General features: G+C 35.5%; 8 protein-coding genes across 12 annotated transcripts; 2 read left to right on the top strand and 6 right to left on the bottom strand.

Moving 5' to 3' along the window:
• Positions 1 to 31,161: 31,161 nt before the first annotated feature.
• On the bottom strand, positions 31,162 to 52,577 carry LOC132553479 (uncharacterized). The gene is made up of 2 exons (XM_060217727.1): positions 52,236 to 52,577; positions 31,162 to 33,030 (listed from the first exon to the last, which is right to left on the bottom strand). Exons 1-2 carry the CDS (start codon positions 52,575 to 52,577, stop codon positions 31,162 to 31,164), a joined length of 2,211 nt encoding a protein of 736 aa, XP_060073710.1.
• Positions 52,578 to 59,952: 7,375 nt separating this feature from the next.
• LOC132553465 (cytochrome b-c1 complex subunit 6, mitochondrial-like) lies at positions 59,953 to 64,467 on the bottom strand. Its single transcript, XM_060217713.1, has 4 exons — positions 64,403 to 64,467; positions 63,272 to 63,313; positions 62,342 to 62,503; positions 59,953 to 60,259 (listed from the first exon to the last, which is right to left on the bottom strand). Exons 1-4 carry the CDS (start codon positions 64,448 to 64,450, stop codon positions 60,227 to 60,229), a joined length of 285 nt encoding a protein of 94 aa, XP_060073696.1. The 5' UTR covers positions 64,451 to 64,467; the 3' UTR covers positions 59,953 to 60,226.
• A 1,382-nt stretch (positions 64,468 to 65,849) lies between these two features.
• On the top strand, positions 65,850 to 74,484 carry LOC132553455 (chloride channel CLIC-like protein 1). Of its 3 annotated transcripts, none has more exons than XM_060217701.1 (8): positions 65,850 to 65,985; positions 66,855 to 67,036; positions 67,329 to 67,547; positions 68,250 to 68,480; positions 69,634 to 69,774; positions 71,119 to 71,331; positions 71,653 to 71,940; positions 72,696 to 74,484. In XM_060217701.1, exons 2-8 carry the CDS (start codon positions 66,863 to 66,865, stop codon positions 73,209 to 73,211), a joined length of 1,782 nt encoding a protein of 593 aa, XP_060073684.1. In that variant the 5' UTR covers positions 65,850 to 65,985; positions 66,855 to 66,862; the 3' UTR covers positions 73,212 to 74,484. The 3 variants fall into 3 exon arrangements, with proteins under 3 accessions (XP_060073684.1, XP_060073685.1, XP_060073686.1); XM_060217702.1 differs by lacking the exon at positions 65,850 to 65,985 and adding an exon at positions 66,250 to 66,324; XM_060217703.1 differs by lacking the exon at positions 65,850 to 65,985 and adding an exon at positions 66,624 to 66,684.
• A 1,717-nt stretch (positions 74,485 to 76,201) lies between these two features.
• On the bottom strand, positions 76,202 to 92,776 carry LOC132553453 (leucine-rich repeat-containing protein 40-like). Its single transcript, XM_060217699.1, has 14 exons — positions 91,988 to 92,776; positions 89,238 to 89,419; positions 88,500 to 88,573; positions 87,173 to 87,302; positions 85,901 to 86,024; positions 83,606 to 83,748; positions 83,093 to 83,265; positions 82,610 to 82,700; positions 81,699 to 81,871; positions 81,207 to 81,314; positions 80,697 to 80,807; positions 79,860 to 79,937; positions 78,696 to 78,881; positions 76,202 to 78,420 (listed from the first exon to the last, which is right to left on the bottom strand). Exons 1-14 carry the CDS (start codon positions 92,136 to 92,138, stop codon positions 78,315 to 78,317), a joined length of 1,830 nt encoding a protein of 609 aa, XP_060073682.1. The 5' UTR covers positions 92,139 to 92,776; the 3' UTR covers positions 76,202 to 78,314.
• A 70-nt stretch (positions 92,777 to 92,846) lies between these two features.
• Positions 92,847 to 97,087, bottom strand: LOC132553454 (uncharacterized). The gene is made up of 7 exons (XM_060217700.1): positions 97,021 to 97,087; positions 96,142 to 96,259; positions 94,632 to 94,672; positions 94,036 to 94,153; positions 93,667 to 93,716; positions 93,147 to 93,281; positions 92,847 to 92,987 (listed from the first exon to the last, which is right to left on the bottom strand). The coding sequence occupies exons 1-6, from the start codon at positions 97,085 to 97,087 to the stop codon at positions 93,175 to 93,177; spliced, it is 501 nt and encodes a 166-aa protein (XP_060073683.1). The 3' UTR covers positions 92,847 to 92,987; positions 93,147 to 93,174.
• A 13,540-nt stretch (positions 97,088 to 110,627) lies between these two features.
• Positions 110,628 to 184,115, top strand: LOC132553467 (focal adhesion kinase 1-like). Of its 3 annotated transcripts, none has more exons than XM_060217715.1 (29): positions 110,628 to 110,900; positions 134,723 to 134,929; positions 136,125 to 136,300; positions 145,314 to 145,401; positions 153,972 to 154,051; positions 155,398 to 155,515; positions 156,194 to 156,334; positions 156,663 to 156,740; positions 157,168 to 157,381; positions 158,035 to 158,091; positions 161,847 to 161,877; positions 162,620 to 162,675; positions 164,406 to 164,462; positions 165,289 to 165,321; positions 167,489 to 167,586; positions 168,038 to 168,122; positions 168,337 to 168,440; positions 168,679 to 168,794; positions 169,007 to 169,107; positions 170,126 to 170,215; positions 170,663 to 170,867; positions 172,821 to 172,900; positions 174,772 to 175,325; positions 175,750 to 175,902; positions 178,546 to 178,699; positions 181,453 to 181,508; positions 181,796 to 181,936; positions 182,447 to 182,527; positions 183,148 to 184,115. In XM_060217715.1, exons 1-29 carry the CDS (start codon positions 110,634 to 110,636, stop codon positions 183,349 to 183,351), a joined length of 3,825 nt encoding a protein of 1,274 aa, XP_060073698.1. In that variant the 5' UTR covers positions 110,628 to 110,633; the 3' UTR covers positions 183,352 to 184,115. The 3 variants fall into 3 exon arrangements, with proteins under 3 accessions (XP_060073698.1, XP_060073699.1, XP_060073700.1); XM_060217716.1 differs by lacking the exon at positions 110,628 to 110,900 and adding an exon at positions 119,764 to 119,799; XM_060217717.1 differs by lacking the exon at positions 110,628 to 110,900 and adding an exon at positions 123,793 to 123,898.
• A 3,748-nt stretch (positions 184,116 to 187,863) lies between these two features.
• On the bottom strand, positions 187,864 to 192,793 carry LOC132553464 (cytochrome c oxidase subunit 5B, mitochondrial-like). Its single transcript, XM_060217712.1, has 4 exons — positions 192,624 to 192,793; positions 190,839 to 190,927; positions 188,988 to 189,093; positions 187,864 to 188,211 (listed from the first exon to the last, which is right to left on the bottom strand). Exons 1-4 carry the CDS (start codon positions 192,784 to 192,786, stop codon positions 188,114 to 188,116), a joined length of 456 nt encoding a protein of 151 aa, XP_060073695.1. The 5' UTR covers positions 192,787 to 192,793; the 3' UTR covers positions 187,864 to 188,113.
• Positions 192,794 to 214,925: 22,132 nt separating this feature from the next.
• Positions 214,926 to 247,925, bottom strand: LOC132553472 (grainyhead-like protein 1 homolog). The gene is made up of 19 exons (XM_060217722.1): positions 247,891 to 247,925; positions 246,664 to 246,711; positions 243,644 to 243,919; positions 227,489 to 227,714; positions 224,578 to 225,723; positions 222,761 to 222,927; positions 220,831 to 220,925; positions 220,450 to 220,514; positions 220,213 to 220,324; positions 218,927 to 219,024; positions 218,645 to 218,701; positions 217,707 to 217,805; positions 217,253 to 217,328; positions 216,867 to 216,994; positions 216,417 to 216,463; positions 216,007 to 216,104; positions 215,508 to 215,593; positions 215,297 to 215,361; positions 214,926 to 215,055 (listed from the first exon to the last, which is right to left on the bottom strand). Exons 1-19 carry the CDS (start codon positions 247,923 to 247,925, stop codon positions 214,926 to 214,928), a joined length of 3,054 nt encoding a protein of 1,017 aa, XP_060073705.1.
• Between the last annotated feature and the right edge of the window lie 15,888 nt (positions 247,926 to 263,813).

Below are 263,813 nucleotides of genomic sequence, written 5' to 3'. Positions count from 1 at the left end.
CAGAAGTCAGATTCACTATCATTAAAAATTGCTTCAGACCAAACTTGCTCAATATCTTCATTCAGAAAATATTTTAAGAACTTACATTTTATGAATTGGGCCCCAACCCTCCTGCCCAGGGTGCCGGGATACACTGATTACATAAAACTTACTCCACATTACCCAAGAATACTTTAGACCAAATTTGGGCAAAATCAATCATTCCTAGAGGAGGAATGAAATTTTAAAGAATTTGATCTATTTTCCCTATTGGATACCCTCTTTCCTCCCTCTCTCGCAAGGGGGCCAAAACTTACCCTTTATACAAAACTGATAATATTCACCCAAAAATGCACCAGATCAAGTTTGGGCAATATCCATTGATTCCTACAGGAGGAGTAAAATTTGCAAAATTTACTCTTTTGAGCCCCATCCCTCAGGTTCTTGGTAGCTGAGAAACAAATCTTACACAGACTTTTGACCAAAATTTGGCAAAACCCAATCATTCCTAACGAAGAAGTAGGATTTCAAGGAATTTGCTTTATTTCACCAATTTGGTCCTGTCACTCCCACTCCATTGGGTCAGAATCCACTCCTCATAAACAACTGATTTCCCTTCACCCAAGAATGATTCAGACCAAATTTGGCAATCTCCATTTATTCCTTCAGGAGAGTACGCCTTTTTCAATAATTAGCTCATTTTCAACAACTATTGGGCTTCACCCCTCCCGCCTCAGTGGGCCCAGACCATCTATACAAGATTGATTCCCTTTTCCCCAAGATTGCTTCAAACCAAATCGGAACAATATCCATTCATTCCTACAGGAGGAGGTTTCAAGAAAACAAAACAAAATTTAAAAAAAAAAACAAAAAAAAACTATTCCCCCTAATGGACCCAGCCACTCAGGCCTCTGGGGACGGGAACCAATATTTATAAAACCTTGGCTCCCCCTTACCCAAAGGAGGTATGTATCTGACTAAATTTTGTCAAAAATCTGTTCAGTCTTCATGACTAATCCTTCGACCAGCTGAGCTATAACAGAATGGAAGTCAAGAGAAATCAAATGAAAAAACAACAGGAAGAAACATGTAAATCAAACCAGAATCCCAATGGACATGCATTGCTCACCTCGCTAGTTTAGCAATTCAGCCATTTAATAAAAAAATTCAAATTTTTTTTTATATATTTCCCTTGTTGGGCCCCAGTCTTGTACTCAAACAGAAATCAGATTCACTATTAATGATAATTACTTCAGACCAAACTAGGACATGTCAATGTAGGAACTTACATTTCCCTAATATTGCCCCACTCCTCCCGCCCCAGTTGGCCGTGAGAAAATGGTTCCCCTTCACCTAAGAATAGTCTTGGCAATATTCATTTATTCCTACAGGAGGAGTAGGATTTTAAATAATTTACCCTATTTCCCTTATTGAACCCCATCCCTCCCGCCCCAGAGGGTCGAGACCTTATATTTATACAAGACTGATTCCCCTTCATACAAGAATGCTTCAAACCAACTTTGGGCAATATCCATTCATTCCTACAGGGTGAGTGGGATTTTAAAGAATTTACTCTATTTCCCATAACTGGTCATATCCCTCCTAACCCACGGGACCGTGACCCGCAGTTTAAGCAGAATTTATTCCCCTTCCCCCAACAATGCTCGAGACCAAATTTAGCCAAAATACAATCATTCCTGTAAAAGGAGTAAGACTTTAAAGGATTTGCTTAATTTTCCTATTGGGTCCTGTCCCACCTGCCCAAGAGGGCAGAGACCCACAGTTTATATAAATCGATTACCCTTCCCCCAACAATGTTTCTGCCTGAATTTGGGCAATATCTAATCATTCCTACAGGAGGAGCAGGATTTCAAAGAAATCGCTCCATTTCTCCTATTGGGCCCTGCCCCTCCTGCCACAGGGGGCTGAGATCCACCGTTTATACAAATTGATTACTCTTTACTCGAGAATGATTCAGACCAAATTTGGGCAAAATCTAACCATTCCTACAGGGGGGAGGTTTAGGGTTATAAAGAATTGCTTAATTTCCCCTGTTCGGCCCCACCCCTCCTGTCCAACGGGGGCGAGCCACTTTACTTATACAAAATAAGGATGCTTTTGGCCAAATTTCGTCAAAATCTACTCTTTTGTTCATGACTAGTAGTGATTTGTAGAAAAGGTTGATCGACGGACAGACGACAGAGTCAGGAGAAATCAAAACAAAAAAGTAAGAGGAAGGCAGAGGGAAAGAAATAATGGAACTCAGGAGAAATCAGAACATAAGAGTAACAGCAAGGCAGAGGGAAAGAAATAATGGAACTCAGGAGAAATCAAAACAAAAAAGTAACAGGAAGGCAGAGGGAAAGAAATAATGGAACTCAGGAGAAATCAAAACATAAAAGTAACAGGAAGGCAGAGGGAAAGAAATAATGGAACTCAGGAGAAATCACAACAAAAAAGTAACAGGAAGGCAGAGGGAAAGAAATAAAGGAACTCAGGAGAAATCACAACATAAAGTAACAGCAAGGCAGAGGGAAAGAAATAATGGAACTCAGGAGAAATCAGAACATAAAGTAACAGCAAGGCAGAGAGAAAGAAATAATGGAACTCAGGAGAAATCAGAACATAAAGTAACAGCAAGGCAGAGGTAAAGAAATAATGGAACTCAGGAGAAATCAGAACATAAAGTAACAGCAAGGCAGAGGGAAAGAAATAATGGAACTCAGGAGAAATCAGAACATAAAGTAACAGCAAGGCAGAGGGAAAGAAATAATGGAACTCAGGAGAAATCAGAACATAAAGTAACAGCAAGGCAGAGGGAAAGAAATAATGGAACACAGGAGAAATCAGAACATAAAGTAACAGCAAGGCAGAGGGAAAGAAATAATGGAACTCAGGAGAAATCAGAACATAAAGTAACAGCAAGGCAGAGGGAAAGAAATGATGGAACTCAGGAGAAATCAGAACATAAAGTAACAGCAAGGCAGAGGGAAAGAAATGATGGAACTCAGGAGAAATCAAAACATAAAGTAACAGCAAGGCAGTGGGTAAAATGAAAAGCAGAATGTAACTCAGGAGAAATCAAAATAAAAAGGGAAATAATAAAAATGGAACTGAGGAGATATTTTAAAAAGCAACAGGATCGCACAGGTAAAAATTAAAAAAAAGAATGGAATTCAGGAAAACCCAAAACAAAAAAGGGAGCTACTAAACAGAGCTGAGAGAGGAGGTATTGTCAAGTACAACTATTACTTACAATCTTTCACAGACTACGGAGTGCGGATAAGGAGCACTATTTGATTAGCCATCTATCTGAAATTAATGCGCAAAAAATACATGTATGTGCATTTTTTGGTATAGATTCAGAAATGTTCAATAGATATAACACACACACTTACTTACACACAAACACCACAGGAACTTGTGAATATAAATGATATTATGTGACTGTGAGTTGTTATTTTTTTCGCTTTTGAACTTCATGAGAAAATCACATAATGTAAGCAAGTATTTGTGATACACATCAGAAGTTGGAGAAAAAAAACATTCGGGAAGAAGAACCTGTGCATTAGATTTTAACTTTCCTTCCGCTGGACATGAACGGATCAACGCGGAAATTTCCGACAGAAGCGAAACTCAGGGTCCCGATACCTACTAACAAGGGTACCTTTTAAGTCCGGCGACGTTTCTGATTATGCCTCACCAAAAGTTATATTATTAGTTTTTCTTCAAATGTCATTTTAGAACATATCCATGAAAAAAAAGTATATTTGGGAAAAAACATTACAAAACACGATTAAAAAAACCACACAAAATCAACCCCGCCCACAGAAAACTAAGTAGAATTCAAACACTCCGTGAAGTTACACAAGGAAAAATCTAAAAGCCAACTTTATAACATGTAGCATATCAGAACGAAACACAGGAAACCGACGTTTGTGTATGGTTCAAGTAGAAATATTACCCCAGGAATACCATTTTGAAGCGTGAAATTATAAAACACGCCCACAAATATAGCAGCCCTGGGGGTCGTCCTGGGGCTGGCTTCCCGGTAACTAGCACACGTTTCCATGTGACTGCGTCGCCGCTAACGGGAAAACCAATCCCCATTTCAACCCAGATGTTCATCCTCTTCTTACGTCGTGTGTGTTGTGTGGGTACCGCACGCCCAATTTAGAACGCACGGTGGGTGTGGTCTTCCTGGGCCCGCGGCCGTGTAGAAACACGAGGCGGACCCGTACACGACTTTCTCTGAATAATGCACAGCTTGGTTAGGAAGTAAGCGGCAGAGGACACCCTCCAGTAGCCTTCTGCCCTCTCCATGATGGCATCGGGACCCGGAGTTTGGAATAGTGTTCTGAGGTCAGCTGGCGTCGAAGTCTGTTTATGTACACACTGTGACGTCACGATATTGCTCAGGTGTTGTGAAATAACCATTTAAAAATGCTGACACATGTGTAAAGCATACAGTATTTATAGATCTCTTTATGCCGAATATCAAATACCAACAAAGTAAAAAATCAATAAATAAAATAACAGATCTTTTCATCGAAACAAATCGGCGAATCGCTAAAAATGTGAGCAGATTTATTCCTTAACTTTTTCAATTACAATTTCTTACATAGGTCGAAAGATAAAGAAGGCAGTTTTCGTGGGAAATTCTGAACTGTGTGGTAGGATGTTTATATGTAGCTAATTTTATTCCATGTTTCCTTATTATAACTTATATACTTCGAGAGAGATTATCAAATTACAAACCCTAATTAATTCTCAGCTGTAAGTTAAAATCTTAATTGAAAACATATCCTTAGATGATCTTTCTTACGTAAATGATTAAGCAGGTGTGGTAAGTAACATATGTTGACGCCTAGTCATGTCTAGTCATGTGTCCGATCAATCAGAACCAAATGCTTAATCACCCTACAGCCAGATATATTATATCCTTTTTTGCCTCTAAAATGAAGAGTACAAATGAAACATATAATACAAAACATTCAGGACATATAAACACGATTTAAATCATTATATAATAAGTGTAAAGATAAGTCTGACACGGCAGTTCGATAACATTTTCAAGCCTGTAGTTAAACATATACACATGGATTATATTTAGATACTTGTAAAGTGTCATGCTACCTAGATAAAACACATACATGCATGCATAACAAACAAGACAAGCTCACGAAAACAGATCAATATGGCGGATAGGCAGGAAGATCGACCATATAAATACGTAACTGGTTTGAGCAGTGTTACACTGGACAATTATTGGGAACAGTTGCTGAAAACGCATGCAGATTATTATGAACAAGAGGAAATCAAATATTTTATTCATTGTACCTCAATGAAAAAGAAAGAATCGATTCTAAAAAGCGGTCGATTCGAGGGTGGATACACAGGGCTTCCAAAAACGGCTCCACTAGTATGGAGGGTTAAAAGGGACATAATTCCAACATAAAATTTTCATTCTTATTTTCTTATTTCATTTTTCATTTCTAATTACAACTTTCCACTTTTTATTTTGATTTTATTTCTCGCGAATTATATATTTTTTGCATCAGTTATCTTAAATAATCATTTTAGCTTTTCATTTTACTGCCTTTAAAATTCGAAATTCTCAGTCTATTATAACATTTATATCCAATATTTTACATTTTATAAATTTTATTTTTGTGTGTGTACTACTAACTGTATTTGTTTCTCACCTGTTTATACAGAGTTGTATATATACGATTGCATTTTAAAATCTTTAGCTTTATTGTTTTCCAATATTAAATATAATATCAATTTTATCTAACATAGTTTGTTTCCTACGAAATGTGCAATTATAAAAACTGAACAAAGAAAATGGAAAAATAAGATATGGTAAGTTAGAATAGCAAGTTGGAATTATGTCGAAAATAACCCTGCTATATTTGTCAACTTAATTCTAACGCCAGAGGGTGCTCCAATAATTTGATTTCGGAAGTAAAGGACCGCTCCCCACAGCATTGCCTGGCCGCAATTAATAATTCATCGTTACTTGAATTAAATACATTGCATGACACAATTGGTTACTCTTTACATTCAAAATAGTACTGATAGTATATTATCGATAGTATAAGATCCGAGTTAGTAAAATAAACAACAACTCAAACTTTTACGACACCCAACCTGGTTTTCGTCTACTTTCGTTCCTTGTTCCCGCCGCTAGTAACGAAACTAAATATGAATCAACTACGGGCTGCAGACTTGCTTCGGCGAGCGGCGGATGCTTTACAATCGGAATCGGCCAGTGCATCCGATAGGAGTGGAGAAAAAGAACGGCCTGAGAACGCTAGATCTGTTGCTCAAACAGTAAGAGGATTGTTTTCCCCATACAGTAGGCCTATGCTTCGCAACACCGGTACCAGAAAAACAAAAGGAGGCCATGTTGGTGGACCCCAGTGGGTCCATCGATTCTGCTGTTTATCGCAGTCAGCACAGGTAACCCATTTTGTATTTAAATTTGGCTATAATCAGAGATATTAAAGATTTTCAGCATGGTCATTTTCTACTGATATTTGCTGTTTGACAGCTAATAGAGAGTTCTGGTCAGTGTATTAAACCTGTAAGAATTTGATCGCATATTCGTCAGATCGTATCAACATGTCATTTTAAAGGTGGCTGGAATATAGTTTTGTAAAGAAAGTACATACAAATGTACAATAAAGTACATGTGGATTGGATAATTCAATTAAAAAATAAAACCTTTTAAAGCGAAATTATTCATACCAGATTGTACTTAGATGACAACTCACTACAGCTGTATCTGCACACAAGAATTCACAGGTACCTTGGCTTGTGTGCTTCAGGATGGTATTCAAGTACAAGATGCAAATAAAAATACACATATAGAAAAACACACATGCCTGCACACAAAAACTTTTTTTTTTGCATACAGTCTAAGACTGCCATAATCATCAGTATTGTATTGAAAGCAGGCACGTATCAAATTTTGACCTAAAAGATCTATAGAAAATAGTTATCACCTCAAGCTTATACACTGTAATACTATATAACTATACAGTAATAAGTGAAGTCAGTAGCTGGTATTGCCAGTGGTAATGATTATTGCTGGTTTTCTTCTCAGACACATGCAGCATACAGTTGAGCAATACACTGTGAAAAAATTTTTGAAACATCTGAAATTAGGCCGGACATTTTAAAATTAATTATTTGTTTAAAGAATTGCTTAATTTCCCCTGTTGGGCCCCAGCCCTCCTGTCCAACGGGGGCGAGCCACTTTACTTATACAAAATAAGGATGCTTTTGGCCAAATTTCGTCTAAATCTACTCTTTCGTTCATGACTAGTAGTGATTTGTAGAAAAGGTTGATCGACGGACAGAACGACAGAGTCAGGAGAAATCAAAACAAAAAAGTAACAGCAAGGCAGAGGGAAAGAAATAATGGAACTCAGGAGAAATCAGAACATAAAGTAACAGCAAGGCAGAGGTAAAGAAATAATTGTAGAAAAGGTAATGGAACTCAGGAGAAATCAAAACAAAAAAGTAACAGGACAGAGGGAAAGAAATAATGGAACTCAGGAGAAATCAAAACAAAAAAGTAACAGGAAGGCAGAGGGAAAGAAATAGTGGAATTCAGGAGAAATCAAAACAAAAAAGTAACAGGAAGGCAGAGGGAAAGAAATAATGGAACTCAGGAGAAATCAGAACATAAAGTAACAGCAAGGCAGAGGGAAAGAAATGATAGAACTCAGGAGAAATCAGAACATAAAGTAACAGCAAGGCATTGGGTAAAATGAAAAGCAGAATGTAACTCAGGAGAAATCAAAATAAAAAGGGAAATAATAAAAATGGAACCGAGGAGATATTTTAAAAAGCAACAGGATCGCACAGGTAAAAATAAAAAAAAAATGGAATTCAGGAAAACCCAAAACAAAAAAGGGAGCTACTAAACAGAGCTGAGAGAGGAGGTATTGTCAAGTACAACTATTACTTACAATCTTTCACAGACCACGGAGTGCGGAGAAGGAGCACTATTTGATTAGCCATCTATCTGAAATTAATGCGCAAAAAATACATGTATGTGCATTTTTTGGTATAGATTCAGAAATGTTCAATAGATATTATAACACACACACTTACTTACACACAAACACCACAGGAACTTGTGAATATAAATTATATTATGTGACTGTGAGTTGTTATTTTTTTCGCTTTTGAACTTCATGAGAAAATCACATAATGTAAGCAAGTATTTGTGATACACATCAGAAGTTGGAGAAAAAAAACATTCGGGAAGAAGAACCTGTGCATTAGATTTTAACTTTCCTTCCGCTGGACATGAACGGATCAACGCGGAAATTTCCGACAGAAGCGAAACTCAGGGTCCCGATACCTACTAACAAGGGTATCTTTTAAGTCCGGCGACGTTTCTGATTATGCCTCACCAAAAGTTATATTATTAGTTTTTCTTCAAATGTCATTTTAGAACATATCCATGAAAAAAAGTATATTTGGGAAAAAACATTACAAAACACGATTAAAAAAACCACACAAAATCAATCCCCGCCCACAGAAAACTAAGTAGAATTCAAACACTCCGTGAAGTTACACAAGGAAAAATCTAAAAGCCAACTTTATAACATGTAGCATATCAGAACGAAACACAGGAAACCGACGTTTGTGTATGGTTCAAGTAGAAATATTACCCCAGGAATACCATTTTGAAGCGTGAAATTATAAAACACGCCCACAAATATAGCAGCCCTGGGGGTCGTCCTGGGGCTGGCTTCCCGGTAACTAGCACACGTTTCCATGTGACTGCGTCGCCGCTAACGGGAAAACCAATCCCCATTTCAACCCAGATGTTCATCCTCTTCTTACGTCGTGTGTGTTGTGTGGGTACCGCACGCTCAATTTAGAACGCACGGTGGGTGTGGTCTTCCTGGGCCCGCGGCCGTGTAGAAACACGAGGCGGACCCGTACACGACTTTCTCTGAATAATGCACAGCTTGGTTAGGAAGTAAGCGGCAGAGGACACCCTCCAGTAGCCTTCTGCCCTCTCCATGATGGCATCGGGACCCGGAGTTTGGAATAGTGTTCTGAGGTCAGCTGGCGTCGAAGTCTGTTTATGTACACACTGTGACGTCACGATATTGCTCAGGTGTTGTGAAATAACCATTTAAAAATGCTGACACATGTGTAAAGCATACAGTATTTATAGATCTCTTCATGCCGAATATCAAATACCAACAAAGTAAAAAATCAATAAATAAAATAACAGATCTTTTCATCGAAACAAATCGGCGAATCGCTAAAAATGTGAGCAGATTTATTCCTTAACTTTTTCAATTACAATTTCTTACATAGGTCGAAAGATAAAGAAGGCAGTTTTCGTGGGAAATTCTGAACTGTGTGGTAGGATGTTTATATGTAGCTAATTTTATTCCATGTTTCCTTATTATAACTTATATACTTCGAGAGAGATTATCAAATTACAAACCCTAATTAATTCTCAGCTGTAAGTTAAAATCTTAATTGAAAACATATCCTTAGATGATCTTTCTTACGTAAATGATTAAGCAGGTGTGGTAAGTAACATATGTTGACGCCTAGTCATGTCTAGTCATGTGTCCGATCAATCAGAACCAAATGCTTAATCACCCTACAGCCAGATGTATTATATCCTTTTTTGCCTCTAAAATGAAGAGTACAAATGAAACATATAATACAAAACATTCAGGACATATAAACACGATTTAAATCATTATATAATAAGTGTAAAGATAAGTCTGACACGGCAGTTCGATAACATTTTCAAGCCTGTAGTTAAACATATACACATGGATTATATTTAGATGCTTGTAAAGTGTCATGCTACCTAGATAAAACACATACATGCATGCATAACAAACAAGACAAGCTCACGAAAACAGATCAATATGGCGGATAGGCAGGAAGATCGACCATATAAATACGTAACTGGTTTGAGCAGTGTTACACTGGACAATTATTGGGAACAGTTGCTGAAAACGCATGCAGATTATTATGAACAAGAGGAAATCAAATATTTTATTCATTGTACCTCAATGAAAAAGAAGAATGATTCGAGGGTGGATACACAGGGCTTCCAAAAACGGCTCCACTAGTATGGAGGGTTAAAAGGGACATAATTCCAACATAAAATTTTCATTCTTATTTTCTTATTTCATTTTTCATTTCTAATTACAACTTTCCACTTTTTATTTTGATTTTATTTCTCGCGAATTATATATTTTTTGCATCAGTTATGTTAAATAATCATTTTAGCTTTTCATTTTACTGCCTTTAAAATTCGAAATTCTCAGTATATTATAAATTTATATCCAATATTTTACATTTTATAAATTTTATTTTTGTGTGTGTACTACTAACTGTATTTGTTTCTCACCTGTTTATACAGAGTTGTATATATACGATTGCATTTTAAAATCTTTAGCTTTATTGTTTTCCAATATTAAATATAATATCAATTTTATCTAACATAGTTTGTTTCCTACGAAATGTGCAATTATAAAAACTGAACAAAGAAAATGGAAAAATAAGATATGGTAAGTTAGAATAGCAAGTTGGAATTATGTCGAAAATAACCCTGCTATATTTGTCAACTTAATTCTAACGCCAGAGGGTGCTCCAATAATTTGATTTCGGAAGTAAAGGACCGCTCCCCACAGCATTGCCTGGCCGCAATTAATAATTCATCGTTACTTGAATTAAATACATTGCATGACACAATTGGTTACTCTTTACATTCAAAATAGTACTGATAGTATATTATCGATAGTATAAGATCCGAGTTAGTAAAATAAACAACAACTCAAACTTTTACGACACCCAACCTGGTTTTCGTCTACTTTCGTTCCTTGTTCCCGCCGCTAGTAACGAAACTAAATATGAATCAACTACGGGCTGCAGACTTGCTTCGGCGAGCGGCGGATGCTTTACAATCGGAATCGGCCAGTGCATCCGATAGGAGTGGAGAAAAAGAACGGCCTGAGAACGCTAGATCTGTTGCTCAAACAGTAAGAGGATTGTTTTCCCCATACAGTAGGCCTATGCTTCGCAACACTGGTACCAGAAAAACAAAAGGAGGCCATGTTGGTGGACCCCAGTGGGTCCATCGATTCTGCTGTTTATCGCAGTCAGCACAGGTAACCCATTTTGTATTTAAATTTGGCTATAATCAGAGATATTAAAGATTTTCAGCATGGTCATTTTCTACTGATATTTGCTGTTTGACAGCTAATAGAGAGTTCTGGTCAGTGTATTAAACCTGTAAGAATTTGATCGCATATTCGTCAGATCGTATCAACATGTCATTTTAAAGGTGGCTGGAATATAGTTTTGTAAAGAAAGTACATACAAATGTACAATAAAGTACATGTGGATTGGATAATTCAATTAAAAAATAAAACCTTTTAAAGCGAAATTATTCATACCAGATTGTACTTAGATGACAACTCACTACAGCTGTATCTGCACACAAGAATTCACAGGTACCTTGGCTTGTGTGCTTCAGGATGGTATTCAAGTACAAGATGCAAATAAAAATACACATATAGAAAAACACACATGCCTGCACACAAAAACTTTTTTTTTTGCATACAGTCTAAGACTGCCATAATCATCAGTATTGTATTGAAAGCAGGCACGTATCAAATTTTGACCTAAAAGATCTATAGAAAATAGTTATCACCTCAAGCTTATACACTGTAATACTATATAACTATACAGTAATAAGTGAAGTCAGTAGCTGGTATTGCCAGTGGTAATGATTATTGCTGGTTTTCTTCTCAGACACATGCAGCATACAGTTGAGCAATACACTGTGAAAAAATTTTTGAAACATCTGAAATTAGGCCGGACATTTTAAAATTAATTATTTGTTTAAAGAATTGCTTAATTTCCCCTGTTGGGCCCCAGCCCTCCTGTCCAACGGGGGCGAGCCACTTTACTTATACAAAATAAGGATGCTTTTGGCCAAATTTCGTCTAAATCTACTCTTTCGTTCATGACTAGTAGTGATTTGTAGAAAAGGTTGATCGACGGACAGAACGACAGAGTCAGGAGAAATCAAAACAAAAAAGTAACAGCAAGGCAGAGGGAAAGAAATAATGGAACTCAGGAGAAATCAGAACATAAAGTAACAGCAAGGCAGAGGTAAAGAAATAATGGAACTCAGGAGAAATCACAACATAAAGTAACAGGAAGGCAGAGAGAAAGAAATAATGGAACTCAGGAGAAATCAAAACAAAAAAGTAACAGGAAGGCAGAGGGAAAGAAATAATGGAACTCAGGAGAAATCAAAACAAAAAAGTAACAGGAAGGCAGAGGGAAAGAAATAGTGGAATTCAGGAGAAATCAAAACAAAAAAGTAACAGGAAGGCAGAGGGAAAGAAATAATGGAACTCAGGAGAAATCAGAACATAAAGTAACAGCAAGGCAGAGGGAAAGAAATGATGGAACTCAGGAGAAATCAAAACATAAAGTAACAGCAAGGCAGTGGGTAAAATGAAAAGCAGAATGTAACTCAGGAGAAATCAAAATAAAAAGGGAAATAATAAAAATGGAACCGAGGAGATATTTTAAAAAGCAACAGGATCGCACAGGTAAAAATAAAAAAAAAATGGAATTCAGGAAAACCCAAAACAAAAAAGGGAGCTACTAAACAGAGCTGAGAGAGGAGGTATTGTCAAGTACAACTATTACTTACAATCTTTCACAGACCACGGAGTGCGGAGAAGGAGCACTATTTGATTAGCCATCTATCTGAAATTAATGCGCAAAAAATACATGTATGTGCATTTTTTGGTATAGATTCAGAAATGTTCAATAGATATTATAACACACACACTTACTTACACACAAACACCACAGGAACTTGTGAATATAAATGATATTATGTGACTGTGAGTTGTTATTTTTTTCGCTTTTGAACTTCATGAGAAAATCACATAATGTAAACAAGTATTTGTGATACACATCAGAAATTGGAGAAAAAAACATTCGGGAAGAAGAACCTGTGCATTAGATTTTAACTTTCTTTCCGCTGGACATGAACGGATCAACGCGGAAATTTCCGACAGAAGCGAAACTCAGGGTCCCGATACCTACTAACAAGGGTATCTTTTAAGTCCGGCGACGTTTCTGATTATGCCTCACCAAAAGTTATATTATTAGTTTTTCTTCAAATGTCATTTTAGAACATATCCATGAAAAAAAAGTATATTTGGGAAAAAACATTACAAAACACGATTTAAAAAACCACACAAAATCAATCCCCGCCCACAGAAAACTAAGTAGAATTCAAACACTCCGTGAAGTTACACAAGGAAAAATCTAAAAGCCAACTTTATAACATGTAGCATATCAGAACGAAACACAGGAAACCGACGTTTGTGTATGGTTCAAGTAGAAATATTACCCCAGGAATACCATTTTGAAGCGTGAAATTATAAAACACGCCCACAAATATAGCAGCCCTGGGGGTCGTCCTGGGGCTGGCTTCCCGGTAACTAGCACACGTTTCCATGTGACTGCGTCGCCGCTAACGGGAAAACCAATCCCCATTTCAACCCAGATGTTCATCCTCTTCTTACGTCGTGTGTGTTGTGTTGGTACCGCACGCCCAATTTAGAACGCACGGTGGGTGTGGTCTTCCTGGGCCCGCGGCCGTGTAGAAACACGAGGCGGACCCGTACACGACTTTCTCTGAATAATGCACAGCTTGGTTAGGAAGTAAGCGGCAGAGGACACCCTCCAGTAGCCTTCTGCCCTCTCCATGATGGCATCGGGACCCGGAGTTTGGAATAGTGTTCTGAGGTCAGCTGGCGTCGAAGTCTGTTTATGTACACACTGTGACGTCACGATATTGCTCAGGTGTTGTGAAATAACCATTTAAAAATGCTGACACATGTGTAAAGCATACAGTATTTATAGATCTCTTCATGCCGAATATCAAATACCAACAAAGTAAAAAATCAATAAATAAAATAACAGATCTTTTCATCGAAACAAATCGGCGAATCGCTAAAAATGTGAGCAGATTTATTCCTTAACTTTTTCAATTACAATTTCTTACATAGGTCGAAAGATAAAGAAGGCAGTTTTCGTGGGAAATTCTGAACTGTGTGGTAGGATGTTTATATGTAGCTAATTTTATTCCATGTTTCCTTATTATAACTTATATACTTCGAGAGAGATTATCAAATTACAAACCCTAATTAATTCTCAGCTGTAAGTTAAAATCTTAATTGAAAACATATCCTTAGATGATCTTTCTTACGTAAATGATTAAGCAGGTGTGGTAAGTAACATATGTTGACGCCTAGTCATGTCTAGTCATGTGTCCGATCAATCAGAACCAAATGCTTAATCACCCTACAGCCAGATATATTATATCCTTTTTTGCCTCTAAAATGAAGAGTACAAATGAAACATATAATACAAAACATTCAGGACATATAAACACGATTTAAATCATTATATAATAAGTGTAAAGATAAGTCTGACACGGCAGTTCGATAACATTTTCAAGCCTGTAGTTAAACATATACACATGGATTATATTTAGATGCTTGTAAAGTGTCATGCTACCTAGATAAAACACATACATGCATGCATAACAAACAAGACAAGCTCACGAAAACAGATCAATATGGCGGATAGGCAGGAAGATCGACCATATAAATACGTAACTGGTTTGAGCAGTGTTACACTGGACAATTATTGGGAACAGTTGCTGAAAACGCATGCAGATTATTATGAACAAGAGGAAATCAAATATTTTATTCATTGTACCTCAATGAAAAAGAAGAATGATTCGAGGGTGGATACACAGGGCTTCCAAAAACGGCTCCACTAGTATGGAGGGTTAAAAGGGACATAATTCCAACATAAAATTTTCATTCTTATTTTCTTATTTCATTTTTCATTTCTAATTACAACTTTCCACTTTTTATTTCTGATTTTATTTCTCGCGAATTATATATTTTTTGCATCAGTTATCTTAAATAATCATTTTAGCTTTTCATTTTACTGCCTTTAAAATTCGAAATTCTCAGTCTATTATAACATTTATATCCAATATTTTACATTTTATAAATTTTATTTTTGTGTGTGTACTACTAACTGTATTTGTTTCTCACCTGTTTATACAGAGTTGTATATATACGATTGCATTTTAAAATCTTTAGCTTTATTGTTTTCCAATATTAAATATAATATCAATTTTATCTAACATAGTTTGTTTCCTACGAAATGTGCAATTATAAAAACTGAACAAAGAAAATGGAAAAATAAGATATGGTAAGTTAGAATAGCAGGTTGGAATTATGTCGAAAATAACCCTGCTATATTTGTCAACTTAATTCTAACGCCAGAGGGTGCTCCAATAATTTGATTTCGGAAGTAAAGGACCGCTCCCCACAGCATTGCCTGGCCGCAATTAATAATTCATCGTTACTTGAATTAAATACATTGCATGACACAATTGGTTACTCTTTACATTCAAAATAGTACTGATAGTATATTATCGATAGTATAAGATCCGAGTTAGTAAAATAAACAACAACTCAAACTTTTACGACACCCAACCTGGTTTTCGTCTACTTTCGTTCCTTGTTCCCGCCGCTAGTAACGAAACTAAATATGAATCAACTACGGGCTGCAGACTTGCTTCGGCGAGCGGCGGATGCTTTACAATCGGAATCGGCCAGTGCATCCGATAGGAGTGGAGAAAAAGAACGGCCTGAGAACGCTAGATCTGTTGCTCAAACAGTAAGAGGATTGTTTTCCCCATACAGTAGGCCTATGCTTCGCAACACTGGTACCAGAAAAACAAAAGGAGGCCATGTTGGTGGACCCCAGTGGGTCCATCGATTCTGCTGTTTATCGCAGTCAGCACAGGTAACCCATTTTGTATTTAAATTTGGCTATAATCAGAGATATTAAAGATTTTCAGCATGGTCATTTTCTACTGATATTTGCTGTTTGACAGCTAATAGAGAGTTCTGGTCAGTGTATTAAACCTGTAAGAATTTGATCGCATATTCGTCAGATCGTATCAACATGTCATTTTAAAGGTGGCTGGAATATAGTTTTGTAAAGAAAGTACATACAAATGTACAATAAAGTACATGTGGATTGGATAATTCAATTAAAAAATAAAACCTTTTAAAGCGAAATTATTCATACCAGATTGTACTTAGATGACAACTCACTACAGCTGTATCTGCACACAAGAATTCACAGGTACCTTGGCTTGTGTGCTTCAGGATGGTATTCAAGTACAAGATGCAAATAAAAATACACATATAGAAAAACACACATGCCTGCACACAAAAACTTTTTTTTTTGCATACAGTCTAAGACTGCCATAATCATCAGTATTGTATTGAAAGCAGGCACGTATCAAATTTTGACCTAAAAGATCTATAGAAAATAGTTATCACCTCAAGCTTATACACTGTAATACTATATAACTATACAGTAATAAGTGAAGTCAGTAGCTGGTATTGCCAGTGGTAATGATTATTGCTGGTTTTCTTCTCAGACACATGCAGCATACAGTTGAGCAATACACTGTGAAAAAATTTTTGAAACATCTGAAATTAGGCCGGACATTTTAAAATTAATTATTTGTTTAAAGAATTGCTTAATTTCCCCTGTTGGGCCCCAGCCCTCCTGTCCAACGGGGGCGAGCCACTTTACTTATACAAAATAAGGATGCTTTTGGCCAAATTTCGTCTAAATCTACTCTTTCGTTCATGACTAGTAGTGATTTGTAGAAAAGGTTGATCGACGGACAGAACGACAGAGTCAGGAGAAATCAAAACAAAAAAGTAACAGCAAGGCAGAGGGAAAGAAATAATGGAACTCAGGAGAAATCAGAACATAAAGTAACAGCAAGGCAGAGGTAAAGAAATAATGGAACTCAGGAGAAATCACAACATAAAGTAACAGGAAGGCAGAGAGAAAGAAATAATGGAACTCAGGAGAAATCAAAACAAAAAAGTAACAGGAAGGCAGAGGGAAAGAAATAATGGAACTCAGGAGAAATCAAAACAAAAAAGTAACAGGAAGGCAGAGGGAAAGAAATAGTGGAATTCAGGAGAAATCAAAACAAAAAAGTAACAGGAAGGCAGAGGGAAAGAAATAATGGAACTCAGGAGAAATCAGAACATAAAGTAACAGCAAGGCAGAGGGAAAGAAATGATGGAACTCAGGAGAAATCAAAACATAAAGTAACAGCAAGGCAGTGGGTAAAATGAAAAGCAGAATGTAACTCAGGAGAAATCAAAATAAAAAGGGAAATAATAAAAATGGAACCGAGGAGATATTTTAAAAAGCAACAGGATCGCACAGGTAAAAATTAAAAAAAAATGGAATTCAGGAAAACCCAAAACAAAAAAGGGAGCTACTAAACAGAGCTGAGAGAGGAGGTATTGTCAAGTACAACTATTACTTATAATCTTTCACAGACCACGGAGTGCGGAGAAGGAGCACTATTTGATTAGCCATCTATCTGAAATTAATGCGCAAAAAATACATGTATGTGCATTTTTTGGTATAGATTCAGAAATGTTCAATAGATATTATAACACACACACTTACTTACACACAAACACCACAGGAACTTGTGAATATAAATGATATTATGTGACTGTGAGTTGTTATTTTTTTCGCTTTTGAACTTCATGAGAAAATCACATAATGTAAACAAGTATTTGTGATACACATCAGAAATTGGAGAAAAAAACATTCGGGAAGAAGAACCTGTGCATTAGATTTTAACTTTCTTTCCGCTGGACATGAACGGATCAACGCGGAAATTTCCGACAGAAGCGAAACTCAGGGTCCCGATACCTACTAACAAGGGTATCTTTTAAGTCCGGCGACGTTTCTGATTATGCCTCACCAAAAGTTATATTATTAGTTTTTCTTCAAATGTCATTTTAGAACATATCCATGAAAAAAAAGTATATTTGGGAAAAAACATTACAAAACACGATTTAAAAAACCACACAAAATCAATCCCCGCCCACAGAAAACTAAGTAGAATTCAAACACTCCGTGAAGTTACACAAGGAAAAATCTAAAAGCCAACTTTATAACATGTAGCATATCAGAACGAAACACAGGAAACCGACGTTTGTGTATGGTTCAAGTAGAAATATTACCCCAGGAATACCATTTTGAAGCGTGAAATTATAAAACACGCCCACAAATATAGCAGCCCTGGGGGTCGTCCTGGGGCTGGCTTCCCGGTAACTAGCACACGTTTCCATGTGACTGCGTCGCCGCTAACGGGAAAACCAATCCCCATTTCAACCCAGATGTTCATCCTCTTCTTACGTCGTGTGTGTTGTGTTGGTACCGCACGCCCAATTTAGAACGCACGGTGGGTGTGGTCTTCCTGGGCCCGCGGCCGTGTAGAAACACGAGGCGGACCCGTACACGACTTTCTCTGAATAATGCACAGCTTGGTTAGGAAGTAAGCGGCAGAGGACACCCTCCAGTAGCCTTCTGCCCTCTCCATGATGGCATCGGGACCCGGAGTTTGGAATAGTGTTCTGAGGTCAGCTGGCGTCGAAGTCTGTTTATGTACACACTGTGACGTCACGATATTGCTCAGGTGTTGTGAAATAACCATTTAAAAATGCTGACACATGTGTAAAGCATACAGTATTTATAGATCTCTTCATGCCGAATATCAAATACCAACAAAGTAAAAAATCAATAAATAAAATAACAGATCTTTTCATCGAAACAAATCGGCGAATCGCTAAAAATGTGAGCAGATTTATTCCTTAACTTTTTCAATTACAATTTCTTACATAGGTCGAAAGATAAAGAAGGCAGTTTTCGTGGGAAATTCTGAACTGTGTGGTAGGATGTTTATATGTAGCTAATTTTATTCCATGTTTCCTTATTATAACTTATATACTTCGAGAGAGATTATCAAATTACAAACCCTAATTAATTCTCAGCTGTAAGTTAAAATCTTAATTGAAAACATATCCTTAGATGATCTTTCTTACGTAAATGATTAAGCAGGTGTGGTAAGTAACATATGTTGACGCCTAGTCATGTCTAGTCATGTGTCCGATCAATCAGAACCAAATGCTTAATCACCCTACAGCCAGATGTATTATATCCTTTTTTGCCTCTAAAATGAAGAGTACAAATGAAACATATAATACAAAACATTCAGGACATATAAACACGATTTAAATCATTATATAATAAGTGTAAAGATAAGTCTGACACGGCAGTTCGATAACATTTTCAAGCCTGTAGTTAAACATATACACATGGATTATATTTAGATACTTGTAAAGTGTCATGCTACCCAGATAAAACATATACATGCATGCATAACAAACAAGACAAGCTCACGAAAACAGGTCAATATGGCGGATAGGCAGGAAGATCGACCATATAAATACGTAACTGGTTTGAGCAGTGTTACACTGGACAATTATTGGGAACAGTTGCTGAAAACGCATGCAGATTATTATGAACAAGAGGAAATCAAATATTTTATTCATTGTACCTCAATGAAAAAGAAAGAATCGATTCTAAAAAGCGGTCGATTCGAGGGTGGATACACAGGGCTTCCAAAAACGGCTCCACTAGCGTGCAACCCAGAACTTACTGGAGTTTGGCTGGCCCCGTCTTCGGTTACCCTTCCCGATAAATCACCTTACGGGAACCATAGAATGTGTATAAAGGCCAAGGATTTGATAAGTTACATGTTTCAATCGCTGGAAGAGGACAGAAGAGAGGTTGACAGTGACGACGTATGGGATGCGGAAAGCAGTGACGAAGACACGTCTGGCGGAAGGGGCAAAAAGGGAAAAGGCGGGAAAAAGGGAAAGGAGCAGACGTCCAAGAAGAAACAAAAGCAAAGAAAACCTAAGAAAAATCAGAAGGAATGCTATTCAACAGGTCATAAAAGTGCTCCACCTCCAAAACAAAGAGGAAACAAACCGGCGTTGTTTTTCGAATGTGCCCATCACTATGGTAACACACAATACGTAAGAATGTTGCTCGTCCGCGCAGGTGATCCACAAATTGATTGGTGTATCGACAATTTGAAGGAAATCAATATTCATGATAATCCATTCTTTCAACTTAAATGGGGCAGGCTGTACTCTGCTACCGGAGAACATGGGCGGAAAAAGTTGGTTGTAGAAATTCTTATCGTTGGGGATATTGTCCTCGATAAACTTCCAGCAAAACCTACATGGGAAACAGTAGGAAAATTACAACGAGCAGGATTCGATCCGCGATTGGGGGTGCTTTAATCATCACATCAACAGACAGACAATTTTTAACTTCTTGTCGTTTGTATTTGAACCACTACTTTTATTGAAGAGTAAATGGACTGGGTACCAATGATGTTTAAACTCAACTGCAGCCGGCCACAGTATAGGGTAAATGATGTATTTACAATATTTTCGTCGTGCTTCATATTAAATGTTACAGGCACGGATCATCGAACACAAGTGAGGAATTTTATATACAGACATAAGGCATTTTTTCCTACATGCATAAATTATTCGTTTCATATATCGGAATGTTCTGTCACTATGGAGTTCCATTGAAATGAAATCGTATTTGTATGCCGGTGTTATATATTATCATTTGTATTGTTTTACGTAATAACTATTTTTTTATTACAGATACAACATGATATATATATAGTAGAGGGTATATTTACTATGTTTTAAAAGTCTGTTTAAATGAACATTTTCTGTGTTACTCAAATGCAACCCGGAAGTGTTTGAGTTCAGGAGTGGTGATTGATGTAAATCTTTACTAATAATACTATCGTCCAGTTGGTTCTCTTCCTACCTTGTGCTAGGTTATTCATTTATTTTTTTTTGTTCTTTCTTGGTATTGTAGTATAATAGTAATAAGCCGGTATTATATATCGAAACCGGAGCTGTTTTGATTTTATGTTGTATTACAAGGTCGGCGTGTAACTTTTGTTCTCCAGTAATAAAGCGAGTTATTTCCCTTTAAGTTATAGATAGTTTGTTTCTTTAAATAAAATTTAAGAGGGATGCTGCGAAAGAGAATCTGCCTTAACATTGTTCGTTATGGAACAGTACCGCTTTCAGAAGGTATGTTATCCTCCAGCCAGAAAGTACCCTATCATTCTTTAAGTCTCGTATCGTATTTTGAAGGAGTTTATGTGGAATAGTCTCAAATACAATGGAAGACGCCGGGCGAAAAAGCAAACTAACGGAAAGCAAAAACCCACCAAAGCTATAAGACGTACAATTTTAATAGGGTAAAAAACCCTTTATCAACGAAAGTGGTGTTATTTAACCCGGTTTTATGTATTTTCTTCCTATTCGCTTTGGCGCTATGGCGGACATTCGTTTGTTTTTAGCTTTCACCTTACAGACAAACATCTTTTGATGCACTTGATGTTTTTCTACCAATGTTACAGTGCCCTGGATTGTAATTTCTGGGAACATATCTGAATTAATACATTTTTTTTGAGAATGCGATTTAGTATTCCATCCTATAATCTGTTCAGGTTCCAGTGAAATTTTATGGCATCATTTGTGCCAACTCGATGATATGGAATGGTGTCCTTACAATGACGTCATTGAAGAGTGCATTTTTCATAATTTCCATAATGTTCCTCGAGTTTGATTTGATAATTCATTGAATTGCCGACAGTTGGTCAATCTTGAATAATTTTTGCAGTCTAACTACAATCTATTTCTTAAACTTTGTATATTGATTGCATTTGTTTTTGTAACGAATCAGTAGCCTTAATAAGGAGACAATTCCTCAATGTGTGTTGAGGCGGTGTTACTGCAATCGAATAACTTGTCTCCAATTGGCGCGATTGATCTCTCATTCAAAGATAACCATTTTGATAAATCGAAATAATTCTAGCCTTTCGGTAATGAGGATTATTTGAAATTGTCTGTTTCATTTGTCGCTTATTGGTTTTGGACAGACCTAGTGCTGATTTTGTCGTCATCTCGATCGAATCATGTCTCTTTCTTTTTTTAGAAGGGAGGTAATTCTGTCAGGAACGCGGGCGGTTACCTTCATGACAGTTCTGAATGTATGTTTTACTTATATCTTCAATTTGTAATCTACTGTGATTATTAAATTCTGTGTGTCATTATTTCTTAGCAAGTACAGGTCTATCATTTTAAACAGTGTAGCCGAAGAACCAACTCAAACATACTTTTAAATTTTTTTTTTCAGAAAAAATATCCAAAACATTCAAACAAAAAATAAATAAATAAACAAAACCAAAAAAAAGTGGTACATTATCAGAGATTTTGATGATTACGCTCCTGTAACGTTTCTGGGCCGTTGCGTTCGGATTTCCCAGAGTTACTTCCCTTCGTTCCACACGCTACACTTGACAGCCGATGAGGGCTGGAAATAGACGGTTGACGAATACGGTGCATAAAAACAACACTAAAGCATATTTCTGTATGAAAACACGTTGGAATTTTATCTGAAATCATAAATCACACAGAGAAATGAAATCGATATTGTATCAATCTTACTGTAGTCTTAGTCCCGCTGTCTCAGTTATACTCTAGCAACGATGAACACCACACGAAATACCTCCATCACTTACAATAAGATGTGAAAACGATTTTGTAAAGACATGTAATGTGAACGAAAATCATTTGATTATTTCATTTACGAACGATATCAATTAAAATTTATGTCACTAATGATTCCAATTCCAGAAGTATGTTAACACGATTTGTATCTAGATTGGGATAAAATTAGCTTGGACTTCATCCAATATTTTCATATAACGCCTAACATCACAGTGAAGAAAGGAAGTTTGAAGTAGCCATGAATGTTGCTTTGTGAATGTTTATATGCCTCGTTTACTTCTCTTTGATGAGAGGCACCGCCTGGAATGGACTTTGACCTAGCCACACCTGTATCTGTACCAATACACAATCACTACTTCAATAACTCCCTTTTCCAGTTATATATAATACTACCAATGAAACATAACATTTTAGAACAAGTATAATGCCATAACAGCCTTTTGACGAATTTCCCCCATTCTTTTTAAAGTTCGCAAGATGTTACTATAAGAAGTATCATGTTAATGCCCTTTGTTAAAATGTGTATCTTTGTAATTGATTAATCGGAATCCTGTCATTATACGGAGGGCCTCTTTAATACGTATTAAGACGGTCTTCTCTAGAGAAGCTGAACAGACATCTGCCATATCTAGTCTCGATATTTAACCGATATTATATTATATTATATTTTAACCGATATTATATCTTAAAGCAAACAAATTGATTACAGATTAGAATGAAAAGTATCAGTTATGATTTTAGACATATGAAATTTTTGCCCTCGGATCTAAAGATCGGGGGCATATTGTTTTTGTGCTGTCCGTTTGTTTGTATGTTGTCAACTTTAACCTTGCTCAGAACTATTGCACAGTAAAAGATCAGGCTTTTATATCGGGCATGTGTGTTTCTAGTGACAAGACCTTTCTTTTGGTACCTTTTTTATCACCACGCGACCTTGACTGTGGCCTTTGACCTACATTTGAAATAACTAACATTGGCCATAGCTATTGCATCATAAGAGTTATGGATTTCATATTACAGGGGGCATAATGTTTCATAAACACATCTTGTTTCATATATATTTAGTACAGCAGCCAACCCACTGGAACATTCGAACGGTTAGTATGAACTGCATTTCATTGTTCTAAAAGAAACATTGTAGATAAGATAAAAGGCACAGAAAAAAGGAACATTGCAACATAAGACGAAAGCCGAAAATAAATACCCGTAGGGCTTTAATTATATAAAGCTATGTTCATTTAGACCTAGTGACACGTGTGTCTTTTGAACCTGAAATAAGATATGACAATGCATTCTATCTAACCTTAATCCACCACGAATATACTTTTACATCGTACGTACACGATACCTGGAGTCAGTCGCGTGCACCACCTCCCCTAGGTGAGAGTTATATACTTAGTCAGGTAAATAGTTTAATGTGATTGCAATTTAAATCGTAGAAATATCTTTTTATGTACCCTCGTGTCATTTCTGTCAGATTTATGTATTTCTATTTTGTTATTGTACGAGCGGAGGTCGTCCAAAGTGTAATGAGTCATAATAGACGTCGGCGTGGAATTCACATTGAAATGAATTACAGTTGTGTCGGTATTGAAAGTTAAATGAACCGAAAGCGACATTTATATAAGCTGGAAACCTGTTAGACTAGTGAATATTGATAAAAATATATCATGCTTGTTAGAGTTTACAAATCATGAAGGGGATAACCCATTACTTGTCGTTTCTTTCTTTGAACAAGATTGTTGGTAGTTAAAAATATGTGAGTCGAAGTAAAGACTTGATGATTTTAAGGATCCAAATATAGAGTTGTTTAAATGTGTTTATTTATACAGTACAGGCGTCTTCACAGAATATAGATTTAAAGCACAATCGAATATAGTAAGGCTAATTGCCGATGATAAAGGGAAGATATGATATCAATATAATACTATATTCAAACACGCGGATGTTTTATGAATACTAATACACAATTAAATAATCAAGAAAAAGGTGTAAACACATCCGTTCAATATTTAAGAAACGATAGAAAAATTGTAAGCACCGGTAAAGGAGACGTTACAAATTAATGGACGTTATTATGCCTTAGGATAGTGATGTTAAACGCTACGTTAGAGGTTCACTATTGTTACTAGCCATGTTTAGCGATTCAATATCAAAATTAAGTGATTAAATATGCTTATTTATGTTGTATCACCACTAGAGAAGATTCATTGACATTGCATGTTATATTATCCATTTGTATATGTTTATGCAATAAGATTGGTTAAAATGAAAGGTTTGATAGTGTAACTTCCAACATTAGATTTTCAATATTATCCAAAGCCACATAAGGGGTTCGCAAGTGTTATTTGTAACGTTAGAGGTCCAATATTGTTACTTTCCACGTAATAGGTTCAATATGGATACTTGTAACGTTAGAGGTTCAATGTTTTTACTTCTCATTTTAGAGGTTCAATGTTTTAACTTTTCACGTTAAAGGTTCAATATTGTTACTTCCCACGTTAAAGGTTCAATATTGTTTCTTCACACGTTAGAGGTTCAATATTGTTACTTCACACGTTAGAGGTTCAATATTGTTAGTTCACACGTTAAAGGTTCAATATTGTTACTTTCCACGTTAGAGGTTCAATATTGTTACTTCACACGTTAGAGGTTCAATACTGTTACTTCACACGTTAGAGGTTCAATATTGTTACTTCACACGTTAGAGGTTCAATATTGTTAGTTCACACGTTAAAGGTTCAATGTTGTTACTTCCCACGTGAAAGGTTCAATGTTGTTACTTTCCACGTTAAAGGTTCTTTATTGTTACTTCCCACGTTAAAGGTTCATTATTGTTACTTTCACCATTTTAGAGATTCAATGTTGTTAGTTCACATGTTAAAGGTTCAATATTGTTAGTTCTCACGTTAGAGGTTCAATATTGTTACTTCCCACGTTAAAGGTTCTTTATTGTTACTCGCCATTTTAGAGGTTCAATGTTGTTACTTCACACATTAGAGGTTCAATGTTGTTACTTTCCACGTTAGAGGTTCAATGTTGTTACTTTTCACGTTAGAGGTTCAATGTTGTTACTTCCCACGTTAAAGGTTCAATGTTGTTACTTTCCACGTTAAAGGTTCTTTATTGTTACTCGCCATTTGAGAGGTTCAATGTTGTTACTTCACACATTAGAGGTTCAATGTTGTTACTTTCCACATTAGAGGTTCAATATTGTTACTTTCCACGTTAGAGGTTCAATATTGTTACTTTCCACGTTAAAGGTTCATTATTGTTACTCGCCATTTTAGAGGTTCAATATTGTTAGTTCACATGTTAGAGGTTCAATATTGTTACTTCCCACGTTAAAGGTTCATTATTGTTGGTTCACATGTTAGAGGTTCAATATTGTTAGTTCACACGTTAGATGTTCAATATTGTTAGTTTACATGTTAGAGGTTCAATATTGTTAGTTCACACGTTAAAGGTTCAATATTGTTACTTTCCACGTTAGAGGTTCAATATTGTTACTTTCCACGTTAGAGGTTCAATATTGTTACTTCACACGTTAGAGGTTCAATATTGTTACTTCACACGTTAGAGGTTCAATATTGTTACTTCACACGCTAAAGGTTCAATATTGTTACTTTCCACGTTAAAGGTTCAATATTGTTACTTCCCACGTTAAAGGTTCAATATTGTTTCTTCACACGTTAGAGGTTCAATATTGTTACTTCACACGTTAGAGGTTCAATATTGTTAGTTCACACGTTAAAGGTTCAATGTTGTTACTTCCCACGTGAAAGGTTCAATGTTGTTACTTTCCACGTTAAAGGTTCTTTATTGTTACTTCCCACGTTAAAGGTTCATTATTGTTACTCACCATTTTAGAGATTCAATGTTGTTAGTTCACATGTTAAAGGTTCAATATTGTTAGTTCTCACGTTAGAGGTTCAATATTGTTACTTCCCACGTTAAAGGTTCATTATTGTTACTCGCCATGTTAGAGGTTCAATGTTGTTACTTCACACGTTAGATGTTCATTATTGTTAGTTCTCATGTTAGAGGTTCAGTATTGTTACTTTCCATTTTAGGGATGAAATTACCCATATTTTTGTGTGTATGTCACTTGTGTTACATACCTTGCACCATTCAGAAATAATTGGTGAAGTCCTAATATAGACAATGGCATTAACTGAAAATGGTGCAACACGTCGCGTCACGTGTTTAGAACAGCTATATACACCACGTCAAGAGACCAGTATATAGAGGATTTGTGGAAGTGCCTTAAATAACAAGATGTATTTTGGCGAGAGTGATGAAAGACAAAAGTGGCGAGCGTCTGGTGTGCCATTTTTTTCTTTTTGTGTCCCGAGCCAAAATACAGCTTATATGTCTAAGACACTGACCTTTCATTCTATTAATTCTGCAATATTGATTGAAAATCAGACTATTGAAACTTTGACAATTTTGTAGTTTACTCTTTGTTTATTGCCTAATGACGTATGTCAAAATAAATGCTCCGCGCAGAAACATAGTTCCAACCTTCAACGAATGACAGATTTGATGAATTTTCGTAAATAGCAACACAAAACGTGTTAAAATACAACTATTTTCCGTTAATGCCGAATAAAGCAAAACTATTATGTGGTAGATGTTCCCGACAATGACACTGCCAGTTGCAGGTAAAGCTCTTTACGTCACATCAGTGGTGCAATGTGGCTATGTAACGTCGCGTCGGGTGATCAGTATAAGTACGTGTCACCCCTGTTTATAGTATAAACCAGCGGTCATAAGCATTATTTATTTATAAATTTATATATTTTTTTAATACTTTTTAAAAAGTCATGATAAAGAATAGTATATGATTATAAGTCAAACTCTCCCCGGCATTAAAACCGGTAATACCTTTATCCATACAAAGTTATGATATTTTCTTCAAAAAGTCAAGTGATATCTTTTTTGTGTAAATGGCGTACATTTCTAAATATAAACGAAATCTTCCACTTGAACCTGGTCAAGATACAGGTGCTCGACCACTAATCCTTAATCTATAATAAGGTAAAATATCCAGTTATTCTGGGAGTATCATGGCAGATGGGAAAGCAGGGTGTTACCGTACCGCCCATACCTTACACAAACAACAGCCTTGGCTCCCAACTGATCTTCTCTCAAACAGCTCAAAGCCTGCATGATATTTTCTCTTGTATTTATTTTCGTAACGTAAAAAATCTCAAGTGTCTTGACCGCTAAGCTCTGGCTAAAACATTTTTGTATTATTTGTGACTAATCTGGCTGGATACTAAGTCTTTTACTAAGAATACTGTAAAATTTATTGACTGTTTGTGTGTATATTTATGTGGGTTTTTTCACACCTGGCACATTCCTGTTTTATCATTGTTTGATTTTAATGTGCGATATAATCTTTTTAAAGCAGTCATTGTAACAATTAAACACTTTCAAAGAAATATCTTGGATTTGAAGGACCTAAATATGACCCTATAATTGATCTGTTAAGTGTAATTGGATCACAAGTTACTACACCAAAGATATTGTCCGTGGAATTTTAGCAAAGTCTGATCGATTGAAATCAGTACAAGTTGTACACATCAGGAAAGAAATAGTAAATACGACCATTATATTCCACTGTGTAACTAACCCAGCCTTTACCGACCCTGTCTCTCCAATACAAACCTACATATATTATACTGCTAGTAAAAGGCTCACAATTACATAACTGTTAGATTTACTACAGACCCTTTTACAAATACAAATCTTCTATCGGATAAACCTCAGCAACAACAGTATATATTTATAAGTATTAATACATAACACCAAACAGGAAAATAAGTGGGGACAAGAACCTGTGATACTAAACAACCAACAAGAAAATAAGTGGGGACAAGTGCCTGTGATACTAAACAGCCAAACAGGAAAATAAGTGGTGACAAGAACCTGTGATACTAAACAACCAACAAGAAAATAAGTGGGAACAAGAACCTGTGATACTAAACAACCAACAAGAAAATAAGTGGGGACAGGTGCCTGTGATACTAAACAACCAAACAGGAAAATAAGTGGGGACAAGTGCCTGTGATACTAAACAACCAACAAGAAAATAAGTGGGGACAAGTGCCTGTGATACTAAACAACCAAACAAGAAAATAAGTGGGGACAAGAAAATAAGTGGGGACAAGTGCCTGTGATACTAAACAACCGAACAGGAAAATAAGTGGGGACAAGTGCCTGTAATACTAAACAACCAAACAGGAAAATAAGTGGGGACAAGATCCTGTGATACTAAACAACCAAACAGGAAAATAAGTGGGGACAAGAGCCTGTGATACTAAACAACCAACAAGAAAATAAGTGGGGACAAGTGCCTGTGATACTAAACAACCAAACAGGAAAATAAGCGGGGACAAGAGCCTGTGATACTTAACAACGAAACAGGAAAATAAGTGGTGACAAGAGCCTGTGATACTAAACAACCAAACAAGAAAATAAGTGGGGACAAATGCCTGTGATAATAAACAACCAAACAGGAAAATAAGTGGGGGCAAGTGCATGTGATTGGCACCGCTGTTGTGGGGGTATATTGCATGTTGATATAGACACTCCTAATATATATGAGGGCAAAATGGCGGCACAAAAAATAAGAAAAATAAATAAATGATAATAAAAAAACATTGTAACGGAAGATGTTTAGGTCTTTTTACTAATTCTAATGAAGTATTTTATAGACGAAATATAAAATGCTATTTTGTATCCATTTGGGGGCTGGCACGAAAGGTAATATTGCTGTCAGCATCGATATGATTATGTCAAACTCGAATTCAACTATTCTAAAATATTAGATATATATGTACACATGTCACACAATAAACATAAACGTGTATCTATACATACAATGTAAAACTTGAAACGTATCATAATATCGCATGCAACCTTCAAATGACAACGAAATCTCGTGCAACTTCCAAATGTCTCGTGCGCAATTGAAATGCCTTCAATTTTTTTATAAAAACGTGTAACCTTCAAATTTATCCTGAAATCTCGTGTAACTTCCAGATAAACTATAAAATCTCTTGTACCCTTCATATTATTCTTACTGATACCAGAAAGACTGTATAGATAGCGAAACATCTGACTTGTGTGACTTATCGATGCACTGCAGAGCAGAACTCACGACCCATGTTTTACCTGTCCGATCACTGTGTAAGAAAACGTCTAAATGATAGTAGTTGTTAACAGTTTAAATAAGGTCATCATTATCTGTGCGTGTTTGCTGAAGATTTTGTAAATTGAACTATGTTCGGTAACGTAGGCGTATATAGATGAGTGTGTCTCTGGTAGATAAATCACGTGAGTCAATATGTACAGCGATATGTATTACAGACTTGTCTAGGACTGCATTATTCTGAGATATATTATAGTTTCATTATATACTATACATATCAAAGCAACAATGAATGATATTTTAATCTTTATGTTAATTGTTGTTTTGATTTACATGATATGAAAATGTTATATTTTCTGACTTGATAACATCACCACCTAGCTTAATAACCAATGATACCAATATACAGCAGACCTGCCGATCAGTTAACGTGTTAGAAATAGAGGGGGAAAGGCTGATACGAATATAAAGGCTGGTGAATAACAATGAGAAATGATTAAATTAAAAAAAGAACATTAAGTAATTATCACTTCTTTACAAACATAAATATCCGAAGTCAAGGAATGAAAATGATATTTGTTCAGCCTAAAGTTGCTTGTCGATTAATTCCGATATATCCTAAAAACCAGGTCCAGTTGTAAACCACTTTCATCGCAAACAAATCAGACACGTTCTAACTTTCTATAGCAGAATGCGTCCTCGAAATAAAATCGACTCCCCCCTCCCCCCCCCCCCCCAAAAAAAAAAAAAAAAAAAAAACGAAAACAAAAACAAAAAACAAAAAAAACAAAAATAAAACAACAGCAAAAACAACATACAAAATACAGAACACAGAAAAGCAGTCGAAGCTTCGCTTTTATTTTGAACTTGCTCTACAACCTCGTTTAGCGACCTTGGAAAATTCACAGGACAAATAGAATTAATCACTTCGCTGACGGGTCAGTGAGACATGTGAATGATCAGCAGTACATCTTACCACGTGAAAATATCTTATCTGAAGTTAACGACATTATGTTAGAGTTTACAATTCAATTTCAAACTATAAACTATATCAAAGCAGATTGCAACTTGTGAAAGAATGAGCGAATGCAGTATGTTTCTTTTGCAGCGCAGTTGTCCACACGAAGCAGGTCTGGTGTTTTAATTACATGAAATAATGGTGAAACACAAACAAAAGCAACAAAACATGTGGAAATCTCGACAATGTAAATGCATTGTTCGTAAACACACGTGTAATATTTATAATGCTAATCCACGGTTTCTGGCTAAATAATACACTTCACTGATGTTTATTACTCACGGGAACAACAGTTTGTATGGTATTAAAAAAAACTGAAGGGATAGCTGTCAAATCCAGAAAAAAATTATTCATTGTTAAAATATTTAGAGCGTCGTTTCTAGAAAAGTCTTCGTCACAACCTTTTTTGTGTCTTTAGAATCTTTATCATTTTTTCCTGGTATCTCTACAATGTCTGAATTCGTTTTCCCATTAACATCCGTCAACTTTCCAGTTTCTCGTATGATTTCACCTCCTATCAAATCCTCGTACGAATTTTCTCTCGACGACACTGAAGCAACATATCCTTCATCCGCTGTCGCTTTGGTAACGTACGTTTGCGTATTTTGTAAACCACTGTTATCTGGAACACGTTTGTTAGAACAATGTGGCGGTGGTGCAGACAGGTTCCATACCTGTTCAGTGGTTTGATGAAAGTTTGGTTTACATTTTCTAGATATGGACTCTTTGAGCACATTGATTGTTTCTTCCCCGGACACATCCGCACTAACAGCTGTTGTCTGCTGGCGTTGAACATCGAAAGTTGTCGTAGTTTTTGTGTTGTCAAACACGTCATCATCGCCGCAGGAAAGATTTCCAGATGAAGCGCGGAGGTTGGTATCTAATGAAGAATTTGGTACTTTTAGCGCACGTGTACTGTTTGGTTTCCTCGCGAAATCTGGAGCCGTAACCCCATTTGGTAGATTATGCACTTGGCTTCGCGTTCTCGATGGCGTAGACAAAAAGTTTTTGGAACTGTTACACGGAAGGCTATGACGTCTGTTACTGGACACGAATTGGTCCTTGAAGGTAGATCCCGCAGAACTAGTGCTTTGTTTGTAATTAGAAGACGGTACCCGTGAGACAGGAAGTGACTGGACGGAATGAATGGTCTCGATAGACCCGTAATAGTCTGACGTAAAGCTTTGCTCGCGTATGTGGTCGAAGTTTGATGTAGAAACTGACAGTTCCGTGGAAATATTTGTTCTACGATTGATAACGTTTGCCTTTTCTTTGTCTTTATCTGTATTTAGGTATTTGGTAACCTTTGGTCTCTGTTTTTCTTCCGCCCCATTGTCCACAGCGTTTGCTTTAATTCTATCTTCTGATTCTGACGATGAACAAACCTTATTTTCATTGTTATTTTCTTTTTCAGCTTCATCAACCATGTTTGATTTAATACCTTTATCACTTCTTGGCATCATTTTTTCTTGACACACACTATTGCTCACGATTTGCGCTTTGTTTTGTGTCGACACTTGTTGTGAAGAGGCAGCTGTTTTGGTGTTTTCAGCATCTTTAGTTTTTTCGAGTTCCCAATCACGTAAAACGTCCATAGGATTTTTCGCCTCTAATTTTCCAATGTTTAAAGATGTTGATGACAAACTAGGAGTTGATTTATGTGAAAGATTTGAAGAGCTGCCATACTGTCTCATGACTGCGTGAAGGGGACCAGGAGAGTTATAATTTAGTTTCATATCTGATATGATTTTAGAACTGGTGTCCTCGTTTCGAGACTTTGTCAACACGGCCTCGCATTGAAAACTCGCTCTTCTTTGGCGTTGGTAGACTTTTTTGTCAGACAAGACATGACCGGTCAGATTAGACTGCGGAATACACTGCGTGCTTGCCCGTCTTTGACCGAGATATCGAGGATCTGGATACGTCATTTGTAAATTAACGGATTGATAGCCTTTGAAGGAAGACAATTTGCGTCCAACTCCGTCATCACTTAACGATTTCTCCGCCTTTTGTTCGTCAGAACTTACGTCACTATCAAGCGAGTCAAGACTGTTATTGCTCGCATAACTGTTGCGACTAAGAGACGATCCGTCCTCTGTTCCATTTAGATAAATACCTTTATTTTCAGTTTCGGGTTTAATATTGTTCCGGTTAACGGGAACTTCCTCTTCAGATATACTAGAAAGGTTGCCAGGCGAATGCCATAGTAGACTCAGCTCTTTGTCTTTAACATGCTGGAAAGAAAAAAAAACAGTTAATTTACAAGGTTACAGAAAAAGCACGTGAAGGTACAATATACTTATATTTATTTTATTTTGTTGTTAATATAGCTGTCGGACTACCAATAAAGCTCACGGTTTGTAGTTCATAACTTTAGGTTGCTTGATACGACACGTTCACGTATTTAGCATAAAAGTGAACTCATCTGTCTTTATAAGGTTACGTCATGACATTATTACAAATATATATTGGAGTACATGCATTTTTAAAAATATTTTTTATCTGTTCGGATGCTAATGAATTGTTATCGTAAGTTTTTATAAAACCTCTGATATTTCCATGTTACCTATGTGCCACTAAACGCACTTCAAATGTAAGTGAATAATTGGTAGACTCAACAGATGATTTACAGGCTATGAGTTTGGTGAGGATCGGAGTTAGTGTCAAAAAGGATAACGACGACCATGATGTGGACCTTAACTTCGCCCAGACGTCGCAAAAGTTGTAACTGGCGATGACGTCACAAAACGGTATATGTTAAAGAAAACAAAAGTCTATTATCTGACTTCCGTCTAAGTGCATCCATTTTGCATCAAGCTTCCGGTTAAACCGCGAAAATTTTACCCATAAATAGATAAGATTACAAGTGACGTATAACATTCACAATAGTAATGTACTGCTACAGTGATATTTACACAGTAATCTATACACATGTACAGTAGTGTATTTACACAGTAATCTATACATATATACAGTAGTGTATTTACACAGTAATCTATACACATGTACAGTAGTGTATTTACACAGTAATCTATACACATGTACAGTAGTGTATTTACACAGTAATCTATACACATATACAGTAGTGTATTTACACAGTAATCTATACACATATACAGTAGTGTATTTACACAGTAATCTATACACATGTACAGTAGTGTATTTACACAGTAATCTATACACATGTACAGTAGTGTATTTACACAGTAATCTATACACATGTACAGTAGTGTATTTACACAGTAATCTATACACATGTACAGTAGTGTATTTACACAGTAATCTATACACATGTACAGTAGTGTATTTACACAGTAATCTATACACATGTACAGTAGTGTATTTACACAGCTACCTATACACATGTACAGTACAGTAGTGTATTTACACAGTAACCTATACACATGTACAGTAGTGTATTTACACAGTAACCTATACACATGTCAGTACAGTAGTGTATTTACACAGTAACCTATACACATGTACAGTAGTGTATTTACACAGTAACCTATACACATGTCAGTACAGTAGTGTATTTACACAGTAACCTATACACATGTACAGTAAAGTAGTGTATTTACACAGTAACCTATACACATGTACAGAACAGTAGTATATTTACACAGTAACCCATACACATGTACAGAAGTGTATTTACACAGTAACCTATTGCTATCATTGCATGTCAATTTGCGAAACTGAACAAAAGAATATAGATATTTTTGACAAATTCCATTCATATCATTATTTGTTTAATACATTTAAGATATTATGATTGTTGATGACATTGTTTAAGTTATGTATTTAAGTATGTGTACCCGAGAACGACATGCAATATATCAAAAGAAATACTGCAAGACTGATCAATGTAAACTAAATTTAGAATTATCAACTTTTATCTGAGAACATTTTTTTTTATTTGTTTTGTTCGAAAGTGTCTGGAACTCATTCAAATGGAAATGTGGATTTTATATTGACACTTTGAATAGATATGTTGGAACCTTGCCATTAATTATCTACTCATGAAAAACCTTTAAGATGTTACGTAATTCAGAAAGAAATTCCAGCGTTGCTTAAGTGAACCAGTTATATGTAAGCACGTTTATACCCCCAATAAACAAGGTAATACCGATTCAAACATGTGCGTATGCGACGGAACATCTATGTATGATAACTACCCTTAGAACAGTCTTTTTGAACTGAAGAGAAAACACTCCCTGAATCAAATGTCCTTGAGCAGGCATTCAGTTTAGGACATGATTTGTAACAGTCGATTAAAAGAGCATTTCATATGATTGATTGTGGCGTGATATTTGCTTTCTCTGATACGATTTTTCAGTTGAACCAATATTTTATTTCGAAAATACAGAATATTTGTCGGCATTGTAAAGACATACTAAGAGATCAATCAGAAATATTCATTCCTATCCTATTTTGATGTAAGATATCTCGGGTTCTTTCTGTTTCTAATCATTTCTGTATCCATTGACCATTGACCATTGTCGGTGTCATTGTCGTAATTAAGAAGCTGTGCTATTTAAGGCATACAAGATCTTGCTGCATTTCAGAATTCTGTTTTTCCGACCATTTTGGATATGATATGCAAACATTTGCAATATTTCTATGTGCAATTAAAACATTCCTTGGAAAGATTCAACAAAAAGAAAGAGAAGAAGTTTTATTTTGAGTAATATTGCTAGATTTAAGAACGTTAATCAGTTACAAAACCATTCTCATTCTGTCTGGTAGAGTAGATACGGCCAGCTTAACAGAGAAGGCGCTAAGTGTTTTGGTAACCTTAGTGTTTCGTACTTCGTATCCCTCCACTTAAATATTTAATACCAGGCGATAATGACTTTGATTTCGTTTTTGATTTACGTAAAACGTACTGGTAGGCAGGTAACTATTAATTAAACCGTCTTTCACTCCCGTATGTATACCTATGTGTCAAACATATATTTTTTCTTGGTGGAGGGCGACATTCGGCAAAGAGAAGGACAAAAGCGAACTCCTGTTTACTCAGATTTCTATCCCATCGCCTTTCATTGTTGACAGAAAAAAAGTCGGAAGCGGGTATAAGGGGTTGTAGAGTCTAGATTACCGCAGTTCACAAGAGACGTGCTGTTCTCGAGCCATTTCACAAATTGTATGATATAAGTTTACAGTGTTACTCACTGTAGGCTATATCTTATAAAAAAATAATTCGTGTACGTCCGTCATGTTCATTGTATTAATCCGTCAAAGATGGCTTCCAAGATTTTTTTTTTATCTGCTAATCATACCTAACTCTCCCTTGCTATCGGCCCTTAGCAAGGGCATTGGCTGAAACTCAAATATTTATTCGAATAACGAATAAATAAGCAAATTAAAAGTTGAAAGAAAGCAAATAAAGACAACATGTAAAAAATTGTATATTTCTTTAAAGGGCCACCAGTCAAGTGCTTTAATAACATGTTTGTATACATTTATACATGTTTACGTGACTTTTCTGCGTACATGTTAAACGTTATGAGCTTTAAAAAAAAAACTAAATGGGCTGAAAATATCACCTCAACGGAATGTAATAAGTAAATACTACCTAATGACACGAGAAACGAGGAGCGATGTACACCTCACCTTGTGGGTTCATCGTCAGTAGACAATGACGTCACTTCCTGTTATTTTACTTTTGTCAAGCTCGCCCAAATAATCGAAGAGATGAGTTAGCAATTGTATAACGATATCAGTTCTCTATTATTTACAATTGTGTAACGATATTAGTTATCTATTAATTACAATTGTATAGGAATACCAGTTCTCTATTATTTACAATTGTATAGGAATACCAGTTCTCTATTATTTACAATTGTATAACGATATCAGTTCTCTATTATTTACAATTGTGTAACGATATTAGTTATCTATTAATTACAATTGTATAGGAATACCAGTTCTCTATTATTTACAATTGTATAACGATATTAGTTCTCTATTATTTACAATTGTATAGGAATACCAGTTCTCTATTATTTACAATTGTATAACGATATTAGTTCTCTATTATTTACAATTGTATAACGATATCAGTTCTCTATTATTTACAATTGTATAGGAATACCAGTTCTCTATTATTTACAATTGTATAACGATATCAGTTCTATATTATTTACAATTGTATAACGATATTAGTTCTCTATTAATTACAATTGTATAACAATACCAGTTCTCTATTATTTACAATTGTATAGGAATACCAGTTCTCTATTATTTACAATTGTATAACGATATCAGTTCTCTATTATTTACAATTGTATAACGATATTAGTTATCTATTATTTACAATTGTATAACGATATTAGTTCTCTATTAATTACAATTGTATAACAATACCAGTTCTCTATTATTTACAATTGTATAGGAATACCAGTTCTCTATTATTTACAATTGTATATGAATACCAGTTCTCTATTATTTACAATTGTATAGGAATACCAGTTCTCTATTATTTACAATTGTATAATGATAACAGTTTCGCATTATTTACAATTGTATAACGATACCAGTTCTCTATTATTTACAATTGTATAACGATATTAGTTCTGTATTATTTACAATTGTATAACGATACCAGTTCTGTATTATTTACAATTGTATAACAATACCAGTTCTCTATTATTTACAATTGTATAACGATACCAGTTCTCTATTATTTACAACTGTATAACGATACCAGTTCTCTATTATTTACAATTGTATAGGAATACCAGTTCTCTATTATTTACAATTGTATAGGAATACCAGTTCTCTATTATTTACAATTGTATAACAATACCAGTTCTCTATTATTTACAATTGTATAGGAATACCAGTTCTCTATTATTTACAATTGTATAGGAATACCAGTTCTCTATTATTTACAATTGTATAACGATACCAGTTCTCTATTATTTACAATTGTATAACAATACCAGTTCTCTATTATTTACAATGGTATAACGATATTAGTTCTCTATTATTTACAATTGTATAACAATACCAGTTCTCTATTATTTACAATTGTATAGGAATACCAGTTCTCTATTATTTACAATTGTATAGGAATACCAGTTCTCTATTATTTACAATTGTATAACGATACCAGTTCTCTATTATTTACAATTGTATAACAATACCAGTTCTCTATTATTTACAATGGTATAACGATATTAGTTCTCTATTATTTACAATTGTATAACGATACCAGTTCTCTATTATTTACAATTGTATAACAATACCAGTTCTCTATTATTTACAATTGTATAACGATACCAGTTCTCTATTATTTACAACTGTATAACGATATCAGTTCTCTATTATTTACAATTGTATAGGAATAACAGTTCTCTATTATTTACAATTGTATAGGAATACCAGTTCTCTATTATTTACAATTGTATAACAATACCAGTTCTCTATTATTTACAATGGTATAACGATATTAGTTCTCTATTATTTACAATTGTATAACGATACCAGTTCTCTATTATTTACAATGGTATAACGATATCAGTTCTCTATTATTTACAACTGTATAATGACAACAGTTCTTATTTATAATTATAAGTTCCCTATAATTTTCTAAATGTCATATATAATGCCTTGATAACGTTGACAGTACACGAGTTAAAATGGTTGTTCCACATAATAGTTAATTAATTAATATATTCCTCAAATCCAACTAAATCAATACCAACAAGTATTGGCATGTAAATGTCAGTTAATAAAATTCACGCAACACTATAATAAAAACAGGCTATTTATCATGCAATATGTTTACTTGCAATGTCCTTCATATCGACTATAAATGACTTAAAAGCAGTTCACTGGCAAGGTATGAACGCAAAAAAAGGAAAACATCAGGAAACGTTTTCATGTAACTAGTAACACCATAACGACACAAAAAAACAGTTCCAATTTTTTTTCTTCGTCCTTAACCTATTGTTATCTTCGTATCAAACCGAGGCTAAGTCGGTGAACCGAAGGGAAACAATGGTATTCCAAGGTCTCCAAAGAGCCCTTTATATAAAAGAAGACTTATCTGGGTAAGGTGTCACATCTTTAAATCTGCCAGTGGTCATTTCCACGCGTAGTGGACATGGCGTCATACCCATGTACAATCTCTGTATTGTTAGCTTATAGTAAAACCCTGCTAATAGTCATTGACGAATAACCATAGCTAACACAATGGGTGAATGCCTTATTTCGGTTAGCGCGTTTGGAAATAGTTATTCCTTGGTAACTTTCTCTGGCTATGTGTTTTGTAAGACTGAAAGTTAAACTTCTTCCATAGTGCTAAAGATCTCCACATAAAATAATTGAAGATGCTTTATATCTTCGACAGCTAACAATATGTAGAATCTCGAGTATCACGATTGAACGGTGAGGTATTCCGGGTAATTACGATGGATCCTGCTGTGTGAAATATGTGACAACAAACTTGATCGATTACTTTTGTCTAGAGCGAAACATTGGAGAGTATATTTACTTCTCACGAATAAAGCATTTAGACCAGCTGAATCACTGTGTCCACGTATGTTTCTCGAGGTGTTTTCGTAATACTCCCGTATTAAAAACTACTTCTGATCCAGTATTTCTTCTTCCGAACAGGTTCATGTGCCAAAGAGTAGAATTAAAGTAAGAATATTATCATGGTTTGACAATTTCTATCTATACTATTATATCCTATTTATGTATTTGTTTACCACTATTATTATAAATATATCTCTCGAACGTCACACAGAAGCGACGTCATATCTACCAAAATTAATTTAACATCGTCGAATATGGCTCTCTTATTTGTGCCACTGACCTGTCAAATAACATCGATTTCTTATCGTCATTTCGTGATAGGATACACTTAAATGATTTCGCTACATCTGAGTTAATCCAGATTAAGCCCTATAGCGCCATTGGTGTTAAGTTTGAAATAAAGGTGCTGATTATTTTAAAGGTAATAAGTTAAAGATCACTGCCAATCCCTAATCGCATTTCCCAGATCGTCGCTTAATTACAATTCAGTTTTTACCTGGCCGGGCAATTTCTTCCATTCCCCGAGGTGAAAGCACGACATTTAACTGGACTTGTTACATCTGAATACATGCATTAATTATATACCAAAGTTTGCATTACTTAAACTGTATATTAGGTAAATATTTTGTCAAAAGAAAAAAAGGTTCTTTAACTGTGTCACATTTTAATCAAACACGGGTATTATCCTTTGCAGGTCATTTATCTAAACACAAATAATATTTACTATATTTATCACAATTCTGTACTGGCAGACAAACAGCGTGTAGACGATGTTTAAATTTAGATATATACACCAGCTTTGAGTATGAATTACATTGGGTTTTTTGTTTGTTTTTGGTTTTTTGTTTTTTTTTTTTTTTATTTTTGGGGGTTTATTCCGCCAACAGAAAAAGACGCCCATCTTTCATCACTGTTTGTTCGCAAGTAACAGTCGTATTTTATTTTCCTAAAAGAAAGTTTTATTTCCCTATAATGATACAACAGTGATAATGTTGAGCACTTTGAAAAGCTCCCGACTATGTGCTAGACAGCTATGACTAAACTCTTGTGGGCCCGCTAGCACAGGTGGCAATGTTATCAATACATAAGCAAGACCTTAACATGAACAGACTTGAAAAGACGGTAATAAAAAACAAGTCTATTAATTCAAATTCAAATTAACAAAGGATGTTTATTAAAAGCTTCTTTATATATCATTATCAATTGTTAGAAATATAAAATGAAAATAGATTGAATAGACTGCGTGAAACGTGTGATAAGGCGTAACTTTGATCCACATTAGTGTGTCATCATACTCTAGGGACATCGAGTCTCGTAAATACATAGTCTGTAAAACAGGTTTATAAAGACATGAATGAAGCACTGTAGGATTGGCACCCAAATGGAAGGCTATGATGATCGACATCAGTTCTTCACTAATCTCATTGGTTGTGGCAATGCACTTTCACGACAAAGAAAGTTTTTGTTAAATTGACATAGAATGATAATTATTTTTACGATAAATTAATACGTAACTGAATTGAAACATGACTTTGTTTAATATGACTTGTTCAAAGTAGTTTTCAGTAAGAAATTCAATATCACAAACTAATATGATATATAATAAAGACTTATGGTAAGGTATCAAAGTCTGTCGCTGTCAGAGGACAAATATGTTCCTGATGAGAAAATATTTCCCTTATTAATGTTAAACCACTGGGAATAAGACAATGATATTGATGTAAAATTACTGGGTATAAGACATTGTGCCGTCATGTCTAATGATATTGATGTAAAACTACTGGGTATAAGACAGTGTGCCGTCATGTCTAATGATATTGATGTAAAACTACTGGGTATAAGACAGGGTGTCATCATGTCTAATGATATTGATGTAAAACTACTAGGTATAAGAGAGGGTGTCGTCATGTCTAATGATATTGATGTAAAACTACTAGGTATAAGACAGTGTGCCGTCATGTCTAATGATATTGATGTAAACATATTGTGTTTAAGACAGGGTGTCGTCATGTCTAATGATATTGATGTAAAATTACTGTGTTTAAGACAAGGTGCTGCCAAGTTTGATTTGAAGTTTTAGGCATGGACATTCCATTTTCTGTTTTATTTTGATTGCTTGTGAAACATTTCTTAACAATTTTGGTAAACACCGGTGACGGAGCGTCTCGAAAATGGAACTTATATGGAGTGGCCCAAACCAGACATACCCAGACAAGTTCAACAAAGTCGACAACCCGTTATATACAAACATATCAACTGAATGATGTTGACACAAGGCAAACTTCATTTGGATAGGGAATATATTTTGAGAGAATTTTACTCCCGCACCTCGTGCTGTGTGGTAACTAGTAAACAGATTGATAGCCTAAATCCCAGTAGATAACATAGCTATATTACAACCAAAGTCCGGTTGGGAGAATAAGGAAAATGTGTACTCACTGTAGGGTTTATTGAAACGGGAAGAGGAATAAATACGAGAAAAATATCTTCAAAGAGAGTTTATCTTGTAATTCACAAAGATTTTCAATGTGTATTTGAGAACTAATCTACTTGTAGGTCTACGGCTGATTGTGACCATAGGCGTTTGTCACTGTGAAGTTGAGTTAGAAATGACAGAGAGCTTACATTACACAACACTACACAACACTTGATTTGTGCATCTTTAGGCGATAAAACGTGTACATGGTATACACATCTTAACCAGACAAAACGTCTACATGGTATACACATCTTACCCAGACAAAACGTCTACTAGGTATACACATCTTGCCCAGACAAAATGTCTTCTCGGTATATACATCTTACCCAGACAAAACGTGTACATGATATACACATCTTACCCTGGCAAAATGTCTACATGGTATACACATCTTACCCAGACAAAACGTCTACATGGTATACACATCTTACCCAGACAAAATGTCTATATGGTATACACATCTTACCCAGACAAAACGTCTACATGGTATACACATCTTACCCAGACAAAATGTCTAATCGGTATAGACATCTTACCCTGACAAAATGTCTACATTGTATACACATCTTACCTAGACAAAACGTCTACTCGGTAAACACATCTTACCCAAACAAAATGTCTACATTGTATACACATCTTACCTTGACAAAACGTCTACATGGTATACACATCTTACCTTGACAAAACGTCTACATGGTATACACATCTTACCCAGACAAAATGTCTAATCGGTATAGACATCTTACCCTGACAAAACGTCTACATGGTATACACATCTTACCCAGACAAAACGTCTACTCGGTAAACACATCTTACCCAAACAAAATGTCTACATTGTATACACATCTTACCTTGACAAAACGTCTACATGGTATACACATCTTACCCTGACAAAATGTCTACATGGTATACACATCTTACCCTGACAAAACGTCTACTCGGTATAGACATCTTACCCAGACAAAACGTCTACTCGGTATACACATCTTACCCAGACAAAACGTCTACATGGTATACACATCTTACCCAGACATAACGTCTACTCGGTATACACATCTTACCCGTACAAAATGTCTGTTTGGTATAGACATAACGACAAAATGTCTACTCAGTATTCACATTTCACACAGACAAAATGTCGACATGGTATATATATATATCTGTAACGACAAAATTTCTACTTAGTATTCACATTTCACAGACAAAATATCGACATGGTATACAAATATAATTCCGAAAAAAGTGTCTGTTCGATTTTAACATTGATCCATGCAACATAAAGCCAAGGAGCTTTTAAATTAGAAAATAATGTTCCTTCAATATGATGTAATATATTACTGGCGGTTTTGTACTATGAATGAATTAATTACGAGTTCAATCAATTATATAGTCTTCAGTGTACATCTTGTAATGGTTAGTGACTCAAAGTTTACAGCCATAATCAATTGAGATTTTATGGTCATGTAATTCCTACATTGCACTTAACTGCTTTCTGCATATTACATGCACTAAAGCATTCATGAAAGTATGTGACCTGGACCTGCATTTTTAACATTCCAATCGTCCAGGTAAGTACAGGTAATCGGCAAATTTACGGTTGTTGACAGGTAAACAGATAAAAAAAAGTGAAGCAGTCGAGCTGAGTTGAGTGTGACTAATGATATAGAGCACGTGGTCGTGTTTGCCGCTTAAACGCTGTTTTATAAATCTGTCATATGACGGAACACACGCACGACGCTCGTGAGGTGTAAGTGTAAAGTTGACTATTGAAAACAGACAAGACTACATTCAAGTCGTCTGGTAAAGGAAAGACTTATTGGTCCAATCTTACGTCATGCAAACGTACAGAGCTGTATCAATCACTGAGAAATGGACGGGTGCTACCCAGACCGACAGTGGCTTTGTCCATCTGGTAAATACTTAAATGCCTAGGTCAGGTCTAGCTAACAAATAGATACTGGCCTGGCCTACTTAATAAATAGACACTGCCTAGGTCAGGTCTAGCTAACAAATAGATACTGGCCTGGGCTACGCAATAAATAGACACTGCCTAGGTCAGGCCTAGCTAACAAATAGATACTGGCCTGGGCTACGCAATAAATAGACACTGCCTAGGTCAGGCCTAGCTAACAAATATATCCTGCCCTGACCTAGCTAACAAATAGATCCTGGCCTGACTTAGCTAACAAATAGACATTGTCCTGGTCCAGCGGACAAATGCACAGTGGCCTGACCTAGCTCATGAAAAATAGATATTGACCTGGCTTAACTGACAAATAAACAGTGGTTTGCTAGCTGACGAAAAATATTGTTCATGCCTAACTGACAAATATCAATTGCCCACACTTTGTTGACAAAAAATATTGCACAGACAGTGGCATAGCTGAGAAAAATCGAACAGACATTGACCAGGTCATGTATGAAAAAAGCGATGCCTCAATGACAAATGGATACTGGCTTAGCTATCAAATAGGCACTGTCCATGCTCCACTGAAAAATAAACATTGCCCTGACCTTGATTCTAGTAAGACAATATCACGATCATAATGCCAATTGGACAATGTCATGGTCTTGTTACCAATAAGACAATGTCATGACCTTGTTACCAATAAAACAATGTCATGGCCTTGTTACCAATAAGACAATGTCATGGTCTTGTTACCAATAAGACAATGTCATGGCCTTGTTACCAATAAGACAATGTCATGGTCTTGTTACCAATAAGACAATGTCATGGCCTTGTTACCAATAAGACAATGTCATGACCTTGTTACCAATAAGACAATGTCATGGTCTTGTTACCAATAAGACAATGTCATGGCCTTGTTACCAATAAGACAATGTCATGGTCTTGTTACCAATAAGACAATGTCATGGCCTTGTTACCAATAAGACAATGCCATGACCTTGTTACCAATAAGACAATGTCATGACCTTGTTACCAATAAGACAATGTCATGACCTTGTTACCAATAAGACAATGTCATGACCTTGTTACCAATAAGACAATGTCATGGTCTTGATTCTTATTAGACAATATCGCGGCCTTGATGTCAATCATAAAATGTCACAGCCATGATGCTAACTAGATAACATCACAACATTGATGCCAATTAGACGATACCATGGTCTTGTTGACAAATATCTATTGTCCTGGTCCTGCTCACAAACAGACACTGTCGAGGTCTGTCCGATAGATACACTATAACAACCTAATGAATAAAATATTACATAGTTGAACAATATAGACTGGCCCGATAAATATGAAAAACATAAACAAATATCATTAACGAAATAAAAATGCTATTCGCAAATTAAAATACAACCTTAGAATTGAAATCCTAATAAGAAAATCTAATGCACAGAGCTGTGATAGCAATATACAATGAGTTGTTGGTGTGATTTCCCGGGGAGACATTAATTAAATCTACACAGTGAGACATTGCTTTACATCAATACGTCAATTTATCGAGTTTGCCGTTTTATGACCGTCTATTTAATACTCCGCCTATTTCTAAACCCAGTCATTATCTTCTGTAGATAGGTGGATACATCTTAAGATGACACTGGTTATAGACACGGTTTAATCAAATTCTGGACGTTGAATTTTTATCAGAAGTCTGATAAAACATTCGGACTCCATGCCACGTGAATGTATAATTCATTACCTGCTATGAAACGTGTATGATCTAGTTTATACCTACAATTAATAGGGTGTCAATGTCAGTCCTGTGTAATGTTGACAAATAGTATATAACCGTCCTGGATTATTTAATATAAGTCAAATATAACCGTCGATCAGCATTTATATGGACCGAGAATCACAGCCTTAACGAGATGAAGTAGAGTCACAGCCTTAACGAGATGAACGGGAGTCACAGACTTAACGAGATGAAGGAGAGTCAAAGTCTTAACGAGATGAACGAGAGTCAAAGTCTTAACGAGATGAGGGAGAGTCACAGCCTTAACGAGATGAAGTAGAGTCACAAACTTAACGAGATGAAGTAGAGTCACGGACTTAACGAGATGAAGTAGAGTCACAGCCTTAACGAGATGAAGTAGAGTCACAGACTTAACGAGATCAACGAGAGTCACAACCTTAATGAGATAAGGGAGAGTCACAGACTTAACGAGATGAACGAGAGTCACAGCCTAAACGAGATGAACGAGAGTCACAGCCTTAACGAGATGAACGAGAGTCAAAGTCTTCACGAGATGAACGAGAGTCACAGACTTAACGAGATGAAGTAGAGTCACAGCCTTAACGAGATGAACGGCAGTCACAGACTGAACGAGATGAAGGAGAGTCAAAGTCTTAACGAGATGAACGAGAGTCACAGCCTTAACGAGATGGAGTAGAGTCACAGACTTAACGAGATGAAGTAGAGTCACAGACTTAATGAGATCAACGAGAGTCACAACCTTAATGAGATAAGGGAGAGTCACAGACTTAACGAGATGAACGAGAGTCAAAGTCTTCACGAGATGAACGAGAGTCACAGACTTAACGAGATGGAGTAGAGTCACAGACTTAACGAGATGGAGTAGAGTCACAGACTTAACGAGATGAAGTAGAGTCACAACCTTAATGAGATGAGGGAGAGTCACAGACTTAACGAGATGAAGTAGAGTCACAGCCTTAACGAGATGAACGGGAGTCACAGACTTAACGAGATGAAGGAGAGTCAAAGTCTTGACGAGATGAACGAGAGTCAAAGTCTTCACGAGATGAGGGAGAGTCACAGCCTTAACGAGATGAAGTAGAGTCACAGACTTAACGAGATGAAGTAGAGTCACAGACTTAACGAGATGAAGTAGAATCACAGCCTTAACGAGATGAACGGGAGTCACAGTCTTAACGAGATGAAGTAGAGTCAAAGTCTTAACGAGATGAAGAAGAGTCAAAGTCTTAACGAGATGAAGTAGAGTCACAAACTTAACGAGATGAAGTAGAGTCACAAACTTAACGAGATGAAGTAGAGTCACGGACTTAACGAGATGAAGTAGAGTCACAGCCTTAACGAGATGAAGTAGAGTCACAGACTTAACGAGATCAACGAGAGTCACAACCTTAATGAGATAAGGGAGAGTCACAGACTTAACGAGATGAACGAGAGTCACAGCCTAAACGAGATGAACGAGAGTCACAGCCTTAACGAGATGAACGAGAGTCAAAGTCTTCACGAGATGAACGAGAGTCACAGACTTAACGAGATGAAGTAGAGTCACAGCCTTAACGAGATGAACGGCAGTCACAGACTGAACGAGATGAAGGAGAGTCAAAGTCTTAACGAGATGAACGAGAGTCACAGCCTTAACGAGATGGAGTAGAGTCACAGACTTAACGAGATGAAGTAGAGTCACAGACTTAACGAGATCAGGGAGAGTCACAGACTTAACGAGATGAACGAGAGTCAAAGTCTTCACGAGATGAACGAGAGTCACAGACTTAACGAGATGGAGTAGAGTCACAGACTTAACGAGATGGAGTAGAGTCACAACCTTAATGAGATGAGGGAGAGTCACAGACTTAACGAGATGAACGAGAGTCACAGCCTTAACGAGATGAACGAGAGTCAAAGTCTTAACGAGATGAACGAGAGTCAAAGTCTTAACGAGATGAGGGAGAGTCACAGCCTTAACGAGATGAACGGGAGTCACAGACTTAACGAGATGAAGGAGAGTCACAGACTTAACGAGATGAAGGAGAGTCAAAGTCTTAACGAGATGAACGAGAGTCAAAGTCTTAACGAGATGAGGGAGAGTCACAGCCTTAACGAGATGAAGTAGAGTCACAAACTTAACGAGATGAAGTAGAGTCACGGACTTAACGAGATGAAGTAGAGTCACAGACTTAACGAGATCAACGAGAGTCACAACCTTAATGAGATAAGGGAGGGTCACAGACTTAACGAGATGAACGAGAGTCACAGCCTAAACGAAATGAACGAGAGTCACAGCCTTAACGAGATGAACGAGAGTCAAAGTCTTCACGAGATGAACGAGAGTCACAGACTTAACGAGATGAAGTAGAGTCACAGCCTTAACGAGATGAACGGGAGTCACAGACTGAACGAGATGAAGTAGAGTCACGGACTTAACGAGATGAAGTAGAGTCACAGACTTAACGAGATCAACGAGAGTCACAACCTTAATGAGATAAGGGAGAGTCACAGACTTAACGAGATGAACGAGAGTCAAAGTCTTCACGAGATGAACGAGAGTCACAGACTTAACGAGATGGAGTAGAGTCACAGACTTAACGAGATGAAGTAGAGTCACAACCTTAATGAGATGAGGGAGAGTCACAGACTTAACGAGATGAACGAGAGTCACAGTCTTAACGAGATGAACGAGAGTCACAACCTTAATGAGATGAGGGAGAGTCACAGACTTAACGAGATGAAGTAGAGTCACAGCCTTAACGAGATGAACGGGAGTCACAGACTTAACGATATGAACGAGAGTCAAAGTCTTGACGAGATGAACGAGAGTCAAAGTCTTAACGAGATGAGGGAGAGTCACAGCCTTAACGAGATGAACGAGAGTCACAGCCTTAACGAGATGGAGTAGAGTCACAGACTTAACGAGATGAAGTAGAGTCACAGACTTAACGAGATCAACGAGAGTCACAACCTTAACGAGTTGAACGAGAGTCAAAGTCTTAACGAGATGAACGAGAGTCACAACCTTAATGAGATGAACGAGAGTCACAGACTTAACGAGATGGAGTAGAGTCACAACCTTAACGAGATGAGGGAGAGTCACAGACTTAACGAGATGAACGAGAGTCACAGCCTTAACGAGATGAACGAGAGTCACAACCTTAATGAGATGAGGGAGAGTCACAGACTTAATGAGATGAACGAGAGTCACAGCCTTAACGAGATGAACGAGAGTCACAGCCTTAACGAGATGAACGAGAGTCACAACCTTAATGAGATGAGGGAGAGTCACAGACTTAACGAGATGAACGAGAGTCACAGCCTTAACGAGATGAACGAGAGTCACAGCCTTAACGAGATGAACGAGAGTTACAACCTTAAGGAGATGAGGGAGAGTCAAAGTCTTAACGAGATGAAGAAGAGTCACAACCTTAGCGAGATGAAGTAGAGTCAAAGTCTTAACGAGATGAAGAAGAGTCACAGCCTTAACGAGATGAACGAGAGTCACAGACTTAACGAGATAGAGTAGAGTCACAGACTTAACGAGATGAACGAGAGTCACAACCTTAACGAGATGAACGAGAGTCACAACCTTAACGAGATGAAGAAGAGTCACAGACTTAACGAGATGAAGAAGAGTCACAGCCTTAACGAGATGGAGTAGAGTCACAGACTTAACGAGATGGAGTAGAGTCACAACCTTAATGAGATGAACGAGAGTTACAACCTCGATATACAAGAGTATTGTTTTCTTTATATTACACTGTATGCTAATAACATTGCTTCCGTTTACTTCATTCCGTTTTCGTCCAAAGCTATGACAATCTAAAGGATAGAAATAATGTTAAAATAAAATGGGCAAAAAAACAGAGCAGAATATGCATAAACTACTGAGGGGAATATATTACACACCCATCAGTCATTAAATATGAATAATGCTGAGTAATAATACTGGGATCAGAAGAGTTATAAATAACACTTATCTTATTATAAATACGATATCCAAGATAAAACATCCACGTGATAGATATGATAACATCCCCATACTGTCATATTGTATGTGGGTGCTGAAGTAATGGCTGAAAAGATTACCTAGGAGGAGGAAGGGTCGGAGAGGGGACAAGTGACTGCATTGGTGGTGGGGGTGGGGGGGGGGGGTGGGAGGGAGGGGCGGGAGTCAATGATATAGGGATGACTAGAGGGGAAGGTATCGCTGATGTAGAGATGACTAGAGTGTCAATGATGTAGTGGTGACTAGAGAGGAAGGTATCACTGATGTAGAGATGACTAGAGAGGAAGGTATCACTGATGTAGAGATGACTAGAGAGGAAGGTATCACTGATGTAGAGATGACTAGAGAGGAAGATATCACTGATGTAGTGATGACTAGAGAGGAAGATATCACTGATGTAGAGATGACTAGAGTGTCAATGATGTAGTGATGACTAGAGAGGAAGGCATCACTGATGTAGTGGTGACTAGAGAGGAAGGTATCACTGATGTAGTGATGACTAGAGAGGAAGGTATCACTGATGTCGTGATGAATAGAGAGCAAGGTATCACTGATGTAGAGATGACTAGAGAGGAAGGTATCACTGATGTAGAGATGACTAGAGAGGAAGGTATCACTGATGTAGAGATGACTAGAGAGGAAGGTATCACTGATGTAGAGATGACTAGAGAGGAAGATATCACTGATGTAGTGATGACTAGAGAGGAAGGCATCACTGATGTAGTGATGACTAGAGAGGAAGGCATCACTGATGTAGTGATGACTAGAGAGGAAGGTATCACTGATGTAGAGATGACTAGAGAGGAAGATATCACTGATGTAGTGATGACTAGAGAGGAAGATATCACTGATGTAGTGATGACTAGAGAGGAAGGTATCACTGATGTAGTGATGACTAGAGAGGAAGGTATCACTGATGTAGAGATGACTAGAGAGGAAGGTATCACTGATGTAGAGATGACTAGAGAGGAAGGTATCACTGATGTAGAGATGACTAGAGAGGAAGGTATCACTGATGTAGTGATGACTAGAGAGGAAGGTATCACTGATGTAGAGATGACTAGAGAGGAAGGTATCACTGATGTAGTGATGAATAGAGAGGAAGGTATCACTGATGTAGTGATGACTAGAGAGGAAGGTATCACTGATGTAGAGATGACTAGAGAGGAAGGTATCACTGATGTAGAGAGCGGAGTGATGACTAGAGAGGATCACTGATGTAGAGATGAGAGAGGAAGATATCACTGATGTAGTGATGACTAGAGAGGAAGATATCACTGATGTAGAGATGACTAGAGAGGAAGGTATCACTGATGTAGTGATGACTAGAGAGGAAGGTATCACTGATGTAGTGATGACTAGAGAGGAAGGTATCACTGATGTAGTGATGACTAGAGAGGAAGGTATCACTGATGTAGAGATGACTAGAGAGGAAGGTATCACTGATGTAGAGATGACTAGAGAGGAAGGTATCACTGATGTAGCGGTGACTAGAGAGGAAGGTATCACTGATGAAAAGGTGACTGAAGGAGAAATATTGCACTACTTTACGAAGGAGTGATTTTAACAAAACTATGGATTTTCGAAATTGAGTTTTGAAAAGTTTGATTGATCTTATCCTCCTGACAATGTCACTTTATGATGCATTTCATCACACACACACACATATATATATATACATTTTATATGTGTTAATTCAATTGAACATTGTTTATGTAAACTCGATATTTTCTCTTTGAGCATTTAAACTCCATATAACTAAGTTATACGTAAACTTCATAACATCCCTGAATTAATATAAAGCAGGGACTTAAATATAAAAGTCATTTTGTAAAGAAAGCATTACTCATATTGAGATAAGCATCCGTAAGTATGAATATTTTCAGCGTATAACAATATGTTTAGATAGTATACAGATATTACAGCTTAATTTCCAAGCTGAGGAAAGTCAGCAAAAAAATACTGATATCTATTTGATATCAATCTAAAAGTAATTTACGTGTACAGTTAAATCTAAATATCCCCTGCAATGTATTCCAGTTTGAACTTTTACATTACCTCCCAGACTTTTTGTAAGGTTCTGGGTTTATATTGCGTCTAAATTGTGGTATGACGTTGCCTAATTAACAAAGTAGGGAGGTCTGTTCTATCAAGTGGAAAGGTTATTTGATAGTTTAGGTATGAGAGAATCTTACAATCATTCGTCTCCGAATGGTACACTTTGTTGATATTATTCATTGTGTAAAGATCAAATATTAAGATAAATTATAAATGACCTGTTTCCACGCTTTTTTCATTTCCCCTATATGTTTTAAACATGGAAATGAACACGTTACATGAATTCCGAAGCCTGCATTGTTGTATATCTGTTCTGATTTAATCTCTCTAACTAGTCAATAAAATAAACGTCCGGTGCTCAGTGAGTTTCTCAAATTACATAATGATATCAATGTGCTTGTTTTCATAATACAATCGGGTTGAATAGTATCATATATAATGAAACGTCTTTAAAAGTCGGCTGCAGGATTTCATGAATTTTAAAGAACAAAAATGCGTGAAGTTAAAAAGCAATGGAGACATGCGATAAGATCTTATCTTGTGTATAAAAATTCAAACTATAAAATCCAACTTTCTACTTACGTTGATTTTTTTATATGATGTTAAATTATCTAAATGCAATAGTGATGGTCATTTTTTTCACACCATAGAAAATACTGGGTTGGAAAGAATACTAACCAGAACATCGAGTTGCTGACCATGGTCATTTGTGGTCAGTTTGGCATCTTGTATTCTCTGAAGCTGTTTCTCTCTCAACATTTTAAGTTCGGCTAGACCAGCCAGCGACTCCTCAATTCGTGGACGTAACCTTGGAGTAGGCTTCTGTAAAACTGATACCCTAAGACCCCCGGGAAGGCGGGTAGGTGAGTGACTCCGGGGTTTGAATTCAGGAGGTCTCCTCGGGCTCCTAGTAAAAGCAATGATTTTGTCCGGAGACAAACTTGACTGGTCACAGTCTCCAAATGAGCTATGGGTAGTGGACCCCATTCCCGTATCCGGACTATCCCGACGGAGTATCATTTGACAGGTTTTTCCACATCAGTGACGAAGGACACAGATCAAGGAGTACATCGCCAATTGTAGTTTTATGAATCATAATTATTATCACATAAATATCCACTTTTTCTGTTCAAAATTCCATAGCTAGAGGCAACATGTCTCAAAACGTTCACCAACGAACTAGTTATAGATACATAAATACGTCTGTCCCCCCGGTCGTCACATCACTCAGTGATTACGTTAGCTGCAACATTAAACTACCTAGATATATACACACACAGGTAAAGTACAGATAATATCCGCAGCCGGTAGGACGATTTAGCCACTATGGCACAGGTAGATTGGAACATACAAAAGCATAAATATAAAAGTAAAGAATGCTGGTATACTTGTCAATCGGCCGGGTTTCATAGGGTACGTATTCGATAGTCCCGCCCCACCAGGCGGTGACCAGGTGTCGCTACCGAGATTGGTTAGGTTCAATCCAGGCGCTTCGCACTGGAAACAAATATAAGAAAATATATTGACAAGCAAAATTACCAAAGAAAGCTTAATATTTACACAGGGAGATGTGATTTTCAAGAAACATATGACAAATCGTTTAATAAATACCCCGAAACACACATTACACCCATTTTCTTACTGGTATCATAAAAGCGTATATTTTAATCCGCAATGAAAGACATGAATTACACAAAAACGTGCACGGTGATTCGGATCTAGGAATAACTCCATAGGCATGAACAGGAACATATCTGTCAATCATGTTTCGATACTAAGAGTGTATGCTGACTAGGCTTTTAAAAGAACATGTCCATTTCCAGTTGACATTTCACGTGTGGTAGCGACTTCACGGTAGAATATGATCGAAAGAGTTTCACACACGAAACCCAAAACACTACAAAAAATATTTAATAGATACTTACGTGAGTTTACTAAGTTTATTTAGTCTCCATTGTCCAAGCTGACCAAATCCATTCTTGACCAACACCTGGTTTTCTTAAGCCTTCAGTGTTGGTATAGGATATTACGCAAAATGGTGTGTAAGATCGGAGGACTTACAGATTCAACAAAAGCGAGAAGAAAACAAAGTGATATTGCCATGGCCCCGGGGCGGAGTCATTGTCATACATAGGTATAGATAAGTACACATATTAGCCTCTGGTCACAACACAACCATGCAATAGTAATCAGTGTATGTTTATTTTCAAAACGTAACAATCATTCTATCAGCGTCATTAGTATACAAATGTCACGACAATGATTTCACTGATGAAGAACGAGGTTTCACACAATCGAGCTTTGTCAATCGGGTAAGCGTAGACGTTATGTCAAAAGGTCGATTTTGGACGATATGAGCAAAGCAATTACTCCAAGGGGCAGAAATCCAGGATACTGTTCCTTGTCCGGTGGTAGGCTTACTAAATACTGGAACTTGTTCATTGGAAGGGCTACAGGATTCGATGACTAGTCCGATGGAAGAGCTACTGGTTACCGTGCGGTAGAAGGTTGACATTCAAATGCGAATAATCCGGGGGTAGATCTACAAGATACTGGGACAAGTGAATGGTAGGTTTACAAGATACTGGGACTAATGAATGGTAGGGTTACATGATACTTGGACTTGTCAATGGTAGGTCTACAAGATACTGGGACTTATCAATGGTAGGTTTACAAGATACTGGGACTAGTCAATGGTAGATCTACAAGATACTGGGACAAGTGAATGGTAGGTTTACAAGATACTGGGACTAATGAATGGTAAAAAGGGTTACATGATACTTGGACTTGTCAATGGTAGGTCTACAAGATACTGGGACTTATCAATGGTAGGTTTACAAGATACTGGGACTAGTCAATGGTAGGTCTACAAGATACTGGGACTTGTCAATGGTAGGGTTACAAGATACTGGGACTTGTGAATGGTAGGGTTACATGATACTTGGACTTGTCAATGGTAGGTCTACAAGATACTGGGACTTATCAATGGTAGGTTTACAAGATACTGGGACTAGTCAATGGTAGGGTTACAAGATACTGGGACTTGTCAATGGTAGGTTTACATGATACTGGGACTAGCCGATAGTAGGAGGACTAGCTGATAGTAGGGTTACATGATACTGGGACTAGCTGATGGTAGAATTACATGATACTGGGACCAGCCGATAGTAGGGTTACAAAATACTGGGACCAGCCGATGGTAGGTCTACAAGATAATGGGAATAGCCGATGGTAGGTCCACAAGACAATGGGACTAGCCGATGGTAGGGTTACATGATACTGGGACCAGCCGATGGTAGGTCTACAAGATAATGGGACTAGCCGATGGTAGGTCCACAAGACAATGGGACTAGCCGATGGTAGGGTTACACGATGGGACTAGTTCAGTGGAAAGGTCGCTAAATCCTGGGAAAAAGTCGGAGAATAGTTACAGGATATCTAGAACAGTCGATAGTAGTCGGAGATTTTAGAGGACATAGGGACTTATGATACGAATATCTACATATAAATAATTACGAAGGTATCATTCAAATAGCATGTGACCTTTGAACTCGACAATATATAAACAGCATGTTTGACACGATGAAAGAAGGCTTCGTTAAAGCATTATCCGTATATTTCTGTCCAACTGAAACGCGTGGTTGGGTCTTGTCATTGATCAAGTAATCCCCATTCAGTCCGTGCCACTGATATAAACAGGAATCTTTAAATGATGTATCAGTAATTAGTATCACCATTATCCAAAATGTCAATGAGACATCCCTTACCTATCCAAATCCGCAAATATATATAACTTAGATATGTAGACGGGAAACTATCGACTAGTCCGTCTGTGTCAGAAATTACCGTCAATTTGAAGGAACATGCAGTCAGATATTCTCAAGAATATAATTAATCAATTAAGAGTAACATTCCACCATGTATTTCTATAGAACATTATAAATGTTGAGCAATTTTTGACGTGTTTCCCCAAAATATCGCTAATCTAGAACAACATTGGACTATTTCAGAACATTTTCTTCGGACTGTAATGTCCTAGCCAAGTTTCTATAACACAACCAGAAGAAGATTTAAATGTAACATTTCAATGGCTACACTGCCACCTTCGTCCAACAAATGACCAGTGCGAAATGAGATAACACTGATGTACGTAATGTACGAGATGGAAAAAATAGGTACATAACATGGGTAACAATATATCATCGATTCGGCCACGCTTTGTTTAAACAAGTGTTGGTTTGCGAGATTCACGATAACAGGTGAGAGTTTAAATGAAACCACACTAAACACCTGGGTAATTAGCATTTTTAACACACAGTGTTTAAACAAGTGTTGGTTTGCGAGATTCACAATAACAGGTGAGAGTTTAAATGAAACCACACTAAACACCTGGGTAATTAGCATTTTTAACACACAGCTTAAAGACAGGGACAGAACAAGAATAAGAAAATAAGGTTACTGAAATACAATATAGACAGCCGTTTTATGTATCGTGGCCCTCTACACATGGCGCTCATAGAATGTACTGCACACCCAAGATCTACAAAGAATGGAACCTATTACGGCCAATAGTCGACTATACTGGCACACTCACTGGCAAAGCGCTTGTCATAATTCGTAGCCACCTAGACCGGCAATGAATATCCAACGCACCATGGATTTACTAGAGTTTGTACTTGCAACATATTTTGCGTTTCGAAATGCCATCCATCAGCGTCGGTTTGGCACTGTCAGGTGTAGCCGGTTGTTGACAACATATTCACGGAGCACGTGGAGAAAGGAGCTAAAGCCATGGTCCTGTAGAATGAAGCCTAGTCTTTGGAAACGATGACGTATTGGAAATAGTCAAGGAATGGTCAAGGAAGGGTCACAGACTGAGCGTTGTACGAACTTTGATGTGAGATTCCTGTTACATCGGAGCAAGACAAGAAGCAAGAACAAAATCACATCCATTGCGCTATGAAAACATCGATACTCTGACTGGACAATCAAGAGAGTTCAGAACAAATTTTAGGAAAGCAAAAAGCAAAGAAAAGGCCGAGAGACGAAACACTAAGGAAAAGAACAAAATGAAAGGGCAGGTTTTCACCCCGTACATCAAAGGCCTGTCAGAAACCATTCAGAGGATTTACCATAGTCATGGTATTGCAGCGGCCATGAAACCTAAAAAGTATCCTAGTCCATCTCAAAACTTCCAAAGAGAATGTCGTATATGCGTATACAAGATCGGATCTTAGAACTGTGACGTATAGTAAGTATACCGGAAAACGGATAGGTAGTCAGGAAGATGCGGAATCCCAAGAAGGCAGAAAATTCACCAGATCAGAAAGAGGGACGAGACCACCGTATATCTACGATCAAGTGTTAAACAAAGCGTAGACGAATCTTCTATAGTACACTGTTAAAATCGTATGTACTTTTTTCTATAATCTCTTTGTCATCTCGTCAAATTATTGTCTACCTTAGTGTACATAGGATCAGCCGAAAAAGTTGATCGATTCCTTACTGTCTCGTACACACCATACTTCAGTGCTTTACGCTGGTCATTTGTCTGAGGAGTCATCGAAACGTCACTTTTTAGTAGTCTTCCTTTTGAGTTATAAGATCTATTATATTAATATTCGATCACATTTACCAGAATATTTTCAGACTATAACAAGTTTCGACCATGTATTTCCCCAGAATATCGCCAATTATAATCAAAAGCAACATTCGACAAGTCATAATTCCCTCGAGTATCGGTAATCTAGAGCGACATTCGACAAATTATAATTCCCTCGAGTATCGGTAATCTAGAGCAACATTCGACAAATTATAATTCCCTCGAGTATCGGTAATCTAGAGCAACATTCGACAAATTATAATTCCTTCGAGTATCGGTAATCTAGAGCAACATTCGACAAATTATAATTCCCTCGAGTATCGGTAATCTAGAGCAACATTCGACAAATTATAATTCCCTCGAGTATCGGTAATCTAGAGCAACATTCGACAAATTATAATTCCCTCGAGTATCGGTAATCTAGAGCAACATTCGACAAATTATAATTCCCTCGAGTATCGGTAATCTAGAGCAACATTCGACAAATTATAATTCCTTCGAGTATCGGTAATCTAGAGCAACATTCGACAAATTATAATTCCCTCGAGTATCGGTAAGCTAGAGCAACATTCGACAAATTATAATTCCCTCGAGTATCGGTAAGCTAGAGCAACATTCGACAAATTATAATTCCTTCGAGTATCGGTAATCTAGAGCGACATTCGACAAATTATAATTCCTTCGAGTATCGGTAATCTAGAGCAACATTCGACAAATTATAATTCCTTCGAGTATCGGTAATCTAGAGCAACATTCGACAAATTATAATTCCCTCGAGTATCGGTAATCTAGAGCGACATTCGACAAGTTATAATTCCCTCGAGTATCGGTAAGCTAGAGCGACATTCGACGAGTTATTTCACAGAGTATTGTAAAACTAGCAAACATTGACCAGTTACCGTCAAACTAGACGACTTTTTGGAGTACAATGATAAGTCGGATATGGTAAACTTTTCCAGCAAAAATTCATAGCCAAGTCAACTGTAAGCAATCAGACGAAAGAAACTTCCGACTAATAATTGGATTGTCAGGTTACATAACATAGTCAACATAAATCATTCAACTTTTATCTTATTTCATCAATATAATAATAATCAGCATAATATGTAATATATTAGAGGTACGTTTTGTGATTTCTAAAATAAGTCAGTATTTCATAGCAAGTCGAAAGTTGGCCTTCTTTCAACCACACATACTAAAAATTATGATTAGCGTAATAATAGGCATCGAATGTTGTTTCTTTCAACAAGGGCTTTGTACTTCAAAAGGTGAAGCTCGTTAAAATATTATTAACTTCGAGTTAAAACGAACCCCACGGGACCATGGGTATACACCCGTTATTAATGTTATTCGCGAATTATTGATCAAACTGATAAATTTCAATACTAACAATATAGATTTTTTAAAAATCCACATATATCATTACACACACGCAAAAGTATTGAGGTCACTCCTGTATCAGTAAATCATAAGTTATAACGAATTAACATTCATCTAAAACGCTTAAATCTGATGAACAGTGACTCATTCATTTCTGTGGAAGACGATAAGAGTTCCGCCCCTTTACTAATTATTCTGCGCGTTTGACGCCACGTATCCCGGTTCGTTCACTGCAATCTTTTAAATTTGTGAAACAGACGCATTTTATCAAATCGAATATTTTGTTTTTAAAATTTCATCATTTAAGAGCTGATTTGAGTTTTTTTTCCACATTTTTAATATCCTATACGAGAACAAGAGGCCCACGGGCCTTAAGGTCATCGGACTGTAAAGACCTTTAATTATATGAAAGAGGCCAAATAACCATAAAGCAAATTGCATAAATACACTACAGCTTATAAAGTAAAAATTGGTTGGTTCAAAAAGACATTTTCTGCAAACTTGAAATAATATTCTTTATATGTGCACTATACAAATGCCATTACTCCAAACATATTTCTTGGTGAAAAAACATGCTACATGCCCAATATTAAGACCCTTGGCCTTTTGGTTATTGAGAAGTTGCTTACACATTTCAACACATTTGAGCATGCTCCAGACCTTATATCAGCACCCTGCGTCCTATTGAGAAGTCATTTAAACATATCAGACCACTGTGACCTTGAAAAATATAAAGGTCATTCATATTTACAAACTTGGTAGTCCTTCATCCCATCATGCCACTGGCTCAATAACAGCACCCTGGTCCATTTGGGTATTGAGAAGAAGTTTTTTTTTTTTTTTTAAAGTTTTGAACATATTTGACCCTTGTGATCTTGAAAGGTCATTTATATGAACACATTTGGTAGTCCTTCATTCCAGCATTTGCTGACATGTAGCATTAAAATCATATTTAGAATTGATATTGTGAATTTTCTGATTCTAGATAGTGATTCCTCGATCCCTAACCTATGGTGTTTAAATGTTGCTGTGGATTCGATACTCAAGGCCTGTTCTCATTATCACGATTTACATGCCAGAAGTCATCAACTGATTGACAAACTTGTAACACAAGTTATCCAGAGAAAAGTCGATATCATAGAGATGTAACAGCAGGAGGTTGAACCAAGTCAGGAGAATATTGATCTCCTGAACAGTGAGCTTGCCAAAGTATGAGGCCTGCAGGATGATCCTACCTTCACTACATAATGACATCTACAAGACAGATTTGAAGTTGTCTGGTATTGACATAAAAAAAATGGAATCATTTTCTGAACAATTTCCACAACTAAAAAGTAAGTGAGGCAAAAACACTTTTAAGCAAATTTCCTCTACAAACAGAGCCACATTAATGATAAGTCAAACAACATCAGAGAACATCCAATACAAATTTATTAACCTGTCACATAACGCATCTTCTTACTATTTGCACACAATATGGAATTTTGTAAATATCTGTCAGTTTTTTTCTTTCTAAAATTGTTTATCCAATGCAAATGGAGAAAACTGTTGGATTTCTGTAACACACTCATCCTTTTACAGTGATAATTCCATGTTGTTTAAGACTCCGCAGATTTTCCTGTTGATGTTTCTGTTATAGTTGTCCAATACAAAGTTCACAGGTACATCGTCTATAAAACAATGCCAACTACTTCAACTTACTAAACAACTTTGGTGCGACCTGAAAAATAAAACCCCAACAATCAAAATTTGTTTTAGGAAAGACATGAAGATAAATTTCAGTGATATCACCTTATATGACATGGATATGGTAAATATATACATCACAATATGTAAAACTTGGGAAAATCAATGGTGTATATACAACACTTATAGTCCGAGATGAATTGTGATGGTAAATATGCCATAATTTATGGTCTGTGGGGAATTGATTAAAAAACAAATCATAAAACCTGTTACAGATATCATTTGTGGAGGATTATTGAAAAAAATTCTGGTCAATTTGAATATTTTTGAATGAGTTCTTGCTTATTCTAAAAAAAAAAATCATGCTTTTTTCCCCCATGAATGAATTGAAGTAATCCAAATCTCTTCATTTGTACTGATCTAGCTAGTACACACTTATCATCTAAGTGATGTGTACAGTGTTCTCAATTTGGTTCTGGTATTTTTAATTTCTTATTGACTTCATAATAAGGAGAGTGGATGTCAACGGAAAAGTAACACCCTTCTGCTCCCTCATCAAGGTGAGACAATATGGTGTTATGGTGATATTCTGATCTAACACTAAATCAATTTTATCTTTTGGAACTCTTTTATTGACTTTTGACAACTGAATTTGTGGAAATTTGTGAAATCATTTTGAAAATATAAATTGAATGAAAATTCCTTCCTTAGCGATCATCTCAAAGGTGAAGTCCAGTATGATACCGATATTGATTTCAAGGTGATCACTTCCATTCTATATATCACAACGAACTTTATTCCACGCTTCAATTCTTAAATAAATTAATTACCTTCATAAATATTACATGTCTCACATCGTTCAAACTGAAATTGAAAATCTACATCTTTTTTCCTCTTAACTAAATACCAAGTATATCAACGAGTATTTCAATTTTTGTTCAGTAAGACAGTATGAAAATTCAAAAATTGATATTCGAATGTTTGTTTTTGCAATTTTTGAATATCATCATTTGGAAAAGTCATTAAAATTATTTCTTTCTCTGCCAACTGATTGTCCAATTTTCATTCTGATTAGTGTTTTGTTGGCTAAACTATCAAGGTATAATTAGTGTTCAAAGTTCTACTCCTGTAGAACTCATCATGACACTGATTAACCTATCGCCGGAGGGTTTGAGATCACCTATATTCAGGTAAACTTTCCATCTCATGTGCGTGAAACAACATGGATCAAATCTGTACCTGTGATATTGTCGCAAACTTTGGATTTACACCATTGTCAGCCACTTTAATCAGCATTTAATTGGGGCCTATCTGTGGGACGTTTCAGGGCAGTATTTATAAAATACAGGTGGTATTCCACTATACATCTGATGGTTTCTTTGATTAATTCCAGCAGACATTTTAATTGCTACTTTGATAACGAGTACTTATGAACAGTGAAAACCACTTAAATCATTTAAAGCACTGTTGAATGATCTTATGGATAGAAGTGTTTATTAACATTCAGTTCAATTGTATTAAGTACAGGCCATCATTGTACCAGATGTGGATTAAACGTTGTTTATATATATATGTGATTAGCAAAATAATTGATGTTATGAAATATTATGACAATTATTCTATAGAAAAAAACAAAAAAAAAAAAACATTCCTACGTTATGATACCAATTCTATTGTCCAACTTTTGAAATATGAGAGAATACGTTTATGTCCTCAATCATTTCCTATGACATATTTTCGTATTATTTCGCATTTTTAAAAGCAATCTCTTAAGTTAGAAAAACTTTTGCAGTCAAACTAGTTATGTGCTAAGTTTTTAAAACTAAAAAAAGAAAAAAGTCTTTTTAGGTACCATTATGTTTTGCATGGGTAAAACATTACCGGTACATGACAGAACTGAAAGTTCAAATACTGAACTAAATATTCGAATAGCAATTTCTTATCAAATTGACATTCCTACTAAATACAAATATTTTCAGAAAATTCCATCTGTATAAAAAGTATACTTAAAGTGTTTTTGTATGTGCTTTTCCTGATAAAATTTGTTCATTCGCCTAAAATACAAAGAAAACATTATACTAAAGACCAAACACTTAGAAGTTAACTACAAACTTACACAATGATCTATGCAGTGAACCAAATTACTAAATTCTTCATGGCAGGTTTCTTCTGTCTCTGATGCACTTTGTACCCTTTTAGTGCATTCAACAAGTTTTAAATCAAATTTCTGACAAGCTGGAGACTGTTTACACTCTTCTTTGATGACATCATGTGGGTCCTGGAAATAAACAAAAATCAATTTTCTAATCATAACCGTTAAAGAAGTTGATAGATGGTTTTATTATCCCAGGAAAAAATGTTGACTGAAGACTGTCCAAGATTGACATTTTTTCCTTTATCAATCAAATAAGATTATAGTCGTTGGTTTTGCTCAAAGTCTGGAGTAAAAGACCAATGAAATTATATATTTTTTAGGTTTCTATACAGTGTCAACAGTCTTAAAGACCAAAACACAAATAAACAACTACAACAATTACTTCAAAATGAATTAGAAAGACAATTTGACAAATGACAGTCGTCCAAGAGTATGAAATTGTGTACCAAGAATGCATTGCAAATGAACCCATGCCTGAAGTAAGAAGTTCCAGTGACTAGTAATGTAGAAGATAGATACCACACAAATTTTCCTTTGGTGTGGGTCAAAGGTAAGAGTGACCTACTTTTGTTACATTTACAAATCAACATATCTATTCTTCGAAATGCCAAGTCAATCATTAATTTTACCAACTTTTTACGCACAGCTATCACCTTCTGAATAAGAATCATATGCTTCTATTTCTGCCAATCAGAATGTGTGAAAAGTTTTATTACACAATAAATTAAATTTATATTCTACACTTTCTGAGATTTTTTTGCATGAATTTGTGACAAAATTCAGATAATTTAACATTTGCCATTGTCTTCATATACATGGATATCCTCTTAACCAACAGCTTATGGGAATAGGAGGAAATCTCAAATCCACAAGACAAATATTTGTACGTACGACCGTGTCCTCTTCATCTTCTTCTTCTTCCTCAGCTTCTGGCTACAAAAAAAAAGCATATACATTATGACAATAATCTATCTATAAGGAGTAGAATCTAAAACATGGACTATGATAGCTAAGGCAATAAAAATCCAACTTTGAATTGGAAATAAAGGAACAGGTTCAGAACTTTCAGTGTCTGACCTGTTTTTTGATATTGGACAGTAAAGAGTGATTTTTAGGACTCAGGTATTTGAGTGGCCCCAGTTAGTTAGAGGTTATATTTAGGACTTCCTTGTAGCAGTGACAAATATTAGTAGGCTTCCAGTCAGATGGTACTTCACCTACATGCAGACAGCAGTTGAAAAGATGTGTAGAATGATTGGAAATAAACACCATGAAGACTTTAGTCTTGTTCATGTCAGGTCCCACAGCACACGATGATCAAGTTTAGACAGAAGTTTACTTACACCTTCTCCTGTTATTCATTAAGAATAATTTAGGTATGATAGGTCCTCCTTCGGAGAAGGTTAAGATGCAATTACAATTTTGATAGTGTTAACTTCTGTATAGAGTTAACAATTTTCCTTCAAAATGGTTAAGGATCATGGTGATCACCATCACTTTATGGTACTGTGTGAAAATTTAAAGTGTTTTAAAACAGAACCAAACAAAAATAACTATAGCCTTGAGCCTGTAACTTTGTCATTTTTTGTATGTGATCGAGAAGGTGTTTGTGTGAGTACGTTGGTGTGCATGTGTGTGACTTATATGGCTGGTGGGGCAGTTGGGGAGAGGGGAGGGTGAGCATTCAATCTTTCGGCTCAATTTCTTTTCAAACTACTCATCTCTGGTTTGTTTTACAACGCTAAAAAGATGGAAACTTATGATTTGAAAAAGGATAGAATTTTTGAGTATTTACTGCAAAGAGGAATTTCTTATCCAGGACCGTAGCAGAGTACGCTCAGTACGGAACTAACGTGACTTTGCTGTTGACATTGAGTTTGGCGAAGAAAAAAGCAACATTCGGTTCGAGAAGTCTATACATGTAGACATGAATTATCAATGAATTATCAGTTGTTAATTCAAAATCAGCCTCTTAAGATATGTGCAATTTTAAGGAGATAACACCGCAAGTAGTAAACACACCTCCTCTTCAGGATCACCGGCTAATACAAGTTCGTCACCTAGCGCCATGTTTGATGTTACCCAGAATGCACTTTTCCGGAAATGAAAGAAGACTGCTACTTTGAATATCAAAATGTTATGTGATTCCGGTTGCGGTATTTAATCGCCATTTACAATCATTAGAAAACTATATATGACATGAAGAATTAGTGACAAACTACATCTTCGTAAATTTCAAACAATTTTTTTAATTAAACGATATAATTAACTCGGCATGTTAACTGAAAGAACCAAAAATTCAATGAGCATGTTAACAAAGTTATAGCTGAAACGAACATGAAAGTAGGATCAATATTAAAAATATTCAAATGTATGAAAGAAGACATTTTTTCTCATTAAATTTCTAGTGTGTCTAATCATTGAAAACTACAATGTATGCTCAGAGACTACAACTGTAAGTATCTTCCGGAAAGACTGCATTGTTTTTAAAAAATCCAGAGACTAATTTCAACCAAGTTAATTCAATCAGTACAGATTTTTCGTATCCTGACCAAATAAAAAAAAGAGTCTTCCAACACTAAAATATAGAAGATTATAGGATCAAGTTAAAGAAGTTTAAGATTGATTGTGAACGGCTACTAAAATTAGCCAATCGGTCAGCCTTATTTCCCCCTAGATAATCAAAACACAAGGAGAAATGTTTACAAAAATAAGATGCAGTACAAATATCTGGGGGCAAGTTTAATAGAACCGTAAACACGTAGAACTCTACTATGACCCAGCTGTGCTGTCAAAAACCCTCCCTTTCAATTGTTTTAGATAGAGACACCCTCCCCCCACCCCCGATAAAAACACATACATATAAATCGAGATATATGATTAATCGCACTGCACAACCATGCAGTCGAAACAAAGAAGTATGAGGTGCGTCAATAGAAGCATTTATGTTAACGAAGACGTTCAAACACAACACATTCACGTCTTACGTCAACATCATCATCATTACTCAATACCAAAATTGACATGATACTCAGTATGTTGAGGTAGGTAAATAATTTGGTAGAAGTAAATATTTCGTCACTATCATTATGATACAGTTAAACTAAACCAAACCAAACTCATTATATGAAAATATTAGTTATGCATGTGGAGAAAATTGGAATATAAGGGGTCCAGCCGTACCTGTTCGGAACTAACTTGCTGACCATCATTAGTTTTCAGAGTTTCAACATAAATGGTTGCTTCACTGCACTCACATATTTTGAGGAGCATTATGCTTTAAAGTATAAGGATGATATCTTAATTTCAGATCACTGATTTATGCTTGACATGAAATTCCGAAACTGTGCATTTTAAGTTTTACATATATCAAATATCCGGTACAAGTGCGTTCGTATAATGATATAATGCCAGACATCTGAACCGTTTCAACCGGGTTACGCGAATGCGTCCCATTTTGTCATATCACACACCTAGCAGTCAGGAGCCGGAAGTTTATTTTTCGCGCCTGCTCACGCAAAAATGAAAGTTAACAATACATGTCGGCTATTTGTTCTCTGATAAGTAGACAATTTCAGAAAGTGTCATCGAAATATACATCGTAGGTAATGTAAAGAACGAAATGAAGTTGTTTTATCCACTGCTCCTGGAGTATTGGGCATTTCTAGATTGCTTAAATTGAAGTTTGTTATTGCGTTATATAGCCAGCTATTTTTAACTCACACGGCCCGAAGTCCAAGGGATACCGCGGCGTCCGTCGCCTGTCCGTATTCTGTAGTCTGTCAATTTTTCAACAAAATGCTACTTGTCATGATCGACTGAGGGGATTTTGACCATATTTGGTCAGAAGCATCCTGATGGGAAATGGAGTAAACTCTTTAAAATCCCACTCCTCCTGTAGGAATGATTTGCTTTAGTCCAAATTTGGCCTGAATCATGTTGAGGTGAAGAGCAATTAGTTTTGTATAAACAGTGGATCTCAGCCCCCAAGGGGTATACTCTTTATACTTTTATATAAATGGTGTTTGACAGACGAGACCACTACCTGAGGTCGAAGTTCTAACCATGGCCATCGTGCAACAATGCAATGACATATTTGAATTTTGACACTGGAGGTTTAATCAATGACATACACGTATATTTCTACATTAAGTTATACACAGCATAGATAGAACATATATAAGATTGTACAAAAGACACAAGTGAATAACACTTTTTAATAATTTAGAGTAAGACTCAGTAGAGCAAAACAAATTTAACAGCATCATACACCTATTAAACTTATATAGTCTCCTTTTACAAAGGTACATTTTCACAAATCAAATTGTGTTATTCTCATGAATGTTGTTTACCCCCGTTCTACCCATCAGTGCAAATACCTGTATAGATTTTGATTTCCAATTTGGTACCACATTATCAGAATGTCAAAATGCAACTGGTATACTCAAAAATGATTATTTAATGTTTTCTTCAGTATTGACCATGTTGACCTGGAGGTTTTGTTTGCCCATTTTGGTGGTAATGTTAATACTTGACCCTTTACCAAGCTGTATGTCAGATGATCCATTGGCTAAAGGGGATGAGGAATACATTGATCCATTTGATATGGAAAATTTTCAGCATCCATCTACAAAAAAGTCTCCGCAACAAAAAAAGGTGAGCTTTCAATGGAATCATTTCTAAATAATTTATACTATAACAAAGTCACTTAATGTATTTGGGTTTTGAGTGAATTGGATTTAAAACATTTCTGTATAGAAGTTAACTACAGCTAGTCCATCAAACTATCATGACCTACATTTGAATTTCCCTTGATTGTACGGACTTCAATTTTGTAAATTGCTGTAAGTAGTATATTTGTATATTGACTTCACAAACTTTCTAAATTAAAGAACACTACAGGTTAATAATTGTAATACATTTAACACTTTTTGCTTTATTTTTCAAGTCCATTCAAGATGTTGATGAGAATTTAATGCCAGCAAATTCTGCTGAACCAACCACCAAAGCTACACCTAAGTCATCTCCTCCTGTTTCCACTGTGCCACCACCTGTCAAATCAGAAGAAAATGGAGGAAAGAGTTGTGATAATCCTGATTCAAAGTCACAGTCAAATATATTGTTTCGAAATTATGTCAAGTTTTTACTTGGAAAATTTCGTGGAAAAGTAAGTTGTTTTAATTGATTTTCAAACTATGTGTATAAGGAAACTTCTTCTATGCAAACTTGGGGTCTGTTGCTTTTGATGTATTAGAAATTTGGTATCAGAGTTATTTGTTATTATGGAAAGGTATGTGTTGTTTGATTTGATACAACAGCAGTTTAAGCTGCTTCTTAACTGTAAATGTACATCTCACAACCTCTCAATATTTGAGGAGTTATGTGAAGATCAGTATATGTGTCAGGTAAAGGCATAAAGGAAAGCATATTTTCTAAACTTTTTTAAAGTCAGTTAACTAAGGTATAGAGAGTTAAATAAAATAAAGTCAAAATCTCATTGTCAGTTAAATGAAAAACTAAAGGCAAAGGTACGAATTTTGAGAGATGATCTAGTCCCATTAAATAGTGGAAAATTATATTTAAAAAAAATCGGTTAAAAAATGTTATTTGAATAAAATTCAGAATTGATTATAGGTAGATTGTTTACATTGCAGTGTCATAACATAAAATTCTACATACTAATTACATTTTGTTAAAGTTTTAAGGGTAAAAGATTAAACTTGACCACTTTTCAATAACCTTAAAGAGGAATTACAAGTAATTACACATAAATTATTTTCAGGTAGAAATGAAATGTTGTGTCCCACACTCACTCTATATTTGTTTCTGAAGATAAGATCCCAATAAACTTATGCTGTCTGTTTTCTAGCTGTCACAGTCATCATCAACAGAAGAATTCCTGTTGTGGATAAAACTGTCGGGAGAAGATGTGAATAATCTTGAAATATTTGCCGCCGGTCAGTCTGATAATGTTCATGATGCTCATGAAATATTGACCTCCATGTTAAAAAGAGTCACAAAGTCCCATTATGGGACAACAGACAAAATGCAGGCATGGTTCCAGGAGAAGTTTGGTGTCTCCATGTGGGACATAATCAAAGTAAGTGAAAATCAATATATACCATTAATTTAACTTTATAGATTGCAGTCTAGCTTGTCTGTCATTGAATCATCAAAAGGTAATCAGATTGTATCTATTGTCATTATGAATGCAATCTAGTTACAGATATGTAGAATAATATGTGTTAGGAGGATTTAAGTCATCCATATTGCATTCCCATTGGAAATAAGTACAAACTGACCATTGTACAATGATTGAATTTACATTTCAGATATTATTTTGAAATATTGATATATATGAGTCTATCTTCTGAAAGAGCTTCTTGAAAATCATAATAATTTGAATGTTTGACATAAAGCTATAATGTGTGTTATCTGAGGCAACATGCAAAGAGTCTATGTTATATAGGTTAACATTGATAAAAAATGATGTCATATTATTGTTTTGTGATCTAGAATGTGTCTGTTGTGAATACATTGTAAGCAATATAATTGTCGTTACATACGGTTAGCATATACACTTAAATTTATATTTAAAATCAATTCAAAATTTGTTACCTTGAAATCATGTATCTCAAAGACCCTGTTTAAGTTGAAGTATTTCATCAGTCCCAGGCAAACTCCACATCAAACATTTGAACTCCCTTAAATCGAATACTCGGATAACTTGAAGTTTTCCTACAGTCCTGCTTAATTCAAGATAATGAGGTCCATCCATGTAACAGTAAAGAACTATTATGAATTTGCCAAAAACATTGTTATTCTTGGAAAAATTGTTATTTTTGCAATGTTCTAAGTTGCTATTTTTGAGAATAGAATAAAGTCACAAAAAGATACCATGGAAATGAAATCAAGAAAGGAAATTCATAGTTAATTTGTATTTATGCTATTAATCAGCATGTTTTAAGGTGCTTTTCAGTTTTTTATTGCTGCAAAAGAGTTTGATGGAAAACATATATAAATGTGTAAACAGCTTATAGTTATGCTCCAGTAGATATACAAATTACATTTATGCCTTATACATATTGGAGCATCACTTAATACTCCAGGGAGGAGTATCAAGGATGCTGTTGGAGGAAATGTTTAACAATGCATGAATTCTGCCATACCTCTGATACAGACACAATGAAGATGGAAAACCAGCAATGGTAACCATTATCAAATTCACATTAATATAAAATCTTCATTTTTAGGTTCTCACTATGATAGCATTGGTGTGTGTTACCATGGCAGCAGGAATTAACATACGACTGACTTGGCGTCAGTTTGTCCTTAAAGCATGTATCCTGGCCTTCCTGATTAGTATTCCAATGACCTGGTATGAACTCTTTAAGGTGAGATTTACAGACTTTCTTTACAGCAACCATCTCTGAAATTTCCAAGGTGGTTCTTAGTGATGTATCTTGTGGTTGGTAATTTTGGTTGTGTTTATTTTTGTATTTCAGTGTTTTAATGGTGACAAGCTTTTGTTTCCAGATTAATACTCTGTCCCTTTTAAAGTTTTGATTCAGGTATAGTGAATGCTTATCACCTCATCAATCGATTGAATAGAAGAATTTCTTCTCTAGTTTTATTTTTGTCTTGAAAGGGTGTTGAGCAACTTGGTAAGATGATTGAACTAAAGTAAGAAAAGGGACATTTTGTTCATTAAAAAAAAAATTTTTAGGTGGGAAGGCGGGGTGGATTACCAAAACATTGGGGTGAAAATGATTTTTATGTCTCAGAGTGACCTGATGTGATTCCCTTTTGTCTGGTGTCATGCATCATAAACTTTTAATAGTTTTGACTTCTGGCAAACCTGTGAATCAATTTCAATGAAATTTTACATTTTTTGGTGCTAAATTTGCACCAAAATTGTAAATCATATGGCCCCCCCAACTCCAAGGGGTGGGACCAAAAATGGTCAAATTGATTGAAACTTCAAAAATTTCTTCTCAGATCACAGGTATGGTTGAATCAAATACTTGTTATTGATGGAAAGTCCTTCAGAGGCTTAACCAAAATTGAAATTTTTTACGACCCCAGGAATTACCTTTCTCTTTGTGGAGGGGGTAAAGTTTACTATAGTTTATATAATAAAATTACATTTTTGAACATTATTTGCTTATTTTCTATTGGTAATGGTTCAAACTTTGTTAGAATTATCAGTATAAAATGAGAGTTTTTTGAGATGCACATATTGACCTTGGCTAACCCCCAGGGACTGATGAGTGGGGCCCAAAATGGGTCAAATTGACTAGAATTACAAAGATGTTCTACTGGTTTTTAGTTTAATTTTTTAAAATTCAAACTTGGTTAGAAGCCTTAGCGTGGGATAGCACAATGTTATGTACAGTTTGCATTTGTACAATGTAATGAAAGCTATCTTACAAAATAATTTCTATGACATGTTACAAGAAGCATTGTACCTCAGTTGACTGTCAAGGCCCTTGGGCCACTTGTTTCATACAGTCTTGAAAAAGACTTCAGTTTTCTCCATTAATTTTCCTTTCAACATGTCTATTATTTTTTTTGAAAATTTATTCCATCCTCAAAAATACCAAAAAGTGAAATATTTAAAAAAAAAAAAAAAAAAATGACCTTCCAATATTTAGCTCCTACAATATAGTTAAAAACTGAATGAAAAGATAAAATGTACAGCAGGTTTTAGTGGAGAAATTTCCTGATCTTACTTGCAGGCGGCAGAGATCCAGCAGCAGACTGTTGCCATGAAGGATGCACCACCAGAGTGTGTGAGAGATAAAGAAGATGTAGATGATGGTGTACTTGACAACTGGTTTGGTGTGGCTCAATCAGCATTCCGTCAATTGTTCACATTTGAAAAAGACAATTGTCAGAAATACTATGAACACATGCTGATAAGCCCATTTCTGAAGGTACCACCTACAAAGGTAAGGAAAGGTTCTTAAAAGCTTCATAAGAGGAACAACTTCCCAAGGTTAGGAATGTTAGTGTCCCATTTCCTTTTCTTAACAATATTGATTCTAATGAAAGTTGGGTATTAGAATGGTTATTGTTTTAATTTATTCAGTTTTGTTTACCATTATAATGAAAGTTTATTTCATCTTTTTTTATTTGTGCTTCTCTTCATATTAACTTATGCCATTTTTAAGATACAAAAAGTTCAGTTAAAAAATTTGGGCACTTTCTTGATCATACTAATCAGCATGCCTAAGAGTACTTCATCAATGTTTTCTTTTTGTATATTTCAGGCCTTAGCTGTGACATTTGTCCGTTTTTTCGTGTCCCCGTTAAAGGATGTTGGTGAAGCTTTAGGAGAGTTCCTTAGAGCCTTACTTATTGACCTACCTATAACAATGTATCCGATAGCCATTATTGCAGTGACTTTATTCTTATTCCTCTTTCTGTTTATGTGGATGGGCTACAGTATTCGTCTGCCATTCTTTTTGTCAATTGAGCCCGGTCAACCAGCTGTTGCAAGTGGAGACACAGGTACTCAGGAAGCAATAGAGGAGCATAGCAAAGAATTACAGAACCAGGTGTGTGTGAATACTTGTGAGTTATCACAAGGTGTTTCTTTTTAATCTTTTTTGAGTTTCAACTTTTAGGTAGGCTCTGTTGACTTATATCTTGATGGAAAGAGGTTACCCAAGAGGGACATACATGTAATTTGGGACCAATATCTTTCATTGGACAAAAATGCTTTAATCTAACATGTGATTATGACTGCCCATCTACTTTGGGGTTTGGTCAATCCAGCCAGTTTCAGTTGACGGTATGAGTTTCTAGAAAAAGGTCAGTCTTCCATTATTCAGGGAGTGATGACCATATGGAATAGCATGGCTTAACTCTACATACATATTAAAACTGACCTTTTTTTTCTGTAGGAGCCTTGTCAGAGCTTGTAGAAAAATATATTGCAAGGCACTTGAAGATTTGTGTTTACTAGCATATGGACCAATATAGTATTGTTTATATCTGTTATACCTGTATAATTGTGTTTCAAGACAGGTTTACCTGTATTTTTGTGTCAACAGACATTTGTATTTGTTAATTTGTGTTATAAGATGGGTGTACCTGTATATTTGCATTAATAGAGAGATGTGTATGTATATATGTGTTTAAAGACAAGTGTGCTGGTATATTTATTTTGATAGAAAAGTGAACCTGTTTATTTATATGTTTGGAGACAGGTATATCTGTATATTTGTGTATACAGGTGTGTAATTTGCTATAGACAGGAGTACCTTTTTATTTGTGCTATAGACAAGTATATATTTGCAATATGTTTCAGATGACGGCTATCCAAGAAGCACTGGTTAATCAGGAAGAGAAGGTTATGGAGAGGATCATGCACATGGAGAAAGTCCAGATGGCTGCTATTGAATATGGTGCATCATTACAACAGCAGGGTGCAGGGGACCGCCTTCCTACCCTACCACAGAGAGGAAGTAATCCCCCAGCGACCCAACAAATGTCAATAGAGGCCCCAGAGCATGATGTGGAGAGAAGTTTATCGTCAGCCTCATCAGGAGGTAGCATTGTTGAGCTTTATCCTAACATGGAAAATATAGAGATTAAAACACCAATTCCATGTTCTGAGGTAACTGATTCAGAAAACTGGACGCAGATTACAAATGCTGACATAGTAAAAAATGAGGAGGATGGAGGTGTTAAAACAGACACCGGTTCCTCTCCACCGGTAGCTAGTACTGGTGAGGGAACAGCCACAACTCCTAGTCCTACACAACAGTCTAATGAGGTTGTGACACTTCAACCAGCAGGTCTTATCAGTCCTGAACCCTCTTGATTGTCTTCCTTATTCCTTTTCCATCAGTATTGATTTAGGTTGTTTTGCTTATTTGTTTTCATGAATATAGGTGCATTATCTCCCTTGAACAACTTTAATAGTTACGTTTCATGTTAATCTCATTCACAGTTTGTTCCATTGTCTAATTTGAAGTTATTAGCCCAGCTACATTCCATTTGTATTTTGTTTTGTTTTGGTTTTTTTTCGCTGAAGCAACATAATAATTTTCATTTCCCAAGTATATTTGTAATGCTGCCTCAGTAGGTATCAAAAGCAGATCACAAACTGTACAAATGAGTTGAGATTTGAGGGTTGAGGAGGTGGACTGTTCTGTAATGCTACTAAAATATTGTGTACAGTTTTCTGGATTCACCAGATTATTTGAAAGAAAAGTACTCTTACGTCTGATACTTAATACATATGTATTACCTAGATGGTTATTACCATCATTTCGTAGTAAAACAATACCTTGACAATTGAAATTCCCTTACTACTTAATATTCCAGAATTACCAGTACCCAGCACTGTCAAAAAGGAATATTTAAGAAAACTGGAAAAACAGCTGTTGATTTATCAAATCTGTAGTGGATATTGGTATTGGATTTCTTATTCCATATCATTATGTAGATAATAATGAAAGAATGTATTTAGAAAAATGTCTAATAGACATGCATAAATGTTGGAAGACCCCTTTGAATAGCAGTACATCACATACATTGTCATTTTTTTTTCTATGTATGTATTCAAACCGAAACAGTCTTCTTAATGATATTTTTTTTATATCAAACTAATTTCATGCTGAATTGTTCATAATCAAAACAGTTTAAGAAGCAGGGTATGTGAGATGTACAGATTTAAATATCTGTGCTTGATTCCCTACACAAAGTGCTGGGCATAAAGACATTGACACAGAATGTTGTATAATTTAGTCAGAGGAAAATGTTGCTTGTGATACAACAAATTTGGTTTATAGATTGGACTTGGCAATTCTTTATTAACTCATTTATCAAGTGTATATTTAATTTGTGAATGCTAACTTCTACATATTTATGAGATTTTGTATACATGTATTAAGCTTATAATATTGTGTTTATCAAGCAAACTTAAGTTTGTTGGAGTATTGTGTGTGAAATAGGTCCATGTGTTGTCTTGATGCCAGTAAAACTGAAGATGATTTACTTTTGTAGCATTAGAGCTTTAGGAAGGATGAAATTAGCATCACTGTACATAATGTTATGATGTCAAAACAAAGTAAAATGTTCAAGTTAAGATACCACCTGTTGTGTTTTCTTTTTTGGCATCTTTGATGAATGGAATATTCAGAAGAAGAAAAAGGTGGTGGGGAGCAACAGGCCTGAATCTTTCATCTGTTCTGCAGCTTACACAGAAGACTTTGTCAGTTCCTAAAGTCAATTTCTACAAACTTGAAAGTGTATCCTTCAAGCATACTACATACAAGTACCTGTACCCAGGACTTAATGCTCGTAGGAAAGAAGAAATTTTCTTCACACCTTTGACCCATGTAAATTTCATTGTGGATTCATTCATTTGAGCAAACATGTTTGCCCTTCATCCCAGAATGTTACATACCTGTTTGTTATTGTGAAGAAATTGTTTTCAGTTTTTAACCTTTGACCCCAGTTACCTTGAAAGTGGGTCAAGGTCATTCATTTGAACTTGGTAGCCCTTCATCCCAGCATGTTACAGACCCAATGCTTTTTGGTTATTGAGAAGAGGTCATGCAAAGGGAATGCTTGGTGCTGGACAGCAGGAGATAAGCAATCAAATTGTAGATGGTTTTTTTAACAAATGCAGGAGAGGTAATTATTACATTCTGATAGAAAACTGTGTTGGTTACTTGGTATAGTATTGTGACATTTAGATCGACATCTGATTAAGTTTTGATGGTCTTTGGTTAAGGTTAATGATCATTATGGATTGTGTTAACTTTTTCTCCAGAACCACTGAAGACTATAACCTAATCAATATGATCTGAGGTATACATGTCATAAGTTTGGCAACATCCAAATTTCAAGATGACTGCCAGCATACTTTTTGGACTTGGATATTTGAATTTTGGGACTGCCCATTCTCTGCATCTATTGAAGGGATGTTCATGAAACTCCATCTATATTAAATGATTAATATGGCTCTTAGTTGCATAGCTACATTTTGAGTACGACTAAATTTCAAAGATTGCTGTCAGAAGCCATTTTGGATTTTTCACATTAGAAGTTACTAACTGCTGTATCTTATGATAAACAGATCAGCAAAACACTTCTTAATTTAATATGGTGTCAAAATGTATGATTGCCCATGGTCAGTTTTTAAAAAAAAATTTGAAAAATTACAATGGCAGAGAAGTAACAATCTTGAATTTGGATGGACTGTGTGATTTTTTTATCAAAGTAAAAAAAAAAAAATTGTTGATGGGTAGCAAATTTCGCTAAGGATATTTTACCTGTGTTCTGATGTCCTGTCTCAATGACTACAAGGGACTTTATTTCTTTAGAGATTTCCATCAAACTTCATGATGCTAAGGTCAAGAATGGCAATAACTCAGATGAGTTCAGGGTTCCAAGGTCAAGGTCACTGTTTATGTTTTGATAGATAATGTTGTATGCATCAAACAGTGGGGGCTATAAGGTCTTGCTGAGATTTTCTAGTTTCTGCTGCATATATGAAAACTAGTTGAAATCAGTTTCCTAGTTAATTTAATAAGTACTATATCAGCTAACATTGCATGTCGTACTTGTCCAAGAGATTCAAAGCAAATCAAAATTTACGTTTGACTGACCCAATGTTTGAGCTCCCTTCCTATATTGTGGTCAGCTTTGGTTTCATATGGTGTCTTCTAGAGGATGGGTCTGACCCTTATTTGTGTTTCTTTATTCTCAAGGTTGATCATAATTGTTGTGAGCTTTGTCAAATACCATTATAGTGTTTCAAATGAACAAACATTTCAAATAGAAAACAAAGAATGCTTCAACTTTGTAATAATCCTTAAATAATCATTTTATTGAAAATTTATAAATTTAATCTTATACATCATTTGCTTTATCAATCTATCACACAAATGTAAACATTTATTACTGATTTGAAAACCTAATGAATGGATCATTCACAGATTCACTTTACAGATTGTGAAAAAAACCCCTACATTATGTACAAGGTACACTGAATAGACAATTAACCTCTGACCCCAATGTCCTCAACTACAAAGTAATTGATATGCAAAAATAATCCACAGTAAGCTTTTAACTCGGCTATCAATAAGAAACTACTGTACTAAAAATGGAATTGAAGAAACGAGATTTTCTAAACATGCAAGGTCATGCTGTTGTGGAAGTGAAGTGTCCAGGTCACCTTACCAATCTGTATTTCAGTATCAAGCAATCCACCTGCCATGGAATAAGGCCAACTAAACTTATTCTAAAACCTTCCAGTCTGTGACTGTCTAGTTACCCACAACACACAAACATGGCTGGATATAACCAGAAGAGGGTCACAGCATCAGAGTAAGAGGAAAAAGGAAAAACAAATTCCTGCACAGACCCAAAACAATTGATCTTGTGTTTCTTGCCTATAATCTGTAGCTCTACCAACTAAGTCAAAAAGCATTCTCCAACAGCAGAGTAACAGAGACCTTTTTAACACTATGTACAGGCCACATCTCCTTTTACACTATGAAGACTTAGATTCTACTTGTAGTGAAGCTCAAAGGTTTTTTCTTCCTTTCACACACTGATACATTTTCCTAATGAATACAAAATGTTTAAAACTTAACTATATATTACACATCACTCAAAACAGCAACAAGCACGTGAATCCAAACAACCACACTTCAGAATACTGTAAAACAATGTGAACTATAAAGTAGATGATGAACACACTGGTGCAAAATATGCTTTAATTTATTGGTTGAGAGTGAACTCCATTTGAGCAATAGTACACTTACAACTCACACATACAGAGAGTAAGAAAGATTCTATTTTCAGACTGAAAAATACAACTCATCAAGATAAAGTGTTATTTATTCCAAAGGTTGCTTCCAATTGTAATCATTGTTTGTGTTTGTATGAAGCCCACAAACTACAATTCAGTAGCTACCCGGTAAGCTACGGTTGTATCATTAAGCACATTCATTTGTTATTATATAAAGAACTTGAAATTTTACAAAACAATAAACCAGGATAAGTACAACTCTTTATACAGTATTTGAGGACACATGTTGTTTTGTTTAGTAACCCGATATACATATTTGTGTTTTAGTTGTCCTTTATCATGTTTAGTGTGCTTTTCTACCCATGAACAGTCAGGGTCATTTTAAGGCTGGGTAAAGTGTAGAAGTTGGTAGCTTCATCACTGAACAATATACAGGTTGTCTGTTGCAAGGCATCCAGAGTAACACCATGATATCAGTACAGACCAGTCTGTTTCTCAGCTTCCTGAGAAACACAAACCACCATGGGTAAGAAGTGTTGTAAGGAGTGTCGTAGCATGCACCTCAATGTAGGTCAATGCTCTACAGACTGATTCAGTGCAGCCCCTCTCTTCTGTCAATATGCTGAACTGTGATAAAGTTCTAACATGACAGGTTAGCGCTCTAAATGGAAGTAACATTAAGTATATAAGCATAAGTTATTCTAATCAACAGTATATTGGGGTAGTAATGTTATATAAATTCTCTTACACGTGTACATCTATTCATCTTCAAGTTGGCACATTATATGATAATAACCCATTATTCAACAACTTCCAGTAAATCTTGTTTACTTAGATATGTGGATATCTGAATCATATCCAAACCATTGACGTCAGTAATAAGTAGATATAAGCACTAAGAAGAAATGGTTCCTATCTCCTCGGTATGAGAATAAAATCCACCCAAAACTTGTACATGTGTCTGGGAAGTTAAGGGGCAAACATGGTCTGGATGTAAAACCTCCTAGACTCAATATTGTAAATATTTCTAAAATTTAGCACAAAACAATTTTGCTGATTGGGATTGGTCAGTTCAGTCATTTCACATCCTATTTACTCTTGACCAGTTCTTTCTTTTCAAACACAAAGCAATTATGAAAACTGGAAATTACACACGAATTATGAAACTATTTTGTTACGAAGGTATTCTAAAAGTGCTGGCGTTCCTTTAGCTAGCACAGCTGGTCTAGGATTTCTGAAGGGATTTCCACCAAGCTGCAAGCTCCTGCAAGTTAAAGAAATGTATGTAAAAAATAAGTACATAATATAAATTTCTGGGCTCACTAATCACTTGATCCAATAATTAAATTAAGTTCCTCCTGACAATGTTAAGGAATCTTTAAATTACCCGAGTATTTTGAATAAGGTAGCAATATCATGGGAAAGAAAAATAAGAGACGCAAGGGCCTTCACAGTTTCCCGAGTCAAAATGTTTCTTGTAAAATATCATAGAAATGATTTCATTGAAATCAGAAGTTTGTAACTATCATTAATACATACTTGAGTTGAGAACAATTGCCCAGTTCTGGAGGAACTTGTGATATATTATTATTCTGTAGATCTAGAGTTCCTATCCTGGGGAGTGAGCACACACCAGCAGCATCTACTGTGTCCACCTTACAATTGTCCATAAACAGTATCTCTAGCTTCTTCAACTCAAACAACACCGGAGGAATGATGGTAAATCTGTAATGGAGTCAGACACCAGTGTAGCACAGAGTAATATATATATAACAAATGAAGTAATGAGATCCAGGGACCTTAATGGTCACTTGAGTTCTGTGAATGCTGTCATTTTTCTTGTTGTGTTACATACATTCCTGTTTACAAAGTAAGATAACTTGAATGATATGTTAAAGAAAATGTTAAATGGCAAATAACATTAACTACCATCAAAACTCATAATTCTAAACATGAATTTTCAATAGGAATTTAACAAATTATAATCAAAAGTGCATTTTTCCTATAAAAACTATTGTAAAATTTATCTCCTCCTCAGGGGGTAATAGTCATTTTTAATAGTGCTGATTTTGCCTCTGAAATACTTCAAAGCATATATCTAAATATAAATGTTAAACTAAAGCCTATCTCCTGTTCTCTTGGCAACAGGAAAAAGGGCAAAAGTTTTAGAAATTTCCCCAGTATGCAGTAATTCTTATAATCTTAAAATCTTGAAATATTTGCCCCACTTTCTATACATATATATATACTTTTTATATAGTACAAGAGGCCCAAGGGTCACCTGAGTCATCATAGAAATGATCCCCTCCCCAGGGAGAAATGTGAGACCTTGGGGTCAGGAAATTTACAATTTTTGTAAAGCATCTGAAGTCCTTTCCATCCATGAAAATACTTGATTCTGCCATACCTGGGATTTGACAGGTTGACTTTTACAATTTCAACCAATTTGACTCTTTTCGCCCTGCACCTCAGGCCCCTGGCAGTTGGAGACCATATAATTTACAATTTTAGTGGGCCTTTAGCCATGGCAGGTTTTTGTAAAATTCCTTTGAAATAGGAGTTTTCCGGTAGAAATCGAAAATGTTAAAAAATCACAATGCACGGCGCTGCACAAAAGAGGATTGCAATAGGTTGCCCTGAGACTTTGTCAAGATTAGACTGATGACACAAAATAGGTACAATAAGCAGCTGCACAGAACATACCTATTGTATGATAAGAAAACATCTCTCATATTCTCCAGAGATTCCATGTCCGAAGGCAGCTCTGACAAAGAATTGTTCCTACAAATATATAGGAGATTCAGCCGGTTTATAATCATATGTAACGAGAATAAACCATTCCTTTACATACTAATATAAAAGATGGATTTAAGATTCAGTAAGTTAAGTATAACAGGTGTATTTCATCACACATAAATTTCACCGTTTGGTGTCAAAACCAGAATGCCTTATTTCAGTCACATCAAATTTTTGCCATTTAAGACCAGTAACTTAAACTATAAGAGGTAAATCTTTCTCAATAAAAATCCAATATTCGCTGTGTTAAAAAAGAAAAAATTAGACAGTATTTTGAAATAATAAGAATTATTTTGTTTATGTACAAAAATCTTGATTTGCAAAATCCATAAAAGAGACTCAAAGTAACCAATTGCTGATATTGTTAATATTCAAATCTTTTTTAAATCTAAATATGCTTAATTTGATGCAATCAAATTCTAAATCCAATATCATTCTATGGCACCTTAGTGTAATAATGAATTAGTGTATCCACATTTATTCCTAAGAAAACAAATGACAGAAATACCAACTAGCATAATCATGATTTAGTGAAAAATCTTTAGTGTGAAAAGCACTAGAATATAGTTACAAGCTAAAAGATTTGCATTTATATTATGTGTCTTAGGAAAAATTGATGACAGATAATATGGATTTTTATCAGAATAACTTAATCAATACCCCTCCGAGTGGAACTCTCTAATGATGTAACAAAATCTAGATAGAGTCATTTCCCTTCATTTTTGTAGAGAAATTGAAGCTGACCTCAGATCCAGGGACACAAGGTTCATGAACAGACTGATATCTTGGTGGAGAGAAGTGAAGCGGTTGAAACCAAGGTTGAGTACTTTCAGTGTGTCCTGTAGCAGCATCAGACTGTTAAGTGAAAAACAGTATATTTGACTGTCAAAGGCAGCAAAACACAAATATAAATAAAAAATACTGAAAAAAATCTACAGTGGTACATGATGTGTGAAATACTACATGGATATCATTCCAAAGCATATATATATATATATAAGATTTGACAGTGGTATTTGATACAGTATACAAGATAGGCCATGGACAAAGTACCTTTATACATATAGGACAAATAAAAAAGGGGGAAATTATTCGTTTTTTTTCAACACATGTATTGGCCCCTAGATAATGCTGGAAAAGTCAGGGCAAACTAGGTTATTCAAGTTCACAAATTCAGGTTTAAATACAACCAGGTCACAAAGCTTCCTTACAGAAAAGAAACACACAACACAAATGAATTGATACAAGACTCACTTGTCAGGTAATTCAGAGAACTTGTTTTTACTGATGTCTACAGTCATGACTCCCGACTTCTCAGCTACAGCCCAAACATCTAATGGTACCTCTGTAGCTTGCTTCCCACTGCAATATCATAAAAAACAACATTTTTTAAAAACTGAAACCCTGTTTCTAACATCTTCAGAAATTATGACATTTCTGTATTCTTCTAGTCACTTAATCAATCATGGCAGTTTTTGTTTATTGGTTTGACCAAGGTTGTTTATGAAAAAAAGATGGTCCTTTTTATCTTATTTTGCTTTCTGTCTTGACATTTGTTTTTGAAAGTTACTGGCTACTTATGTAGGAATACTGGAAATGGACAGACATCTTTTCATTGAAGGCTACTGGCTACTTATCCAGGGATACAGGAAGTAAACTTGCTCATAGACTTTTGAGTGATAATCTTTTCGGAGAACAGAAGAAAAATCCACACGGTTTGTGCACCTGATGCAAAGTTAGTTTTACCTGTATTCCAATAATTTAGATGTGTGCATGTCGTGAGCACTGACCCCATCACCAGAGCCCCCTATGATTCCTGACTGACCCTCTGTAGATTCCAGCCCCTGGGAGCTGATTGGTGGGGGTTTAGGTTCATCTATACGACTCTGTAGATACTTCTTTAGCTCCATTGTTCCTCTCTGTAAATCATATGCTACAACTTGTACACAAAGAATCATGCTCAAAAGTTATAGGACAACAGCTAAAGTCACAGAACAACAGCTCAGGTCAAAGGACAACAGCTAAGGTCACAAGACAAAAGATCAGGTCATCATAGTGCAACAGCAAAGGTCATAGGACAACAGCTAAGGTCACAAGACAAAAGATCAGGTCATCATAGTGCAACAGCAAAGGTCATAGGACAACAGATAAGGTCACAGGACAAAAGATCAGGTCACCATAGTGCAACCGCAAAGGTCATATGACAACACCTTAGGCTATAAGACAACAGCTAAGGACACCGGACAATAGATGAGGTCAAAGGCCACAGCTAGGATTACAAGATGACCCTTAAGGTCATAGAACAACAGCTAAGGTCACCAGACAATAGATAAGGTCACAGGACAGAGCTATGGTCACAAGATCACCAGACAACTGCATAAGTCACAAGATCACAGCTAAAGTTACATGAATACAACTATGGTCAAAGATCAACAGCTCAGGTCATAAAACAAAAGCTAAGGTCATCATAGGGCAACATGAGTTAAAAATAATTTACAACTCAGAACTGTCTTTCTTTGAAATCAATATTTATTTGCAATCAAATTAAATGCTAAATATTAGTTCATAAAATCATATAAAACCAATAGTCATTATAGCCAATATCATTATTGTATTATTGTATTTAGTTGATTACAATCTTTTACACAATTTCTTACCATAATGATATCACGTCTGATAGATTTCATAGGGTTTCCATCCAGAACAATAGATTTCAGAGATACAATTAAACCCAAGGTAAAAGGAAGCCTGCAAATAATAGATAATACATAGAATAATGAAATCTAATAGTACCTTTGACTGTTCACAGGTTGACAAACATAGCAAACAAACATTTCACTTGCATTTAGATATGGTAAGAACTCCAAAGAGAGAGCCAACGCCTGTAGTTTAGAGTTCAGTGATGTTCAGTCATCCCCTGCTTGGATACCTAAAGGTAGGCAGGGCGTTCCACAAGGAGAAATAGAAATCTAGGGAGGTGGTAGGACACAACAAGTTGGGTAAGTTTTAGGTTTCTTTACTGTTGACTAGTTTCGTCCCGACTTGCGGTGTCCTACCATCTCCCTAGATATGGTAAGGATATTGACCTTTCACTGAATACCCAGTAAGATTTTGGTTGATGATGTTAAGGTTTTACATACCCAGGAAGATTGTTGTTTGACAAGTCAAGCCTCTCCAGTCCTTCTAGTAAAGTGATGGCCTCTGGGAGGACAGCTAGCTGGTTGTCACGAAGATCTAACACCGTCACAGACTTAAGACACTCTAGGTGGTCCATCGTTATCTGCTGGATTCGGTTATTACCTAGATGTAGTTCCTGTAAGAGGATAGTACAGTGTCTGTTAAAAGGTACCTTGTTTTATGATTTAAATGTTTATTTATATAGAAATGCTGTTGGAAACCGTTAAAAAATTTCATTTAGTTTTTAATTGAAACCATTTACATTTTTGTTCTTAAGTTATCACTTGATAACAATATCTTGCTGTTTATTTTGATTACATTCAGCAGAAATAGCAATAAAACTACCACCAATATTTATAAAACAATAAAACAAAATCAGCACTGACAATTTGATTTAAATGATGAACAGGTAAAAGTAAGATTAAATGTGAGTTTTTGACAAACATATAGGGGAACTCTGTGGAGATTAATGATACCTTTAGCTTATTACATTGACTGAGTAATGGGATGTCAGCAAGGTGGTTGTGTCGTACATAGAGTTGCTCCAAGTACAATAGTTGTCCCAATTCATCTGGCAGCACCCCGAGATCGTTATGTGTCAAGTCAAAGTACCGTAGACCTTCAGTCAGAATCAGATGTTGTATAGAGATTTAAATCAGTAAAGGCTACATACACAGGAATCAATGCAATGACAAGAAAATCAAATGTGTTGTTTGAAATCATGATTACACCAGCATCCTTCCTGATTACACCTCTCAGCCAATACACTTGTAGATAAATATCCCTCCTGATTACACTATCAACCTTACACTTGTAGATAAGTATCCCTCCTGATTACACTATCAACCTTACACTTGTAGATAAGTATCCCTCCTGATTACACTATCAACCTTACACTTTTAAATAAGTATCCCTCCTGATTACACTATCAACCTTACACTTGTAGATAAGTATCCTTCCTGATTACACTATCAACCTTACACTTGTAGATAAGTATCCCTCCTGATTACACTATCAACCTTACACTTGTAGATAAGTATCCCTCCTGATTACACTATCAACCTTACATTTTTAAATAAGTATCCCTCCTGATTACACTATCAACCTTACACTTTTAGATAAGTATCCCTCCTGATTACACTATCAACCTTACACTTTTAGATAAATATCCCTCCTGATTACACTATCAACCTTACATTTTTAGATAAGTATCCCTCCTGATTACACTATCAACCTTACACTTGTAGATAAGTATCCCTCCTGATTACACTATCAACCTTACACTTGTAGATAAGTATCCCTCCTGATTACACTATCAACCTTACACTTGTAGATAAGTATCCCTCCTGATTACACTATCAACCTTACACTTTTAGATAAATATCCCTCCTGATTACACTATCAACCTTACACTTTTAGATAAATATCCCTCCTGATTACACTATCAACCTTACACTTGTAGATAAGTATTCCTCCTGATAACACTATCAACCTTACATTTTTAGATAAGTATCCCTCCTGATTACACTATCAACCTTACACTTGTAGATAAGTATCCCTCCTGATTACACTATCAACCTTACACTTGTAGATAAGTATCCCTCCTGATTACACTATCAACCTTACACTTGTAGATAAGTATCCTTCCTGATTACACTATCAACCTTACACTTTTAGATAAATATCCCTCCTGATTACACTATCAACCTTACATTTGTAGATAAGTATCCCTCCTGATTACACTATCAACCTTACATTTTTAGATAAGTATCCCTCCTGATTACACTATCAACCTTACATTTTTAGATAAGTATCCCTCCTGATTACACTATCAACCTTACATTTTTAGATAAGTATCCCTCCTGATTACACTATCAACCTTACACTTGTAGATAAGTATCCCTCCTGATTACACTATCAACCTTACACTTGTAGATAAGTATCCCTCCTGATTACACTATCAACCTTACACTTGTAGATAAATATCCCTCCTGATTACACTATCAACCTTACACTTGTAGATAAATATCCCTCCTGATTACACTATCAACCTTACACTTGTAGATAAATATCCCTCCTGATTACACTATCAACCTTACACTTGTAGATAAGTATCCCTCCTGATTACACTATCAACCTTACACTTGTAGATAAATATCCCTCCTGATTACACTATCAACCTTACACTTGTAGATAAATATCCCTCCTGATTACACTATCAACCTTACACTTGTAGATAAGTATCCCTCCTGATTACACTATCAACCTTACACTTTTAGATAAGTACCCCTCCTGATTACACTATCAACCTTACACTTTTAGATAAGTACCCCTCCTGATTACACTATCAACCTTACACTTTTAGATAAGTACCCCTCCTGATTACACTATCAACCTTACACTTGTAGATAAGTATCCCTCCTGATTACACTATCAACCTTACACTTGTAGATAAGTATCCCTTCCTCAATTCAACAACTACATTTTTCTCTTTGCACAGATTTCTATTATATCAAATATCAAAAATCAAATATCAAATGTAAGAATAATTGTCATCCCTAATAAATAGATATCTACTAAAACACTGAACCAATGCCTGACAGGATGCTGGATCAAACAATTTCACTGAATTCAACCCTATAAGAGAGCACTTTAACCAAACATTGAATATACTTCTGGTGGCAGTCTCTTGACCTTGTTATATGAAGGTCAAATATTGCACCAACTTCCATTGATAGTTTCCATATTTAACTATTGGAGTCAGTTCTTACCAAACATTGAACCAACTTCTGGTGGTAGTCTCTGTATCTTGTTGTTTGAAGCATTAAACTTGCTTAGTCTGGACAGGTGACCTATTCTCCGTGGTAGTGCCATCAATTGGTTGTTGGACATGTCCTTAAAAAGTATCATGTTTAAAAGGTAACTCATTTGTCAAGTCACTGAAATGATTATTCAATGGATTCACTAAACTTTAACTCTCTGTAACATTTATTTTCTGAATACCTTTCCTGTCATTCATACAGTAAGTCTCACCCATGTTCTGTACCTATATTTACCCTATACAGTACAGTCTCACCCATGTTCTGTACCTATATTTACTCTATACAGTACAGTCTCACCCATGTTCTGTACCTATATTTACCCTATACAGTACAGTCTCACCTTTGTTCTGTACCTATATTTACCCTATACAGTAAGTCTCACCCATGTTCTGTACCTATATTTACCCTATACAGTACAGTCTCACCCATGTTCTGTACCTCTATTTACCCTATACAGTAAGTCTCACCTTTGTTCTGTACCTATATTTACCCTATACAGTACAGTCTCACTCATGTTCTGTACCTATATTTACCCTATACAGTACAGTCTCACCCATGTTCTGTACCTATATTTACCCTATACAGTACAGTCTCACTCATGTTCTGTACCTATATTTACCCTATACAGTGAGTCTCACCCATGTTCTGTACCTATATTTACCCTATACAGTAAGTCTCACCCATGTTCTGTACCTATATTTACCCTATACAGTAAGTCTCACCCATGTTCTGTACCTATATTTACCCTATACAGTACAGTCTCACCCATGTTCTGTACCTATATTTACTCTATACAGTAAGTCTCACAAATGTTCTGTACCTATATTTACCCTATACAGTACAGTCTCACCCATGTTCTGTACCTATATTTACCCTATACAGTACAGTCTCACCCATGTTCTGTACCTATATTTACCCTATACAGTAGTCTCACCCATGTTCTGTACCTATATTTACCCTATATTGTACATTCTCACCCATGTTATTACACCTATATCTACTCCATATTGTACAGTTTTACCCAGGTACTGTACCAGTATATACCCTAGGGTAAACAATAAGGTATACTGCTACAGTACATATATGGAAATTATTCCATGCTACTAGTTTACTTTTTCTTTCATCTGATTGTATTATTGTATGTCAAACGTTTTAATTCACAATTTTGTTTTAACTGTATTAATTTTCCCAACATTATTCTATTAACTTGACTATCCTTACCAGATCTTCCAGGTTGTTGAGACTACCGATGCGTTCGTCTATCCTTGTGATCTGATTGTGAGCCATGTGAAGTACTCTCAAACTTACTGCCTCTGTGACGCATTCTGGTAACTCGAACAGTTTGTTTCGGCTAAAGGAAAGAAAGAAGAATATATATTTTTTTCACAGATAAACACTATAGAGTTTTTGTTCACTAGTCTAAAAGAGTATGCAACAAATTTGTAACAGCTGAGAAGTTTGACCTATTACATCAGAGCAAACCTTGATGAAATAGGGTCAAATTTTCAATTCAGATGATCAAATGAAGTAATTCACTGCAGGGTATCTAATTGTGTAGTCATTTAATAATGGCAAGTACAGTAAAATATTCTTAGATGGCACAATATCACATTTTCTTTATTTCATTCAGCGTTGTGGGAATGAGTGTAAAATTCAGCATTTTGAAACCAAAAGTGAAGGGTTCATGTTTGTTGTGTTTTATTTTTTTTCAATTTCTAAACTTAATATTTTATAGTTCATGTAACAGTAAACATTTTCCTTGTCCTGGAGAACAGTCTTGGATTTATCACTGATGAAGTATTGTAGGATAGTCATGCCAGGTACCTGGTGTAAACTGTTAATGCTCATCAGTAGGGCATGTCACTAAGCCGTCAATATCAGGTTTGTATAGCACTGTGTACACGTGTGTGTTCAAACAAACTGAGCCTCCCACCTGATTCATTCAGGCAGGTAATAATTCCAGTGTAGGAGTAAGAATTTTGCATTTTTCGCTTTTTTCTATTGATGTTAACACTTACCGGTTCATACTTTTGTGTTTCAAAATGAGTGTCTAAATCAGGTAAAATTTGCACCTCACTAAAATAACCTGCTTTAAATCTCCTGATTTCAATTCCATTAATACCCAATATAATGATGGCTGGTAATTATAATTGATAACCATCTCAAGGGCATCTATTATTTGTTACTTATACTATATTAATTCTAATAAATGCCCAATGGCATGAATTTCTTCAAAGAGAGGAAACTCATATGACAGTCCAGTATTCTGACATTTGGCCTCACATTAACACATTTGGAAATAGAAAGAAACACTTTTGAGTGTTTGTGACTGTCTTGAGCATTCTATCTTTGTTGTATATTGAAGACTTTAAAATGCACATGAATTTAAATTTACTTTGACCACATGGTAAGTCATAGAAGGAGAAAACATTTTTAAAATAAGGGTGGGTATTCATTAGAATAAATATGGTATCCTGTACTTTAATCATCCAGAAATTAATCAATGTCCATTTTAAAAACCATAATCAATGTTATTTTCACTTTTTACCTTATGTCTAACTTCTGAAGGTTTTTCAAACTGCCAAGTGTCTTAGGAAGGGACTCCAAACGATTATCATGCAACTGTTAATTGAAAACATTTAATGAAAATCTGTCAATTCTAATTGTATCAAAGGATAAGACACATTATAGATACTACAGATAATGAATAAAAGTACTTTCTGTCTACTGTCCTATTCCTCTTCACAGATAATGAAATGAATAATTTCTACAAAGGAAAGCCATTAAAGCCACTACATGTATTATGTTAGATTTCATGCACAGCAAACCTGTAAATACCACAAGTACTGACACTGAATGTTAGTAGGCAGGGATTGAAACATGACATTACAGGTATCTGTTTGACATAGTTTGTCAATAGAAATAAGAATATTTTAAGCTATAAAATTATCAACTCCCACTCCACATAAAGACATATTTTCTCTGTAGGCCAATAATGACTCCAAACTTCATCATGTTGTACCATGAGAATGGATTAGCAAGCCGAAATATGTTGGCAACAAAGTTGACAGAACATTAAATTGCTTAGTATAATGATTCACTTTTTTTTAGTCATTAATGATAAAAGGTTTTTTTATTTCATTTGATACCCTCCTGGAACAAAGGAGATGAACAGTATACATATCTGATGCTTGTTCTAGAACTTTTTGTTTAAATTTTTAAAGTTGTTCAGCATTATGTTTATTCTATTAATTCCTTCTGAAGATAATGGAGGATCTATACTGACATCAAGGACTGTCAATGCTCCAAAGTTACTGATGTCTTCAGCCAGTGATGTAAGCCAGTTAGAAGCCAAGATGAGTTTGGTCAACTCAGCAGAGTCCCACCATCTGTCTTCAGAATTATCTAGACACACGTCTTTACTCTCATCAGGCACATCTGTATAGAGGTTCCACACAGCATCAGGGACTAAGAAATATGAAAGTAATAACAACAGTTCCTAATATATACACAAACAGAAGCGAGTATTCTCAAACGTATTGAAACACAAAAACAGAAATCCTGAAAACATTCGTTACAACAAAACCTTACAAGCATTTGCATGATACAGCATATCTGACGAACAAATGTTGATGGCAAGAAGAGTTACAATATACACATGTGAATTATTCAAACAAAATAACAATCATTAAAATTTTCCTTTTTTATTTGCAATCATCATAAAACAAGTTAATGTCAGCATGTACCAATCACTCTTAAAAGTTGAGACTGAATTATGAAGAGGTATTGATGCAGAAGGTAACCAGAGTAGACCCACATGATTGAGCTGGTTGTTTTCACAGGATCAATAAGAATAAGGCCCCGATACACACTTATATCTGGACTGCCAAGACATATTAATACTAATAAGATGATATAATTTGACTCATATCTGTTGTACAATATATTAAAGTTTATAGCCATCAGATCATACTTTCAATCCAGTGAGTCATAGGCCAATAACGATACTATGTAATTTGGATTTCTTAGTAAATATCAACCTTTAGAATATGAGATTATTAGAGCAGACTGTCTGTATCACAACAATTATCACTACATACAACTAAATACTTTGTTAAACTTATTTTTTTTATTTTCTTCATCTTATAACAAGAGGTCCAACAGGCCTTCATTGATCACTTAGTTGTCAATGCTTTTCACAAGCACATCAATTTTCCACTCCATTAACATTGAAGAGCTTCATTAATGAGAAGCCATTCGAAGATCTTAATAAATTTGACCCTGGCAACCTAGAATATGGGTCAAGATTATTTGTTTTTGGTAAAATTTGATAGGCTTGATCTCAGGATATCATTACTCTAGAGCTTTTAGTTCAATAGAAGAAGTTGTAGGAATATCAATGTTATAAGAAAATTGACCCCATGACCCTGAATATGGGTCAAGGTCATTTAGGTAATTTCTTTTCAGAAATTTTGTTGAGCTACATCCAAGAAATCTATCAGCCAAATGTCCTGTTTGTAGGTTTTTTGTGTAATTAGAAAGAAGTTGTTTGGAGATTTTAACAAAATTTGATCTGTGTGACTTTAAATATGGGTCAAGGTCATTTATATTTCTAGCTTTATTCCAGGAACTTGTAAGCCAAGTAACATGATACAGGGACTTTTGGCTAATCAGAAGAAATCATTTAAATGTTTGAACAACTTTGACCACTGAGACATTGGATATGATAATGGAGTCAATATAAGTTTTGTTGGATTTTATTTAAAGAACCTTCCAGGCAAACAGCATCATTTTAGGACTCTTGGTTATTGAGGAGATGCTGTGGTTTGAAGATTTAAAAAAAAAAAGACCCCTGTGATTTTGATCAACGGTAAAAGTCATTTCTTTTCACAATTTCTGTTGGGTTTCGTCTTGGTAACCTTCTGACAAAATATTATGATTCAAGGTCTTTTGGTTGTTGAAAAGTTTAAAGGTTTTATCATATTTCAAAGTTGCTATAGTATCATTCTATGAATACAACACAAAGTTTTGGGTTTTAATTTTTGAAATCCTTCAGAAAGGATCATGATTTATTGTTTTCTTGATTCTCTTTTCCTTATCAAGCTTGTTTGAGAAGCCTATTACTTTCAAATTCTGCATTATAATTGGTGTCTCCTGTGATATTTCAACATTACAGTGCAAGACTAAAATACAGTGCAAAATCAATGCTAAAAAAATGAAACTCTATACTGTTGACTTCAACATGACAAGACCAATTTTAGCAAGGATTTATTTTTTAAATTTTGATTAAAACCTGTGTAATGAGGTAATCTAATGAACAAAAATATCACCCATGGCCACACTGAGAAACTGTTCTGCTATCTGATTTTATATAAAACGTGTACTCCTGGGTCACTCTATTTATAAGCTAACTTAAGCATATCTGGGATTTAGTGATGCCATCAGAAATGGAAGTGCAGTGACATGTCCGATAAACATGCAAACCATTTCAGGTGAGCAAATTTTGAATCTTATCCATGGATATATTCTAGAAAAATACTAGTCTTTTATGGTCACTTTATGAATAAATCTTATAGTATGAACATATTACGTATCGGATTGGTGGGAGTTCATCGCCATTGCATAGCTAACAAAAAATATTGTTAAAGGGTCCGAAACTAATGCGCTAAGGGTACTCATAATATTTTATGGTGAATGGTTTAAATCACAATTTTTATTCTTCTGGAAGCGTGACATGTTACATCAACCAAAATCATCCGTGTGTACGGTCACGAAGGTCAATAGTTTATGTGATACGACACGACAAAATGGCCGTTCCAAAATACGTAACGGTCCGGAAAAGATGTCCAGACGACCCTGTAATTTTCAGAGCCTGGGTTTGAAACCTTGTGCGACCCCGTCCTCCAATTTCATGTTTTCTTTCACTATGCAAATATCATACATTAAAATGAAGAACAACTCTGTACAAATTCACGTTTCTTGATTTGTACAGATACATTCTTACTGAATACTCATCGATATATTTAGAATGTTCACCTGCAGTGAAGCTACGACCAGAGAGGTTCAACTGTCCACTTTTCCTCGCTTGTTTAAGGATCGACGGATGGACAGTGGATCCATTCTTAGTATCTGCTTTTCCAAATCCTGGGTTCAACTGTGGCCTTCCCCGTCTTCCTCTAGTTGCCATGGTAAAATAACCATTTAATTGTTAAATGGGCTGACGACCAAATAAGTTACTCAGATGTTGAAAAAACTTCTCATTTCGAGAACCGGAAGTAGTAGACTAACTTACAAGCCGCCACTGTCCGGAAAAACTTATCATTTCCCCCTATTGCTTCGGCGTAAATTCAGAATTGTATATATCTACATGTTATTGTTTGAAATTGTGTAGTTTTCTTTTAATCTATATTTGACTGAATTCTTTTAAATCTTCAACAAAAGCCATCTGGACATTTTAATCACATACACTTTAAATAATTTAGAAAGACACTCTTTGGTAACATATCGGGAAAACTAAACAAAATCTAAGTTCAGTGTCACAAACATGTCTGATGAACCTATTATTGACTTATTATAACCTGCTGAATCGAGGAAAAGGCTAGAATCGCATGATATTTCTGTCGAATGCCCCGCCCAGGAATCGAACCCAGCTCTACAAAGCCAGCTCTATTAAGAAACAAGACTGAGCGAAAGAGACGGTATTTAACACTATATACAATAATTTAATTATTCATTTATCTATTAAACTGGTTTTAAGCTCATTGTTAAGGCCTTTCGACCTTTCAGTGGACGAGACACTATATGTACAAGTAACACAAACCCACTCCTTTAAAATGTGCATATACTACATTATTTGGGATCCACTTGGCACAAAATGATTAGTGCACAACTTACATCTTATTAAAAACATTTATTATGTAGAAAAAAAGTAACAGTATCGAATAAAGTGAGAAAGGGACAGTTATATAGATATTATTACTCGTCCCTGGATGAGGATCCCGTAACTAATGGTGGAGATACAGCAGGGCATGAATACCTACAAAAATAAATAAACATAATTTCTGTTAATCTACACATTTTTCCTTATTACCATTAATGTCAAAGACACGTTATGACTAGTTGTACAAATACGTTAATATCGGTAAATTATTAAAACATCATTTGTAGCTATTTTGATGATAAGTGAAGCAGTTACCATGAGTGATGCACTAGTGATGCACGTGTTATAATGTGGATGCGTAAAGATTGTGTCCCAGACACTTAAGATGAACTCCTGTTTCTGTGATAGCCTGCCCGGGTCCGTACACCCTCCCGTCAAACAGACAGCCACCTACAAGTAAAACACAGTAGCATAAGCGTATATCATCGATAATGTATCATTTAATTCAATGATACAGGAACTCCTACAATTATGATACAAATTGATTTTCTTTGTGTACCCAGCACTTGTACAAGCCGTCCTTCCTCGGTTCTTATGGTTTTAATGAAGAAGCTTTTATAGAGAAAATGATGCGGTTCATGAGATTATGATATACACTGTTAAATTTTAAACAGTTGGCTTAACGCGGAAAGCTGCATTTATCTTATATCTTATATTTACAGTGAAAAATGTAAGATTTACATGTAACTTGTTTCCTTATTACAAGAACAAAATTGCCTAGAAATTATACATAATCGGATTATTTCCCCTTGTCTAGGATAGCGACGACACTTACTTTGCCCATCTACCGTTCGTTTTTGTTGATCTAAGCTGCTGCAGTCCCCACTGTGAAGTACATGTACACAGGTATATATATATTGTGTTACAAATGTATAAGGTAGATATGCCTTTCCAAATCTTGTTATTAATAGCATATAATTATTTTACACACCCAGCAGCTCTGGGCCGTTTATAAAATATGTCGTTAGTGTGGATAGTAGTTACGATAGAATTTTGTTTATTTTCTTTGTGAAAGTGACAGCTGGAGTATACGAAACGCCATTGGTTGTGTAATGTAATATTCATAACAAGAAAACTTAATTAAAGACTTGTCCAAAATAAAGTGTCTGGTGTATATTGTGTCATGTTTTGTACAGGTACTTACAACAACTGAACCTCGTTTCCAAGATTATTGTTACCGAGACACGTGATCTTTGCAAGACATTTTGGGACAATAATGTCCTGGCCAGGTCCATATACACGTCCATCAAATAGACAGCCACCTGTAATTTACACAACACATGTTACACGTGCATTACACACAGCCACCTGTAACTCACACAACACATGTTACACGTGCATTACACACCACATCAACCAGTACGTGTATCATAAACGTGCTTTTCACAGACAATCACACATAACTGATACAGATTAATTGTAGAATTTGATCTTATAGAACAGGCTTATGAAATATCACTTTTCAGTGATTTCCTGTTAAAATAGCTTACATTGGGATTCTCTAACAAATACATAGATTTATAGTTCTATCTTGGAGTAATGTCGTTTCAGTGTCCTGTCTTTCTGAAATACTAGGTTTTATAGTGCAATACCGTTCTTGGTGAAATATCATCTTCTTAATGAGATATCAGATTTGATAGTGAGATTTCGCTGAAATATAAATCATTATGTTGGGGTCTCGCTGAAGAAATCATCAGATGTATTAAAACTTTAAATTATCATAAGGTTTGTTCGACTCACTTTGTCCGTCTACGGCTCTCTTCTCGGTTGGACAGACCCCTCTACAAAAATCAAACAGAAGTGGTAATAGTGGTCAAATATCTCCATCTTCATCGTCTATCGCCGCGGTAGACAACTAATAGACATTTTGTATGACACATTTTCTTTAATCTAATGACAACTGGTGTGTCAGTTTGAAATACTAGCCAAAACCATACCGTTATTTGCAGACCTAAACATATGACAGAAAATCAATGATTTTCTCGATAACTCATTCTGAAGTGATGCTGGAATATGATGTACTCTGACAGGCGTCAAGTTTTAGGCTATTTATGAGTTTATTAATGTTAGTAACTTAAGCGATTGGGACATACAACGATAACACCGGATGACGGTGGGTTCATCCATCGAGTCACATTAAGAACGAGGCAGCGGTCGTGCGGGAGGAGAATCGTGAACCGACAGAAAACGAAAAAATAATGAGTATGTGGTTGTAATATTAGTTAATAAAATATTCTGGAAAGGCGATTAAATAGTGTTTTAGAGATTCAGTCTATGTACAAATGTACAACGGACGAGCACAAGTACGATATGGCTACAGTCATACCACGGTAGTGTTAAAACATGCAGTGGTATTGCTGAAGGTCGTTTTATTCACCTTAGGGAATATAACGACGAGGGATATGGCTATACAAATACAACGGTCGGTCACAGTTGCTCAGAGCTTCGTTAGCCCTAACCAGTGCTTCATGAAAGTTTTCAAATATGAATTAGGAAAAATGGGGAATATCCTTTGTTATAAGTCAGATAACAATGTTTAGCCCATCACCATCTAATGGTGGGCTGTTGAAATCGCCCTACATCAGTCGCCCGTCCGTCTGTAAACATTTTTTGTTATTGCTATTTCTTGAGAAGTTCTGGATGGATCTTTCTCAAATTTCATATGTAGGTTCCCCTTGGTCCCTTGTTGTGTCCGTTTGATTTTGGGTATGATCAGAAAATTAAAGTGGGTGAAAGGTGGCCATCTTTGACTTTTACAATGAATTTGTTATGGCTATTTCTTGAGAATTGCTAGATGGATCTCTCAAACAATTTGAAACGCATGTTTCATTTGGTCACTAATTGTGCTCAGTTGATTTTTTAGACTAATTAGAAAAACCAAGTGGCCGACAGATGGCCATCTTGGATTTCGCCAAGTAATTTGGTATGAAAGATTATCGACGCTATTTCTGTAAAAGAACGTTCAAAGTTCTTATCATTGAGAGCAAAAACAGAGAAGGGGAGAGAAAAGCAGGGAAAAGATTCAACTTTTAATGAACAAATGAAAATCAAACAGAGGTGGGCGGGGAAATCTCTCTTCGATTTCTGGAGAGTAAAGCTCACTTTGAAAGCCAAAGTGACAACAGTTAAAATTTTCACTTATTCCTGATGGACAAACAATCATAGGGAAACATGCAAAATGACACGTGATCAAAGCCTTGTCAGAAAAGAGGAAAACGTCGACTTACGGTGAAGGTCAAAAATGGCTTACCCTAACAAGTGTAGGTCGCCGTATACATTTTTACCCAAGCAGGTCATCTCGGATAGGCAACCTAATGGAATAACCAACTCGCCCTTCTGGTAGACACGGCCATCAAATAAACAGCCCTCTGAAAGTGTGACAAAACGACAATCATTGGTATAGTGTTCATCGGCCATGTGACGTGAAATGTAAATCAACATTACAACAGTATTATAAATGTAATGACGTCCATGGTAAAGACGTATATTATCTTCAAATGTGTTCATACATATATGAATGACACTTTGTTAAGTTAGTCGATCTAAATTGTGTAGGCACATAACTTCTGGATAATGCTAAGCGGTCATTGTGTCTTCAAGAAATAAATGGTTTGTTGTCGATCAGGGCATTGCACACACTCCTATAGAGTATATGAATGCCCTGACATTGACAAGACATCCTATAGAGATTTAGTTCAACCCCTTAACTCACAGGAATTTTTCATGAAATTGAAGAAAATCTGTCATTTTGCTTCAACATGAATGTTCACACTTTTCCAACCAACTCTTAAGTCATCCTATAGAGATTTAATTTAAGGAATTTCAGAGTAATATAATTTATTTAACACGTGATTGTACCAACAAGCCCAACATGTGATATCAGGTCTGATAACTCTATGTAAGACAACCATTTTATTTTCGCGGTGTGGGTTGGAAGTTATTACCTTAATTTTTCTGTTGCCTTGTGTCATTTAACCATATCTAATCCTGTCATTGGCTTCTTGTTTTCCCGACAATAAATATCGCACTACAATTTCCTTTACGTTTATTGGCAAAAAATCAATGAGGTTTACCATGATGTGTGTGTGACGGTATTTGTCGCCTTTGTTATCTCATTCTTCACACCTACCTTGACCATCTTCGGCCGGTGCGGCTGAAGCCACAGAAACTATGACGGCAATGAGAAGTGGAACCATTCTTGTAGAGTGTGTGTTTGGTGAGAAGAGACGTTCATACCAGAACGTTGTTATATATATATGTGTTCTAGTCTCGTGTGGCTGACAGAGGTCTTGATAAGACAAAATATGACACCTGTTTAATTCACCTTTAAAGTAGGTTAAATGAGATATATACTTGATATTTTAAGCTCAAGTCAATTTGTCCACAAGAAGATAATCGTTTTTTCTATTTTTTTGTTTCTGTTTTGTTTTTAATTTGTTTTTTGTTTTAGATATCTATCTTTTTAATGCTAATACGAGCACTTCTTATTTTGTTATTTTTACTGTAAAATGTATCATTTTATTTTGCTCTTTTTCGTTATAAAACTAGTCTCTCTAATCGAAGACTAAGATGATGAGAATCGCGAATGAAGAGAAAATATTTCAATGTTATTTCATTCCATAAGTTGAATTTTGATATCTTATTGTGTATGGTAGTTTATCAACCTTATGACGGAAACTAACCAGGTGATTGAAATATGATATTGACTTGTACGGTCCATGTTGTGAATTGCCGTAAATTTCTTACAGCGTTAGTAATTGTCGTGAACCATCGTCCGTCTGTAGTATTACTCTTTGATATAACTAATCCTCCTGATTGAATTATGTAACAGGTTACAAAGTTGATTCTTCATATAATACAAACCTTGACGAATTCATTTCAGTCATCTTGAAAATCACGTGTTAGCAACAATTAACGACTATCGTGATCGCTTCTTCTATATAGAAAATGTATAACCTAGTTTGTGAGAGGGACTGGCCGGACTGATTTAATAAATCCTTAGAGATATTCGTACCTATACGGTTTTCAAATTGGCCGTAACAATCGTCATCTTTATATAACTTGTTATCGTTATATAATCCGACTTTATTCAGAGTTCTGTGATGCTGAAGTTACCATTTTGACTATAGCGTTAAACTTCGTTCCATTCAATTTAAACTTACAAGTTTTAAGAAAGTCATCATGATTTCGCCCAAAATTGTCTCTGTTAGATATATTATCACTCATTCAAATTACTTTAACATTAAGAATAAATTTAATACCCTGCATAAAACGCATTTTAAATCAGAGCCTTCGTTTTTGTTACATTTCAGCACTTATTACTTTATCTTCCACAACAACAGAGACGTAGTAAAGAATCTCTTTGCAGTCCACAGGACGATTTCCAGTCAAAGTTTAAAGTTTTATCACATGTTTTTGTATTATTTGTACCAACGTCTCATAAATGCAGATTACATTATGGCAAAATATAGACAATGTGTATATGTAGAGGCAGTGTGCCCTTCATTTGTAATTGCATATAAAATGCATAAAATAAATAAATAATAATGGTTTTTAATGGAATAAAGGGAGTCATACTAGTTTCAGAAATCCTACATAGAATGGAAGTCGCACAAGACCCTACATTTAGAAAAACTGAAATGAAGTGGTTCTATCCTGACCATTACGAATCTCCGCGGAAAGACAAGGGCTATTTTCTATGCATGACATTTGTAAACTCTTACGTTATATGAGGAACTCCACGTTGACGAGAGTAAGAACAACGTGACCCTTATCTCTAGTGATTACGTGATTGATACTGAAACACGTGAGGTCAGTTAAAGACTGTTGAAGTTTCTACATAGTGAACATTCAGGGTGTGTATTTTGATGTTACAGAACCCAAACCCTCTCTTCTCTATTTTCTTTACATTGACATATCTACATATATATTTATGAGCGTAAATCTTTATCTTCCGGTGTACTTCTGCAATTTCTGAAGAGTCGACGCCATACCCTGGTTTCCAGATCATTTCTATCTACAATACTGTCGCCTTGTAGCACTGATTTCCCCATCATGTCTATCTACACAGCTGCCATCTCATAGGCCTGATGTCCTTAACCTCGAAGTCTACATAGTGATTGTCTCCTCGTCTTTGTGACTATACTCTGTCTACACAGCTGTTGTCTTCTATCCCTGTTGTCCCTATACTCTCGGTCTACACAGCTGTTGTATACTATCCCTGATGTCCATATACTCTTTCTACACAGCTGTTGTCTTCTATCCATGTTCTCTGCCTAAACGGCTGTAGTCTTCTATCCCTGATGTCCCTATACTCTCTGTCTACACAACTGTTGTCTTCTATCTCTGATGTCCCTATACTCTCGGTCTACACAGCTGTTGTCTTCTATCCCTGATGTCCCTATACTCTCTGTCTACACAGCTGTTGTCTTCTATCCATGTTCTCTGTCTACAAAGCTGTTGTCTTCTATCCCTGGTGTCCCTATACTCTGTCTACACAGCTGTTGTCTTCTATCCATGTTCTCTGTCTACACAGCTGTTGTCTTCTATCCATGTTCTCTGTCTACACAGCTGTTGTCTTCTATCCCTGATGTCCCTATACTCTCTGTCTACACAGCTGTTGTCTTCTATCCCTGATGTCCCTATACTGTCTACACAGCTGTTGTCTTCTATCCCTGATGTCCCTATACTCTGTCTACACAGCTGTTGTCTTCTATCCATGTTCTCTGTCTACACGGCTGTAGTCTTCTATCTCTGATGTCCCTATACACTGTCTACACAGCTGTTGTCTTCTATCCCTGTTTTCTGTCTACACAGCTGTTGTCTTCTATCCCTGATGTCCCTATACTATCTGTCTACACAGCTGTTGTCTTCTATCCATGTTCTCTGTCTACACGGCTGTAGTCTTCTATCTCTGATGTCCCTATACACTGTCTACACAGCTGTTGTCTTCTATCCCTGTTTTCTGTCTACACGGCTGTTGTATACTATCCCTGATGTCTCTATACTCTCTGTCTACACAACTGTTGTCTTCTATCCCTGATGTCCCTATACTCTGTCTACACAGCTGTTGTCTTCTATCTATGTTCTGTGTCTACACAGCTGTAATCTTCTATCCCTGATGTCCCTATACTCTGTCTACACAGCTGTTGTCTTCTATCTCTGATGTCCCTATACTCTGTCTACACAGCTGTTGTCTTCTATCTCTGATGTCCATATACTCTGTCTACACAGCTGTTGTCTTCTAACCCTGTTCTCTGTCTACACGGCTGTTGTTTACTATCCCTGATGTCCCTCTACTCTATCTACACAGCTGTTGTCTTCTATTAATGTTCTCTGTCTACACAGCTGTAGTCTTCTATCCCTGATGTCCCTATACTCTGTCTACACAGCTGTTGTCTACTATCCTTGATGTCTCTATACTCTCTGTCTACACAACTGTTGTCTTCTTTCCCTGATGTCCCTCTACTCTGTCTACACAGCTGTTGTCTTCTATCCCTGTTCTCTGTCTACAGAGCTGTAGTCTTCTATCCCTGTTCTCTGTCTAAACAGCTGTTGTCTTCTATCCCTGTTGTCCCTCTACTCTGTCTACACAGCTGTTGTCTTCTATCCCTGATGTCCCTATACTCTGTCTACACAGCTGTTGTCTACTATCCTTGATGTCCCTATACTCTCTGTCTACACAGCTGTTGTCTTCTATCCCTGATGTCCCTATACTCTCTGTCTACACAGCTGTTGTCTTCTATCTACACAGCTGTTGTCTTCTATCCCTGTTGTCCCTCTACTCTGTCTACACAGCTGTTGTCTTCTATCCCTGATGTCCATATACTCTCTGTCTACACAGCTGTTGTCTTCTTTCCCTGTTCTGTCTTCACAGCTGTGGTCTTCTATCCCTGATGTCCCTATACTCTGTCTACACAGCTGTGGTCTTCTATCCCTGATGTCCCTCTACTCTGTCTACATAGCTGTTGTCTTCTATCCCTCTTCTCTGTCTACACAGCTGTGGTCTTCTATCCCTGATGTCCCTCTACTCTGTCTACACAGCTGTTGTCTTCTATCCCTGTTCTCTGTCTACAGAGCTGTTGTCTTCTATCCATGTTCTCTGTCTACACAGCTGTAGTCTTCTATCCCTGATGTCCCTATACTCACAGCTGTTTCTACACAGCTGTTGTTGTCCCTATACTCTCTGTCTACACGGCTGTTGTCTTCTATCCCTTTTCTTTATCTACACAGCTGTTGTCTTCTATCCCTTTTCTTTATCTACACAGCTGTTATCTACTATCCCTGATGTCCCTATACACTGTCTACACAGCTGTTGTCTTCTATCCCTGTTCTCTGTCTACAGAGCTGTTGTCTTCTATCCCTGTTCTCTGTCTACACAGCTGTTGTCTTCTATCCCTGTTCTCTGTCTACACAGCTGTTGTCTTCTATCCCTGATGTCCATATACTCTCTGTCTACACAGCTATTGTCTTCTTTCCCTGTTCTGTCTTCACAGCTGTGGTCTTCTATCCCTGATGTCCCTATACTCTGTCTACACAGCTGTGGTCTTCTATCCCTGATGTCCCTCTACTCTGTCTACACAGCTGTTGTCTTCTATCCCTCTTCTCTGTCTACACAGCTGTGGTCTTCTATCCCTGATGTCCCTCTACTCTGTCTACATAGCCGTTGTCTTCTATCCCTGTTCTCTGTCTACACAGCTGTTGTCTTCTATCCCTGATGTCCCTATACTCTGTCTACACAGCTGTAGTCTTCTATCCCTGATGTCCCTATACTCTGTTTACACAGCTGTTGTCTACTATGTCCCTATACTCTCTGTCTACACGGCTGTTGTCTTCTATCCCTTTTCTTTATCTACACAGCTGTTGTCTTCTATCCCTTTTCTTTATCTACACAGCTGTTATCCACTATCCCTGATGTCCCTATACACTGTCTACACAGCTGTTTCTTCTATCCCTGTTCTCTGTCTACACAGCTGTTGTCTTCTATCCCTGTTCTCTGTGTACACAGCTGTAGTCTTCTATCCCTGATGTCCCTATACTCTGTCTACACAGCTGTTCTCTGCTATCCCTGGTGTCTCTATTCTCCCTATTTACACAGCTGTCATATATTTTTTCTGATGTTCCTATCCTCTTTGTCTTTACAGCTGTTGTCTCCTAGAGGTGTCCTTAACCTAGCCTTGTGTTACTCTATTCCTTTGTCTATACAGCTGAAATCTATTGCCAAACTGTAATTATATATTCCTTGTCTATAAGTACCGATGGAGAATTACAGGTAAACACATTAGTTCTATGTGCCTGTCAATCATCGTTATCATCCCTTGAGGTCATCACCTAATCAGCCGATATGCAATAATATTGTTACTAATCAGGTCAGTTAGTTTCAAATTCAATTTCCAGATGTAACACAGTCAAAATTATGTACAAGCATTATCGAGAACATCATTTCAAAACAGACAAATATGATAACTAAACAATAGGAATTATCAGAAGGCCTTTTTACCCGGTGACGGTATAAATTTTCCTTGATTTTGAAGGCTGTCGCCAGATGTTATTTGATTAGAGGTGTGCGACACTGGAATTCTCCATGTAGATCCAGTTTTAATAAGTCAATATATTAGAGATCTAAGTTCGTGTTTATAGAGTTTGTATGTAAGCTCGTCAGTGTACCAATTATTGATACATTTCATCCGATCGATACAATAATGCAAAAATGTTTGATTGAAGGTATACTATGCAAACCGTTAAATCAATTAGCAGATAAATATAAGAAAAATACAGGCCTAACTTAGTCCCTGGTAGGGAGCTCAAAGTGGGTAATAAATATGGATTTGAAAACAAGAAAGATAACAACATCCGTAAATTTCCAGTAAGTCTTTTTAAAAAAAAGGAGAAAAAAAAGGTACAACAAACAATCAAAAAACAAAACACCTGCTCCCTGAATCACATATGTAACATGATTTATAGATTCAGTCCAGGTTGGTCACTGGAATTATGCTATCATAGAATGGTACGATTTGAAGTCATAAGACGGACAAAGCTCGGAAGTTTGTGGTTATATTAAACTACAATGTATATTTTCTATACTCGCGACAAATTCAGGTGAATATCTTGAAGTGCACATATGATTTTTGATCTCGGAATCTTGAGAGTAGGGGCTGTCAAGTGCCGCTATGGTTGGCCAGATATTCCACACAAAGTCAGCTTATTAGTCCCGACTACTTCCATCATCGATTTGCACAGAAAATGCTAACTTTAATATATAGTCTGTGCCGACAGATTAGAAAGTAATTAACATTTAATCAAAACTGAAATGGGTCACAGTTTGTAAACAATCCAATCACATTTTGTAAAATTTCAGACTATCTACCTATACATTGATGTTAATTTTAAGTAATAATTTGGAATAACTTGTTTTGCAATATTGTTGTGAAATAAAGTTTAATTTAAAAAATTAAAACCATGTCGAGGTCGGTTTAAATACTTTAAATATTTTCATTGCCTTTGGAAAGCACCAATAAAATATCTGACATGGTCTCATTACTGAAAGTTCTTTTTTTCCCTCGGTTCTTTTTAACAAGTATCTTTACATGAGACGTTTCATGTGTGAATAAACATTTTAGTAGCTGTTTTATTAAGACGTATAAAAGCCGGCATTCATTTAAAATCATATATATTCACGACACGTTGTCACAGCACGTCTATTAATCTAGGGTGTATTTTTTACGGAATTATACAACCGGCATTCTCACCTGAAGGACCGGAAATTAGGTGTGTTTTGAAGTAACGTTAACCGCGTGACTTTGCGATATTTTCTAGAACCCCGGAAGAAGCTTTCTGGTCCAAGAAATCCAAAATATTTTCGTTTTACAAGGCAAACCTCGGTAAGTATGTGTTTGATTTTCTGACAGACTTCTAAAACAACAGTATTTAGAAAGGAAAGCATATCAAAATATGCTATCATATCTTTCCGATCGCTGTTCATGATAAGTTAGAAGACAGACTTGTTTCACGTTCATTCAGCAAAAATGATTCACTCTCGTTTTAGAGCAATGCTGGTGATAACGACAGCCTCTGAAACTCGTCAGTACACGTGTGCACGCCCTTAGAGGCATATATATTGTGTAGAGTGATATCTTGAACGATACTGTTTTATTACTTATTATGCTCTTGTCTTTTTGCGTCAAAATTCGGTCATATTTTGTAACTTGGAATCGCATGAGTGACTTCGTATGAATGAACAGGCAACTACAGTCCGATACATGTTGTGTATTACACGTGTATGTTGAAGGGCCCCAGGTTTCGCTCTTGCTCAGTGATTAATTGTTTGATTCAACCTTGTAGTCTGCTTTCAATTATTCCAGCTATTACACTGAATAAAACTCATATTAAATCGATTACCCAAGGTGATTCAAATACACAACAAAGTAAGAGATGGTATCAGGCTTACAGATGCTGATATATGACTGATCTAAAGAGAAATCCAAATCAGGGAAACAGTATATATTCAAGCAATGATGACTGACAGATATTCAGCTACAAAAAGAAATAAAACTGTTACAATTGATACAGTGTAGGGAATTAAAATAATGCTACACAAGGAATTAGTGGGGATATTTTATATGTTTACAGAACACATATCAAAAATGCTTTATTGCAAAACACTCTAGTTCATTTATCATAACAACTGTTAGATAATGGTATTTAAAATTCATTCCTATGACTATGTAATCATCAAATGGAAAATTATTAGAAAACAAAACTTAAATTTTCAATTGTGAGAGTCACAGAATTTGCTGAGAGTGAGCAAATGTTATTAGTAAAAGTTCAGATAAAAAAGATCATTACAGCATAAAGAGCTAATTTGTTAGATAAATGAATGCTTGGTATCAATTATCCACAGAATATTTGGCATTTCAGGTAAATGCATACTTTATTTCATTATGTAATGTATGTAGGAATTTAAGGTGGCAGAAATTTCTGTTTTTCATAAATTATTTGATCAAAATGTTACACATAGACAGATATGAAAAAAATATTTAATTAAGTTTCCATGACAGGTTTCATCTTCTATTGTATATGCAAAACAGGTGCAAATTAGATACAAAACCATGAGGAAATACTGCATGTATATCTAAATAATGTACCTGCTTTAAGTGATTTCTGTGCTCAGTTTGATTCTCCAATCTCAATGTTAGAATGATATTTGAAATACATTCAGTGTACATTTCTGTACTTTTAAATTGCATGTGAATTAGAAGTCACACAAAGAACCTGCAGAACTTAAACATATATTAGAAGCACTTGATTGCTGGCTTTATGTAACCTAATGATGGCCATATATATCAAGGGCATATTCATAGTGAAATGCATATTTTATGATACGTACATACATTTTGTACATGTACAAACTTCATTATGTGTATAAGGATACAGTTTATACATCAAGGTAGAGATTAATACTGTATCTAATACAATTTATCATTTTGGGTTCAAACCAAGTTTAGGTTCATTGAATTGGTTATGTTTTTGGTGGTTAAATGTAAAATCAAGAGCTGAAAGCTAGTTAGTAAACTATAACACTGGTTATTTTAAAGTTTATAAACTAGCATCCAATTTCTATTGTTTTTATTCTAAACACATCAGTGATCAATCTAAAATTTGTTTTCAAAACTTTATGGCTAAAACCAATTGGTTCTACAGTGTAAAAATTAAGTAATTCCAGAAATACATGAGTACATGACAAGTAAGCAGATTTATCACTGCATCATTTATCACATATTGCTATTTTTTTTAAAGCTTTTAAGTAAAAATATTTCAAAATGTAAAAAAATATACTTCATTCATGTGACGACATTTCAAAATAAGTCATAAGTTTAAATCAATCACTCTTGTTGACCCTTAATATAAGCGCAGGGCGATCTTACCTAGGAAAACCCACATGGTCAGACAGGTGACTCCAAACCTTTACACATAGTCTAGATGAAAAGCACAACCACTGTGTCACCCATTCCACCCATTTAATATTTTATAAAAACAATAAAGTTTTGTTGTCTTTTCAGTTTCACAAATAAAATTGTGTGACAAAAATTACTGATGACCCTAAGTCTGAGCTTCATAAATTTATGCTAGAAACAACATATCTCAAAGTACAACTTTGATTCCAAACCATTAGGTTGCAAAAAGCGAAAAAAGAAATTAAAAATAAATGTCACCAATTTTTTGGTCAGATATGACTTTAGTTTTGCTCTATGGTTATAAAAAAGGAAATACCATTTCTGTAGTTGTTATGTATACAACATCTTATATGTTTCACTTTTGAACAACTTGAAAAAACCTGGTCGAAACTGGAGCAAGTTTGTACTTTAAGTTGTATATTCCCACAGAGTGAAGAAACATTATGTTGGCCTATCTTCCTACTATAGATTTATCATGGCAGGTCTGGTCCTTGGCTGAACCAATTAAGACCAGCAGATAATTATTGGCATGTATCTGTGTCAGGTAGCATGAATGTGTACATTGATTAGACCTTTCTGTGATAGGAGTTAGGTACTGGTAATGAAGGTATGGTTGCGTCATGCAGACTGATGTATGTAGTGAGTTAATAAGCATGGCTCACTCACCTGTGAGGTAAAATCATCAACACTATATCACACTAGTTGTTGATAAACAGCATGATTCATGCTGTTTATGGAAATGATGGGTCCCTTTCTACTGAACCAGTACCTTTCAAATACATAATCCTAGCAGATTTGAATGCTGCTTTTTTGACGTAGTTTCCACACCTTTAGGCTTGTTGTGAATTTTAAACCAATACTTCCTATGTGTATATTTGTCATTATTTATGAAATGTTTAGCTTATAACAAAATTACATGAGCACTTATGTTTCTGAATGTGAAAAAAACTACTTTATAGCTCTTGATACCCAAGAAATAGCTGATATTTAGTCACCTGTGTAGTATTAATACATCCTTTCAGAGGGAATTATAAACATATAATGAAATTTATGCTTCTATGTTAAAACAAGTTTGAAAAAGGTCATAATTGTGTTCATATAATAATAAAACCCAAACCAATAGCCGTGTCAGCATAACTAGGTCTGAGTAGTGCAAAATGACCTAGTAAATAAGGATTAATAGAGTACAATCTGTTGGACCATATTTTGTTTTTCACTTCTTCATTTTTGGCCGGGTTGTACATAGTGCAAATCCAGGTTATAGTACGGTGAATGTCGTGCGGGCAGCTGGGCGGGCAGGCAGGGAAAAGGGGAACCAGTTTTGTAGAATCAACTCCTAGAGCTTTTGATGTAGAAGCTTGAAACTTTGTAGGATGTTTAAATATATGTTGAAGATGTGCACCTCCTATTATGGATTCATTTCGGATATTTTTTTGGATTTTCCGGGCTTTGGAACTTAGTCATTTTCTGCAGTTTGTCATGGAAGGGCCCTAGATATCCATTGTCTATTTTTTGAACAACTCTGTATCAAAAATGGCTGCAACTTCTTTCTTCAAATGCCCTTCTTCTGTACCAATTAATAAAATACAACCAAACTTTCTCTCTTATAACAAATATTCTACATACTTAACAAATGAAACACCCTTAACTATCTTATAAATACCATATAACTATAACAGAGGCCATTTTTCATCTCAATGACTCCGCTAGGAATCGAACCCAGGACCCCTGGCTTACTAGTCTGACGCTCAACCATCGAGCTAAAGAGAAGTTCTCTCTAGCCGAGTAGTATATTGCAGCTAGTATTTTACCAGGGTTACATACTCCCTCTCTAGGAAATAACTCGTCCTTGAGTGTCCAGGGGTCACAGCAGTACTTGTGAAAGTAACGCTGGTGGTACTCGAGTTTCCAGGGGTTACAGCGATGCTGATGGGGCATGGCTAAGTACTATTCCCGGGTCCCTACATGGGCGCTAATATAACAGAGGTCATTTTTCATCTCAATGCCTCCGCTAAGAATCGAACCCGGGACCCCTGGCTTACTAGTCTGATGCTCAACCAATCGAGCTAAAGAGAAGTTCTCTCTAGCCGAGTAGTATATTGCAGCTAGTATTTTGCTAGGGTTACATAACATTGCACTCATCCAGCAACCCGACCAATTTTTTGGATCCATGTTGCGCATTGTCTATTTTTTTGTTTTTTTTAAAATTTGAGTATACATTTCTGCTGAAACATTTTACTGAAACACTGCAGTACTGATTTGACCAATAAATGATAAAAGTAAGATGTTAGTAAATCATTTTATCAACATGACACTAGCTAGACCTACCTTTTTACCCATATTTGAAAGTAAAGGGAGATAACCTGTGTTAAGTCTAAATGTTAAATCTAAACTGTCAATAAATCTTGGTCTTGGTTTCTGATCACTACATTTTATTTAAAGAAATATATCTCTTTGAAATTCTATAAAAACTGAAACTTAAGTTTTATCAATTAGAGAATATGTACATATGTACAGTCACCTTAATTACTGCGATTGCTGTGGTAGCCAACAAGTGGTATAGGTTGTTATGACAACCAACAACTGGTTTAAGAAGTAAAATTATTATAATTTTCTTTGTTTGGTCAATATACAGTATTAAATAATTCTTGTTTAAAGTCACATGATGCAAAAACTGAGATGAAAGGACATGTTTTTTTGCAGAAATATAATACTTAAATTATCCATAATTATTCATAGCTGATAATACTTAGTAAGGCTGTTTGAGGTTTAAAGTTAGACGATTTAAAAATGCTTCCTGTTATTGATATGTTGTCAAACTTAGTCTGTAATTGGCTTGCTAATTGCAGGGCAGTATTATGTAAAACTAATGCATGCACTGCAAAAGAAATAAACATATTTTACATCTTACATCAGCAGACTTTTAACCTGGCTACAGGAGTTAAAGTGAACAATGGACATACGCATTATAAAAGAATATGTAGAAATTCACTGATAATTACAAGATAATGATAGCACAAAACTTTGAAAATTATATTGATCACAAAATATCTGCCCTGCGTACCATATGCAGCATTCTTCTTCAACTGACAAAAACCAAGAGTCTTTTTGTGTTGAATTTCTATTTGATATCCCCACTGCAGTATCTCGGGTATTGATTTCCTTCTTCAGTTCATTACAGTTTGGGACTGCAGTGGCTGTCGATCACGGTTGACTGACTTCATCACTGTTCTCATTAGAGGACGGCTGTCCAGAACATGTGTCCAAGGCATTGGACATATTATCCATATTATGATACAATGTGTCGTTGTTTCAGTGAATAGGCGATCATAGCTGAACCATTATATTGATAGAACATCAGTGAGGGCGTTTATTGATCTCATATAAATTACCCAAGGACTGGCTGGAGGGGACTTTCCAAGAGATTTTCTGTGTAGTAAAATAGGTCACATGATGTCAGACAGACCTGTAATATTGCTGTACTTATAATACCACTATTTAATGGATGGATTGGTTTGAAACCAGTGGCATATATGTATAGGTGTTGTATGGTAATGGAACCTGGCCAGTGTATGTGTTAGACATGTATGATTGGAGACGTTTTTCCTGTTTTGGTGAATGAATTGTATTGTGCCTGTGTATTATAGTACCGGTGTTTAACCAGGTAAATCAATCAGCCACGGATAAACTCCACTGTACTACGCTCAGTACACCTATAGTATAACTGTTTTGTCTAAGTGCACACAACAAGGAATTATCAAATGGCCCAACCGTACACACACTCATGCCGAGTAGATGACACAAAAACAGTGGGACACATTTTCTCAGATGATAAACTAGCCGGGTGTTGGAGGCTATAATGAATGAGGTGTGTGTAAGGTAGAGTTCTCCATCTTTCTGTTGATGTATCTAGCTTGTGAATGACAGATGACGGTCAGCTAACCTCATTATCTCTTCCAATATCTACCCTGTACCTGTATAGCTAGGATGTCGTTCCAGTGAGGACATTAGTCTACTGCAATTCAGGAGCTCACAGTAACAACTGGAGGAGGGAAAAAATAAAATGGCAGATGTGACTGTTTCACATAACAATCCATAGTAGAAACATATTGATATTGTGTCCTAAAACACATGCTATACTGTGGCACTACAACTGGAAGGATCAATCTTACAACCATCTGGAGTGAAATTTTCCAGTTATATGTTTTATGGTAGAGTTATGAATTAACTGTGTTTGGGACAGGAGCTGGCTGTGAAGGACCAGCAGGAGGTATGGCACCGATTGTTTGGTGACCTGACCTGGGGCTAGAGACATTACAATTCCACTTCCTATCCAACAAGACAATGAAGAGCAGATAATTGTCTGGTGCAGGGGGAAGAACCTGACAATGGCCAGTGGAACAAATTACACCAATTAACACTTGTTCGCCACTGAAATAGATGACTGATGTGTGTAATATCAGTTGATGTTATCAAATATATAATGGTTATCTTATACAGGTCGTGATCTATCTCCCATTTTCACCAACTGCCTTTGGTGGCTTTATTAGTGTGCAAGGATTTTCTGAGGCTTCAAGTAACCTGTCAGCATAAAGGAAATCGCCAAATTGAGTACTCTGCTTATAACACACTGAGGATTAAGTGTTTGTGTGTATTGTTTTTCTACAGTTTTTACACATATTTGGATATCTTGTTATCTTCCAATCTAAGGATATATATGTTAATGATGAAATTCATGCTGTTAGTATGATAGTGTATGTCATGTCACTGATGGAGCTGAGAGCTGGTGATGATGATGATGACAAGTGATAAGTCAGAGGAGGGGGGTGTCAACCTCACCCACCTAGTCTACCTCACCCAGGATGGTACTCTGGCCAACACCTGTATTGGCACTGGTACCTGCATGTCATATGGTGACATACAGGTGTGCATAGATGATATCGATAACGACACCCAGAACAAGTGGTGGCGATGTTGTCGTAGAAAAATTAGAATGAACAAAACCAGTAATGTCAAATTATCCCATGCCAAAGGAATATCAAAAAGAATCTCGGAGGTAAGTGTCTGGAAAATTTTAATTTTGGATGTAACTCTTGGAATGGTATTTTTTATACTCTGGATGTCTTTTGTGGATATTTTATTTTTGGTTTTTAGTGACATTTTAGTAATTGAATAGGTATTAGGTTCAAATAAAAATGCCAGATGTTATACATATTACAGGTTGAATAGTATTTTCAAACTAGAAGTGTATAATTTATAAAAATGTTTGAATTAGGATGATAGTTCATTGATTACTTGATTGTCAGCTACATCATTGTATGAACTGTTTAAGGATTGTAAAAAATCCTATTTACTTGGGAAGGGCTGTTGAATTCTGACTTCCTGTTGAAATGCCTTCAAGGCAATGCATTTTACTGCATGTGGTTCTTATCGATACAGCAAATATGTGTACCTTTAAATATATACAAACATAATTTAAATACTTTTGGTATACTTTTACTAGTATTTGGTTAGGGATGGAATGGATGCCAGTTCACTATATTAAAATATATCTGATATTGAAATTTATTGAAAACAATCTCATAATCATTAAGCTGGTTCATACATCAGACATTGCTGGTGAAACCATGATGATGTTCTAGAGAGAATAAAGACAAAAATAACAGTAAACTTAACAATTTCAAAGAAACGTGGAACTAAAAGAAACAGAGACAGGAATTGATAAAACCTGGGAGATAAAGTCTACAGATACCACCGGCAGAGGCCTTGGGTGACTCATCACCAGATCAATACGATCAGAAAATGCAGTAGGAATTATATATAATGTCGAGGCTGGTGCATTGAGATAGAATTTGGTATATAACATCTCCTATATATACATATGATGTGGCTGTTAGACAAAACAAAGACTGGGTTAACGACAGTGACAGGTTTCTTATCTCTGACTAATTAGCAACTGACTTCTGTCGCTTTGAGACATGTACTACTTAGTGTATGTAAGGTATGATCTATATATTAAATATGTTTTAAGCTGACACTTTAATGTCCTTTGTTTAAATCAATCCAGTACCTGAGGCAAGTTATAAAATCACCTGCTGAAATCATCTAATGAGCTAATCAATAATAATGTAGACGTATTAACCTACTTTTAGTATATATAGTTAGTATTTACAGTGTACATATATTGTAGTCTTAATTGAAGTTTACAAGGAGAATAAAAAAGTTTGCACAGAATGTGTCTATGCTCAGTAAATACTAGCTTAGTGTCCTTATATTAGTAGATGGGAGAGATGTCAGTAATTGTTATAAATAGTAAGAAATTAATCTTTCTGAATAAAAACATAACGTGATAGATAATTTTGTTATTTAGTTTCTATCTTTTGGTAAGTGGAGATGGGACAAATTAAACTGTAGATAAATCAACTGTTAGGTACCATATTTCCAGTGAAAATAGCACCTTATAACTTATCAGTGTATGTGTCGGCTCATATTAAGAAAAATTTGTTTTTGGTTTGTTGTGTGTGTTTTTTTTAAAGGGTTGGTGGGGGGGGGGGGAGGAGGGGGTTGTTTTCATTATTGACTCGTCTCATAAGAATGAAAAGAAACAAAGAAAAAAAAGATCAATCACAAAAATAAGAGAAAAAAAACCTCAAGAAAACGCAAAATACATCTTTATACTGATCAATATGGATGATGATAAATCTGACATAGCATGAAGATTGAGGTACTTCAGTAAAATTACATTTATGTACAAATATTTGAACATGCTATATATCTGTATGTGTTGACCTCTGTTTTGTGGTCGACACCTGCATCTACGTATAAAGGATATTTATTTACAAATGTCATTGGATAGTTATTATCCTTTTTTCCTTGACTAGTGTCCATATCTTGGAAAGAGAAGGCGTGAAAAGAAAGTGTAATATGACGCATGCTGCTTTTGTCATGATGACAAGATAGTTTAATTCTTTACAGAACATCTAGTAAAAGTATTTATAATTGTTATGTGGTGTTGGCATATAATTTCATACATGGACACTCCTAAATGGTTTGTGTCTTCAGGTATTTAAAAGCTAATATTTCTGGGAAAGGATTGACAGGAATTTATTACATAATAACGCAAACCATTCAAATGCGTTGTCAATTCATACATACTGCTGATTGTAGAATAAAAATTGATTTGAGAAACAAAAGATTTGATAAGGTGTAGGTTGAGGGAATAATACACTGCAGATTTAGGTGTGTACATTCAAATATGGACATTAGGTGTATATGAATGAACATTGTTTTATGTTGCAAGACACTTAGACAAGAATGTAGGGTGAAAGATCAAGTCAATAGCTATTTGGGGAAGTTATTAACTTCTGTGTTATTTTTATTTCGGATCTTGAAACCCAGAGAAAATTCTTGAGTCAGAGTTACGTGCTTGTGGACAGCAGTTACAGGAAGACAAAGTTTCACTACCTGTTGTTGAATGCTGAGAAATTCTATTCTTTTTTACACGGATGCTTAATGTGTAAATGTTAGTATGGTGATTATTACAATATACCACCTTTTGTCACAGGCTTTGTGTTTGTGACATTTCATTGGTTGTTTGCATTCATATTAAGTGTACAGGCAATGACTCAGTGCCTTGTGTGGTTTTGGTCAGTTAATGGTCAGCTCTGACAATAGATAGAGGGGATTAGGGACAAAGTGTAATCCTATATAAGGCTAAGAGTTTGTAGACCTTGGGGAGGCTGGGGGATCAAACCAGTACTAAAACTTTGTACTTACTGATGGTGGGCTTTGCTTACCACACTAGTAAATCTCTCAATCTTCTTACTTCTGTTCAGGAAGTCATGTCATTGAGCAGAACAATAGGTCAGTTAGAGCTCAAGTGTGATCATAGATCAGCCCTATACAAAAGTGTATTCATCTCTGATTACATTCATACTTGTACTGTGTGGGTATTCCTCTCCTTTAATATGGACAGGTCCATGTATTTCATCATGATTCTAACTTCATTATCTAAATCTAAGGCTTAAGAAAACAAAATAAGAGATCAGTGTGATATCACAGGGAAGGAACAGCAGGCCTTCCTCCATTAGACTGGTGTGTTGATACACCTAAATTAACAACTTTCCAAACAAAGATGATAAAATGTAACTCATGTTTGTGAAATAATATAGTGTGATTTACATTTTGAGTTTTTCTTTTTAACGAATTTCTTTTTAATGGCTTCCATATTGACAGTGTAGGATTTTATTTGATGTCAGCGAAACAAAACTATATTTGACTGATATACATGATTTTTATTGTCCACTACTTTGTCAACAAGATAACAGAGGATACTGTGGTGCCACAATATTCGAGCATAAATGAGTCCAATAATTGATAATAACTATAGAAATGAGACATGTTTGTAAAGGAAGGAAAGATAAAATAACATACTTATAGTACATGTTCTTAACATCCAGATTTTTAAAAAATTTCATCAAAAGTATATAAATCCGTTCCACATATACATTAACATGTGTGTAGAAGGATTTGGTGCTAGGTTATTTCATAGCAAGAATATAAACAGGTAGAGGAGTGATGTGTCTCAGCTGGACACTTAATTATAAGTTCAGATCTTGTGAGATGGGCTGGATTCACTTTTACTTTCTCTTGAACATTGGAGTGGCTAAAGAAAGAGAACACAAAGCAAAGAAGTTATATGTTTATAGTAACCAAAATGTGTAAAGTTTTTGTTAAATATAGAAATTTATCATTTAATAAAATCTTACGTATAAATTTGTATGATTTTGACCAATCAGAGCAGTGCCTCACACTGTTAAAACACAAATGAAGTAAAGGTCAGATGGTTTTGTTTTCAATTAAATCTCTACATACATTGGGTTTTCTCTAATTTCGTATGTGAAAATAGTTTGATAAATCAGTCTTACCAGATGACGGTATAAAATGGTAAATACTTTTCTAAATCTAAAGCATTGTATTTAAAATATTGTTGTGTTGTTGTTAAGGTGTTGTGTCAAGCTATCTGATGTCAAAGAATGTGCCAATATTTCCCTACCTTTCTTGAATATGAGTTTAATTTCTAATTGGATTGGAATTTTTCTATTTGATTTTTCTTTTAAAACATAATAAAAGGGGAAAAAAATTGTCTCCCATTCAAGATGACATATATTTCACTAATATAACATCTACCTGGTATACAGGTATTCTATCATACTTGTGAAATATACCAGGCATATGCCATTAAAAATCATTGAATATCCTATCTGCACTGATAAAAAAATGCACTTATTTATATTGCAATTTAATTAATTCACTAGTTTTGAACTTTCTCAGAAAGTGGGAGTCTCTGTTCTTTTTTAGGTACTATCTTTAAATATATATTTTTAAAGAATACAGAATTAGTTAGTGTCTTGCCCAAGGGCATACCTCTTAGATAATGAAAATGCTGAAGTGACAATAGATGACAACATATAAGTCACTTTTAACAAGCAACTTATATACACTAGAGCTTGTTACAGATGATCTAGTGACATAATGATGATTGAAAATGGTCTGATACACAAGTGATCAATTGAAATCATAATAGAATTCTAAAATAGGTCAGATTTTATTTTGCACTACCAATACAATTTACATATAAATCACAGCATACATGTGTAATACACACTAGTGAGTGTTTTCACACACTGTCCAACCCTGGGGCTTTATTTAACATCGCTATGCTAATGTATTTGGTTAGATTTATTGTGACATAAAGGTGACTTTTCTTCCACTTTGGTTATAAACATTTACCAGATATTTATGTAGGTGAGTTTGATGAATGAAATAATTCTTATTTAAGGAAGTTATCATTGAAATGTCTATGCTAAACATGAAGTAATTCATCACATTGAAACACTCGGATGTATTTTATTTAGATTTTGGGATTAAGAAATTAATCAAAACCAAACCTATGAATATTTTAATTTGATGAAAAGAATCTGCCTCTAGGAAATATGATTGGTATTGTTTCGGGAGGAAATTGATTTCTAATGTAATAAAATTAATGACATTCATAATTGTTATAATAGGTCATTTGAACATAGAGCATGACATCAGAGTTTGTCAGTCCCATACATTGATATGGCTTTTACAGAATGTGATTACGGGGAGTATGATTCTTTTCACTTGTTAAATTTTTCCAAACATATCACACAGTCAGTTTAGTCAGTTTGGTGGATTCCACATCAGTTCAGTCAGATTTGTAGATTCCACATCAGTTCAGTCAGATTTGTAGGTTCTAATTCAGTTCAGTCAAGTTCATAGATTCCAGATCCGATAGGAGTTAGATTTGTAGATTCCACATCAGGTCAGCCAGGTTTGTAGATTCCACATCAAGTCAGCCAGGTTTGTAGATTCCATATCAGGTATGTCGGGTTTATAGATTCCACATCAGGTCAGCCAGGTTTGTAGATTCCACATTAGGTCTGTTAGGTTTATAGATTCCACATCAGGTCTGTCAGGTTTGTAGATTCCACATCAGGTCAGCCAGGTTTGTAGATTCCACATCAGGTCTGTCGGGTTTATAGATTCCACATCAGGTCAGCCAGGTTTGTAGATTCCACATCAGGTCTGTCAGGTTTATAGATTCCACATCAGGTCTGTCAGGTTTGTAGATTCCACATCAGGTCAGCCAGGTTTGTAGATTCCACATCAGGTCTGTCGGGTTTATAGATTCCACATCAGGTCAGCCAGGTTTGTAGATTCCACATCAGGTCAGACGGGTTTATAGATTCCACATCAGGTCTGTCAGGTTTGTAGATTCCACATCAGGTCAGCCAGGTTTGTAGATTCCACATCAGGTCTGTCGGGTTTATAGATTCCACATCAGGTCTGTCAGGTTTGTAGATTCCACATCAGGTCAGCCAGGTTTGTAGATTCCACATTAGGTCAGCCAGGTTTGTAGATTCCACATCAGGTCTGTCGGGTTTGTAGATTCCACATCAGGTCAGCCAGGTTTGTAGATTCCACATCAGGTCTGTCGGGTTAATAGATTCCACATCAGGTCTTTCAGGTTTATAGATTCCACATCAGGTCAGCCAGGTTTGTAGATTCCACATCAGGTCAGCCAGGTTTGTAGATTCCACATCAGGTCTGTCGGGTTTATAGATTCCATATCAGGTCTGTCAGGTTTGTAGATTCCACATCAGGTCAGGGTTTGATTCCAGATTCCACATCAGGTCTGTCGGGTTTATAGATTCCATATCAGGTCTGTCAGGTTTGTAGATTCCACATCAGGTCTGTCAGGTTTATAGATTCCATATCAGGTCTGTCAGGTTTGTAGATTCCACATCAGGTCTGTCGGGTTTATAGATTCCATGTCAGGTCTGTCGGGTTTATAGATTCCACATCAGGTCAGCCAGGTTTGTAGATTCCACAGCTTTGAAACATATTGAATTATCTTCATTGATTACTTCAAAATTGTCATATATAGTAAGTCATTGAAATATTTTTGACTAGTTCATAGTTTACAGAGTATTTGATATAGTAGATAGACACTATTCTTATTGATAGCTGAAATAAAGCAGGATTTTAGGGGCAGTAGCAATATGGATACAATTCTTCTATTGACTAATAAATTTTGGTTGCCTCCTATTTTGAAATTTTGCATTTAGAAAGCAGTGAATTTGGTGCCAAAATTACAATCCATTAAGTAAATCAAGTACATACTTCTAAACCTTCCATCACTTGTTATATACTCAACACAAACACATCTGTCATTTAACAGGTGTTCTAACCGTGTAAGGTGATTAATTTTTGCCCATTGTTTGCTTAGAGAATTTCTAATGGGTCATATTATGATTGACACTGGTAGTATTATGAGATAGGGAGCTTACTAGAAGGAGTCTGTGTTTACACATGCATGTCCAATCACTGATAACATCACCGATAACTGTTGACATATACAGGATAGCTTGATAGTGTTGTCCGATGTACTTGAACACCAAGGTTACGTCAGAGCGCCAGATCTCCCATTGTCTCTTCATTTCATGGTATTGAGGAATCTGTGCATCGTCTCCTTGTTTTGGGGCAATGAGGAATCTGTGCATTGTCTCTTTGTTTTGGGGCAATGAGGAATCTGTGCATTGTCTCTTTGTTTTGTGGCAATGTGGAATCTGCATTGTGTCTTTGTTTGGTGGCAATGAGGAATCTGTGCATTGTGTCTTTGTTTTGTGGCAATGTGGAATCTGTGCATTGTCTCTTTGTTTTGTGGCAATGTGGAATCTGCATTGTGTCTTTGTTTTGTGGCAATGTGGAATCTGTGCATTGTCTCTTTGTTTTGTGGCAATGTGGAATCTGTGCATTGTCTCTTTGTTTTGTGGTAATGTAGAATCTGTGCATTGTCTCTTTGTTTTGTGGCAATGTGGAATCTGTGCATTGTCTCTTTGTTTTGTGGCAATGTGGAATCTGTGCATTGTCTCCTTGTTTTGTGGCAATGTGGAATCTGTGCATTGTCTCTTTGTTTTGTGGCAATGTGGAATCTGTGCATTGTCTCTTTGTTTTGTGGCAATGTGGAATCTGCACATTGTCACCCGTTGTCTCTTAGTTTGGTGGTATTGAGGAATCTGCATTGTTGCCCACTGTCCCTTAATATCATGGTTTTGAGGAATCTGTGCAATGTCTCTTAGTTTCCTGGTATTGAGAAATCTGTGCATTGTCCCTTAGTTTCATGGTATTGAGAAATCTGTGCATTGTCCCTTAGTTTCATGGTATTTAGGAATCTGTGCATTTTCCCTTAGTTTCATGGTATTTAGGAATCTGTGCATTGTCTCTTAGTTTCCTGGTATTGAGGGATCTGCTTTGTCCCTTAGTTTCATGGTATCTAGGAATCTGTGCATTGTCCCTTAGTTTCACGGTATTTAGGACTCTGAGCATTGTCTCTTAGTTTCCTGGTATTGAGGAATCTTGCTTTGTCCCCTAGTTTCACGATATTTAGGACTCTGAGCATTGTCTATTAGTTTCATGGTATTGTAGAATCTGCAATGTCCATTATTTAAATGATATTGAGGACTCTGCTTTGTCCCTTAGTTTCATAATATTGAGGAATCTGTGCATTATCTCCCATTTTCCCTTAGTTTCATAATATTGAGGAATCTGTGCATTATCTCCCATTTTCCCTTAGTTTCATGATATTGAGGAATCTGTGCATTATCTCCCATTTTCCCTTAGTTTCTTGGTATTGAGGAATCTTTGCAAGGTACAACATAATACTTATTGTCCATTACGTCCCAGCTCTGAACCGAGTATATAGCATTATGTATACTAGGGTAATCTGGATGTTGTATGACATGATAGTGTGTGATCATGTGCATATTTACTGCTTGAATCTCTGTACAATGGTGGTGCTTTATTCTGTAAATTATTGAATTCAATTTTGATTTACAAACTCTAAGGGAAACTCCTACTAGATGTGAAGAATGACAGCTTGCTTCCCTTTCCATTAAAAAAAAATGTGATTTTTTTTATATTACTGTTCATTATCAGGATTTGTAGAATAAAACCTGCATGGTGAAGGTAAAATAATAGTAAATCAGGAAAACAACTTATAAATATCTTATTATAAGATGTCAACAATGAACCAGATCTGCAGATCAGACAAGTGATATAAATCCTGATATAACCATTTATAAAACTAAAATTTCAAAACAGATCACATGCTGCCATGTAGTCAACTGTATAGAATAATATTGTACCGAATCATCACTTTTGTAGAATAGGAATATTGAATAAGTGGCTTATTCCTTAGATGCACTAAAGTAATTTCTGTATAGGCACTTTGGCACCCAAGTTTGTGTGTAGGAGTCTGGATGGTCTCTGTACATAATCATTGATGAGTAAAGAGTCTTCGTGATGGTATTACGAGGATATATATTAACTGACAGGACCTGAGAGGGATGCAACAGACACTGACACAGGTACAGTTGGATGTCTATTCACCTCTGTGTTAACATTAATTAGCGTTACAGGGATGTGGCTGGAATTGTAGGGATATGAACTGTGGAACAAACAACACTATCATACTTTGATGTATTATGACACTACTTGTCTGCACACTTTATTGATATATATGCACAATACCAAACTAAATTGGATTACTAGAGATCTGATGGTGATTATGGAACATAAGATACCATTTTTCACAGATAAAGAAATTCTTGGTATGCGAGTTGGAAGGTCAACAGGAAGTCAAGATATTTGTATTCTCTTCTACCATTATATACATCAGATGTGTGTGTGAGCTGGTATTGTTAGTAGGTATTTGGCCATTCAACAAGTCAGCTATGATTGAAATGGACCTGATGGCTTTTCAACCTTTGATTATAAGCTGAGAAATTAATGGTAGTTCCATCCAAAGATACAGATTGATAATGTCACTATTCCATGTTCTTTCTCAATCTCTTACATCAATTGCCATCAAATATCGCGCCATTTCTAGTACCATGCTTTTGAATTCAACTTATATGCATTTACACACAAAATGTTTCTTTTAATGTTACAGGAGAGATTAACTGTTTTTTCATATGTTTAAGTAAGAAGTCTTTGTTGTTTATTTTTAATTTTGAGGATCTTTCATCATTCAGCTTGTAAGTGTTCATTCGACAGTGATATCGTAATTGTGAGTGTATTACCTGTGAGGTGGTGGTCTCACAGGCCCCTTTAAAACAGGTACCCCATCTAATTCAATCCAGCAGCTATCATTTAATTGGTGTTATGGTTATACAGGCCGTCTTACAACCAGTAGGTGGACCTCTCAAAAAATCAGCCCTCTAGTCCTACCTAGTCATATGATACGAAATAGGTGCCACCATGGTGGCCACATAGTCCATTGCAAAAGGTAAACCTCCAAAATGATCAGCCCCTTGGGATTGGGATGGCCATACTGTCCCATTTACTGCTGATAGATGGACCTCCTAAAGGATCAGCCCCTTTAGTCTACCCAGTGGCATGATGTGAGATGATCGGCAGATGGTTGGCATTCCAGTATAATTGTTACAATGTGTGTAGATCTCTTGTCATTGCTCTATACACACTAGTATGTGTACAACTCTCTGCACTGCACCAGGCTCAGGGTTGTGTACCATTTTATAAGCCTTTATCTGTGTGTGGAATAGCTGTGTTTTTATACCCTTGCTATAAGGACTTTTTAACTTGTCTGATTAGCCAGAGACTTGATTGTGCAATACATTTCACACACGTATACATCCTAGTTAAAGTGAGCCCTTGAGGTCCCCTTGACCTTCACATTTCCCTACACATACTTAAAACCAAGTCCAATCTCAATTTAGTGATGCTTCACTGCAACATCCCACCTCTGGTATCTAGACAGATTGAAAATGAGCATGAGGAGGTATCTTCATCAATCAGACTCCCTAACTCCCTGGTGTATCAACATTTCATTTCTTCTGTCTTCATCTCTGTGTTTCTGTCAATGACGTGTGTGTCCCTTGATTCCCTTATTGCATCTCTAAACCTCACTAATTTATTCAGTCTCTATATGTTTCCCTCTCCTCTAGACCTTCTTCACCTCTATCCTTTATCTCCTAAGCATGATATCCTCTTTCCATTTTGTAGTTTGCTTTTTCTGTGGGACTTATCCAAATTTTAAGAATTCACTTTATCGCTTCGTAATGGCACTCACCAATAGTTTTGGAAATTGTATTCAAGACTTGCCAATAAAAATCCTACAAAACTTACCGCCTACCAATTACCTATTGTTATTTTTATCATCCAAAGTCTCCTGACAAAATATGTTAAGCTAAATTCTTAGATGGCGATATTTCCTAAAACCAAACTTTAATAATTACAGCAGTAGTACTTAAATAATGTATATAGTTATATATTGTTTATTTTCATCAATATCTGTGTATGAATCGAATTGTTATTTATTATTTCTTTGTCTTTTAGTGTCTTGTGATGATGTTATATACCTTTGATAGGTGAACTGATGTCTGTTGGTTCATATACGTTTGATAGGAGTACTGATGTCTGGTGGTTCATACATTTGATAGGAGTACTGATGTCTGATGGTTCATACTTTTGATAGATGAACTGATGTCTGTTGGTTCATACCTTTGATAGGAGTACTGATGTCTGTTGGTTCATACCTTTGATAGGTGTACTGATGTTTGATGATGATGGTTTAACCTTTGATAGGTGTACTGATATCTGATGATGATGGTTCATACCTTTGATAGGAGTACTGATGTCTGATGATGATGTTTTATAGTTGATGTCTGATGGTGATGTTTTAAAGTTGATGCCTGATGATGTTTTATAGTTGATGTCTGATGATGATGTTTTATAGTTGATGTCTGATGATGATGTTTTATCGTTGATGTCTGATGATGTTTTATCGTTGATGTCTGATGATGTTTTATAGTTGATGTCTGATGATGATGTTTTATCGTTGATGTCTGATGATGTTTTATAGTTGATGTCTGATGATGTTTTATAGTTGATGTCTGATGATGATATTTTATCGTTGATGTCTGATGGTGATGTTTTATCGTTGATGTGTGATGATGATGTTTTATCGTTGATGTCTGATGGTGTTTTATCGTTGATGTATGATGATGATGTTTTATAGTTGATGTCTGATGATGATGTTTTATAGTTGATGTCTGATGATGATGTTTTATAGTTGATGTCTGATGATGATGTTTTAAAGTTGATGCCTGATGATGTTTTATAGTTGATGTCTGATGATGATGTTGATGTATTTGATGATGGTGATGATGATGTTTTATCGTTGATGTGTGATGATGTTTTATCGTTGATGTCTGATGGTGATATTTTATCGTTGATGTGTGATGATGATGTTTTATCGTTGATGTGTGATGATGTTTTATCGTTGATGTCTGATGATGTTTTATAGTTGATGTCTGATGATGATGTTTTATCGTTGATGTCTGATGGTGATGTTTTATCGTTGATGTGTGATGATGATGTTTTATCGTTGATGTGTGATGATATTTTATCGTTGATGTCTGATGATGTTTTATAGTTGATGTCTGATGGTGATGCTATATAGTTGATGTCTGATGATGATGTTTTATCGTTGATGTCTGATGATGATGTTTCATAGTTGAAGTCTGATGATGTTTCATAGTTGATGTCTGATGATGTGGTTACATTATAATCGGTATTGATTCTTCCCTGTTGTGACATATCCAGTTGACGTGTTGGATCACTTTCATTTTACTTCATCATCTCAACTCTGATTAATCAATACAGATTTTACATTAGTACAAATGTGTTGGCCATGTTTGGTGGTGATTAATGATCCTCAAGGAATAAAAACTATGATTTAATCTCTCGATTTATTTTCTGAAATCCAATTACAAAAAAAAGGACAGAAAGCTGCAACTGGTTTCTTTGATGACACTCCTGGAAAGATTTAGAAGCATGTTGTCTGTATCCTGAAGTCATTCTGTATGTTATGACTATCCCTGATTATTGGCGGCTGTTGACCATTGTTTCCATACCATTATACTCCTTTGTGTACTCACTTCCCTTTCATTAGGGACAGCCTTCCAGAGTCGGCCCCTAACCCCATCCCTTAGTCTGCTGCAGTGGCTGGCACCAGAAAAATCAATTGGAAAAATTGCCTGATTATCATTGTCCTGGTCATGCCTTGATAAATCACCATGTGTTAGCTATTGGCAGGGTTAATCTACCCTAAGGGGGCCTCTAATGGTTTTCATCAATTCTTAATGTTCTAGATGAATACTCTACTTTCTAAAATAGAACCCATGATCTATATGTATGAGAATGATATTTTTATTCTGGTGTATGAGAAGATAACAATTTGAGATGTAAGCAGTAACAGATCAACTCTTCGTTAACCAATTTTGTGTTCCCTCTGGGTGCCCCTTGGCGTTTGATTGCTGCAGAAACTTGGTCGACATATTTACAACATGAATTGTGGAGTTGGAGTACCACACAATAACACAGGGGGATGTTTAGGTGCATATTAGTAACATTGGAAATTGATGATTTAATTCTGTAAGGAAGGTAAGTTACAGGCTAGAAGTATATGATTATGTGTGCTAGGTGTATCATTTGTTTCCATTAAGGAATTCTCACTGATTTGGCGACATGGATTAATGGAAGCTACACTTCCTGTGTTTTGAGTTGGCCACATGGTATGTAGGGTGTGTTACATGTAAGATAGCGGGTTGGATGCCTACATCAAATATCCTATAGGGTAAACACTACACACTAGATATTTAAGATTTGCATATATTGTGTTAATAGTTCAACATTCATTGATCGTGATATTTTAACTGATTTCTTGATTATGTATGTATGTGTGTATTTTTTAAGGCATGGTCTGATTTTAATTTGTATACAGGATACTTGTCAAAGTTGTCAGACACTATTACATAATGGTGTTGAATTCTTATACATTAATTGCATCACTTACATAATACATATGTCCAGGGTCCTGTTCTACATGTTTGTTATTCCTTATAATTATCTCAGTTCATACTCTCAGTCACATTTTCTTCACATCTTTATTTCTGTGATCATTTCGAGGATTTCTGTCTGAATATTTGCTCAAACGTTAAATAAACATGATTTGATTTGACGTAAACATCCTGTTTTAGAGGCTGGGTGTCTATGTTGCTCTAATTATGATTATGCTAAATACGTTTTCTGTATAAATGTTTTGCTTATTGATGTGAAATGGTTGTCCATTAAGCTGACACAAAAGTAGCAAACATACAAGTCATTTAGATGACCCAGGTGCTTGTATTGGACAAGGCAAGAAAGGCCTGACTGTCATCTGTGGGATCATGCAAGTTTTCCCTGGTTCTTCTGGTCTCTCTTAACAGTAAGACTCATTGCTGTCTTCCATATGGGCTATTATGATTGATAAACAACACAGATGTAATTTACATTCCAATCATTTTCAATATTTATCCATAGCATTTGTTTTCTTCTCTGTCTGTCCAGCCATCTGATCCACCCACCTGTCCAACATGAACACCTCCTCGTCGTACATTTATATAGGTCACTGTGACCATAATTTTGTGCTTCACTTAAAACTTACTAGGACTAATGATTGACTTCTATTAAGACTGTGGTAAGGGTATACAGATGTATAACATTGTGTAGAAGTCACCTTCCCTTATTAAAAAGACAAATGTTATGTACCTTTTTAAAGTATCACTTTGGCTAATATATTAGGCACTTGCTGGCTTTTATTTTCAAATCGAAACAAAATCATTGTGTGCTGAAATAGCTTTTTCAGTAAGTTTTATAACAGATGGTTGATAGAAAAAGTTGCCTATCAGTGTTGTTTACATGGTATGATGTTAACCTCAATGAATAGTATACCTTATATACTGAAAAAAATTACCTGGTTCAAAGTTTATAAATAGGCTGATTTTGCCAACAACCAGCTTTAATTTGAACATTGTGAATACAATCTTATTCATGGTAAATAGTTTTAGCCCATAGAATAGAGCTCCTAGCATGTATATACATTAGAAATATAAGCTTTGGTAAGAAGATATAGTCATCTTCAACGGTATAGAGTTAATTATATCTGGAGGGTAAAGAGATCGTATTTATAGGGTAGAGATTTTGTCTTGGTCATTGTGACATGGGATTCTCTAAGACTGATAAATTAAAAATGTTCACGTTGACAGCATTGTTATTGTATGCGACAGCTCTGTTGTTCATCCGCAGATCAAAACGACAACAAAATAAAAATTTGTGACAGCAATGATTGCTGTCAATGATTGTTGTACTTTAAAGGAAATTGCCTTCAGTTTAGGTTATATAAAAACACTAGAATTAATCATGTGTATGGCTCCTCTACCATGGAAAGGACTGGAAGTTTTAAATAAAAAATAACATTTATTATCAGGTATAATGATGTATGTTGTTTGATTTACAGATTTCTTGTCATGTATTGTTACATCTAAAAACAATTAAATATGAAGTTATTTAAACGTGATTGTATCGGTTTGGTAGATTTGATGGTTGGAGTTCAAAGATTTTGGAAAATATCTTTACAAGTACTGACTGTTGTTTGTTCGACTGAAGCAGCTTGTTTTAGCTTTCCCTTCAGGTTGTTAAAAAGGTGTGTCCAACTTCTCTGAGCTAATACTGAACTGCCAATGAATGAGCATTTGAAAGAGTTAGATACCTGTTAGGTTAGAATGATATAATCAGATCTTGATTAAAAGGATGTGTTACTTCCCCATTTTAATAATAATAATTCTAAAATTAATCTTCAGGTTTTCTAGTCTTTTATATATTTTTAGCACTTGAATATATTTTTCACTTAGCATTTCAGAACACAATTTTTGAATATTATGTATAAAGGTGTTAGGATTAGTCAGGAATATTATACATCATTTTAAAATTGAAGGAGTTTAGTAAGGGTTTCTGGGAATGTGTACCGAGATATTTACTTGTATTTAGTTGTACCGAGAGATACCTGAGAGAATTCATAAGTAAATTTGCTTGGTGAAATAAAGGTAGAAAATTTGGAAAGGTTTAGGGTGCAAGAGATTTCCAAGGTTGATGGCTATGTTATCTTGCAGTTTGTGGGGGAAAAGTGTTGTGATAATGTCTAAAGGAGTAGATGGGTAAATGGTTTTTAGGTAGGTTAGTTTCAGACCCATTTTGTGTGTGTGTGAAAACAGATGGTTTGATATGGAAGGTATATGTGGTAAAGCCTGATTAGTCCATCACCTCCTTGTTGTGACGAGCTGGGGGGGATACCCAGGTCAGCTGTTGATGGGATTAATCAGGCAAACAATTTGCCTTAGGTATGTTGATTCAGTGAATAGAACTATATTTAAGAAATGATTTAAAAAGCTTACACAGATGTATATCAATTAAGTGTCGAGTTACAGATTATATATACCAAGGTACCAAAATGGTCAGTATACAGCTGTTGATAACATCGGTAGAATTTCTGTATACAGTAGTAGTACTGTCAGCAACATTGTAACATTGGCAGAGTTATTATATACTGTCTTACAACAATGAGAAAGTCACAATAATAATACAACAGGCAGGTAATAAATGCAATTTCTCGGGGAAATAGCCAGTTTTTTTCACCAATACTATAGATTTGAAATAAAAATTCATTTAAAGACCTCCATTTGACGGAGTAAAGCAGAAAACATTTTTTTAACAAGTTCTTTCTGATGTTTTGAAATTTTATTATGGTAATTTACTGATGATTCATCTCGAAAATTACAACAATTGTGGGGACACATCATTACTCTCATTCCCAGGTAATGGAAGGCTGACTAGTATGATATAAAACGTGCTGTTATCAATACCATACAAGTGGTGCATTTCATTGGTTTTTTGAGAAATGCGTTTACCAGATATTGTGTAAACTTCATGAGAAAACATTTCTATTTGCTAAGAGATCAGGCATAATTAATGTAATGTCTGACATTTTGTAATTTGTTTTCTCACAGATTTTTTAATCATGTAAATGCAGATATTATATTGAATCAAGTCTTGATGTCTTGACAATGTATGTCACTCTCCTCTCAAAAATCTCTATGGATTTCTAGTAAAGATATTTACAACAACAGATAAACAACAGCAAGGAATATAATGATATGCTCTATTTGTGCAAAGTATCAATGGTTCATGTTTGCTTCTGTCACCAATTTAGACTTAAAAGTCCATTGTTTGTAAGCCAAGTCTGATGAAAAGCAGAGACTAAATCTGACAGTCTTCTTCAGTTTGGTAAGAAAACTGTTTAATATCTGATTGAATTGTGACTGGATTAATGTTAGCATCTAAAATTTCATTATATCAACAAGTTTTCAAATATGATTTTAGATATAAAATTTTTGATTCAAGGCCAAAAGCCAACTTTTCTAACTTTGATCCTTTGGTAGGATGAAATGTCATAGGAAATGTATCATTTGAAGTTCTGAGAGACAACTTCTTGATGTGATGGCTCAATCTTGGTAATGATTCTGAGAGACAACTGTTCTATGAGGTGGATTCACCATGGTAATGATTCTGAGAGACAACTGTTCTATGAGGTGGCTTAACCTTGGTAATGATTCTGAGAGACAACTGTTCTATGAGGTGGATTCACCATGGTAATGATTCTGAGAGACAACTGTTCTATGAGGTGGCTTAACCTTGGTAATGATTCTGAGAGACAACTGTTCTATGAGGTGGATTCACCATGGTAATGATTCTGAGAGACAACTGTTCTATGAGGTGGATTCACCATGGTAATGATTCTGAGAGACAACTGTTCTGTGAGGTGGCTTAACCTTGGTAATGATTCTGAGAGACAACTGTTCTATGAGGTGGATTCACCATGGTAATGATTCTGAGAGACAACTGTTCTATGAGGTGGCTTAACCTTGGTAATGATTCTGAGAGACAACTGTTCTTCATGGTTATGATATTGAGAGACGGCTGCCATATCAAATGGCTTCACGGTGGTAGTTCTAAAATATAATGTTTTCTGGGATTTTGTGACCATACAAATAAGTCTTGAGGGATAAACAAAATTTTCCATGGTAGATGAACAGTTGTTTACAATGATTAAAATGCCAATACTAAGTGTTCCTACAAATTTTGTGCTGACTTCAACACTCTTGACTCCTCATTCTTGTAGTTTTCTACTAGCTGTATGTAACTACTTGAAGGGGAAAGGGATGTGTTCCTATCTGTTGTACATAACTTGAGGAGTCCAGTAGTATACATGGATGAGAGTGAGGTTTGTGGAATGTGAATGTACCTCTTGGAAGAGATGAAAAGCTTGTGATCCTGAATAACACAACACATTATAGGCCTGATAATTCTCCCCTCATTCATGTATCTTTACCTATCAACATACACAGTACCAGGAGAGAGGGTGACCGCACCTCTAAGTCCCATACAACACTATCCTGCTATTATGTTTACCCTTTGACACGACAGTCTCCCTGATGCTTTAATGGGTCTAAATAACCATCATCTTCACTCAGGAATTTTAATACATTTTCAATGGGTAATGTCTACCATTAGTACTTCCTGTTATTTCCATTGACCGATGAACTGACTTTGTGAGTAGAATGGTTCCAGTAGTTGTGTTTCAGTCATTTCGCATTTTGAATAAAAAATACATTAACAATAAAATTTCATGAAATGCCTTGATAAAATGTGTCTGCTGTACAAATGAAATCTAACACATCAACAGTTTGTTAATATGTATATCTGGTGTGTATATCCAACAATAAGCCAGTGCTTGGTAATAAGCCCACCCATATCTGTTGTTGCTCCTTAGAATGATGTAGGTTTATCCTGTATAATAGGCCCAATCCCTGTTTTTTGTTGGTCCTAATTGCTTATTGTGGAATAAAACAACAAGGACTTTAGTTTGGAAAAGGTCAGAAATAATTAATGCTGTAAGATTGGGTTTGTTGATAGCATGTTTAGCACTGATGTTACTAACATGTGTGGTAGTGCTAGGAAACACAAAGGAAATGCTTATATGTGTGTCACAATTACTCTTGACTGGCGTACTTTTCACATTGTTTGATATCAGTGATGATAGAGATAACAGTTTTATTTATGATTTCATGATACGGACATAAAGACTACAGAGTAAAGTCACATAACATTTGTTAATATGCCTGATGTAGAATGAGTTATACTGTTGATATAAGTTGTGTTTTGTTAAGCTATTCTACACAGCTAGATAAACAGACAGTTGTAATAATGCCACTGTAACATGATTTTTTTTAAAAATATGGTTTTGTGGTATTTCACTCTGGTTTAATGGTTAATATTTTAGGTCATCTGACTGAAGGGTCTGATGACCTATTGCGATTGCCTTTTGTCTGGCGTCGTCCGGCGTAAACATTTTCAACTTCTTCTCAAGTTCTACATGTCTCATTGAGCTGAAACTTACCTGAAATGATTGTGACATAATCCTGACCAAAGTTTGTTAATTTTGGGTTGGTCCAAAATCCAACATGGCCGCCATCTTGAAAACACATTTTTGACTTCTTCTCAAGTTCATAATTTGAAATCTTGTATTTTATGTCTGAGGACCGTTAAGGCCAATGGGGGTCTTGTAATATATTGTCTTTATCAGGTTGATAATCAAGAGCTCTTTAAAGTTCTTTAATGGAAGGGTTTGGACAATTATCTGTTTGGCACCAATATGCTGTTATTTAAGAACTTATTTCCATATTTAGGACGACAATTTAACTTGTAATTACACTCAATGTTTCAGGACTTGTACAGAGCTTAAATTGTTTCTGTACCTCAGAAACTGTTAGCATGGAAATAATTGAAACACTCATCATGTTTGTTGTTTATCATTATATTTCCTTGAACATCACATTTACATTATCATAAAGTTATGAAAAAAAAATTGTAATTTAGATGTTGAGAAAATCACAAACAATATACATATCTCAGGAACTAAATGGATTTTGAATTTGCTTAGAATTATTAGATTATAAATTTGTCACAGGATTTTGTGATCATTGGTTTAGTTCATCGGGTTAGAGCTCAACGTCACACAAGACAAAGTCTTAAAGGTGACCTATTGCAATTTACTTTTTTCCAGCGTTGGGCTTTGTCTGTTGTAACCTTTAATGGCAAAGTGTGAACCAAAATTGTGAATTACATGGTCCCCACACTAACCAAAAGGGGTCAAATCAACTTGTCTTCTACTTAAGATGCGGATAAGATAGATAAGTTACTGGATGGATAGAAGGGTCTGTGCTCCCCATTGTCTTACATTTTTCCTAGATAACGGGTACCATTATCTGTAGTTATTATAAGAAAACTGCACATATGAGCATAATTTCTTTTAATTTGAACTTGGTTACATGTTCAGTGTAATTCAAGTCATTTTACTTTGATATATTACAAATAAGGACAACAGCAGTATTTATAGAACTCAGGCTATCATAAAGGCCTTTGGGCCTCTTTATTAATTTACAAGGAGTTAAACACATACCCCTGATCATTGACAGGATGGGGTTACATCTCAGTGAGTCCCTGAGGCCTACACACTATAGCCAGGTGGTGGCAAATTATAACCATATTAGTTTTCATACACACTAATTAATTTGATTTAGTTAATACTTAATGCAATCTTAAAGTGATGGCTGTTGACCTTAATGAAAGTTTGTTGGCCATTGATTGGGGTTTATATAATGAGAAGCTTAGAGAAAGGACTTTAAAATCGGATCAGCCAACACACACTAAGCTTTAAAGGACTTCATTGATAAACAAAATCAGTTACATGGACTAGATCTTGACTTAATACTTTCTTTATAAATATACGTCTATAAAGTGGTCAACATATGTTGTTTATTTCCACTTACATTAACTTCAGAATAAACATAAAAAAGGATATCATCTATTTAAGGGGACACTATAGAAAATATTCCTAAAATTGTCATGGTTACCCCAGAAATTTTAATTTTTTGTTTTTATACTGGGTTTATGGCGTCATTAACAGCCATGGTAATTTTGAGTCGGAGCCTCCTTGTCATAACTGCATGGTAGCTACCTCTTTGGACAACATAGGTCTCCCTGTCACTGCATGGTAGCTACCTCTTTGGACAACATAGGTCTCCCTGTCACTGCATGGTAGCTACCTCTTTGGACAACATAGGTCTCCCTGTCACTGCATGGTAGCTACCTCTTTGGACAACATAGGTCTCCCTGTCACTGCATGGTAGCTACCTCTTTGGACAACATAGGTCTCCCTGTCACTGCATGGTAGCTACCTCTTTGGACAACATAGGTCTCCCTGTCGCATGCCATCCAGAACAATTAGTGCAGAGTATTTAACTGCCGTAGGACACTATCACAACAACACAGACAGGTCTGTTTCTCCTGAGAAACACAATTAGCAACTCATAGGGAGTGTCCAATCATGCAGCTCCACCTCAGATCTTCACAAGAGGTTATATAGGCAAACTCTATACTGACTTAGCTATTATTGCTCCCTTAGACACAAATTGTTTGAAATAAAGAGAGGAAATATTGTTAGACTGCAAAGGAAATACCAAATAAAGCATCATTTGAAATTTTCCCCTTGAACATACTTTTAAATACAGATGTCGAGTGAAAAAATTTCTGTGTCAACACATTTAAAAATACACTTGCCATTTTGAGATAAAATATTGTATTTCATTATGAATGATATTTAGAATGGTCTTAGATTCCTAAAGGGTGGAGATAGTTGATTTAAAAGTAGATTGCAAGCCTCTGATTTTCTGCACCTCTATAGATGTTACAGTGTCTACTTCCTGCCATAGCTGTCAGCCTATCTCATGCCAGTGCTCATCTTCAAACGTTCTCGATAAAAAAACTTCATACATTGCATAGTTTAAAAGGCAGTTTCAAGCATTTAAAACTATCAGTAATCGGTGCTTATAGATTTAAAACTATGTCACCTCGATAAAATCAGGAAGGAAACACAGAACTTTAACTCTAGTTTATTGGAGTATGAATTCTAAATAACGGCCTATACTACACACCTGGCCAACGTTATTAGAAACACACCTTATGATTGGTTGAATTACTAATCTGATATCTTGGTTTCTTTTTTCTCAAGTGTTAAATTTGACAGATATTGTAGTAGAGTATAAAAGGGGAAACTTGATGTGTTAGTTGTTGGGTCTTGAGGTCAAGAACAAGGGCATCTATGCATTTCCTCTCTTTGAAACGTACTTTCTGACCAAAGTCGATTAGCCGAGGGATAATGAATGTAGAGTTTTCCCTAAATATCAGGTGTCTGGAGCAATTTTATGGGATTTATAATGAGGATACAATTACTTAAAAGTAAAGATCTATTGTAGACTGCCATTATTGTGATATAATTTGAACATTGTGAATTGTGTTTAAATTGAACAGAGTAAAGACTGTCTGACAGGATTTCTCTGTGTGTCAGGTTAAATAGGCATGGTAATAAAGTTTTATGACATTCTTTAATGTGGCAGGTAAAGTGACTTTCTTTTCCAAAGTGTGTTACCATAGAAACTAATTCCATGCTTGAAACAAAATTAATTTGGATGACATAACACTCTTTCTTTGTGTAAGAATTTTTACATCAATATGCCATACAAATAATAACAAGTGGTACGTTATGAAAGAAAAAAATTGCATTTAAATCTGAAAATCAAAATTTGTATGGCAACCACTTAGGTAAACTGATGATACAGGGAAACTTATTGTATAGGAATTTGGTATTAAATTTGAACTTTAATCAGATAGTTGTCCTAACTATCACAAAGACTTGAGGTCACCAGAAGTAAGGACACAGGTAACCAGTTGCAATCTAACATGTCATCTGTTAGCATTTGATATTTTTAACTGAAACTAAATTGATTTAAGGGATTGAAGATATTTGCAATAGCAGCAGTTTTGAAAATCTGTCTAAAAGTCTGATTTAATTAAGTGCAGCCAAAGAGATTTTAAAGAACTTTAAGATGTTCAGTTTGGGTCCCTACCATGAAGTTAAGTTATCTTGTAGTTAGATATTTAAGATGGCAGCCATAGCAGCCATTTTGTTGTACTAAAGTCTAGATCTGCAAGACAAATTTTTTGTGGCAATACAGGGAAAATTTGTGTGGCAGTTGTTAAGGAAGTGCATAATCTAGTGTTAAACAGTGTAAACAAGTATTTAACCAAGGTTTTAACAGGGTCGGAGATAGAATCTCTCACTTTGAACTTTTAAGTACATAATCACTGGAAAAATAAAAACAGTTCTCCACATAGTTGTTGGAAGCTGTACAAAATGCTGACAGTAAAGTTGAAGTTTGTGTGTTTTCATCGTGAAAATTATCTGGTGTTTTGGCTTAGATTTTCACACAAGTACATCTTGGCCCACCTGATCACACTCGAGGATTAGGGTCTGGAGGTGTGGGCTTCAAGCATGTACAGGTTTTAATATGCTTTTTTGGAAGGTTTACCCGATCCATTTGGTCCAAACATTGGTTTCTGGATAATTTTGGATTAATTTCTGCTACAAGGAATACTTCAGAGGGATTTTGAAGTTTTGTTATATATAACATACCAAAAGCATAGTGTCAAGAAAAAACATCAGTATGTATCTGCTGCAGTTGTGTTTCACAACATTAAGATCAGTGGTTTCAGTTCTGATTGAACAAGTGTTACTTTCCTGTCTGGCACTTCTTGTTACATGTCTACCTAACAGTAGCTTGTTGTACATTATATAGTGAGATTTCGTTTGATCCTATATCTAATGTACTATACAGTCTCTGTCATATTCATGATGTTTAATTACAGGTAAAATGAATTTATTTCCATGAGACGATTGACAAATATTAGAAAGCCTTGTGTAATGTATAACATACAGGTAACTTTTATGCAGGTTGTGTCACCTCTGATGCTCTGTGTCAAGTTAATAAGACAGTATGAATGAAGGATTCACAAACTCACATTGTGTTTCATCAAAAATATCTTTTTATAGGAAACCTATGACAATGCCTCTTTTGTGGTTTAGACACATTAATTTAATAAAAGATAATTTTCATTGTGAGAAGTGTACATTAACCAAGTTTTGTTTTTGAAATCAGATACCAATTTAGTATCAGTGGGTAAGTATGATGTAAAAGATGATGATTATTGCTTTTGAAAAATTGAAATATATGATGATTATGTATTGTGTAAAATACTACAAGTTATTAATCAGATGTGCTTACCTACTGATGCTGTTAATGTTACCTAGGAACAGTAGGTGTTGCTGAATTATCTGTTAAAGTTTATTATATACTGTGACATAATTGAAGGACTTTTTGTGAAGTGTCAGAAGTAAATGTATCATTACAATTTATCTGCTCTGTGTCATTACAGATAGCACGATGGAGCAAGCTCTGGAAGTTAATTCAAGATGATGATGATGGATGCCGGGAAGTAGTTTTAGACCCTATACAGGAGTTTGATACAAACGAATCAGACAGAAAGGTGAAAAAGTGCACAATGGAACGTACCATACTCAAGGTGCACCTCCCTAATGGGGGCTTCAACATGGTCAAATATGGGGATGCCACTGATGTCAAGGTAAATATCCATCAATCAACCCGTGTCTGGTAATAATCCTACCCATATATGTTTATGTTCATTGTCCTGTATTAAACATACCCACTGACTTTGAGTCACAGGTAATATATTGGACCTGTGTATTTTTCCCTGACTTTAAGTCAAAGGTAATGTGATGATCCTGTAGACTTCCCCCTGACTCCTAGTTAAAGGTAATGTGATGGCTCCGTAGATTTCCCCCGACTCTGTGTCAAAGGTAATGTGATGGCCCAATGACATCCCCCTGACTCTGAGTCAAAGGTAATGTGATGGTCCTGTAGATTTCCTCCTGACTCTGAGTCAAAGGTAATCCTCCTGACTCTGTGTCAAAGGTAATGTGATGGTCCTGTAGATTTCCCCCGACTCTGAGTCAAAGGTAATGTGATGGTCCTGTAGATTTCCTCCTGACTCTGTGTCAAAGGTAATGTGATGGCCCTGTAGACTTCCCCGACTCTGAGTCCAAGGTAATTTGATGGCACCTTAGAATTCTTCCTGACTCTGAGTCAAAGGTAAAGTGACGGCACCGTAGACTTCCCCCTGACTCTGAGTCAAAGGTAATGTGATGGCCCTGTAGACTTCCCCTTGACTCTGAGTCAAAGGTAATGTGATGGCCCCGTAGACTTCCCCTTGACTCTGAGTCAAAAGTAATATGTTGGCCTTGTTGACTTCCCTTGACTTCAATTCATTGGTAATGATATGTAGGCCCCGTTGACTTTGAGGTAGAGGTAATCTGTTGTACCGTTCAGGACATATCTAATAAATGACTTGTTTATTGACAAGATTGCCACATTTTGTGTCTTGTTCTGATATCAGACCTCCTTCTGTGCCATATAACACTTTTAATCTAGTTATAGCTCTTTTACATGATGCAAGATGTTGTCGGAAACATATTTGACATATTCTGTATAATCACTTAATTTTGCTTGGTAGTGCATGTTATAATAAAATTTGATATTGCACCATATTAATGTGTGATGTCTCTCCACTATTTGATTACATCCAGTCTGGTATATCAGATTAGATCATATGTAACGCTGTGATTGATATTACAAAATCGATGATAAAAATCTGACACATGGAATTAAAATATGATTGTTTGATGATACCATAAAGAAATCCTAACTTGACACACCAAAGACAACTTGATAACACTAGGATGGTGTTGACTGTTTTTTAGGACATAATCAAGTTAGTGGTTGGAAGGTTGACGGCAGGAGAGAGGTACTTTGCCAACTGTTACGCCCTCAAGTTAGTGAATATCCCATCCAAGGACAGTTATTGGCTTCACAATAACCTCTCCATGTACCAGGTCCGACAAAAATACGAGTCTGCACATCCATCTGACGAGTGGAGGTAAGTTCAGTAAAATGTATCAAAATATGTTATTTGAATCATATTAAACAAACTAGTTGTAAACACTATGTGTACAATACTCTAGAGGATATCTGAAACATAATTGATTATTGCACACCTCACAATAATTGTTCAGAAATTAGTGTGATGCAAGGTCACAAAGAGGTCATTGTGATGAGGATATCGATGTTCTGCTTTAGGCAACAGAACAAGGAGAGAATCTAGCGATATTATGATATATGTAATTATTTGTCGTCCCTGGGGGGCACATTGACCCTGAAACGTAAACAATATATTTTCTGGATTTATTAATGAAATTGTAGTTCAGTTTCTGTGAATTTTTTTGAATTCAATCTCTATGCCATGGTTGTACATGGTGTATGGTACAAGTTAGGGTAGACTATAAAATTGGATCTACATGGTGTATGGTACAAGTTAGGGTAGACTATAAAATGGTTTGTCTGTGGTGTATGGTACAAGTTAGGGTAGACTATAAAATTGGTTGTACATGGTGTATGGTACAAGTTAGGGTAGACTATAAAATGGTTTGTCTGTGTGTATGGTACAAGTTAGGGTAGACTATAAAATTGGTTGTCTGTGTTGTATGGTACAAGTTAGGGTAGACTATAAAACTGGTTGTCGGTGGTGTATGGTACAAGTTGGGATAGAATGTGTGAAGTATAATGTATATGGTACGAGTTAGGGTAGAATGTGTGAAGTATAATGTATATGGTACATGTTAGGGTAGAATGTGTGAAGTATAATGTATACTGTACAAGTTAGGGTAGAATGTGTGAAGTATAATGTATACTGTACAAGTTAGGGTAGAATGTGTGAAGTATAATGTATACTGTACAAGTTAGGGTAGAATGTGTGAAGTATAATGTATACTGTACAAGTTAGGGTAGAATGTGTGAAGTATAATGTATACTGTACAAGTTAGGGTAGAATGTGTGAAGTATAATGTATACGGTACATGTTAGGGTAGAATGTGTGAAGTATAATGTATACGGTACATGTTAGGGTAGAATGTGTGAAGTATAATGTATACTGTACATGTTAGGGTAGAATGTGTGAAGTATAATGTATACGGTACATGTTAGGGTAGAATGTGTGAAGTATAATGTATACGGTACGAGTTAGGGTAGAATGTATGAAGTATAATGTATACTGTACAAGTTAGGGTAGAATGTGTGAAGTATAATGTATACGGTACATGTTAGGGTAGAATGTGTGAAGTATAATGTATACGGTACAAGTTAGGGTAGAATGTGTGAAGTATAATGTATGCTGTACATGTTAGGGTAGAATGTGTGAAGTATAATGTATACGGTACATGTTAGTTAGGTGTGAGTAATGTATGTAGTATGTGTGAATATAATGTATACTGTACATGTTAGGGTAGAATGTGTGAAGTATAATGTATGCTGTACATGTTAGGGTAGAATGTGTGAAGTATAATGTATACGGTACATGTTAGGGTAGAATGTGTGAAGTATAATGTATACGGTACATGTTAGGGTAGAATGTGTGAAGTATAATGTATACGGTACATGTTAGGGTAGAATGTGTGAAGTATAATGTGTATGGTACATGTTAGGGTAGAATGTGTGAAGTATAATGTATGCTGGTACATGTTAGGGTAGGTTAGTAGAATGTGTGATATAATGTATGTATAGTATGTGTGACACATGTTAGGGTAGAATGTGTGAAGTATAATGTATACGGTACATGTTAGGTGTGAGAATGTGTGAAGTATAATGTATACTGTACATGTTAGGGTAGAATGTGTGAAGTATAATGTATACGGTACATGTTAGGGTAGAATGTGTGAAGTATAATGTATACGGTACATGTTAGGGTAGAATGTGTGAAGTATAATGTATACGGTACATGTTAGGGTAGAATGTGTGAAGTATAATGTATATGGTACATGTTAGGGTAGAATGTGTGAAGTATAATGTATACTGTACATGTTAGGGTAGAATGTGTGAAGTATAATGTATACTGTACATGTTAGATAGAATGTGTGAAGTATAATGTATGCTGTACATGTTAGGGTAGAATGTGTGAAGTATAATGTATGCTGTACATGTTAGGGTAGAATGTGTGAAGTATAATGTATACTGTACATGTTACAAATCTGGATCAGTGTTGTCATTGTATCATAGCATAGTTGTAGCTAACTATACATAGACTGAATTTGTCTGTAGGTATACCTGTATGTTAGGTAGGCTTTGAAAGGTTGTCTGTGGCCTACTTTTACTGGTTATTAGGTGAATGGTCATTGTCTTGTCTCTGTATCCTGAAGTCACAAGAATTAATTGTGATTTTTTATTTAAGACTTACTCACGGTGACTATTAATGATAGACAGAACTCTGTCTCCTAAAGTCACATGAAATCTGGTTTTCAGACTTGTAAACTGTATGATGGATAGAACTACATATGAAATAGTAGATGACTGTGGAGGGTGTTCAAAATGGTGTTAGGTAACAGAATGGTCATTTGATATGGCCATCTAAACTAAAAAGTCATCGTGGTGTCATCTTGTGGAATTTTTGAAATTCATTTCTTAAAAGGTCTTGTTTCTTGTAGTGGTCTAGTAACTGAGAACCATTTCTTTGTATACGGTATAATTCAGCTGACTAGATTTATATCTCAAACGTGATAGAACATAATTTAAAAGTTTTGGAAATGATAATTATCTTGTGACCAATTTTTGTTGTCTTTGATTCAGGTTGTTTACTTGGTTAACATATTGGCGACTACACAATGATTATACACATGGCAAGCTTAGCTTGTTCAGACACGGTCCACTCTCAAACCAACAATCTGAAGTGCTCACTTTGATTTGATAACCTAGGATGTACTTCACATACACAATGTAATGGGGATTATCAAGGGTTGTGTCTGCTCCCTGCTTCTGATAGTAATTCTACAGCCTAACATTACCGTAAATATACAACAAACAAGATGCTGGTTATTACATATAATTAACTATGTTGGTTTATATATAAAAAGGACTGTGTGTTTAGGAACTGCACTTCATCATATTACATATATTAAAAACACATCTTACATAAATCTACAATTTGAATCCTGGTTGGGCATACTACAGGCTGAAGGCTTTGGGCGTCGTCTGTACTGATAAAATATGGTTTTAAATGACCAAAAAATATCAAAATTACATCACTTGAAATTTGGCCATAATGATCATGTCAACTGATGTAAATATAAAAGGCAAGTTTTCATTGATTGTCGAGATTACTGAATGAAAGTGGAAAACACCCTATTTTAAAGATTTAAAGAACTGATTTCACAAAATAAAATCTGAAAAAAGGTCAGATTTTTTATTTGCATTTATCAGCATTATTTTAACGACAGAATAACTGTCACCACATTGTGCTACTGATGGTCACTGCAGAGGTAGATTGTGCCGAATGAGAAAGAAAAACCAATAACGATTATAAAAATCGAATTATCCTGAAAGACTTGATATCCTAGGCTTGATTTTCAAACCTGGTTAAGTGACTAATTTTATTTATCCCGTGGTTCTGTTACACACTCGATAGAAATCAATGTAGTTGGACATGTGCACGCAGATGTCAACAGTCTGCTTTACATATGTGTAGGAGATATTGATTTTTCTTCATCCACTTCATACATCTTGCATAGAAAAAAGGAAATAATGAGCAGATTAAAATAATGTTGAAAATCTTCTTATATTTTTTTTTAAAACAAAGAAAAATTGTGGAACCATTCCGTTCCACAAACATATATATATATCTCAAAAAAATTTGCTCGACAATTTGTTTTCAAGTCAGACATACAGCTGAAGGGTAATTAAACTCTTTCTTTACTTATGTTTATACAATACTTTCTCAAAGTCTCGCCGACTCCCCCTTTCTTCTATCACATAATTACAGAATCAACATGTAGATAAATCAAATTGTATGTAAGTCTGTGTCTGGGCTTCGTCCAAAGTCTGTGGCCTGTAGATAGATGGACCCTAGAGAATGGTCTCCAGCCAGTACTCCTGCAAGGAAAACACTGTCCAGCCAGTGGAAGTGTCAAATCTGTTAAGTCCTAGTAGACTCAGGGTCTGTGTGCTTCAGCTCATGCTTTGATGTGGAGCATGGTAATTAGGCACAAACATTCTGATTGATGAGGATAATTAATTACTTATTAAGTTAAATGCATTCACCCTTCTGACCACATACAACTGGAGTCTTAGATCACTGATGGATTGATCCAATCCAGAATTAAAGGGGAGACAGGATTTTGATCATATCTTGCAGCAGAAATGAGGTAGAAAGTACCATAATGGGAAACCGTAAAGATTTTCAGAATTGAGAAGAAAAACAAACATATGTATGTTGTTCACTTATAAAAGGGTTCCATTAAATAGGCTTAAAATGATCTCACAAGCACTCTGCTTAAATGTTTTAGTTGAAGTATGTTTCCATCCCTGCAGCATAAGAGATAAGGTGCCATGAAGTATCCTTGTGTTTAATTGACAATAATTGACAGGTTTTTAAGGAAAACTCACATAGTTGAGTCTGGAAACTATTACCAGCACAGAAACGGGATATCAACTATTTTTTGTAGAAATAATGAAAAACAGGAATTTGTTAGAAACTCTCCCTGAAATTTAGCTGCAACTGCAATTATTCTTATTTGAAACAAATTTAAAAATCCCTTATGAAAAAGTGATTTTTTTTTCTTAAATGACATGAACAGCTTGAAAAAAATAGTAATGAACAATAAATTTAGAAATATTACACACAATGTGGTGGGAGCTGGGTGTATAAAGTAGAAGTACAGATGCTGAGCTTTGACCCTGCTGGTTATCTTTGTTAGGATCCACTGGGGCTATCAGTGGATTGTATGGTAGAAAACTGAATATGCTGAATAAAGATCCCATTTCCTGTCTGATTATATTCAAATTAAATAATTTCTGTGAATGCTTTAATGTCGAGTATCACGCAAAACTTGAGAGTGACAATATGTGGCAGCTGCCATTGGATATTGGAGGATTAAGTTTACCTAGCAGTCAGGAGGATATCATAGCCTGATCTTCTGAGAGGTTTTCACAGTGGTATTTCACATGAAATATTCAAATATCAACAAGACAATCAATAGCAAATGGTGTCTCCACAAAACAGCATATTGACAGGGTAACAAGGTTAACAGACAGTCCTGACAGGGTAACAAGGTTAACAGATAGTCCTGACAGGGTAACAAGGTTAACAGACAATCCTGAAAGGATAACAAGGTTAACAGACAGTCCTGACAGGGTAACAAGGTTAACAGACAGTCCTGACAGGGTAACAAGGTTAACAGACAGTCCTGACAGGATAACAAGGTTAACAGATTGTCCTGGCAGGGTAACAAGGTTAACAGACAGTCTTGACAGGGTAACAAGGTTAACAGATTGTCCTGGCAGGGTAACAAGGTTAACAGACAGTCTTGACAGGGTAACAAGGTTAACAGACAGTCCTGACAGGGTAACAAGGTTAACAGACAGTCCTGACAGGGTAACAAGGTTAACAGACAATCCTGACAGGGTAACAAGGTTAACAGATTGTCCTGGCGGGGTAAAAAGGTTAACAGACAGTCTTGACAGGGTAACAAGGTTAACAGATAGTCCTGGCAGGGTAACAAGGTTAACAGACAGTCCTGACAGGGTAACAAGGTTAACAGATAGTCCTGGCAGGGTAACAAGGTTAACAGACAGTCTTGACAGGGTAACAAAGTGGTTTGGCAGTACTGACAGGGTAACAAATGATACAAGTGTACAGACAATACTACTGACAGGGTTACAAGTGTACAGACAGTACTGACAGGGTAACAAAGTGTACAGACAGTACTGACAGGGTAACAAAGTGTACAGACAGTACTGACAGGGTAACAAAGTGTACAGACAGTACTGACAGGGTAACAAGTGTACAGACAGTACTGACAGGGTTACAAAGTGTACAGACAGAACTGACAGGGTAACAAAGTGGACAGACAGTACTGACAGGGTTACATGTGTACAGACAGAACTGACAGGTTAACAAAGTGTACTCACAGTACAAACAGGGTTACATGTGTACAGACAGTACTGACAGGGTAACAAAGTGTACAGACAGTACAAACAGGGTAACAAAGTGTACAGACAGTACAAACAGGGTAACAAAGTATACAGACAGTACTGACAGGAATACAATTGTACAGACAGAACTGACAGGGTTACAAGTGTACAGACAGTACTGACAGGGTTACATGTGTACAGACAGAACTGACAGGGTAACAAAGTGTACTCACAGTACAAACAGGGTAACAAAGTGCACAGATAAAACTGATAGGGTAACATATTATACAGACAGTACTGATAGTGTAAGAAAGTGTATATACAGACAGTATTGACAGGGTAACAAAGTCTACAAACAGTATAAACAGGGTAACAAAGTGTACAGACAGTACTGACAGGGTTACAAGTGTACAGACAGAACTGACAGGGTAACAAAGTGTACTGACATTACTGACAGGGTAACAAAGTGTACAGACAGAACTGACAGGGTTACAAGTGTACAGACAATATTGAAAGGGCAGCAAAGTGTACAGACAATTTTGACAGTATAAACAAGTGTACAGACAATTTTGACAGGATAAACAAGTGTATAGACAATTTTGACAGGATAAACAAGTGTACAGACAATTTTGACAGAATAAACAAGTGTACAGACAATTTTGACAGAATAAACAAGTGTACAGACAATTTTGACAGGATAAACAAGTGTACAGACAATTTTGACAGAATAAACAAGTGTACAGACAATTTTGACAGGGAACCAAAGTGTACCGACCATAGTGAAATAAACAGGATGGAATTTACTTACTAGAATTATGTTAAAAAAAAAGAAAAAAAATATGTGATAGTTAAGATTTTTGAGCCGAGTAGAACAAACATAATACACATGTAGATTTTAGACCTTCACCACTGGTGTCATTGTCCATGGTCTATTTCTTAGCTGATATCTGATTTCTTATTAGGAAAACCAGGTGTTAAGTGTGGTCTACTATGATAATCATGTTTGCATATCTGTCAGTCCATTCATACTTTTGTTTCCGAGAAATTTCTGAAACTGTTGTACACTGTATTCTATGCAATGTATATTAAGAAGTGATTTTAAGTAGATCCTAAGATCGTAGAATGGGGGATGGGGATAGATACTTACCTGTCAGGGCGTTAGAATCCTTATTGATTATAAATGTTTATACAGATAAAATAAGTAGTGTTACTGAATAGAAGAGCAGTAGTTCGAACTTGTATGATAATCTATGGTGATCTAATTCATTACTGATACATTTGTCATGATAAGGAGTCAGAGAATGACAGATAATACTGACTCAGGAAATGTCAAGGTCACTCTAACCTGTACAAGACAGGTGAGACATTAACATCTTTGTTCATCGCTTTAAAGCACCTGCTGTGAGCTCTAACAGGGAAATCGAGGTGGAGGTGTGTTGTGCTTGATCAATTGGCACATCATTAGAATCGTTAAGTGTGTCTGATGAGGTTAAGGTACAGGTGTAATAGTTGTAGCACATCAGTAAAGCTCTGACTGACGTGGTCCTGGGACCTAACTTCAGACGTCAGTTGGTGTCTCAGTGCTATGAAGTCCTTCATTAGTAACCTGCATTTCTGAATTATTCAGTCGTACATTTCATAGTATATAATTAAATTGACATAATATTTATGTCTAAATTTGCAATGGCATAAAGCTGATTTTTTTTAATATAAAATTCTTACATCTGGTCAATGCTAATCATGTACAAAGATAACTATATAGAAAGTATTTTTAGAACAGTTATGCTGATGAATGGTTATGCAGACCTGAATAAGGTTTCCAATATATCATTGAACTTGGTGTAATGGTTAACATAAGAAACTGTTATAGTAAGTAGCACCAACATTTTCTCCCCTCTGACCCAGTTTTGTTAGTGTGTGGCTTTATTAAGTTGTTTGAGATGAAGATCAAACGTTTACTATAAGGGAACTGTCTAGTTGGATGTTGCAGCTGAGATAGTAGGAACACATGCTAGACACATGTGTTAGTAGGTTAGAGGAAGTTCAGGGTAACAGTGTTGACACCTGTTCTATAGAGGTATAACACTATAGGTATCAACAACACACTGCCCTTGTACAGTCAGGTCTCCTGGTCTCTCAGGGCCTGTAGTATCTTGGATTCATCTTAATTCCTGAAATACTGGAGTATCCCATTGATGAAATCATACAAAGCCCAGCCATACTGTCTCACAGGATTAAATTTCATCCACCTTGTTTATAATGTATGAAGTTATGATATCAGATCAACATACCTTCTCTAGCACAGTTCTACTAGATTTGGCTAGCTTCCATAATGTATATCATACCATAAAACATAATCAAGAATAAACTGCTGTGTAACAAACAAGGAAAGAAAAGAAAATACACATAATCTGAGACCTCAGATGTATGCTGGATATGTAAAATCTTTAAAATATGCAAAATCTGTTAAAAATGCTATCTATCTCCAGTGATCCTACCTCCCAAATAAGTATAAGGGACATGATGACCTTTCAGCATACATATCGATTAGTGTCACAATTCTGTCATCTATCTGTAAAACAGACAAACATTATATGGTTTCATTGTATCCTTCTTGATAATATTCAAAGGAAGAAAGGGATGAGAATTAGACACTTTATTAGCTTCAATACAAAAACAGAGCATCTGATGTTTACAGAATTTACCTAGCTAAATCAATTATACATACGGAGTTTATTAGGCCAGGCAAACACATATGGTGTACATTGTAGACAATATAGTAAGAATTACATGCTTAAGGTAAAACAGAAGACCACCCTACACAGTTTTCCCAAATCTACCAAACTGAAACCTTATATTTGTGATAACTAATGAAATTGGTTATTGAATTCCTTAGCTAATCTGTACTAATACTTAAATTTGTTTTTGTCTTACAGATATGAACTAAGGGTACGCTACCTTCCCAAGAGTTTCCAGGAGTTATACACCAAGGATAAAGTGACATTCTACTATTTATATGATCAGGTACATAGTTTTACAGTGTTAATAATTTGAATACGAAGGAAAATATGATGCTTTTCTATTCAAGTATGGGTAAACTTAGATAATAAACATGGAGTGTAACAAGTGGGTGAGACAGCAGTTAACAATGTCCAGGTTAGAGAATTACCAAATTGATATGTTCCTAACTGATTTTTCTGTTAGAACAAGTTCACATTTTCACACTAGAAAAATGTGAAACTATTTTTCCCACTTTTCATAAAGATGATGCAAATGAGGTGTGTCATAACTGAATAAATTAACGCCAATAGCAACACAAGATATCGGTTGATTGATGTCTGTGGTAAATCAGTGAAAATGATAATAAAACTCCCACCATATTTCCTGAATTGGGGTTATAGTCAGCTTCCTGTATGTGACTGAGCTGAGTGTCTCAATTTGTGGCTAACCACAAAAATGGGCAGCACAAGGCTGTATGGTTCTCTCTGTATTCATATTATTGGTCATTGAAAACTGTTTCCAGGACATTTTAACACAGGAAGATGTTTTGGTCTCTTGTTGGTTTTCATCTGAGTCAGATTTTTTTTTAAAATGATACCAAATAGCTTACTCAAAAGTATATACAGTTTTACTGTTAGACCTTATGGCTTCATTGGATATCATTGAACTAATAGACACTAAAAAAAAACCAAAAACACGAAACAACCAAGATAAACATTTCAAGTGTTACCTATGCATAGGTCCAATGAGATAAGTGTGAGAGTGACCTCAATTAAGGAGTGATTACCTGAGACCTCCTATGATGTTGATGTATGGAAGTCTTCCGCCCACCTTACCTCTGTATGTCACTTTGACCTGTAGAGACTCCCACGCCTAGCGTATCACACAGTACCTGGCTCAACAGGTGGGTTTTGAAGGCAGGTCTCTCAATTTTTTTTAATATGAATTGGTAACTTCTGGTAGTCCAATACCTTGCCATTTTATGAAATTTTATGCTGACAAAGGTTTCCAGATAGAGTTTTAGTTAGATAGATAACTATCACAGTTAGATGACAGTTGACATTTGCGGGGCGTTAGAGGGGAGGGGAAGGAGTTTGGGGTAGGGGTTGATGTTGGGTTTCTTAAGTATGCTGTTGTGGTCATGTCCTGCAGAAGGCCTCCAGTCTGTTGTTCAGTGAGGTAACCACCTATTACTACAAGTATTGTGATCCATCCACAAAACGACCGTAGTTGTCAACAGGTGACAAACAAATCAAGCATTATTTCACCATCCATTTCCTATGTGAGGTGATGTGGATGGGTTTGTACTATATGGTCTTCTGGTTGTTAGTTATGGCTTTCTTGGCTAGTGTTGTATTTACACATGCATTATTTACCTGATCTGATGATGGCAAGTGACTCACCATAGGTATTGATTTAAATATCAGTTTTCTGTCTTGTAAACAGCTTTTGTTTACCATTGATTATTTTAATGTGCTTTATGAAGCTTCACTTTTTGTATAATTTGTTATTATATTTGTGACTGCATACGGACTACCATTAGCTGGATTGAAGTGATCTTAGAAAGTGGAAGTAACAGATCAATACAATGGAAGGCTCGTTTTCTAAGATACACGTTACAATTTAAATTGCTGTTTTACAGAGGTTTCTGAAGTCATATGAAGATATTTTATCAATTTCAGCATTTAGATAAATACAGCCTTTTGTTATAGTGTATATAATTATTAGGTCAACTGACCTATGGTCAGGATGACCTTTAACCATCCCATTTAGTCAGTCTTTGTGTAGTGTCTGCCATAAACCTTTCACATATTCTATTTTTGATCAGTGTGAAATCCAAGATGGCTGTCATCCTAGTCATGTTGAAAACAAGTTCTAAAACTGCTTTGGTTGTTTGCTTGAACAACACCTATTTCAAACTTCTTCTCAAGTGGTGCCTGTGAGATTGACCTGAAACTTGCCATGAATGAATCTTGAGATTATATTCTAGTATTGACCAAGTGTCCTAACTTTTTGGGTATATCTGAAATCCAATATGGCCATCATTGTGATCATCCTGGAAAACACATTTTACACCCTTGCTTCAGTTCCAATGGTGTCAATGAGTTGAAATTTGGTGGATGTGATGAAACAGAATTGAACAGTGTTATTGTAGTTATAGATCTTCATAGCCAGATGATCATAAAGGTCGGACATTGGCCTGTTGTGTAATGTTTCTCATCCCAGATCTTCTAAAGTATTGCTGACAGCCACTAGCTAAAGATAATTACTTCAGATATCTTATCAAACATAACATTAAAGGACCATTTATAATCTATTAACTTATAAAAAACAGTTTCATACTGACAATGATTGAGTCTGTATTCAATGATTCTTCATACTGACAATGATTGAGTCTGTATACTGACAATGATTGAGTCTGTATTCAATGATTCTTCCTACTGACAATGATTGAGTCTGTATTCAATGATTCTTCATACTGACAATGATTGAGTCTGTATTCAATGATTCTTTATACTGACAATGATTGAGTCTGTATTCAATGATTCTTCATACTGACAATGATTGAGTCTGTATTCAATGATTCTTCATACTGACAATGATTGAGTCTGTATTCAATGATTCTTCATACTGACAATGATTGAGTCTGTATTCAATGATTCTTCATACTGACAATGATTGAGTCTGTTTAATGATTCTTTATACTGGCAATGATTGAGTCTGTATACTGACAATGATTGAGTCTGACAATGATTCTTCATACTGACAATGATTGAGTCTGTTTAATGATTCTTTATACTGGCAATGATTGAGTCTGTATACTGACAATGATTGAGTCTGTATACTGACAATGATTGAGTCTGTATTCAATGATTCTTTATACTGACAATGATTGAGTCTGTATACTGACAATGATTGAGTCTGTATACTGACAATGATTCTGTATTCAATGATTCTTCATACACAATGATTGAGTCTGTTTAATGATTCTGATACTGAAATGATTGAGTCTGTATACTGACAATGATTGAGTCTGACAATGATTGAGTCTGTATTCAATGATTCTTCCTACTGACAATGATTGAGTCTGTATTCAATGATTCTTTATACTGACAATGATTGAGTCTGTATTCAATGATTCTTTATACTGACAATGATTGAGTCTGTATACTGACAATGATTGAGTCTGTATTCAATGATTCTTTATACTGACAATGATTGAGTCTGTATACTGACAATGATTGAGTCTGTATTCAATGATTCTTTATACTGACAATGATTGAGTCTGTATACTGACAATGATTGAGTCTGTATTCAATGATGCAAGCCTTAAAGCCATCTAGTATTTAGAATAAATCATGCAGTTGCTATGGTTGATTACAGATACTGCTGGCTGAGGTTTTGAACTGCCATGCAAGGTCACTGCAGTATATATGTTTAACTATGACTGTGTATGCTCTACTAATGGCAACACAGGGGGGTATATTTACATAAACCCCAGGATAACTGGCATAGGGGATCCCATTGTGGTATTTAGTGAAACATCACTTTCATTCACCATCAGATAACGCTCTCCAAAAATTACTATTATATGGAAATTAATGGTTGCTGGTAAAGTCAGTTAAATGCCTGGTCTATCTCTGACAGAAGGGATCTGCCTGGGACATTTTGGTGTGTGATGTATATAAGGCTAAGATAAGGGGGGACCCTCTACCATGGAATCCTTTATCTGACATTTCAATGTTTATAGAATATTGCCTGTAGATTAGCACAATAATGCACCTCTTGTTAAAGAAGGGCATCAGTTGACTATCAAGTATTGGGTGTGTCGTAAAGATATTATCATCAGGGAAAAATCACCTGGAATCTGGTGAACAAATGTAAAGAAGGGACAATAATTGTAAAAAGATTGCCCATTTTTTGGCGATGTGTCAGTGTCAACCTGTCTGTTGAAATTTCTATCATTTCAACTTCATTGACCCTATTCATTCGACTTATTAAGTTTATATTAAGTGCATTTCTTATAAGCAACTGACTTCTTATAAAGATCAAAACAAAGAACACACCAAGTGCTAAATCATTTTCTGTGTGCTTTCTACATGGTCCATAATGATATATGTTATTACTGTGTATCATCATTGTTATCATCATAATCATGTTGTTTTCAGAAAACCAAAACATTTTATATTTGAGAAATCATGTACAGAAATATTCTGAATATTTCCGGACTGTGTTGAGATTATAGAAAGCCATTACCAGGTTATAGTAATAGACGTCAGTGCAGATTATATCAGTGTTTCTGGACAGAAAATAATCTGTGAATTTAAATGTATTTATGATGAGAATTCCTTTTATTTAAATCTGTTTAAAATGAGATATTTTAGGTGTTTTTGTTTAAATCTCTATAAAACAAGGCAGCATGAGAATGCTTTTATTGTCTCCTTATAGCTATTATAGATTAGATTAACTATGTCGGCATTCATGTCAAGGTTATGTAGTTATATTGTGATGAAGGAAACATGAAAAGTAACACCCCCTAAATTCCTAGATCTTCTGATAAAACACTGTTGAGACATGCCATATCTACTAATGTTATACTCCTCCTCTGTTGTGGGGGAGAGAAACGGCTTATTGCAAAGAAAGAGAAAAGTTTTATACAAATATTGAAAAAAAATCAGTGTAAGTTAGATTATTTGATAATGGTAGTTGAGCTGTAGGATAATGCCAGGTGGTGTGTGTCACTGTTGATGTTTTCTACTTGAAATGATACAAGCCTAAAGTGACGATGTGAGATTTTGAGAATCAACATATCCATCATTCTGTAGCTGGTCTCTCTTACTGAAATGTTGGTATGGCAGTTTTCAAGGAATGCTTGTTGAAACGTAGAAAAAAAGTATGAATTTGTGATCAGAAAAATGTGTTTCAGTGTTCGATCAGTGTGGATTTTCTGTCAACTTGTTTGTGAATAGACAAAGATGTACTGTAATATAAGTTCTTTATAAGAGAGACTGAAACACATTTGTGTTGAAAAATGGAAAAGAAAAACAAGAAAGGCAAAATTCAGTATCAAAAATGTACACAATGAAGCCCTTTATAGGACTTGGACAGTAATAAACAATGAATGATATAGACAGTAGTACTTTTTATTAACTGGGTGTTAAATTCTTAAAGAATGCAACGCTTGAAGTTTTTATACAGTGTACTTTGAGAAATGTTGGATGCAAAGTAACAGAAATAGATAGGAGAAAATTGTTGTTTTCTTATTTATGAGACAGACAAGAATATTCCATTGAACCTCGTTAAGGATGCATGGCATGGAATCAGATTTGTGACAGAGTTGTGCTGTATTTGTCTCACATGCTATTGTTGTACAGTTCTCAAGTAAATAATTAATATGACTGAGATTGTACGAGTCAGTGATTAAAAACTCAATATTTCTGAGTGGTTTCTGAAAAAAAATGGCTGTGATTCACCCTTTGTTTACTTTATTAGCTCTGTTTTTGTTTTGAAATTCATCTTATTTGTGTAGATTTCACTTCCATTATTTGTAAATTTCCTCTGATTCTCCACCACCTCCGAAATACAGGGAATTGTCTGTGTGTAAATTTTCTTCTATCCTTTAAAGTACTTTGCCCATTATTTGCATTTCATGGAAGTCACAATGTTACATTGACGTCAGTTGACTATATCTGCCAGCATCGTCGATGTTATATCGGCGTTGGTTGACTATATTTACCAGCATCATCGTCGCCAACCTCCATACTTTGTTATATAATGGTAATCGGTGGACACAATAACTATCCCTGTCCCGTCCTTACTCAGCTTATCCTAATGAATTTGTCTCTGAGGTAGATACGTAATCATCATGTTTGTTGATAAACAAGTTTAGAATATCATGTTGATGAATACATAAGAGATAAGACAAAATAAAAGGGATTGTGTACTATTTAATACACAGTGGTAATTTCAACATTATATGAAGCTGACAATGCTATTAACAGATGTTATTTTGATCTAATGTTTTTATGGCATGAAAGCCTATTAACAAATCAAAAAAGAAATTCATAACTTAAAAAACTGCATACTCAAGTTAAAGTTATGTTCTACTGGCATGAAAAAGAAATATAAAAAAACATCTGGACTTTAAAATACTTAAAATTATTTTACATGACAAAGCTTACATATCATGAGATAGTATATAAGTAAAAAATTGACAAATATTCAGATTAGAAAATGTTAATAGATCATCAGGCAGAAAAAAAAACGTTAGGGAGCTAGGAGACTAACAAATCTTTACACAGTCTGGTACAGTAAGGATGGACTTGTATAAGATATCTATATCATCATGTCATTGATTAGTTACGGAGGCTGAGTCCATGATTCAGCAGTTGTGTGCATCGGTGATGAAACTTCACTCCTACATGTCATTAAATTTCTACACATGTTTATTGCTGAGTTCTGCCTGTCAGTACATGTCTAAGGTTTCATTCATGTCTGGTGTTGATGGTCAGGCAACAACTATAAATTTCATTACAGATATTGATTTTTATTGTTCCTTTTCACATGTCCTGCACCTGTCGGAGATAGCATTTCAGTTCACATACACACTGGTTTCAGTCTACATCAAAACTCATTGTTATGGAAATATGTATCTATTCATGCATGTTTAAATATTGAACATTTAGTTTTCATTTCATTTCACACATGATTGCTTTTCTAATGAAGCAGTAAGTGAATCTGTTTTTATTTATTTGTCTTACATTCATACAAACCTATTATTATGAAGTAAAATTTTAGTTAATTTCTTCCTAATCGACTAACTGTGCTGAGACTTGTTCTAGAATACTGTTAAATAAGCACAATCTTAATTCTCAGTTTTCAGCTCAGAATTAATAAAGGACACAGTATGGACAAACTTATGATAAGCTGATAAAGATGATTTAAAAGGTTCACAGCAAATGTAAAATCAGAAATGTTTAGTGTGTGATATTCTTCATCATGTCAACCACCATTTAATCTATCAAAATAACATCAAATTCCCAAAGTGAAAAATCTGATAGCAAAAATGAAACCACCAAGTATTTGAACAAACCTGAAACTTAAATTACACATGAACACATTTCCTATGACATCATTACTTTGACAATCATAAAACGTTTCCTGTTACCTTCCTATGAACCCTCAGTAAATATCTGATGCCTTTAATTGTTTTTTCACCAGCTGTCATTATTGGTAACGGAAATTTTAGTATGGGGAACAAACCCCAGATGTTTAATCCATTAAACATTTAAACAACATGTTTGGGAAACAAGAATGTTACTATCGAGAAATGGAGAGATGACATTTCTTTGTCTATTGATTATACCGGTCTAAACTATGTCCATTTCTCAGTGTTTGTTAACTTTATAAGTATTGACACTTTTTGATAACAAAGATTACATCATTTGAATTATTTTTGTTTAAAAGACGTTAGAATAACCTTAGTAAGAAAATCCTTTTCTACAGAGAATTTCATGTTTAATCCTTTACTTAAGATAGAATGTTGTCGATTTTTTTTAGCACAAGCATATTATCTTGGAGTAATATCTTTTAACTGTTTATAAAAATTGACAGATGTATTGAACTGTTATTTCATCAATAGACTTTGTTTTTTTCACCATGTATGAGCTCATCGCTTCCTGTTTGAAACCTGAATCCTGTAATTGTACGGAGTGATTTATCTGTGTAATGAGTAGACTGATCAGACATATTGTTTAACGATTACACACACTGAGTCAGAAGCTGAAGTCTTCTAGTGGTAGATCCATTATGACAAAGAGGAAACTTCCTTTCTGAAGTACTCCCTCATAGTAACATCATACTGGTATTTATATTCCCGAGAAAAACAAGGGGGGGGGGGGGGGGGGTTAGAAAACAACAGGATATATATTGTGAAAATTAATTGTACTCACTAGTGTGTTATGTCACAGAGGGTTGACACTGCTACAGTAATGAATCAGAGAGATAGTAATAGAATCTGTTTACCTCCTTTGTATTAGCTCTCATGATGCCTATTCTTCTTTTTTTGTGCTTAAAAGGTTTTCAGATTTTTTTGACAAATAAATCCTATTGGATTCTGCTTCCACTTTCAAAGTATATGAAGTATACTTACTATAAGACTTCGTGCTTAGTGTGAAGTTTTTAATACCTTAGGTGTAAATATGGGGTAAGTTTAAAAATTTGTCTATGAGATGGAGTCTTGAGTCTTTGGGCTAGGTGTTGGACATTGGGTTGATTTTTTGAGAACAAGTCTGAGATTATGTATGCAGTTTAATTAGATGAGACTTTGGAGCATAATTGACAGTCCTCACTAATTAGGAGGATACTCCTGATTTCCACCTGTAGAAGCAGAATTAAGCATCTTTCTGTTGGGTAATGGTTTGTCTTATAGATGGTCTATAAATATTATTTTATGAGACTTGAAGCTCTGAACACATTGAATCTCCTGACAGGAGGTTTTGCATTGGTCAGTGGAGCTTGAAACTCTTGGGGAAAAAAGAGCTGGCTATAAAGTTGATTTACAGAACAATAAAACAATGCGTCTTACTTTGTAGGTACGAAATGATTACATGAGGGACATAGCAGAACACTTGGAGGCTGACATTGCAATAAGACTGGGCTGTATAGAGATGAGGTAATATATGAGTCACATTCTACATATATTGATGAATTGTTGAGAATCAAGACCTCATATTTCATGTTTTTTTTTTTTTTTTTATAAAAGAAAAAAAAAAATGAATTGGTTGAAATTTGCTTATATTTGAGTAATCCCACTTACAATATGAAGATCAATAAAGGCAAACTTAAGTATTGATATAAATCCCTGGGTCGTCATTTATAAAATTCATGATTGAATATAACTCCTATCAGTGTTAACATTTATTGCCATAACACTCATGCGTATGTGGTGTTGACTATGCCATAATTCACACAACTGTCCATGTCATCAGTATAGGAAAAATTGCTGGTGTATTGTTGATTACGTCACAGATATTGTCAGTGTTGCTGAGGTATGATGAAATAAATACAATGAGCTGGACTAATGCTGTTTAGTGCAGAAGTACAGCCTGAGAATCTCTTTTGCTTACAGAAGCTAGTCATTAATGAGATTCCCTGCGATGAACAGCGCTATATTCTGTGTCACACCCTTAAAGTAATGGTTATTTACACCAGTTCTCAACCTAAACACATCTAAATGGCACCATCTCAACATGTATAATTTACCACATTTTTCCAATTCAGCTTCCCAAACACAATTTACTGGTACCATATGTACATTTGTAAGTTGGCTAAGTTGAATCTGGTGTGTACCTGGTATACACATTGTATATACATCATATACATATTGTACAATGTACAAGTTTTAATCTGCAATATAAAAATTCTAATAAAATGTTATATTCATCTATACTTTAGATTTGTCTATGACACTGTCCTGTGACATTGAGTTATTGTGATACTGTCCTGTGACATTGAGTTATTTTGACACTGTCCTGTGACATTGAGTTATTTTGACACTGTCCTGTGACATTGAGTAATTGTGACACTGTCCTGTGACATTGAGTTGTTGTGGCACTGTTGTGTGACATTGAGTTATTTTGGCACTGTCCTGTGACATGGAGTTATTGCGACACTGTCCTGTGACATGGAGTTATTGTGACACTGTCCTGTGACATTGAGTAATTGTGACACTGTCCTGTGACATTGAGTTATTGTGACACTGTCCTGTGACATGGAGTTATTGCGACACTGTCCTGTGACATGGAGTTATTGTGACACTGTCCTGTGACATTGAGTTATTGTGACACTGTCCTGTGACATTGAGTTATTGTGACACTGTCCTGTGACATTGAGTTATTGTGACACTGTCCTGTGACATTGAGTTATTGTGACAATGTCCTGTGACATTGAGTTATTGTGACACTGTTCTTTGCTAATAATGCTCCTAAGATAGGTTAACCTATCTATTCTGACTTTCAGGAGATTCTTTAAGGACATGCCACAGGCTGCCCTGGATAAGAAGTCCAATTTCGAGTGTCTAGAAAAGGAAGTGGGCTTCAAAAGATTCCTGCCCAAGTCTGTGACAGAAACAATGAAGGTGAAATAAAATGAGTGGTTTTATGTAGAAAAGATTGATTAAAGAGCTGGGTTGAGTTAGCGTTCAGTTCTATTCGAGATCAACAATACTCACAGCTCTATCATATTATTACAAGTTTTCCTTGTAAGAATAGAATGGGAAATAAAGTTAGTATTGCACAATTTCAGATTCTTGTGTAACATGATATTTAAATCCTGCTGAAGGGACATTTTCTCACATTTTCTTGAGGGTTTTATTTTCTTTAATTTGTGGTTATTGTTAATCTGAAATTCATATGTCAATGAAATAATAACCAGATTAAAATTGACATCAACTTTAGTGGATTTAATGAGTAAGACGTATCCAACAATTTAAGTGCAATTATGCATATTTTTGAGAAACCACAAAATTTGAGTCCCATAAAAATGTATGATTTTATAGTTTTTAGCTATAAATATTGAAGAATGGAGTAATGATACATGTATTATTAACTGACCACACGGTGTGTAAATATCAGACTTAACCATTTATGCATAGATAAAAATTATCTGACATTTATTTGCCCTCCCTTCTCTCTCAATTTATTCCCCCCCCACTGATGATGTACCTCATGAAATAGAAGTCAAATACAAAACCAGAGATTCTTAACATTTTCAAGATGCTGCGAGTTCTGAGATTACGTCATTTCTGTTTTTATAGTCCAAGACCCTCCGAAAGTTGATACAGTTCCATTTCAAACAGTATGCACAACTGACGGAGAATGAATGTGTTTATAAATTTTTTGAAACATTGAAGACAGTGTATAAGTTTGAGCAGGAACGGTTTAATTGTGCTTTAGGGGTAAGTTGTCTGTGGTTTTGGGAAAATTAAAATTGTACCCTTGAAGGAAATTGATACAAACAAGTTTGCAATTGAAGGGACGATTTAAATTAAAAAAAAAAGTATTTAAAATTTACCTGTTATTTGAGAATATAACTTTTGTTGTAAAGGAAGAATATCTTTAAGTTTTTATATAAAGTTCATTGCATTAGTTTCATGACAAATCATATTAATGAAAAGTAAGAAAATTAATTTGCTTGGTCTGAAATCAAAGCAGAAGTAGGAAGGATGATTAATTAATTTGATAAAGATGTGTCCAGTTTGCTGTAACATGGAGTCTGTGTTACAGTCGGGCTGGAGTATTTCCATGGAGATAGTCATAGGACCAGAAGTAGGAATAAGCTACCTCACGGAGAAGGCCTCATCGGTAAGTTGAGTATCATCAGAACATTGGATAACTTCTCTTCATACCAACACAATTCAAAGATGTCTTTTTAACAATCATGTGTCTTAATTTGCTGATTTCTAATTGTTCTGTGCCTAAATATAAAATTTAACATTAGAAACTCCAGTGTTATCGGTAGATTGTTGTTTTGTGTAGACGACATATAACACAATGCAACTTTTTTTCAGTGTCAAAAAAAGAGAAAAAAAAAAGAAAACCCATATCATGTAAAGAGTTGCAGAAACTCAAATAAACTAAAAAATGAGCTAGTGGATTGGAAATTTATTGTACTTAAAAGCACTTGTGTTTATGATAAATAAAGTACTGGGATTTTTATGGTAAAATGTTGTGTTTAAGGTTTTGTAGGTTGCTGAAAACAATGCTACATATACTGTTCTTGTTTTTACAGCCAACACACATGGCTGACTTTGCACAGGTCCAGTCTATCCAGACCAATGCTACACCTGACAACAAGGGTGTTTTGCAAATCAAGATTGCTGGGGCGACAGAGGCACTAACCATTATCTGTAGTACGCTTGACGAAGCGGAGGACATGGCCAACTTGATGGATGGATACTGTCGCCTGGTTCACAATGTAACAACTTCCCTCTGGACCAAGAGATGTGAGTGTCCATCACTGGCTGTATTCCAGCCCCTGTAAAAATGTAGTTTGGCTCGTGCTAGCCTTGCAGAAATTATGAAACATTTTAAGCTGATATGAAAATTTGAATGTTATTTGTATTTTTCAACTCAAAAATCAAATTAAAATCAAATTTATGAAATTTAACTAATAATTTTTTAATTTGTAATACTTTCCATAAAAAAAATATTTTGTTTTGCCAGAAAATGGTGTTATAGCAGAGGTTTAAGTTTATTTCATAATGCCCCGGCCAGCTCATTTCAGAGGTTCCAAACAGTGAAGTTAGGTTCACTTTGTTAGGCTTTCAAAACATGTTCAATACCTTGAAATATGATGTGTGGGAATTAAATGTTATTCTTTAATCTTAATTTTGATTTTATTTTTGATTTCTGGATTTCCTTGTGTTTTAGATCAGTATAGTATATGCTGTAGTTTTGTTGTTTAAAGTTCTTGATTAAATTTGAAATTTAAATAAAAATCAATTGACTACATCTAAACTTTCTTCAGGAAACATTTGAAATACAGTATTAATTTGAAATTGAATTTGTCAATTAATTTACAGTTTATTTATTTGGTAAAAAGATTTAACACTAGATCTGAATGAATTTGAGTTACCCCCCTTGGACTGTTTTGTAGCTCTCTCAGACTGGAAGTCGTCTGTTGAGGAGAATCTGAATATTTTAGATCTCAGAGGTTTGTTGTCACCAATTCTCCCTACCTTACCAGTGTTGGTTTTCCTTGCATGTCTTGTGTTTCATTGTACCTGGTGTCTTTGTAAAACCTGTCTGTCAGCCTCTCTGGCCCATCCTCCACAAACACCTCCTTTAATTATTTGTCTACATGTTTGCCCAAATGTCTGTAGTTCAAATAAATGATTTTGAAATATTCAAAAAGAAGCATTGTGGCATTAAATGCAAGAATTATTTAAATACTCTAAATTAGTGAAAATAAATGTGATTATCTGTACTACAAGTTAAGTTATTCCATTTGATTTAGATTTGAAGAAAAAATGAAAATATTTCAGGATTACTTGCTCTCTGTTTCTGAGCTAGAATAAAGATAGTTGTACAGATTCTTTATTTAATGTCAGTAAAAGCAGATGGGTTTTACTCCAGCTAACACCTGTAGCCTTATACTAGTATATCAGAGTGTGGCTGGGTCATTCTACCATGTTTATCACTAGCATGTGTGAGTATTATATATCTAAACTGATTGTGTCATGTTATACTCATATACCTTGGTTTGTAGTTATACAAAAAGATTCGCTAAATATAAATTTAAAGAAAGTCAAAAAGATTCGCAAAATATAAATTTAAAGAAAGTAAAATTTTTTCTTATACTTAAATTTCCAACAATTTTGAGAAAGTCGAGGCCATATCTTTAATAAGTAATGTTGATATTCTATATTCATTTTGATTAAAAAAAATATGAATATATAATTGTCTATTTTATATTATATTTTATCATATTAGATATGTTAGAGATGTATGTGATGTTATTTTTTAATTAACAATATATAATAAGTCTATACACAAATGTATCAGTGTCATTATCTAACAGCTAATAAAGTTTTCACATGAACACATTTAACCTTGATACAGAAATCAGTGTGTAGAATTACTCTGGGTAGATACACCTACATCTTCTGTCAGTAAATGTTTATTTTATTGTAAACAGTTGAAGCTAAGATTGAGGTTACCTCTTTATGCATGTATAGGCCATCAATCTGATGATAACCTTGATTCATTAGTTTATTAAGGAAAGTCAGTATATTGTACTGGTCACATTTGAGAAGTTCTAAGTGTTTCATTTCCTTCACCACAAAGTCAATCCCTCACCAAGTTTCCTACTCAAGAGTTTTTAATCAAATTCACCGTTAATTTGTGTGTTTAGAGTTGATATATTAACACATGAATTACTTTTATAGTTACAAATTTTGTTCTTGTTTTATTAATATTGAATCTTATCTGAAGTGATATTACAACCTTGATGGATGTTTTAGCACATATCAAATTTATTTCAACCAAACATGTTAAAATTGAAATGATTTTACAAAATATGAAAAATGATAATTTACTGACAGTGCAGGATTACATAGTGTTGCTAAGGATTGAAGTATGAAACATCCAGTTTTCATCCAATATTATACTATAGGTATCTGAAAGAAGCAAGGTTTTGTCTTGGACATGAATGTGAGATGTGATAACATTTAAAACTTGGACTTCAATATGAGATGAAGATAATATTTCAGACTTGGACACAAGATTGTTTTAGAACACTGACATCAGACATAAGATTAACGTATAGATACATTAGGGATTCGACTATCAGACACAAGATTGTTTTAGAACACTGATATCAGACGTAAGATTAACGTATAGATACATTAGGGATTCAACTATCAGACACAAGATTGTTTTAGAACACTGATATCAGACGTAAGATTAACGTATAGATACATTAGGGATTCAACTATCAGACACAAGATTGTTTTAGAACACTGACATCAGACATAAGATTAACGTATAGATACATTAGGGATTCAACTATCAGACACAAGATTGTTTTAGAACACTGACATCAGACATAAGATTAACGTATAGATACATTAGGGATTCAACTATCAGACACAAGATTGTTTTAGAACACTGACATCAGACATAAGATTAACGTATAGATACATTAGGGATTCGACTATCAGACACAAGATTGTTTTAGAACACTGATATCAGACGTAAGATTAACGTATAGATACATTAGGGATTCAACTATCAGACATAAGATTACCGTATACATACATTAGGGATTCGACTATCAGACATAAGATTACCGTATACATACATTAGGGATTCGACTATCAGACGTAAGATTACTATATACATACATTAGGGAATCGACTATCAGACATAAGATTAACATATACATACATTAGGGATTCGACTATCAGACATAAGATTACCGTATACATACATCAGGGATTCGACTATCAGACATAAGCTCTTATTTTGACTTGGTCATCAGACATAAGATAGTATTTAGGACTCCAACATCAGACATAAGGTAGTATTAAGGACACAAACATCGGACATAAGATAGTATTTAGGAAACTAACATCGGACATAAGATTGTATTTTAGCTCAGACATCAAACAAAAGACGAAATTTTGGACTTGAACATTAGTCATGTTGATGTGTGTGTGACTCTGAATTTGATGTTAGGCACAAGATAAGATAATGGACATAGATGCATATGGTTATAATTAATGGTGATCACTTGAAAAAAATTTTGCTTGTATAATCATTTACTAGCATAAAGATTGTATTTCTCACCTTCATGTCGTATATATATATAGCCTAGATGTCATTTCCTGTAGAAGTGTGAGATATAGATGTAAATACACAATGAACTTAAATGTGTCATATATTTTTAGGATTCCTATGCATGATGGATGGGATAGAATTTAATATTTAATCAGAAATTCATTACCCATGGTATCATCACATTTCTTTGGAAATATTTGTCTTTATTTGAAAAATATCTCTTAAATATAAATGAAAAAGATCAGTGTTGATTATTAAGTAATAATCTACATTTTGATAAAGTGAGAAAAATAACAACAGTACATTACACACTTGATTACATTTGAATTAATTCATTAAAAGAAAACAAACAGTTTGTGTGAATTGGTATGTAATTAGAGGAATGTGAAATATTTCATTGTGAAGGCTGTCAATAAAAATTGTATGGAATATACATTAACATCTCCCAACATTATATAGTATACATCTCTCTTGTATCACCAAAATGTTTATTGGAAGTCAGAAGTGAAATTGATACCACTGATGCAAAGATATAAGTATATTTAAAAAAATAGATAGATATGACTGGTGTTGAGATGATTTAATTAGCAGACTTTCTTAGCTCTGATGTTTAAGATATAAAAACAAGGATGGGAGTTCTGTATCATGATAAAACTATGTGAAGTTCATTGATAAGTGTTATTTGTGGCTGGCTAGCTAACAACAGCAGAAATAGTACTCCAATCTCAGCCTTAAGTGATTCTGGAATCTTGATAATACATCTTTTATACTTATTAAACTTTTCTTTGTGTTTGTTTGTTGGATAATTTTGTCTTGTTTTTTTGGTCATTATCACCAATGCAATTTTAAAATACAATACTATACATGTATTTATACCTGATAGTAGGTTAACTTATAGTATATAACTACTGGTGAAATTGTGGAAAATAACAGTACACTGCATCACTATATTATTAGATAGCATTATTAATCCTGTGTACACCAAACACATTATACTGTACTATTTACAATTACTTAAACCTGGTGATGTTTGGTAAGTTTTTTATAAAACATCTTGTTTTGATTATGTAACATATTATAACCTCGCATATCATCACATGGTTACAAACATGACTTTGTATATTTCAGGTGAAAATATTCCCAGATTGCCTTCCCTTGGGTAAGTGACACCACATAATGAAATTATGTTAACATGTGTTTTTGATCACTGCATAACATACTTAAAGCTAAACAGCAGTCAATGTGTTTTTAATTTCTCAGGCAGCTGACAAGACCACAACAGCTCATACGTAACCAGCTTTAAATATCTTTGAGTTTAACTTTAAAATATTACTTTAAAGAAATTCATTAGGATCTTCTGTAAAGCATTAGTCATGATGACTTTGACCTTCTGTGGGGATGGGTGGAGGTGGAGGAGGGGTCAGCATAGTTTTCTCACTACTAGCACATAGAAGCCATTTCCTGTTTTGTACGTTTAAACACTAGGGGTTTAGAGTTAGGATCTACTGTGTGTTAGTCATGGCTAATTAATGTGATGTGACCCTGGCCACAAATTAAAACTTGCAGCCTGCAGAAATAAATATGTGATAGATGTAATACACATGGGACCCCAATATCTCCCGGGATACGCAGACATCTTTCATGGAATCTGTGTTCAAGTTTCTATTTGGGTTAGTGTTTTACTTCAGGAGTGTAATTTACTTTATTTAGAATCTGTATCTTGCTGATAAAACTATTCAATTAAATTCAAGTTGAAATCAATTGAAGACAGTCATCAATGTAATGTAGACAAGGACTTTATAGTTTAAAAGTTTCTGTCAACATTTCACAATGTTCTGAGTTTTTTAATGTTGTCATTTATGTGGCTGAAGTAACATACCTGTATTTAAATTCATTTACAGATTAGAGAAGACGGGAACCCATGGGAAATCATCTCACAATAATGGTTCTAATGAACGTAAGTAGCAAATAATAACATTGAGTCAAATTGTGGAAAGCTGACTGATTGTACTTGAAGTTAGTGGTATGAGAACCATTCTGTCTCCTGATTGTAGTGGAAGTTAGTGGTATGAGAACCATTCTGTCTCCTGATTGTAGTGGAAGTTAGTGGTATGAGAACCATTCTGTCTCCTGATTGTAGTGGAAGTTAGTGGTATGAGAACCATTCCGTCTCCTGATTGTAGTGGAAGTTAGTGGTATTAGAACCATTCTGTCTCCTGATTGTAGTGGAAGTTAGTGGTATGAAAACCATTCTGTCTCCTGATTGTAGTGGAAGTTAGTGGTATGAGAACCATTCTGTCTCCTGATTGTAGAGGAAGTTAGTGGTATGAGAACCATTATTATCTCCTGATTGTAGTGGAAGTTAGTGGTATGAGAACCATTCCGTCTCCTGATTGTAGTGGAAGTTAGTGGTATTAGAACCATTCTGTCTCCTGATTGTAGTGGAAGTTAGTGGTATGAAAACCATTCTGTCTCCTGATTGTAGTGGAAGTTAGTGGTATGAGAACCATTCTGTCTCCTGATTGTAGTGGAAGTTAGTGGTGTTAGAACCATTCTGTCTCCTGATTGTAGTGGAAGTTAGTGGTATGAGAACCATTCTGTCTCCTGATTGTAATGGAAGTTAGTGGTATGAGAACCATTCTGTCTCCTGATTGTAGTGGAAGTTAGTGGTATGAGAACCATTCTGTCTCCTGATTGTAGTGGAAGTTAGTGGTATGAAAACCATTCTGTCTCCTGATTGTAGTGGAAGTTAGTGGTATGAGAACCATTCTGTCTCCTGATTGTAGTTGAAGTTAGTGGTATGAAAACCATTCTGTCTCCTAATTGTAGTGGAAGTTAGTGGTATGAGAACCATTCTGTCTCCTGATTGTAGTGGAAGTTAGTGGTATGAGAACCATTCTGTCTCCTGATTGTAGTGGAAGTTAGTGGTATGAGAACCATTATGTTTCCTGATTGTAGTTGAAGTTAGTGGTATGAGAACCATTCTGTCTCCTGATTGTAGTGGAAGTTAGTGGTGTTAGAACCATTCTGTCTCCTGATTGTAGTGGAAGTTAGTGGTATGAGAACCATTCTGTCTCCTGATTGTAGTGGAAGTTAGTGGTATGAAAACCATTCTGTCTCCTGATTGTAGTGGAAGTTAGTGGTATGAGAACCATTCTGTCTCCTGATTGTAGTGGAAGTTAGTGGTATGAGAACCATTCTGTTTTACAATTGTCGTAGAGCTGACCGTTTCCTGATTGTTGTAAATGGTACGAGAATTTCTTTGTTTTCCTTATTGAAGCTGCCCTATGTACATGGTCCATAGTCTGTCCATCTGCAAACAATTATATGCTATTGCTATTTCTCGAGAAATACTGGATGGACCTTTCTCAAAATTCATATGGCTGACAGGCCATCTTGGATTTTTATTTTGAAAGTTTTTTATCGCTATTTCTTGTGAACTGCAGCATAGATTCTTATTTCATATGTAGGGCCCCATTGGTCCCTTGTTGTGTCTGTTTGATTTTGATCAGCACAAACGCTATGAGAACCTCTCTGTCTCTTGATAGAACCTGTCCATTTTATGATCATTAAACGATGAAAGTTGAGATTGTAATAGGGGTTCTATAAGCTTGTCACAGTAAGAAAAATACTGTCCACTACAAACTATGTATTGAAGGTTCATTTGAGATTCTGTGTATTTAACAGGGATATCAGACTATGCAGAGATAGTAGAGGATGAAGGAGACTACAGTACCCCAGCAGGTAAAACAAGAATACTGATTCCACTAAACATATCTAAACTGGTCATGTCTGTCCATGTACATATGTTACATAATCACTCCCCATTAGACAAAGCAGGATAACAAATCAATTGAGGTGTTCACCCTATCAAAAAATTATTTCTGTTTGAATGAAACATATTTGCAATTCCTTTTATTTGATAAGCTTGTATTGAATAAATAAATTGAAAAGGCTATTAAATGGGACAATAAAATAGCCAGAACAAACATTTTTATTCATGACAGATTTTCCTGTTTTCCTGCTTTGCCTCTGAAATTTCATCTGTGTATATTGTATAATCTGGTGGTATTGTTTAATCTAGTGGTATACATATATATAAAAGTATTGTGTACTTAAGATGCCAGTATATATACATAGATATTGTTGTAACGTGTCTTTCTAATGCAGTTTCTTTGAATCTTCTGTTTTTTCTCTCTCATACTTTTGTTATTTTCCAAAGAGACAGAATAATTACAGGATAAAAGTTAATGTATAAGGTTAAGCCCATGCTGATTTTTGTAGATGTTCTGTTTTCTAATCGGGTGCAAATGAAAGTCTATAACTTGAATCACTCACTGTCAATGATAGACTTAGTACATATTTCAGGCTAGAATGTTATGATTCCTAATATCAAGATTGATGTGTGGTTATTGATCAAATTTAATGAGAAAGTATTACAATATATCTTTCCAGCATTTATCTGGGCTAAATTGTTCAAGTTGTTGAAATATTGTGTTGAGTTGTGTACAGCCACCAGCCCGATTTCTGTTTACGGATATATAATATAATCTGTTTGGTGGTCCTGTAGGCCAGTATGGCAGCCGACGGAAGAAGAAAAAGTGTGAGTGTCCTTGAGAATGAATGGCCTTGACCTGTACAGAGGAGCATGTGTGACCATTAGATCTGACTTTCACTGTAGTGATGACCAGTATTATACTGGTATAACATGTTCTGGATGGCTAAACATTGATTTGTTGGAAATGGAATTATCATATATCATGCATAAAATCAGAAAGAAATTGACCATCTCTATAAAGGACTTGATGTACCTCCAGCCGAGTTAACATACATATAGAATGATGAGTTGTGTGCCTTTGTCATTGAGAATTGTAAATACTTCTGCTGTGATCTTGTATGGAATGATGAGTTGTGAACCCTTGTTGTTGAGAAATGTATTATATATTTCTGCTGTCTATCCTATGCTTGGCCTTGCTTTCCTGCAGTGTGTGCCTGTTATTATAATACCGTAAATTTCCGGTATGTAGTATGTATATTTTCTGTTGTATCCATGTTGTGCTATTAAATATGTGTCCTTGTTCTATCTAATGGACAATGTATCAGCTCGACAGTAATGATACGAAACAATCTTAATACTCCAAGCCTTTGTCCTTCTAATATAATCAATCTTGTCACAACATTGGTAGGTATAAGGTGGCGCTGACTTAGAATTGTCTTGTCAGTTTGACATGCATGTGATACAGACATGAAATTCTATCGCCAGTATAAAACAAGCTTGTCTTACACCATATTTACCCTCAAATAAGCCCCCTCCCCTTGTAATAAGTTTTGTTACTAAAGATTGGGGAGGACTTAATAGTGAAGTAATTTTAGCTTACTATTTTAAAATTGATGATTATAAAATGGTGAAGAAAGGGCTTTATTAATGAATGGGGGCTTATTTGCAGATAAATATGGTATCTTTAATCACCAGTGGCTACATATACCACTGTATCATTGGAAGAGCATCTACATGTAGCTGATGTCTTTAGACAACATTATACTGACTTTATATAAGTAATATATTGAGTGGATGGAACTTACACACTGCACTGGTAACCTACATATCCCATCTTGTATCATATGGTATTAAACTTATGTGTTGGTAAGAAAATTTGAAATAGATATAACTGACTGTATGTACTTTGCATGGCTTGTACTGCTGTGAAGTGTCGGGGATAGATAAGTAAATAGACCATGATATATAAGTATAACTTACTCAATAAAATACCAGTTTCTTTTGAAGTTTACTACTAAAGCATATAGTTAAGTGATATTGGCAGTCCCTGTTATAACTGACCCTCAATTAAAGGAACTGATTCACAGTGTTGATATAAATAGTACTTTGTATTAAGCTGTGGTTATAATGAGAGACAGTTAGAAGAATGAAATAGGGCTACTATAGTTCAGTATGCCTACGTAATCTGAGGTGAAAATCTGCATGTTAGGGTCGTTGACAAAATGCACAGATTCTGAATTGATAGAAACTTCAAGATGCAAGCAATATTTGGATTTCCTGGTATATTTATTAAGATTTTGAAGGCAGATTTGTGATGTAATAAAAGGCAGATAATGACAGCTAATTGCTTGCATGTATGTGTCATACTTGTGATGTGAAGGCCATGATATATAGATTTAACAAAAATATGGGCAAAATATAGAAAGGGGTGGGGGGGTCATTGTTTTGAATTCATGCTTAACATATGTACAGAAGAAATATATTTCTTGCATAGAAACGGGATGAATTTACAGCTGTGACCAATGATTATTTTCATGTCCATTTTATTTTCTTCTTTGAATGAGAAATTGCATATGGACCAGAACATATATATTAATGTATTAGGAAAATAGTAGAATCAAAAGAAATACTACTATGTATGTATACAGTGTGTTAGAGTATATTATATATGGGCAAATTTTAATTAAAAGTCAAGTAGGCAGAACATTTGTTGTGAAAAATTGTGAATATTCAATAATTCTTGAGTGTATTTTAAAAACATGACTTGTTAACCAGAGGATCTATATATACTAGTTTGAATGTCTTTCAGTTTTTCTTCCCTTTTACATAGATAATGTAGAAACACTTAAGATTTTTACATGAGAGTTCTCAGACCCACATTTATTGAATCTGTATAAAATGCAGCTGCTTGAGAATTTCTCATAGAAACAATGAATTTTTAGATAGAATTTGTCTTGTATGAATATTTAGTGTATATGTGGTGTGTTAACAGCTCGAGACTATGAGTTGCGGAGGGATGCAATTAAACTACAGGAGGTGCTAGGAGAAGGTCAATTTGGAGATGTCCATAAGGGTGTCTACATAGACAAGGTTAGTCTGAACTCTTATTGCAGTGGTTATAGTACCATCAACATGGACATGTACCATCAACATGGACATGTACTTAAGGCATGGACATGTACTTAAGGCTTTTGTGTATATAACCATTTTGTTACACCACAATTAACACCTTCTATATGATCTTTAAAATTATTTCAATCTCTGGTATCAATATATTTATTACAACCCCAGTCATCACTTTCTGATTTAGGTTGATTTCAGATATCTAAAGTAGCTAGAGAAGAATATAGTACAGTTGTATCGAAAGCTGGTTAATTAGCAGTATGTATCCATTCCTCAGGGATTTCAGTATAATTTGGTTTGACTGTACTCAGAATATGTGTTGATTAACAGATCTCATTTCTAAGCATCAGAGAGTCTTATGCGGTAAGAAATGATTGACAGTCAGTCATTGTGTGTGAATTTGATGTTTTACGTGTAGGAAGGACTGACTGTAGCAGTGGCTGTGAAAACGTGTAAGGAGGATAATGAAGAATCCATGACAGAGAAGTTTTTGGAGGAAGCATGTAAGTAGGTCAAGGTTAATGCAAGGTCAAAGGTGATGCAGAATGTATCATTGATATTAATTTGATTCCTGGGTTAATGGTGGATGTCATAATTTTATTTGAATTGAAAATCCACAGTATGATAGATTTCCACTTAAGAATTTTATTCTCTGGTTGAGATGATTTTTTAGCATTGCGTATAAGACATTTCATGATTCATTTGTGAATGTTATAGTGATCATGCAGCAGTTTGACCACCCTCACATTATACACCTTATTGGGATCTGTTCGGAGACAAGGCCAGTCTGGATCGTGATGGAACTTGCCAAACATGGGGAGGTAACTGCATTGTTTAATACATTACATTCACTGTACTGGTTCAGGGGAAAACTAAAGAGCCCAATTCCTCTCTAATATCAATGACATACTTCAATGATGTAAAGAAGTAAACTCGTTCATTACTTAAATAATCCATTGATGTTCACGTTAAAAAATTCAATTTTTGAAAAGAAAATGACTTTTTTTGGTCATTGATTCAGATTCATTTTTGAGAAACTTGTACACATTTCTGTTACAGATGAGAGCCTATTTACAGAAGAATGCACACCTTCTAGACCTATGTACCTTAATTCTGTACACCTGTCAACTTTGTACAGCATTGTCTTACTTAGAAAGTAAAAAATTTGTCCACAGGTAAGTTATTTATGACAGCTCTGTGTTACTTTAAATAATACCACCTCTCTATTTCTTGGCAAATTGTGAAGATGTTTAGAGAATATTTTTTTCTTAGTTATCATAAAATTATTGACTCTGTAGTTAACATAGGAAAAAATGTAAAGCATGCAGAGCTCTATACTGAGAGCAGAGTTGATTAAATAGATTATTGAATATTTATTTGTAACCAGGGACATAGCTGCTAGGAATGTTTTAGTGTCTTCACATGACTGTGTTAAACTTGCTGACTTTGGACTGTCACGGGTGGTAGAGGAACAAAGTTACTATAAAGGTGAGTATGTGTGTAAAAGTGGCTGTGGTAGAGGAAATTAACCTGTGCCTAGTATTGAGCCGATTCTATCATGTTGTGTAGAATCGTTAACAAATGATATTTCATCAGCTGGCCTATCTTTAACATTGAGCCATAAAGTTTTGTCATCATACCCTAAATATTAATTATATAAACACATCAGATGGCAGATATAACAGTGTAACTAATGAAATCTGTTGTTCAGTCCTGTCTATCACTTACACCTCCATCTTATTATGTATTGATTCCCAGCTGTACTGTTGATGGTGTATTATGTATTGTTCTCATGCTGTACTGTTGATGGTGTACATATGTATTATGTACTGTTTTCCTATTGTATGACATTTGATTCCAACAGTCTTATTTGACCTACATAATTGTGCTAATAAACAGAAAAAATCCTCTTTGTTGCTAATGTGAATTGACGCAAGACTGCTAACAGAATATATAGAGAAAGGTACCGCTATCATTTCTGAAATCTTTCGTTACATGTGTTGAAGGCAGGAAACACTTGTTCAGTATTTCCTGTTGCCTATTTTCTGTCACATGTAATTATTATTTTAGTATTTATTGACTAGATATCTTCTCAATCATAGGAAAAAGTGACATTGTGATAAAAATAAATCAATGGTATTTTGTAATATTCACCAGTATTGGGAAATCAATGTAATTAGGTTGCATTGATCGTGACAAATATAGATTGACTATTCATTATCACCGATTATGGTGACAGATAAAGTTGTCACTGTGCTAATATAGGATTTCCAGATGAATTCCAGACAATGTTTGAAATACTTTGAAATGAAAAGTGCATTTTAAACACAGTATCTGATGATGATGGACAAAGAACCAGAATTAGCTGTTCAAAGATAATTTATGTGTAGCTTAGGATTTGTTTGTGAAATAAAACCTGGCAAAATTATGCTAATTTTCATAACAGAAAAATTTCTATTTTCATAAAAATTTGCACTACTTATGTGTATATTGATCTTATTTTCAGCCTCCAAAGGAAAGCTGCCCATAAAATGGATGGCACCAGAATCTATCAATTTTAGACGCTTTACTACAGCTAGTGATGTGTGGATGTTTGGTAAGTGGTCTGTTATATAGATACATAAGAAGGTAAAAAGTTGAAGTTTTAAAATCTTATTTCCTGATTATGAATGAACCTCTTGATCATATAGAGTTAGAATTTCATTTTTGCTAATTTGCCAGTTGCCGATGTTCTTTAACTGTGTTATACTGAGCAACATTTGTGAAAGAGAGGGCACATATTACGATATATCTTAAGATAGCTGCATTGATATGTTGATGTTGATTTTCAATGTTTTCTTAATACTGAAATCTTTAAAATATTATTTAGTGTCATAATAAAGCTAATAATTGGTTGATCATTATTAGTAGCAAACTGGAATAGCCTGGAGTTTTAATTTGTTGGCATGTTATATTTGAGAAATGTCAGATTGTTTTATCAAATGGAAAATATCTTCGTAGTTTCTTCATTTACAAACTATATTTGAGATTTTTCTGGTCACAGGTGTGTGTATTTGGGAAATCCTAATGTATGGAGTCAAACCATTCCAACATGTAAAGAATAACGATGTGATAGGAAAGATAGAGAATGGAGAACGACTTCCCCTTCCACCTGGCTGTCCACCCTCAATGTACAATCTCATGTGTGTTTGCTGGTCCTATGAACCCTCAAAGAGGCCTTCATTTGCTGAACTGAAAATTCTTCTTTGGTGAGTAAACCATGTATTTCCCACACAAGACTTTTAATTGATCAGTATAATTTTGATAGTGACATGTAATTGTGAGATTTAATATTAAATCATAATAGATGTGTCTCTCACAATTTATAACCTGACCTGGTTAAATAAGTTATATTTCAGATCACACTTTCCTTGCTTTATCAATTAAAATTTATCTATGATCATGGGATAAACTTGAATAAACAATTGAATCAGTTATTGTATAGTAAAGGTTGTAGATTCCATGTGGGAAGGTGGATGGTGCCCAAAAAGGGTAACGTAGGTTAGCCTTTGAAGGAACAGTATGGATGAAGGACGTTTTATTAAATTTAACTTCAAGTATCTGTTGACAAAAAAAATCAGTGTAATGTTTAAATGAACATTGTGTTCTAAGCAACTGCAGGTAAATAATTAAAACACTTCTTGAGTTCAAAAACAGGATTCACTCTTAATTCATTTAACTTAAAGTATATACCTGTGATGAGTACACTCAGCTTTGTTTTAAAGGAACAGCAGGTTACAGTGAATTTTGGCATTGCACCTTCACTGTTGTAAAGATATTTTTAAATATGAAATATCGAATTTCAAAACTTTTTTAACCTGATTAATTGTAACCTTAGTGGTAATGCTTTGTACATTTATTTCAAGTTGAAAAGAAAAAAAATTAGTATTTGCATTTGATATTAAAGACACATTATCTGTTAGTTTTGTTTCATGTCCACTTTCCTTTTAGTCAGCAGTAACTGTATAGAGATAAATGTCTTCTTTCAAAATCTTTAAAAATCACAAACAAAATAATTTATTTCGTAGTTCAGTTTTAATGATGTTCATGGATAACCTAATTTTTTTCAATGATAAAGGTTGACATAGGAGAGGTGATGAGCACTTGATAAGATAGGATATTAAGTAGACTGGAACCTCTCCACTTTATGTTGTAATTACATCATTATGATAAGACTGAAACCCGAAGGTCATCACATGACATTTCTATATAGGATTTGTAGGAAGTAATTCCTTATTACAGATCTAAGACATTTTAAACAATTCCATTATTTTATAACGATATTAAAGAACATGGCATTAAAGTTAGTCATTAATGTGAGACAAGATGACAAAGGAAAATTTCAAATCTTGATAAGAATTGATGATATAGAAAACAAAACTAGGAAGTAGATTATTATAAGTATAAAAGTTATCAGATCAAGACCATGCCAACATCGTGGTGGTTTGTAGGTCATCCTACTTGTTACAACAATGGTATCTAGGTATATCCTTGAGCTGTAGGAAGCATGAATCATACAGAATAAGGAACTACATATTGTATACAAGTGTGTGTACTTGTATTTGTTGAACAACGGCCAACACTTGATGTGTTCTAAGTGTTTACACAGAGCAAGCCGCTGCAGTCACCACAATATTCTATCAGTCTTGGTGGTAGTGAAACATGACATCACATAATCATATTACAACTGAGATGATACCAGAACTTTTGTGTCAAGCTACAGTAGTTAATAGCAATTAATTAGGCCACAGTTTTACTTTAAGCTAGATTCTTTGTTTATTCAATGAAAACAAAGTATGCTGGAGTCCTGGCATTTCTGTAAACAGCCTCAACTAACATACAAACAGGGGATCAGATTGAAGGGGAAAAAATGTGTATTTAATTTATTTTGCTTATGAAACATGGTGTAACTGACTGCAGGAATGTGATTGGATCAGCTTGTTTCTAGCTATTTTTAGATGAATACTAAGATAATTACACTAGTTGACAACTGAAAGGTGGATCCGAGCTCAATGGAAATTTTTGTGTGAAAGTAATCTATTTCTCTTTAGCCCCATAATTGTCTTGTCTATGTAGAGACAAAAGTGTTAAGGAGGATGTTTGTTTTCCATATGAATGGCAATTCTGTTCTGTTTAATGGTTAATGTTTGTGTTGGATCTAGTGAGATCTTGGAGGAGGAGAGATGTCGACAGGAAGATGAGATGCGGCGAGATAATCGAAGGATACAGGAAATCTCATGGAGTATGTATATTTGTGTTGATGTATGTTTATTGACTGTTATAGACAGGAAATCACATTGAGTGCATTTAGATTTTCAATTGTGCGTACAAGGATGTCACTGTTCCCTTGTGTACCTAATACATCATGACCTTTGATGGATATTATGCCCCCTACATGATATTATTTAAGGGAGTGCTTTGTGTACAGATGTACAGGTGGTCAAGGTGTGGTCTGTGGGATACCCTGTGGCCTTAGGCTCTACATACTAGGTACTGAGAAAAGTCACCAAAGGTCAAAAATCTACAACCACTTACTGGTATGATAAAGGACACCGCACATGAGTGTTACTTCAATTTGTAACAGTTTCTTGGTTTTAACTCATCTTGTCCGAGGAGGAGAAGGAAAATAGATCGTCCAGTTTATTGTTGTTACTGTTGTGACATTGAAACAGTTACAACAGTATTGATATTTCCATTTTCTTTGAATGGCCAGTTAGATATTTTAATATCGCTCTCCATATCAATATGCCATCAACATTATTGAAGAATATTACATTCCCAATACTGAAACAGTGAACAACATTAATTCATTCTTAATGTGGAATTACCTACCTGTCTGTTGGATGTTTGACTGTTACAATCATAGTGGAAGTATTAAACAGTTGTTAAGATGTTAAGACAGTCTGTCACGAAGCAGAGCCAGAAGAGACCAAGTTTAAAACTGTCCCTACAGAACTCCATATCCACTGCACATGGATGTGAGCCAGGTAATCTAGATTATGTCAGTTAAAGTGAAGTTGAAAGAGAAACCAGGATGTAAGTTTCATCAAAGATTATTGATAATTGATACAATCAATATTAAGAATATTGAGCAATGAATTCTCTGAGACACTTAACTATTCTTTTGAGACTGAAAGAATAAAAATAACAGAAAGTTATCAAAATGTTTCTTTATATTGTTGTATGAGAATTTCAGTTTTGTGGTATAAGGGGGTTCCCCTTAGTATACCAATATACAAATGTAGAGTGATTGGTAACGTCTGGGGTGTATAGTAAATACATCTACTGTGGATATCTACATTTTTGTTGTAAAGCCTTAAACTTATATCAAGATATTACATATTCTGTCAATATTAATTTTACTTGGGATCTGTTGCTGTGATATTGTCACCACAATCCAATATTGTTTCTAATTGATGTTTATTGCAGCCAGTAATGGTGTGCAGTTAAAAATGTTCGTAAACCAAATAAAAAGTTTCAGGGAGAAGTTAAATGTATTTCTCAACATTTTTTAAAGTGGGTGATATATGTAGTTAGATATATCTTCAGTATGGTGTGCCAAACATTATGTCTGAGTAGATTCTGATTCTTTATAATACAACATTTGAGACACCATTTTCATGATTCATTCACTAGTTGTTGTAACACTGACACTATAACAAGTTTCCCTGTTTTTGATGGAGTCTTTGGGGAGCAACAAAATATCAGCATATTGTAATGAAATCTTAGGAACCACATAACCATCTTGTGTTCAGTATTTTGTTGACAATGAAACAAACTCAATCTATTCCTTCAGCAGAAGATAGACAAAGGGAGCTAACCCCAATTCTTGATACTTTTAAAAAAGATCTTAGTTTAGATTTAAAGGTAAAATTGTCAGAATTATTTACAAGTCATCCTGAAATCAATACTATGTATCACCTAACTTTCATTAAAATATTGCAGACTTATAATAACTCCATATATATATAGTTAACATGACCTCAGTTTTTGAAAATACAGAAACTTGAATCATAATTGTACTGACATCAGACTATTTTTTTGTTGAGATGTCAATGCTATTTTGTTTCTTTGGAATTTGAATGCTTATGACAGGTACATTGTGTGTTATAGGGTCGAGTGGATCAGACATTGAGGAGCCTCCCCCCAAACCTGCTCGTCCCCAGTATCCTGCTATGTCTCCCTCTGGCTCTACGCCTAACTTAGCCATCAACAGCAGTGTGTCCAGTCTACCACACCAGTGGAACAGCACTACCAACCTTCCTGTAGGCCACAGTACGCCTCTGCAGGGCCTCAGTCCTCAGACCCACCCTCCACCAGCCTCTGAACCCACCACGCTGCGTAACTCTCAGCTGCCCGCGGAAATAAATTTGCAGCACTACTTTCCCTCTTCCTCAGGCTATACCTCTGTGCCTTCCTCCACCAACCATCATCAGGGTATGAGTACTATGGACTCTGCCATGCCAATCCATGCCATCCCTGACCCAGGGGCTGCCAGTCTTCCTACTCGCCGAGGTGGGGCTTCCTCAAAGCCTTTTGGGTATCATGTGCCACGTAATCACCATGAGCTGTCGGACATTCTCGGTAACCAGTTCCAGAAGCCATCTCCAAGAAACTCAGCTGTGATAGACCACCATATTCCAATGGACCCCAGGCTTTCACCTGAGGTGTGTTTGCGTATCCTAATCTGAAAGGATTAATATTTGTATTTCAATTGTTTCTTTATACAGGAATAATGTGTAGCAGTTTTACTCCACCAAGTGCACGTTTGGTGTCTTAACTAAAAGATTTCAGCCATATCATCATTTTGCGATCAAAAAGGCACTGAAGATATACATCAAACTTTTTTCCAATTAAGATTCGAGTGATGTGATTTTTAAAATTTCCTACATGCAATATATTATACAATATATAACCTGCCATAACCAAAGTCAGGATTACAAATGAATTTCAGTGTTTACAGTTCATTCATCAATGACATACGTGCAAAATTTTTTTGAATTTCCATGGGTGACTGTGCATGCTAAAAAAATCCAAATCTCAGAAAAAATGTTAATGTGTATGCTTACCGTATATGTTATGTGTCCGTAGGACTTTGACTTCCACACCACAGAGGGGGTACCACGGGCACACATTAACCATAATGAGGATGTGGACCCGAAAATACTGGAGGAACGTCTGCTGCAACAACAGCGACAGCTACAGGAAGATGCTAAGTGGCTAGAAGCCTCCGAAACTAAACTGGTAAGTAGTGAACACCAGTCATTTAAGTAGACATCATTTTTTGATGTAGGACAATTTTTTTACTGTCTTGTGTATAATATGAATCCTGCTGTTCTTTTTAGAGTTATATCCCTTTTGAATAATGCTCAGCATTGACTTAATTTTGAAGTATGTAAACATTGTACCTGGAATCAATCCTGTCACAGACCTTGCTAGACATTAAATGTTCAGATATGTTGCTTTTATTTGAGGATACTTGAGGTAGTTTGGTGTAAGCCATTTACTTACAGTTCTAGTTGATTAGATCAGAATAAAATAGGTTTATTAGTTGTGAATATTGATTCTCCCTGCCTGAGCTACATGATACTGAGGTTAGGAAAGTCCCAGGCAATCCCTGCCCGAGCTACATGATACTGTGGTTAGGAAAGTCCCAGGCAATCCCTGCCCGAGCTACATGATACTGTGGTTAGGAAAGTCCCAGGCAATCCCTGCCTGAGCTACATGATACTGTGGTTAGGAAAGTCCCAGGCAATCCCTGCTTGAGATACTTGATACTGTGGTTTGGAAAGTCCCAGGCAATCCCTGCCTGAGCTACATGATACTGTGGTTAGGAAAGTCCCAGGCAATCCCTGCTTGAGCTGCATGATACTGTGGTTAGGAAAGTCCCAGGCAATCCCTGCCTGGGCTACATGATACTGTGGTTAGGAAAGTCCCAGGCAATCCCTGCCTGGGCTACATGATACTGTGGTTAGGAAAGTCCCAGGCAATCCATGCCTGAGCTACATGATACTGTGGTTAGGAAAGTCCCAGGCAATCCCTGCCTGAGCTACATGATACTGTGGTTAGGAAAGTCCCAGGCAATCCCTGCCTGAGCTACATGATACTGTGGTTAGGAAAGTCCCAGGCAATCCCTGCCCGAGCTACATGATACTGTGGTTAGGAAAGTCCCAGGCAATCCCTGCCCGAGCTACATGATACTGTGGTTAGGAAAGTCCCAGGCAATCCCTGCCTGAGCTACATGATACTGTGGTTAGGAAAGTCCCAGGCAATCCCTGCTTGAGATACTTGATACTGTGGTTTGGAAAGTCCCAAGCAATCCCTGCCTGAGCTACATGATACTGTGGTTAGGAAAGTCCCAGGCAATCCCTGCTTGAGCTGCATGATACTGTGGTTAGGAAAGTCCCAGGCAATCCCTGCCTGGGCTACATGATACTGTGGTTAGGAAAGTCCCAGGCAATCCCTGCCTGGGCTACATGATACTGTGGTTAGGAAAGTCCCAGGCAATCCATGCCTGAGCTACATGATACTGTGGTTAGGAAAGTCCCAGGCAATCCCTGCCTGAGCTACATGATACTGTGGTTAGGAAAGTCCCAGGCAATCCCTGCCTGAGCTACATGATACTGTGGTTAGGAAAATCCCAGGCAATCCCTGCCCGAGCTACATGATACTGTGGTTAGGAAAGTCCCAGGCAATCCCTGCCCGAGCTACATGATACTGTGGTTAGGAAAGTCCCAGGCAATCCCTGCCTGAGCTACATGATACTGTGGTTAGGAAAGTCCCAGGCAATCCCTGCTTGAGATACTTGATACTGTGGTTTGGAAAGTCCCAAGCAATCCCTGCCTGAGCTACATGATACTGTGGTTAGGAAAGTCCCAGGCAATCCCTGCTTGAGCTGCATGATACTGTGGTTAGGAAAGTCCCAGGCAATCCCTGCCTGTGCTACATGATACTGTGGTTAGGAAAGTCCCAGGCAATCCCTGCCTGGGCTACATGATACTGTGGTTAGGAAAGTCCCAGGCAATCCATGCCTGAGCTACATGATACTGTGGTTAGGAAAGTCCCAGGCAATCCCTGCCTGAGCTACATGATACTGTGGTTAGGAAAGTCCCAGGCAATCCCTGCCTGAGCTACATGATACTGTGGTTAGGAAAATCCCAGGCAATCCCTGCCTGAGATACTTGATACTGTGGTTTGGAAAGTCCCAGTCAATCCCTGCCTGAGCTACATGATACTGTGGTTAGGAAAGTCCCAGGCAATCCCTGCCTGAGCTACATGATACTGTGGTTAGGAAAGTCCCAGGCAATCCCTGCTTGAGATACATAATACTGTGGTTAAGATAAGAAAGTCCCAGGTAATCCCTGCTTGAGATACATGATACTGTGGTTAAGATAAGAAAGTCCCAAGCAATCCCTGCTTTAGCTACATGATACTGAGGTTAAGATAAGAAAGTCCCAGGCAATCCCTGCTTTAGCTACATGATACTGTGGTTAAGATAAGAAAGTCCCAGGTAATCCCTGCTTTAGCTACATGATACTGTGGTTAAGATAAGAAAGTCCCAGGTAATCCCTGCTTGAGACACATAATACTGTGGTTAAGATAAGAAGGTCCCAAGCAATCTGTTAGCTTGTTATTCAGCCGTATCTTTAGATAACATTGATTGATATATGATGTTAGACTATCTATAACTATGGCATGATTTTAGTGAATAACTGTACTGAAAAACACTTGTTTAGGAATGTGATTACTTTAGAAACTTAGTTACTGATGAAATACAATTATAGAAATTGGAAGTATCATGAAACTTAATGAAAATATTTGTGTCTATTTGTGAAGATGGAGAGTTTTTGCTCCATGACTTTGCAGTGTGTTTGTTATATTTTACAGGGCAGGGATAAGTGGCAAACACAGAATTTGAAGGCTGATGTTGGTAGTAAGGAGAATTCTCCTCCACAGCCTCCTCCTTCCCAGCCAGCCATGGAGGTACAGACTCGCCCGACCATCACTTTCTCTCGTACCTCCAGTAACAGCCATGCCTCTAGTAAGTACCAACCATCTTCATAATGTTGTAGGGCTACACAAAAAAAAAACTAGTCAATTGCTAGAAGAATGAGACACATTGGATTAAAGAGATACAAGAGACACAGTGGGTGTATCATTGATACCAAGAGACACAGTGGGTGTATCATTGATACCAAGAGACACAGTGGGTATATCATTGATACCAAGAGACACAGTGGGTGTATCATTGATACCAAGAGACACAGTGGGTATATCATTGATACCAAGAGACACAGTGGGTATATTATTGATACCAAGAGACACAGTGGGTGTATCATTGATACCAAGAGACACAGTGGGTATATTATTGATACCAAGAGACACAGTGGGTATATTATTGATACCAAGAGACACAGTGGGTATATTATTGATACCAAGAGACACAGTGGGTATATTATTGATACCAAGAGACACAGTGGGTATATCATTGATACCAAGAGACACAGTGAGTATATCATTGATACCAAGAGACACAGTGGGTGTATTATTGATGTGAAGAGACACAGTGGGTATATTATTGATACCAAGAGACACAGTGGGTGTATCATTGATACCAAGAGACACAGTGGGTATATTATTGATACCAAGAGACACAGTGGGTATATTATTGATACCAAGAGACACAGTGGGTATATTATTGATACCAAGAGACACAGTGGGTATATCATTGATACCAAGAGACACAGTGGGTGTATTATTGATACCAAGAGACACAGTGGGTGTATTATTGATGTGAAGAGACACAGTGGGTATATTATTGATACCAAGAGACACAGTGGGTGTATTATTGATACCAAGAGACACAGTGGGTGTATTATTGATACCAAGAGACACAGTGGGTATATCATTGATACCAAGAGACACAGTGGGTATATTATTGATGTGAAGAGACACAGTGGGTATATCATTGATACCAAGAGACACAGTGGGTGTATTATTGATGTGAAGAGACACAGTGGGTATATTATTGATACCAAGAGACACAGTGGGTGTATCATTGATACCAAGAGACACAGTGGGTATATTATTGATACCAAGAGACACAGTGGGTGTATTATTGATACCAAGAGACACAGTGGGTGTATCATTGATACCAAGAGACACAGTGGGTATATTATTGATACCAAGAGACACAGTGGGTGTATCATTGATACCAAGAGACACAATGGGTGTATTATTGATGTGAAGAGACACAGTGGGTGTATTACTGATGTGAAGAGACACAGTGGGTATATTATTGATACCAAGAGACACAGTGGGTATATTATTGATACCAAGAGACACAGTGGGTATATTATTGATACCAAGAGACACAGTGGGTATATTATTGATACCAAGAGACACAGTGGGTGTATTATTGATACCAAGAGACACAGTGGGTGTATTATTGATGTGAAGAGACACAGTGGGTGTATTATTGATGTGAAGAGACACAGTGGGTATATTATTGATACCAAGAGACACAGTGGGTGTATTATTGATACCAAGAGACACAGTGGGTGTATTATTGATACCAAGAGACACAGTGGGTGTATTATTGATACCAAGAGACACAGTGGGTGTATTATTGATGTGAAGAGACACAGTGGGTATATTATTGATACCAAGAGACACAGTGGGTGTATCATTGATACCAAGAGACACAGTGGGTATATTATTGATACCAAGAGACACAGTGGGTATATTATTGATACCAAGAGACACAGTGGGTATATTATTGATACCAAGAGACACAGTGGGTATATTATTGATACCAAGAGACACAGTGGGTATATCATTGATACCAAGAGACACAGTGAGTATATCATTGATACCAAGAGACACAGTGGGTGTATTATTGATGTGAAGAGACACAGTGGGTATATTATTGATACCAAGAGACACAGTGGGTGTATCATTGATACCAAGAGACACAGTGGGTATATTATTGATACCAAGAGACACAGTGGGTATATTATTGATACCAAGAGACACAGTGGGTATATTATTGATACCAAGAGACACAGTGGGTATATCATTGATACCAAGAGACACAGTGGGTGTATTATTGATACCAAGAGACACAGTGGGTGTATTATTGATGTGAAGAGACACAGTGGGTATATTATTGATACCAAGAGACACAGTAGGTGTATCATTGATACCAAGAGACACAGTGGGTATATTATTGATACCAAGAGACACAGTGGGTATATCATTGATACCAAGAGACACAGTGGGTGTATTATTGATGTGAAGAGACACAGTGGGTATATTATTGATACCAAGAGACACAGTGGGTGTATCATTGATACCAAGAGACACAGTGGGTGTATCATTGATACCAAGAGACACAGTGGGTGTATCATTGATACCAAGAGACACAGTGGGTATATCATTGACACCAAGAGACACAGTGGGTGTATTATTGATACCAAGAGACACAGTGGGTATATCATTGATACCAAGAGACACAGTGGGTGTATTATTGATACCAAGAGACACAGTGGGTATATCATTGATTCCAAGAGACACAGTGGGTGTATTATTGATACCAAGAGACACAGTGGGTGTATTATATAATTAATTGTAATTCCTTTCATAAACAAAACAGACTAAAGATGAAATGAAATGTTGATAGATAAGTTGATATATATAAAATAATATTTTACTTCATTAATGTGTTGAAGAAATTAACAAACAAAATTGGGTCAACAAAGAAATATTTAAACATCTTTTTTTTTAATTTCTTAGGTGGCAGTAGAAGCAGTGTGAACAGTGATCCCGAGTTGCCATCTCCAACTAGCAAGGTCAGTATCTAGGACAAATTTATTGTGAAGTCAGAACACTTAAAATGAGAGGTAGATCTAAAAATGTAAATGTGATTCCTAAATACTAGATCTGTAATAGATGTGTCTTGATATAGATTTGTAATAGATGTAATCTGAATATAGATTTCTGATTGATGTATCTAAATATAGATATCCAATCAGATACTTAAAATAAATAGTTATAGATTTGTACCTGTAATCAAGATATATTGAATAGATATCCAGGTATAGGTAATTTTTCTTAAGATGTATTTATCTTTTCTCAGGTTGAGGCTGCCACTACACAAGGACTTGACAGGAATGATGACCATGTTTATGAAAATACAACGAATGTAGTGCGATCTGTGATGTCATTGACGAGAGTAGCCCCATCTGTCAAGCCTGACGAGTATGTCGACTTAGTCAAGGTACGGTGGTTTTTGGAATATAAGCAACAGTTCTATGGTGTATTTGATAAATTTTATATTTTCATTTGCAAATATGTTTTGATAAGTCAAAATGTGCCTGTTATTTGAAGCACAATTTGCAAATGGTTGTGTAGTCATGTGTTCATAATATGTGAGATATTGACAAAGCCTGGAGATTATGTGAAAATAATAAATTCAATACTGAAATTCCAACACGATCTTAATTCAAACTTAAATTCAATAAAACTTGTTAGGACAAAATAATAACAAAAGAAAGATTACATGGAGACCCTTGAAAAAGTACAGAGAGTATGACAAGGTGCTCTGGAAGTCATCTGCTTCATAAATGGCACATGCCACATAAATCGTGGTCAATCCAAGTAAATTGTGTCACATTCCTAAAATAGAACAAATGGTTATCCTCATCAGCCTGCATCTTTTGTGTTTAAATGTCTGATAGCAAGGTAGATTCTATCAGGAAAAACACTTAAGGTTGTTGTGTTATTGCAGGACACTGGCCTACAGCTACGAGGACTTCTTAGCAGTGCTGATGACTTCACTGCGACCGTTCCCCAGGGACTTGATACTGAGGTAAGCTGTTAGTTTTACAAATAAAAAAAAATTAAGATGCTTATAAAGGCATCTTTTCTTTCATCAGTTATTTGTGGGTGAATGGATCACATCACATGAAATTCATTTAGATATATTTCATCCCTATGTATAAAAGTGTATAGAATTCAGGCAAAGGTTGATAAATGAAAAATTAAGTCTTAATATGATTGGTTAGACCAAAGAAACAAATACCCGTGTTTCCAGTTTCTTCCTGAAAAAAGTTTTAGTCAATAGATAAGGATTTTTTTTTTTTTTTTTTGATATTTGCTTGCTTTAGACACTCTACTTCTCAAGTACCATACTGATTCGATAATGGATTAAACCAATGTGCCAGGTATGTTTAAGTGTCACAGGTGTGTATTGTGATGTTCATCATTCTGAATAGCAAAATCTGTCAGAACATTTTTTGAAAATGATAGTCTTTCTTGTTTCTTCTGGACATATAGACTAACAGACAAACAAGATGATTTCCCCCCTCTCCCACTTTGATTTTGATATTCTATGATTCTGAGAGTGAAGAAGTTTCTGTCATTATTATCTCATTTTCAGATTTTTTTTTTGTCAGTAAATTTATATGATTGTTGATATTTTATTTTTAGATTCAAATGGCACAGAAGGTTTTATCAACAGATATGGCGTCACTGATCAGCTCTATGAAACTTGCTCAACAGTATAGATCAACAGCATTAGAACATGAATACAGAAAAGGGATGCTTAAAGCAGCTCACGTTTTAGCAATGGACTCAAAAAACCTTCTGGATGTTGTGGACAGAACTCGGTTGAAAATGCTTGCCAAGAGCTGATCCCTTGTGAGGCAGCGTTTGCCCATTTGCCTACACTCCATTGTTTTGTTGCTGTTGTGATGGAGTGAAGGTATCTCTGGATAGCGCTCGCCCTGTAATGTCATTTGAGAAAAAGTAACTGTAAGATTTTGTGCAATATTATGACTAGACATACAAGTTGGATCGTATACTTTTGTCACATGACTTTGTATACTTGTCAGAGAAATCTTCATCAGATGGACTAAAGGTGAAAAAATACCTTGGCTATGCAGGTTTCATTAAGTGAAAGCTGTATGATGGCTTCAGGTCCTAAAAGATGAAACCCCTCTGTGACAGGTCCTTTATATAAACCCTTTGCTATGACTGCAGATCTTTTGATGGAACTCGGGTTAATTCATTTTCGTCCACAGTAATCATGTGACAATTTCCACTTGGTAAGGACATCATGGATGATATACAAAAATATTGCAGAAAACGGTCATCATTAGATATGTACAATGTTGAACGATAAAGCAAATACTGAGGTTTGATACAGTCTGTAAGTAGGATACAACTTCTTATTATTAAATAGGTAAATAAGGTGTGTATCTGATTGGACAGAGATGACATTTGGCCAGTGCTGACTTGTGGCTGTATGCTGTAACATGTATTTTACCTGTTACTAAATTATTAATTTTCTATAACTGATGTCAGGTATAAAGTATCACTGTATTACAAATCCTATTTAAATGCTGTATTTGTTATTTAATGAAAAAATTAATAAAGCCCGAAATGAATATGAATAAGCTTAAGTCTTCGCTTATCATTTTTGATGTACAAATCATTTGATATTGACAAGATACATATATGTGATTGAAGAGTGTGTAAAATTGCATACAATATGTTGAACCTGAACATTTTAACAAGAAGCATTGGTTATCGTGAAGCCTTTTGCTGTTTCACAATGGAATCATTTCTTGCAACGTCTCCACAGCAGCAGGGGTCGAAATGGGGACTCTAGTGAACATGGAATCATGTGGTTTGACAACAAATATGCTGTCTTATCTAAAACCTGTGCAGACTCAACATGGCGACCTACAAGCTAAATTTGATAGATCCATAACTAAGTTCAGATGGGTAGTGAAGTCTTATCATTGATGACTCAAGCAATGGCTTTTTTTCAAAACATAACTTGCCTCCAACTACTTCATTGATGTCATAGAGACATTCGTTAAAATAATAACAGCCTGTCTCAATGGAATCAGATCCCATATATGTTAGAACATAGAGCAAGACACAAAGGATAGAGTGTTGGCCGCTAAAATGAAAGTGCGCTTTAGTGTTCACAACAACTTGGCTCAGTGTGTGAAAAATGAGCCAGATCTTAACAAAAGAGCCAAGCCACTATTTGTCAAATGAAATGCTACTGTCGATATTTGTGACTTTCCAACATTAGAAATCCGGACAATATTCTGTAACACATACCAAATATCATTGGCAGCTTGCTACTTAAGTGAATCATGAGGCAATGTACAATATTGGATCCACTAGAGGCATAACAACAGTGTACAGTGTTTGGATCCAGTATGACAGCTCCGACACAATTTCTTAAAGGATTATTATTGCCAGTGTCCTACTGGACAGAGAAACTTGTGTACCCACGTAGCCAGTATCCTGTACTATTTAGGATATCATGTGTATTTAGAAACATGTAAGCCTTTGCATCCAAGTTTAAAAGTATAAGACAAACCTCAATTAATGTAACATCATCTTCAATGCATTATGTATGATCTCGACAATTAAAACTACATTACTGTATGATGTAGACAAACACTGACATGACCAATCAGATTCCAGAATGAAGTCTTGTTGTATTCCAGATTAGGTGGTTTAAGAACTTCTAATTTTGTGGTTATCAGGGAATATGGTGGCCATTAAGAAGGAGGAAAGTTCACTTTAGTGGGTTTTTAGGTGGAAGTCCCTTTGTACTCATAAAATCAAGTGTAAACATTTAATTTCAGTTCACTTTACAATACTTCAATCCAAAACAGATTGTCTCCTTTGCTCGTTTTTCCTTTAAAAAATACATAGCAATATTGTCAATCAGTTTTAATCTAAACTTTGCATAAAACTCCTAATAACTGTTTTTGGGGAATTTATTTCACACTGTTTGAAGACATTTTTTTTCTCTTAATTTTGACCATTATAGTTAAATTGGTTATCAGCCCACCATCATTAGATGGTGGGTTATTCAAATCGCCCTGCGTCCGTAGTCCGTGGTCCGTCCGTCCGTAAACAATTCTTGTTACCGCTATTTCTGGAAAAGTACTGGATGGTCTTTCTCAAATTTCATATGCTGGTTCCCCTTGGTCCCTAGTTGTGCATTGTACCTTTTTTGAACTGATTCGCATTCAAGATGGCCGACAGGTGGCCATCTTGGATTTTGGAAGTAAAAGTTTGTTATCGCTATTTCTGGAAAAGTACTGGATGGATCTTTCTCAAATTTCATATGCAGTTTCCCCTAAGTCCCTAGTTGTGCATTGTACCTTTTTTGGACTGATTCGAATTCAAGATAGCCGACAGGTGGCCATCTTGGATTTTGGATGTAAAAGTTTGTTACTGCTATTTCTTGGAAAGTACTGGATGGATCTTTCTCAAATTTCATATGCAGTTTCCCCTTGGTCCCTAGTTGTGCATTGTACGTTTTTTGGACTGATTCGAATTCAAGATGGCCGACAGGTGGCCATCTTGGATTTTGGAAGTAAAAGTTTGTTATCGCTATTTCTGGAAAAGTACTGGATGGATCTTTCTCAAATTTCATATGCAGTTTCCCCTAAGTCCCTAGTTGTGCATTGTACCTTTTTTGGACTGATTCGAATTCAAGATAGCCGACAGGTGGCCATCTTGGATTTTGGATGTAAAAGTTTGTTACTGCTATTTCTTGGAAAGTACTGGATGGATCTTTCTCAAATTTCATATGCAGTTTCCCCTTGGTCCCTAGTTGTGCATTGTACGTTTTTTGGACTGATTCGAATTCAAGATGGCCGACAGGTGGCCATCTTGGATTTTGGATGTAAAAAGTTTGTTACCGCTATATCTGAGGAAGTACTGGATGGATCCTTCTGATATTTCATAGATATTGGTTTCCCTTGGTCCCTAGTTGTGCATTGTACCTTTTTTGGACTGATTTGAAATCAAGGTGGCCCATTATCCACCTGTAACTGACTGCTATCTAATAATACTTTGGGATCTTTTTCAAATGGTATTTGCTAATAGGTGCTTAATAAAAATATCTTGTGCCATCATTGAGTACATTCAATGAAGACCAGTTCATGAACGTTTACAACACCTGTAACAAACCAAAAAAAATAAGCAAATCTTCAAGAACTGAAAACAGATCCTCAAATGGTGGGCGCCAAGATCCCTCTGGGATCTCTTGTCCCTATATATTGAGTTTTTGACGGATCATTTTCAAATTCGATATGCATATTTGATTTCTGGACAGAGGAGAAAGAAGGGAAAATGCTCCCAACTGATCTAAGATCATACAATATAAGTTCTTATAACACAAGAAGTAGCAGATTCATATGTGACATTTCACTGACTACATTGTTAACTTCATCAGACAAATAACCAGTGTGAAGCATAGTAGTTCTGAAGTATGCAGTGTACATGATGGTAAGGAATCGGCCATTTTTTCAGCTGTACTATAACCCTAAGTACACTAAGGTAGAAAATAGTGACAAAATGGTAAAAAGATAGAATAAAAAAAACAAGTTAACAATGCACTGTAGTTTATTCAGCTATGCTTTTATAAACACTTGGTCATCGATGTGAGAGAGTCTGTAACCACACTTGTCCCCGTTAAATACTGGCCCGTTGCAGCATTTCCAGAATGCCTTCTTGACCTGAACCAGAAAAAGTTGTTTTCCCTGTCAATTATCTAGGAATTTTCCAAGTCAATGATTAAGATATTGGTACATATGCGTCTTTTACCTCTAGACCAATACATTAATAGTACTGTCATCTTTCTTTCCGAGAAGGGTATCAAGGAATGGCACAGTGCCATCAATTTCTTTCTCGCAGTTGAATTGATGCTGTTAGAATTGACCATGGCATCTAAGAAAACAAATTATGGTGTTGTGAGTACAAGTTACAGTAAAACCAGGACATAGTGATTGGTTTTTTTTGGACATGACTGGTCTTGTTCTAATCATACTAATTTCTACTTTAGTGTATATTGGACTGTAATAGAACAGTCAAAACAAATTGGTTGTTTCCTATCCATCTTGTACACAATACACGCCATACATCAGTCTAGTACATTTAACATTGATGGTGTAGTCACTTAAACATCACAGATAAATCTTTTACTGGTGGTGTTATAAAATCTTCTTGGCTAGTACAGTGTGTTGTTAAGTAACTACATGTTCTGGAAGAAACGAGTTCACAACTTGAATTGTGGAAAGGCTGATGTTTAGCCTATAATCCTCTCAAGTCTGACAACAGGGGACTGAAAACATAATGTTATCAGTAACAACAGAAGACTATAAGTTTAATAGAACAAAATTTTAATATTTTGAATTTTGAAATAAGTCACACATTCACATGCCTTCGCTAACACTTTAAATCAGCTGCACAATATTAAGTTCCGTAATCAATTAAGAAATCAAACCATCAATTGTCAATACTGCAAGATGACTTCCATTAACTTTGTCATGTGATCCTCAGATGTGCAGGTCAGCTCATTTGATGATAAACAGCAAAACGGTGAGGTAAAACTTCTGTAGCCTCTAGTTAAGTACTATGCTTCTATAAGTTTATACCAAAACCCACACATACATCTCTTGGGCGCTCCAGCTGTTAACACCATGTAGTTAATATGGACTTGTTCATCATCACCTGAAACAGAAATAATACCTTAAGTACATGTCATCAGTCATCATTTTCTTAAATACGCTCTGTAAAGTTTCACCATTATCATTAGTACTGCAGAGGCCAGTTCACTTGAATGAAATCCTTACAGACTTCAAATCAATCAATGAAATTGATTGCAATGTGAATCAATTGTTTCAGAGATGTAAGAAGAAATTGATGACTAAACACAACAATTTTTTTCCACAAAGTTATTTAAAAATTCCATGCTATTGTGGGAATATACTATGTGAAACCGATTATGTTCCCCAAACATATTTCCAGAACTAGAATTCCAATTTCCAGACTGGTGAGTAAAATTAATATTATAGAAATCTGTTTCCAAAACCTTCCGATGGATTGTAGCAGGTCAACTGTATATGCTTTTCAGGCAAAACCAGGGGAACACATGTATTTGATACTTTTGGAGCATGAACTCTCAAAAAAGTCCTTGTATCACAAGTTATAAATTTGTGTGTTTATCAAACTATCAATTACAGCCTTTGTGTCACTCTATGGGAGCACAGAGTTCATAATAGCTGATAATGTCCAAAACAAATTACTGTAGTCATCAAAACTCCATGATTATTGTGCAAAAGGAGGAACAGATATTTGAGAAATTGAACAAAGTCCATCCTCTTTACACTGATATGGAAAATGATTCCCACGGAACAGCAACATCCACTTCTGTTCCTTTGTTGCAGCAAGATAAGTATTCAGAATTATTTGCAGGCATACAAAGAGAACAAATCTGTTTCACTTACAAAGACATCCAACAATTCTGCTGTCACTCTCGGATCGTACAAGGATGGGGGATTCTCTGGTACCATCTCGTTCATTTACACGCAGTCCATCAAAGTCAAAATGATCCTGGAAAATTGATGTAAAAAAAAAAACATTATAATAGTGTGACATGCGTTACCTTTTTAGCTCTTTATTTTTATGCCAATTAAACAGTGCATTTCATGCGGGGGTGTAGATATTTTTTCAAAGCTCTTTAAATTTAAATTCTGTAATTCCTGTCTAGTTTGCAAATTTCTACAGGAGAAATTATGCCAATTTCTAGACAAATACACAGAAATGAAGGTTTGAGACATATAGTCATGGTAAGATCTTCATATGACCATTATGGTGGATGAGTGTGATTGGAGTGGTAATTAATGAAAGTGCCCAGGCAAGTGTGACTCTGAAATCTTCACATTTTGCAATGTATGGCTATAGACCACAGAAGGTTTACAGTAGTTAAACCTTGTAAATCGGATAATATCTTGTAGGGTTCATGAGATGGGTTGAGATTTCAACATTTATGATTAATTATTATAACTGGCTACTGACAACTGATCAATTACTTGCTTGCTTACCCAATCAATTTATGTTAAGTTTATGTTAAAGTACCTCACACAATTCTGATCAATAACCTTTCATCAGTTCATAGTTGGCTTGAACACCGCACATTGTCAGTGCATGTTTTAAATTGATGAGTCCTACTGATAGCAGAAGTTGTAGAAGTTGAGGGTACTCATAGTCACCATTCTAGCCCTGGCTAGTGGGAATTTTTCTTTACTACTACAGTGTTTTACTAGAGATGAATGGGTCACAATAGCCTCACCAGAATCATCTGTATTGATGGAGTGAAAACCACAGAGAATTCAAGCTATTCAATTAATCCCTATATAATTCAACTTCGAGAAGAAATATTGTGTGGTCTATATATGTAAACAAGAAATATCAACGAGACAAAGTATTTGTTTCACTGTGGTTTTCGAACCTGTTGGCTCTCTCCAGGCAATCAGTTTATTACTTTCTTAGTTACAAAACTATGACATAATTCCACATCATGCATAGAAAAAAAAGAAAACCCCGTACAAGAGCCTACAGGCTAAAAAACATGAGCGAAACAAATATTTTGTCTTCTTGACATTTCACAATTACAAATACACACATTCACATATCTATTTAAATAAAACACTCTTAAACAGATATCCCACCCATTTTGCAAAATTTCTAGCTGTTCCCTACTTTGTAAGAATCCAATGTAATGGCTTTAAAAACAATTGTTAACATCAAAATATCTCTCCTGCGGTCAGTTTGTACATGTGAAATTAGTGGGGATACTCCCAGCCAAACTGTCTAAATATAACGCATTGGGAAGTCCGCTACTGAGAGTGTATGCTGTTCACTAAAATTTCTGCTAGGGTTACAATTTGATTTCTTCATTAGGCTTATTTTCTATTGACTTTATAACTTACACAAATATCTAATTCTGTTCACCTTATAATGACACAAACCTGTTATGACTTAATCAGGGAGGCCACAAGAACATTAGTGAATAGATATAGCTATTTCTATAAAGAAATTCAGCAAATTTAATACTGTATGATTATTTAAATGGTAAATTGAGGTGTACAATTTCCATAAGATCATAAGTACTTGTAGATGACTTTGTACATTTTTCTTCAAAAGCATTCCATGAAATCCAAACTTGTGCAGAATATCCCTTTAAGCAAAGGAAGTCAAAATTCAATTGAATTCAATTCCATTGAAATGGGGAATTCGAAGAAAACCACTCATTTAAATATGTATCTATTTCATCACGAGGAGACTACAATACTTGCCTTGGCACCTCCCAACTCCGTTAAAATTTCATCTCTTTCCTCACCAGTCATGTGACCAAGATTACTGGGCATCAGAGAGTCTGGTGATTCTGTAAAAATCAATCGCCAATATAGTAGTTATATTTAGTTGTCATATTGAGAGAGTAAAGACAGATTGTGGTCTTCAATATTAACATTGGTCTATGGTTTACAATCTGAACAATTATATACACATGTATATAGATTTATCATTTCTATTTTCAGCAAATTTCTTAACAGACCAGAATTCTATATTAATGTTAAAAAAGAACTCAACCAAAAAGTTCAATTGATTTCTATGGACAACACCTACTGATAAAGAATGCATAAGAAACAAGCTCCTACTTAAAGCAATGATTTGGTTAAGTTTTCATTAATTATGTGACAAAATCTTTCTTGATATTAAACAAATTGCTTGCTTGTAATTGTAATTGATTCACAATCTATTAATCCTTTGAAGTGATTTGCACCACAACATAATCATGTAACAACTTACAAAAGAGAAACATTGTGCTTCAACACACTAGAAGCACTACATAATAACAAATTCTTACATTTAAGAATTGATTTTTTATTTTCTGTACAGTTGACAATGTAAGTAACAAGAACAAGTTAAAAATGTTAATACTTCAATGTGAATAAACTTTGAAGTCTATACAGAATAAATATCAATTCTTTATCAAGATCTAGCCTTGATAATCATAGATTTTTTTTTAAACATATAAAACACAGATTACCTAATGCACATAAGTAAAACAGTGGCAAGCTCAACTGAACTGCCATATTATGCCGAAGGCAGTGCCACTTGGCCGTCATTGACATCACTATGATAACAAAAATTTCCAAGAGCAAACGATTAAATTGTAGATAATGTTTTTATTAACTATTTGTAAAATATATAAGGTTCGTTGATGTCAACGATTATTCAAATATTAATTCAGTAAAGCACCAGTCAAAAAGAAAAAACGATTTTTGAATATTTGTTTCCGCAACAGTTAGACACCAACATTTCGGAGGTCGCTAAAAATTCATTTGATCTCGGTCAAATTTTTATTCTGAATATGATGTTGTCAGCTAAATATTATTAGTGTTCGGAGTTGTACACTTATATCATTCATCATGATAACAATTCAAACAGAATTTTCAAGCATGCAACACTCGGCGTGTGCTACAACGCTATTACAAGAGTGTGCTTCATATCATTAAGTAAACAAGAGAGACTATAATTATCCATGTAAGATAATGACAATTACAACGGTTAAAGAGACAACTACAACGTTGTCTATAATTACCGTAATTATCCAGTTATAAGTTCAAGGGACAAACATATAAGCAAAACTTATTGCTCAAATTAAGGTCGAGATGAGCTGATTACCGGATATTAATGATGTACATTAATTGGCATTTCCAACAAAAATGAAATGCATATATGAATATGTGTATGACAGCGATAAGGAATATGAAGTTAGGTCCAAGACTGGCAGACGAGTCTATTGTCCACAGTATGAACTATTGATCTGAAAATAACCTTGACGAGTGTCCTCTACTAATGTTTTTGGCACGTATATACCGATATGATTTGAAATATGTATCGAAAGCAACCACCACTCCCCCAATATCTTATTGTAATACACTGTTTAAATGGAACACGTTTGTATCAGGGGCTGTCCAAGTTATATTCACGTAGGTATATAAGGATTGCCTTCATTATACCTTGGAACGTGACTCCGCGCCCTAAGTAATATATGAGCGATTTTAATCACATACCAACTTTTCCTTCGTGACTTTCTTCTGGTGGGAATATAGCATGCATGCCGCTTACACCTAAATCTCTTCCCCCATCTGCTTTACTGCCATATGCCCTCACTTGATAAGTGAGCACAGTTCTTCTTGTAAGACCTACAAATGTTCTACACAGCGCCGCCGCCATTTTGTTTCTTCGAGGACGAGAGTATACGAGATTTCGGAGTTGCCTCCCTTTGATTTTGGCTTGTGGTTAGATACTTCTTTGAAAAAAAAAACAGGAATCTCACTTTACAGCCAGATCCGTAACAAAATTGTTTCATTGATATATATATATATATATATATATATATACATTCACACTGCACAATATTTAAGTGTAATGTCATATCCAAAGTCACACAAAAGGTTATCGATATTATGTGACTTCAAAAGTGGTTAAATAAGCAACCGCAACTGTTAAAAAAAAGTTTGTATATGAAATAACGACCCACTTTTTTAGTGACGATAACTGTACCATTACATACAAAAAATGGGATTACACTTGTATGGTCACCAATACGTCCTGATATCATAATACTAGGATACTTTTTCGGATATGAAACGAATACGCCATTTTCATTATGTCTTGAATTAAATGACAACAATTTCCAAGTGATGACCAATTAACCAAACAAATAATACTGATAAAATATTTCATAAATAATCGGTGCAGAAATGTGACTCATTAACAGGGACACAATAAGTGCTGAATTCAAAATTTAAGGCTCCGATCATAAAGGCCTGACAGTTTGCCATATAGCAATAATATTAAACGTACGTATATTTAAAATAGCAGTACAAACTGCGCTGTGATTCATATCATTGAATTCGATTTTCGAAAAAAACACCAAAACAATAGAAAATAGACAAAAACCCCCCTTTGTTTACGAATTCTACTCGGATTTTAAAACTCTTCAGACTTACGCTAAAACTCTTCAGTTAAGCAAGAGTTATTTCCCTTGTTCCACTTCAGATCTTGAGAAATACATCTTCATAAAATTAACCTTAATTTCGCATCCAAGATGTTAAAAAGAGAATCACCAGACGTAATATTTATTCATTTATTCATGTAGAGATTAGAATTTCAATCAATTATATCAATTAAAATTCAAATTAGAACGTTTTCTCTCTGTGAATACAAAGTTGTAAAGTTACAAGCGGAACATTTTATTGACTGCGAGCGTTCTTTACACGAACTTTACATGCAGTGTCTGTAGCTTTAATTAACTGTTTTCTGTCATTACTTTTTACGAAAAGGCATGACGGCTTTGATTATTAAGCTAATTTGTATATTTTCCTGATTTTTGTACAATAAATAGATATAAGAAATACAATGGCTATGTTTGTTCTCCGTTACAAACAAAATGATCGGTTTGTATTTATGCCGAAGTGCTACACCAAATCTAACCGAATATCGTTCGCCATGGTTAAAATAATTCAACATATTAAAAAAAAATCGTGAAAACAGAAGTGATCTTTTAAGTCTACAGTGTGATTATCAGATAAACATCTTGGGATATTTCTACCATTGATGTAAGTGGTGAAAGCTCCTTGACGCGTGTCCACGACACACCCCACACAGATGTCGCTAAATAACAAGGTGAATTATTACATCTTAACAGCGTTATCTGTCCATCACCATAGTTAAATGTTAATTTCTACAAACTAAATTGGAAGTCTGCTTGAAATAATTTGGAGTAGTATTGACTAGATGGAAAACACGCCTTTGATATCAATAATCGTTTCCTTTTTATTCAGCAATTAAGCATGTATTACGTCAATATGCTCTATATGGAAATGCCTAATTGAAATGGCTATGTTATGACAGAGCATTCCGCATGCTGTTCATCGAGGACACCACCGGCTACCACATGTACAAAAATAGCCCCGCTTGTATCATAAATGTATTTTTTACGATTCCCTTGTTCAGTTCCGTAGATATACATATACTGACAAAATATTATTATCTAAATTAGATATATAAATAGCTCAGTTTAATTTTAAAAAAAGTTGTTACAAAAGGGTCTATTGATAAAATAAGAAAGAAGCAACACCCGAAAGTTTTTAAAAAAAATCTGTTTTGTTTTGAGAGTAAATGCGGTAGCGGAAGTCTTACTATCAAACGGTAACTCAAAAATACTACTGCGGGAGTATCATATATTATGTTTTAGTCGAAATCATGCTGCACATCGCCATAAATGTAAAGCTGTGCTCCCAGCCGACTGCTCTTTGTTATTCTATACACTGTGGTAGTGTGGGATGATTATTACGTGAAAAGTGATGTATTGTCATTAAAGCGACAGCACTATTTATAATCTTTACCAAACTGAGCGAACAATCACATGCTTCATTATCCATTTTGATTTCCCCCCGTCTCGGTAAGTAATGTCAGGTTATCGCAATCAAGTGTGACAGGGCCTTATAAGGGGCCACCAAGAACAAAGACGTTATAACCAATATCACATCTGTATGTATTTAGATAATGGTTTAAGTCTTGTCAGAACATTATTTTAACTATACAAGATCCGAAACTTAATTTAAAAAGAAAAAACATAAATTCAATACTGATCATAAGTTGAGAAATATCACACGATTCCAGCATTTTCACAATTTGAGCAGGTCGTGATTTGGTCGATATTAGGTTGACCTGAGTTGGCAACACAGCACAGATAATTAAAACCCTCTTTTTAGAGGAAGGCACATTTTTTTATGCCATGTCTTGAAAGGTAAGAATGTAGCGCTCACCTCAGGAATGCCACTTCAAATGTCCTTCTTTCCCATTAGGTTTGTCGTGGTTGTTTACTCTTCATGTTGTACAAGTATTCAATTCCGAAATTCTCTAACACTTCAAAGTTCGACCTAGCAGTATTCGTGTTGACAGTAGGGAAGATGGTGTGTCATTCAGTTCGAAGGATTGGTCTATGATTTGCTTTATATATTGTTTTCAAATGTTTAATATTCAGCATTAATTTTTAAACTACTTAATTCAAAGAGCTTGTGGAAATGATGACATACACGAGACACTTTCTCTACATGTCGACTTGCTTATTGTGTGCTTCGTTTGCTGATGGTGTTGTCCTTTGTATTTTGGACTAAATGAACGATAGTTTCATTGTACTTTGCAAGGCTTTATGGAATTTAAATGTCGGTTTTCCTAAGAGACAGTGGCGTGCTGTGTTTTGACTTTTATTCACATAATGAAATGTTATTTTCTCGAATATTTGAAAATGTAATCAAATTATGTGATGAACAGAACTTACATTCGTCTTCATTTTATACGAGTTTTATGAAACTTCTCACATTTCTTTTTTTTCATTTGTCCTCGTCAGGAGACTCGGTAAAACGGAAAATTTAAGTGACTAGTTCCATAATCATCAAATCATAAATGAATGAAAACTCATGTAATGGAATGGATAGAAGATTGTACCAAAGACAGCAGTGAATAGCGCATTTTAATACAAATCTAGAGTTAAATACAAGAGACAAACAATGATCTACACAACATCATACAGCTGTTTTGTCCCTATAGGATTCGTCAGTGATGCTAAAGGCTTAGAAGACGATTCTTACGACTTCCCATGTCTCTTTGTATAACTCTAGTAGGAAAGATGATAAGATCCCATATATGTACTCCTTATAGATTTAAGTAAGAAGAATATAGACGTGAGAGGTGAGGATGACATGAGGTTAATGGTTTGGTCGCATGAGTCGTCATACAAACCACAAACAACTTCAGGATTTAGGTATTACTTTATCAACTCAATCCGCCTACTCATTTTATTTTGACTAGTTGTATTACAGAATATCGTGTGATAAGCAATAATTAAACTGGTTTCATTTAAATGCACTGACTATTTTTGGTACACTTGTATACTGTTGAAGGTTCATTCATGAATTACATAAGCTTTCATACGAATGAAGCCTCTTCTGAAGGGTAGGGTCTTAATGCATTGTGAAGGCGGTCGATTGACCGAATGTACTCAGCGTACCTGTATTAATATGTATTATGTGTTTGTGCTACTGCAATACTCTTTAAAAAGTAAACCTAGCACTGAATTATTATCAAGAAAGTCACATATGGTGAATTAAACAAATGAATAACATGCACTTATCTTATATACTTATTTATTGGAAGGATAATGACATTCAGTAATTGTTTGGCGCCTTGTATTCTTCATCACTGAACAAAAATAAAATTCGGAAAGCAGAAATACAGAGATTGATTAAACATTAGGAAAGAGCAGGGTTTCTCTTATCCTGCAGCTGACCATAAACACAATTAATTGAAATTCTATGGCAGATGTAGAGAAACGTTTTAGAAATTTCCGGTGGTTTTAGGTGAAGGGAAATGTGAAAATATTGTGGCTTTTTAACTTTTGCCGGCTTGGGAGTGAGGTGGGGTTGGGATGGCAATCGCACTTGAAGTCAAGCCAGAATACCTTCTCTGGGCTGTCACTGTATAGTATTTTTAATACAACCCTAATAAAAGGAAGTATAGCTATGTTTTTAAATATATAGTACGTTGGAAGTCTAGACATTATTATTAAGTCAAACATCATTAATAATTTCTCACAGGGTTGGAAAGATCTAATCTATTATGGAGTTCAATGGTTAAATAGTTGTACATAATAAAACTGTACATCGTCGTACAGACAATTATTGCATAATATTTGTCCATACTAGAACTAGCGACGGGCCTTATTTACAAACTCTTCATCGTGTGGTTTGATGACGGATCACCTTGTATGATTTTTCACCGAGAGATATTGTACAATTCTTTGAAATTTTGTCACAGCTTCAATGTTTGCAAGAAAGTTCGACGTCATTATCGTGACATAAAGAACGGATACTTGGTGACATGTAACAGCCATGTACATCCTTAACAAAATATTATCATGAAAAGTCGTGAATATATGATTAATTGTCATGGCAACATGACAAGTAGATGGCAATGACAAGCCACAATAAGATACCAATATTATTTTGTATGGATACCAAAAGTGGCTCAGTTCTTTGCGCATGATGATATCCGTCCTTCAAAGAACACCTCACTGGTGTAAAACTCTCTTATAATCTTTGTTATTGAAGCCTTTACAGGTGAAACTATGGCCCAAATTGGACAATGGGAGTAGAATGCCTATATCTTATCTTGGAAAGTTTACCTATAAACTTGAATCCAAGAGATGCGGACATGGACATGGTTTTTGGAATGTTGGGTATTTAAAGTGGCGTTGCTAAGGCTCTAGATAAAGCTTACCGATCACATTATTTGTTTTTATCAATACTTATACATGATGAGAAGACTTAGTATTAGTAGTGATTAGTATACAGTTGTTTCAAACATGGTTTAAATGAGAAGGGATATATGAAAATCTAGATTTAAAGTTACATGATGTATATATTTACAAAAGTAAATGAAAGGATAAATTTATTCATTAGCTCAAGGAATGACCTTGTTGCTCTTGGAGTTGTCGATGACGCCACAATAGTGCCACCTACTGCTCCCGGGAAAAATGAATTCGCCGCTGTCCGGATGAAGTATATAAAGCATTTTTTAATGGTTAATAAAATTCTATCATTATCAAATGTTAGATGAAGTTTTAAAAAAGATACAGCTTCTATGCTTGCACAAAGAAGTCAGTGGTTACTACAGTTTTGATACACTCCGATGCAGATGCAGAAATTACAGACAAAAACACAAATAAATGTAATGCAGAGCTCCAGAATCAGTCATGCAATAAAAACCATGGCAATGACATGCGGAATTCGAAGTTCACCCTGTAGCGAAAAACGCACCTGATTACAATCGTCCCACGCTGCATGAAAGTATTAACTTGAGTACAAACCCTGTGTGAATGTGCTATCATTTAAACAGAGACTTCTAATTACTGAAATAAGATCTTTCATTGTTCACTGCAGACTGCGTAGGTGTGTACGTCATCAATATCCGACAGTAACAGACAAAACGTAACGAAGGTCAAAGTGACTTCTCCTTGCCAGTCAGTATTTGGAAGTTTAAAGAATATGTGTAAGTAGGTGCCGCCCAGAAGTTTATGTGTGTTACGAGTGTGGGTGAGTTGAAACATTACGTGGGATGGGAAAGGTTGCATACACAGTAGATATTTGTTCTCATTTTTGACCACAATTCAGTATTTTTCCTGAAATCAATCGTTTTACCTGTAGCTAATAAATCACAGTGTTACAGTGGTAAGACATGCGGGGGTTTAAATGACGTAATGACGACATGTTTTGTTTTGATCATCTCGTCCTTATGGAATTTAATGTCTATACTATGTTACACTATGTTATATAGCATGTTTTTTTATTGGTGAAATGCCGGATACCAAATTATTTTTGTTCCAAATGTGTTGTAAAATGTACTGTATTTCTGAAATCACAGATAAATATCATAAACATTATGGACGTTATCAAAGAAACGTTTTTAAGTACAATCAACAGGGTTTTAAAAGATATGTAGACATGTTTGAAACAGCTTCTTTATTAGCTACCAGAAATAGGAAAATAACGTGTTAGATATCAGGTTTTTATTTAATTATAACCGAAAGGATAAAGCTTTAGGTATCGGTTATAAAACTTATGTAGCACGCACATTTCAATATTAAAGGAATATGTGATTAGCAGACAATTAAAAATACAAATAGTTATAGATAAGTCGAGTAATTTATTCCTATACTTGTATTTAAAATCCTCTACGGAATCTGATCAAAGTTTGCATTTGTCGAAATATATCAGAATTTAGTTCCAAAGACAAATTTCCACCACGTATGGCTGACATTCAAAGAAGTGATAAGCGTTCTTATTTATATCTACATTTAAGACCAGTAGAATCTTACATTAAAACAGAATAGGTAATTCATGAGCGTACTGCATTGATATCTAAATCTGGTATGAACATTTGATCTCCTATCACAGCACTTATAAAAATGGAGGGATAATGAAGAAATCACTAATTAAAAATTGATTATGATTTAGTGTTATTGCTTACACTAAAATTTGGTATCCTAAAGTCGTCTTTATTTCTCTGCATAAGGGTTGATTTCTTATATAGAAAGAGGCTATAGGCTAGATAGATTACAATCATTTATTGCTCATTTGATATGACAACTGTAATTTTCTTCCACCTCAAAAAGGTAGTTCTTATCCCGTTACCAACTGAAGAGGTTCATTGCTAACTTAAGGAGGTAGCCGTGTAAATATTCTTTCTGGTTCTCGTTGTGCACTTTCAAACTTTCTCAAACGCATATTCCAGAACACGAAAAATATTATTTTGTAAATACTTTGAAAAAAGCATCACGTTTCAACATATTTTTCATATAAAGCCTTATTTTTTTTATTACAAATTAAAAATTTTTATAAATATGGTCTGGCCATTTTGTATCTGAATTGAAAATGACTCCAAGTTGTCTATGCTCACTTTCTGTTTCTAAAGGTATTACCTTTGAAAACAATGTAGCAATTGTTACAATAAAAAAAGATAAAATATGTTGAAAATCATAACTTATCGGCATCTACATCTCAATGTTGTTTCTCCATTAATTATTAATTCACATCAGCATAGTTTTGTCATCAGTACATCAAAGGGGATTTGTATTTCTATTTTACATTAAATATTACACCCAGTCAATATCTACTAAGTGATAGTACACAATTTAAACGGAATTTAAAGAGGTATGCTAATATTTCTTTGCAAGTAAAAGATGGTTTAATGATTGCCAAACCATTTAGGTATTTTCTATAAGCTCCAATTTAACGAGACACCTGTGTGCACGACTTCTATTGTTTGTTTTTAATACATCAAATTTTATGTACAAAAATATGAAGATAATTCCAAAATACGAATGGTGTTGAAAAGCTGTTGTGACAATATATCTGTTTGTAGAATACACAATACGTTCCGGGTGTGGTATAAGCAGTCCATCTGTTTCACAGGTGAATATATATCAAATTTGTAAATATATGTTAAAAGCCACACTATAAAATAACTTTACACGCTTTGATTAAACGACCTATGATCTTACGTTTTAACACAAAACTTATTTATCTGTCAGATAATTTATAGGTGTTTTGTATCTATTTGAAATTACTTTACAGCCAAGTTTAATGTCGATGTTTTTTCTTCGCATCAGAATCCATTATATCATCATATTAGACCCTGTTATCGTGTGTTATTATTTGCCTCCAAAGGTTACAGTGTCCGGCCACTGGACATTCTTGATAAACAAATATTTCTTCTTGAATGGCAACTTTAGTCTGGATGTGCAAACTTGGAAAAATAATGATATATGTATATGCACATTTCAAATGACGCACCTGCGAATATAAAACATATGTGCATATTTTAACATAATGATAATACTGACAAAAGGAATCGGAATAATTTTCTGGATTATAAAATGTATCAAAGTAAAGAAAGAGCTTGCTTAAATACAAAAATCTGAATTACGCTAAGTCACGAGCTTTTCTCATATCTGTACCATGTCTGTGAGAAATTAGCTTCATATTATTTATTTCATATCAGTTAATTAAATATTCAAGTAATAAGATAATTAGATGTAGCTTTCATGAAGAACAGTTCAAGATGAAGTGAAATCGTAACTCCCCAATATATACATGTACATTTGGCAAGCACGTGTTAACATAAATGCTCTTTCTTAAAATTTTTGTCTAATTTCAAAATGTTTCTTTCCGTTTTTATTTTGTGTACATAGAATGTCGGAAAATTAAGTTAAATGAAATCAAAGATGTGATGAACACCATGTGTGAAAAGAGAATTGAAAACGTACTAAATATTATACAAGATGCTTTGTAATGTGTGACGATAGTACAAAAGACAAACAATTAGTACATTGTTCGAGATACAGTAGAGCCAAATAATAAATGAAACTGCGTCATATAGCTGTTTCGTTCTTCTAGGACTCGTCAGTGATGCAAAGGGCCTAAAGGTGGGTTTACAAAATGTCCTAGGAAGTAAATACAACAGTTTGTATGTGCTATTGGTAGCCTCTGTTTTTGTACATTTACAAATAAGCCTTTAAGTCCAAACATGTACATACGCTATAATATAGCATTTGTTTTGGCCAAAAACTGAAAATAAGATGTATGCTACAATATCATTTCTTCTTTTTTAAAGAAAATTAAATATGGACATGCTGATAATAACGTATTAGATATCATATGTGCATAGCAAGAAGTCACAGTTTTGAAAACATTTGAAAGAAGAAATAAAAATGTGGTTGATTTTGAGAAAGAATATAGTCTTTTTACATAAAGCGAAATTTTCTGAGTATCAATATTACAACTTCCTATTGGAGTTCATTCGTAATGATGTCCTAAAATAAAAATGAAACAGTATGAATTACATAGGAATTAAGTGTAATTAACATTGATTGGCAATATTGCTATGTATTTTTAAAGGGACAATGAGCAGAGGAGAAAATATGTTTTGGATTGAAGTATTGTGAAGTGAACTGAAATAAAAAGTTTACACTTGATTGTATTAGTACAAAGGGACTGTTACCTATATTTATAACCCACTAAAGTGACATTTCAACGCTCAAAATGGCCATCATGTTCCCTGGTAACCAGGAAGATTAAATGTTCTTAAAACTGCTGAATCAATATTCTAACATGAATGCTAAACGATAGATTGAAGTTGGTTTACAAATTAAACCACCTAATCTTGCAGCCATAGAGTTTGATTGGCCATGGGAGTGTTGGTCTACATCGTACAGTAATGTAGTTCTTATTGTTCAAGTCGACCATACCTAATGCATTGAAAATGATTGGTAGCTAGTGGTTTGTCTCAAATTTTCCAAATGCATGTAGTATCCTAAATACTACTGGATATTGGCTACGTTGGCACATACCCCTTTGTTCTCTGTCCAGTAGGACACTGGCAATAATAATTCTTTAATGGGGTAATGGTGTCGGAGCTGTCATGCTGGATCCATACATTGTACTTTACATCACACTTATGCCTTGAGTGGATCTGACTTCGTGCAAAGTCTCGAGAGTGCCAAAAGATCCAGATCTCGTAGTCACCATCATCATGGAGGTGTTCATTTATGTAGCCAGCTGCCAATGATATTTGATACGTGCCACAGAATACTGTCCGAAGATATTCCATGTCTAGATTTGGAAATATCCACAGTAGCATCTATTTTGACAAATAGTGACTTGGGCCTTCTGGTAAGTTCTGGCGCTGAGCTTAGATGTTGTGAACACTGAGGCGCGCGTTCATTTTGGCAGCTAACGACCTATCCCTTGCGTATCGCTCTTGTCCTCTAATATATATGCGTCTTCGGAGTCCGTTAAGACAGGCATTCGAAGGAGTGCCTCGATGATTCCAATGAAATAGTTGGAAGCAAATTGTGTTTTGAAAAACAGTCATTGCTTGAATCGTCCGTGATGTGATTAGTTATGGATATATCAAGGTTGTTAGCGTATGGGTTGTCAAGTAGAGTATGGCCAGGTTTTATATAAGACGGCATATTTATTGTAAAACCATGTGATTCCAAATCTGGTAAAACATCCCTAAATCATCGACCAACAACAACGGTCATTTTTCTCAAGCCAGGAGAGACTATCCACTATGACTTTTGTAATCTTCGCATCATTATCGCTTCCAGCAAAAGGTCGTGTGTCCAGAATGTAACCATCAGGCAGGACTATGCTCATGAACTTCTAATAGTTCTCCTTCTTCTGATCACAGCTGGATATTCTTTGGAGCTTGTGATCAGAGCTCTTAGGAATAAAGAAATAAGTACAGCCAAGCATGACAGTCGCCCGCTGTCCGAGGAATGCCTCTTAGAACACTGTGTTGTGCTCCAGAACATTTTTCTTGGAAGATGTTCACATTCAATGAACAATGATTACTTCTTATGCTTTTATTATGGAATTAAATGTTTTTGATTTCTGAAGACTGACATATTAGAAAGAGTTGAAAACTGTTTCCATGATATGCTTGACTACATTTTTGTTTGTAGTGTAAAAGAGCAAATAGAGGATGAACAATAAAATTTTTAGAAACTTGTCTGGCCAGTCCAGACTTTACAATTTGCATGATCCTGAGAGAGAATACGCAGAGTAAAAGAAGATTTTTCCCTATGATGCGAACAAATACGGCACAGCAGCTTGTGATAAAAGATGATTTGGTGTTTTGCGCGCCTGTAAAATATGGTCGATTTTTGATAAAATCTCTTCATGCATAGTGTGCATTTTGCGTGGGAAGACTGGCCATAAAATAGATCCTCTATGGATAATAATGGGATGTTTCGCCACGTATCATCATCAAAACCAACGTATTGACCACCAGGTTGTGGTTTTCTTTTCTCTTAATTCTTAAAACACAAAGCACATATACCAATCTCTTGATCAGAGTTATTTATTGCCATCTGCTTTTAAAACATCAAACAACCAATTGTGCTGGGGGAGCCTTATTCTTGCAGATTTCTTTGTTTTAATGTTTCTCCTAAAGATAACTTTACAAGCCGAACCTACACATATACTTCTCTCTGTGAGAAAGTTACTGACTTAGGTGTTTAACGTCTGAGTAGAAAGTATAGAAAGTAGTTCAATAGAACAATTGCTGTTGGGGAATATAGGGTATATAATATATTGTTGGACGATTTGTAAGATTTGTATATTAACTATCTGTCATATAATATATTGTATTCAACGTCCTGAATATAATTAACAGATATAGCCATTCAAGGACATGTCGGCATTGCTTGTATGCGTGCTAGGGGTTGTTATATATTAATAGAGTGTAACAGGGTGGTCTCTGTAACGTGGGAACGCGAGGTTGGTCTCGATTAAGGGAAAAGAAAACACAATAGCAACAACTTACAAGATTGAAGAATTTATAAACAACCAAATCACTACAAAACAATATCTATACAACATAAGTCAATCCCCTACACTCACTCAACACACACTTTCTCTCACCATAAAGTCAATTGTCAGTTCTAGCGACTAACCACAGCGCTGGTTAAATCAGGGTGGACAGAGCAGAGTGACTTCCGCAGGAGCTGTCTGTTCCACAATGATCTCGAAAAGGTATGGAGAGACACAGGCTAGCGCACTGGTCTGTCTGCACAGCCTCACGTGGCGGCTAAATTGAAGGCTAACACTCACACGCAGCAAGTCGGCGTCACCATATCAAGACATGAATATACCACTTTGTTCCTCGAACACGGCGTAACTCCGCTCCATGAATCGGTCATGCGACAACCACAAGGTAAACATTTAGGGCGTCAGCTACTGGTCCCACAGGTCAACCAAGTTAGCTCCCATTACAAACTCCTGTCAACCCTGACCTATTTCAAGATGTAAGTTATACAAATAATATCTAAGTATTCAAACAGTACATATAAATCAGATAATTAATACAGTTAATGTAATTGACCACATTAACGACTGCCCAGCCCTTACAGGTGCCGGTCCATGCCCTTACAGAATAATCATATGATCCCTATGGTCTTCCATACAATAAAATAACATTAGCACTGAAGTTTAATAAAGTTTAATAAATATACCTATAACGCCTAAATGCCTTCTAAATACCTTATCCTGACTTAGTGTACATGTTTGTATTTGGGAGTACAGTTTGAATAACAAGCATAAGATTATTACAAACAATAACAAAACATTCAATGATACGCATGATTGGACCGCACATGAAATAATGCATGACTAACATTCCAAGGACACATAAACAAAATACACCCTTATTCAATTATCGTACTAGTAGAAATAAACAGTAAATAATACTTACCACGGTCTGTATGATATCCGTGTCCGATATCATCGAAGGGACGACACGGCCCGATAGAACACTGTCATGGCTCCAGCTCGTGCGTCTCACTTACCAACTACGGAACAGCCGTCGCGCCACAACACGATACGGGACACAACGTCACACAACATACAAATACACCAATACGACACTTGGAATGCACGTGATCGTGACAGTCTCCTATGTCCTCTATCGTTCAACATATTACTTGGGTGATACATATAAAAGCCAAAAATCAACACTTTACACAAATGGTGAAGTTTCGATCCTTAGGCAAGAAATAAAGCCATCTTTATTCTAAATAATTTTGAATGAAATGAATATTGAAGACATTGAAAATTTCATTCGTTCAGAAAAAAATAAATAATGTTGGCGGTGACTTTCTAATTTAGAATTTTGGAATTTAGTTTATGGTAAGAACTTTCCTGTTTCGTTAAAATGATTAATTATTTTTTATCAATTTTGTGACAGTAGGCGTTCATAAATTGGTAATATAATTACGTAATTAATTAACTAGGCAAGTGTGTGATTGATTAAATTGGTGTATCGTTGAGTGAATAAATGTTTAGGCCGACCTCTATGGGTAATTAGCATTGCTGGAAACCGCACCTTTTAAAAGCTAGGAGGCAACTGAGCAAAATCCAAAGTACTCGTATAGAAAAATGTCAAAATCTAGACGTAAGGTTCACTTGCCCCGTATGGCAATGAATTTTGCAATATTCATTAATTTGATGTTTTCAAAAGAAACCAGGCACTTTGCTTTCAAGCAGACCTGGGGAAAGAATTTTTTTTTTCATTTTTTGAAGAATATTTGGAAGGTAGATAATTTTCAAATTTGTCAATCTATTTGACAAATGTTTCTGTGGCTGGATTGTATACAGTTGTCTTTTACTCTTTAAAAACAACACAACAATGTGCTTTGTCCTTTTCATCTAATAACTGATATATATTTAAGCATACCTCTTTCAATTAGATCGTCCGAAAGGAATAAAAAAACATCTTAATGAGGAATAGCGTTTCTGTAAGTCTTCGCTTTATGTCACTTGAACGGACATATTTGGCAAATACATGTCAACAGGGAGAATTCTGATCTGTGTGTCAATTGCACTAAAATGGTAACATTGACAGTATAACCGATCCTGTCATAACCACACATTTACCGTTGTAGTATTGAGCGTTTGCAACAGAAACCAATCGTGCATTGTTACTTGTTAATCACACCAGACAGAGCTTATTCAATAACTCTTCTAATTGGATATTTTGTTTCATGAATGTATTCGTCATCTCTGTATGTAATCAGCGTTTCCAGTTTGCTTTTGGTTTTATGTTACATGTCGGAGAGCATCCTATCGTTAATCTGTCTAATTGTTAATGTTAAAAGTGTAGCTCAAAGCTCTAATGAGATCTTACTTAAGGTGACTACCAGAGTACCGAGGATATCGAAGTACCGTGGATACCGGGGTAATCATAGAAAACCCACGCGTTGGCAAGGAAACTCAAAACATATAGTTTTTTTTTCACTTCCCGTCGAAAAAGCAAAAAGGTAACAGCATAATATCACTGCCTTTGTATGGCTACATCAACACATGACTTACGGTGATGTAAAGACACATCAACATAGGACATTGTGTGGATACGTCAACATGACTTTTGTCGTTGTCTAGATAAGTTACAATGACATTTGCTGCTGTGGAGATGCGTCACCAAATCCTCAACTGTTGTGTGGATACATCAACCTGGCTTTTCCTATTGTCTCAATGCAATAACATGACTTTTGCTGTGATCTGGGTGTGCCAACATTACTTTTGCTGTGGTCTGGGTGTGCCAACATGCTTTTTGCTGTGGTCTGGGTGTGCCAACATGACTTTTGCTGTGATCTGAGTGTGCCAACATGACTTTTGCTGTGGTCTGGGTGTGCCAACATGACTTTTGCTGTGATCTGAGTGTGCCAACATGACTTTTGCTGTGGTCTGGGTGTGCCAACATTACTTTTGCTGTGGTCTGGGTGTGCCAACATTACTTTTGCTGTGGTCTGGGTGTGCCAACATGCTTTTTGCTTTGGTCTGGGTGTGCCAACATGACTTTTGCTGTGATCTGGGTGTGCTAACATTACTTTTGCTGTTGTCTGGGTGTGCCAACATGATTTTTGCTGTGGTCTGGGTGTGCCAACATTACTTTTGCTGTGATCTGGGTGTGCCAGCATTACTTTTGCTGTGGTCTGGGTGTGTCAACATGACTTTTGCTGTGGTCTTGGTGTGCCAACATAATTTTTGCTATGGTCTGGATGTGTCAGCATGATTTTTGCTTCTGTATAGATACGACAACAAATCCATAGCTGTTATGTAGATATGTCAAAATGATTTTGCTGTTGTTTAGATAAGCCAACATGACTTTTGGTGTTGTGAGGATACGTCAACATGACACTTGCTGTTGTCTAAATGCGATAACATGACATCTGTAGTGTCATTGTGTGGATACGTCAACATGACTTTTGTCGTTGTCTAGATAAGTTACAATGACATTTGCTGCTGTGGAGATGCGTCACCAAATCCTCAACTGTTGTGTGGATACATCAACCTGGCTTTTCCTATTGTCTCAATGCAATAACATGACTTTTGCTGTGATCTGGGTGTGCCAACATTACTTTTGCTGTGGTCTGGGTGTGCCAACATGCTTTTTGCTGTGGTCTGGGTGTGCCAACATGACTTTTGCTGTGATCTGAGTGTGCCAACATGACTTTTGCTGTGGTCTGGGTGTGCCAACATTACTTTTGCTGTGGTCTGGGTGTGCCAACATTACTTTTGCTGTGGTCTGGGTGTGCCAACATGCTTTTTGCTTTGGTCTGGGTGTGCCAACATGACTTTTGCTGTGATCTGGGTGTGCTAACATTACTTTTGCTGTTGTCTGGGTGTGCCAACATGATTTTTGCTGTGGTCTGGGTGTGCCAACATTACTTTTGCTGTGATCTGGGTGTGCCAGCATTACTTTTGCTGTGGTCTGGGTGTGTCAACATGACTTTTGCTGTGGTCTTGGTGTGCCAACATAATTTTTGCTATGGTCTGGATGTGTCAGCATGATTTTTGCTTCTGTATAGATACGACAACAAATCCATAGCTGTTATGTAGATATGTCAAAATGATTTTGCTGTTGTTTAGATAAGCCAACATGACTTTTGGTGTTGTGAGGATACGTCAACATGACACTTGCTGTTGTCTAAATGCGATAACATGACATCTGTAGTGTCATTGTGTGGATACGTCAACATGACTTTTGTCGTTGTCTAGATAAGTTACAATGACATTTGCTGCTGTGGAGATGCGTCACCAAATCCTCAACTGTTGTGTGGATACATCAACCTGGCTTTTCCTATTGTCTCAATGCAATAACATGACTTTTGCTGTGATCTGGGTGTGCCAACATTACTTTTGCTGTGGTCTGGGTGTGCCAACATGCTTTTTGCTGTGGTCTGGGTGTGCCAACATGACTTTTGCTGTGATCTGAGTGTGCCAACATGACTTTTGCTGTGGTCTGGGTGTGCCAACATTACTTTTGCTGTGGTCTGGGTGTGCCAACATTACTTTTGCTGTGGTCTGGGTGTGCCAACATGCTTTTTGCTTTGGTCTGGGTGTGCCAACATGACTTTTGCTGTGATCTGGGTGTGCTAACATTACTTTTGCTGTTGTCTGGGTGTGCCAACATGATTTTTGCTGTGGTCTGGGTGTGCCAACATTACTTTTGCTGTGATCTGGGTGTGCCAGCATTACTTTTGCTGTGGTCTGGGTGTGTCAACATGACTTTTGCTGTGGTCTTGGTGTGCCAACATAATTTTTGCTATGGTCTGGATGTGTCAGCATGATTTTTGCTTCTGTATAGATACGACAACAAATCCATAGCTGTTATGTAGATATGTCAAAATGATTTTGCTGTTGTTTAGATAAGCCAACATGACTTTTGGTGTTGTGAGGATACGTCAACATGACACTTGCTGTTGTCTAAATGCGATAACATGACATCTGTAGTGTCATTGTGTAGATATGTCAATATGACTTTTGTCGTTGTCAGGTTATGTTAGCATGACTTATGTCGATGCGTGGATACATCAAAATTGTCTTTGCCGATGTCTAGACAGGTTAATATGACATTTTCCCGTTGTGTGGATACGCCAACATGATTTTTTTCTCCTGTTTAGATTTGTTTTGTCGATACATCAACATGACCTTTGTCTTTGCCATGTCAACATGACTTTACAAATATTCGGATACGCCAATATGATTTTTACTATTGCTCGGATACTCCAACATGATTTTTACTATTGCCCTAATATGCCAACAATTTTTCTTCTATTGCCCGGATACGCCAACATGTTTTTATTATTGCCCTGATACGCCAACAATATTTTTTCTATTGCCTTGATACGTCAACATGATTTTTACTATTGCCCTAATATGCCAACAATATTTTTTCTATTGCCCGGATACGCCAACATGTTTTTATTATTGCCCTGATACGCCAACATGATTTTTACTATTGCCCGGATACGCCAACATGATTTTTTCTATTGCCCTGATATGACCACATGATTTTTACTATTGTCCGGATACGCCACCATGATTTTTACTATTGCTCGGATACGCCAACATGATTTTTGCTGTTGCCATGATTTTTACTATTGCCCGGATACGCCAACATGATTTTTTTTGCGATTGCCTGGATACGCCAACATGATTTTTTTGCGATTGCCTGGATACGCCAACATGACTTTGTCGTTGTCTGGATACGCTGGCTTTGGACATTTGCCGATCTTTATACAGAATCGATATTTTCTCAGATGTAAAACAGCGGGTGTATCAGCTGTTTGAGGTTATCAGTTGTGTTAATGATAAAGTACCAGAAAGAACAAATGAGGTCAGATTAATTGTATTGTAAATAACGTTTTATTATTGTTTGTATACATTTCACATGTCAACAAAGTAAAATATCTAAAATAAAATATTTGAGACGTGTTCAGCCATGGAATATGGAGGATTATTTATTATGCACTGACAAAAATCATTTAATATGTTTTGCATCGGATAATCTCGTCAATGATTACTGAACAGCTTTTAACACGAGAAATAACGCATTTACATCAATCAAAATACAAACATTGGTTTGTATATACTATACTTGGTGCCTTGCTACATAACCAGACATTAAGGGGCATCATGAGAACAGATGTATATAAAGATACTGTGGGGACATTGGTGTATCGATATTATGAAGACACTGATGTATAGATTTTGAGTGGTCACTGGTAAGATACTTAGTGCTCTAGGAACACTAGTAGTTATCCTTGGGACACTCGTCACTGGTAAGGCATAGTGGGGACACTGGCATAGAAATATATGTAAGTCTGAATATAGAATTATTATGAGGACACCCGTGACATTTTAGGTAAAGCGATGTAATGAATTTAAATGACAATTTCGCATATTTCGCAATTAACAAAACTATCTATGTCATAATTTAGTGTGATATTAAAGGTGGTCACCACTTAAATGGTCATTACTCTCAGAGGCCTTTCGCTGTTTTCTTTACCATTTTGGACGATCGGGTGTCCAGCATGACCAGGCGAATACTTTTCTAAAAATAGCGCGATCTCAAACTTTTTAGAACACTACAGGGGCGATGTGTATCGAAAACGAGACAACACAAACCAATTGAAATGTGCATCAAAATGTGGGAGATGAATCTGGATCATATGCAAAGGCAAATCCTATAAATATCTCGAGGTCATTGCCCCTTCCATTGTATAGGTTAGAGATACAATACTACAATACACAAAATTTTCTTTCGGCCAAGATTATACACAAAGCATCATGTGATTCGAAGGCTTGATATAGCTGTTACACGTACTTAGTCAGCCTGACAAGTTCCTTTATTAGCTATGTAATTAGTAATTTTCTGGATATTAATGGAATAATGTATGAAATGAGTTGTATAGACAAACTAAACTTTCTACTCGCGGTGACCACCTTTAAATCTAAAATAAGAAATGACACAAATTTCGCTGGGATGATAATAATACTGGCCTGTACATAGTAACACCTAATAATCAGTAGCGCATAATTTACCAAATGAAGGAGACACAAACAAGACGTCCTGTAATTACTGTCTCATGAATCATAGAACTCTAATTATAGCACGATATCAAATTAAATGAGAACCATTGGGTGTAGAAAACACTACCATATATCAAAAGAAGATAGCCTTCTACATAACAGTATAAGTCATTTTGGCATTATATAGGTCTATCAATGCGCAGCTGAGATATACATTTTCATTTACTTAAACCTATATCGTTTAGATCTACTTCATTGTATCATTGAATAAACTGTTTTGCTGATCTAAATTTCAATTCATTAGTTATTTCAGTTGCAGGGTCGTGCCGTCCCATATACCGACCAGTCGCTTTAAATTTAAACGGCCTACATACTACTAGCACTTTCCAGGCGACGTATGCTGCCAGCATATGACACTTAAAAAAACGTTGACATAAAAAACATTAAATATTCCCGTTCTTATGTCTATCTAATCTTTAATAAAGACAGAGAAAATTTATAGATTCATAGCAGGTTCAATTATATTTTCTCGTCAACAAATAAATTTTCAGCAATGATAACAATGTGCTTTTATAAACTATGACGTCAAAAACTATTTTTTTATGGAAACGAACATTATCAATATAACGTGCCAATTGTTATTGTGATTATATGATACATTCAATTCACACAATAACGGGCGAAGACTTCTACCTTACTCCTAACTACCGACCGTTCCGCATCATTGACTCTGTAAATTGCATTGCACATTGATATATATCGATATGTTGATTATGCAGGTTGCCCGGCAGTCGTTGTTTAGTATGCAATCAGTGTATAATGGAGAGCACAATGGCAATAATCAGTACTTATCTTGGAGTTTTGAATTTAAAGTGGACATTATATCGAGTAAACACCATAAAAAGTAAAGGACGTTATGTTTAATAGACGGATGCTTTTAAGATTTCGGTATGCATAAATAATGTGAAATAAACTCTTACTGAACAGAAGAAGAGTACACAAGGGTTATCGGAAGGAAAACCACATCAAAGGAATGGTTTAAGTATAATGTGATATACATCAGCTTCAAAAAAAAAATATTATGAAAAGAATTACTCATTTTGAACAGAAACACATATCCACCATTCCCAATTATGCTGCGGACCATAACAGAATGAAGACAAAAATAATACTTGGTTTGTTGGTATGCATAATTAAAATGAATTGCTTATTTGTGATTCCTCAAAAAATATTTCACAATGCTGGGAAAAAATCTCCAATCTAACATTGAATTAATGATATGTAAACATTACAATTTTTCACAACTACTGGTTAATCTACTGTATCTCGTACGTACTGGTCTGACCGTGTCCTATTCTCACGTCCAACGTCAACACTACGTCAGTGTGTTTTGGTTTGTGATATTAACTTATTCTAACACATAGTCAACATCATGTCGACAAATGCTGAAAGTAATGTTAAAATATTCTAACACAAATAGTCAACACCTTGTCGACAAATGCTGGAGTCAATGTTAACATATTCTAACACACATAGTCAACACCTTGTCGACAAATGCTGGAGTCAATGTTAACATATTATAACACACATAGTCAACACTATGTCAACATCATATGCTAAAAGTAATGTCAACATCTTTTAACACATAGTCAACACTATGTCAACATCTTCTAATACACATAGTCAACACCATGTCGACATCATATGCTGAAAATATCAACATATTCTAACATACATAGTCAACACTATGTCGACATCATATGCTGAAAATATCAACACATTCTAACACACATAGTCAACACTATGTCGACATATGCTGAAAGTAATGTCAACATCTTCTAACACATAGTCAACACTATGTCAACATATTCTAACACACATAGTCAACACTATGTCGACATATGCTGAAATTACACTCTTTTGCAAACACTTTTCAACTAAGCAGATGCTAATGGCGTTAGAGACCATACACTGCTTAGAATGTCTGACTCAAAAATACATGCTAAGATATGTAGAAATATAATCTTAATACAACTAACCGACCGGATCAATATCTTACTATCATCTACATAAAAAAATCTACGGAATGAAATGGATTTCACAAACAATATTTAACAAAATAATTTTCGAGTGACTCATACACACGGAGTTTGTTAGATCAGAACGTTTCATTCTGACAGAACACTTTTTGGATTTTTGAAGTAAGTTTGATTCCCGTCTATTAATCCTGAGTATGAATCACTGCATTTCTAACATAAGTCACCTACAATATACACATCATCTTTCTTACATTTGTACCATGATCCTTCAGCTTTACCAAAAATACATATTCTTTCAAAACATAAACTTTTAAACATATTTTTCTTTTTTTCATTAAGACTTTGGAGATAAACTCAACGCTTAATCGATTTACCCATAAAAAGAAAGCGTTCCCCTGACCAAGCTATTTCTATACTTTGAGGGAACTAAAGAATAATCAACTGATTTATTTATACAATATGCAGAAACAAAGAATCGTAAATTTTCGGGATTTTTTGACGTAATATTTTTCTTTGAAATTGAAATAGGAACTTGGAAAGCTGGTTAACTTCTTACAACATCAATATTATTATTTTCAAGTCAAATAAAACTAAAAAAAAGTCGTCAATAAAACAGAAGAGACATACTTTTGTTTTCAAATTTTGTGACATGTATTATGAGTATTCAAATATTTCTTTTACAAATAACATTTCAACAACATATTTCAATCAAATATATGTATATAATATATATATAATATATAACTTTTTGTAGCTTCATATTCATATGCAACAATTTGTGAGATATTTATAAATCTTATGGTACATATCTGCTATGATTACAAATATATACGAACATAAGTAACAATAAACATGAAGAAACACACGATAACAAATTGAGACAATTCGAAGTATGGGTATGGAATGGTCAAATCGGATGATATGTGTTATCTTGATATGTGTCATTATTGGGTTAAAGTATATACTACTTGTATGCGTCACTACATCGTTTGATTATTGGGTCCATCAGCAGGTCACACACACGTTTGACTAGTATAAATATTCACGTTGCTGATCCCCTTCTTTGTATTGCTTGACTCTGTATTATGCTTTTTGTGGAATGATTGCTGCTGAGCCTTGCTGCTGTTCCGATGTGACGTAACATGAACGAATATTCAGTCCAATAAGTACAAAATTGTCTTAACTCATCAATATGAATTACTTTGTGTCCATTGGCTGATTCCTGAGATCAAAGAGCTTCGGCGTCCTTCTCGTCGTCGGCGGGAACGGATTGGCGGGGACAGTCGGGGGACTGTTGTGGTATATCACCTGGGCACTATCGGTCACTTTAATTTGGGTCTATTTCTGTTAGTATCACTTCATAATCTTTGTCTTCGTTGATTTCATTAAGTTCGATCATGAATGTGGATTCGTGGGAATAGTGTCGTACGATGTTGTCGTCCATTCTCACTAGGATTCTGTAAGACACATAAAGGAAACACTGATAAATGATTGTACAAAGAAATCTCAGTAAGTAGCTGAGCGAACAGCTCTCTCGTCATTCTAGGTCGCTTTAGCGATGCCAGGTATCAAAAGTATTGAAAATCAGTATGGAAGTAACATCAAAATAGGTCAATAGCTGTGTATTTAATCCATAAGTCAATTAATCTTGATAATTAAAATAAACGATATAAAATGTACAGTATGAATTAAACATACCCTTTCTTTGATCGTTTGTATGTACTTTTGACCTTGGAAGCTGCTACGTTGTATTTCTCCTGTACCTGTAATACACAAACAAATATAACATAAACAAAGTATGTATCAAATAGGTATTCAACATATAGAATTATTATTCATTGACATATTAGATCTTTATTATCATTTCTGATGAACATATTGCAGCGTTTCCTCTCCAAATAGTACTTACCGCTTGTAGCAAGCCTTGTAGCGTTGGTGTTCGTAACATTAGAGCGGTGAAGACAGTTTCGTGTTGCTCTCGGACGTACAGAAGGACTGTAAGTAAACAAGTATTATTAGCACTGCGGACGTACACAAGACCTTTAGGTAAGCAAGTATTATTAGCACAACATGACGGACGTACTGAAGGAATATAACTGAACAAATTTCATTGGTACCGCGATTATTCACAATCTATACACTATTGGACAGAGAAGAATGAATTTCAGAATTTAATCAATTGTCATTAATCTAAACATATTTTATTGCCAAGTGTATTAGCAAAAATATTAGACACAAGTTAAGTCATTAATTTATCTATCCGGCTAATATATGTCATCTACCTTAAAGACTTAAATTTTTAAATATCGTTCAAGATCTTAATACATGTCCATTTCCATCGGATTGTTTAAAGAAATTCTAGACAGAAATTAAAACGGAACTTTCGGTAAGTAAAATAAGCAATTTACTTTTTGGGTAATCCATGTATTGCCCATAGGAGTCACGTCTCTGTCGCTTTGCCAAGGGATACATGGCGTCATCCAGACAATCACCTGTGCTGTTGAGACTGTCAACAAAGGAGTCAGACATGCAGTGAGCCATACACAATTCTACTTTCATTTTATCCGAAAGCGTGTAATTTACTACAACAAACATCTTTTCGGGAATTTTTTCCTGGACTGGTTACAAGTGTATATATATCTGGTGTAATAAAAGTGAGAAAACTTCTGTTCTCGCCGTGTTTAACGGTGCACATGTTATGGTCACGTGAAGTTTACATTTAGTCTATGACCATATATGGTTTTTAACATTACTCCAAATTCAATTGTCTGAATATGAGTTTAATACAAATTTTCACGACCTATTTTATTATAATTACCTTGAGTTTCCATCGTCATCTTGCAGAAGACCATTGACAGGGCTCGACTAGAAAACAAAGTCATTAAAATGAGATTAACATCAAAATGGAGACATGTTTCTATAAACTGACAATAACTGAAGTAGGATGGGTGTAATTCTTTGTATTAATGATGGGAAAGTTTTCTATCAACATGTGATATAGATGCAATAGATAGAAGAAGAAGAATTTATATAGCCGAGTAAATTTATTCAAAAAGAATAATTAAATTCGGCTATTATGTTTTGCTACGTGCATGTCTTCCTAAACTATCGAACATTGAACCGGAAATAACAAAGCAACGCATGCGTACTTGGTAAAAATATATTCCCTTTCAATTTTACAGAATGTCGTATTTTTGCCATACTTTATCTTGACCCCTGTTTTTCGATTTTAGTTAGGATTACAATATCTCATCAATCGGACGGATACCTTAGTGGATTCCTCTTGGTCATTGGCGGGCGTGAAGAGGACTGGAAACGTTTGTGTCTCTGCCATGGAATAAAATTCCGATCTTTCACATGGGGGCCAGTATACCTCCTGCTCATTTCGCTTCCGTGCTGAAAAGAAAATCATCAAAAAATGTTGAAATATAGGGAAAAAATTGATATATGTCTGTATTATTGGCAGTGTTCTGATAGCTGATTTATAACAGCATCGCTGGTATTAGAAATGAACCAAAACTCATTGAATATCGAAGGCTAGGTATCAATTTACGTTGTATTTATCAAGCAGTAAATTGACTAAGACGGTAATGATCATTAAAACTCTTTACACGCACGTACGATAAAGTGTCCTTTGAACAAGCTAATACTTACATGAGGAGTGGGATACATCACACTTTGCTCGGTTTGTTCGTCGTCTGTCTTCATCCCTTGTCTTTCTCTCCGCACCCTGAACACACACAAGTAATATGATATGAAGCCAAAGAAATGAAGACAATACATGATCAATGCATAGCCAAATATATAAAGTATTACTTGTCAAAGAGAAGGTTAATTAATTCATGGCCGACAATTCGATATAATTATACAGGAGATGTGTGGTAATCACTGTGAATCATTAATTTTGTTGTCATTGTCCTATTGTAATCAAACAGTTACAAGCTTCAGAAGTTGCGTGGTAGATACGCGGGCAATTACAGAACAAGAACAGAGACTCTGTTGTGTATATATGATTAATAAATTATGATAACATTATGCAAATTGGACGCCATAAAAATTTAACACCAAAGGCAATAATTACGTGGACTGGGTCAGAGGTCATGCTTACCTTGTCACAGAATACTTTGATTTGACAGTAACCGCGGTGGACAGGGTAAGGGTCTTTGTGATTCTCGAATGTATCTATCTGAATGTGGAGGGGGAATCCCTGAAAAAAAATATATATGTTAATAAAATGATAACCTGACAGGGATAAAATGTTTAATGTAAATATGTAATAAGGTTTAACCTTTTGATGTTAATGTATTAATTAATTACTTGGCATAAACAACAATAGTTATGAGATTAGATGAAGACTGACACCAGATTTAAATCTGCCCGTAAACCTATCGAGATATCAAGTACAGCAGGAAACCGTTCTACCAAAATCAACTTCCTTCTTTTAAAACTATTTATTTTATCCCTTGCAACAGGACGTGTTTGTTGAGTAATAATTCGAATATTTGGGTTTTTAAAAGTAAATTTGCTGTACTCTCAGTATACGGTTTATCGTGCTCTTCTGTCAATATTAAGCGTATTTACATTAGCTTGTGAAGGTTTCACTACTAAGATCAACTGGAAACTATACTTGTAGTTTGTGAGGTTGGGGGCAATTAATGTCTTAAGTATAAAAAAAACTATTGACTTATCGTGAAAGTCTTCAACAGGAAAAAGCACAAGCCCAACAGGGAATAAGTCTTTAATATTGAGAATGAAACGCAAGACAAGGCTAACGTACTAAACACTACAGATTGGAGGGGTCGACTGTGGGCTTTATTCCTTCTGGTATTTAATAATTAACATTCAATGTTTAACATTTGATAACAGATGACTTACATTATAAAGTTTTAATGTTAAATCAATAAATCAGCGTGAAGCTGTCATCAAATAGACGTTTGAGAAAAACACGGCAAAGTATTGAATGACAATGGATCGTGTTGTCTGTAGTAATAACTGTTTTGACTCCCTTTTCTGTAATCGGACGATGTGGTGTTATGTTTGACTAACCTTGACTCCTTTCTGGTTACTGAAGTCTGTACTCAGACAGTGGACGGCAATATTCACCTAATAAAGGAAACGATCAAATATTCAAAGATGCACTCATGATTCTTTGATTTTGTTATGAAATTCAATATGTTAAATTAATATAAGGAAATAAAAACATTTCCGAGATCACATGTCAAGGATATATACTTATTGATTATATCAGATAATTTTATAATAATTTACAGGAAGCAAGTGATGATTCACTCATAAGAACTTGACGCCTGTTACCATTTCGGTACACACCTTAACTGGCGAGTCACGTGGGTTCCATTTCACCGCGACCGCGTTGAAAGCTACTTCTGTTATACTACTGGGAAGGATGCCTTGGCTGTCCTTGGTGTCTAGAGTTAGAAAACATCACAATGAATTGAAGAAATACATTAACATTCTTTAAATACAAAGGTTGATATCGTCTCATAGGTTCAGAATCACACAGTGTTGGAACATTCCCGATCAAACAAACAGGATATCTATCAGAGGTTGATCAGGAGTAAAGGTTTCAATGTATGCAGACCATTTCATCACGTCCTTTTACAAATTCAAAATCAGCATTCATGAAATTATTGATATTTCAAAACATATCATAAGAGTATTTAAACGCCTACAGAACTGGCGTTTATGAATTTGAAGTCAGGTTACGCATGATAAAATCTTTTAACTAAATAGATTTGAATAAGAAAGCATCTCAGAGAGCGTACGATCAGAGTAAATTCATCGCCCTCTACAAGTTTATGATGTTATAATAGAGAAAAAGCACATTCAACATCGCCATAAAAACGACAACAAAAGATGGGAGCAACGGGATTTATTAGTTTCTGTCAGTATCTAAACGGGAGGAAAGTTAATACGAGGAGAGGATAAGGGGCATTACACATTTTATACGGGTCAAAAGTGTAAGAGATATTGAATATCCTACCGACAGCATTTGTGATACTCTATCATATATATATTTCACATCTTTCAAAACAATCTGACTTCTTAATCTTAAACTGATTTACATGTTTAATGTGAGTAGTAAATCGCAATCAAACTCAGATGAATGAAAATGAAACTGTTTGTAGCAGTAGTTAGATTGTTTATGAGACATGCAATATCAATAAAGATCCAACAGCGATATGTCATACATCAACTGTCTCACACAAACACCTCGACATGTTACTGAACGACCAGGCAGCGATACCTGCACTTCAAATAAAATTATTTCATACTTAACTCGAGGTAATTAAGCACGTGCTAAGGTGGAGTTGTTTGAAATAGACAACATTTTGAACTACTTTTAAAGATTTTTTAAACGTTTGTCTTTCATTATCATACGTCTGCATTCAGTTACTGACTTAGTGTCAAATGTCTCAAAGTTGTGTCTGCATGCATGTAGAAATTGGTGATAAATTTAGGTAGTTATGTAATATATTTACACTCCCTTTTAAAAATAATGAATAGATTACACGTGGTTTCGTTAGTGACAAACATCTGTTTGTTAATATTCAGGGGGCTACATGTGAACGTTTGTAGACAGTGTTGTCACATACCTATATCTAAGACTCGTTGTTTGTAGCTGTGCTGTCTCGAATGCCAAAATTCCCATGCTTTTCTCTCATCCTCTAATGACTTGTCATCACGGAATACAACCATAATAACCGACTGAAAAGATAACGATGATAAATATGACTATCAACCTCATTTGTACTGAACATCTGTTAACAAGAATTAGTTCAAATATTGCCTGGAATGACATATTATTGAAATGACAATGTTGCATATCCTACCTTAGCCATCTGACACTGAGGAATTCTGTCAGCGTTAAACTCCAGTGTGAGACCGTAATATTGTCCTGAAACAAACGTACATTATACAGAGCGTATAAATCGTCATCAATTCTGTATTACGTAAAACAGGAAAAAATTGAAATAAAAATATATGTTTGATGTTTTTTAATTTACTGAAGATGGAAGTGAAAACTAGAGAATTTTATTAAAATGATAAAGTTTTTCGAGAGTTAAACATAAGATCTTGATACTATAGGTATGAAAAAAAGATATGTGCCAGACATCCCTATTTGTTAATTGTTTTTACCACTAAGGGGTTTAGAGGCAACCACTAAACAGGTGAATAACTACCGATGTTCCGGAATAGAAATTCATTTTTACCTTTGTTTAGGTATGTGATTCGGTCCTCTTCAACTCGTACAGATGTAGAAATTGGAGTCTCCATGGTATATTTGTAACCAGTTGTATTCAACTCCCTGTAGTAAGATTATTATTTACTAAACATGTAATTCACGATTGAGTCAGCAAAATAAGCACATACAATAATATAAATCCATTTTATTTCACGAGATAGGTAATGTAACAACAGGAGGTGCTTGGTGTTGAACTACATCTGGAGTAATTTTTACATTATTAGAAATCAACAGTTCAGAAACCTCTTTGTATTAAAAACCGTTTTTGTTGTAACGTTAGAATTAGTTATGTGCAGCATGTTTACCTATAAATAAACATCAATGCGGCGTGTTATGTAAGTATGGTATGTTTTCAGCGTCAACACTTATTAAATCAGAGCGACCACACACTCTGTGGTAGTATCGCACGTGTTGACTCAGCGTTTCAGGTGCACCACAATATATAAAACATCACATTATAAAGAATTAATGAAAAAAACAACAAAATAACACCCGAGATCGGCATTTCCTAATGTCATGTTTTTCAAAGAAATGTTTTTATCCGTGCCTTGGCTTACTGATTCAGAGTTATAATATGGGCGAGAACTTAATCAGTTTTTCAAGTATACAATTTCACCTCAAAACTGATTTGTGCTGATTTAAGACGTATTTGGTTGTCAACTGCAGATGTTACGAAAAAATTGAATGAACATTTAAAAATGATTTAAAATTCGAAACCATTGTTTTTTTCAGAAACTTAAGAAAGCATTAGTAACACGTTCACCTTGCACTTATCAGCCGGGTTAAAAGTTTGGCAATTAAATTTGACAACACCTGAAAAATGACGCCGTTGTCAAGGTCTCGTCAGTAACTTTAAGGTCAACCTATTTTTTGAATGTTGTTTTCCTTATAATACAATCTTAATAAATCATGAGAATACGGTTATGTTTCCCGTTTGTATGACACCGACGATATCTTGCCCTCACACGGATATATCATTCGGCAGTGTTTTTTTTTATAATTCGTTGAAAGATTGATAACTTTTTTATAAAAAAAAAACATGCCACCATGCTATTTGACAGCGACGCATATCTAGATTTCTATTCCGCCTCTGTCGGCTTTGCAAGCATATCAATGGCGAAGCATAGAAATGGTCGCGACTGCATGTTTCAATATTACACGGGGCCTGTTTAATTAAACTATCAAATTGCATATGTATGAAAGTTTCCTGGTTGTGATTTTTAATGGTATTCATCCTTTAGATACTACACGTACTTTAACATTTATATACACAAATACTTTGTTTGAAAGATTTGGAACATTTTTAAAATCAAATTAGCATAGTCACCAAAAAATATTCTTATGAACAAGATAACGTGTACTTTAAAATGAAATACGAATGCTTATATAAAATGGTAATGTATGCTGTTTGTAATTCAGATAAAAAAATAAAAACTAACACTTGTGTATATCAATAACCAGAATAAGACTTGCCTGCTGTCTCTAAATATATAAATATATTAATGTACTGCGCTACATTTTAAACCAAAGTGAACCGTAACTTATGATATTTCATACCTCCTAATCATCATATTGGAGTATTAATACATAGCAGGGATAAAATATAATGCCATGCAATTTCGAAACAACTTTCAAAGAATTTAAACCAAAACACATGTCTGCATCTGGACAAGGGCAATAACTCCTTATAAAAAATGGAATGGTACATTGAGCCAAAATACATCACGGATACTGGAAAGTTGTACGGACGGACGGATCACGTCAATAAGTGGACAGACGCATGGAGAGACAAAAATATTATTACACTTTCGTTTCTATTGTTGAATATAAATATTTAATACAAATGTACTTAAAACAGTGCATAAATAAGACATATACGGTAATTAATGTTAACTTACAGTTTGGGGATTGTCGTGCTGTAATTAACTTTATCATTTCCGGGCCAGAAGGCACATCCTTTCGATGAATAGTTGGTTGTTGTAGCTGATTTTCGTCTCCGTTTTTGTCCGGCAGTTGCTCCATTAGTGGTACCTTCTTGATAGTTAGAATTCCCATCCTTATAAGCCTGTAATACCGAGGAGAATGATGATCATACGAAATCTGGTATTAGTTTGGATAATGCAGTTTTCTAACATAATTCAATTGAAACCATATTTTTTCCTCGTTTAGATAAATAGCTAGTTAGTTATTAAAGTTCGATTGTACTAAACATATATATCTTTTTAAAAGAAATAATATACTCCAAGAGAATTTGACTCGATATTGAAATATTTCCCACGGAGTCTTGCAGAATGACACGAGAATTGTTTACTCTAAAGGGTTGTATTTCCGCGACAAAGAAAACATAATCATCGTAATTATATCAATTATCATGTAACAATCGTACAAACAACAGAATCAAACGCTAGTATGCTAAGTGAAAGACAATAGAGTGTGATATCCTCGGGCGGCTAGTGTCCGACGCTGTCGACTAATAAACAATGATTACCAAACAATAAAAGAATGGTGAAGGCCATTGTAGTGATTATCTACCCTGTCGGCGCCCTAAAGGCCCGCGGCTCAAACCTCCTTCATATCACACCGATCAATACTTACCTGGTGGATTAATACGATTAAGGAATTAATTAGGAGTTCTTAGTGTCTACATATCTCTATACATTGTCAATATTTATTTTACCTGTAGGCTACAGAATGCTTTTGTTTTGTCGATAAGACGTGTGACTAACAAAAAAAGGATAATAATAAATAGATAAAATGAAATAAAAAAATGACTATCGCTACTGATTTTATTCAGGTAAAAAATATTTTTTCGCAGTATCCGTGGATAGTATATAAAAATAATGAAAATTTGAACTGCATTACTGACTAGGTCCTCCTACCAACCTATATATTTTCACCGACAGTTCTTGAAGGCCATTTGGTACACGCCAAAAAAGTAATTTATGATGTTCTGTGTATCGATATAGCTTCACACAAATCTTAATTTAGTGATATTAAGTATGGATAACATCTTATCTAAAGGAAAAAATCCAGATATCTACTCCCTTAATCATTAGTCCTATTCTCAATCGTTCATATCGTGAATTCGTGTGTAAGTTAGATACAAAAGTAAATAAAAGTTATAAATATGCGACACCTGTCACGTGATGGTGATATGAACGACTGTAAATAATTTTAAGATTAAAAGATTTGTTTTGCAAGCCAATCAGGGTTCTCTATACACCAGACCATATAAAAGTCTTAAAAGGTCGCTTATTGCTCCAATGCACAATAGTATGTAATAAACCATTATGATTCAGCGTTTGCCCTAGAATAGGGAGCGATCACACAAACTTCTGAATTGATGACACATTTGAATTAAACGGAAACATAAATTATCCTTTTTTAGCACCAATATTGTATAAGTATTTTGCTGCATTGCACACGCCTCACCAAACACCTGCATCCATTAATTTCATACCTTTCTCTAGTAAAAGCCCCTCTCCACCAAAGTGTATTTATTTTTATCAAAAATAATGTTTCACGTGTATCACATCCAAATGACAGTGTATGGTTGTTACTGGGACAGAGCAAAACACTACAATACCTACCGCATTGAACATGACACGTTTCCTATGGAATATTGAACTTTGAAAGAAGATCTCCGGCGACGAAATGGAATTTTCTTAGAAGCATTTTTATCAAATTGAGAATGAAATACTTTATAAATACTCACGATGGCTTTCACGTTGTTCGGAGAGAGACAGGGCTCTTGGTAGCCACTATCCGGCGACTTCATGGCGTAATTTTGATTGTCTTTGATCACATACGGGTACATCTGTTGATTCTCGTGGAAGTATTGCTGCTGTTGAATGTAGCGCTCGAGCATGGAATCTCTCTCCGGGGCCTGCCCCTCCGACGGGGGGCTGCTCAGCGCAGGGTACATGTACCCATTAGCACTGGGGTAAGATGGAGGATAGGAATTTTGTCGGACTGGCGTCACGTTGTGAGTTGCCTGTGAGTTAGTATTAATGTTCGACTGGTAGGTCGTGTGTACGTTGTGGATGATTTGCACAGGTTGAACACTTTGTGAATACGTGTACTGACCGGCCTGTTGCTGCTGCTGTTGAAGCGCCGAGGTGTTCACTGGCATCTGGAGCGCCGACATGGTATCACATAACACGGAGGAGGGAGCGCTCTGCGCCATATGGTCGGTTATGCCGGACGTTGCTATGGCCGTATTTAACGGTAAAATAGATAAAGTGTCATCCACTGGCGAAACGTTCCCGTTCAAATGAGAATAGTCCGGTAATATTTCGGTTTTTACTGGATATAGAGGTAAGTTATTACCCACATGCATACTGGGCTGAGAATCGTGTACATAGCCATTGATACAAGAAGCTGACGATACTGCCGCCATAGCACAGTTATTACCGTTATTAACCATTGTTTGTTGATTCAGTTTCTTTAAAATTTTCTCGTTCAATGCCTTAGAAATTCTTTTGGTAACACCGTTAGTCTTTGGCTGGTCAGTGGTGTTAGTGTCCGAAGTGTCACTATATTGGGAAGTCTCCGCAGACACAGTGTCAACTGTTTTTACCTCTACGCTGCTAATTGAAGTAATTGCGTGAGTTACGGGTGTGCAGTCCTTATAAAGCGAGACCTCCTCGCCTGAGGGCACCAATTGTACAAGGTGTTCCGGACTTACAGACGCACTCTCTGCCGGATAGGCTGGTGGACTTGCGGAAGGAACCGAGCATGACGTAGGTGACGCGGTTGTCTCCATCCGCGCATCGCTCAAGGCATCCTCAGCTGTAGCTTCAAGAAGCGGGGTGTCTTCCAACGGGTCACCTTCCAAAGACATGGTTTGGCTTTCCTCAGTCTGTGAAAAAAGTAATTGACAGATAATTACAATAATTTGATCAAATAAAAACAGTTGGCTTTTGCAAGATACTTGAAATTGATTATTAAGAAATATACGCCCTGTCCAATAATTTATAGCATTTCATAACCACCTATTTACCATGCTTTATTACTACAAAAACATGATAATCACCCTATGTAGAAGATAAAAATGGTATCGTTATATACTATACAGGTACATATGTCCAATAAATCAGTGTAATGCTGTCAGGTCATTTTTTCTGGTGATCATGTAAGAACCTTTTATTTCAAATTCATTTCTAAATGCAACAATGAATACGGAATGTTTGAAGTTGTGAGGAGAAAGCTTGGTTATTGTTCGGTTACGTGATGGTTAAGTGTGATATATGACTGCCAGATTTTACACGCTGTTGTGATAGTTTTACTCACAGGCGCATGTTTACCTGTCTATAATACAGATGTATACATATATATGTATGGTCCCATCATTGTGTCGTCAATTAATTTGTTTATTCAACTGTCTGTAAACAAATTTTATTTGTGTATGTAGTTATTGTCCTGTGAATCTCTATACGTAATATATAATGAAACCATCTTCAAATATTTTGTCATATTGTGTATAACTGATGGCATATGTTTCTTAAAATTAGAATATTGAATTGAAATATATACATCTACGCTTGTGCAAGCATCACAAATATTTTTAGGTTAGAAGATGTAATTCGTGGAAGTCAGTACTTTATTTTTTTAACCTTTGTCTTGGTCAAAACGTAAAACAGTCTGTTGTTTTGTATAGTCTATTCCGAGTCTGATGTGTAACCTATACTAGTAATGTGTGTGGTTAGTTATAACAACCTGAGACAGCTTCTTCTTATATGTTGTGTCTATATAGATAAGTACTTTTTTTACACTGATTCACAAGAATCGTCCGTGCATAGTATCCTATGATAATACAAGATTTCTGTTTATAGATTTCACATTTCCATTTGCAGATATGTCTGGTTTGAAGGGCTGATTTTCACTGAGGTGTTTTGATGTTATCAAACAGGAAATTTGAGATGGCATTCATTGCGCAATAATAATATCTTTTAAATTATGTAAATGTACTCGCTTTCAATTCGTTTTCACCAGTTTAAATAGGTTACTTTCTCTTCGAAAATGGATAAAATATAAATATTATTAATCGATTCTAAATCGCTTTTAAGACAGAAATGAAGAATATACATTTGCAAAAAATCATTTCTTCTGTTTGGTAAACATCTGTTGGGTCACTTTTCCCCCAGATATTATCAGATGTGTATTGTTGACAAAAGATAAGTAAGGGAGATAATGTGAAATTCTTGTTACAACTGTCAATCAAAGGACTGTTTTCTCTCACACAGACGTTCGCTAATTTGTTTATAGAATTAAACATGTCAACAGTAAATACCGGAACTAATGCCCCGGGCTGAAGGGTCGGAAACAAGGAGTTATACTCTGGGTAATATAGCCTTGACCAAATTGTCATATAGCACTAAGGCGTGATCCTGCCGGGGGCGGATTCAAACTGTTCTTATCTAGTGTTCTAGCGATCATTACTGTATTGTTAAACGTCTTAATTACAGACAGATAGATTATTATTGTCTGGTCAGGAAATGTAATTAAAGTTATCAAGCACCATCAAATGATAAAATTACAGGAAGTCCATACAGGGCCATTTGTTTGTTAGAAGTTTTGAGATCAGATATTATCTTATTTAATTAATTGATTAAACAGTATCTTACTTGACAATCGGGAGAAATGTCTATTTTTGATTCTGTTTGTTTGGTCAGTCCCTCATCGCTGTCGTCGATGTCAGTTTCCTTGAACTCGTCGTCACGATGACTGTGTTGAGTGCTCTCTCCATTAAGGAATTTATCGACGTCGGTATGCAGAAGAGCCATATAGTCACTTTCCGTTCCGTTCGCTGGTAAAACTACCACAGCTGGGTCCTCACGTTTGATCAGTGAACTGGAAATTAAAAGCATACACCAATTTAAATTTTTGGTGAATTTCTTATATTTTACTTGATTTTTTAAGAAAGATGTTACGCAAGACCATAAAAGCTGTACACTTTAAATGCCGCTTCTGACAGCCTCCCACAGTGTATATGACAGATTCGGCTATCGCACTTTCTTTTTAGATTTTCAGAGATTTTAATATTTGTTACGGTAATTCCTCCACACACATCCATTACAATTTAACAACGACGAATACTTGTTACTTTCATAGCGATTGTACAGTATACTATTAAAGTATCGCATGTCGAGAAGAAGAAAATGGAAAATGGGAGAATGACTACAAAGATTGGCGGATACCGAAGTTTTAATATTTTTTTTGAGGTATACAAGTATATATATGCATTGTCATTCAATGGATCCTAGGCGTATTTCTTTCTATTCCAACATCAACAACATAACACTGGACCAGGATCTTTTATCCCAGAAAATTAAAGACGTAAAAATATTGCGCTTTCAGTGTTAAGATCAATTAAAAAAACCCCACAGCATATAAATTCAAATCAAATGTTTGTACTTTTAATGACGCCTCAAGTTATCATCTGATAATCATCTATGTTCCAAATATAAATATTTTAGTGATGATGATGGCATCAAAACAACTAAAAGATATACTAATGTTATTCGACGTAGTGAGATACCAGTTTACAGACTTATAAAGTTTATACATCAGGGCATCAACTGATGCTATCACATGAACGTGGAGCCCTTTTTACCTCCCGATTCTAGATACTGGATCAACACTGGTAATACATACAAGTCGGTTCACACCCTGATACATCTTGTAAGAACTGGGTTGATAAAAAGAAAATCAAGATATTTATTACCAAACAAATTTACGTACCTTTTTATATTCTCAGATAATCTAGCCAATATCGTTATTTTTCTTTGAGTTTTTTTTCTTTCATTAAAATGAGATGCACATACGTGCGATATTTTTATCTGCATCTTCCACAAAAAACATACTATCACACGTTTCAATAAAGGTAGTTATCTGCATGTACAAATTCTCAATACGAAATGTTACAGATCAGCATAAGTTATTCTTCGTCATTTTTAGTGCTTTTTTATATATCAGGTACATTACTTTCTTGCATTACTCAATATGGTTATAATTTTGTAGCTTGCATATTAGTTTTCTAGCGAAGGAAATGAATCTCCATGTTTATTGTTTATTGTCTTATTTACAGCCATGGTAATTTAAGGACTAGCCAGGGTTTAGTGGTGGAGGAAAGCCGGTCACCAACCTGCCCCACGTCGGCCTCAGACCCGCGACCCAGAGGTAATAAAGCCAATCAGACACCTTAACCACTGCAGCCCCTTGATATTGAAAGATCAATATGATTGGTTCAGGGACGACCCGTTCGAAAACCCCCGAGAAACTTAATTGAAAGTATTTGATTGAAACAAAAAATGTTCCATTACCAACTTTATTTTCTGTTTATATCTAGAAGCTTTTTATATAGTGTCACATGATTGTAAACCGTCCGTTTGAACTGAAATGTCTTTTGCTCTGTTACTAGATGACTTACTTAAAAATGTTATGGGTATTCATTTCACAGCAAACAAACTCGTAAATGTGTCATTACGTGTGCATTTTAGCTTATCGATTGCCATGGAAACACACATATTTATGGTAAAAAGTTGCTTTAGGTGGTCGGTTGGCGCAATGATAACGCACTCGTTTTTAACGTAGACATCCGGGGTTCAATTCCCGGAACGGACGCGAAATGGTATGGAGACACCTGTCCGACAACGCTAGCCAGTTTTCCCTGAGCACCTTAGTTTTCTCCCACAGTAAGACCCCTCGCGCACTTCTATCCGGACCAACAAGAATGATTAATATAAGCTGATAGCTTGTTTTGCAATAGATGTAAAATAAATTAAGTTTATATTTTATTAATGGCTCTCGGTTGCTGACCCCACCGATCCTAAACCGAGACGAAGTCATGTGGTGATATATCAAGGACACCCTCGATATACTTATTAGTGTTCTTTCACAATAAATTATTCTGTGTATCGCATAACTATATCCATGCATCACGATCGGTACTATTTACTTCACAATGAAGCCTTGTGTTGAAGGGTTGTACCCATACGAGAGTTCATCAACTGGGGACCGAAGTGACTGTCCCGATACTACACGTACCAATGACCTCGCAAGTGGAGGAGGATCCTCTTACCCCAGAGTAGACAGATGATCAGATATTGGTAATTAGTTGGGCGTTAGACGCCATTCTTGCTGTCAGCGTCAACTATCACACACAGGCACAAGTGTAAAGGGGTGGGTATCTTTATTTTTAGAAACAAAGTGCATTGTATAAAGAATAGTATTTGTGAGTATCCGTAATGGGTTTGGATACCGCGTGGGTATGGGGGAATCCTTCATGGGGATGGATACCGCGTGGGCATGGGGAATCCGTCATGGGGATGGATACCGCGTGGGCATGGGGAATCCGTAATGGGTTTGGATACTAAGTGGATATGGTGATTACTTAATGGGGACGGAAATCTAGATTGTGTATAGATTACTAATGGGGACAAAATTGAGTGAGTGTAGTGATAAGGCAATTGGGACGGATATAAAGTGGGTATGATGAGTACGTCATCCAGACGGATATATAGTGAGTATGATGAGTACGTCATTGAGACGGATATATAGTGAGTATGATGAGTACGTCATTGAGACGGATATATAGTGAGTATGATGAGTACGTCATGGAGACGGATATATGGTGAGTATGATGAGAACATCATCGAGACGGATATATAGTAAGTATGATGAGTACGTTATCGAGACGTATATATAGTGAGTATGAGTACGTCATCGAGTCGGATATATAGTGAGTATGATAAGTACCTATTTAGGACGGAAATCGACAGAATGACCACCACAGCCCATTACTGAATCAACGGAATGACCAGAGCTCATCACTGAATCAACATAATGACTAGAGCTCATCACTGAATCAACTGAATGACCAGAGCTCATCACTGAATCAACAGAATGACCAGAGGTCATCACTGAATCAACGGAATGACCAGAGCTCATCATTAAATCAACGGAATGACCAGAGCTCATCACTGAATCAACGGAATGACCAGAGGTCATCACTGAATCAACGGAATGACCAGAGGTCATCACTGAATCAACGGAATGACCAGAGCTCATCACTGAATCAACAGAATGACCAGAGCTCATCACTGAATCAACTGAATGACCAGAGCGCATCACTGAATCAACAGAATGACCAGAGCTCATCACTGAATCAACTGAATGACCAGAGCTCATCACTGAATCAACAGAATGACCATAGCTCATCATTAAATCAACGGAATGACCAGAGCTCATCACTGAATCAACGGAATGACCAGAGCACATCACTGAATCAACATAATGACTAGAGCTCATCACTGAATCAACGGAATGACCAGAGCGCATCACTGAATCAACGGAATGACCAGAGCTCATCACTGAATCAACAGAATGACCAGAGCGCATCACTGAATCAACAGAATGACCAGAGCGCATCACTGAATCAACAGAATGACCAGAGCGCATCACTGAATCAACAGAATGACCAGAGCTCATCACTGAATCAACTGAATGACCAGAGCTCATCACTGAATCAACAGAATGACCAGAGCGCATCACTGAATCAACGGAATGACCAGAGCGCATCACTGAATCAACAGAATGACCAGAGCGCATCACTGAATCAACAGAATGACCAGAGCTCATCACTGAATCAACCGAATGACCAGAGCGCATCACTGAATCAACAGAATGACCAGAGCTCATCACTGAATCAACTGAATGACCAGAGGTCATCACTGAATCAACGGAATGACTAGAGCTCATCACTGAATCAACTGAATGACCAGAGCGCATCACTGAATCAACGGAATGACCAGAGCTCATCACTGAATCAACGGAATGACCAGAGGTCATCACTGAATCAACAGAATGACCAGAGCTCATCATTAAATCAACTGAATGACCAGAGCTCATCACTTAATCAACGGAATGACCAGAGGTCATCACTGAATCAACAGAATGACCAGAGCTCATCACTGAATCAACTGAATGACCAGAGCGCATCACTGAATCAACAGAATGACCAGAACTCATCACTGAATCTACTGAATGACCAGAGCTCATCATTAAATCAACGGAATGACCAGAGCTCATCACTGAATCAACAGAATGACCAGAGCTCATCATTAAATCAACAGAATGACCAGAGCTCATCATTAAATCAACGGAATGACCAGAGCTCATCACTTAATCAACGGAATGACCAGAGCTCATCACTGAATCAACAGAATGACCAGAGCTCATCATTAAATCAACAGAATGACCAGAGCTCATCATTAAATCAACAGAATGACCAGAGCTCATCATTAAATCAACAGAATGACCAGAGCTCATCACTGAATCAACGGAATGACCAGAGCTCATCACTGAATCAACAGAATGACCAGAGCGCATCACTGAATCAACAGAATGACCAGAGCGCATCACTGAATCAACAGAATGACCAGAGCGCATCACTGAATCAACGGAATGACCAGAGCGCATCACTGAATCAACGGAATGACCAGAGCGCATCACTGAATCAACAGAATGACCAGAGCACATCACTGAATCAACCGAATGACCAGAGCGCATCACTGAATCAACAGAATGACCAGAGCTCATCACTGAATCAACTGAATGACCAGAGGTCATCACTGAATCAACGGAATGACTAGAGCTCATCACTGAATCAACTGAATGACCAGAGCGCATCACTGAATCAACGGAATGACCAGAGCTCATCACTGAATCAACGGAATGACCAGAGGTCATCACTGAATCAACAGAATGACCAGAGCTCATCACTTAATCAACGGAATGACCAGAGGTCATCACTGAATCAACAGAACGACCAGAGCTCATCATTAAATCAACGGAATGACCAGAGCTCATCACTTAATCAACGGAATGACCAGAGCGCATCACTGAATCAACAGAATGACCAGAGGTCATCACTGAATCAACAGAATGACCAGAGCTCATCACTGAATCAACTGAATGACCAGAGCGCATCACTGAATCAACAGAATGACCAGAACTCATCACTGAATCTACTGAATGACCAGAGCTCATCATTAAATCAACGGAATGATCAGAGCTCATCACTTAATCAACGGAATGACCAGAGCTCATCATTAAATCAACGGAATGACCAGAGCTCATCACTTAATCAACGGAATGACCAGAGCTCATCACTGAATCAACAGAATGACCAGAGCTCATCATTAAATCAACAGAATGACCAGAGCTCATCATTAAATCAACGGAATGACCAGAGCTCATCACTTAATCAACGGAATGACCAGAGCTCATCACTGAATCAACAGAATGACCAGAGCTCATCATTAAATCAACAGAATGACCAGAGCTCATCATTAAATCAACAGAATGACCAGAGCTCATCATTAAATCAACAGAATGACCAGAGCTCATCACTGAATCAACTGAATGACCAGAGCACATCACTGAATCAACTGAATGACCAGAGCGCATCACTGAATCAACAGAATGACCAGAGCTCATCACTGAATCAACAGAATGACCAGAGGTCATCACTGAATCAACGGAATGACCAATGCTCATCACTGAATCAACAGAATGACCAGAGGTCATCACTGAATCAACGGAATGACTAGAGCTCATCACTGAATCAACTGAATGACCAGAGCGCATCACTGAATCAACGGAATGACCAGAGCTCATCACTGAATCAACGGAATGACCAGAGGTCATCACTGAATCAACAGAATGACCAGAGCTCATCACTTAATCAACGGAATGACCAGAGGTCATCACTGAATCAACAGAACGACCAGAGCTCATCATTAAATCAACGGAATGACCAGAGCTCATCACTTAATCAACGGAATGACCAGAGCGCATCACTGAATCAACAGAATGACCAGAGGTCATCACTGAATCAACAGAATGACCAGAGCTCATCACTGAATCAACTGAATGACCAGAGCGCATCACTGAATCAACAGAATGACCAGAACTCATCACTGAATCTACTGAATGACCAGAGCTCATCATTAAATCAACGGAATGATCAGAGCTCATCACTTAATCAACGGAATGACCAGAGCTCATCATTAAATCAACGGAATGACCAGAGCTCATCACTTAATCAACGGAATGACCAGAGCTCATCACTGAATCAACAGAATGACCAGAGCTCATCATTAAATCAACAGAATGACCAGAGCTCATCATTAAATCAACGGAATGACCAGAGCTCATCACTTAATCAACGGAATGACCAGAGCTCATCACTGAATCAACAGAATGACCAGAGCTCATCATTAAATCAACAGAATGACCAGAGCTCATCATTAAATCAACAGAATGACCAGAGCTCATCATTAAATCAACAGAATGACCAGAGCTCATCACTGAATCAACTGAATGACCAGAGCACATCACTGAATCAACTGAATGACCAGAGCGCATCACTGAATCAACAGAATGACCAGAGCTCATCACTGAATCAACAGAATGACCAGAGGTCATCACTGAATCAACGGAATGACCAATGCTCATCACTGAATCAACAGAATGACCAGAGCTCATCACTGAATCAACGGAATGACCAGAGTCCATCAACAGACCAACACAAATGCTAGAGCTCATTGATGATTCAACAAAGTACGGATCAATACCCAGTATGTATCTCTACATGTCTGATAAAAGCATTTGTTTTCATGTCCAATGAATAGACAGATCTTTTGATCGAGGTTATGGATATACCGTGTTCATAAGGAGCATTTTTGCTGAAAAGTGAATAAGAAAAAACAAAGTTTTGTTACAAATAAAAAGACGTAAACAGCATTGTCAGCAATATAATCATACATTCACTCGCTATAAGTAAATCCATATTTCATAATTCATACGTGTATGTTACATGCATGGGTCGCATACATGTATATAATGAGTGCACGCATCTCTCTGTTTTTGTTTGAAAGTCGTTTCGTAGTGACCTAAGACATCATTATGGATTTTTTTCAATGCATATATGAATATACTGTTGAAATAAAGTGAACTTTACCCTGAAATTAACTTTAAAGTTATGTTGTACATAATTGTACACATTTTCTGTCAAATACATGTATAAAATGATCTCAATTTCCTTACCTCCGTAAAGCATGAGTGTATCAGACAAGCGGTTGAAATTCCGACAGAACGTTTAAAAGACCCAGACGATGGAACTAGAGCACGATATATTATAATGCCGCGTGTGATTAATGTCCAGGTTAACACAATGTGTATGTGCCGCACAACAGGTAAAATATTCAACAATGTATCCTCAGATTTGCTTACTTGTACGATTTTGCTGCACATGTGTTCATATTTAACACATACAAGCAGCCATGTTGTCCACCAGAGCTTTGCAACGGACGCGGAAATGTCCGTTCCGCTTCGCTGACACTAAAATCTAGATAATGTTGTTGATTTAAACCTCCGCAATACACTATAGGGACCGCTGATAAGGTTGGGAATGGGGGGAACGATGGTGTCCTTTACCTGTCAGAAAATCAACACCTGTGTCGGCAACGGAAGCTGTTTCCAAACAGAAGCTTCATCAATAAGTGTCGGGTACGTATTTACTAATGGACGCTTAAAATCGACAACTATATAAAATTCGTGTCTCCCGTCATGCTCTACAACTTGAAATAAACGCATTTTTATTTATTTGAAAAGGTATGAAAAGACACAATCCACCTTTTGAAAGGTCAAGTATTAGCGTCATCCGCAGTGTTCATTGTACACGCTTTTTGGTCATAGCTCCAAACATAATCGATTCTACAAGGATATTTAGAGAGGAAATAGTCACGATTACAAAGAATGTATTTAGTACAAATCTCTAGAGTAATTAATACCATAGACAACGATATAATTTACAAGAACATCAGATAAGATTGTTCAAACTTTCCAAAAACAGATATAAAAACAGAATTGACATGTTTGGGTAAAGATAAGCTACCTTATCTTCTGCTCATCTTGTGTGCAGAACGACAATGATTAAGAAAGAGTTGTTGTTGGACTAAATAACCAGGTAGAAGGTCATTGCTGTTTTCTTGGTTTACACTACAAAGCTGTCTGTCATTGAACAGCTATGCTATCGGGTCAAAGTCGTTAGAGAGGGAGGCGAGGTAAAGCTAAACGATATATCACTCTATCTACAGTCAATTCTACTATGAAATACTTCTTTTTTCACAAACACTGAAAAATGTTGAGAGATGGCGTGACGCGACGAAGCAATTGAAGTCATATATGCCTCTCAGCTGAAACCATACGCACCACTAAAAATGATGTCTCCGAGCATCCATGGAAGAAAGGGGATTTTAATTTGTGACTTAAAATCGCTTTGATGTTTTCTGCTTTCTATTCGACACCCAACCTTTTCTTTAAATATTATTACACAGGCTAAAAGTTATGGCGTGATTTAAAAAAAACCCCGTCATATTAGAGTTGTTGCGAAATTGTGATATTGCTCAATGAATTAGCATGTTAAACAGTTTAGGGCAAACAAGTCTAAGAATGGGAGAATGATCGTGCTCTACAGCGACGAAAGGTCATGACCCCCAGTATGAGGACACTGTATAGCACTGAACATTACAAAATACCACTGAATCATTTTCTCTGCTTACTGAACCCATGGCTACAGAGTAATGGACATCATGAACACTGTAATTGACCCCAAAGTCGCCATCAGAAACTTACGATGTAAATACGAGTAGGATGTAGTATTCGTACAAATGAAACGTGAGCTTATCTTGACGAAGAAAATGAATAATGATAAAAAAACATGTATATAAAAGCGCGCTATTAAAGCCACAATTCCAACTCAAAACAGATCAAACGAGAATACAAGGAATGAAATATTTCCACTGAGACCATGAAAAAGTTCAAGGTAAACAACATCAGGTGTTTCGGGAGGGAAAACTTCTTCTTTTAAAGCTATATCAATTAAACTTAGGTTACGTCTTCAAAATAACAACCGTGGTTACGTGAATACCAACAATAATGACAAACAGCAAACATTATGACATCCTCTTCCACAAGGAACCCGTTATTATACAGTAACATCTGATATCCCACAAGGAACCCGTTATTATTCAGTAACATCTGATATCCCACAAGGAACCCGTTATTATTCAGTAACATCTGATATCCCACAAGGAACCCGGTATTATTCAGTAACATCTCGTACCCCACAAGGAACCCGTTATTATTCAGTAACATCTCATATCCCACAAGGAATCCGTTACTATTCAGTAACATCTGATATCCCACAAGGAACCCGGTATTATTCAGTAACATCTGATATCCCACAAGGAACCCATTATTATTCAGTAACATCTCATATCACACAAGGAACCCGGTATTATTCAGTAACATCTCATATCACACAAGGAACCCGGTATTATTCAGTAACATCTGATATCCCACAAGGAACCCGTTATTATTCAGTAACATCTGATATCCCACAAGGAACCCATTATTATTCAGTAACATCTGATATCCCACAAGGAACCCGGTATTATTCAGTAACATCTGATATCCCACAAGGAACCCGTTATTATTCAGTAACATCTGATATCCCACAAGGAACCCGTTATTATTCAGTAACATCTCATATCACACAAGGAACCCGGTATTATTCAGTAACATCTGATATCCCACAAGGAACCCGTTATTATTCAGTAACATCTCATATCACACAAGGAACCTGTTATTCCTTATTATCCAATGATATCGCATATCGCAAAAATATGAGCAAACATTACAACCGAAATCTTCAACACCATAATAAGATGGATGCACATGTGAAGTATCTAGACTGGAAAGTACACAGTTCCAAAAAACAGACAAAAATAAGTCTAACCCTAATGTTCAGTGTAACCAAAGTGAACGAAAAGTCCGACCAAATCGATAATATAGGTCACAATGACTTGTGAATAACTCATCAACTTAGTATTGCTCAATATTGATACACATGTGACGTTTTAAGCACTACAGAGTTACAAAGAAACAAACAAAAACCAGCATATCAGACGAATTTCGGACGACCGTACACATTGGGGAAAACTTTTAATGTCCCTCCACCATCGTGCTGGCCTCGAAACATCGGCGTCTGAAAACATGCACTGACTGTGCAATGGGTATTAACCCATGGTCTTTACAACATGTGATGGACACACCGAAGGAAGCAAGACGATAAAGATATATATATATAAAGATATATCGAAGAGATTGTCGAGTCTCATTATTTCCATTTAAAAAATGTAAAATCAAAAGATAATTTGGATAAAAAAGTAAAATTCTCAAGATAAATAAAGTATATACGTTCAGACTGACGATAGTATGTCAACATACTTCAGCGATTTCAGGTCGAGTTTTTCATCTGACTGTTAGTACACAATGCCTCATTTAAGTCGCATTTTTACCATTCATTTGCCTGGGATGCCCAGTTTGGAAGCAATATTTCTTGTCAAATCTGCCTCAGAAATATGCTGACTTCGGTTTACGTACGTTGATGATTTACTGCCTCAGAATCCGTAACAATGAGGGACATACGCGAGGATCAGATATAGATAATTAATAATATTACAGTCATGTCACGGAGATTCTCCTTTTACAGTGGATTATTCCGTATCAGATAGACTATTCATAGCTGTACGTCTACAACACAGCCAACCAACTCATAAATCACGTGACTGTTCAAACACATGGCTGGCAGACATTCTAGCACTAGATACTGTGGAGGATCGTTGTCAAAATTTCCAGGTAATAAGCAAGAGAAACATCTTAACCCTTCTACTGTAATCTTATATCACTATTCACATAATAACCACTTAGCCAATATCCGTAAACGAACTCTAAATCTCCTTACGTCAACCTAAGCTATAATATGGAACATACGGTTGACAAGAACTTCGTCATGAGATTCTGTTTGTATGAAAATGACAGTAAAAGATGAAAATTTGAGATAGCATTGACTAGATATAACACTATTATCACTAGACATAACTTCGCGATATAGTTGCATGCAGTCTAGATGTAAAGCTAGATAACAGGGACAGGTAAATGTAAATTTGAAACTGGTTAGAAAAAAGACGCGAAACGAACTCATCAGTCACACAATACAGGACACTATATTAAAGAAGCAGAAGATAAAAAGGCCGGTGTAATATTAATATTTACAACATTGCCTTTAATAAATAAGTATGTATTGTTATGTATTAGACATCCCACCTATACTGATTAACGTAACTGATAAGCTAACGATATCATGTGCTCACTGCAACGTGACCTGACCTTCAATGCGTGCACGTAACCATGTCGGGCCAATGCACGTGACTTTTATGTAGATGAAACCAGAGTATAAATTGTATAAATGACGAAAACAAACATTTTGTGTTTGCAGTAACCTAGTACATTATTTGCAATATTTTCCCCTTTTCATAATAGATAGATATTAACGCAAAGACGAATAATTAGGGAAGCGTTTAGACCCCTCATAGAAATAGATCATTGTCGAAGGTATCAGATGTCCCACAGAAATCAGTAAATCTGGCATCATATACGCAGCTCTAATGTTCAAAGAAGAATTAAAGTAGTATACCGTAACCAAGGTATTTAGTGAAGCAGTATTCGAAATAACTACAACAATAACCGAAATAACTACAACAATAACCAAAATAGATACAACAATAACCGAAATAACTACCACAATGACCGCAATAACTACAACAATAACCGAAATAGCTACCACAATAACCGAAATAACTACCACAATAACCAAAATAGATACAACAACAACCTAAATAACTACCACAATAACCAAAATAACTACCACAATAACCGAAATAGCTACAATAATAACCGAAATAACTACCACAATAACCGAAATAACTACCACAATAATCGAAATAGCTACAACAATAACCGAAATAACTACAACAATAACCGAAATAACTACCACAGTAACCGAATTAACTACCACAATAACCGAAATAACTAAAACAATAACCGAAATAACTAAAATAATAACCGAAATAACTACCACAATAACCGAAATAGCTACAACAATAACCGAAATAACTACCACAATAACCGAAATAACTACAGCAATAACCGAATTAACTACAACAATAACCGAAATAACTACAACAATAACCAAACAACACAAAACACGTTTCACACTATATTATCATGTAATTACTCTCTGTCGAACTTTTTCTCTAGATCATTAACACTTACTTATGAGTTTTACTAGTGAAGAGCTGATCCAATGATAAGAATTCACAGAAACACATTACTTTCCTGATCGAAGGAACAGAAATAGCTCATTCAAAATGACACATACAAATGTGTGGCCTTTTTGATTACCCTATCATCCCGTACTTTTCATAAACAAAATATAACTACTGTTCACCGTAAAAAGTCTACTTCTTTCATAAGACATGATATTTACTCTTGAAACACATCTTTAATCAACTTTGGTTGTAAATTGTAGCTGTAATATGCCAACTGAAGACATTTCTGAAATGTAAGTACATTGACCTTTGTCTACCATACAAACAAGTAAAATGTATTTTCAATCATACCCATGAAATATTTGTATACCTGTGTCATGTCACACCCGTGAAATACACGTATACCTGTATCATGTCATACCCGTGAAATACATGTATACCTGTATTATGTCACACCCATGAAATATACCTGTATTTTGTAATACTTCTGAAATATGGGATTAATAAGTCTAAGCCGTGAAATAAATTTATACCTACCAAAAATGTTATATATATTCTGTATAACTCGTGACACATCAATGGTATTTTACGAGGTATTACTAAATATCTCATTTCGCAGAATACTAAATGATGTAAAAAATGTGTTTGTAGATAGATGTAAGAAATTGATTATTGACACACGGTATAAACATTACAAAGCTATTGAGCCATGCTAGGAGTCTGTACACACCTTTGGAGACCATCGACAAAGCCTCGACTGATCCACTTCATTCTTCAAAGATTAGTGACAATGAATAGTAAGGGTATCTAAAGGTGGCCACTACGGCTTATACTGCCCTCTCATGTTTGTACTTTTAAGTTCTATCCTGTGTCACCGACCTCTCCCTAAATATCAAAGTTGTATATTGACTATAGGAGCTTTGATGATGATGTCAAATCGTGGAGCTTTATTACTGGATTAATATACAGCGCACGGGGAACACACCTACGGTGATCCAACAAATGCCGATTCAAAGTTGGCAATGGAAAGATATGCACGAGGTTGTCTCCCTTTACAAACACCTCATGAAAATGTGAAAACAAACAAGAAAGATAAAACAATTGAGAAATCTGTACAGGTAATAAGATATAGAAAAACATGAACACATGAACTTCTGATGAATTTAATTATTCCTAACGTTTTATAGAAAATCACGCAAGCGAAACATATTTGTATGCTGATTCAACGTTAACTGGTCATTAGAGCATTGACTGTAAACATTAAAATGTTGACACTTAGGTATAATACTGTTTACTATTCCATGCAATTATTTGTAATAACTTTTGTTACTGTGTATGTTGAAAGTCATATATGCTATTGTTGGTGTTGAATTTTGATATATGTTGCGTGGCTTCTGACCAACGCTTACGTCACATATCTACAGCGCTATAGCAGCTCATATATAGTCAGAATATCAAAGGGAGTTTAATAGCTAAGCTATACATATTGCTAGCGGGATATGAAAGATATCAAGGTAATTTTTTATTGTTTTATGTAAATGTAAATACAGGAAAACTTCAAATTTGAATATCAGAACTGAATCTATCTAGGACCACGACGATAGTATTATATAAAATACAATTGCTCTTGACAATTGATGACAATCTGATGAATAAAAGCTCGTTGAAAGATAAACTGAGGTAAGAAAGACATGTTCATATCACTTCATCGCGTATATACTACCTGTTTCCCTAGTTATGACAAGGATGTGGTGTAAGGAGCTACCGGAAGTATTGTTGACTTGTATGATATAATGGCGTGGTCGTACAACTGTCACCGACTTGCAAATCAAAATTCTTGACCGATACAAAAGTATCATAAGCTGGTTCAACAATACATATACAAGAAAATAATAGTTTAACAAAATCTTGTTTTTTCCAAAATGAGGAAATTAGAGCGAAATATGACCAAGAGTAAAATGCACCAGGAAAATAGGACCAGGTGTCTTCAGTTTCAGCGAAGACAAATAAAAATGTTGGTCAACACAATAAATTTCACATTCATATTTTAACTAAATAAATTGATTGCAGTACGAGTTGTTGGATTTATTTGGTGATATATTGGGTTTAGTGGATTTCATTTAACTGAGGAGTTTAATGCTATTAATAGATTTTACACACATACAAAAACTGTTACTAATTCTGTTGTACTGTAGCACATTGTAGTAACTAATCCTGTGAAACATTCGTGGGAGGGAGACCACATGCGTGGTTACTCAGAAAACAGAGGGAAATCTACATTTAAACCATATTAATCTTATACAATTTATTATTACTTTGTAAAACTAACTTTTAAAGCATATATATTTACGTAACAGACGTTTATACAATAATATTACTTTTGAGTACAGCATATATTTTCGTCCAGGGCTAAATATAGCACATCAACTGCTTCTAATGAAATAAGTTGGCATGCTTTATGGACAGTATTTAATAAATCTCATATACGTTTTACAAAGAGGTGCTAAATAATTAGCATAGCTGTCAACAGGTACTGGCTGTTGTTATATAGCCTACGGGTAAATACAAAACACAGCGGTACAGTGTACTACTGTGTATAACCTTTCGATACAGTAAACCTCTGGTTTACAGACTGTGGCATGGTTCGCATGGTTTCTACATAGACAAATAATTGATATATTATCATTAGGTTACAACGCATGTTACTTCCTTTTTATAAAAGCAAATTAAATCCCATTTAGAATTCATAAAAGTATAGTTTCTCACGATATCTATGCAACTCCAAGTCAAAATTACGTTTATACTTGGTCAAATCCCAAATACAATTAATTCAGCTAGCTCGATATAACAGATATGTGTACGTTAATAAGACAAAGGTAGACAACGACGGCATTACTTTTCAACAGAAGTCTCCAAAATAAAAAGATATTGCATTTGTATTCAGCATTTAAATGCTGTTTATCACTCTTACACCTGGAATTGTTAAATTTAGAATAAAAAAAACAATGTGAAATTGGAAAAAAGCGCAAAGAATTTCAAGCGAAATGTAAGAAAACAAACAGATTAATAGCTAGTCATGTCAAACAGAAAGGAGGAGGGTGCATATTTATGGAGTCATAAATCTGTCAACATTGCATTAAATAATTTAAGAAAAGATGCACGCCAACAATACAACCGACCGTTTTCCAAGTGGTGGGCGATAAAGTAAAATATTTTCCAACATGAGAACTGTGAATTGTGACGTCATGTCATCCACGCACAAACACCACATCATTCTGCAGGCAAGTTTATTTCATATGGCAGAAAAAAACCCACACGAATATCATTATCTAAATAGATTCAAACTCCATTCTGGAAACGGACTTGATATTCTTAACCCATTATAGTTGGTAAGAATGAGATGCCCTGATGTCTAACGTCTCCTGGTCGATCGGGCATTGGTGATATTAACCTGTTAGTATAATTAAAATAGGTCTTACATGCATAACAATCCATTCAAACTATGCATCGGCCTCTGAAATCGATTATCAAATAACTTACCTTTCAGCCTCTTCGTAAATCTGGGACATCTTCTCAATATCGATTTTGTCTCCGATTTTTAATTCACTTTTTTCTATGGCGGGTAGATTGATGTATTCATGGAAGAGAGCTGCAGCCGAGGCATTAGTACTATCCTCGCCGTTAATGGCGGTCGTAGCTGCAGTAAGAGGATGTCCAAAAAAAGCTTGGATGTCATCCGGTGGCCCATCTTGTTCAGACCTTCGCTTAGAATCCTTTGAGTTTTCTTTCTTCGCATGCTTGTTCTTTTCAGATGTCCTGAAATATACAAATATCGATTACATATGATGGAAGTTAGTGATTGCTAACAACAAGACATACAATGCTTTACCTGAAGTTAAAGCCAATATCGGGGTAGAGAATATCTAGTATGGTCTTTTCAAATTCACTGTCAGACAAAAAAAGTTTGTCACTCCTGTCATTCATGATGATTGAATACTGGAGAGTATGGCCGTATGGTCATAATTAAGATATATGTATGTACAACAGAACGTTTGAAACAAGGCCACCGATAGCATCACACTCCTGGTGGTCACCCGTGTCTGATGTAGACAGGTGTTACTTTCAAATAATGGAAGACGCTATTATTCCAAGATGTATGGAGCGAAACTAATTCGACCCGGCAATAAAGAACTTGTCAATCTGACAAAATAAGTCCGAATGCTTGCTGTCGGGTCGAGCTGACATACCGTATTTTTTGTATTAGATTACGGCACAAAATCACGACATTTCATATATGGGAGGTAAACAATCGTTTTTAATTTATGGACCTTCCTACAGACAACACTTTTTAACAGTCAGTTATAATCTATACATGTTTACAACAGAAGATGCGAAGTGGAGCCTGATAACACGCAATCAACGATCCAACGTGTATTTCTATCTCTACCAGGTGACATTGATGCACCAAACTTAATCTATTAAGATGGTGGGAGGGTGGAATTCGAGCGTAAAACTGTTTATTATGACTCAGAATAAGGGCCGAAACCTATTAGGTACTCAACTGTGTGACATTAAGTACCATTTATGTTTGAAGCAAAGTGTGGTTGTTCACAGTAGTGAAAGTGAAAGAAATACTTTGTTTAATAACATATCCCCATGAAATGTATCTACAACAAAATCTGATTCCTCCCTCTTAAAAAACAACTTTCACTATCTCCATTGAAACCACTGTTTGATGAGATAAATGTCAAGATATTACTATTGTGATCACCACCATCTCGTCCATTGTGAAATAAGAAGTCGTCGGGACGCTCATGTAAATCAGGTTTTTATGCCGTCTTTAACCATTCATTTCTGAAACAGGGTTTCCTTGATGCATCTTCGCTTAAAATCAGGACAATAATAAAAACAAAAAACAAAAAACAAAAACAAAAAAAAAAAAAAGAAAAAACCTCAAACGTACTGGGAACAACTTTGTACGTTCATATGCACAGATTATGAACATTATCATATCCTCTCTGATTTCATATTTGTCTCAATTTTCGATCCATGGGATTTTGAAGGTATTTTCCACTTTTAAACTATTCCAATCTTTGTATTTACTTAGCAACTTCTATTCAATAACCCACTCTTTGAGTTGTTATTTTTATTAGTTATTATAAATATCATTCATGTTTACTTTATTTACAATACATAGAAAAAAACAAATAGCAATCTGTATCACATATAAAATAAAAACTATTTTACGACACTCATACATTACTCAATGCTCATGTCAAATTCACTCTAATCATTAATAAATACCAAAAGCATTTTATAGGAATGAATTCCCAGAATAGATGCAAACTCTCAAAACTTAAAAAAAGGTACAGAGTTAATGAAGTTGAGAGTATTCGTGTAGACTATCAACGTTAAAACATCGTTACCTAACAAACTGTAGTATTAATCATTATGTAGCTTAACACATACAAATGCTACAAAGTAAAAAAGGGTGCTGTTTTCAATGTTGTAAGCAATTACAATAATGTTTACTTACACATGTATGGTGCTATTAATATTACCTCTAATATACAGTATATTCCAAGTCAAATTTACATACATTACATATTAAAAGATCTGGGCATTTTTAATCAATTTGTCATCTCTATAGGTTCAGTTGAAGGGGTTTTTTTTTTCAAAAACAAGACTGTCTGTCAGGTGTCTACATTGAACTGCGCATGTACTAAGATTTCAAAAAGCTATCAATGAAATTCTATCTGGTGCTATGTTTCCATAGCCCGAAATGCCTTTACAAGCAAATGACGTTAATAGGTTCACACCGCCTTCTTGGCATTTTCCATGAAGGAGATATATGTTTTTGAGAAGTGCTTTGCTAATTGTCTTTCTATAGTCCTCAGCTTTTCTTACTTTAGAATACAAATCGAAATAAAGAAAAATACTTGATAGTTTCCAGTGAATGATATTTGGGTCAAATTTGCAACTGAAGATAAAATATATCTATGAGAACATTCAATGCGTGATATTAAGCCATCAGTGTCGCGACTGGTGTTAGCGTAGAAGGTTGTCTTAACTACAAGGTCAACATACTTTAGATGGTTTAGATATTGTTTCTCCGCTGTTGATCAGCGATATGATAGCTCATTACAATTTAATGAAATATAAGCTCACTTAAAATGGTCAAAATAGTTTGGTCGATTACACGAAATTCGATACATTTGAAATAGAATCGCAAACACCCCACAAAAACCGAAGTGATTCATAGCCAAAGTGATTGTCTATGATTTTGAACCAAGATTAGTTACATAACTATCAGTGTTTTATATGCATCCATTTATACTCAAGAAATTAAAACCCAAATAAAATGCCGACCCTTAGTCGTTGTAACAGTCATTACGTCACAGAATAATACACCTCAAGTTTTGATTCGAATTTAAGATAAGTAACAAAAATGGTTAAAAATTTTAAGAATGAGAACAAAAATCATAGATATTATAAGACAACATAAGAAAAAATTATTAAAACTTAACCATTTCAAATCCATGGTACAAATAGGCACTTACCAGTTTAAACCAGGCAGTGTATCAAATAAACCATCTATTGAATCGTCACTGAAAACACAGTCGAGAACCATCCTCATGACTGGGTGTAGTAAAACATACACCTTCGACCTACCATTCACTTATATATGTCCATATACCACAGACGGCACCCACACATATATCAGCACTCTGTCAATAGCACCCCGACATCAAAATAAACCTTTACATTCATACCACGCTGGTGACAGTCCAGAAGACACGGCCCACTTGGTAAGATCTCAACTTATACATTTTTCACCTTCTGTAGACACTTTGATAAACATCTCTTTCACTTTCAAATTTAATGTGATTTCATAAGAAATCTCTAACCATTAATCTTCAATAGAAGTCTTGTTAAATATATTGTGGGGAGCTTGGATAAGTGTCAAGAATCTGTTTAAATATTGACGATTTCTCACATGCACCTCCACAATCTAGGAAACCTTTATCTTATGACAAATCATTCTGCATTAGAATAAAACTTATGTCAATGACACACTACAATGCATTTTAACGATGCTAAATGACTTTAAATCAACACCACAGAGTTTGCATTAGTGAGCAGACATCCGCCTGTCATACATTTCTGAATCAACCACAATTATATTAATTAATTCTGATGAATTTCTTTGGGAAAGTAATATATATGAGATGAATAATCATGAATTAATATTACAGTAAACAGATTGTGAAGAAAGAAGAGACTTCAGAAACATAAAATAGAACCAGATTTATGTTTCTTTTATGAGACAGAGAAAAAAGGACCAAGAAAATCCTTATGTCTGATCAGCAGAAGGAAACACGAATATATGTAGAGATTAGACGGTAATGAGTAATACATTAAATCTAGTTATCGGAGTTTGACTTGTAAATTTATTTCGAAATATGAAAAGAAGGAAATAATATATTAGCTTATTGAAATATACAACACTTCTTTATAGACAAACAACCATAAAACATTCAACAGTCATCAGCAAGCTTTCTCAATAATGGTGAGCCAAAGTCTACATACAAATCAAAAATATTACATATCAGGCGAATTGAACGAGCATTTAATTGCAACATGTCATTTATAATCTTTATCATAATAACACATTGGATCACGGATGTTCTAGGATTTTACTTATTAAATAATCGATATAGGAAGAGAATAATCAAAACAAATGTATGTTATGAACGCCAGAAAACACTTTACGAGAACAACCATACCTGTTCGACATCAATTGTGCCTTAAGGACCTTCATTGTTAAGCGAGAAGAATTGAATTGCAGATCCAAGGATAAAACGCAGTCTAATTTTCTCAACTTATATTTAGAATCTCATCATATGTCATAATGTGTAGTAGCATCCCTTTTCATATCACCAGGCCGGGTGAATAAATGTAGGCCGCGGACAGAAGTTTTAATAATAAATAACAAATGTGTTCAAACACTTGGTATATAGCAGCTTAACACAGGTTCCTACCGTGAACCAAAGACAAAACAGTGTAGTTGTCCTGTAATTTTAACTCTCACGCAAAGCCATAGTCATGAAATGTGTTAGAACATTTAATGGTTCGCTTGTTATCCACCAATCCACGTGGTAAATGTATGCACCTAGCACCGTGTACAGCTACCAAAATTGTACAAATACACACGATAATCGTAAACCGTCCTATGTTCCTCACGTCAATTCGGGTATGAGCATTGAACCGGTAGGTTTACGTATAATGTACACTCTTCTCAGCGTCTGCATCCATCCGTATGCAGTAGCCATTTAATTATTCACATTTTCTATACATTGTCGCACAGCTGCTTAGCGTGTTTATATGACATGGAAATACATGTGTTGAAGAAACGAAGCACTTTCTCTGAAAACACCGATCTATCCATTTGGTTAAACTTACAAAGTTCGTCAACATAGCTTTGTTACGATAGGTGAAAGAGGACACACCGACCTCTTCATACACAAACCGATAAGGTCTCAACTGGACCATACAAAAACGTACCCAGCAATAGGCCGGAAATTGTCCAATTCAGCCAGCAGGAATCTTAACATAAACAATCTACAGCACGGAAAACAAAACAAGACTCCCTTTCATAAGTAAATCGCTTTCTTACGTTTGCCTACTTATAGTAATCGTCCTTGGAATTGGTGTATTGTGTGATACTACTCGTATATTGTCGTCTCTGTAATCCTCCACCGAATTTACTACAGCGACTCCCAATCAATGTGGGCTTAGCACTAAGACTGGGACTAGGCGTGGCATGTGGATTAAATTTGCACCTGAAGATATTTGGCACCATAAATAGGTCACTTTTATACTATTGTTATTTAAAAGTTATAACGATAAAACAAAATGACGCTGGAGAAAGAAGAAGAGACGCTAATTCCAACACTTGCATACCTAATTTTTGGTAGATGAATACCACAAAATAAAAAAGAAAATGAAAAAAGAAATAAAAAACAACACACCATTTGCATTTAGACAGACGTTGAACTATCTGTTTACGTGTCTCGTGAAGATCTCATTGCATCCATTGTATGTATATATCCTATCGGTGTGTTGATTACCATGTTCTTTTCTATTGAAGAAAAACATTTTTATCATATGCAAATTGTATATAACAAGAGATGTGTACCATCATTGTCCATTTTCAGTACTCCTCTAGTTACTCTCTGGAATATTTGTTAATGCTGGCGATTTCTTTCTAGTTCTGTTGTAACATACGGTGAATAGTGCTGATGTGATAAAAATTAACAGTATCTGCTATCTAGCAGACATAAGTATGTTTGAAATACTTAAGTACCGTGGGTAGGAATAGGCAATATTAAAGTAATGTACGGGTATATTTCATACATGAAACTTAATTTGTAACAACTATGGTTAAACTGTCACTCTTCATCAGTCAAAGACCTCTGTGACTGAGAAACAACTTGTACTTTTGCTTTAATTGGCGAACTGCTATAAAGATCAGTGACACTGAACAAGAAAATTACAGGACACTTACTGTACAAAATTTACACGGACTACTTAAACTCCCAAACACATTGTAACCGAGACTGGTGTCCAATCATATCACAGGGTCGTGTAAAGCGTCATCACACATAGGTACGAACCCCATCATCAATTATACTTGGATACCTTTTTACACATACCACATACTTCGCTACCGCATCATCAGTCAGAATTGATTACCACGTCCCTAAACATACCACATACCTAGGTACCGTGTTAGAAGCATAAATAACGTCAAAGTAAAATATGCATATTGGACAACAGAACGACATCCATACTTAATTATTTTGAATGGATTCTCAATACCGAGACAGCGGCACTGAGTAACTGTACAAAAGGTTAATGGTTTCATGACTAATTAGGGACGTATACAACACCTACTGATCTAGAACACATATACCGCATCTTCTAATGATAATAACAATTGATGTAAACTTTGTTTTGTTTCACGCAGTTTGTTAAGTACCTTGGTAATGTCCTTGATTGTTTCTGACCTTACACACGCTTCTGAAATATATTATGAAAATATCGAACATCATTCCTTACTTTGCTGTCAATACATTCCTATCTATCTTTGAATGTATCTCCCTGATCAAACCCCTCTCTACTTTTGTTTCATCCACGTGATATTACAATAATATGTATTACTCTGAAGTGTAAACATCATTGTCTTAACAATTTAATTATGTAAGAACTGTAATTATCTTCTATATCAATGGAATGCACCGGATTCATTTCAGACTCATATTTCAGTATACATTATCAAATGGATATATATTGCATTCTTTAATTAATCATGTTATTATAATGATAATTGAAAGATGAAAATCCTAAAAAATAATGACATTTCAGCAAACATATGTATCTTTTCAGAAATTTTGATAATTTGGACAACTTTTTAATAAAGAATTATTTTAATGGGCTTCTTATTCATAAGTGTAAATTATAATTTCTTTACTTTCATACTACCCAGCAACCGTTTCAGTATTGCCACGTGGCGGGTGTATTCAAATTAATGAGTCCATGCTTCTGAAAGGCACTTCATTCGCTTTGTTAGATACATATTCTAAATTACATACATTCGCTAGACAGCATTAATTACTGTTTTATTTTATAATGTATCAGATTTTGTTATAAGTTTTTATGTTAATAAGCAATATAATTTTATTATAGTATCATATGCAACGTTTAATGGTATGTTATTCGACTACGGAATATTGTTATCAATTTAATGCATGTCAAGGTATTTGTTATCAGGAGAGATGAGGAACACCTAACTGGTAAAGTACATGCACACTCAATAATTAATATGCAACTTTAACGTTAGACTTACACTGATGATCTCATATCGACTGCCAAGTTTCTCCAATATGTGGCTGAATCTTCTGTTCCAGTGCATATAAGATACTGTGATTTTATAGGATGTTGACTGTAGCAAACTTTGTTTTCTGTTATGTTTTCGCTATATTTCGCGTGTAAAAACCACACTAGATCCTAAATGTATTGTATTTCATCTTTTAGATAATTATGAGATTTCTCAAAAGTAAATAATTTCACCAGCTGGCAGTAATCTTCCAATCTTTGAAGACACCATGCCGACAGAATGATCAAATTGTAGTATATTACTTTATGTGCAATGTTACCAACTACCAACTAAAATTCGCTAAACGTAGGTACAAAACAACATCAGATTTCCTTGTACATACCACCAAGTTCAACAAAAAGTACATATCTACTCATGTAGATGAAATGTCGATGAGTGAAAGTATAAAACATTAAGTGACGAACTATCTAAGCGGTGGTTTAAAAACCAGGATGATATCATTATGAACATATCAACTTACAAGTTAACATTTTACAACAGGAAGAACTAGTAGCTTACAAGTTACGGAATAGTTCATAAGTGAAAACCGGAAGTAACAAACAATACAGACTAGTGGAAGACATTAAACAGACGTTATTGTAGAGTTCTAGTTGATTTGCTGAATAACAATTTGACGTGATATAGAACAAAAACAAAAAAGAGAAAGAAACAAGCACAACTGAGCTTGGTGTGTTGATGACTGGTATTAAGTGGTATATAGTCCAAGGTGTTCATGAAGTGGTGTTTTAGAATCCTGTAGTTTACGTGCCTTTGCTTCTTTAAAAGGAAACAAAAGATATTTACACAATAAGGTAGTTTTAGTGAACCCTACCTTGTCTGGAACGATACAATTATAAACTATGCTACTGTTTGTTTTCCTGGGCTGGTTCATTGTAATTATCAACGGAATATGAAAGCTTCCCTTAGAAGACAATCAATAGTGTAATACACTGGTATATACAACAAACAACAACCAGCCCTTTTGTTGAGCAGGTACAGCGTGAAATCATGTATGTAAAATATAGTTTATATATACTGGAGTGATGTGTTCATTGATAATCGATAAATATTCATGACTCATTCCTTCCTGTAACTTTTAGATTGATTTAATTTTCAATATAAACTCATCGACTTCATCAAGGTGCTCTTAAAATGAAGGATGTGGCTAAGTACAAATAAATGGTCGTAAAATACATGTAACAGATATGTAGGAATTTATCACTTTTCCTTGCTGTGAATAAATTACAGATAATTTACCTTTAGACGATACCCAACGCTGGTACTTATTCGTGAAAATATGTTACTTTTGTGTCAGAAATGATTGAAAGTTGTATTTATACCTAGTTCTGTATTAGCGAGACCGACATATCTATGTAGGCGTTACAAGTGGGAGACTGTATATAAAATGACGGCGCCTCTAGGTAACCGCCTCTGACGCAACATAACATTGTTAATTACCAAATCGATTGCAAATAAATATGTATATTTATGGTAATTACAACTGCTTAATTTATATATATATTGTGCAAATTAAATCTTGATTATTTAATCAAGTTTAAGGATAACCTGTATAGTATGTGGGTGCATGAAGTTATGCACAACGCAATTTATTGAAGTTATTTCAATTAACATATTTACTGTTCTGCCCTGTAGCCTATTACCTTAACAGATAACGCTTTTATCTTTTATATGGAAATACTAGACGCGAGTTTAAAGCTGATGTTAAAATACATTCACAACATGATCAATTGCTCGATATAATATTGCTTTAATGATGAAGAACGGAAGTACACTTCAGGTGAAATCAATGATTCCAAGACCATCGACCTCGCCAATGTTATCGATTACATTGGCCTGGGATGAACGTCATCCATCATGGCCGTGGCACCTGAAGCTTGACGCAAGATTAGGGAATAGTGTAATGGCGGCGAGGAATGTTATTGTTTAGGGCACAACGTTATAACCCAATACATCTTACGGTATAGACAGGCGGAAAAAACAACCGTACCTGATAATCACTTTTACCCTGTTCATGTTTTAGGTCGGTACTGTTATAAAGTAATTACCAATAGATCAATGGGTCTAGAATTCGTGCTTATCTACAAAAAAATTATCCCCCGGCATTCAACGTTCACGACCACTTACCCAAGTATAGTGACGTGTACCAATGGCAACCATAAATTTAAATTATTTACAGTTTCAAACTAAAAAGACCCAAAATTTATGTTTACAGTGCATGTTTGATATAATATGGAGTAAACTACCGACACCGCGTCAGTAACTGTCAGATTTGATTACATGCCAAACAAACGATTATCCAAGGTCCTGAATAAAGGTTCTTATCGATTTATCTATAAAGATCATCAAATATAATCATAATGTGATAACAATAGCAGGCTAAAACATATAAACAAAAGTGAAAAGATCAAAGCCGACGTGAAATTATTCACGAGGTAAAATGTTACATTTATACTGAGTGGATGGTAAGTATACATACGAACAGCATATTATCTTGTAATTGGCCCGAAACACAGAAACACAACTCGTGCAATAATCTATTAACGATCTTATCAAATATGATATCTGTTCTCTTATTGGATATTCGGTAACTGTACAAAAACAACATTATTTATTTATTATTATTAGCATCGGATAAGAGATAACAGATATCAGAGAGCAAGGTTTTAAAGGTTCGTTGATTTATTTATCATTTGGTTCTGCTGATGACGCAAACATACCGCGAGATTTCAAGGAAAGATATGTATAATATAGCAGAATTATCAAAGTATATGTAAAATACAGAATTATAGAAAGATATGTACGATACAGAGTTATAGAAAGATATGTCCACTACAGATTTATAGAAAGATATGTACAATTCAGAATTATAGAAAGATATGTACGATACATATTTATAGAAAGATATGTACAATACAGAATTATAGAAAGATATGTCCACTACAGATTTATAGAAAGATATGTACAATTCAGAATTATAGAAAGATATGTCCACTACAGATTTATAGAAAGATATGTCCACTACAGAATTATAGAAAGATATGTCCACTACAGAATTATAGAAAGATATGTTCAATACAGAATTATAGAAAGATGTCCACTACAGAATTATTGAAAGATATGTACAGTATAGATATATAGAAAGATATGTCCACTACAGATTTATAGAAAGATATGTCCACTACAGAATTTTAGAAAGATATGTCCACTACAGAATTTTAGAAAGATATGTCCACTACAGAATTATAGAAATATGCTTTATTATAAGTTCTCTGTAAACAGTTAGATAGGCTTAAGTTGTTTTTGGTCGTCCATAACTTTGTCATTAAAATATTTCACTGCCAATGAAAACATTTCGTTCTAGGCGACCAGCCAGACGGGTGCATTACATACTTAATATTTGGAAAAGCTAAAAATACTACTGCCTGTAAGCATTGTATTCCACCTTGTGCAAAATTTGAAATATATCGTGTTTCGTTTTGTCAAAAAGCATTGGCGTCTTAGTGTTTTACTGATAGTTTAAAAGACGCGGACATACAGTGATCGAGCAAAGTACCATTACATATGGCCATGACCCCAACCACTATTACTATTGTATGTCAATCCAGTGCGATCGAGGTGTAGAAGGGCGACGAGAATTATATCTAATACACGTAGAATTGTAGGCAAAATTAATCTTCTCGAAAAGTAAACTTTCTTTTACATATAGACAAAGCACGTAGTTAAATCTATAGATCGTGATCAACTACGGATGACATTACACTAATGTACAGAACCAACACGCGGGCGTGGATAAAAGTCCGTAGTTGGAATTAAAGGCGTTCACGTAAATAAAGTATTTTAAAGTCACAGTGATTACGTTGGCACAATCGAACACAAGATAGTGCGTAATTTGTGTTAGTCACGGCTAAAGTGATGATCACGCCCTTATTATTATGGTTACTGTTGACTATAATTTTACCCGAAATGATTCAAAGTATTGAATTTAAAACGATAGGTCTTTTCATAGATTAACAGATGAATTTGCATACACGTATTTAACTTTCCTTATTATATACTAAATTCAAAAGTATATACATAAGTTGTGTGTATACAACACTGTTTAATGTAAATATTGTAACGTACTGGAATGTTGTGTTCAAACACGTACCTTCTGGAAAGCTTACTCGCCATTTTGTAAATCTCATGTACTTTTGACTAAGTAATAAAATCAAACATTAACGAAAGATGATTATATAAAAAATAAGCCATTCAACGCAAGGAAAATCTTGCATAAAAAAAGTAAGAAAAAAAAAAATGTAAAGCCATTCCTTACAATAAACAAGTCATGTACAAGTACAACTACATCGTATTGTAAATACGGATAGAAGACCGATCGATATGCTCCCTAGCAGCAAACAAACACACGTTTAGCACGTCTATTGAAAAAAAGTATCATGGCCTAACCTCGTTCCTTCTCTTCAGTCCTTCCCTTTCGTTTCAATCAAAAACAATTATTATATATATATATATATTGTTACATTGTTTGTTAAGTATTGGTGTATAAACTATGTAATGGAGAGGGCTTTGTAAGTTGGTAAAACTTGTGTCCTATTCTATTGTACGAACTTTCTGCAATAAATTAATTATTAAATCAAAGTATAAAGGCATGTAGTATTAGTGATTTAAAAAGTCCGTCAATGAAAATCAGGTGCAGACAAACTCGTATGTGTCTTGGCTCAGACTTAGTTTTAGGATACCTAATTCTGATTAGTTACGTGTGTTCACACAATATAATCACATCCATTTATAATTACATCCATTAATAATTCAATAATGAACAGATACGCTTTTATTGAATATATTTTCTTAATCTTTTTTTAAAATAACACGTATAGGTCAGCAAGTCATCTGATACAACAAACACTTTTTCGTTGAAAATAAGGCAAAATATACTTAGATCACTTTAAATATTGAAGTGTGGAGTATTAAGGCGTCTCTGACAGTTCATCTTTCACATGGATTATTTGCCTATTTTGTAAGTTGAGATAGAAGATTGATTGAAACATTTTAGAAACAAGAAAACTTGAATATCTGGTAGTCATTTACATGCATAACTGGTGAATTTCGTCCTATTTGTGGTGAGTTACATATATTTACATCTAGTGACATATGAAGGTATATACGCGAACAACATAAGTGACCTTGTGGTAAGAATATTTTGAATGTTTTGACCTTGTGAACTAGATAAAAGGCGATAACTAATACTGTCTACGTTACAAGGCCATACTCTAGGCACATAAAACTAATCTTACAATCTCTGGCATCGTCGCACCTTTCCATCCTATCGTTTATGTTTACATAAATAACAATACAGGCGACGGTGTAGTTGTTGGTGACCAACTGAGGCAATAATTAAAGTAAAATAATTTTTTCCTTTGAAGTTTTGTTCGTGTTCCTTTTTATATCGACAAAAATCGAAAACATAAAAAGGAAACATGTTTAGCGTGCCATGATGCTACACTAACGTTCATAAATAAACATTGCTCTCAGATTTTTTTCTTAACTGTATTGAGCGATCGAATATTCAGCTCGACCAGTGAATACTTTCCTGTAAAAATGCGCGTCCCCAAGCCTCATTTAGAATAGTGACGCTATAATTCGAAACGAGACTAAATAAACGAAACGAAGAGTAGTCCAAAATTTGGGACGGTAGTGACAAGGTGAGTTAAGTTCAGTTTTATCGTCACTACACGTAAACAACGATGACAGGAAAATGATTCTTTTAAATATAAATCTCGTGAGTATTGGGAATTATTAGATCATGTAGATCCCGCTGTAGATTTCATCGGCCTCGTTTTCATCATTACACGTGCTGTGTGCAAAGAATTATGGGCTTTCATGGCTAAATCTAATTGCCTACTTGTTATTCGATCTGACGAGGATTTCCTTCACTATTTATGTAATCAAGAATTTTCGGAAGCTTGTGTGATCTTATATTCAATTAAGGAGATAAATAAACATATATCTGTATTTTGTACTATTCTATCTGAAAATTTACATTTTCTTTAGCATTGTTGTAGACTAAAACACAAGTTTAATGAAATATATGATCAATGTTACATATAATAAGAAAACACATGTACTATTCTATATATTAAAAATATCTCGCGATGGGCCTTGTACATAGACAACAATAGAACTAAATTTTGATTGGGGAAGAGTCTTAAATCCAATATGGAACGAAAGTACATAGGTAGCACCGAATAGTAAAAACGACGTATAACATATGGAGTTTAAATGAATACAACACATAAAACCGATTGCAATTTTGATACCCAGTCATCCTGAACCCACTACCAATATAAAAGGTGTTAGAAATGACACATATACAAGTGATTTTAGTCTATATCACCTAGGCAATGTAAAGCTTATGTAACCCACACGTGACTCGGCCTTAACTTGATCGGGTGCTGCATGGCGCCCTCTGATTAAATAGTAAGGCACATACGGAGAGAGAAAAAAGTCATGTCACACTGTCCTGTATGGTGTTCGTCTCACACAGAAGCCGATCACCTGGCCTCTAATCAGCCTCTCTGTATGAGGTATTTACCTGTTCACCACATTGGGCCATATTGACCCGTCGAGGCTTGGACAAGTATGAAAAGAACTGAATATTCTGGCGTCGTTAGAAGACGAATAAATAATCGGTAAATGGTAATGTCATTGGGTAGGGTTGACATTGCTGAAGTAATTGAATTTTCCTACAAAAAAAAGAGTACCATCAATGCTGTATAGTGTTTTATACAGTATGTACAAGGATTTTGTGGCGTAGGTGTCTAAAACCATGTGATGAAAAAAACCACATGAAAACAGCTTTTCTTTAACAGATGAACTTATATTTTCGCATGCATTGAACATGTCAGCTCCATACTCTGTACAGTTTTGAAGTATTTTAAATGTTTCTGGAAATCATATACAATGAAATGACTTTAATGACCATTTCTGAAATGTAACACGTGACAGAAAACATTAATGACTAAAGTTTGTTTCTGAAATATATATAATCTATTTTAGGAACTAAAATAAATGTTTTATTATTCACATAGAAAAAAATGTCTTTAGTTATAAAAAAAAATAATTTCCAAACATAATTAAAAAAAAAACACACACAGAGAAAAAAATGTAATGATATCCGAAGACTTAAAACGAAAAGAGTACATTTCCTGAAGAATGTTTTTGCTGGATTGAGGAATGCAATATTAAACCTCAATAATTTATGTGTCAGGGTGGTGTCATAGAACTCTTTGATTTTAATCGAAGAGCACACAGTAGTGAATAGAGCCTTTAATGCAATCCTTTTCCATGTTTATTGACAATACACAATGCACCGATCCAGACGTAGGCGATTAACAGTAGACCCGTTAATGTCTAGACATTGAATGTGTGCGTGGGCCATGTTACTCCTGGTGGCAGGATGCGCATGGCTGCATCAGTAGAAGATGTGACCAATCAAACAACACTTTGCAGTTTGTTAAAAAAAATGTGCATATACATATTTATACATGAAAGTATTGCAGAATATCATGATAGTATCTTTATCGCATTTCAAAATCATTATATTGCTGGGTAAATATACTAATGGTATCAGGTCTTATTGTGATAAAAAATAATACCAGGTACAGAATAAAACTGATAACATTTTATCAGTTTATCATGAATTTAACATTTAAAGTAGCACGCCTAATCCTACTTTCCAACATATGACATATTTTGGGGTGAAAGGTCACCTTCGTCTTCATCCCACTTTTCCTCGAAGTAGTATTCTACATCTTATTCATTATTCGTTTACTTGTACGTTCTTTTTACCATCTAATTACACTGCTCATTGAATGTGGTACTTGTTTAACAAAAAATGCTTATATTAACTTTTATCTTATGAATGACGACTGTGATAGTGTGTTTTACCTACTGCTAAAATTGCTTCTTTGTACAAGAGATTTGAATAATTGATAGTCGCTGTTAAGTTAAACGATATTTAACATAGATATCGTGCACAGGCGAGCACATAACATAAAGATATCTCTATTAAAATCCTCAAATAAATATTTCTATGTTCTGTGAACTTCTATCAATATAATTCTGTAGACTCAAAAGGAAATTACTGATGCTAAGAACTGTTGTTAAGGGTTGACAGTGTACCAGGCACATCAATGCCAAATGAGGGTACTTATGAGTACAGTTGTATCAATGGCTGAGTGTAGGTAGGCGGGCAAAACACACCTGCAATGAACTATTTCAAATCGAGGAATTCAATATACAAATTGAGTCAGGAAAAAATCATTATTGCTATGGAAAGTTTATTGATAATATGAATAAGCTTGAGAAACACAATTTGTCGTTAAATGTTTGGTTATTCAAAAATATCCACTCCGAGTACAGCCGATAACGTCTATGAATACAAAGCATTGATAATGTGGCATATCATATTGGTCTAACCGCTATATCGACGAGTTGTATATCGTATTGCGTCAACTAGCAAGGTATGCCAAAGATAAAGGTAATTGTAGAGAGAAAACAATTTTCTTTGAATTAAATTACCACACAACTTATCAGAAATTTCCCGAGAAAAAAACCTGCACACACAATAAATTCAGAGACATGTTTGGCAATGAAATCAGTAACTAGTATGTAACATTATGATACTTAATAATATGTATACATTGTGAATGTGTATGTGGTTGTGTATGCGTGCATTTTTTAACACGAAAATATGTCAGTACATATAAAAAGTCCAAACATTAGAATACACTTGATTTTTTTTAAATAGATGTAAATATTTTAGTTAAGAGATAATGAATAGTTAGCCGCTATCAATGAAGAAGGGATAACATTGGCGGTAAATATAAAGATTTCTGCTGGGTCGAAATTACTCACAAGGTAAGAGTTCCTTTTGATCCCCAAACCCAAAGAGGCTACCAATGGGTTATTATACCTGGTAAATATAATACAAGTGTCTGAAAGGGTTAATTTTAAGACCATGCCCCAATTTTTCTTGGTACCCCTTAAAATAAACCACTTTAGATACTGGTAGTCATTTTGGGTGGGGGGGGGGGGGGGGGGGGGGGGGGGGGGGGGGGGTTCAAAAGGAACTCTTTCCACTCACAATACATATACTTTGTATATTAGTGAGAGGGCTTTCATAGGCTCTGCCTGCTGCCCAATTCCATTTGTCATCAACATCAAGACAATAAAATATTCTGAAATGAAATTTGTGATAAAGAAGAAATACAAACTTTGTTAAACGCAAACACTAAAATAGGGTATATGTAAATACACAACATATCAATAAGCATCGAAAATTCAGTGCTTGAAAAGTAATAATGATCGTTTAAGCAAACAGGAGAGACGCCCAAAGAAACAGTGCGAATTGTGGAGACTCCAAAAATAGATAAGTCCGAAGACAGAACAATCCGCTGAAACATTCAGACCGTCACTTCGAATGGGGGACGACGCCCAAAGATACAACACTAACATGGAAAAGTCCAGAGACAAAAGAATCAGAGGAGACATCAAAGACGGACTTGAGTCAGGAGAAATCACAAAGAGACGACAAACGAGCCAACAGAATCCAATGAGACAATCAAGAAGACGACAAACACCCAGCGTACTCTGAAACAAAACGGAGGACAGTAAGGGCGAACCACGTCAAAGCCATTTTATAGAAATCAAATCCTGCATTACCCTGAGAAAGTTCCACCGAGGAAACTGATGGAGATTCATAGAATACGTTTCGGTGAAACAAACTGAAGTTTTTTAGTCTATTTAGAGGCACGACACAAAAAAGCAACATAAATGCGAAAATTCGAGATTTTTCAAGAATAGGAGTCACTCCAACGTGATCATCTTGTATATAAGACAAGATAATACACTTGAGTTAACCAGGCGTACACTGCAACACAACTGGAACAGTGTGTATGGTGTTAACTAGAATGCGATACAAACTTTTTTTTTTTATTAGAATACCTACGTTAGACCCCAAAGGCTGCTTATGACTGTCCGCAGTTCCTCCTCAAGTTCATTTCTGGGAAGATGTAATTCACTAGCCAACAAACAGAAATCAGCCATATCCAGGAGATATTTCACCACCACATCTCTCGGCTCAGTTCTGTAGTAATGCTTGACAGCTTAAAGCCCATTCACACATGTGCTCAATCGTGTTTTTCCAGTTTTACACATTTAAAACATACTTACAACACCTGTGAATATTATAACATGTAGATGACACACTTTTTCTACAAACTATTAAAGCAACAACTGACCATCCATGAAGAAAAGAAAAAAGTTTAATCTAGATCTGCCTTACATGAGAAATGCATTATCTTGATCGTTCCGAAGTTTGATCATAGTTGAAATCCGCGAGTAAAAAATATGGTTTACATGAAATTGATATGGAGAGTGACTATGGGAGTCGATGTCTTATTGCTGGAGAGTCAGCAAGAATATAAATAATTATATTAGGAGTTTATTTGATCAGGGTGAAGGCGGTTCCCCACTCCAAAAAAATCATGTTTTAAAACGTCTTTTAAAACGAGTTTAATATTGTAAATACGATGGTGTATTATATGTAAAAGAGTGGGCGTTTAAATCGTGCACGCCCTGTACTGATTGTCTTTGAATTTGTATGAGATGTACTCAGTACCGGTGGGAGCGATACCAATCTCGAAACAACACCCTTCAAGATTTCACATCGTGGCAGGGAGCCGCGTAGCCTTGATCCACATTTAAAAGAAGAATAGACAGTTTTTAAAGAACATATCTCGAGTTATGTAAATCAATTTACACTCAAAAGAAAGCGGTATACCATTACAGAGGTGGCAAGCCACCCTCATCAATTTCAAATGATCGCTGAGTATACTTTTTTGGTGAATGACGACTGTGACAGACATGTGGTAACCGAATATGACTAGTATTATTTGGTTTTATTTTTTGAATGCTGTCCTGTCAATGCTTTCCTATTTGATAAAAATCATGCTACTTCAAGAAAAAAAAAATTAACCACAACAATTTTAAAGGTGGTGATGTACACATATACATATTAATTCGCTCAGTTTAATCCCCCATCACACTTTCTTATTAGCAATGCCATGGTTGGTTTTACTTATTACAACATACCATACAAATCCATTTAAACGTTTGTTTTATTAGGGTTTCAAAATAACGGGCCCCTTCAGTCCACTGGTAAAATGCAAATGTGCGAATGGACACTTATTCTAATGATGTATTAAAATGCGATAATCACTCTTCTATACAATCTCTGAAATACACACATAAATTTGTGGAGTTTACAAATCAGTTAATGTTTCTGGACTTCGAAAATGACACCATAACGTCTGAAAAATATGTTTACCTAAACCACGCATAGTAACTTTTTACGACATAATAGGTATACATTTCCAGGTTAGCGTTATTAAGCATTACTCATTCCAAATATTTGGGGTTGTTTTTTCACTAGACGTTAACAATACATTCAGTGATAATAATTAAACGCCTACACGCACCAATAAACAAAAATATGACGCTATGATATTTCATTTTGTTCTGCATTGTAGAAACATGCAATCTAGGTGTACTGTATATGTTGAACTTAGACTTAATATGAATGTCTGACACAAGTTCTAGGGAATCCTAGCTCAAGCTTGGAGTTAAATGGAGATTCGTGACCAAATCTAAAACCTGATTATAGATATAGTATCGTTGTAAGAATGAATTCTTACAGTACCATAATGTTACTGACATCAAAAGTCGTGTTTGAATGTTATAAATAAAGGATTTTAAAGGAGCACTTCCGACAGGAATAAACAACAAATTATATAAAAGGTGTTAGAGAACAGTAAAGTTGATCTCAAACATGTCCAAATCCAACATTTTAGAGGAAAATAGTTCTTTATTTCACTGTTTCGTGAATAACACAACTTTAAACTAAAAATACTCCCAGGTCTAATACATCATCCCAGTAAGAAGCTATTGAATGAAACCGAGAAACCTTTTCCATTTTTCCCCACGTTAAACGAATCACACATTCACAAATCACACTCATACTTAATGTTGCCATTCTAGAACATCTATTGAACGTTAAAAACATAATCAAGAGAAATTTTTCCAGTAGCGTACATTTCTTCTGCTTCATTGACACCCGCGCCAAACCCAGATGTGAAAAGCAATGACGGTCAGTCGAGACACTGACCATCAACGAGTAATGTGTATTAGTGATCAAATTTAAAACATCGACTCTTAAATCGTCCGTGGAGATGGAATAAAAACGATCACTTTTATTGTCCTCGCATTTAAGGGGCACAAGAATATGTTTACAATCAGAGTTAAGTCAAATGATTCGTTTGAATAACGAATCATTTTAAATAAGTATAATGTCAAACAATCTTTTAACTGTTAATCACAGGAGATAAGAAAACAACACCACATTTCGTTATTAGTTGGGAAATGAGTTTCAAGTCTGGTACCTTCCAATCCGGACATTGACATTTCTTCAATTATTTTAGATTTTCCTCAGTCGCCACCTAATATGTCCTTAGCATCACTGACGAGTCTTAGAAGGACAAAACAGCTGTGTGATGCAGTTTAATTCTTGGTTTGGCTTTAATGTATCCAACTCCAAAGTTGAATTAAAAGGTTCTATTCACTTCTATGTCTTTTGTACAATCTTTGAGATTGCTGATGGTAGACATTGCTGTGGACTTTTAGTCTCCAATGTTT

The sequence above is a fragment of the Ylistrum balloti genome, unplaced genomic scaffold (assembly GCF_031769215.1).
Source record: "Ylistrum balloti isolate Yb309-2 unplaced genomic scaffold, AGI_CSIRO_Ybal_v1 Utg370330, whole genome shotgun sequence".
Taxonomy (NCBI): Eukaryota; Metazoa; Mollusca; class Bivalvia; order Pectinida; family Pectinidae; genus Ylistrum; species Ylistrum balloti.
This window is presented reverse-complemented; position numbering and strand designations above follow the sequence as displayed.

Excerpts from the sequence above, each read along its gene's own strand:
- LOC132553453 (XM_060217699.1), bottom strand. The coding sequence starts at position 92,138 with ATGGCAACTAGAGGAAGACGGGGAAGGCCACAGTTGAACCCAGGATTT. Across the intron at positions 89,420-91,987 it reads TGGTCGTAGCTTCACTGCAG|TCCCTGATGCTGTGTGGAAC; the intron begins GTGAACATTCTA and ends CATATTTCTTAG. Across the intron at positions 78,882-79,859 it reads GTTTTCTTATCATACAATAG|ATTTACCATCATTCCTCCGG; the intron begins GTATGTTCTGTG and ends ACTCCATTACAG.
- LOC132553455 (XM_060217701.1), top strand. The coding sequence starts at position 66,863 with ATGTTGACCTGGAGGTTTTGTTTGCCCATTTTGGTGGTAATGTTAATA. Across the intron at positions 67,037-67,328 it reads AGTCTCCGCAACAAAAAAAG|TCCATTCAAGATGTTGATGA; the intron begins GTGAGCTTTCAA and ends TTATTTTTCAAG. Across the intron at positions 67,548-68,249 it reads TTGGAAAATTTCGTGGAAAA|CTGTCACAGTCATCATCAAC; the intron begins GTAAGTTGTTTT and ends TCTGTTTTCTAG.
- LOC132553454 (XM_060217700.1), bottom strand. The coding sequence starts at position 97,087 with ATGGTTCCACTTCTCATTGCCGTCATAGTTTCTGTGGCTTCAGCCGCA. Across the intron at positions 96,260-97,020 it reads ACCGGCCGAAGATGGTCAAG|AGGGCTGTTTATTTGATGGC; the intron begins GTAGGTGTGAAG and ends TCACACTTTCAG. Across the intron at positions 94,154-94,631 it reads GAGAGCCGTAGACGGACAAA|GTGGCTGTCTATTTGATGGA; the intron begins GTGAGTCGAACA and ends TGTAAATTACAG.
- LOC132553464 (XM_060217712.1), bottom strand. The coding sequence starts at position 192,786 with ATGGCGGCGGCGCTGTGTAGAACATTTGTAGGTCTTACAAGAAGAACT. Across the intron at positions 189,094-190,838 it reads CGGAGTTGGGAGGTGCCAAG|GATCATTTTGACTTTGATGG; the intron begins GCAAGTATTGTA and ends TCAATTTTCCAG. Across the intron at positions 188,212-188,987 it reads CAGAATTGTTGGATGTCTTT|GTGATGATGAACAAGTCCAT; the intron begins GTAAGTGAAACA and ends TTTCTGTTTCAG.
- LOC132553465 (XM_060217713.1), bottom strand. The coding sequence starts at position 64,450 with ATGGCGCTAGGTGACGAACTTGTATTAGCCGGTGATCCTGAAGAGGAG. Across the intron at positions 63,314-64,402 it reads CCGGTGATCCTGAAGAGGAG|CCAGAAGCTGAGGAAGAAGA; the intron begins GTGTGTTTACTA and ends TTTTTTTTGTAG. Across the intron at positions 60,260-62,341 it reads TTCACTGCATAGATCATTGT|GTCGCACCAAAGTTGTTTAG; the intron begins GTAAGTTTGTAG and ends TTTATTTTTCAG.
- LOC132553467 (XM_060217715.1), top strand. The coding sequence starts at position 110,634 with ATGATGATGATGACAAGTGATAAGTCAGAGGAGGGGGGTGTCAACCTC. Across the intron at positions 154,052-155,397 it reads CTGGGCTGTATAGAGATGAG|GAGATTCTTTAAGGACATGC; the intron begins GTAATATATGAG and ends TCTGACTTTCAG. Across the intron at positions 168,123-168,336 it reads GAAGTTTTTGGAGGAAGCAT|TGATCATGCAGCAGTTTGAC; the intron begins GTAAGTAGGTCA and ends TGAATGTTATAG.
- LOC132553472 (XM_060217722.1), bottom strand. The coding sequence starts at position 247,925 with ATGAAGGTCCTTAAGGCACAATTGATGTCGAACAG. Across the intron at positions 246,712-247,890 it reads GCACAATTGATGTCGAACAG|TGACGATTCAATAGATGGTT; the intron begins GTATGGTTGTTC and ends CTGTGTTTTCAG. Across the intron at positions 217,329-217,706 it reads TCAAAGTATTCTGTGACAAG|GGTGCGGAGAGAAAGACAAG; the intron begins GTAAGCATGACC and ends GTGTGTGTTCAG.
- LOC132553479 (XM_060217727.1), bottom strand. The coding sequence starts at position 52,577 with ATGATACTCCGTCGGGATAGTCCGGATACGGGAATGGGGTCCACTACC. Across the intron at positions 33,031-52,235 it reads GTCAGCAACTCGATGTTCTG|CATGTTAAAGACAAAGAGCT; the intron begins GTTAGTATTCTT and ends TTTTCTTTCCAG.